At 33.4% G+C, this 288,358-nt stretch overlaps 20 protein-coding genes, 2 long non-coding RNA genes and 2 other non-coding genes across 35 annotated transcripts; 12 read left to right on the plus strand and 12 right to left on the minus strand.

Annotated features, from left to right (window-relative positions):
* Positions 1-17,524: 17,524 nt before the first annotated feature.
* On the minus strand, positions 17,525-25,170 carry LOC123899403 (CST complex subunit CTC1-like). Its single transcript, XM_045950514.1, has 16 exons — positions 23,958-25,170; positions 23,705-23,823; positions 23,367-23,441; positions 23,184-23,268; positions 23,021-23,083; positions 22,858-22,935; positions 22,445-22,642; positions 22,116-22,220; positions 21,680-21,952; positions 20,563-21,039; positions 19,823-20,467; positions 19,640-19,731; positions 19,157-19,358; positions 18,962-19,076; positions 18,212-18,477; positions 17,525-17,906 (listed from the first exon to the last, which is right to left on the minus strand). Exons 1-16 carry the CDS (start codon positions 25,041-25,043, stop codon positions 17,736-17,738), a joined length of 4,050 nt encoding a protein of 1,349 aa, XP_045806470.1. The 5' UTR covers positions 25,044-25,170; the 3' UTR covers positions 17,525-17,735.
* A 3,087-nt stretch (positions 25,171-28,257) lies between these two features.
* Positions 28,258-30,294, minus strand: LOC123895934. The gene has a single exon (XM_045946399.1). The coding sequence runs from the start codon at positions 30,292-30,294 to the stop codon at positions 28,258-28,260; it is 2,037 nt and encodes a 678-aa protein (XP_045802355.1).
* Positions 30,295-43,617: 13,323 nt separating this feature from the next.
* Positions 43,618-48,173, plus strand: LOC123899505 (serine/threonine-protein kinase Aurora-3-like). 2 transcript variants are annotated; one of them, XM_045950653.1, is made up of 7 exons: positions 43,618-43,735; positions 44,464-44,597; positions 45,235-45,477; positions 46,431-46,526; positions 46,684-46,898; positions 47,013-47,085; positions 47,674-48,173. In XM_045950653.1, exons 2-7 carry the CDS (start codon positions 44,493-44,495, stop codon positions 47,767-47,769), a joined length of 828 nt encoding a protein of 275 aa, XP_045806609.1. In that variant the 5' UTR covers positions 43,618-43,735; positions 44,464-44,492; the 3' UTR covers positions 47,770-48,173. The 2 variants fall into 2 exon arrangements, with proteins under 2 accessions (XP_045806609.1, XP_045806610.1); XM_045950654.1 differs by having other exon boundaries at positions 44,436-44,597; positions 47,674-48,135.
* A 25,399-nt stretch (positions 48,174-73,572) lies between these two features.
* On the plus strand, positions 73,573-73,645 carry TRNAR-CCG. The gene has a single exon. It is a non-coding gene; the product is annotated as a tRNA-Arg (tRNA).
* Positions 73,646-76,013: 2,368 nt separating this feature from the next.
* On the plus strand, positions 76,014-87,283 carry LOC123895542. Its single transcript, XM_045945951.1, has 9 exons — positions 76,014-76,268; positions 76,974-80,268; positions 80,364-80,429; positions 84,149-84,301; positions 84,461-84,624; positions 85,287-85,434; positions 85,526-85,648; positions 86,081-86,168; positions 86,858-87,283. Exons 2-9 carry the CDS (start codon positions 77,047-77,049, stop codon positions 87,049-87,051), a joined length of 4,158 nt encoding a protein of 1,385 aa, XP_045801907.1. The 5' UTR covers positions 76,014-76,268; positions 76,974-77,046; the 3' UTR covers positions 87,052-87,283.
* LOC123900216 lies at positions 83,974-84,097 on the plus strand. Its single transcript, XR_006805869.1, has one exon. It is a non-coding gene; the product is annotated as a small nucleolar RNA snoR77 (small nucleolar RNA).
* A 270-nt stretch (positions 87,284-87,553) lies between the features above and the next one.
* Positions 87,554-89,753, minus strand: LOC123898777 (GRAS family protein RAD1-like). The gene has a single exon (XM_045949790.1). The coding sequence runs from the start codon at positions 89,629-89,631 to the stop codon at positions 88,003-88,005; it is 1,629 nt and encodes a 542-aa protein (XP_045805746.1). The 5' UTR covers positions 89,632-89,753; the 3' UTR covers positions 87,554-88,002.
* Positions 89,754-93,695: 3,942 nt separating this feature from the next.
* LOC123898436 (peptidyl-prolyl cis-trans isomerase CYP59-like) lies at positions 93,696-101,304 on the minus strand. 4 transcript variants are annotated; one of them, XM_045949382.1, is made up of 14 exons: positions 101,049-101,304; positions 100,828-100,932; positions 99,476-99,593; positions 99,267-99,317; positions 98,412-98,503; positions 98,203-98,302; positions 96,702-96,824; positions 96,534-96,611; positions 96,367-96,413; positions 96,224-96,279; positions 95,496-95,536; positions 94,969-95,065; positions 94,700-94,829; positions 93,696-94,612 (listed from the first exon to the last, which is right to left on the minus strand). In XM_045949382.1, exons 1-14 carry the CDS (start codon positions 101,144-101,146, stop codon positions 93,940-93,942), a joined length of 1,809 nt encoding a protein of 602 aa, XP_045805338.1. In that variant the 5' UTR covers positions 101,147-101,304; the 3' UTR covers positions 93,696-93,939. The 4 variants fall into 4 exon arrangements, with proteins under 4 accessions (XP_045805338.1, XP_045805337.1, XP_045805340.1 ...); XM_045949381.1 differs by having other exon boundaries at positions 96,367-96,611; positions 101,049-101,228; XM_045949384.1 differs by lacking the exons at positions 100,828-100,932; positions 101,049-101,304 and adding an exon at positions 99,755-100,187.
* Positions 101,305-103,708: 2,404 nt separating this feature from the next.
* LOC123896743 (peroxisomal 2,4-dienoyl-CoA reductase [(3E)-enoyl-CoA-producing]-like) lies at positions 103,709-108,604 on the plus strand. The gene is made up of 4 exons (XM_045947104.1): positions 103,709-104,177; positions 105,204-105,373; positions 105,621-105,843; positions 107,998-108,604. Exons 1-4 carry the CDS (start codon positions 103,820-103,822, stop codon positions 108,150-108,152), a joined length of 906 nt encoding a protein of 301 aa, XP_045803060.1. The 5' UTR covers positions 103,709-103,819; the 3' UTR covers positions 108,153-108,604.
* Positions 108,605-109,120: 516 nt separating this feature from the next.
* LOC123896744 (peroxisomal 2,4-dienoyl-CoA reductase [(3E)-enoyl-CoA-producing]-like) lies at positions 109,121-114,807 on the plus strand. Its single transcript, XM_045947105.1, has 4 exons — positions 109,121-109,784; positions 110,410-110,579; positions 110,961-111,183; positions 114,303-114,807. The coding sequence occupies exons 1-4, from the start codon at positions 109,427-109,429 to the stop codon at positions 114,455-114,457; spliced, it is 906 nt and encodes a 301-aa protein (XP_045803061.1). The 5' UTR covers positions 109,121-109,426; the 3' UTR covers positions 114,458-114,807.
* A 7,024-nt stretch (positions 114,808-121,831) lies between these two features.
* On the minus strand, positions 121,832-137,159 carry LOC123896746 (ATP-dependent zinc metalloprotease FTSH 12, chloroplastic-like). 2 transcript variants are annotated; one of them, XM_045947109.1, is made up of 19 exons: positions 136,638-137,159; positions 135,250-135,434; positions 134,004-134,224; positions 132,703-132,980; positions 131,429-131,506; positions 131,104-131,346; positions 130,482-130,622; positions 130,214-130,381; positions 129,644-129,756; positions 126,555-126,771; positions 126,136-126,207; positions 124,925-125,044; positions 124,728-124,844; positions 124,454-124,630; positions 123,616-123,735; positions 123,441-123,515; positions 123,160-123,267; positions 122,468-122,548; positions 121,832-122,330 (listed from the first exon to the last, which is right to left on the minus strand). In XM_045947109.1, exons 1-19 carry the CDS (start codon positions 137,013-137,015, stop codon positions 122,253-122,255), a joined length of 2,970 nt encoding a protein of 989 aa, XP_045803065.1. In that variant the 5' UTR covers positions 137,016-137,159; the 3' UTR covers positions 121,832-122,252. The 2 variants fall into 2 exon arrangements, with proteins under 2 accessions (XP_045803065.1, XP_045803066.1); XM_045947110.1 differs by having other exon boundaries at positions 132,703-132,977; positions 136,638-137,126.
* Positions 137,160-146,223: 9,064 nt separating this feature from the next.
* On the plus strand, positions 146,224-146,862 carry LOC123895935 (NEP1-interacting protein 1-like). Its single transcript, XM_045946400.1, has one exon. It carries the CDS (start codon positions 146,224-146,226, stop codon positions 146,860-146,862), a length of 639 nt encoding a protein of 212 aa, XP_045802356.1.
* Positions 146,863-148,304: 1,442 nt separating this feature from the next.
* Positions 148,305-179,737, minus strand: LOC123896745 (guanine nucleotide exchange factor SPIKE 1-like). Of its 2 annotated transcripts, XM_045947108.1 has the most exons (31): positions 179,397-179,691; positions 179,157-179,319; positions 178,471-178,592; positions 178,226-178,329; positions 178,061-178,116; positions 177,806-177,903; positions 177,551-177,688; positions 176,108-176,419; positions 175,295-175,582; positions 174,166-174,333; positions 173,867-174,064; positions 173,699-173,742; positions 172,891-172,960; positions 172,335-172,496; positions 171,911-172,018; positions 171,690-171,727; positions 170,817-170,961; positions 169,856-169,982; positions 168,606-168,799; positions 167,191-167,321; positions 166,400-166,475; positions 166,197-166,307; positions 165,632-165,814; positions 165,154-165,297; positions 164,844-165,017; positions 164,137-164,484; positions 163,701-164,033; positions 163,098-163,283; positions 160,102-161,076; positions 159,864-159,922; positions 148,305-148,809 (listed from the first exon to the last, which is right to left on the minus strand). In XM_045947108.1, exons 1-31 carry the CDS (start codon positions 179,454-179,456, stop codon positions 148,614-148,616), a joined length of 5,511 nt encoding a protein of 1,836 aa, XP_045803064.1. In that variant the 5' UTR covers positions 179,457-179,691; the 3' UTR covers positions 148,305-148,613. The 2 variants fall into 2 exon arrangements, with proteins under 2 accessions (XP_045803064.1, XP_045803062.1); XM_045947106.1 differs by lacking the exon at positions 148,305-148,809 and having other exon boundaries at positions 159,359-159,922; positions 179,397-179,737.
* On the minus strand, positions 148,845-150,123 carry LOC123896747 (ATP-dependent zinc metalloprotease FTSH 12, chloroplastic-like). Its single transcript, XM_045947111.1, has 2 exons — positions 149,758-150,123; positions 148,845-149,060 (listed from the first exon to the last, which is right to left on the minus strand). The coding sequence occupies exons 1-2, from the start codon at positions 150,035-150,037 to the stop codon at positions 148,903-148,905; spliced, it is 438 nt and encodes a 145-aa protein (XP_045803067.1). The 5' UTR covers positions 150,038-150,123; the 3' UTR covers positions 148,845-148,902.
* A 4,471-nt stretch (positions 179,738-184,208) lies between the features above and the next one.
* LOC123896749 (probable glutathione S-transferase parC) lies at positions 184,209-185,594 on the plus strand. Its single transcript, XM_045947114.1, has 2 exons — positions 184,209-184,650; positions 185,144-185,594. Exons 1-2 carry the CDS (start codon positions 184,336-184,338, stop codon positions 185,486-185,488), a joined length of 660 nt encoding a protein of 219 aa, XP_045803070.1. The 5' UTR covers positions 184,209-184,335; the 3' UTR covers positions 185,489-185,594.
* A 568-nt stretch (positions 185,595-186,162) lies between these two features.
* Positions 186,163-189,359, minus strand: LOC123896748 (protein DYAD-like). Its single transcript, XM_045947113.1, has 5 exons — positions 188,728-189,359; positions 187,682-188,065; positions 187,460-187,577; positions 187,248-187,331; positions 186,163-186,842 (listed from the first exon to the last, which is right to left on the minus strand). The coding sequence occupies exons 1-5, from the start codon at positions 189,201-189,203 to the stop codon at positions 186,258-186,260; spliced, it is 1,647 nt and encodes a 548-aa protein (XP_045803069.1). The 5' UTR covers positions 189,204-189,359; the 3' UTR covers positions 186,163-186,257.
* Positions 189,360-198,352: 8,993 nt separating this feature from the next.
* Positions 198,353-200,149, plus strand: LOC123896750. Its single transcript, XM_045947115.1, has 2 exons — positions 198,353-198,783; positions 199,377-200,149. The coding sequence occupies exons 1-2, from the start codon at positions 198,461-198,463 to the stop codon at positions 199,861-199,863; spliced, it is 810 nt and encodes a 269-aa protein (XP_045803071.1). The 5' UTR covers positions 198,353-198,460; the 3' UTR covers positions 199,864-200,149.
* Positions 200,150-214,794: 14,645 nt separating this feature from the next.
* Positions 214,795-219,819, minus strand: LOC123895936. Its single transcript, XM_045946401.1, has 2 exons — positions 219,281-219,819; positions 214,795-216,247 (listed from the first exon to the last, which is right to left on the minus strand). The coding sequence occupies exon 2, from the start codon at positions 216,196-216,198 to the stop codon at positions 214,795-214,797; it is 1,404 nt and encodes a 467-aa protein (XP_045802357.1). The 5' UTR covers positions 216,199-216,247; positions 219,281-219,819.
* Positions 219,820-223,166: 3,347 nt separating this feature from the next.
* LOC123896752 lies at positions 223,167-224,405 on the minus strand. The gene is made up of 3 exons (XR_006804559.1): positions 224,365-224,405; positions 224,104-224,176; positions 223,167-223,238 (listed from the first exon to the last, which is right to left on the minus strand). It is a non-coding gene; the product is annotated as an uncharacterized LOC123896752 (long non-coding RNA).
* Positions 224,406-236,710: 12,305 nt separating this feature from the next.
* On the plus strand, positions 236,711-243,436 carry LOC123896753 (proteinaceous RNase P 2-like). 2 transcript variants are annotated; one of them, XM_045947117.1, is made up of 7 exons: positions 236,711-236,854; positions 237,006-237,979; positions 238,595-238,696; positions 238,841-239,016; positions 241,007-241,127; positions 241,613-241,681; positions 242,831-243,436. In XM_045947117.1, exons 2-7 carry the CDS (start codon positions 237,041-237,043, stop codon positions 243,089-243,091), a joined length of 1,668 nt encoding a protein of 555 aa, XP_045803073.1. In that variant the 5' UTR covers positions 236,711-236,854; positions 237,006-237,040; the 3' UTR covers positions 243,092-243,436. The 2 variants fall into 2 exon arrangements, with proteins under 2 accessions (XP_045803073.1, XP_045803072.1); XM_045947116.1 differs by having other exon boundaries at positions 236,755-236,854; positions 236,965-237,979.
* Positions 243,437-245,472: 2,036 nt separating this feature from the next.
* On the minus strand, positions 245,473-254,901 carry LOC123896754 (putative cyclin-B3-1). 4 transcript variants are annotated; one of them, XM_045947121.1, is made up of 25 exons: positions 254,643-254,901; positions 254,424-254,481; positions 254,222-254,285; positions 254,110-254,142; positions 253,364-253,421; positions 253,175-253,223; positions 252,992-253,082; positions 252,647-252,704; positions 251,758-251,815; positions 251,592-251,667; positions 251,429-251,467; positions 251,235-251,333; positions 251,077-251,109; positions 250,927-250,990; positions 250,768-250,816; positions 250,583-250,676; positions 248,786-248,831; positions 248,113-248,406; positions 247,910-248,032; positions 247,259-247,348; positions 246,910-247,071; positions 246,758-246,817; positions 246,214-246,312; positions 245,900-246,078; positions 245,473-245,820 (listed from the first exon to the last, which is right to left on the minus strand). In XM_045947121.1, the coding sequence occupies exons 1-25, from the start codon at positions 254,655-254,657 to the stop codon at positions 245,685-245,687; spliced, it is 2,127 nt and encodes a 708-aa protein (XP_045803077.1). In that variant the 5' UTR covers positions 254,658-254,901; the 3' UTR covers positions 245,473-245,684. The 4 variants fall into 4 exon arrangements, with proteins under 4 accessions (XP_045803077.1, XP_045803075.1, XP_045803076.1 ...); XM_045947119.1 differs by having other exon boundaries at positions 251,235-251,342; XM_045947120.1 differs by having other exon boundaries at positions 251,592-251,673; positions 254,643-254,767.
* A 2,331-nt stretch (positions 254,902-257,232) lies between these two features.
* LOC123896755 (ribosomal RNA large subunit methyltransferase I-like) lies at positions 257,233-263,954 on the plus strand. Of its 2 annotated transcripts, none has more exons than XM_045947122.1 (8): positions 257,233-257,483; positions 258,528-258,753; positions 258,842-258,976; positions 259,329-259,551; positions 260,046-260,232; positions 260,646-260,830; positions 262,072-262,209; positions 263,540-263,954. In XM_045947122.1, the coding sequence occupies exons 1-8, from the start codon at positions 257,402-257,404 to the stop codon at positions 263,666-263,668; spliced, it is 1,305 nt and encodes a 434-aa protein (XP_045803078.1). In that variant the 5' UTR covers positions 257,233-257,401; the 3' UTR covers positions 263,669-263,954. The 2 variants fall into 2 exon arrangements, with proteins under 2 accessions (XP_045803078.1, XP_045803079.1); XM_045947123.1 differs by having other exon boundaries at positions 257,362-257,483; positions 258,514-258,753.
* Positions 263,955-264,795: 841 nt separating this feature from the next.
* On the minus strand, positions 264,796-268,812 carry LOC123896756 (ALA-interacting subunit 3-like). Its single transcript, XM_045947124.1, has 9 exons — positions 268,584-268,812; positions 268,352-268,472; positions 267,794-267,852; positions 267,615-267,689; positions 267,405-267,515; positions 267,208-267,278; positions 266,182-266,479; positions 265,604-265,893; positions 264,796-264,983 (listed from the first exon to the last, which is right to left on the minus strand). Exons 2-9 carry the CDS (start codon positions 268,416-268,418, stop codon positions 264,929-264,931), a joined length of 1,026 nt encoding a protein of 341 aa, XP_045803080.1. The 5' UTR covers positions 268,419-268,472; positions 268,584-268,812; the 3' UTR covers positions 264,796-264,928.
* A 4,935-nt stretch (positions 268,813-273,747) lies between these two features.
* LOC123896757 lies at positions 273,748-274,233 on the plus strand. Its single transcript, XR_006804562.1, has 3 exons — positions 273,748-273,877; positions 273,976-274,064; positions 274,157-274,233. It is a non-coding gene; the product is annotated as an uncharacterized LOC123896757 (long non-coding RNA).
* Positions 274,234-288,358: the final 14,125 nt, after the last annotated feature.

The following is a 288,358-nucleotide window of genomic DNA, read 5'->3' on the forward strand; positions in this document are numbered from 1 at the left end:
TTAGATTTAAGCCTTATTTGAATGGATTTTTATTTTGAGATTAATAATTTGTTTCTTGGGGGGTGGTAAAGGGGGGGGGGGTGATATATCTATTGGTTGATGTGTTCTAGAACTGGTTTGATATCGGTTGATGTGCTCTAGAACTTGGTTAGATTTCAGCCTTATTTGAATGAATTTTCATTTTGAGACTACAACTATTCACATGCATGCTTGAATTTTCGTCAAAGGGAGGAAATATGGCGGGTTCTACAGAGAACCACCTTGATAGGTGGTGTACGGTGAACCAGTATTTAAAAATCACCCTAAACTCTAACGACGATCAACAACACTGCTCAACAATAGAAACTGACGGTCCTCCGTTGTTGTTTTGACAATGACCTGATCAGTGTTGTTTCGACAAAAACAAGGAAAACCCTTTTATAGTAAGAGTTTTGAGACACATTTGTTTTCTCGTGTTTTTGTCCAATCATTGTCACAGTCTAAGACATATCGATAAGGAGGACTGCAAACTTTTACTTTTGAAAGACAGCGTCTATCGCTGTCAGAATTTTGAATAGATTTCAAGCACTAGTGCATAGTGGACCACCTTGGTCCACCGTAGTATTTGCAGAAAATATATATCCCCCTTTGGGGATGAATGGTAGAGTTGCAATGATGTAGTGCATTAAGATTCATTCTAGTTCTAACCAGATTTTGATTTGTTATGATTCAATCACCAGCTATTTTTATTTTTGTTGCCTTTTTTTCCTTTCACTATTCCCAAATAAATCATTTTTATTATTGGAAGTCCTTTTGGTTCTTGTGCATGTGAAAAGGAAAGTGGAGATAAGATTGATAATTAAACCTATGGTAACACACTTGCCTTGTAAATTTTTGGAGTGATCTCTTTGTCCATAGACACATTAGTGGTGTGTAGTTGACTGTTCTTATTTGTTATTGGAATGGAAATTATTGTCTATATTTGAATTTGATCAATTCTAATTGTTAGCATGTACTCTGGTAGCTGTTTGAGTTTTTCTATTGGGAAGCTAAAGTTGATCCTGAGTTTACTCTTATTTGTTTGTTTTAGGGCAACCAAAATAGTGTTGCTAGCATTATTAAATAATAATAATAATAATACCCTAATGTCTTCAGGCGAATTCCAATCTCTTATCTCTTATGTTATAAGCTTGTATACACAAGCAAATCCTAAACCTAATTTATTTTCCCTACACTTTTATCTTGCAATTTTTATTAAAAAATAATACAATTTTGTCTTGACTAGGATTCGAACCCGCGACCCTTTAGTGCAAGGCAATATTTTCAACTACTATAGCAAGTATACCAATTGTGACTAAAATTATGTGAAATAATTGATAAGTACCATCAATTTTCATAGGAAAGATTTCGTACAACAATTAAACACCATAAAATTACATTGCACAGTTTAAACAATTAAAAACCGATAATTAAAAATCTAGCAAATCATAAAATCATACATTTTCTTAGTGTTTTATTTATCGAAAAAATTTACATTTTTTTATCCTAATTCAATATTTTTTACTAATTAACTAAACATATTAACCATTTTCTTAGTGTTTTTTTTTACGGAAAGAAAAAAATCATTGGACTTAAAAGTTACGTTTTTTTTAACTAAACATGCTAAGAAAAATATATTTTTTTTATGTTGAAGAGTATGGTTGATCGTATTACTGCAAATATATATCAAGGTGATATTTATGCAAATAGTAGTTGACTCTAGGTATATATCAACGTGGTGATATTATTAATTACCAAAAAAATCATTGATTCACATTTGTTTCTTTTCTAACAATGTATAACCTTTTCGGATCAAAGAAGATTGTTTTTCGAATGAGTTTTGAGTGTTGGCGATGGAGAAATTGAAGATGACAACGACGATAATTTAGAACTTGACATTCCATCAGATTTATTGATTCCAAATTCATGTGATCTTCTTGTTTATATCGTTGAAAGCACATATCCCCAACTTTTATAAAACATGAACGATATAACGTGTTTCCAAAATAGAGCTATATTAGTTTCTAAAAATTCAATAGTCGACACAATAAATGATTATATGTTAGATTTAATTCTTGGTGAAGAAAAAACATATTTGAGTTATGATACTCTACTCGCACATAATGTAGACGGTCAAACAGTAGATGATGTTCATACTCCCGAATTTTTTACACGATTTCTACTTCGGAACTTCCAAATCACAAGTTGAGACATAAAGTTTGAGTTCTTGTTATGCTATTAAGGAATTTGAATCAAAAATTAGGATTATGCAATGGAACAAAACTTATTATTACAAGATTGAGAAAACGTGCTCTTGAAGAAAAAATTATTTCAAGAAGTAATATTGGTGATCGAATTTTCATACCTAGATTTTCTCTGACACCATCTGACGTAAGAATTTCTTTTAAATTTCAATGGAGACAATTTTTTTTAATGATTTCTTTTGCGATGACTATTAATAAGAGTCAGGGACAATCTTTAAAGCATGTTGGGATATATCTTCCGTCGCCAGTGTTTTCACATGGTCATCTGTATATTGTGATTTCAAGAGTTACTTCTATAGAAGGATTAAAAATATTGATCATCGACGATGACGACGAAGATAAGACTAAGAATTCGAATGTGGTCTATAAAGAAGTCTTCCGTAATATACCGTCCTTTGTATGAATATTTATCCAAAATTATTGTTGAACTATCGTTTAATGTTACTCAAAAATTTTCATATACCTTATATTATTGCAATTATCATATCATAATTTATAACTACATATCTTACAGCTAATTAGACTCGTTCACCGCACGGGTCGATGTTCTAGTTCATAGAAAGTTTTATCGAATGTTAATTCTTTCATCATAGTACAATAATCCAGTATGTCTAATGTAATTATTGACTGATTAGTAATCAATCGATTCATGAGCACAGGTGTGCGTAGCTGGATGTGGGGAGGCAGAGTCGACTCATCACTTATTCATATCTTGCAGCTTCTTTGGTTCTCTTTGGGCATTGGTGTGTACGTGGATTGGTATTTCTTTGACGGACTCCAGTACTGTTCGGGATCACTTCGTTCATTTCACTTCATCTTTAGGTGGATCTCGGACACGTCGGTCTTTTATGCAGCTAGTTTGGCTTGTCAGTGTATGGATTATATGGACGGAAAGAAATCATAGATTGTTCAGAGGCTCAACTAGCACTTCTCTCCAGTTATTGGACAAGATCAAGTTATTTTCTTATAGGTGGTTGAAGTTGAAGAATGTTACTTTGGCTTTAAACTATCATAGTTGGTGGTCTAGTCCTTTGTCATGTTTGGCCCTTGTATGATGGTGATAGTTATTTTTTCTTTTCTTTCCTGTATCCTTGTAACTTTGGTAGTTCATCTAGGCACACCTTGTGCTGAGGTGACTATTTTTCGTTAATATATACCTCATTTTAGCTTCTTCAAAAAAAAATCGATTCATGAAGTTGTAATTCATATAAGTATTAAACATAGAGATAACAACAACGATAAAATTAAAATTGCAATACTAAGATCCTCATAAATTTACATGTTCCAAATTGATCCAAACCTAATCTAAAAGGGAGTTAGTTACTCATAATAAAATTGATCATAGCAATAATTATTGAGCATAGCATAGACATACGCGAAAGGTATTATCTCGTCTAACATTGAGCATTTCAATAACTTTAAAAGAATTGCTCTCTCAACCAATGTTCTTATAACATTTGTTGCGACAAAATGCAATTCCCTTTTGGATATGACGCAGCTCAACCAGCAAAACATCACATCCAACTTTATAGTGAGAAAAATCTACCACCCAATCACCTTTGTGGTTGTGAACAAAGTATACAGAGTCATAAAAAAACTACCATGCATCCATATTTAGTTTAAGAGTACCTTCTAAAGGAGGGGTTTAATGAGCCAAAAAAAGTAAATTGTATTTTCTAACCGTATGTTTCTTGAGCTTTCTTATAAGTAATGCTCATAGCAATAATATATAATAATATTGGGATAGCAGTTAACATGACTCTTCTCTAAAATAAAAACTAGAGTTCAATTCTTCGAAACATCCATTTTAAAAGTCACACTCCGTAAATCTTAGGGTCTGTTTGGTTCAACAGAGGGGAAGGGGAGGCAGGGGCGGACCCAGACACAAATAACTGGTGTGGCTAAAATTTTTAGGCACTACCGGAGAAAAAAATTCATTGAAATTTAGTTAAACAACAAACAATATATATATATATATATATATATATATATATATATATATATATATATATATATATATATATATATATATATATATATCTGTGTGTATATATGTGTGTGTGTGTGTGTATGTGTGTGCGCGTGCGTGCGCGTGCGTGTGTGTGTGGGTGTGATTTACTAATACAACATGTATATCCATAAAAAAAAATAATCTATAATCTATAAAATTTCTATTAAAAAATAAAACCAAACTATATAAAAAAATCACAATTTTTTGTTCGAATAAAAAAAATACTATAACTGTAAAATCATGCATATCATTATTGTTAGAGTCTTCACAAGATCCTACCTTGGACCAAAATATATATAGAATACAAAATTATACTAACTTACACTTTATTTTGATAGGCTAATTCAATTAGTTTATAACTTATTAATTTTTATTCCAATTTAACCCATATTATCTTACTTCAAAAAATTAAATATTAATTATGTCATTTCATATTTATATTCCAGTTTAATCGATTATTTTACCCAATATTACAAACTCAATTAGTTATTCATTTTTTTACCAAACAAAGTTAAAGTTAATTATTATAAAATTAAACTATATAAATTAAAATAATACTTTACGTATAATGCAAGACTTGAAATCATCAATAATAGACTACGAACTAATATTTGCACTAGTACTTAAACTAATATGTACGAGGGACTTACAGTATCAATAATAAACTCTAAACTAATATTTATATTAATACTTGTACGAATATGTATATAAAATGACTTAAAATCATTTATAAAATATATATTTATTTTTTATAGGAAACAAATTGGCTAGGCTGGTGTGGCTATAGCCACACCAAGCCTTGAAGAGGTCCGCCCCTGAGGGGAGGGGAGGAATTTTAATTAAGGGGAGGGGAGGGGGAAATTTTAGGGTCCGTTTGTTATAAATTTTTTTAAAATAGATTCTTATTGTGTTAAATAATTTTGTGTAAAATTTTTTTACAAGGAAACTTTTTATAAAAGCTTCAAATGAAAAGTTTGTTTGAATAGTTATTCTTAAAATGTTATTTTAAGTATTTGATAATTTTATTGAAACTTTATTTGATATAAAAATTCGAAAAATCAGTTAATTTTGAAGCTATTTCAAATAGATTTTCATAAAAATCATTTTTGAAATACAACTTTATGAAAAATATGTTTAGATCTTCAATAATGTGTATTTATGTTATATGATGTCAAAATTAGTGTTTCAGTTTAGAAAAAACGAATATAAAAAAACTTGTAATATTTTGAAAAACGGTTTTAGAAAATCTATTTTCAAAAATACAAAGAAAAAATTTATTTTTTTAAATTTAGAACAAACAGGCCCTTAATTACACGTGTTTGGTTCAAAAGAGAGAAGGGGAGGGGAGGGAAGACATTTTATATGTTTGGTTCACGAGAGGAGGGGAAGGATTTTAAAACTGATTTACTTTTTTATCCTTATAAACATCAAAAGTTTCATGATTTTATAGCTATTCGATACAAATCAAACTATATATTCACAACAATTTCTAAAATTTCATGAAACATCTAATCAAAAGAAAATTTAAATTATCCATAAACACATGAAAAGAATTTATTGATAATTATTAATATAAAATGTGGGATAAAACTTTTACACTTACTAAAAAAAACTCTTATTACTAATAAAATATAACAACTAGTAATAATTATAATATATAATAATATTTAAAAAAATTGTAATTCAAATCAAAACATTGTAATATGATACAACGTAATATAACAAACAAAAGAAATGTTGTAATAAAACACAAACTAAATGAAAATAGAAATAAAAAACGAGTTTATTGATGCAACGTAAAAGAGAAGAAAATTGCCCAGAAAAAACAATAAAATGTGTAGGATGAATTAAGAATAATGATAAAGCATGAATAATAAAGAGAGATAAATTTATCTTTAAAATTTTAATAAGGCTAGTTTTGGATTTCAACATAAAATTAGGAATAAATTTGTCAATGTAATTAAAATTATAATAAGTGATCTCATTCTCACCTTCCCTCCCCTCCCCTCCCCTCCAAATCCCCCAAATTTGGGGGAAGCAAAAAATGAGCTTATGAGGGATTTTGCTCCCCTTTCCTCCAAAAACATTCCCTTATCTTTAATATCTTGGTCTATAAATACCACTTATTGAAAAGTCACATTCCGTAAGTCCTAGGCTTCAGTATCACAAATCCTTAACGCTTATGAGTAGTTTAACAAATCATAGTTGATGGACAAATTTATTACTTAGCATAATCATTTGAAGAAAATGAAAATAAATCATTACTTTAAAGTTTTTTTTTTTTACTAAAAGTTATTAGTCGACATTTTATCTCTTCATAATTCACAGGTTTCAGAATACATGTTTCTTGATAATTGTGGATTTAGCCAAGAGTTCCTTCATTTTGGGTAGGCACGTAGTGGTGGCCATTATTTTGCGACTTTAGTACGATGCAACTATTATGGTTAGGAGTTGTTTGTTTTAGTAGTTTTGGGTTGTAATATAGTAGGCATTTTGAGTGCTCTACTTGTGTAGCCACTAACTATCCTTTTCAGTACATACATGAAAATTTATCATATGACTAATGTACTAGCTGTTGGATGACATTTTATTGTGTGTGGTAGCCCCCTGACTTTCAACAATGTAATGGTGTTGCTAATCAGACTTATTATATGTTTGATTCAATGAATATAAGCTTATGCTAATCAGACTTACCATAAGTGTATTGGAGGGTTAATTCAAGTTTAGAAGTTAGTTAGTTTGTTACTTGTGTTGTAAGTAACTACCTTTGTTAGTTAGTTAGTTATATGATTCATGGTTATAGTAACCATAGTTAGTTATTAGTCATTGTAATTACAACACACCTTGATCAATAATAATTCTCCCTTTACTCTCTCAATTTCCCTCATTCTTTTCATAATCAATTTCCCTAATTCTTTTATTCAAGTTCTAACAACTGGTATCTAGAGCCCCAAGGTTCTTGGCATCAAAGATTCACCAAGATTACAACATAGCAGTGTGTACTAACTCATTAGCTTGAAGATGACAAGCCAACTGGAAACTCTGAGCAACAGTTTTGGAGGAAAACTTCCAATTCTTGATGGTTCCAACTGGGACAGATGGAACAAGCAGATGAAAGTCATCTTTGGCTTTCAAGATGTGGTAGAAACTGGTGTGACTCCACTACCAGCAGATGCAAATGAGAATCAAAGGAATGCACACAGAAATTTGAAGAAGAAAGACTTCAAGGCTATGTTCTTTATCCATCAATGTGTTGATGTGATAAATTTTCAGAAGATTGAGAATGTAGAGTCTGCAAAAGAATGTTGGGATATTCTTGCTAAATGTCATGAAGGGAATGAAAGATTGAAGAAAGTTAGATTGCAGACATGGAAGAGGAAGTTTGAATTACTTCAAATGGAAGATAATGAAACTATCACTGCCTACATCAACAAGATCACTAATATTTCAAATCAGATAAGAAGTTGTGGAGAAACATTGGCTGATGAAGCTATTGTTGAAAAGGTAATACGAACCCTAGCTCCAAAATTTGATTACATTACTGTTGCAATCATGGAATCCAAGGATATAAGTACCATGACATTGGATGAACTGCAATGCTATTTGGAATCACATGATCAAAGACTCAGTGAAAGACAAAAAGATTGCAGATTAAGCACTGTAAGCACAAGCAGTAAAGAAAGGCAATGATAAATGGAAAGGGAAAGATAAGTTTCATAAAGACAGCAATCACCAAGATACTTCAAAGAAGAACAGTGATCAAGGAGAATCATCAACTCAGAACAATGGTTCAAATCAAGAAAAGAAAGGAAAGGTGAATTTGAAAAAGATTCAATGCTATAATTGTCAGCAATATGGTCACTTTGCAAACGATTGCAGAGGGAAGAAAGTTCCAAGGTATGGAGGCAAGAACAAGTCCGAAGAACACATTACTCAGGAAGAAAGTGACCTAGAGATTGATCCAATGTTACTCTTGGCAACCACAACAGATGATGCAAATCATCATAAACATTGGTATCTTGACACAGGATGCAGTAACCATATGACAAGTCACGGAGAATGGCTTATCAATTTCAACAGTTCATCAAAGTCAAAAATAAGGTTTGCAGAAAATAGAACAATCTCAGCTGAAGGAGTAGGTGATGTATTGATCAAAGGCAAGAAAGGAAATCAAGCAATCATCACTTGTGTTCCATATGTACCAGACATGAAAACAAATTTACTAAGTATGGGCCAACTATTAGAGAAGGGATTCATTATGCATATGGAGAATAACATCATGGAAGTATTTGATTCTCAAAAAAACACTATTTTGAGAGCCCCCCCCCCCCCCCCCCTCTCTCTCTCTCTCTCTCTCTCTCTCAAAATAGAACATTTCAAGTCAGCATCACTGCAAATCAATCCCAATGTCTGACTACAGTGAAGATCAATGACCAGGCATGGTTATGGCACTTAAGGTATGGTCATCTCAACTTTAAAAGTTTGAGTTATCTGCAAAACAATGAACTGGTGAATGGATTACCTGCAATTAAGATCCCTAGAGATATAAGTCAACATTGCTTGTTAGGCAAGCAGGCCAGAAAGTCTTTTGTCAAGGATATTGCAATGAGAGATAAGTAGTTACTTGATGTAGTAAATACAGATGTATGTGGTCCATTTGACACATTATATATCTTTAGGAGGAAACAAGTACTTTGTATCATTCATTGATGAATTTAGTAGAATGATGTAGATTCAGTTAATGAAGAGCAAAGATGAAGTGTTTCAGAAATTCAAGTCATTCAAGTAGTTAGTTGAGAAGCAATCAGAAAAGAGGATTAAGATTCTAAGAAGTTACGGTGGTGGTGAATACACATCACATGAATTCAAAACATTTTGCTCAGAAAATGGAATTCAACATGAGATTATAGCTCCATACACTCCTCAACACAATGGAATGGCTGAAAGGAGGAATAGAACTATCATGAACATGACCAGGTGTATGTTAAAAGAAAAGAATCTACCTCATAGTTTTTGGGGTGAAGCTGTATCAACTGCATGCTATGTTCTGAATAGAAGCCCAACCAAGAAGTTGCAGAAAGTACCAGAAGCAATTTGGTCATGGCACACACCTTCAGTGAAGCATTTAAGGGTATTTGGCTGCTTATGCTACAGACACATACCAAATCAAAGGAGGAAGAAGCTTGATGACAAGAGTGAAGCAATGATACTAGTAGGTTATCACATTGCAGGTGCTTACAAATTGTACAACCCTATTACAAAAAAGATCACTGCTAGCAGAGATGTAACATTTGAAGAAGATAAGTGTTGGGATTGGAACAACAATGTGTCTAAGGGTGAAAAATACATTCCATTTGAGTTCCTTGATGAACAAGTAACTGAGGAAGAAACTGTGCCAACACCTCAAGTTCCAAACAATGATCAAGTGACACTAAGAAGGTCAGAAATAACAAGTATTCCAAATAGAACACTGCAAGGTTATGAAAGGGTCAGTGATGATATGGTCACACTAGATGGTGACATATTGCACCTGACACTATTTGTTGATACTAACATATGTTGAAGCTTCAAAACATGAAGAATGGAGACAAGCAATGAAAGAAGAAATTGCTTCAATTGAGAAGAATGAAACATGGAATATAACTCAATTGCCTACTGGTAAGAAACCAATTGCAGTCAAATGGATTTACAAGCTCAAACATTTACCTGATGGAACTATAGAAAAGTATAAAGCACGATTGGTAGCAAAAGGATTCCTTCAGAAGCATGGAATTGATTTCACAGAAATGTTTGCACCAGTGGCATGAATTGAAACTATAAGATTGGTGGTAGCAATAGCTAATCACTTGAGATGGTAGTTTGTTCAACTTGATGTCAAGTCTGCATTTCTCAATGGCAAACTTGAGGAGGAAGTATATGTTGAACAACCTCAAGGCTTCATAGTTAAGGGAATGGAAGATCATGTATTGAAGATGAATAAAGCATTATATGGCCTGAGACAGGCACCTAGAGCTTGGAATATGAGGATAGATGAGTTTCTCAACAAAATTGAATATTCAAAGTGCACAATTGAACATGGAATATATGTCAAAGGCTCAACTCAGAGTAAACTCTGCATAGTGTGTTTATATGTGGATGATTTACTCATAACTGGCAGTGACAAAAGAGAAATTGAAAGATTGACAAGTCAGTTGAGCTCAGACTTTGAAATGACCAATTTGGGAGGTTTGAAGTACTTCCTTGGATTGGAATTCACTAAAACTAAAGATGGAATGTTAATTCACCAGAGAAAATATGTTTCAGACATATTGAAAAGATTCAACATGATGAACTGCAATCCAGCCAACACATCAATGAAAACTGCTTCAAGCTTAAGCAATGATGATGAAGGCAACAATGTTAATAGCACATTGTATAAGCAGATGGTTGGAAGCTTGGGGTATGTCTACAATTCAAGGCCTGATATTTGTCATAGTGTAGGGATAGTCAGTAGGTTTATGCAAACACCTAAACTATCTCATATGCAAGCAGTAAAGAGAATATTAAGGTACTTGCAGGGCACAATGAAGTATGGCATACTGTATCCAAACACAGATAGAAAGAAAGGCAAACTAGTTGGATATAGTGACTCTGATTGGTCAGGTGACAAAGTAGAAAGGAAAAGTACTATGGGATATGTATTCACACTATTTGATTGCCCTATTTCACGGAGCTGTAAAAAGCAAAATGTAGTAACACTGTCAACTTGGGAAGCTGGATACATATATGCCTGCAATGCAGCCTGTCAAGGCATATGGTTGCAATCATTGCTGCAGGAAATGAAAATAGATGTTGAAGATGGAGTAGAGTTGATGGTTGACAACAAATCAGCCATAAACCTGGCCAAGAATCCCATAGCTCATAGGAGAAGCAAGCATATTGAAACTAAGTTTCATTTTTTGAGAGACCAAGTCACTAAAGGGAGGATCAAGCTCAGCTACTGCAATACAGAGAATCAAATAGCTGATGTGCTCACTAAGCCACTGAAGATTGACAAGTTCAAAGACACGAGGAAAATGCTTAATGTGTTTAGCATGGAGAAGTTGAATTAAGGGGGAGTATTGGAGGGTTAATTCAAGTTTAGAAGTTAGTTACATGGGCGAACCTGTCCAAATTTCTCTAAAAATAAAAAATAAAAATTTTATAAATAATTTTAAGTCATTTTGTATATATATTCGTACAAATATTAATGTAAATATTAGTTTAGAGTTTATTATTGATAACTGTAAATTTTTCGTATACATATTAGTTTAAGTATTTGTGCAAATATTAGTTCATAGTCTATTATTGATGATTATATTTCAAGTCTTTCATTATACATGGAGTATTATTTTAAGTTATATAATTTAATTTTATAATAATCAACTTGACTTTATTTGTCAAAAAACAGTGGACAACTAATTGAATTCATAATATTGGATATAATTAGCAATTGAACTGGCATATAAATATGATATGACATAGAAAAAATGTTTAATTAATATTTAATTTTTTCAAGTAAGATAATACGGGTAAAATTGGAATAAAAATTAATAAGTTATAAACTAATTGAATTAAACAAGTGATATGCATGATTTAACATATATTCAATAAATTATAGTCCTTTCTTTTTTTTCCGAATAGAAATTTGGTGGTGTTTTAGATATAGTTTGTTGGTTTCTTTTTTTGAATAAATATTTTCTGGTTTGTTGTTCTTTTTTTTTTATATATACATGTTGTATTAGTGGTAATTTCATATATTGTTTATTGTTTAATTGAATTATCAGAATAAAAAAAAAATTGTAGTGCCTAATTTTTTTTAGCCACACTAGAATGTTATGGCTAGGTCCGCCCCTGGTTAGTTATATGACTCGTGGTTATAGTAACCATAGTTAGTTAGATTGAATGTGTATATAAGCACATTAATCATTGTAATTGCAATACACCTTGATCAATAATAATTCTTCCTTTACTCTCTCAATTTCCCTCATTCTTTTCATAACCAACTAGGGGTAAACCCGTGCGTTGCACGGGTTCGATTAAAATACATAATTAAAATAATTTAATAAATTAAAAATAATAATTGTGATAAGTATAATCACACATTCGATTAAAATACATTGTTAAATACTTTTTACGATATGATTATATTCAATATTATATATGTGTAAAAACAAAAAAAGTTGTTCACAATTAAAATAATTTTTATTGAAATGATGTATCATATTTTATTTTAATTGTGTCATCGTATAAAATCTTAGTTTTCATTATATGAGTTGCAATTTTAGTCACAAATCACTTTGCTTTTTTATTTTTAATGTATCTCTTGTTTATTTATTTTCAATAAGAGTTGGAGGTCATACATACTTATACTTGGTGAAAATATTGCTCATGAGTAATGTTGAACTAAGAAGTATGATGGTTTTGACAGTTTTTATCACGTGATCTCGTGTTCTGAAAATTACCTATCAAATAGCAACGTTACTGCTTACTCCCTTCTATACAATTTAAGATGCCAAATAACTTATCTACTTACCTCCCTCTCGTTCTCTTGAACTTTCTTATCAATTATTCACTTGGTGAAATTTTATCCCGATTTGATTAGTCTCGATTTTTTTTTCTATTGTTTGGTTTTTTTTTTTCTATGAGGTTTTTCTCCGCTCATTTTGCTTTGAATTTTTTTATTTAATAATTTTTATTCGGATTTTCAATTTAATTTAGTAGTGCTTATTAGAATGCAGTACTCTTTTTTTATAGAGGATTTGTTTTTTTCTTTTATTTCATGGGTTTAATTAAAACACACATTTAAAATATTTTTTATCAATAAAAATAATAATTATGATAAGTATAATCATATATAATTAAATGATTGTTAATATTTAAATATACTGACATGGTTATATTTAATATAAATCTATATTAAAAATAAGAAGGTTATTTAAAAAAAAAAGATTTTGTTTATTATTAACCTACATAGTAGATTTGTGTATATTAAGGACAATTAATATAATTTTTAGTGAATATCTGTTAATATTCATAAGTTTGAAGAGGTGCATTATATTTTATTCTAATAGTGTAATAGCATGAGAACTTAATTTTCTTTTTATGCATCGTGGTAGTATAGTCGCAACTTACTTTGCTTTCTTACTTTTTTTTTTCTTACTGTTGCTTTATTACTTTTGTATGATAGATGTAGTCATGCTTGCCTTGTGCTGATATATTGACTTTGTTGAGCTGAGTTTTATTTATTATTAAAATTTATTCTAATTTTTTTTTGATCATTTTTTTTTATTTGTGCAATTTTTCAACTACTTTTTTCCTATACTATTAATAAAAAAATATAAATAATTGATATTTTAATAAAATAAAAATAGTTTGTAACTTACGACTTTTCATTGACCTATTTAATATAAATCTATATTAAAAATAAGAAGGTTATTTAAAAAAAAAGATTTTGTTTAATATTTACCTACATAGTAGATTTGTGTATATTAAGGACAATTAATATAATTTTTAGTGAATATATGTTAATATTCATAAGTTTGAAGATGTGCATTATATTTTATTCTAATAGTGTAATAGTATGAGAACTTAATTTTCTTTTTATGCATCGTGGTAGTATAGTCGCAACTTGCTTTACTTTCTTACTTTTTTTGTTTCTTACCGTTGCTTTTTTATTTTTGTATGTTAGAGGTAGTCATGTTTGCCTTGTGCTGATATATTGACTTTGTTGAGGTGAGTTTTATTTATTATTAAAATTTATTCTAATTTTTTTTTTTTTTTGATCATTTTTTTTCATTTGTGCAATTTTTCAACTACTTCTTTCCTATACTATTAATAAAAAAATGTAAATAATTGATATTTTAATAAAATAAAAATAGTTTGTAACTTACGACTTTTCATTGACCTTTCATCAATTTGAACCTTTTATTATTTTTATAAATAAATAAATAAAACTAATTTTTTTTGGACTAAATTTGTTATTCTATAAATGAAATTAAATAGAAAAAGGAGTGTTAATTAACTAATTTGTGGAATGAGTGATGGATAAATTTGATTATGCTTGCTTTAACATAATCAAAATTCTTGGGGACGACTCTTGAGTTCCGTGTTTTGAATTTTACTTGTAACTAAAATTAAATAGAGATGTTGCTAGCAATGAATAAAAAAAGTAAAGATTAGTCATATATTTAATAAAAATTACAGTAATAATATATAACAATTATGTAAAAAAAAATTGAATGAGACTATACATATAAAACTAAATTAAAAATTATACTTGACTTGCAATAATACATACACCATTTTCCAATCAGCAACATATCATTCTTCATAACACAGGTAACGATTGAAAACATGAAATTGCAATGAATGTTAGTGTTAATGGTGAGGTTGTCCATAAAACCATATGTCTTAATCTATGTGTTCATATATAAAAACAACAAATATGTAAATTTAAAAATACAATAGATAAAAAGTTGGTAAAGTTATGAAATTATGTTATGAAATTATTCAAGGGATTGACAAAACTCACCTAAGTTCTCCTTCAAATCTTCCTCACATTCCGAACATTAGCAATCAATCATGTTTTCCCTTCATGACATTAAAGAATAAATGAATATAAAAGTAACAAAAGAACAAAAGAATATACAATAATTAAGTTTACTATAAAAAACAAATGAACACAGGTATATTGAAAAAATGTCTACATATCTTGCTGAGATTGCTATCAATAGTAGACATAGCGTACAACTTGAAGATGTATATGATCTCATGAGTACCATTGCAAGTGTCAAATGTATAGAACAAATATGAAGAAAAAAAAATGTGATAAATGGTGGTTAATAAAGGTTAGAGTGAAACTGAAAATTAAGCAATATTTATTTTATTACTCTATGTTGGTTACATTTGCAAGAAGCTCTAAGGTTATGGAAGTATAATAGTGGAAAATACTTAATGGTACGGTTATGATAGTGGAAAGTTATAAATAATAATATAAAAACATGTTTTGTGCAATTCATTCTTATGAAAAATTTAATTAAATTAAATATTTATAAGTGGAGTTTTTTTTTTTTTATCAAATAAGTGGAGTTTTATTAGAGGTGCCACATCATCACAATGCTTGCTTATGAGCAACTCAACCTTCCTTTTACTAGTAAAAGATTTCCATAATTCTCTCATTCAAGTTCTAACAAAGGGTTATGATGGATCTTGTCATTTGTAGTCAAAGAATCAAGTAATTAATATGCTGAATTATTCTCTAGCTCTCTTGATATCATTTTTCTCGTTCAAATTATTGTTCCAATCAGGTTAATCAATTAGAAAAATCAATCTTCCTTTGTTTTGTACTTTGTCTGAATTCCAATATCTTTCCTTAGCACAGGGACATCAGAAAAAATCAATTAAAGGCGCTTTGTATCACCCGTTTGGATTACCTATATATTTTTATTTTTTTGAGGTTTTACTGGGCACGGTTCTATGTCCCCAATTTTAATTTCTATTGTAATTTCTTTTTTTATTTCTTTTTATTATATACTCCCTCTGACATTAATTACAAGTAAATATCATTTTTTAGATACATTGAATAACTAATGTATCTAATCTAAAAAGTGGACTAGATACGTAAGTTATTCAATGTATCTTAAAAGTGACATTTGATTATAATTAAGATCAGAAGGAATATTATTTATATAGTAGACGATGAGGTTCTTTGGGGGTGCCCACACTAATACTCCTAAAGATCCTTTGATACCCGATAATATTTTAACTTAGCAAAAAAACAAAAGATTAAAGGTGTCAAAACAAATTTATACGTGCACATTGGCAGAGCCAAAAAACTTATAAACCCTAGGCAAAATTTCAGATTTAAACAAAAATCTCAATTTTGAACAAAAACAAAATTCAATTTTGCCGTAAACTAACCCCTAAAAATCTCAATTTTTCCCTAAACTAACTCCTAAAATACCAATTTTTTTACCACAGCCTGGACAAGTGTCTGGGCTGGTCGGGCGGATCTTGTCCGGGCTAGCCGAGTTGTAGATCCGCCCATGTACGTGCAACGACCTGAGAATATGATTAATATGTAACTCAAATACAACTTCAATACGCACCGTAACGTTTATAGTGGATCCTAAGTCCAATTCTCACGTTGCAATTCTTAATTGGCCATGATACTATGTGAAATGAGATTAAATTCTTAAGTTATTGCATGTATAAATGTGCACACTATTTTTAAACTATCTTTTGAGATAAAATTGAAATTCATGATATAAAAAAATGTGAGACTCTAATATTGCTTCAAGGCTAAAAGAAAAAAATTAAACCATCATTATCCACAACGCTACATGAATAGAATTATTTGATCTAACATTATTTAGATTTTCCGCCCTATTTTTCTAATTCGATGTTTCAAAATTCAAATACTTTTAAAGGTTCTTGAAAATATCATCAATTGAAATTGTTGATTCGAATAATGAAACGTCAAATTTAGAATTATAGGTTTACATTTGAATATTTGATTAATGAAACTAAAAAAAAATTGCAATAGAATTTCTAGTCCAAATTAAGTAATTAACATGGTCACATCATGGCATGTAATTTGTCAAATAACCGATTATCCCAAAAGCTTAAGCTATTAAGATAGGGCACATCAATGGTTTTATATTATTTCTAACACGCCCCCTCACGCAAGAGCTCACTTGGGCTTAAAGCGTGGATAGTGCATAGGCCTACCTACCATATGCTTAAATTCCACTTTTTAATTAGAAAGTGAGAGGAGCGGAGATCGAACCCTAGACCACTTAGTCATAGAGGCTCTGATACCATGTCAAATAACCGATTATCCCAAAAGCTTAAGCTATTAAGATAGGGCACATCAATGGTTTTATATTATTTCTAACATAATTCCACGTCATAACAAACTAAATTTCTGGAAAATTTTCTAACCATGTGAAATAGGGTACAAAATCCAATTTAGCTTAAATAGAGCAACTAAAAAGCACATTAAAGCCAAACAAAAAAATTTCATAGTACCACTTTTTTCATTGCTATTTATGTGGATGTGTATTGTAATTTTGTCAAAGTGAAGTACTTTTAAATTTTGAAGGGATAAAATCAAAGAATTGTTTAGAGACCAAAGTCAAAATTCAATAATGTTATAAGGACAAAATATACTTCACAAAAAAATAACTAATAGCCCATGTATTCCTTGTGATTTGTACATCTTAATTAGAAATGTTAGTTATACTCGCACCCGAATTCATAAAATATTGGAAACAATATAATCAGAATTTCATATACAACACGGTGCCTCATTTATAGGATACTACTTTTGCTAATTTTTCCAGATATAAATTGCTATGGAATTTATTCAAAAGTAATGCATGTAAAATCTGATATAGTACCTCACAATTTGATCATAAGCACTAACTTTTCAGAAGTTCCTGAATCATGTTTCTTGCATCCGCCCGAGCAAGTGAGCAAGTGACTTCTTTAGCCCATATGTTCTGCATGGGTTGCATATTCACCATATGTGTAAGGTATTCATTCTTCAACTGTGTAACTTCCTCTGAATCCATCATACTACCAACTACATTCTGCGCAGATCAGTTTAAAAACCTTATTTAGCCAACCATTTAAGAGGAATCAAATAAGATCACAGTGAGAAGATGCAAAAAAAAAAAATAGTATGATTGATTACAAATAAAAACCTATAGACAAAGGTAACAGGCCGCAAGCAATAAATCATAGAAAGTCATACCAAATCACATTATGTAGATTGAAGTTATATATAAAATTGGCAACATATAATTAGTCTCAACTTTCTACTTCTCTATTTTCTAAAAGATGATAAACTAATATACTATTGCAATTTGCACCTATGTGTATTTGATAAACATACCCATGTTCTTCCAACACATGCATTGAAGATTATGTACTTGATGATGTTTTCGTCAGAACTGTTAAGAGCATCACCGGAAGCAACAGAAACAACAAGATCTTGGTAAGGAAAATCAATAAATGATCCACGGTTTTTTACAGTAACTCTCTTGTACTTCTTCAATATTCTGCCAAGCTGATAAGATGTGGTGGCTTCTTCTTGCAGTCTCAACAAGGTTGCTGCCCTCTCAGCATTAACCCAGCAACAGCATAATGATGACCCATCATCTGCATGAAACATGATGTTAGGATAAAAGATAAGGGGAATTTAGTTAGAGGAATTAGTTGACTAGTTCAAGCCTCGAAGGAATTAGCAAACATAATAAATAGGATATCATTCTTTCAATAAAATTATTCTTGGTAAAGAATGGACATCTATCACCCTACAAGCTGGTTTTGTGGGTTTGAATTAGGCACAACCCAAATTCCACAAGTCAAAAGCTAAAGAGTGATACAGGCTCAACATTAGAACCAAGGAAATAGAGACTCAAACCAAGCTAAAATGTGGACTCAAGGTACGAGTAAAAATTGATTCATATAAGGATGTCTACTCTATTGAACACATGATAATATCAAAATCTCAGAACTTAAACCACATTTGACCTATATTACATGCATATTCAGGATATAAAGTGATCGAGCACCGCTAGTTGTCTTCCTTTTAGTAACATAACATGTTGAAAGAATTTAATTATTAATGCAAAAAACTTACCCAACACAAAACAAGCAAGTGGAATATCCAAAAGAATCCCCTTAGAATTAACTTTTGTTTCTGCATATAAATTTCTGGCCTTCATCTCTAGAACTAAAACGGTAACAGCAACAACCTGTTCACCACAAACAGGCAAAATTAATTTACTATGACATTTGAGAGCATAAATATTCACAGATATGTAGAAAGAAATACCCTGCATCGAAGCACTATTTGCTTTTGACTTGGGCACTGAGGCAATTGGGAAATCAAACAGGAGAAAGAATCCTGACGTGCACTATATACATCTTTTAGAGGCCTTAAAGTGGACGACAATCTGTCACTGCATTGTTTATCAAATACTTCTATCGAATTTATTTCAATAAATGACACAGGCAGCAACATGAAATTTTGAGCCCTGCAGCATCAAAGACCAGAAATCAAATTTGTTGAAAAAATTAAAAAAATTTATGGTACCTTTGGAAAGATGAATGAATCCTTCATATACACAAGGGAAAAGAAAAGGATACAATTTAAATAACAGAATAGATTGGCACGTAAAAGTACTCGCAACATCGTAATCAGTGAGAATTCTCTTTTACAAATAGTTCTCAAATCAACTGCCAATATTATGACTCCTTAACAGTGCAGTGAAAAATGAACAGGAAACCATTTGTGGGTAAGGTGCCCAATACATACCTTGCATCAAGTATTCGATGAAATGTTGCAGTTGAACCAGGTCCAAAACCAGTAGGAAAAGCATCTTTACTTATAGAACCATAGATATTCACCTAATAAGAAATAAATGGCATAATTAAGTTGCAAAAAAAGTATAAAATAAAAATATATAAAGAATATGATGGTATTGCATTTACAACTTACAATATTATTATCCACTGAAACATGAATGCAGAAACTTCCTCTTGTCCCAACAAGGCCTTTCATTTGAAGAACATCAAGGCTTGACTCGCTTGAGCATGAATTGCACAAACTAGAGGTGAGGTCATGAATATCAACTACATTTCCCTTGAGAGAAATTAGTTTTCCCTCGGGAAACAAGCAGTTTGAACTCTGAGGCCCAGAAAAAAAATTAGGCCAAGCCGGTGCAGTCCCAATGTTGAAACAAATGTTTGCGTTCTGTTCTGATGTTGCAAATTTCTGGATTTGACCAACTTCTGATTCCATAATATTATCTTCCAGGAGACCTGTAAGGTTGACAGGTAGATAAAGACAAACATCCGAACAGAAACCCGAAGAATCGTCATTGGTACTCAGCAGTTGCTGTTCAATTTGAACTTTGGGCATAACCCCATCAGTGGCATGAGGTGAAGAACCTTCTACAGATGCATATACTGATTTATTATTGAAATGAACGTCATCACAAATAAGTGCAAGGCTCCAGATATGTTTTCCATAGTCAATAACAAATTTAGCACTACCACTGCTACCAAATCCAGCGTCATTTGAGGTACTGAAGCAATCTTTTGCATTATGTTTTATGACATAATAACCTCCAATTTGCAACAACTGAAAAGTAGAAAGGGAATTAATACCCAGGTTCACATTGCCATCACAAAGGGGGAGAATCTAGGTAAGCAAGTTAAAGAGAGTAAGAAAATTACCTGATACTTTAAAAATCTATCAGATGAGAATTCAAGCAAAATTTTCCTAGGAGTAGTAGGTTTTGAATTAAAACACATATCTTTAATAAGTGATGTAGAGCGCAACAGAGCTGGGCAAACCACATTCTCCTTTTTAAGGTCTCTAAAAGTAACCATACAAGATATATCAAGAGAACTCAAATCATCACAATTTGTGTTCTCCCTAAAAGTATTAGAGCAAGCATTCAGCTGATAGACAGAAGTGTGAAACTCGTCCTTTGATGTATTTACTGATTTCTCAATGAGTTTCTGCCTCTTAATGAAAACTTGCTCTTCATTATTACCAATGAAACAATATTTTGAAAGTTCTATTGTCTTGTCCCCATAAACATTGCATGGATGTGATATTCCAGGCTTCCCGTCAAGCAATAAAATGCAAGGCAAAAGTATAGCTTCAACAAAAGTACTTGACTTGATGGATCGAACATTATTAGATTGCTGCAAGAAGTGACCTAAGGGCATTAGCAGTCAGAAATGCAATTGTTTTACATGTACATACGATAAAAGAAAAGAAGAACATGCTGATACTATATAGCCATAGAACATTTAAAATTGGCATTGCAAAGAAACAAAAGCAAACACATTCTTTCTATACTATTAAATCATTGCAAGGTTGCATCAACATGCTTTTTGAATGGATTTGAAGCAATTAAATGGTGATTCCTACTGGCTATGCTTATTTATCCTCCCTGACAGATTACAGCAGGGTTTTAGATGTACTTAACCAGGTTGCACTACTAACATGATTTAAAAATTCAACAGTCGAGAAAATTTAACCCTGTAAAAGTAGATGTTGAAATTAACATAACTAAGTCAGGTCAAAAAGCACCAAAAATACATATTATAGAGAAACTAAAATTTCCAGGATATCTATTCTGAAAGGGTTAACACTTAACATTATCAATTGCATAATATAAGCTTATACCAACTCTTAACTTATTTTATAAAATTTACATATGCAACTCTTGTCTATTTTAGTTTTACTATGCAACTGTTCAAATGAAAAAACAATTTTAGCTCGTAAAAGTAAAACAATTACCGATTGCAGCTTCTGACTGAAAATAGAGTTCGAACTTACCTTTTCTTGCGGAGGAAATTTGTGAGATACCCTAAGCAAATGGTAGGATCCAGATTCAAGTATCTTAGTTTCATTCTTACTATTGATACAAGGGTAAATGGGAAAATTTCTGCATTTAACATTCTTCCAAAGACAATAAACAGAAACCGATGTGCTAAATTCTCTTCTCACTTGAATACAATTAAAGATCATTTTGCACGATAATGATTCACTACATCCCAACTGATCCACAAGTTTGTCAACACCATCCATAATAATGTCGTAGTTTGTCACCTGGAAATCCAAAATAATAGAAGTTGAAATACAAACTTCTCTAAACATATTATAACTTTTCTAGAAAATTACCAAATTCATATGCGACCTAAAGAATATATGAAAAATTTACCAATAAAGGTTCACAAGATAAAAAAGAAGGTAATGCAAAGAGAAATTTGACCTCAAATATGTCATTGGAATTCCAAGTCAAGGGAAGGTCTGGTATAAGAACATCAATTCCACCAGTCGCATCAACCAGCTGCAGTCTTCTAGTCAATGGATCAATCTGAATATTTAAAGCAAGATCACGGGGACTCTAATATAAGTAGTAGATATGCAAATATTACCAACCGAAGATTTATGTTTAAAAAAATTTGCTGCTCCATTTTTAAAAGATGAAAGAAAATATTTATGTAACACATTACAATGAACAAAACAGAACTAATAAAGCCATTGCAAAATGCAGCTTACTTGCAAATATTGAGATAAGAGATAAACTAAACTAATAACCTTTAGATATCCAAGCAAACCAACGCCTACATCTTCACTTGAAATGATCCTTCTACCTGATCTACCATTATATTTGGCTGGACGTGGTAAAATACTTAAATGATTGCCAATAGACAAAAATTTACAGGGACTTTCTGACTTTAGCGCTCTTTGTAATGTGTTTATGCAGTGATGGATGAAGATAGACATTGGTACTACCTGCAAAAACATCATAGATATAGTAATATAAATATACATGTATAGCCTTCAATGTCTAGTAACAAATAATACCTTCTGCCAGAAGAAGACAATGACTGGGTTACTTTTTCTTTTTGGGGTGAAATAATGAATATGTTCTGCTGTGCTGAGTATTCCAGGCCCAAATGTCAAGGTACCAGAAGAAAATTTAATATAAATAAGTACAAATACTATACCAATTTCAGAAAACCGCAATGCATTTGTCTACCGCAGCCATTAAAGTCATGTCTACACAGCCCCATGAAAGCTCCATGCTGCCAAAAGAAAGCGTTACAACCAAACTAATGTAGCCAATTTGGTTTCAACAAAGTTTTCCCAACTGCTAATTTTATTAACAACCTGAGTTAGAAACACTGAAGGAGGTAACAGTGAACTGGCATGCATCTGAGCTAGCCCTTCTTGCTGGTAAAACCTTGCAATAACAGCTTATCAGAATTGAAACAGAACATAGAGTATCAGCCAAGCTAAGAAATCCTTGAACCCAAATGGTCTTGTAGCTTACATGTTTTGATCCCAAGATATCCTTGTCAGATAAGATATCACTATCAGCAAACTTTTTGCGTAAGCTTGAGACAAGAAGTAATACCCTGTTGAGTGAAAATAATAAAAAGGAATAATAAACATTCCAGCAATCTTCAAAACATCCAACTTGAATACTCTAAAAGGAAATCAAACTATGTAATACCAGAGTCTTGCTGAAAATGGTAATGACTGAATGAACTTTCCTAGCATACTTGTAGACTGCAAAACTACATTACACCTGCAATATTATACTGAATCATGAATTTATCTCCAGACTATTATTAATAAGTAAGAATTATTCAAGAACAACCATTATTAATATTATAAATCGAAAGTTATAAGACAAATCAGGACATGACCATGAATGACTTCAGTTAAATGCAGTCGTTGCATTTTCCACGTGAGACAACCAAATGCAGCCATACATTGAGCATTCATGCAATGCAAACTTGAAAGGAAAAAAAAAAGTAAGCACAACACAACTTTGGTAGAAACACATACACAGTTTCAAGTGGGGAGAAGGATTCCACGATAATGCTAGTTTTGACGCATGCCCCAAGAATAACAACTTTAGTCCACGAAAACTTTGGATCCACAAAATGGACATTTCTCACAGATATCTACATAATACGGCCAAGAATACAACGATAAAGCTCAAAAGTCTAAAACTTCATCAAAGTATAAAACAAAATCGCATAAGAAATTCGTCATTGAACAAGTCAGGTCTATAAAACAGCAAATTTACTTCACTTACAATTGAGCCAACTCTTAAACCATGTATCATAGTATGTAGTTGATCAGTTAAAAGAAGCCACACATCATTATCCAACTCCAAAGCCATCCCTTTCATGTGAACAGCCCTAATTAGACCAGTATAACAACCACACTCGCCCTTCCCCTTAATTTCACTCTTCAAGCTCGGCACCAATTTCTCTAAACGTGGACAAACACGCAAAACCATCTCGTCCAAAGTCAAAAACATCAAACAAGACTCCTCTTTGGTTATACAAACTAACTTCTTCTTCAAACCCAAAACCACAACACGATTACCAATCAACTTTGTCATTACAGGGTGAAATGAAGATGCATTACCACAAAAATACAAAATCTCCATTTTAGTAAAAGAATGACCATTCATATTCTCAATTTGAAAAGAACCATTCTTTAAATTGTTTACTAAATCCCTAGAACCACATAATCTACACTCACAACACAATAATTCTACTAAAAACCCTAACAAATTCACCTTAGAACTCGAATTCAAATCGTAGCAGCTATTCGCAGGTGTTGCGCACGGGACAATTGAAATAGGACCAACTGACTTAACTAATCCATGAACAGCCCTGAAATACTTACCACCATTACTGCAACTAGTTACCGGAAAATTCGGCTTAACAGGAAGTAAATCAGCAAAGTTTGATTCGTCGTTGGGATTTGAAAAACACCATTTAATAATCTCCAATAAGCCGGTTTTGCTTCCAGGATTTCCGGGATGTTTGAACGGGATGAAATTCCAGGCGGTGACGCGGATTTGTTTGCCGACAGCGGCAAGGCGGAAGGAGAGGATATCGCAGCATAATGTGGCGGAACCGTCGGAGAATTTGAAGCAAGAGCAAGGGAAATGGGAGGAGGAGGAGGAGGGAGTTGTGTGGGTGGGGAGGGTTAGGGTACCGACGATGACGGTTGGGCGGTTGAGGGTGGTGAGTATGCGGTGGTCGGTGGAGTGATGAGGTGGTCGGGGAGGGGGTGTGGATAGAAAAGGGAGAGAAGTGGAGGCGGTTAGAGGACGAGGGAAGTGAAGAAGAAGGTTTGATAGCGTTATTGTGTGTGAGTGTTCCATTGGGAAAGGTGGCGGAGCTTTTGCCGCGCCAAGTATTGGTGTGATTGTTTCTCTTTGACGGAAGCGGGAACGAGGGTTTTTTTGATTTGGAAATTGGAAACACAGATTTTGAAAAGGAAATAATCAGAATCCTGCATAATTTTTTTTTTTTAATTTACTAGACGCCTCGTAAAAAATTAAAAGGTACAGTTTTAGTCATTACATTTTGCAAAATCAGCAAATTTATTTCTAATTTATTTTCTGCAATTTTGGTTTTTCATTTTAAAAATTTCGATATTTAGGACATGTTTGTTTCATATTTTTCACGAAAAAAATCTATTTTTTTATTTTTTATTTTTTTTGAAACTAGAAAATATTTATTAAAAATCAAATGAAACACATATCTTTTTGGATATGAGTAGCAATATGAGGGGGTACATTAGTAAACCATTCCTTATTGGGTTCACACAAGGCCCATCTAGCCAAGTTATGAGCCACACTATTCCCAGATCTTCTAATCCAGTTAAGGGAGACGTTTGGATGAGCGCGTAGAATATCACCTCCAATCCTGGCTATGTTTCCCCAATTAACCCTAGGGTACTCTCTTCTTCGAACAGCTTGCACAACTACACTTGAATCCGATTCAACAATCACTGGCCTTCCATCATATCGCTCGATTTGTTGAAGAACCTCGATAATTCCTAAAGCTTCAGCTTCCATGGTCATGCGAGCTCGAACGACGCGAGTTACAGCTCCGAGGCAACTTCCATCTTCCTTCCTCACAACCCACCCTAAACCCCAACGACCATCACCATTACAGTGAGCATCCACGTTGATTTTTAAGGTGTTTGTGGGAGGAGGACTCCAGTTTGTTTCGTTACTACTAGTCGACGTGTTCGTGCGAACTGTGTTGCGGCCAAGCTCTGAATTTGCTTTATACTCCCTCAAGGTAGCGCCAACTTGCTCCACAAAGTACATAACATGTTTGTCTTCTTGTTTAAAAACTAGTAGATTTCTAGCCTTCCAAATATGATAGCATAGAGAACTTATAATTTCAACACACTCTTTTTCTGTATTAGAAATCATTCATTGTAACCAATCAGTAAAATTAGTGTTCCTTTGGCCCCCAAAATTGATGTTTAACTGGGAAGCAAACCAAAACTGTTTTGCCCATTCACACCCTTTAACACACATGATCAATATCCTCAATTTTCAAATTACATCTTGGGCATAGGGGATTGCAAGTAATCCCCCTGCTGTTTAGATTACTGCGAACAGGTAAGGCGTTGTGGAGGATGCGCCAGATGAGATGGGTGTACTTAGGGGGGATTTTTTTGCTGCCAAATATTATCCCAGATGGGGTTATCATCCACGGGATTGCTAGTTGAGGGGTCCTTCTCTTTTATCTTCCATTCTAGCACTGCTTGGTACCCTGATTTTACAGTGTACACACCGTCCGTCGTTTTTGGCCAACTAAACACATCAGGATAGTTAGTGTTCACAATAGGAAGTGAAATCTGGCACGCAGTGAACACAATGCTGCACAAGATGCTATAGCACACGTTGCAGCAAGACAGTCGCAGAACACAGTAAATAAATAAATAAATTGCAGAACAATAAATAAGACAGGAAATTGTTAACCCAGTTCAGTGCAACGTCACCTACTCTGGGGGATACCAATCCAGGAATGAATCCACTATAATAGCTCTAGTTCAAAGCCCTTGACCAACACCCGGTACTTGACTTATCACCTAGACACTACCCGTGCAATCCTACCTAAGAACCTCTTAGATAATGAGACCCCGTCCCAAATTCCCTCTAACAACACGTACTATGTTGCTGTCAATAATAACGATAAGGATGGAGACACTCTCCTAGAAACTAGACAACACTCTTGCTTAAAAGCTTATGAGTGAATCACACAAACTAACTCCGTGCTTAAAAGCTTAGGAGCAGTTGACAATAAACAACACAAACCCAGTCCTAAACTTGCATCAAAACGATACAAGAAAGGCTCACAAAAGACACACACACTAAACCTCAAAAACGCATACTTTAGTAATACAAGGTTTAGAAATCGCGAGTTAAATAGCCTTGAGGCTTCACATATTTATAGTCTTCAATTGTCTTGATGGGCAAGTTAGGTCTTCAAACAAATACAGCTGTGAGAATTGCGGCCCAACCCTAAATTAATTTCAAAAATATAATTTGTTTGTTTCATGTTGTACCAAACAAAAAAAAACGCCAAAAATATAATATAATTATATTTTTGTTTTAAATCACTTTCCTTTGACCGACTTCAATAAAACTTGCTGAGTAAGTCTCGTCTTGCCCAGACGCACGTGCCTGAATATATAATTGAAGCAAATCTTGACTCAGATTTGAAATAAAAATTCTGCACGAAAACAGAGCTTCAGTATGCTGTACTATAATGCTACAGCATCTCAGTCCAGCATCTGGCTGGTTGGCTTTTGCAAAATGTAGCCAATCAAAACACCAACAATCTCCCCCTTTGGCAAATTTTGGCTAAAACAACCTTAGGCCAGTGCATAGAGAGATACAGTCTAAACTTTCCTTCGAGTCAACATAAGCACACAACTAGGAAAGAAAGTAGAACGATGCTAAGCTATTTAAACTTTCCTTCGAGTCAACATGAGCACACAACTAAGAAAGAAAGTAAGAAATTCATCAGATGAAAAGATAGCTAGCACGTAAGCATCAGAGGCATGCAACAGCGGAACATAACACATCTTAGCCTCAAAGTACAGATAGAGAGAAATAAACTCTCACATAGTGGATTCAAGATCGGAGAAATAAACTCCTTAAAATTTAAGCAACGCCACAGAAAATAGGAAAAATAAATTCCTATATAAGCATGCATATTAAAAGTAGTAGAAAAATAAATTCTACCTACTCCCCCTCAATATATGCATAATCTTCACTCCCCCTCAAAACATGCATATAAACCAACAACATGCAACATGCTATACTAGATGCTATAGCATTCTTCATCACATCATGCACATATACATTTTACTCCCCCTTTTTAGCCATAAATTCTGACAAATAAAGTCAGTATCATAGAATAGGAGCAAAACAGAGAACCATAGAATACCAATGCACAGTCATAGGATGTCAGAGCATAAGGAACCACATAGTACATGTTACAAACCATAAGGGCTAAGCCTTCAAAAAATAACATCCAAAATAAGAAAAAGTTACAGAAGGAAACAGATCATATTGAGGGACTTTCATCAGAGGCCATCTCCTCTTCTACAGTGTCACCACCTGCAAGATCATCATCATGAGGAGCGCCATGGGAAGGACCAACTCCATCCTCATTTGCCTGTGACTGCTCAAGCTCCAAGGCTTGGATTACACCATCTACCAGCTCCTTCTTCTCACCTAGCATATCACTAACCTCCCTGAGATTAGCAATCATCTGTCTCTTGGTCATACCTACAGCTGGTGTCTTCAAAGATGCTACGGCAATGTCTGCAGCATGTTTTCCTTCCAATAATCTAAAATCCATGGTTAAAGCTGAGGGTCTAGAGACAGGCACATCAGAGTTAGTGCAGATGTCAGGATGTTGAGACAAGATAATACCACAGATCAGAGTGGGAAAGGCTATTGGCATTTTTACAGCAGTGGAAGAGCCATGGAGAATTGTTGCATTAAAAATATGAGTGCCATAATCAAAAACAGTACCAGTGCCTATGGCATAGATGAACTTGGCCAAACCTGTAGCTACACTGTTGGAGTGTGTAGTGGGGACCCAGTTTGCTGCACCTATTTTGTTCAGCAGAGCATATTTTCTAGTCAATTTTGCAGCAGATAGTTTGCCAGCTCTTGGCCACACTCTCACCTTGTCACCAGTTATAGTCTTACAAATTTCATGCATAGAGATCTCCAGCTCAGGTGCAGGATCATCACTTCTTCCCAGATATTCATTGATGATGGCTGGCGAGTAATCAACACATTTGCCTCTTACATACACCTTTAGGTATTCAGGGCTTAAAGGATCATCACAGTCAGCTGGGATGTTTACTAAGAATTCTCTAGTCAACTTATCATAGCATTTACCCAACACAGATACAGTTTTCATCAGCCCTGCCTCCTCTATAAGATTCACAATGTCTTGACATTTCAAGAAGTCTTCATTAAGGTTTCTTTCAATGGCTATTCTTCTTTTCACCACAAATTTCCACCTGTTAACATTCTCAACACAGTGGAAGGAGACATTGTCAATTGGTACAGATGGAACATTAGGAGCCATTCTCTTTCTCTTGGCAGATTTCAGAGGAGATGCTTCAGGAGATGCTCCAGCATCTTGATCTTCCTCATAATCAGAGTCACTAGAAGAGACAGTTTTTCTCTTCACAATCTTCTTCTTACTTTCAGAGGGTACAGTTACCTTGCTCCACCGTTTCTTAGGTCCAATTTTAGTTTTGGTGGCTTCAGAAGGAGTGGCTATATCCTTTCCTGTATTACTTCTCAGCCTCCTAGATATACCAGCCCTAGGAGTACCCTTGAATTGGAGACTTTCAACATCAATTACATTTGCCTCACTTGTAGCAGGCATACTTGCAGTTTTACCCTTATTCTGAGTAATGACATCAACAGGGATGGTGGTTTCAGTATCTTTCTCATTAACAGGAACCACAGGAGAGTTTGGTGAATCAGGGACTACAGAGGTACTAATATCAACATGTTCTTCAGATGCTGTAGCATCATTTGCAGCATCTAGCCCAGAACCTGCATTCTCATCAACTGTCATCTCAGACACTAGATTGGCCTTAGAGTTAGCGCCAATTTCATCAACAACAACATCAGGGTTTTCCAAGGAGGTTTCCCCCAATTTCTCAGCAGACCTAGGTTTTTCTAATCCTAGGGTTTCAGTTAAATCCAATTCCAAACTTAAATTCTTCTTACTAGAATCAGATGCTTCAACATTAACATCAACATTTGCAGTAGCAGGATTGTCAAGATACAATTCACGCATTGTATGAACCGCTTTAAGAGTAGATTTAGATTTTGATTTCTTACCCATTTTTGAAGCAGATGCGTCACGCGAAGTAACTTGATTTTTCTTTGGCGTTGGCTTCTTCGCTGAAATCTTCTTTCTCTTCGTTGTTTCCTCAGGAAAAATGGTAGTGAGAGGATACGCGACGGTGATTTGTTGAGGGAGACAATCGTATGAGGGTGATATGGTGGTTTGTGGCGGAAGAGTTTTGTCGTTCTTGGAAGGAGATGGAGTTTGAGAGCTTGACATGGTGGTTTGTATTTGTGAGTGAAGGTTTTCAACAATGGAGGTTGAGAGGAGAAGTTGAGTGGTTGTTGAAGAGAGAGAATGGGGAGAGATAGTGTGATAGAGAAAATAAAAGGTTGTAGCGCGTGAAAAGAAGTTATGGAAGTTTTTGATTACTTCCCTTGATTTGCGTGCACCAATGAATGAAGTGAGGAGAAACACTTCAACTGCACGCTTTTTATGCTGTAATTGCTACAAATCTTCAAACAGGCAAATACCAAGTTTGCCTCGCAATTTTTCAAATTGAACTACGTCTAGAGCCTTAGTAAATATATCAGCCAGTTGTTCTTCAGTTGAAATATGCTCAAGAGTTACAATACCTTCTTCAACTAGGTCTCTAATAAAGTGGTGCCTAATATCAATATGCTTCGTCCTGCTGTGTTGGACAGGATTCTTTGAAATATTGATGGCACTAAGATTGTCACAGTACAATGTCATAGCATTTTGTACCACATTGTACTCTAGCAACATTTGTTTCATCCATAATAGCTGGGAGCAGCTGCTACCGGCAGCTATGTACTCTGCTTCAGCTGTAGATAAAGATACACAATTCTGTTTCTTGCTGAACCAAGATATAAGGTTGTTGCCCAAAAAGAAACAAGCTCCTGAGGTGCTTTTTCTATCATCTGCACAACCTGCCCAATCAGCATCACAATATCCTACTAGCATAGAGTTCTCACCATGAGTATACAAGATCCCATAATCACATGTACCATTCACATACTTCAAAATTCTTTTTACTTGAGCAAGATGACTCATCTTTGGCTCAGCTTGGTACCTAGCACATACTCCTACAGCAAAAGTAATATCAGGCCTGCTGGCTGTAAGGTATAATAAGCTTCCTATCATGCTTCTATAAAGACTTTGATCTACATCAACTCCCTTTTCATCTTTGGTAAGCTTTAAATGGGTTGTTGCAGGTGTTCTTTTATGAGCAGCACTTTCCATACCAAACTTTTTCACTATATTTCTTGCATACTTGCTTTGGGAGATAAAAATAGTATCTTCCATCTGCTTTACTTGGAGCCCAAGAAAGTAGTTTAGTTCACCTACAAGACTCATCTCAAACTCAGACTGCATTTGCTGCACGAAATGCTGTACCATCTCACTAGACATTCCTCCAAATACAATGTCATCAACATAGATTTGTGCTATTAGAAATTTGCCTTGATCTTCTTTCACAAATAGAGTCTTGTCATTTCCTCCTTTCCTGTAGCCTTGACTAATAAGGAACTCAGTCAATCTTTCATACCATGCTCGAGGTGCTTGTTTTAATCCATAAAGAGCTTTCTTTAATTTGTAAACATGATTTGGAAAGCTTGGATCAACAAACCCCTTTGGTTGTTCCACATATACTTCTTCATTTAAGTACCCATTGAGGAAGGCACTTTTCACATCCATTTGAAATAACTTGAATTTTAGAATACATGCCACTCCTAGAAGTAATCTAATGGATTCAAGACGAGCAACCGGAGCAAAAGTCTCATCAAAATCTATCCCTTCAATCTGTGAATATCCTTGTGCAACCAGCCTTGCCTTGTTTCTGGTCACAGTTCCACTTTCATCAGACTTGTTCTTGTAGACCCATTTGGTACCAATTACATTTGCATTTTCAGGTCTAGGAACCAAGTCCCAAACTTCATTCCTCTTGAACTGATTTAGCTCTTCTTGCATAGCATTTATCCAGAACTCATCAGTCAGAGCTTCCTTCACATTTTTTGGCTCAAATTTAGACACAAAACAAGCATTAGAAACTATGTCAAGTGTCCTTCTAGTAGCAATTCCTTGATTGGGATTACCAATAATCAGGTCTGTAGGATGATTCTTTTGAGTACGAGTAGAAGGTCCTTTCTTTGGAGTAGCAGGGATTTGGTCAGATGCAGTAACCTCTGTATCATTCTTTGATTCATTAGTAGTTTCACAATCTACATCACCTGTTATAGATGCTGTAGCATCTTCTGCATCATCTTCAGCAGTTTCACTTGAGGTGTCATCTATTACCACATTTATAGACTCCATCATGGTTTTGGTTCTATTATTATATACTCTGTAGGCTCTACTATTTGTTGAGTATCCCAAGAATATGCCCTCATCACTTTTAGGGTCCATTTTGGTTCTTGGTTCTCTATCAGACAAGATGTAGCATTTACTACCAAACACATGGAAGTGCTTAACAGTAGGTTTCCTTTCCTTCCATAATTCGTATAGAGTAGTTGTTGTTCCAGATCTCAGGGTGACACGATTATGAATATAGCAGGCAGTATTCATAGCTTCTGCCCAAAAACCATGTGAAAGCTTCTTTGCATGTAACATTACCCTTGCAGACTCTTGTATAGTTCTATTTTTCCTTTCTACTACACCATTTTGTTGTGGTGTAATGGGAGATGAGAATTCATGTATGATGCCTTCAGAGGCACAGAAGTCAGAGAAACTGGAGTTCTCAAACTCCTTACCATGATCACTTCTGATCCTTAATACCACATTGTTTTTCTCCCTTTGAAGTTGAATACATAGATCTTTGAACACATCAAAGGTTTCTGATTTCTTTCTAATAAAATTTATCCAGGTGTATCTAGAAAAGTCATCAACAACAACATATGCGTACCTTTTTCCTCCCAAGCTTTCAGTTTGCATAGGACCCATCAAGTCCATGTGTAGAAGTTCAAGAACTCTGGTAGTGGTAAGATGCTGCAGCTTTGGATGTGGCATCTTGGTTTGCTTTCCAATCTGACAATCTCCACATATGCTACCTTCTTCAATTTTGAGATTTGGCAGTCCTCTGATGGCTTCTTTGGATATTGCTTTCTTCATGCTTCTTAGATTAAGATGGCCAAGCTTTTGGTGCCATAGTTTTACTTCATCTTCTTTAGTGGTTAAGCATGTTGACATATTTTCTCCTTCTTGGGGAACCCATAGATAGCAGTTGTCTTTTGATCTGACACCTTTCATCAAAATCTCACCTTCGTTATTTGTAACCAGACATTCAGATTTGGTGAAGTTTACTTTCATTCCTTGGTCGCATAGTTGACTAATACTTATCAAATTTGCAGTCAATCCTCTTACTAACAATACATTGTTTAGTTTAGGCAAGCTATTACTTCTGAGCTCCCCTATCCCAACAATTTCTCCTTTTGCACCATCACCAAAGGTAACAAAGCTAGTTGAGTAAGACTTTATTCCGACAAGAAATTTACTTATTCCGGTCATGTGTCTTGAACAGCCACTATCGAAGTACCAGTCTTCCCTTGATGAAGCTCTAAGTGATGTGTGAGCAATCAGAGCAGTAATCTCTTCTTCAGGTTGAGTTGTATCACTTTTCTTCTCATTTTCTTCTTTAGGTTTCCATTCTTGTTGAGTAGGAGCAGTTGTGGAAACAGGTTTGTGCTGAGGACGTCTGTTAGGGTACCCATATAGCTTGTAGCAGTAAGGCCTTATGTGCCCTTTTCTACCACAGTAATGACATCTCCAAGCATGGTGCTTTCTTCTATTTCTTGACATGGGATGCTGCTGATGATGCTGCGGCTTCTGATAAGGCATCCTTTGCTTTTGAGTTTCTTTAGGCTCCATGTACATGAGGTCAGGACTGTACTTTTTGAATTTATTGACATTCTCATAGCTAAGCCCAATATTTCTAGGCTTTCGAACATTTTTCTCTAAGATTTCCTCCAGTTGTCCATCAGCCTTATGAAGTTTGTCAAGATGCTCATCATCTTTATACAACATGTCAGAGAATTTTCTCAGCCGCCAAATGTCAGTATTTAATTTTTCAATGACTCCTTTAGCTTCTTCAAGATCAGAGGATAGATAATTTACCTTCTTTTGAAGTTCCTCCATCTTTGAGATATTCTCAAATTTTTCTGCTTTTAACTCATTGATGGTTACCTTTTGTTTCTCAATAACCCTGCAGATCTCAAGATCAGAGGACAGAAAATTTACCTTCTTTTGAAGTTCCTCTACTTTTGAGATATTCTCAGATTTTTCTGCTTTTAACTCATTGATGGTTACCTTTTGTTTCTCAATAACCCTGCAGATTTCTTCACTTTTAAGACAAAGTTCCTTGTAGGATGCAGCAAGCTCTTCATAGGTTACCTCTCCATCATCAGATTCTGTATCAGATGTAACAATACCTGTTAAGACTGAGATATGTTTAGCAGTTACAGATGCTGTATCATCTTCTGAGTCATCATCCTCAGACCAACTGACAGCTAGTCCTTTCTTTGCTCTCTTCTGATATGTTGGGCACTCAGGTCTGATGTGACCATATCCTTCACATTCGTGACATCGAATGTTTCTGTTTAAGTTTGATTTTTCATCACCTTTTGGTTTTCCTTGACTTTCATTGCTGCGCATAGTGCTTGGAGCATTGTTTTTGAAATTTGATCTGGGTCTCTTATCCATTCGTTTCAGAACTTTGTTGAATTGTTTTCCCAATAACACCATGGCCTCAGAGATACTCTCATTAGATTCTTCTTCATCCTCCAGTTCTTCTTCATTATTTTTAGATGAGAAGGCAATGCTCTTATTTTTCTTTTCACTTCTTCCATTTGCAACACTTTCATAAGTTTGGAGTGATCCAACCAGTTCATCCAGCTTCATCTCAGATATGTTTTTGGCTTCTTCCATAGCTGTGACTTTCATATCAAATTTCTTTGGAAGTGATCTAAGCATTTTTCTTACTAACTTTTCTTCGGAATTTTCTCCCCCAAAGCATCAAATTGATTATCATAGTCTAGAATAGTCATATGAAAATCTTGAATTGTTTCCTCCTCCTTCATACGTAAATTTTCAAACTGAGTAGTAAGAATCTGTAATTTAGACATTTTTACCTGAGGAGTACCTTCATGAACAGTTTCAAGAATCTTCCAAGCTTCCTTTGCTGAGACACATTTTTTGATTAGTTTGAAGATGTGTTTATCTACCCCATTGTATAATGCATATAATGCTTTTGAGTTTCCCAAAGCAAGCTCATCCTCTTCTTTAGACCAGTCCTCCTCAGCTTTTAGTTTAAGTGTTGGCTTTCCATCCTTGTCAATGACCACAGGGGGGTCCCATCCTTTCAGAACAGCCTTCCAAGTTTTGCTATCCATAGATTTTAGGAAAGCAATCATGCGTGATTTCCAATAATCATAGTTGGAGACACCAACTAGAAGCGGTGGTCTGCTTACAAGCCCTCCTTCCTTTTCAATGTTGCCAGACATTTTCCCTGGAGCTCACCCTATAACCAGAAAGGGTGCCTGCTCTGATACCAATTGAAATCTGGCACGCAGTGAACACAATGCTGCACAAGATGCTATAGCACACGTTGCAGCAAGACAGTCGCAGAACACAGTAAATAAATAAATAAATTGCAGAACAATAAATAAGACAGGAAATTGTTAACCCAGTTCAGTGCAACGTCACCTACTCTGGGGGATACCAATCCAGGAATGAATCCACTATAATAGCTCTAGTTCAAAGCCCTTGACCAACACCCGGTACTTGACTTATCACCTAGACACTACCCGTGCAATCCTACCTAAGAACCTCTTAGATAATGAGACCCCGTCCCAAATTCCCTCTAACAACACGTACTATGTTGCTGTCAATAATAACGATAAGGATGGAGACACTCTCCTAGAAACTAGACAACACTCTTGCTTAAAAGCTTATGAGTGAATCACACAAACTAACTCCGTGCTTAAAAGCTTAGGAGCAGTTGACAATAAACAACACAAACCCAGTCCTAAACTTGCATCAAAACGATACAAGAAAGGCTCACAAAAGACACACACACTAAACCTCAAAAACGCATACTTTAGTAATACAAGGTTTAGAAATCGCGAGTTAAATAGCCTTGAGGCTTCACATATTTATAGTCTTCAATTGTCTTGATGGGCAAGTTAGGTCTTCAGACAAATACAGCTGTGAGAATTGCGGCCCAACCCTAAATTAATTTCAAAAATATAATTTGTTTGTTTCATGTTGTACCAAACAAAAAAAAACGCCAAAAATATAATATAATTATATTTTTGTTTTAAATCACTTTCCTTTGACCGACTTCAATAAAACTTGCTGAGTAAGTCTCGTCTTGCCCAGACGCACGTGCCTGAATATATAATTGAAGCAAATCTTGACTCAGATTTGAAATAAAAATTCTGCACGAAAACAGAGCTTCAGTATGCTGTACTATAATGCTACAGCATCTCAGTCCAGCATCTGGCTGGTTGGCTTTTGCAAAATGTAGCCAATCAAAACACCAACAGGAAGGTTAAGGATTTGTTGGGCTTCGAAAGGGTATACAAGTTTGGATATAAGGTTGTTATTCCAAGATTTTGACAGAGGGAGGATTAGATCTTTAACCATCTTCTGAGGGGTTCTAGCATCCTTTATGGACCAAATCTTGTAGCCCTCTTGCTCTAGTAACCAGTTATCCAGCCATATGTTTATGCTCTCCCCATTGCCAAGATGCCATAACCCACCTTTTTTTCAAGATCCAATTAGCGTTCAAGATACTACGCCATGTGTAGCTCATGTTCTGTGTAGGTTTTGCTTGTAAAAACTCACATTTAGGGAAATATTTAGCCTTCAGAATTTTTGATAGAAGCTAGTCCGGCTGAGTAATACACTTCCACCCTTGTTTTGCCAACAGGGCTTCATTGAAGGCCCTAATGCCTCTGAACCCTAACCCACCAGTCCTTTTAGGTTTACATATTTGATCCCATTTGACCCAATGAATTTTTCTCTTGTCTAAAGAGTTGCCCCACCAGAATTTGCAAGTCATACTTTCAATGTGTTTGCATAAATTTTTTGGTAATAGGAAGCAACTCATGATATACGTAGGGGTTGCTTAGGCTACCGCTTTAATGAGGGTGCTCCTGCCAGCAAAAGATAAATGTCTTCGCATTTGAGTGGGCATTCATAGATATTTAGAGAAATGAGAAACCCTCTTCATATGAAGGATAGTATGGATAATAGCTTTCATAGGCTGAGGTGTGTGTTTACTGAACATAAGCTTAGATTTTTCCATATTAACGAGTTGGCCAAATGCTTTTTGGTATTCTGAAATAATATCTTTTATAGTTTGGGCTTCTTTTTTATTAGCCCTGAAAAAAAACAACTGTCATCAGCAAACAATAGGTGACTAACCTCAGGGGCACCATGAGCAATTTTAATGCCATGGAGCTTTTGCTGATGTTGAGCTTTGGAAATCAAATCAGATAAAACATTTGCACAAAGAATGAATAAGTATGCAGATAAGGGGTCTCCTTGTCTGAGACTCCTTTGAGGAGTAAAAGGTTGGGAAGGTGTTCCGTTTATCAAAATGGAGAAAGAAACATTGGATACACAATCCATAATAGTATCAGTGAGATGGTGAGGAAAACTCATAGCTTCCACGGTGGCTTGGAGAAACTTCCACTCAACACTATCATATGCTTTTGTCATGTTTGTCTTGAAATGGTGAAACCCCTTTTGCTAGTACTTTGGTTGAAATGGTGAAAAACCTCATAGGCCACCAAAGTGTTGTCGGGGATAAGTCTGCCAGGAACAAACGCACTCTGATTTAGGCTAATGACTTTCGGAAGATTAGTTTTGAGTCTATTAGCAATAGTTTTTCGTTATAATTTTTAGCGTAACATTGCATAAAGAGATGAGTCTGAAGTCACTAGGATAGGTAGGATTCTTAATTTTGAGTATGAGGCAAATATGAGTGTGATTATAAGGTTTTGAGCTCCCTTTATGATTAAGCACCTGAAGTACAGTCTCAGTTACCTCTTGTCCCACGATGTCCCAATAAGTGTGGTAAAAGAGGGCAGGAAGCCCATCCGGGCAAGGGGGCAGCTAGGCCTTTCATGTCTTTTATGGCACTACCCACTTCTTCCTTTGTAAACTCAGCGTCAAGATAGTGGTACATATCCTCATTAATGCAGTTTTTGACAACCTCCACAGTTTCAGGTATGTGCATGGTATTTTGAGAGTTAAATAAATCCTTGAGGTGGTTGGTAAGGGTTTCAGCAATCTTCTCATACTCAGTATGTATACTACCTTGTCTGTCAGTGATTGCTTCAATTTTATTCTTTTTTCTTCTTTGGGAAGCCTTTTGGTGAAAATAGCTAGTATTCTTATCCCCGTGCTTCAGCCACATGGCTCTAGATCTTTGGTTCCACCACATCTCCTCGCAATGGAGGAGGTCATCAATCTCTTTTTCCTTACTTTTGACAAGATGCATCATGTCACCCTGATTATTTTGATCATTAATAATCTATAAATCCTCTTAGGCCTCTTTGATTTTTTTCAGGATTATGCCAAACTTGTTTTTTCCCCAACTATGCAGGTTAGACAAAGTAAACTCAAGTTTATTTTGAAGATTTAAATTTTGTAGTTGCCAAGCCTCTTTAACAATTTGAATATGTTCTTCATCTTTGAGCCACATCTGTTCATATATTTTGCAATATGAGTTGCTCTGAAGTTGCCTGTCAGTGTTAAAAGTAGAGAAATCTAGTAAAATAGGGCAATAGTCAGATCTGAATCTCAGTAAATGCGAATTTTGATAGTGAGAGAAATTGTAGGTCCAGTCATTTGAGGCACAAAATCTATCCAATCTAGCTTGGATATAATGAGACCCATGTTGTCTATTGTGCCAAGTAAATTTTGCCCCTTTAAACCCAAGGTCAGTTAAATTGCATTTGTCCAAAGAGTCCATAAAAGCATTAGTTATACTATAATCAATAGGATTTCCTCCTAACTTTTCATTAGAGTTAAGAACAATGTTAAAGTCACCAAAAATCAACCAATTATTATTTTCATGAGTGGTACGTAGCCAAATTAGTAATCAAATCACAAGTAAGTAATTTATGAGTATTAATAGGGAATCCGTAAATACCAGTAGTGCGCCAATGCATGTTATGAGAATGGATAATTCAATCAATATAGTTCAAATCATAGTCAATTATATTCAAATCCAAATTACAATTTTTTCAAAGTAAAGCCAAACCACCAGCTCTACATCCACCAGTGGTGGAACAATCAACAATTTTAAAACAGTAATAAAGAGCAAAATTTTGCAAAAAACTAGGACAAGTACTTAGCTGTTTAGTTTCCATCAAGAACACAACATCTGGCTGGTGTTTCACAATGAGCTTTTTTAATGCTCTACCTGTCCTCGGGTTGCCACACCCTTGACAGTTCCAAGATAGGATTCTCATGTTGATTGCCTGGCCTGCCCTACAGGTCCTGCCATTTATATTGTTTTGATGTCCTCCATTCTTGGTCTTTTAACTAGGGGTTGAGTTCAGCCATGGTGGGAGCCTCTATTGGTTCCATGGATTCATAGTTGTTTCTGGTTGTTCTGTGCCAAGTTCCAATGTCATCTCTAGTTTGAGTAGTTGGTGTAGCATTGTTAGTTTTTTTTTTTTGAGGATTTAGAGCCCTCTTCTGATGCTTCTTCTTGTATTTTCATTGCCTCCATTTGGCCAACATGCTAGCAGAAATAGGTGGACTATACTGTCCAAAAGTCCTTGAGAGTGATGGGTTGTTGTGATATTTCCTATCTTTCTCCTCCATAACCCTTCTGCCATACTGATTTGATCTAATCCATGGCCCTAATGGTGCAGCATCCTCCATGTTTAGGGGCACATTCTGACAGAGGTTTTCACCATGTCCTATAAGATTCCGCATTTGAAGCAAATTTGGGGTAACTTTTCATACCTGAAATCAATCCATGTAGTGCCATCTTTGTGGTTGCCAATTAGGATCCCTGTTTGAATAGGCTCATGGACATTTGTTGCAACTTTTATCTTGATTATCATTTTCTTGCCAGGATATTCATAAAACTCTGCAGTTTCTACTTTGCCCAACAAGTTTCCAATGCTTTCCCCCATTTTCTTTGTCTTTGCAGTGAGGGGGTAATTCCCAAAATTGAATCCACACATGTGCATGAGAAAAATCTACTATTTTGGGATTTGTTTGTCTATCCCACCCCTTGAAACAAACATTAAAGAAATTTTGAGTTCAATTTCTCAAATTTTGGATCCAATCCAAAGTTTTTATTTTTTGTTATTATATGATGTTTTTGTTAAAAAAAATAATATATTATTATGCAATATATTTATATTAACTTTTTAGATTAAGAAGATGGATCTGTACTAATTGTAAATTAACAAAAATTAATCTACTGCATAAAGTGACAGTGCCGTTGTAATTTGGGAGTTAAGTGGCAACTTGTGAGAGGTGATGTAAATAGAAAATAATGAAGTCAAAAATTTTAAAGAAAAAACAAGAAGAAAGGTCAAATAAGGGTTCAAATTTTCAAACATTTCATTTTTGGAAAAATTGTGGCAAGGTACTTTAACTTAATCTTTTATTTTTCTTAAGGATTAACTTAATCGTTTATGTTATGCTATTAAATTAAATGTGTAATAATGTTATATCGTTCTAAGACAAGCTAGTTTTGTTCTACCGATGAGAGTGTCGTGATAATTATTTAACTTTTTTTTATAGACATGAGGGCCTAAGCCCGAGATAATTATTTAACTTTTTTTTTTTACTAAGATAAAAGATATTCATCCATTCAAATTGATGGAGTACATCAGATTCAAGTACAAATTCAATACCGCTAAAAATGAAAAAGATAAATCTGCGAACAAATTCACAGCATCCAAGTTAATAGCATAAAATGGCATACTCATGCCTACAAATGGTGTAATAAAACCAAAGTAACCGGAATATCTATTTCTCTGGAAGTTTGTCGTTGACGAACTTAATCACAGTGTGAATCAGTAGTTGACCGAGGTTGATCTGCCAATTCAATCAAACGAACATCGCAACAAGACAGGAAAGAAAAACCGCACAAAGACTGGACGCCGAAATCACAAAAAAAGCACACAAAAGAAAATTTTAGTCTATGTGAAAACCACTTATTTAGATTAAAGCAAATATAAAAATATGCATAGGGATGATTTTGGATCAAAAAAAGACCCAAAATCACCCCTTTTTTATGAAAGAAGATGAAAAAAACTTAGAGAGAATGAATAGCTTGTCTCTCTAAAATTAGGGCCGACAACACTATTTAACTTAGTAAATGAGAAATTGTTGATTCACATAATTGTTCGTGAGACTTGATTGAAGAGTCAATAAATGCGTTGGATTATGATGAATAACATTCAATTTTTTCCATTGATTTAAGTAAATAATACATGAGCCATAATCATGAAACCTCAATATATATACAACAGAAAGTTATAATATATTACAAAATTAAAACATATAATTACGATTGCAACATCAAATTTATAGCAAATGGAAAACATGTGAGTTTATAACATTTAAAAAAGACAATTTTTAAAAAAATGAAAAATGAAGTAGATGAACTCACCTCAAATGAAAATATAGCTTAAAAATAGATTATGAAGATTGATATCGATGAGATGAAGGAAAAGGAAGCTTGCAACAACGAAAAATGGCGGGAAACGAATTTTTTCCCTGAAAAAGTAACTTAGTGTGAGATGTAATTGTTCTGTTTCTCTCTTTTATACTAATTTATCAATTTTACTATTATAATAATCTAACGTAATGGTAGTTATTATTTTTATTTCTTTTAATGTGTTGTGTCACTTTTTAATTGGTCAGGACCAAATATCAATTTATGGTCACGTGATCACTTAAGATTATCTCCCAAATCTCTCCTTGAACTTGAATGGTTTCCACCTTTCTTACTAAAACATTTTAAGACTATATGCAATGGGGTAGTTGAAAAAAATTTCAACTATTTAATATATGCAATGAGTAGTTGAATAGAGAGTTGAAATACAATTGGATAAATTGGGGTTGAATATTTTCAACCGTTGAAGAAGCAAGTGGCTGAGGGAGGGAGTGGGTCCCCTTCCTCCACTTGGCAACATATTATTAGTTGTTGTGATTTCTAGATTTTTATTTCATCCTTATTATTTGGGATCAATTATTTCGTAGTAAATTATTTTTTTTCACCAAAATCATCTTTTTTTTTTGTATTTAAATAGAGACTAAGTTTGTTTCATTTGGACACAAAAAAAATGAATTTTTCCTTCTAATTTTTCTATTTGGCCTTCAATAAACTCTTGTTTGTAGCTCCAAATATCTTTTTAGTGAAATTGATCTCAACAATAACCTTTTTAACACCCAAAATTCTAACAATTACTCTTTCAATTTCAACTACCCAATAGATCAATGATGCCTTATTCATCTCAGACACTCCCTTATTATTCTTCTACTCTAGTGGGAAATGAAAATGTTTCGAATGTTGGACTTGATGAAATTCCTGAATTTTCAACACAAATGACTTTTGGTGGCATGAGCGGTGGTCATGAAGCCACCCCAAATGCAAAGGATTCAAATTCTGCTCGTCGAAAAAACCCCAATTGGACCACTGATCAAAATTTGGTTCTAATTAGCGGGTGGATTAAATATGGAACAAACAGTGTTGTTAGGAGAAAATTGTTTTAATAATGACTATCCCTATATTCCATCTTTAATTATTTAACTCTTAATTATTTTAATTTAATTTCAATCGATAATTGTTATTAATATATAATCACAAAAACAAAAACATAAAAGAAAATAAAAATATGAAATAAAAGTGGTTGAGGGAGCCACAGAAATTGTTGGAGCTTAATCTACTTCATAATGCATTTTTGTTTTTTAGGTTGTTTCTCATGCTATTACCAATATTTATTTTGAAGTTTTGTTGACTCTGAAGCTTTTCATTGTAATTTAAATCCGGATTTTTGGTAAAAAAAAAAAAAAAAACATAAAAGAAAATAAAAATATGAAATAAAAGTGGTGTAGTAAGTAAAAGTTGAATGTGTGCTGAATTATTAGATGAAAATGAGAAAATATGATGTGAAGTGTAAAAAGTGAAAAAAATGGGCGTTGAGAATTTAAACCATTGTACATAGTCTACGAGAGTTCATAAAAATGAAGTTAGTTGGTCCTCATATCATATTTGGAACCTTTCATATGGTCACTTCCCAATCCATGTGACATTTTTTTTGTGAAGCAGAATTTTTTTGTTAAGTAGACTAGTGACGATGTCCTTACTAACTGAGTTAAATTCACGGGGACCAACACATGTGACATTTATTCCACACCTAAAATTATCTTCCATTTTAATTTTTTTATTTCAAACCGGAGGAAAAGTGAAAAACTGTGTATCTAGTTCAAACCGGATGAATTTCGAAAACCCACGGAACGTAAACCGGGATGAGAACCGCCCGGTCCATAAATAAATAAACCGGGTCATGAGAATCTGCCAATTGTTTTTACGTTTTCCCCCGATAAAACGTATATCAAATTCAAATTTGAGTACACTCCGCCACCGCCGTTCACGTCCGGCCAAGCCACTCCACCGTTCAGTTTCTCCGTTTCGCGATTCCGATTTTTTAGGTCATTTCAGGTTTGTCCATTGATCCTTCTCTTCGCTATTCCGTTTCTCTCTTTTCTATCTGCTTCGAACAGATTCGTCAAATGGTTCCATTGATCCTCCATCTTCTACTTTTGTCTTTCATTTGTATCTTTATTTCTGGCTAAGTTGTTTCTTTTGTTTCTCACTTTGATTTTCATTGTTTCTTTTTTATTAATTATTATTGATGAATCTCAGTTCCTGTTGAATTAATTGGATAAGTTGCTCTTGAATAATTTTGTTTTGTTAGTTCAAGTTGGTGTTTGCATGTACTATCAATTTTATTTATTTGTTAGTTGATTTAGTTCAAATTGCTCTCCAATGGAGTTTGTGATCTTTCTGTGGTACTTGTTATTCCCATGAGTATTTTTTTATTTTTTTTTAATATTTAATTACTATTGAGTTTAAAGGATGCACACCGTCAGTGTAACTTAATTTTACACCGACAACCAATAAGAATGATTCAATCTTCCATGTCATATCGAGAAAGTGGGGTGAAGTGGAGTTTATGGTGTAAAATTAGTTTACACTGACGGTACATATTTCTTTTCTCATTACTATTTGTGTTGTGCTTTAATGCTTTTACATTACTTATCATCTGATTCAGCCGTAGTGGTTTAGCCTATTCAACTAATTGAACCATGATCCGGAGGTCTTACTGGCTTGACCACTGATCTGGTTTTTAACAATCCAGTTTTCAAAATATTTTGTCTTCAAATTAGGGTAAAACAACTGAATTTTCCGACGGAAAATGGATCAAAATGTGAAACGGGAATGGTCCATCAATGACTTTGAGATTGGAAAGCCACTTGGGAGAGGGAAATTCGGCAGAGTCTATGTCGCCAGAGAAGTCAAGGTACCAAATTTCCCCCCTTTATGCTGTTTGTCTGTGTTGTTTATTATTTGGTGGGTATTTCATTTTGGATCAAAATCAAATAGTCTATCCACAATTTGACCCTAAAATCTGTTTTTGTGATGAATTGATTTAATTTTGAAAGTTTTTATCACATGTACAAATTATGAATCACCGACACAAACAGCGGAGACAATGCTGACAGACACCGGTAGTCATTTATGAAAATGGAACATAAAATGTAACCAAATGTGTTCATGTCATATTGGTGTCAGATACCAACACGTGTTGGAGACCAAACATGTCTTCAATCTAAAGTGTTAGTGTTAATTAGATTGCTATAAATTGGTCTTGAAGTGAAGATGTTTTGAATTCATGCGGAATGGGATTGTATATTTAGGGAGTGCTTAGTGAATAGCTTAATTGAGCTGTATACAAGAGTTTATCATATAAGAGTCCATAAATAAGCTAGTTCCACACTGGCAAAGAAAATGAGGCTAAATTAAGTATATGTTCTGAATAAGTTGATATATTAAGTTGAAAACAAGTAATAAATATATCATAAGCTGTTTTAAAGAATTTTTTGAATACTTAAGGATCCAATAGATTTTATTACTAATTTTTAACTTCTTTTTTGCAGAGTAAATTTGTGGTCGCATTGAAGGTTATCTTTAAGGAACAACTTGAAAAGTATAGGATTCACCATCAACTAAGGAGGGAAATGGAGATACAGATAAGTCTTAAACATCCAAACATCTTGAGTCTTTATGGTTGGTTTCATGATTCCGAGCGCGTTATCTTGATTCTTGAATATGCTCATAATGGTGAGCTATACAAAGAGCTTAGCAAAAGAGGCCGTTTCTCAGAGAAGCAAGCTGCAACGGTAATCCTTTATTAGTTTGATGAGTGTATGGCTATATTGAAGAATTACCATCATGAGGCTGGTTTTTGAACTTGGTTTTAACTAGAGTTATGACTAGTGACATAAGAATATGAAGTTTGTCTTTCTTGCTTAACTTTTTATGCCATTATAACAAACTATTATCATTGTTTTGACCTGGCATTCTGTTGGAGGATTCCTTAACTGTGTCTGAATCATGGAGTAACATTTTTATTGGTTCAAGGCATTGTGTCAGGTTGTTTGGTTTTGACTTTAAAGAAAAGTTGAGTTGAGAGAGAAGAAGCCATAGTTTGTTTTGAGAGAAAATTAGTTAACCAGCTGAAGAGATTGATTGAGAATCTGAAAATTAGATATTCAATATGAAGCTCCGATACCTAAGAATTTAGAAATGGAAAAGGATATATCCGATACCAATACGTGTCTGATATGCATCCAAAAGGCGTTCGATAATTGTTTTTATTCTTTTTAACAAATTACAATATTTTCCTCGTAACTTCTTAGATATATCTACGATACGTCTTTCTGTCTAATGACATGATTGTCATCTAGATGCAATGCATCTTTGATACACATCTCTCTAACTATAGAGAGAGAGAGAGTTTATAAATGTATCTTGCCCATGTCATATATTGATTTTTAGAAGTTTCTTGTATTCCCATATCTGTGTTGTATAGTATTTGTATCGTACTATGTATCCAAACTTCTTAGAAACCATGATATATCTATGATAGTTTTAGCAGTTATGCTAATTGAAATGACATACAGTGAAATATGTACTGCAGAGAAAGTAGGTGAAAAATTGGATTTGAACAACTAGTGATCATTTATATTCTATCATTCTATTCTATGCTTATAATTGTACACCTTCCTTTTGCCGCAATTTTTTGTATTATATTGACCCTTACTTTTGTTTCTTTCAAATTTGAAAATATTAGTACATTTTCAGCCTCACAGAGGCATTGGCATATTGTCACGAGAAGCATGTTATTCACAGGGATATCAAGCCTGAAAATTTGTTGCTTGACCATGAGGTATCTTTTTATTCTTTTACCTCTTGCCCTTTATTGTGGATATATAATATATAATGAATACTGTTGGCAATTAGTTTTAGTCAGTTGATTATTATATGATTAAATTCAAGTTTTGAGGGAATTTGTAGCAATTAATTTGATAATGGCTTGATTACAGGGTCGTCTTAAGATTGCAGACTTTGGTTGGTCAGTACAATCTAAAAGCAAAAGACAAACCATGTGTGGTACATTGGATTATTTAGCTCCTGAAATGGTAGAAAACAAAGATCATGATTATGCTGTTGATAACTGGACTCTTGGTATCCTTTGTTATGAGTTCCTCTATGGTGTTCCTCCATTTGAGGCTGAGAGTCAAGCTGATACCTTTGAAAGGTATCCAAGGGCATGGAACTTGCATATATATAGTAAATTTACATTTTGTCTCACAGAGAAACATTTGAAGCCTTTTTTGCATATATATGTAATAATGTATTTCAATTTGTGCAGGATAAAAAAGGTTGATTTAAGCTTCCCTCCTAGCCCTCTTGTTTCTTCTGATGCCAAAAATCTGATAAGTCGGGTATGATTATATTATTATAGGGTTAAATATGTTTTTAGTACTGAAAAACAATTTTAAATTTTTTCTGGTCCGTATAAAATTTTTTCTTTGATTTTAGTATCTACAATATTTTTGGTCAGCAATTTTAGTCTTTGCTATTAACTCAACTAATGTACCCTTTGCATTTTTTAAAGGTTTTTTTTTGAAGGAATGTTTAGAACATTTTAAACATATTCCTCATAAAAAATAGACTTTTTTTTTAACAAGGATTAAATTAAATATTTAATTTTTTAAGTGTCAAAAGCTCAAAAAAGCAAAATAACCTAACTTGAACATAAAATTCAAATTTTTAGCTCATATATTTTGCAAAGACTTCTAATATAATACTGAGTGTATAGAATCAATGTGTATATGCAAAATTTGGTAGCATTTCAATAAGGTATCAATTTACTTTGTTTTTTATGGAGACTAATTGTCAATGAAAAAATATTGTGAGGACTAAAATTTGAATTTTTTTATAGAATCTAAAAAAGCTGATTTAATCCTATATCTACATTTTATATCCATGATTAGAATGTTGTTCTTACTGCTATCTGTAAATTCATGCAGCTACTGGTAAAAGATTCCTCAAGAAGGCTGTCACTCCAGAAGATAATGAAGCATCCTTGGATAATCAAGAATGCAAATCGTATGGGTGTATGCTAATAGTATCTTTAGTCACTAATGTATTGCAATATATAATATAATAATAGTACAAATCTTGATTGAAATTTGAACTGCAAGAGATTTGTTGAGCAACTGAGACATTGATTAATTAAAAAGAATTGCCATAAAATTCTCTAAAAAATTTCATTCATTGTTTACTTGGAGATTGAGGATGATGACAAATGCAAGGGACGCCCTCCGCCTCGGTATCCAGCACAAGAACTAATTCATTCAAGGACGCTAGTTCAACTCTATCCAGGGGCGGAGCTGCCTTAGAGCTTGGCAAGGCTGCAGCCCGCCCCAAATTATTACAGTATTTTTCTTAAGTAATATGTATGTGTGTGCTATATATATAACATGGAATAGTTTGTGGCTTGGTGGTTGTATTTTTGATTTGCCTATAAGTCGTTGGTTCCATTTTTCATTCACACATTGCATTTTTCCCCCTTCTAAACATGGAAGTTTAACCTTAATTAATCTTTACTATAAAATGAATTGAACTTTCCACTTAACCAATAATAAATTATTCCCCTTGAATTTACAATATAGATAATTTATAACTATTTGGTTGTTGGTTTCCTATATTTGTGTAAGTTGCTTTATATACGTTGTTTCACTTGTTTTTCTGTTCTTTCTTTTATGTTGTCTTAGTTAATTTTGAATTAGATTTGGTGTTAAAATCCGGTGTCAACTATTTCTTTTTTCTTTTTTGAGAAATCAACGAATCTATTTTTTTTTTTTGGTGAATTCAACTAATCTAATTCTATTATTATTATTATTATTACACTTAGGATGCGTTTGTTATTATAGATTAAAAAAATAGTTATTTTAAAATTCAATAATTTAGGGATTAGTTTTCAAAGATTTTATAGAAAAATAGAATTCACTTTGTGTTTGTTTATTATAATAAAAATTAATTTTTTAATACCATAATTTTTAGCTGGTTTTTTTTGTTGGTAAGGAAGCTAAAAAGAAAGAAAATAAAAACATAACTAAAAATAAAAACTATTTACGAAGAAAGAAGGTTCACATTGCATCATTTCTATGAGGATCACGAATGCCTTATGGAGGAGAAGTATGAGTCAAGAAGTCACGCATTTGATGAGACTCCAAGTTTAGCGAAGAAATTTGCATATTGATTCTTTTCTCTAAGTTTGTGATAGAGAGAAACATTTGTTTGATAGAGCAGTTCCTTTATATCTTGGATCAACACATCATGGAATGAGGTTGACACAGCGTAAAGAATCAGAGTAGATACAAGGTCATAAATAATCATGTCTTTGGCCAGCAATAGTTCCTTCTAGATAGCATACAATTCGGCGAGCAAAATGTGAGATGACCATTGAATGAAGCCTGAGAAGCCTATAAGATAATGGCCAAATGTGTTTCTTTTTTGAATCAAAGCCGAACGGGAGAATCTAGATCGAACGAGAGAATTGAGACAACTTCCATCTACGTTAAGACACATGAATGTTATTATAGTTCCACTTGATATGTCTTTCAACTAAACATTTCATTAAAAGGGGGGGGGGGGGGGAGAAACAATTCCTGAAGGCATAGCTCGGATGTTAAAGGAGAGATGACTTAAGGACCAAATCTCATTATTGAGACACAGTTGAATGTGATTTTTTAATTACAAAATAACCTACACTTTTGAATACTTGTTGTCTCTCCTCTAAAAATAACCTACACTTTTAAGTATTTATTATTTGAGAAGTTACTCTTATTGGCTTTTCATTTTTAGCTATTTTCTGATTAATTTTAGATTCTGATTATTTCAAAAATTTATAATATTTTCAAAAATGATTTTTCTCTTTTTTATGGAATTTTTAAAAATGATATTTTTTTTTCCTTTCAAAATACGTACGGAGTATATATAATCCGTAACAAACAGCCTCATATTCTCATTCCTTTTCCTTTTCCCTTCTTTTTGCGTTTTTTTCATCATCATATATATCATCAAAAACTCATTTATCTATCTCTCTCTCAAAACCCACCACCGTGTTCCACTTCCCGGTGTCCCTCCGGCCACCACGTTGGTCCAAATTGAAAACTAACACCACTTTTGAACTCATCTTTCCATTCTCTACAAAACCCATAAGTTTATTTTTCGTTTTGGAGAAATTTAAATTTTGAGCCTCCACATTTTCCGGCCACCACGAGCCTCCACTTGAGAAACTAATCCGACCAATCTCGTCCACTCTCCACTGCGGCGTGCGTCTGCCGTCTTTGTTCCTCCTCAATGTACAATCCTTCCTTAATCCATTTTCTGTGATGCAAATTGGGTACTTTTCAGTTGCCAATTGAATTGGTTTATTGGCTACTTTGATGCTTGCTACTTAATGAAAATAATAATGAGTATTGTCAAAATAAGTAATACTTTACTAAATTATCCCTAGAAGTCTATAAGTTACTGTATAGTAAGTTGGTATAATTGGTTGGTTTCCTTGAGAATAGTGCATATAGTAATAATAATTAGGGATACAATTAGAAAATATTGCATTGGAAAGTGAGAATGACATTCATTTTAAAACAAAATTTTATTCCTAAAGTGACACTTATTCTGAGACGGAGTTATGTAACTTGTGTTGTATGCTGCGGTTCAAATGTGAACCTTAGAAATGTGAACTGAAACTGCATTGCCCTGAGTTTGAAGGTAACTTGCAGCCACCAACAACTGAAAGTGCAATTCTCTTTCATGAAGAACACTTGAGAGCCTGGCTTTCAATTTTTAGGCCATGGGGTTTCTAAGGTTTATAAGAAGGTATAATTACCCCTTCAAAGATAAAACTCGAAATAGAGCATACTTAATTCAGCATATTCAAAGAAGAGGCTTCTCAAAAGAACAAGTGTTCAAGGGCGATGATGCAGTGCTTCCAGTTCTGATCATTGGTGCAGGGCCTGTGGGTCTTGTTCTCTCTATTCTCCTTACAAAGTTAGGTAGGTTCTGAAGTTTTCTTGTGAGCAGTGTTTGAAAATTATGCAGCAATTATAATGAGATGTGCCATGTTTTCAGTTTGTAATTTTGCAACGACGATAATTTCTACTTCCATTCAATGTTTATATATTTGTTGAAAAAACTTATGTGTGATGGATAATGCATGCCTTTAAAACGAGCTATAGAGTTTCCTTTGTTAATTTATGTTACTAGAATACTAGCTTATCTGGCAATGCTCCTATAACTCACTCTGATAAATAAGGTACATAAGGGTCTATTTACTTAAAGAAAATGTTAATTGATTTCACTTTTAATTGCAAAAATTCCACTCTGTTTTCACTTTGGTTTTTGCTTTCAAATATTTTTATTTTAAAGGATACAGTGAATTACTGCGACATCTGTGGTCATGTAAATTAGGGTCTGTGGTCTGGTTACAATGAGGAAATGTTTTTTCGTTTAATTGTTTTCACTTTTAATTACAAAAATACTACATTATTGTCACTTTGTTTCCTGTTCCCAAACAAAATAATGATATTGTTTTCACACTGTTTTCAATTTACTCATATTTTTTATTTATATTTGTTGTTCTTCATGACATGTAAATATCTCCTTTTGTTTGTTTGCAGGTATTAATTGCACAGTTTTGGAGAGAAACAAGGCATTTTCAAAACATCCACAAGCACACTTCATCAACAATCGATCCATGGAGGTTAATACCACTCTTTGATAAATATTTTTATTTCCTGAAAAAGCACTGATATATTTTAACTCTCTGTGCCATTATAGATATTCCGCAAGATTGATGGCCTTGTTGAAGAGATCCAAAGGTCTCAACCACCAGTAGACTTATGGAGGAAGTTTGTATATTGCACTTCCCTTTCTGGTTCAATTCTTGAATCTGTAGATCACATACAACCTCAAGGTGCTATTCTATAATCCACTTGAGCCAATTTCCTGTGTGATAGCAATAGGAAGATTACTATTTTAGGGTAGTTTTGACAATATTGCATAGCCTTCAAAAATATGCAGTATCAACATTCAGACTACATGATGTTTTTATCATTTTGGTCAACATTAAGCTTCAGAAGATTCATATATCTTGTACTTGTTGCCAGATCTTGAGCATGTTGTCAGCCCAGTCTCTGTAGCACATTTCTCACAGTACAAGTTAACCATGTTACTACTCAAGCAACTTGAAAATCTAGGCTTCCAAACATGCGCACCTGAAAGCTCAGAAGGAAATAAGCAGTTCCGTGACAAGAAAATATTGATGGGTCATGAGTGTGTATCCATTGACACCAGCAATGACTTCATAACCGTAACTGCGTCTTCTGTAAATAATGGGAAGCAAGTAGAAAAGAATATCCGTTGTAATATCCTTATTGGTGCAGATGGAGCAGGAAGTACTGTGAGAAAGCGTGTAGGAATAGATATGAGAGGTGAGAAAGACTTGCAAAAACTTGTCAGCATCCATTTTCTTAGCAAACGCCTTGGACAATTTTTGCTTAAGGAAAATCCCGGCATGCTCTTCTTTATCTTTAATACTGAAGCAATTGGGGTCCTTGTTGCTCATGATCTCAGGCAAGGAGAATTTGTTTTGCAGGTATGATATGCATAAATGTAAAAATGTCACCATTTTGTCTTGCAACTGGTTTTTTGCAAATCAAATGTCTGATGCTTATATTATTGCAGATACCATTTTATCCACCTCAGCAAACAATTGAGGATTTCAGTCCAAAGGTATCATCTACTCATAACAAAAGGTTTATACCGAATTTTTTAACGACATTTGTCATAATATGAGGAATAAAATATCTTGCTAAAGCTAAAACATGGAGTTTTGAAGAGGTCATAGGCCATGCCTGTTGATGTGATTAAGCTTGGTACATTTATAAGTATTAACACACTGAAAGGGGTTTGATTCTTAATAGGCATGTGAGAAGTTAATCAGCAAACTTGTTGGTCGGGAGTTTGGAGATGTGGATGTAATTGATATAAAGCCATGGATTATGCATGCTGAAGTTGCTGAGAGGTTTGTATGTTGTGGCAACCGTATAATACTTGCTGGTGATGCTGCTCATCGATTTCCACCCGCTGGTGGATTTGGTTAGTTGTTTTTATCTTTATGTAGATAATATATGTTTACTGGTGTGAAACAAAAATAGTTTGCACTGTATCACTTTGTACCCTTGCAAAATAGTGTAGAATCCATATTTTTTTTTCTTTTTCCATGGGAACATTATGGTATCATGTTTGGAGTGAGGCAGTCTCAAGGTGGAATGTATGGGATATGGTTGTGTCTTTCTTTCTCCGAACATGGCATTGCCTTTTTCGTAAAGGTACATGTTGGAATATGTTTAGTTTCCTAATTTGTTATTTCTAGAAGATTCTAAACATATCATTATTTCCTTTTATTTCTCCTAAATCAAGGAGATAGCCAGTTGTACTTTTATTATAAATACCAACCTTGAGCTGAGGAATAAAATTATTACAGCATTTACACATATTTTTTAACATGGTATCACGAGACCTAGGTTAGGGTTAGAGTTCCACTGTAAAAAATTTCTGTTCGACCCGTTCTTTTACCCGACCCATTCTCATACCCGTTTAGTCTCTTATGGCCGACTACAACAAGTGGCCTTCCCTCGGCCAGGCCTATACCGGATCCTCGGTCAATAACGATGGCCAACCACCAAGTGCTGGCCGCGGAAACGGAGGAGGTGGCTGCGTAGACGGAGCTGGCCGCGGAGACGGTGGTGGCCGTGGTGGTGGGATACCAGACATCGGAAAGATACCAGACTTTATCGCTAACAGTAGCGGTAATGGCGGAAACAACGGAAACAGGAACAAAACTGTTTATGGTGACAGCGATTTCAACACAGGCTTCAAAGACAAAGAGGGTTCCTCCCTCAAGGTCAATATTCCTAAGATGAACGGGAATAACTATAATCAATGGGCCCAAACTGTTCGCTTGGTATTGGATGGTAAAGGAAAACTTGGATTTTTGACGGGAGCATTCGCTGAACCTGCACAAGGAGACCCACTTCACCAACAATGGAAGTCTGAAAACTCCATGATTATTGCTTGGTTAGTAAGCACTATGGAAACTGGCATAGGCAAGCCTTACATGTTTTTGCCTTCTGCAAAGGATGTGTGAGCCTTACATGTTTTTGCCTTCTGCAAAGGATGTGTGGGAAGCTGTTAAGGAAACATACTCTGATATCTAAAACGCCTCTCAAATCTTTGGTTTAAAGTCACAGTTATGGCATGCTAAGCAAGGTGACTGGAATGTAACTGCTTATTACAATGAGTTGCTGACCTTATGGCAAGAGTTGGATCTTTGTTATGATGACAATTGGAAATGCGCAGAAGATAGTGTTTTATTTCTAAAGAGGCAAGAGAATGATCGTGTGTTCATGTTTCTCGCTGGGTTGAATAAAGATCTTGATGAGGTAAGAGGTCGAGTATTGGGAAATGTTCCATTGCCAACTCTTCGTGAGACTTTTGCAGAAATAAAAAGGGAGGAGGCACGGCAAGGAATTATGATGGGCAAGACACCTCGAAGCTCTGAATCTGAAGGCTCGGCTTTGGCAACTAGAAACCCCTACGAAGGAAAAAAAATTAGACGAAGTTCCTCGGTGTGATTACTGCAACCGCGAATGGCATACGCGTGACGATTGTTGGAAGCTCAAAGGCAAACCTCCTAACTGGACTCCTAATTGGAAGAAGAAGAAAGGTGGTCGTGCATTCCAAGCTAGTAATTCTGATCAAGGACGACAATCTACTTCAACTCAGGGTCCATTCACTACGGAACAACTAGAGAAACTGTTCAAACTCCTCGAGTCTCAAACTCCTTCTTGCTCTGTAGCAACAAAATGTAACTCTGTTTTTCTTCGTGTCAGTCCCAATCATACTTGGATAGTAGATTCAGGTGCCTTTGATCACATGACAGGTGAATCCACTTTGTTCTCTTCATATAGTCCATGTGCAGGTAATCAAAAAATAAAAGTCGCAGATGGCTCCTTTTCAGCCATTGCCGGCAAAGGGTCAGTTGTGTTGTCTCCAATGTTAACTCTTAAAAATGTCCTTCATGTTCCAAACTTGTCCTGTAGTCTAATGTCTGTTAGTAAGTTAGCCCAAGATATAAATTGTCAAACTAATTTTTTCCGATCTCATTGTGTCTTTTAGGATTTGAACTCGGGAAAGATGATTGGCAGCGCTGAGGAGAGTGGAGGACTCTACTACTTTGACATTGGATCTGCATCACAACTACCTTCTAAAACAATAAGTTCCTGCTTTGAGTTTTTTCTGTTTTGAATAATCATGATGACAATATTATGTTATGGCATTTACGATTAGGTCATCCTAGTTTTCCCTATTTAAAACACTTGTTTCCAAAGTTATTTCGTAATAAGGATATTTCTTTGTTTAAATGTGAAGCATGTGAATTTGCGAAACATCATCGTTCCCATTTTACAATACAGCCTTACAAACCATCAAAACCTTTTTCTATTATTCACAGTGATGTTTGGGGCCCTAACCGTACAAGTACACTATCTCTTAAGAAATGGTTTATCACCTTTATCGATGACCATTCAAGGGTATGTTGGGTGTACTTGTTAAAGGGGAAATCTGATGTTTGTCAGGCTGTAAAAGATTTTTGTACAATGGTGCAAAACCAATATCAAACTAATATTCAAGTCTTTAGAAGTGATAATGGCAAAGAATATTTTAACACTAATTTAAGTGATTTTTTTCTTGAAAATGGAATTATACATCAAAGTTCATGTCCTAATACTCCCCAACAAAATGGAGTTACAGAAAGAAAAAATAGACATTTATTGGAGGTAGCTAGAGCTTTACTTTTCTCAACTAAAGTACCAAACTATTTGTGGGGTGAAGCGGTTTTAACTGCTGCCTATTTAATTAACAGAATGCCTTCAAAAGTTCTCAATTTTCAAACTCCAATTGATACTTTCAAAGAATGTTTTCCTAGTACTCGTGTTTCAAATGATTTGACATTAAAAAATTTTGGTTGCACAACATTTGTACATGAACATAAGAATGTTGGAAAACTCGAACCACGTGCTATAAAATGTGTTTTTGTTGGATACTCCCCAACCCAGAAGGGATATAAATGTTTTGATCCAAAAAACAAGAAAATGTATGTCACTATGGACGTTACATTCTTTGAAAACAAATATTTTTTTGATGATACTCATCTTCAGGGGGGGAATTTAAAGGAAGACTCGTTTCAAACCGAGGACATGAGTTTTTTTAATAATTTATCTTTGCCTGAATCAGAAAGTTCTAAGACTTATAGTTTTGCACCAACAGAAAATGGCCATGATTCTTTATCTGAGCCTACTCCTGTTATGAGTAAGGAACTTGGTGAATCTGAGCCTACATTTTCTCATGAAGAAAACCATGAGAATTTTCAAAGTAATAATGATGATCTAATTGAAATGCCACAAAGTAGTGAGTTATCTAAAGAGAATAGGTTTGAAGCAGAAAACAACATTTGGAAAGGAAAGGTTTTTGTGAGAAAGAATCACAAAGAAAGTGATGAGTCCACATCTCAACAGTGTCATGAATCTGAACCGGGGAATGATCAGCCTCCTAAAAACCGAAAAGGTAAGTCTATCTCTGTTTCTGAGAGTCGTATCTTGTATCCCGATATAGATGATCCAGTTGCTGTTAGAAAACCTGTTAGATCTTGCACTAAACATCCCTTGTCTAATTTCATATCATATTCAAAATTGTCTTCATCATTTTCTGCTTTCACCTCAAAATTGTCTAGTGTAGAAATTCCAAAAAATGTACAGGTTGCTCTAGAAGTTTCAAAGTGGAGGGAAGCTGGACTTGAGGAGATGAAAACCCTTGAAAAGAACAAAACTTGGAGTGTTATGACACTACCGGATGGGAAGAAGACGGTTGGATGCAAATGGGTGTTTACTGTGAAGTATAATTCAGATGGGTCAATTGAAAGGTATAAGGCTCGATTGGTAGCTAAGGGGTTTACTCAGACCTATGGTATAGACTACTCAGAGACATTTGCTCCTGTTGCTAAATTGAATACTGTTAGAATTCTCTTATCTGTTGTAGCTAACCTGGATTGGCCCCTACATCAGTTAGATGTTAAGAATGCCTTTCTCAATGGTGATTTTGAAGAAGAAGTATATATGGACATTCCTCCTGGTTTTGAAGACAGGTTTGGATCAAATGTATGCAAACTAAATAAGTCTTTGTACGGATTAAAGCAATCTCCTAGAGCTTGGTTTGAAAAATTCACTCAGTCCATGATGAAACAAGGGTACGTTCAAGGGCAGGCTGACCACACCTTGTTCACAAAGTTCTCCCAAGATGGGAAAGTAGCTGTCCTGATTGTTTATGTCGATGATATTGTTCTTACTGGAAATGATACAGTTGAAATGGGAAGAGTAAAAGAGAAATTAGCAGCAGACTTTGAAATCAAGGACTTGGGATCCATGAGATATTTTCTTGGTATGGAGGTTGCTCGATCAAAAGATGGTATTGTTGTTTCCCAGCAGAAATACATCATAGATTTATTGAAAGAAACGGGAATGAGTGGATGTCGACCGGCAGGTACCCCCATGGATCCTAATGCAAAACTTTGGGAAAAAGGTAATGTTCCTGTTGATACCGGAAGAAACCAGAGATTGGTTGGGAAATTGATTTATCTGTCACACACCAGACCAGACATTGCTTTCTCAGTTAGTGTAGTAAGCCAGTTTATGCATTCTCCTTTTGAGGAACATCTTGAGGCAGTCTATAGGATATTGAGATATTTAAAGGCAACTCCCGGAAAAGGATTATTTTTCAGGAAGACTAATGAAAGAAATGTGTCTATCTTCACCGATGCTGATTGGGCAGGTTCGATTACTGATAGAAGATCAACCTCTAGATATTGTGCCTATGTTTGGGGTAATCTTGTGACATGGAGGAGCAAGAAACAAAGAGTTGTAGCAAGAAGTAGTGCAGAAGCTGAGTTTAGAGCTATGACTCAAGGTATATGTGAAGGATTATGGATCCATAGAGTCTTAGAAGAACTTAAGATGAAAATTGAGCTTCCGTTGAAGTTGTACTCTGACAGTAAAGCTGCTATTAGCATAGCTCATAACCCGGTTCAACATGATAGAACCAAGCATATTGAGATTGATCGACATTTCATAAAAGAGAAGTTAGATGCTGAAATCACATGTTTACCTTTTGTAACTTCAAGTCAACAAACTGCAGATATCTTAACCAAAAGTTTGGCAAGACCCACCTTTGAGCATTTGATAGGCAAGTTGGGCATGACAGATATCTATGCACCAACTTGAGGGGGGGTGTTGGAATATATTTAGTTTCATAATTTGTTATTTCTAGAAGATTCTAAACTTATCATTATTTCCTTTTATTTCTCCTAAATCAAGGAGATAGCCAGTTGTACTTTTTGTTAAGAGTCCCACATCGGTTGAGAGATGGCCTGACTAAGTGTTTATATACCAGAGACAATCCTCACCTTACATGCCGGTTTTGTAAGGATGAGTTAGGCCCAATACTCAATTTTAAGATGGTATCAGAGTCTCTCCACGATCCTTTGGGCCACCTGTTATCAGGTTTCCGCTATCGGGCCACTTACCGTTTATATCCACGCACCAAGCCCAATAGTCCTGGGCGTGAGGGGGTGTGTTAAGAGTCCCACATCGGTTGAGAGATGGCCTGACTAAGTGTTTATATACTAGAGACAATCCTCACCTTACAAGCCGGTTTTGTAAGAATGAGTTAGGCCCAATACTCAATTTTAAGACTTTTATTATAAATACCAGCCTTGAGCTGAGGAATAAAATTATTACAGCATTCACACATATTTTTTAACAGTACATTTGATTAAGGACCTTAAAGGTAAAGGTAGAGTAGCTAAAAGTTTTCATCAGTGGTTGATGATATTTCTTTAAATTTAGAAATGAACAACTGATCCTTCCCATCCTTCTCATCCTTTCCTAACACCTCCAGAGTCCAGCCACACAGAATCCAATAGGGGAAAGGAAATCAAATAATCAATTAACTTAGATGTTTAACATGGCTGGAAAAATCCAGTGTCACAAGTAAATGTTAGTGTTAGATGGAGGTTTTTGTTTATGGTTTGGTGCATCAACTTTGGTTTTCTTGAGAATAATTTGGGTGCTTTATAATATCCGTTTTCAAAATCTCTGGCACTGTAATTTCCTAAATCATTTTTAAAATGACCAAATTGAAAGAGCACTTGTATTAGTGCAGCTTTTTTTACCCCCAAAAGTCAAGAGTAATCCACTCCTTTTTTTCAGTTTTTTGTTTGTACATACAGTTCCAGGTCAGGGACAGTGAGGAAAATATAGGATTTGAACCCACAATTTTTTGTTAATGCAATGCTGTTCATTTAAGTATTTTTTACATAAAAAATTGGTGTAATGTTGCAGGAATGAATACTGGAATTCAGGATGCACACAATCTTGCCTGGAAAGTTGCTTCTGTGATAAAGGGTATTGCCCCAACTTCAATGCTAAATACCTACGACATGGAACGTAGACCAGTAATGCTTTTATCTTCTGTGACATTTTTTTAATGTTTATTTATATTCAAATTAGACAAACCCATCGCCATTTATTTCTGTCAATTGTTGTCAGATCTCTGTATTTAATACAAGGTTAAGTCTGGAAAACTATAGAGCTGCCATGTCTGTTCCTGCTACACTCGGTCTCAATCCAACTGTTGCAAACACAGGTACACAATTATTTCATGTAATGATTTTCTTTTATTTCATAATCAATCAAATAATCTTGCAAATGTTGCGCTGTTCAACTCCTTCCTTGCTAAATAACTGAAACTTAACTGATTTTTGCTCATTTGGTTGCAGTTCATAAAGTTATTATTAATGGGGTTGGTTCCATCTTGCCATCTGGATTGCAGAGGCTAGCTTTGGATGGAATTTTTGCTATAGGCCGTGCACAACTCTCTGAATCTGTTCTAAATGAAAGCAACCCCCTTGGATCCTCAAGGTTGGCTAAGCTAAGACATATATTTGAAGAAGGGAAAAGTCTTCAACTTCAGTTCCCTGCTGAAGATCTTGGTTTTAGGTATCACTGTCTAAATATGACATTTTCTACATTTTGTATGAGCTATTTATCACCATTCTTTGGTTTTAGGCATGGCTGTTACTGTAGTTTTACATTTTGTACAGTAGTAAATTGGGCCAAATCGATAATTATCATCATCTGTAATCATTTGCGATTATGTTTAGCATTTTGATGGATGGATCATAAGATGGATGAGCATTTTGGGGGCACATGTCTAACTAAAAGCTGTTGTACTTAGATACCTACAAGGTGCAATTATGCCAGAGAGTAGTGATGTTGAGAGTTCCCCACAAGTACCCACAGGTCGTCGGAGGGACTATATCCCTTCAGCACAACCAGGATGTAGACTGCCACATATGTTTGTGAGAGTAAACCGATTAAGCAAGGTTTGTAGCACCATTAATTTATAAATTTTAACTAAATGATTAGCTAGCTCGTTTTCATTGGTTTTAATCATCAACTTTCTTCTTTTGTTAATATAGTGTAAGTAATGTTTTGCAGGAGATGGTTTCTACGCATGATCTTGTGTCTGGAGATAAAGTTGAGTTCGTTCTCATCATAGCACCTGTAAAGGAATCTTATCATTTAGCTCGTGAAGCATTCAAGGTGGCTGAGGAACGACAAGTTTGTCTCAAAGTGTGTGTTTTTTGGTCTACTGATTCTGGTGTAGGACTTGATAAAGGAAGTAAAGAAGCATTATCACCCTGGAAGAATTATGCAGACGTTGATGAAGTTTGTTCAACAACTGCAAATTGGTGGGATATGTGTAACATGACAAACAGAGGCGCTATTTTAGTTAGACCCGATGAACATATTGCATGGCGTACAATTTCAGGACTTGCTGGGGATCCTAGGGCGGAAATGCAGAGGGTTTTTTCTTCTATACTTAGAGCACACTAATAAAATAAACATACAAATTTGTATTGATTCTTACAGGAGTACTGGTGTTTTAGGTAGATTATTGTTTTTTTGAGTAAAAAAGAAAAGGTAATTTTTTCGTTTTATTTTTTTTAATGTAACGGCTTCTAATAATGATGAAACAACCAGGTTGTTTCAAGTGTTATATTCTTAAATTTTTTATTTTATTTTGAACAGTTTGCTGTGTGCTACTAGATTCGTTTGTAGTTTTTTGCTAGAAGAACTAAAGGAGAGTCTACATATTACCGTGTCATTCTGAATTTATGTTGGGAACTATTTCATTTTTATGTTCTTATATAGATATAGATAGGGGGATCCACATCCATCTGGTGTCTGTTAGGTCATGTGTGAATGTCAGTCTAAACTCCATTTGCCAAAAGCAAGAACTGATCAATTTGAAACACAACCAATTTCATCAACATTTATTTTCCTTTATAAGTTAAGTCGTGATTATAAGCAGTAGTTTTGAAAATTATTCAAACGGAGAATCATAAATGGTCTTGTGCTCCATATCTTATGTCGGATTATAGGTTGAAGAATGTAACATTCAGAACTGCAAAAAGGAAAAGAAAAATTTGCTAATGAAGATGAAAGAACAGTTTCTAATATCAGACGAGCTACATATATCCAGGGTAACAGACTACAAGCAATTGCATAAATAAATCCTTTCAAACATTAATGAGATCAAAATCACAAACTAATGATTCCATAATATAGATACTTCCACTACATCAAGTACTAGTAGTGTAATCAATACAATTCAATTTTTTATCACCAATGTTGGTATGATTGTATGAAGGTTAACTCAAAAATGTAGGCTGAGTTCAAAAGGAAAATTAGACTTTTCTGGGCGAGCGAGGCTTGATCCAGATACATGGCGTTTCAAATTTCTATGCAACGGCCCCTAGAGATGCCAACAAAGGAATCCTCAAATATTATCATCTATCAGTTATGTCATTAGCATTTGTTTCTCAATTCTCATTGTATAACCTAATTGTTTTATTGACGGGACACAACTTTTTATTACTCGTATACAAACATGTCTATTCCAGTATTTCTGTTAATGCAAAGATTACTTAAAAAATGTAGATTGAATCCTTCATCAAATCACACTACAATAATAAAGGATCAGCTAGATTTTCTTGAAAAGTAAGAAACTTATTAGATAAAAAAATTCTATGTTATTATATCTTTAAAATGAGAGACTTGTTGGATAAAAAATGTTCCATATTTCATTTTAAAAATGCCCATGGAACAGGACAAACAAACCTAAAAATGAGATTCAATATGAAGCAGAGACACTAGACACATCAATACCGATAATAATTTGAGAAAATGGCATAACTCAATGTAATCATATGCATCGGTGTCGGACACCAACGTGTGTTTGACACCGAGACACGCCTAATCTGAGTCTATGCTTCACAGGATTCAACCAAGACAAAACTCTATAATTTTGTTTTAGTGAAAAAACGTTTTTTAAAAACCAAACTGGAGAAGACATTGTTTTAGTGAAAAAATGTTTTGAAGGTTCTGAACGTACGTTATTACAAGTGTGAAGTAATTTTTTGATATAATGGTGTCTGGTTTATTAAACCTGAACCAGAAAGTGAATTGGTTGCTGTTCTGGGAGTGCATAGCATAGCATACTATCACAAAAAAACATCAATGATGACTAGACGAGGACTTTACGGTGTGATTGTTAAATCCGTATTCCCTAACATATACTACAAAAAAATGAGTTTTTTTCCCTTATAATTTAGGACGGAGGAGTAGCTGTGATTTGTGATGATGATCAAAACAAGAGATTCATAAGCATCGTTAAGAGATACTCCCTCCGTCCTAAATTATAAGGGAAAAAAGTCTTTTTTTTTCCCAAATTATAAGGGAGAAAATCATTTTCAAGAATGTTTTTATGTTATTCTCATAAAATTAAATGCAAATTGCATTAAATTTTCTCTCTCTACCCTTTTCTCAATAAACAACAACTAATAAAAATTATTTTTACATTTTCATATGCAACTTATGTTGGAATATTTTATATTTAATTATTATATTCCAATAATTGTTATGTGGGCATTTATATTTAAATTAATTATATTAGCTATTTATCATAATAAGAGCCTTAGTTGATAAGTGATCAGATAAAGTTAAAAGGCTAAATGAATTTCTATTAAGATATTAATTAATGAACTAATTAGTGGATATGGACGAAAATATGAGTGGATGTCAGGATGACCAATTCCGGAATAATGGAACCCTAATTGGCCATCACACTATATATATAGGCTATGGTCCCTAATATACCATACATAAACAAATAATCTCTTCTCCCCATCTAAAGAGAGCTCAAGGCATTAGGGTACCAGTTGAGGAAGAACCACACAAGCCAACGGATACTTGTCGTCCGTCTCTCTCTTTACGTTTCAGGATCGGTTTGTTCTACTTCCATCTGACGGTTAGTATCTAATGGATTCTTCTATCCAGGTATTCCTAATACTAATTCTTCATAAATCAACATGTTGTAGATCCTGTTTTATATGCATGCTACTTCTGTTCTATCTAACTTCCGCACTATTTGTATAAGAGCATGACTTGTATGTAATTAATTGGTAAATTAATTATTAAAACCTATCAATTGGTATCAGAGCGGGTCTTCATGTTTGATTTATTGGAATTTTAATTTTTAATTATCTGGATTTTACTTTTAAAAGGGGTTTTATGTTCTTCCCCAATTATATATGAACCGTCAACCGATACGAACTTTGGAAGATTTAAATCAAATATTCTGTTTGTTTTCGGTGAAAGGAATTTGAATTTTGATTGCTTTATTCAATTACCATCATTAATAGTATTGTATATTGGGCACCGGTTTCGCATGCATGTTTTGTTCAAACGATTTTACTGCCATGTGATTTCTTATTTTGTTCGGCCCTTTCTTTGGTTTGTAATATGAATAAAGTATCAAGAATTTAATGTTTTGGTATGAGTCTAGACGATAAAGTTTTGTTTAAGATGTGATTTGTATATTTGCGGACTATATGTATCTGCAATATCCAGTTTTTTGTCAAATATAAAAGATTTGATCCTTTGGTATAGATATATTTGACTTGCAAAGAGTTTTATAATAGTAATTTTTCATTCATTCAATTTGAGTGTTCGGTGATTTTAATTTCTTGGTAATGATTAAGATCAATTACAGGACTGTTTGGAAAATATAGTCTTTTATGAATTTGGATTAAGTTTTCTAATTTCCAAATCAAATGTTTTAGCTTGACTCAGGTAAAGTTTATTTTATAAAAAAAAAAAAAAAAAAATTAATAAAAATAATAATAATAATAAGGATCTAGATTTGATTTTAGTGATTCATTTTTTTTCTTTTTCAAATCTTTCGGTTTGGCACTCTCAGTGTTTGTTGTATTGTTATAACTCTCCGGTATTTGTTATACATAACAAACAGTCTGTTACTAAAAATAAGGATTTGAATTTGATCAAAATTTTGTGACCTTCAATTTTCAAATCAATTTTTTTTGGTTGACTTATTTATGAAATTTGTTATATTGTTATACTATCTAGCCATTGTTATAGCAAATAAGATTTTAAATTTGAGTTAATTTGGTGATTTGAAAATTAAACTTATTTGAATTTGACCTAAGTTTCAAATATTGATATGCAGTTTATTTTATATTTGAAATTACTATTGACTCACATGAATTCTTGTACACAAAGTTTATTTTGAGAAATAAGGTAAACAAAGAATTATTATATATATATTTGGTTATTTGGTCATTATAAATTTTATGGCAGATTATTTACCTTTATATAGCACTTATCGGTGATTCTCAAAATATTATGATCCAATCTGGTATGTACAAAATTAAAGGTTTCGATTCTTTAAACTTTTTGAAAATAAGATTCTATAATTATTTGTTTAAATATAGTTATGAAGTTTTTTTTGTTTCCTTTTGTTTAAGAAAAAATTACAATTATAGAATTTTATTTATTTATTTAAAGAATCATTGAGTATATATGTGAACTAATTCTAGCATGACAGTATTTTGCTACGTAAAGATGCAATTCTTATTTGATTTAAAATTGAATATTTGGACTTTAGCATGATTATGATGTTTGAGGTTATTGTTATTAAGTTTCTACAATAATTTTTTTTCCATGCTTTTCAAATTTATTTCATGCTAATGTTTGTTTAATAGTGAGATTTTATTCTCACATAAGGGATGTCATTTAATCTTATGATTATCAAGCGACGTCATAAAGAAAAATGACCTACATTTTGTGGGTAGTGCCTTGTAAATTAAAGAACTTTCCCATTTTAATTTATTAAATTGTCTAGTAATGACGATTGAGTTGGTTGAAACAACATGTTGCCGAAGTAACCTCTGTTGCGTAGATTTGATTCAATTGAACTTACAAAAGATGTAGTGTGAAATTATTCATGTGAGTTGTCGTCGGGCCGAAGCAAGGCACAACTTGACCGGATAACTGCATACTTGTGATGGTAAATGTGTGGTGATTATAAAGTTATTTACCATGTGGATAATAGGATGCCCGAAGGTGACTATTGTTTGACAGAACTTATCACCAATGTTTGATCATTGCATTGAGAGTACCGCTTGCAATTAATTCTTACAATCCGAAGATTGGGGATTGATGGTGCGCTTGGTATCTTGTTTGAATATTTTAATTTACAAATAAAGTTTTGCATGTCTCTATAATAATTTATTGACATGTCGAATAAAGTGGTGTTGGTGTAAATCCATACAAGTATTTAATTAGTGGATTGCATTGACACTTATAATGGTAAACATGTGACGATTATAAGGATTTTTTTTTTTTTGTCAATGTTTGATCATTGTCACGAAATACCACTAGCAATTGATGTGATTTTCTAAGGGCTTGACATCAATGGTGCACTAGGTATTTTGGTGAGTAATTTTTGTTCTCTATAAACTAATATTGTTTATGTATCATTCGGTTATCACAAAAGAGTTGTATCAATAAAGTTGAAAGTAAATTCGACATGAAAGTCAATAAACTAAGGGATTGCCTTAATCACAAAGGGAGATTGTTTAGTCTCAATCATTGTCCAAAAGAAAATCTGGAAATTTAGAAAATAAAGTATTTTCTTATATGTTTTAGCATTGAGAAACTTATGTATGATCTTACTTATACGCATCCGGAAATAGTGTATATAATAAGATCATTTGGCAGATACTTGAGCAATTCAAAAATTTGAATTGTTGAAATGAGGCAACCATAAGGATTGTTATAGAGGACAATAATTTGTGCTCACATATCGGAGATTTAACAATTTGGAGATCATATGGATGTTCAACTCCGATCCTTTTAGATGTCTATATATAATGGACAATCTAACTCAAGAAATGACTGTAAGTATTTATGTCACTTGGTTGCATAAAGTAAAAGATTTTGAAAGATAACTCAAGTTATATTGTGACATACATCGGTCGGATAATGTTTCAACATCTATTTTATAAAATTTGTTGACTTATTAGTTGTTGTTGAATGATAGAACATATAGAGATAAAGTTTATGCTAGCTGACTCACTAATCAAAGACGTGACACCTAAGGCCTTTCATATTATTTTTGTCACTAAGGATGTCTTGGATTAGTGGGAGTCTCTCCTTCTTTATGTTCTAACTTTGGTTTTGACACTTTGTTAAAGTTTTCTGCAGAAATAAAGTTTAGGGTTATTATTGTTATAACTGTTTCTGTACCTTTTGTGCAAATATTGAATTTGCAAACTTCAGTTTGATCTCACTAAAGTTTTCAGTTGGACTAGTTGGAAATTGACATGATTTAGAGATCACATTGCATGTAATTTCCATGCCACTCATCCATATCGATCTATGTCATCAAGCACATTGATGTGGTGGTCGTCGGGGTTCCGTCACGTTATACGTCAGTGACAAGAGCCGCGGTGATCCCATTATTAATGTGTAAGGTGGACCGGATTGTAAAGTTGAAATCTAAAAGATAAATAGCATTCAGAAGCGCGCCTAAAGAACCATGATATAATTATCAATATATATTGCCCAAGTGGGAGATTGTTGGAATATTTTATATTTAATTATTATATTCCAATAATTGTTATGTGGGCATTTATATTTAAATTAATTATATTAGCTATTTATCATAATAAGAGCCTTAGTTGATAAGTGATCAGATAAAGTTAAAAGGCTAAATGGATTTCTATTAAGATATTAATTAATGAACTAATTAGTGGATATGGACGAAAATATGAGTGGATGTCAGGATGGCCAATTCCGGAATAATGGGAACCCTAATTGGCCATCACACTATATATAGGCTATGGTCCCCAATATACCATACATAAGCAAATAATCTCTTCTCCCCATCTGAAGAGAGCTCAAGGCATTAGGGTACCGGTTGAGGAAGAACCACACAAGCCAACGGATACTTGTCGTCCGTCTCTCTCTTTACGTTTCAGGATCGGTTTGTTCTACTTCCATCTGACGGTTAGTATCTAATGGATTCTTCTATCCAGGTATTCCTAATACTAATTCTTCATAAATCAACATGTCGTAGATCCTGTTTTATATGCATACTCCTTCTGTTCTATCTAACTTCCGCACTATTTGTATAAGAGCATGACTTGTATGTAATTAATTGGTAAATTAATTATTAAAACCTATCAACTTATTCCAAGGAAAACCCACAAAAACATATTTCAAATTCTCATGTTTTCCTTTTTCTTAATAAGTGTGATTTTATTATTTTCTCTTATAATTCGGGACGGAGGGAGTATTGTTCAAGAAAAAAACAAAGGAAGGGATATTGTCATCGGATTTTTCGGTAACAAATTAATTAAGGAGCAAATCACATAAAGGATATCATGTGAGTTTAGCAAGTGAATGATTTAAGACCTTTGGATTAACTTAAATTGATGGATTACATTTGGTGTCAAAATAAAGTTTCACACCTGGTGTCAACGGATCATAATATATATATATATATATATATATATATATATATATATATATATATATATATATATATATATATATATATATGAGTATACAAGAATCTGTGTATTAAACTCTAGTCTATAATTTGCCTATAATAGAAAAAACTATTAAATACAATTGATATACAATTTCCTATTATAAGTTATATGCTTTGATTTTATGTTGAGCAGAGCACTGCCAGCACATGCTTACACAATTCACACGCCTAGTTGATTTGCTGAAACTTTGGTATTCATTAGCATATTGATATTTTCCTTAATTTGAATAGTATATCCTTAACACCCCCCTCAAGTTGGAGGTGGAATTGAAATCTCAAGAACACCCAACTTGCCGAGTAGTCGTTTATAAGCATCGCCTCTGAGAGGTTTAGTAAAAATGTCAGCTAGTTGGTCAAATGACCTGAGATATGAAGGACTGATAAGACCTGATTTAATTTTCTCACGAACGAAATGACAATCAATTTCAATGTGTTTGGTGCGTTCATGGAAGAAGGATTTTCGGCAATGTGAATAACAGTTTGACTATCACAATAAACTGTGATAGGGTGATGATGACCAATACCGAGATCAGAGAGAAGATATTTTAACCATCGTAACTCAGAAGATAAAGTTGCAAGAGAAAGATATTTTGCTTCAGTAGAAGAACGTGAAATTGTTGGTTGCTTCTTGGTTTTCCATGAAATGGGATTAGAACCCAACATGGTAAAATAGCCAGTAGTGGATCGACGAGTTGTGGGGCAACCAGCCCAATCAGAGTCGGCATATACAACTAATGGAGCTATGCTAAAAGGAATAATCCTTTGCCAACACTCCCTTTAAGATATCGAAAGACCTTTGTGGCTGCATCGAAATGAGAGGTGCATGGAGATTGCATGAATTGACTGAGAGTGTTAACAACATATTGAATATCAGGTCGTGTCACTGTTAGATATAATAGACGACCAATGACACGACGATAGACTGTCAAATCAGGAAGAGGGCTTCCGTCATTGGGCTGTAGACGAAGGTGTTGCTCCATAAGAAAATCGGATGGTCGACAACCAGTCATACCAGAGTCAGATAAAATGTCAAGTGTATATTTTCTTTGACATAGGAATATTCCCTTTTTAGAACGGGATACCTCAATGCCTAAAAAGTAGGAAAGATTACCAAGGTCTTTGATAGAGAAAGACTTAGCAAGGACTCGCTTTATATCTGAGATGGCATCTTTATTATTGTCAGTGATGATGATGTCATCAACGTAAACAAGGACAAATATAGTCGTTTGATCACAATTCTAAGTGAATAGATTATAATCATAAATTGATTGACAAAAACCCTTTTGAATGAGAGTGGTGGAGAATTTTGAGAACCATTGACGCGAAGCTTGTTTAAGACTATAAATTGATTTGTTTAATTTGCAAACATATGGTTTCCCCTTATGAGAGAATTTAGGTGGTAATTTCATATAAACTTCTTTATTGAGATCTCCTTGAAGAAAAGCATTGTTAACATCAAGTTGATGTAATGACCAATTTTTAATAGCAGCGATGGAGAGAAGAAGTCGAATTGTGACTAGTTTGGCGACTGGTGCAAAGGCATCATGATAATCAATGCCTTGAACTTGAGAGTATCCTTTGGCAACTAAACAAGCCTTATATCTCTCAACGGTACCATCAGATTGATATTTGATTTTGTAAACCCACTTACAACCGATTGCAGATTTACCTTCTGGGAGAGGACATAAAACCTAAGTGTTGTTTGATTCAAGGGCCTGAATTTCTTTAGCCATAGCTTCACGCCATTCAGCTGATTGTATGGCTTGAGAATAAGATTTTGGTTCTTTATTCTCAATGATATTGATGAGAAAAGCTCGATGAGAAGTGCTTAGATTTGATAATGATAAATAATTTTCCAAAGGAAAATTAATTTTTGATGTAACATGATTAATGTTACTTACGTAATCCGTGAGACGAATGGAAGGAGTACGAATACGTTGAGGATAACGACGGTCTGAGGGGTTTACTTCTGTAGAAGGATTTTCTTGGAGTGTTTCTACATGAAATGTTGAGAGATCGGATGAGGTATCATCCAGAGAAGTGGGAATAGTCACAATTGCGTCATTTGGATTATCATTGTGACTATTTATAGGAGGGTTATTAGGTTGAGTTGGTAAAGTGGAAGACGAGTCGTCAAATTCAGAATCAAGAATTTGAGTGTTGATGCTTATTGCATTATTAAAAGGAGGAGATTGAAGATATTGATAAGGGAATATAGTTTCATAAAACTGAACATCGCGAGAGACATATATTTAACGAGTTTTCATATCATATATGCGATATCCTTTTTGATTAAAAGGGTAACCAACAAAAATACCAGGTTTGGACCACTCATCAAATTTATGTTGAATATTCATATTTTTAGCAAAACACAGACATCCAAAAACACGAAGTGATGAGTATGAAGGAGGAGAACCAAGTAAAATTTGATGGGGAGATTTATATTTTAGGATAGGAGTAGGAAGTTTGTTTATAAGATATGCTGCAGTAAGGACACATTCACCCCAAAAAGAAAGGGGTAAGTTCGCTTGAAAGCGTAACGCTCTTGCAACATCTAGAAGATGTCGATGTTTTCGCTCCACAACTCCATTTTGTTGAGGAGTTGCAACACAACTACGTTGATGAATGATGCCATGGTCATGAAACCATGTTTGCATTTGTTTGGACAAAAATTCTGAACCGTTGTCAGAACGGATGGCTTGAAGTTGGGGAAGAAATATGTCTCCATTTCATGAGTTGACTTGATTGATTTTAGAATTAAATTGACGATTTATTTGATTAAAAAAATGAACTAACATTGTGAATGTTTCAGATTTATGTTGCATTAGGTACAACCAAGTACATCGCGAATAATCATCGACAATTGTTAGAAAAAAACGTGATCCATTGTTTGATGGAATGGAGAATGGACCCCAAATGTCAACATGAATTAATTCAAAACAATGAGATGAATATGATGTTCTTGAAGAAAAATGTAAACGTGATTGTTTCGCACGCGGACAAACGTCATAAATAAAATCTTTATTCGCATTAATATTTGGAGAATTCTTAACAATGAAATTGAAACGTGACATAGATGGATGACCGAGGCGTGAATGCCATAGGTCAACCTTATTACAATGCTTAGAACTAAAAAAAGAACTTGATGAATGACTAAGGCAATAGTGATCCTTGTCATGTTTATTTGATACTGATTCAGCATTCATATAGAAGAGTCTATTCTGAGCACTAGCCTGACCAATCATCTTCTTCGTTGCACGGTCCTGAAATATGCAACTAGAGGATGAAAATATTACATCACAGTTTATTGATTTTGTTAATTGTGAAATAGACAATAGATTGAATTTGAAAGTCGGAATGTGATAAACATTCGTGAGTGTAAGTGACGGTGAACAATTAATAGTGCCTATGTGTTTCACAGGCGCGTGAGAATCGTCACGCAGTTGAACAAATATATGATTATTAACAGGAGAATATGTAAAAATAAGAAAGAGAGGTGCAAATATGATTAGAAGCATCGGAATCGATGATCCATGAAAAGGGAACACAAGTAAAAGCTGTACCTGCCAAGTTCACTAAGGATCCCACAGTGTCCTCTTTAGCTAAGAGAGATAGGAGTTTTTGATACTGTGCGCTTAACAGTTGATTAGCGGAAGTGGACGATGATGGTTCTGATTTCTTTTGTGGCTTACTTGGAAAACCATGAATCTGATAGCAAGTAGCAATAGTGTGACCATACTTATTGCAGTTCTCACAATAAGGACGCAGACGTTTTCCTTGATTGCGATATGACACTTTAGAGGTCGAAAATTGATCTCTTGTTGTTTTTCTTCCTGGCGAACTATATTATAGATTCGCTGAATGGATGGAAAATGATCCATGAAAAGGATTTGGCTGCGGACAGCCGAGAAACAATCATGAACTCCTTGAAGGAATTCCATTGCTCGGTCTTGATTTTGCTGGTCAATGATGCTTTTAGCATTACCGCAGATACATGGTTTGACAGGAGCAATAGAATTTAGTTCATCCCAAAGGGATTTAAGTTGAGTGAAATAAAGAGAAATAAACATGCCTTCTTGTTTGAGGGCGGAGATTGATTGTTTCAATTGATATATTTTAGGAGCATTTGACTGAGAGAATCGATCTTTTAGATCGGTCCAGATTTGCGCTGCAGTTTCAGCGTAAAAAATACTAGGCGAATCTCGGTTGAAACCGAGTTAAGGATCCAACTTGCAACCATATCGTTGCATCGTTGCCATTTAGAAAGATCTTCTTTCTTTTTTTGGACTTGTAAGTGTCCCATCGACAAAACCGATTTTGTTTTTGGCACGAAGTGCCATTGTCACGGCGCAACTCCATGAACCATAGTTATCACCGGTAAGTAAATGTGTAACAAGGATAGTTGAAGGGTTATCTGAATGGTGAATAACACAGGGATCTGTGTTTGAGTGATCAGTGATGGGTGGATTGGCGGAAGAAGGGACTGGAGTGATTAGGGGTGGGATATCATACATGGTGACAGAGGGAAAAAAAATGTCAATGAAAAAGAAAGGAAGTCAGCAATGGATATTAACCAGGATAAAACAACTCTGATACCATATAAATTAAGCAATATATCAATACATAGAAAAAGGAGGACAGTTGGAAATTGTATCGGAATCGTTTATTTTATTCATGTGATTTGCTCTCTTTCTCTCTCTCTCTCTCTCTCTCTCTCTCTATATATATATATATATATATGAGTATACAAGAATCTGTATATTAAACTCCAGCCTATAATTTGCCTATAATAGAAAAAACTATTAAATACAATTGATATACAATTTCCTAATATAAGTTATATGCTTTGATTTTATGTTGAGCAGATATGTACAACGCTGCCAGCACATGCTTACACAATTCACACGCCTAGTTGATTTGCTGAAACTTTGGCATTCATTAGCATCTTGATATTTTCCTTAATTTGAATAGTATATCCTTAACATTGTTTGTAGCACTACATTCAATATTTTCTTGGCAATGTCCTAAACTACTTTCAACATTTTCAGCAAAAGCATCTGAGAGAGATTCACCTGTTTCAGGATTATGTTCTCCTAAATAATCAGCACTTGTATTCTGCTCCAGCATCATAATACTGTGGACAAAATCCTCAGCATTGGATTGGATTCTAATAAGCCTACCATATCATCAAAACAACTTCCTCTTCTTCTTGAGAGGTATAATGTGGTTCTAGTTCATGTTCTAGGTAGAATGCGAGGCGGTTTCGAAAGTTGAAAGATCAAAATCAGAATCTGAATCATCAATGGTTAGAGAGGAGCTCTGATAGGAACGGAACCTGAGAGATTCATTTGTTTGTTTGTTAGAGATAGAGTGTAGCCTAGCCAGTAGCCAATCTCAACAAAAGTGGCTTGGCTAACCGTCAATTCCTATGAAGCGCTTTCTTTTTGGAAATTTATTTACTTTTCACCCCTTCAGTTAATCCATGCACCTCAATCATTTTTTTTAATCGTTGCACCCCAACAAATTTAATACAGTACTACATTTGTTTCACATTATAAAATTATAAACTGTCCGAAAAATTTCATGAGTAATTTTATTTGGATTTCTAAACTTTTACACTGCATTTTGATATCGTATAAAAATATACATTTCTAACTATTGATGTGATTTGGAGAAAGAGACTAATCTAACTAAAAAATGAACTTATATACACGCATACCGTGCCCGACACAAAAATGATTACAACTAAGCAAATATAAGTTGACCGCGTGGCCTAATGGATAAGGCGCTCGCCTCCGGAGCGGGAGATTGTGGGTTCGAGTCCCGTCGCGGTCGAATAATGATTTTTTTTAATTATCTTTGCAAGCAGTGTCTATTTGCTCCTCTTTTTTACCCAAAAAAAAAACAAAACTTTTACTCTACATTAATTTGTGGAATTAATTAATATTTATAATTATATTTGTTTTTTAAATAAAAAATATCTTTTAATTAAATAATTTATTTAAATTGTAGTAATAAAATTGAGCTTAGCTCTGTCAGTAGAGACGTCGCATTTTAATTGCAGGAGTCGCGGTCGAAACTCAGACAATCATTGTAAAATATGATAAGCGTCAACTGATATAAAATTATTTGACATTGTTAACGCTTAACAATTAATTTTAATTTTATACAAACATATAAAAAAAAATCTATTCATTTTATTTCTAAAATATTCATCAAAGATAAAACTAGGAACATGATCCCAACAAAATAATTGCCGACATGAGACAATTCTTAATTAGCTAACTTGTTTACACAATGAGAATCTATCTAAAATACGAGAAACATGAAAATACATGTGAGAACAAATGTTAAGTCGTATAATTAACCTACTGATTGTGAAGTCTCCAAAGAACAATAAAAATATAGTAAAACATCCACGACCAGTTTAGAATCACACTCTAACCAATAAGCTCAACAAAGAACGTCAATACTTCTTTGCCACTCAACTCTCTTCACGGCAACAATAAGCTCAACAAACAAGGATGCTTGAATATCGATTTAAGAGTTAAAACCACATTTGATCACACCAAAACGATATTTAAAATTCAATCCAATCGAAGCATGACCGAGAGACTCACGACTCCACGAAGAGCTTCGTCTATATTAATCTTGATCCAGCCCAAGGGAGGATTAGACCACAAGACTTCAATACTTTTAAAGCTTGAAAATCTTAAATTGAGTCAGACATCGTACCTTTGGATAACTTACGAGACATGTGCACAAAAATCACAATGGAAGTGCAAATTGACGAAACAAAAAAACAAATTAATACATCTTTTATTTTACATGTATATTATTAATTTATCTTATAATATTATTATAAAAAAATTATTTTATATATGAAAAATTAGTCTAAACACCTTTATTCAAATTTATGAATCGAGTATCTTTTCTTTTATCTTTTGTAAAAATTACGTAGACTAATTTCAAAATTAAATTTGTATTCAGAATTTTTTATTAAACCGAAAGAGATCACTAAATATCATCAAAATACATTGTGTACTCACTTTTTTTTTTTTACACACTCACCACTTTTCTTAATGCATACAAAAAGTATCATTATTATTATGATTATTATTATCTATATATATAATTCCTAGATAGTTCTCCTACTATCCATCTTAACCCTAATCCACATCACCCACTTACATCCAATTAAATCACACAATAATGCCACATCACTTCCTTATATTATATCATTTTCATCTCTATTTTTTTTTTTATATTATATCAATCTCATAATCTATATCTATATATATAATTCCTAGATAGTTCTCCTACTATCCATCTTAACCCTAATCCACATCACCCACTTACATCCAATTAAATCACACAATAATGCCACATCACTTCCTTATATTATATCATTTTCATCTCTATTTTTTTTTATATTATATCAATCTCATAATAAATAATAAAGAATTATGTTTCTCCAATTATCCAAAAATTGATGTCACAAGATGTTACAATTTTCTACATTATTATTGAATTATACCTCTCCAATTATCCAAAAATTGATGTCACAATATGTTACACTTTTCTACATTATTATAACATTTCTTAGTGACAATGAAGATGAACATAGTTGGATTCTCTTTCAACATTTATCCCATTTAAATGTCAACCGTTTTCATAGAAACAACAAAGAGTTTATAATTTAGTCACACAAAAAAATACGAAGAGTGTATACATTATTGACTTAATTACATTATAATTTTAGAGAAGAGTGAAGGTTATGCAAAAAGTTAGGTTATGAGATTGAAATATATAATAACCATTATCATTATCATATTTCATTCAATTTTAGTGTGTCGCCTATGCGTTGCACTATTGCATTGGCTGACGCACCCCACAAAAAAAAATTCATTCAATTTTGATGGTCCGTACTCATTCTCTATACATATAGGTATATATATTGGTTGGAGGAAGTGATAAGTACATCACTTTTATATTATTATTATTATTATTATTATTATTATTATTATTTTCATTTTATAATACTTATTGTTACAATTTATACGAATAATTTTTCAACATTATAATATAAAATACGACATAACACCTGTGCATCGCACGGGTGTGAGACTAGTTATTATTATAATAAGAGTATGAGCAGTAAATAAATAATCACTATAATACAACGCAGGAGAAACAAAAAAAAAAAAACTTGAAATAAAAGCGGCGCAGAAACAAACACACACAGCAATTTGTAGAGAGAGAAACATCCCCAGAGCGAGAAAGTGAAAGTGCCGTCATTTTCCCGGAAAATTGATTGGAAACAGATTCAGACTCACCCAAAGATAGCGTCTTAACACAAATTCTAACCGCGTTCTTTCATTTCATCACTCAAATCGCACTTTCCACTTCTAAATTCTCTTCTTTTTTCCCTCATCTTCAACCATTCTGTTATCATCAGGTACCAAGATTCATTTTCTTCTTCAATTCTAATAATTCTTGCTGTTTTTTTCTTCATTTTCTTTTATAAATGTTGTTATTGTTGAGGGTTTTTGCTTTTATGTGAAAAAGTTTTAATTTTTTACTTTTATTCATCATGTATATTGTTTTGTTTTTGTGGTTGAAGATGATTAGTGTAAAATAAAATAACCCTAAGTTGATCATAATCTTGTGTTAATTTAGGATTATAAGAAAAACACATTATGATAACAATGGGAATTCAGTACTATATTCAATGCATACATTTAATGTGTGCAATTTATTTCAGAATCTATTAAGAAACTTTTCACTTGTGAGCTGGCAATAACATATTAGAGTGGTGTCTGGTCATTCCCAAATGAAATTAGGTTATGATTTATGAGTCTGCAACAAAATTTGTTATTAATTCTTGAAATTCACATGTGTTTATGATTTATGATGTTATACAAATTAGTACTTTTTCATGTTATTTGACATAATATGACGCTTACGGCTACCATTATGTTACTGAAGAATGCATATGCTGAGTTTCTTTATTTACTTCTCCACTTACCATATTTTTGCATATCCATATGTTGCTCGAGCTTATTGCCTTTGTTCCATTATGTTCACATGAAATTACACAGTTAAGTTGTGATTTTTGTAACAAAGTTTTCTGATCTTTCACATTTCTGCATGGTGTCTACAGCATTACTGGAAGTTTAGAACTTGTTTTTTACTCGGTCAGTATTATTCTGTTGTCAAGAGAAAACAAAAATGGCATGATGGAACAATCAAGATTCGACAAACAGCTTCAATGCAATACCATGGAACCTAGAAATGAGGAAATCCAGCCTGGATCTCAGTCAATAATGCAGGACTATCTGGACAGCATGTATGCTAATAAATCAGACATTAAACAAGTACGGAATTATTCAATACAAACTGGTGAGGAATTTTCTCTTGAATTTATGAGAGACAGGGCAAATCTCACGAAGCCTGTATTTTCAAATGTCAGTGATTCCAATTCTACAACTAATGGTATGGAACCGAAAGGTGTTTTAGGCATCAGTCATGCAGGATTTGAGAATGGCTCTGGCGTTTCTATGCTCCCAACGGTTGATAGAGGCTTAACAGAGTTTAACAGACAGAGCACATGGTTACATGGAGACAGAAGCAATTATGGGTCAATTCGATCAACACCAAGAACTCTGTTGAATCAAGACAGTGGTCAATTTGGGCGAGGGTGTGGTTCTTATGGTGGCTCGGATTGCTCATCAAGGATGATGAAGTGTCTTTGTAGCTTTGGTGGTAGAATATTACCAAGGCCAAGTGATGGAAAACTAAGGTATGTGGGTGGTCAGACACGTATTCTTCGTCTGAGAAAAGACATATCTTGGCCGGAGCTTAGGCAGAGAGCATTGTTAATCTACAACCTGGTTCATATACTAAAGTATCAACTTCCTGGGGAAGATCTGGATGCTTTGGTATCTGTATCATCTGATGAGGATTTACAAAATATGATGGAGGAGTATAATCTTATAGAAGATAGAGATCCCCCACAAAAGCTTAGGATTTTTTTGTTTTCAATGAGTGATTTAAAAGATGCTCAGTTTGCTCTCAGCAGCATTGGTGATGATTCTGAGTTCCAGTATGTTGTTGCTGTTAATGGCATGGACTTGGGATCAAGAAACAACTCAACCCCACTTGGTGTCAGCATTTCAGCCAATGGTATACGTGAATTTGACAAAAAAGCTATTGAAAGGGAGACTAGTAATGTTGCTGTAGAATCTATAGGTGTCAGGAATGCGCCCTTGACTAACAAGTCTGACACTCCATTGGCTACCAAGTCTCCACAGCAAGTATTACCGACGTCTATAGGTGTCCGGAATGCTCCATCAACTAACAAATCTGACATTCCATTGGATACCCGGTCTTCACAGCAAGTATTACCGACATCTATAGGTGACAGGAGTGCTCACTTGACTAATAAATCTGACACTGCATTGGATGCCCACTCTTCGCAGCAAGTATTACCGACGTCTATAGGTGTTAGGAGTGCTCCCTTGACCAACAAATCTGACACTCCATTGGATACCCAGTCTTCACAGCAAGTATTACCGGCATCTATAGGTGTCAAGAATGCTCCCTTGACTAACAAACCTGACACTCCAACGAATACCCAGTCTTCACAGCAAGTATTACCGATGTCTATAGGTGTCAGGAATGCTCCCTTGACTAACAAATCTGACACTCCATTGCCTACCCAGTCTTCACAGCAAGTATTACCGACATCTCTAGGTGTCAGGAATGCTCCCTTGACTAACAAATCTGACACTCCATTGGATACCCAGTCGTCACAGCAAGTATTACCGACGTCTCCAGATGCTTATGAAACTGATCAGCTGACTAATGGTGACCAAATGACGCAATCTGCAGAAATGAGTCCTCAATATGCTGTTCACCATGGCCTTCATCCCTCTCATAACCCTGTTGTTGGTGAGGCTTCTATTTCTATGGCTCCACATCTTTTGAACAATCAACCAGCTATTCTGAATGAAGACCATCCACCTAGTGGAGTACAAATTCAAAAATCTGAACTATCTACCTCACAGGTGGAAACTATAAGGGATAATTCAGGAAAACAAGGGAGTGACCATGGTAACATTCTATCCTTGGAAACCCCAGCCCCGTCTCCGTCACAGCCCTTTGATGATTACTTGAAAAATAATGGTCCTGAAGCATCAACTGTAGTTATGCCTGAGGGGCATCTACCTTCGTCTCCTTGCACAAAAAAAGTTCCGCACCATGATTGTGAAGAGGCCTCTTGTACATCTAGCAGTTCAGTTGTTCCTAATTATGTTGATTCCCACTCCAATGGAATTGATTTGAGTTGTCTTCATCCTCCTCCAGTTCCTAAAAGAGTTTACTATTCAGAAAGAGCTCCGAGGGAGCAAGTAGAGGTCCTGAACCGATCCTCAAAGTCAGATGATGCGCACAGCTCGCAGTTTCACGCGTCAGATTTGCTTTCCGATAGCAAGCCAGAGGGTCCAGTAACAGAATCTGGCAAAAACTTGCATGATGGTAATCTGTTAGATCCAGATGAGAAACCAAGTATTTCTGCAAAGCCCTTTCCCGCAGATGACCGTACCGTTGACAATGGGTTTGCCACCCATCAAATGAATAAACTGTTGCTTGATACAAACAGCGAGATAAAGCCAAACCTATCTGAGCACATGGGTCCCAAGTTGAAGCAAGCCTTACTGAGTAACGAAGGAATGAAAGACGTGGAAACTAAAGATAACCATACCAAGCCCTTGTTTGATGAAACCGAAACTAAATGTGGTAAATCAGATCTTCCTGCTCTTCATCATGTTTCCTCTGTTGAGCGCCTTGATGTTATAGCATCTAATCTTCCAGAGATTGATTGGGGTGAGGCCTATGGGAAGGAATCTAATGATAACCACATGGTGCAAGAACAACCTGTTTCTTTAGCTGGGAACGTAACAAACGATGTTTCTCCAGATTTTCCCCCAAATGTTTCCAAGCAAGTACAAGGTGACATTCTAATTGATATCGATGATCGATTCCCCCGTGAATTGCTTTCTGATATGTATTCTAAAGCAATACTCCAAGAAGACCCCCCCAGTCACCCACTACCCGCAGACGGAATAGGCTATAGTGTAAATATGGAAAATCACGAACCTAAAAGTTGGTCATACTTTGGAAAGCTGGCACAAGGGCTTGACAATGTTTCTCTTATTGATCAAGATCATCTTGGTTTTTCGCATCATGCTACACGTCAAACAACTGATAGAGTTCGTCTAGATCATGAGGATTCCCACCTCAATTTTGGTGAAGAAAATCAGGACTTACATAGAAGGATTGGAGCAGAAACCCATGTTCTGAAGTCCAATTATGATCAATCCCAACTTAATGACACCAAAAGTATGCAGTTCGACAAAATGTTGGAGAATGTAGGAGCACAAGAGTCTGGGTACAAGGTAATGACTTTCATTTTAATTTTTTTTGTTTTTTAATTTCAGTATATGTCTATATATGGTTTTCCACTGACAATAGTTCTTATGCTTTAACTTAGGATGGGAAGTTTGCAACCAAAAACTGCAATCTATCTTCAGGAAATTTTGATATCGGTTCAGTCCAGGTAAAGTCTCATTCTTTCCCTTGAACATTCTTATTTGATCTGGTCATCTTCTCTGTAGATTTTTTTTTATCTACTTTGGTAATGCACTAAGTATGCCTTTAATGGGTTTAGGAGTATTGTATTGAGAAATCTTCAATTTATCCACTATTTGAAGGTATCATTTTTTATGTTTTCTGCAAATTGACCTCCCCTCTCCCAAAAATTCAGAAAAAGAAGTGAGACAACACATAGAAACATGACAACATAAACAAAGAGAAGAATAGAGTGACTTACGCAAATAGGAAAACAATAGGCAAATAGTAATTAAATGAGCATAATTTATTGTTGGTTAAGTGGAAGGTTTGATTCATTTTATGGTAAAGACTAATTCAGGGTCAAATCCCATATGTTTAGGGGAAAAAAAAATGTATGAATGAGGAATCGAAACCACGCCCTACAGAAACAAAACAAAAATACAACCACTAAGCCTTACACTATTTATTGCAACGTTTAATATTGAGGAGGGTTATATTGACTCCACATCCTAACCCTTTATTTTGTTTTAATCTAATGGACCAATATTAATCATCATTACTAATCATGTGACCTCATGTTTCTTAACTATTCTCACAATATTTATAGATTCCTTTAATTACTCTATATTTACATTTCCTTTTATTCTATCAAAAGTATTATTTATTTAATTTTTAAAGTCACTAAGTTTGGTCTATTGATGATGTATTTGGGTAGTATGTTATAGGTCTTGGGTTCGATCCACGGTCATCGTAAACCAAAAAAAAAAGTCTTTTTTTTTTCCGAAAAAAATAAATCATTATTTTCTTTTCCATTGATTATCATAAAATCATTCACCATTTCTTCTTATTTATCAACCAAAAAAACCAAAAGAAATTCATGATTGCCATACGTGCTAGTGTAAGATCAAAGTAATTTTTTTTTTTTATGCAAGAGATCAAGATCAAAGTAAATTGAAAGAGGAAAATATCCTATTTATAAAAAAAAAATAAGAAGAAAAAAATGTGGGAAAAAACAGCACCATTTCTTTCTGTTTTTGTTTTTACCAATAATTAATTTTGGATTCTTGTATTAATATTTTAGGAAAAAATGAATATACATAAAGTAATAAATGGAAACCATAAATTGAAATAAATAAAATGGAATCCATAAATATTGTGAGAATAGTTAAGAAACATGAGGTCACATAATTACTAATGATGATTAATATTGGTCCATTAGATTAAAACAAAATAAAGGGTTAGGATGTGGAGTAACTCTTTTGAGTTACTCTTGGAGTCAATATAACCCTCCTCATATATATATATATATATATATATATATATATATATATATATATATATATATATATATATATATATATATATATATACACAAATAAATCAATGCCAACATATGTATAAACACATACCTATTATTTAAGAAAAATAATAATAATTTGGGGCGGGCCGCGGCCCTGCCGATCCCTAAGGCAGCTCCGCCTCTGCTGGTTATCTGACTTTTGTAAACGGAACTGTCTCTCTCTCTCTCTCTCTCTCTCTCTCTCTCTCTCTCTCTATATATATATATATATATATATATATATATATATATATATATATATATATATATAAAACAAAAGTAGGACATGGGCATGGCAATATTTAAATGTTATGTGTGTGTATAAACATTTTTAAGAAGATATTGCATATTTCTATTTATCCTTTGAAGTATCTATTGCACTACTACTAGAATATACATTGTTGCATTATACTATGTTTGCATTGAAAACTGATTAAAATTAAATTTTACCAAAACTTGCTTAAAATATATTTTTATTAAAGAATTGAACAAACATCACGTGTTTCCACTGTCTCTGCAACATATTGTCATCATCCCCGTGTTTTTGATTTTGTGTTCCACACCTTCTTTTGTTGCTGTTGCCAACTTTATTAATCTGCCCACTCTGCCTCCCATGACTTCGCAATATATAAGTCACATATCCAAGTTCCAACAATAGTAAGTTGCTGATATAATTTACATATGTCATCTTTTGCCATGTTCCATGCATTAGAGCTAACAAGCTTACACTTGGTGGGCCTGGTTCTTAGTTATTTCTTTGGTTATTGAGGTCTGATTTAAGATGAATTCTTCAGGAGTGTGTTAATAGTAATAGTTGTTTGGATCTGGATCCGTACAATATATTCAAGATGTAAACATGACACATCCTTTAAAGCATGTATCATTTTTGTAGAGGTTGTTTTTCTTACTCTCCACTAGGTTTCAAGGAGTGTCCTTTATAAATTTGCGTTTTGGTTTTAGACTCTACTCCATAGAATCATGAACCACTGGTTTCTATTCTCTTAATGGATTAGTAGTAGTTGGTTTCTTCTTATCATGGATATGTTTTGAAATTTTCTTCCCAAAACAAGATATAGAAGCACAAAACACGACTCTCTGTTAGGTTTCAAATACTTGATCTTTTGCAATGTGTTGCAGGATCTGTCAAAATTCCTTTGAACATGGGTTTAAATGTACTTGGTAAAATCTGTAATGATGTCAGGCCAGACATGATATTTCATATTTGTAAAAAGTTTAAGCATTGCTCCACGTGTTGTAGGATCAGGGGACTTATGATGTTTTTGCGTAGTTGTCATGCTGTATTTGGACTTGTTTGGATCTCTGTGAGAAGCTGTCATGCTTCTCTGGACTTGTTTGTGTTTACAATATTTTCTGGAGCATGCGATCATTTCTATAGTTTCAGAGATGGTCAACAAATTAGTCTTATTTTAAGTGAGGCCACTACATGGATGCATGATACCACTGTGCGTGATAAAAAAGCAAATTTTCAAGGAATTTGGTTGGATAAAAGTCATGTTTCCCGTTAAAGTTTTTTTTTTTTTTTTTAGATTTGTCCACCTCTTTTAATTGAAAGATTTTCCATTTTGATATAATTTTCTTAGTACAGTCTTTGTTTGTCTCATCTCACATTACCAAATCACCTTAGGCAGGTTTATTTCACCCTCTTTTCAATAAAAATGCTACTTCACCTTAGGCAGGTTTATTTCACCCTCTTTTCAGGAAATGCTACTTAAACTTTTGCCTGACTAGTACGACAATTGTTTTTAATCTTGTATTGACTTGAGTATCCATTGGTGCATTTAACATTCCCATCTTTACTACACTATTTTTTTGTTATTGTTTAGCACACTGGGTTTGTGTTTCTTAGGGTTAACAAGCAGCACAGTTGCTGTCTTAGTTGTAGTTCCAAAAGTAAAACTGTCTCTTAGATCAATTCTGTTTTAAGTTTTCATTTGATTCGTACTTCAGTTATTTTTTCTTTCCCCATTAAATTAAATTAGATAAATTCTGTAAGGGTCTGGAGTTTGGCACTTTTGTTACGAAGTGTATTTTTATAAATCTAGCTGATCTCTTTGATATGGTTGATACATTTTTCTTTATTCTTTTTTTTTGTCAAAAAATGTGTAATGAAATTTTAAGATTGTGAAAAAGTATTTTAAAGATGCAAATTGAAATTATGGAGTGGTGATTCAGGCAGCCTACTTGCTACAATTAAATGCATGAGAGGTGTTTAACTGCTCATAAATCGAATACTTTTGCTCTTCAGACTTGCTGAGATTTTTCTCTGAAGCTGGTCTAGTAAGCTCACATACTTTTTGCCTAAATATCTTTGGTTTGTTATTTTATTGTTTTGGTGCAATTGGTAGGTCATTAAGAATGAAGATCTTGAAGAGTTGAGGGAACTAGGTTCTGGTACATTTGGGACTGTGTATCATGGAAAATGGAGAGGATCAGATGTTGCTATCAAAAGAATAAAGAAGAGCTGCTTCACCGGTCGATCATCTGAGCAAGAGAGACTGGTAACTTGTCGTTCAATGTCTGTTTGATAGAATGTTCTAGTTTCTTTTTCTTTAAAATGAAATAGAGAGTGCTTTTTATTGTTTGTGATTGTTAGGAAATTATAAAATGACAAGCCTATATTTTGAGGCAAGTAAATATATATTTGCATCTTTTCTCAGACTGCAGAGTTTTGGCGAGAAGCTGACATTCTTTCGAAGCTTCATCATCCAAATGTGGTCGCATTTTACGGTGTAGTACAAGATGGACCAGGAGGAACAATGGCTACTGTTACAGAATACATGGTGGATGGTTCTCTTAGGCATGTATTACTTCGCAAGGATAGGTAATGCGTTTAAAATGCTTTTGAATTTCTATTACCATGAAACACTATTTAAGATCGACGCCTACTACTGCATCAAATTTGATGAAAACTAGTTTCTATAATAACTTATTTTTTGGATGGAAGGCACACCTATTTGTTTGGATAGCTTTCATTATTTGATAGATGCTTAAGTGATTAGCATCACTACCGTAAAAACCCTAAAAGTTTAGGCTCCGTTTACTTTGTGAATATGTTTTCTATTTCCAAATTCCTAAATTTTGTGTTAATTTAGACTCTTGAAGTGAACAATTATGGGCATTTTTTGGAAACAATGAAAATGCCAAAAAATTGTTTTCATTATTTAAAAAAATGCATCATCTCTTACTAGTCTTTCTTCCTCTTACCGTCGTCACAATTGTTCATTTTAAAAGTCTCACATCTTATTAGCAAGTTAAAATAAGCACATATTTTAGAAAATGAAAACAGAAAATGTTTTTGCAAAGCAAACGCGGCCTTATTGTGTCGGCAAGAATGTTCAAGTGATGAATATCATGTCCTGTTTTACTATTAGTTTGGCTTAAGAATCTGAACATGCTTTTTTTCAGGTATCTTGATCTTCGTAAAATATCATGTCCTGTTTTACTATTAGTTTGGCTTAAGAATCTGAACATGCTTTTTTTCAGGTATCTTGATCTTCGTAAAAGGCTGATTATTGCAATGGATGCAGCTTTCGGAATGGAATATTTACACTCAAAAAACATTGTGCATTTCGACTTAAAATGCGACAATTTGCTTGTGAACTTGAAAGATCCTTTACGGCCAATATGCAAGGTATCAAATATCAATACTGGTGTAATCTTCTACGAACTTGATATATCACAATTTTTCCGTGTTAAGAAGAAACATAAAATTTCTTTCCCAGGTTGGTGATTTTGGCTTGTCAAAAATTAAACGAAATACCTTAGTTACTGGTGGTGTACGGGGAACTCTACCTTGGATGGCACCAGAGCTGCTTAATGGAAGCAGCAACAAGGTCTCAGAAAAGGTAATATTTTAAGTTATCTCACTCTAATGAAATGATTTTCTCCAGTTTTCCATGACACATATTTGAAATTCAACTAAGGAAATAAGTTGTATTGAAATTTAACTAGGGAAATAAATTGTATCTTCTTGATGTTGAAATTTCCTTCATTTCGTAACTTTTGGAAATATATTTATGTTCATTCACTCAAATTTTGGAAATATAATTATGTTCATTTGACCATTTTTAATCTTACACATTTGAAGTTTCTTATTTTATTCTATTACCGAAAAAAAATCTAATGTTCAATATATTATATTTGGACTTTACCTCAAAAAAATAACTGGCTAGGTAAGTCTTCAAATCTTTTGTTTTCACCCTTATTTGTTTTCCATAGTTTTACCTTCTTGTGAAGTTGCAGCTATTGATTGCTGCATTTGCATTTTCATCTTGTAGGTTGATGTCTTCTCCTTTGGCATACTTTTATGGGAAATTTTAACTGGTGAGGAGCCATATGCCAATATGCACTATGGTGCAATTATAGGTAACATTTTTTTTTTCATGCTTGTCTTTTATTTTTTGTTGAAGAGCTATATAGTCTTTTGCGTCATTTTCAAATGGGTTTCCACTTTATATTGAAGCAACAGCATACTTGATGGTAGAATAAAGTCTTTCTGTGTTAATTTTCCTTTTCATTCTCTTTGCTCTAAAATATTGACGGAGGGAAAATAGAGAAACAAATATAAGAGTCTTCTCTCCGCTCGCATGTTTAATTGGATTGGAAAAGCAGAGAGTAAAGAACATAAACATAAATTTGGGTTTGATACTTGAATGGGATGAGCGCTTATTCCCAAAGGAGTTCTATTATTTTTATCAGAGGATTATCCTATGTAGAGCAGCATTCTTCAATATTTCTCCTATACAATCAACCAGTATTGTCAAATAGCAGTTATAGTGGTGCTACAGTGTAGTGGAATTTTAACCAACTGCTATTGTTCCACGATATGCAATTTAGTACATAGTGTTGTAAAATAGAGGTTATATAGCATAACAAAATTTGAAAGATTTGCTAGGTTCCACGATCTGTGATTGACAATACTGCCATTAAGTCGATAAAAAAATCAATTAGCTACATTTTATTTTGTATTCAAAGGAGCTTATGATAAAATGTTTGTGAGATAGCTGTTGAAGTTAGTATTAGTTGTCATTGATATTTGTCTCCTCTGCATGTAGGTGGGATTGTAAATAACACATTGCGGCCAGCCATTCCAAGCCACTGTGATCTCGAATGGAGAACACTGATGGAGCAATGTTGGGCACCGAATCCTGTAGCCAGGCCTTCCTTCACAGAAATTGCAAGTCGCTTGCGCATAATGTCCGCAGCAGCTAGTCAAACTAAGCCACAGGGAAACAAGCCATCTAAATGAGTCAGAGATAGCATTATTATTGCTATTCATGATTTCAAATTTAATTTATTTAATGGTACTCCAGGGAAGTTGTAGCAGGGTTGGTGCTAACCTTTAGGTTTTGAATTTTTCTTTCTTTCAAATAGATTAGATTAGATATATACATAATAATCTAATACTATGCCAGACAAAGAACTTGTTGTATACCAATGCTTCAATACAAGTGCAAAATCGTCATTTTCGTGGCTGCTTACTCTATCTTATCTACAATTGATATCATTCATTGTGTTCTCTAAAGTGGGCTGTTCACTTCAAAGGAGCTGATTTTTTTTCAATGTGTTCTTCCACCAAATCAAAAATAGTTTTGTTAATCCATATAATATCAGTTTGGGAGGAAAAAAATGAGACTTAAATGCATTTTGGTCTCTTTGTTATCATTGATTCATGATTTCACTTCTCTATTTTTGTTTTCATAATTAGTCTATTTTTAACATTAGATAGATCAAAATTGCATAACTTTTAAACATAAGGCCAAAAAATTGAAAATAATATTAGAGGGATTACAATCGTGAGTTGACAATAATAAAAATGCTAAAATTGTAACTTACAATGCAGATTGGCAAGGTGGGAAAAATGGATGTGCTGTGGTGCTATCTGCTCATATCAAATACCATATGAAATTTGAGACTGAAATACATGGTCAAGAAGTTCAATAAGAAATAACTAACTCGACTTTTTTCAAAAATGATACACTTCAATTGAGTGAAATAGGAAGGTATACTAATATGATTAACTCAATTAAATTGATGTTGAAAGAAACAAATAATGGAAATGAATAAGTGCATGATCATTCTACTCCCTTTTTCTTGGATTTGGATTCTGCATTCTCTGTCGAAGAAAAAGCACACAGTAAACTATCTCAACCGGTAATCTGAAATGAATGGTTTCAGATTACAAAAGAACAAAATCTGTTTATGAGAAACTTGCCACTTGCCAAGCAGAAGCCATCATAATAGGCCTTCCTTTCCAACCAAGTAAAAGACAGCCCTTTTCACATGACAATGTATATCCCTCACAATCATAAACAGAAAGCATCATTCTAGCTTGACTTGTACACTTGAGTGGCATTACATGAAATCCTGCTCTTCCTAATTGTCTTCTCCATTGATCTACTCTTTCATGTCTCTCCATTCTATCGGGACCTTCATAAGCAACAATGTTACAAATTTCTTCTGCAAAATGTGCTCTCTCTATTTTCATCCTAATAGGACTATTTCTTGGCATACATGCTTCAAGAGAATCAAATATTGCTGAGTAATAGTGAAGTGATTCCAAAAACCTCCCTAGAAAGAAAGGTCCGTTATGGTTTGTGTCTTGCTCTATAACTGTCACTGCAATTGGACTTAGCTTCTTGATTGATTGAAGAACTGCCTTTAGATAACCTCTACTTTCTTTCACATAATTGTGCAATTTTAAGATGCTATTAACAAATAACGATTCACCTTCTCTCAAGTTGAGGTTCTCAATTGTAAGAAAAGAAGGCGTTGCCGGCTCTGATATTATGTGAAATTCAAGGACTATTCCTAATGAGATTGCTTCCTCCACAAGAAAATTCATGCTAGTGTGAAGTTTCGCATTGTTTTCTTTGTTCGTACTGAATCCTGTTATCCTTAGCCTTGGAGGCCCCTCGGGCCTCGAAGCGAGGTTCCTTATAAGGGAAGGCCATTGAAGAGTATGCTCCATTCCTAAATCAATTATGTGTATTGAGCTTTTACCTTTTGATCCTTGGCATATAGCTTCATTTGCAGCCATGAAACCAAAAGTAATGTAGGGTGTTGTTTGGTAAAGAAGTTGAAAAGCTTCCAACTTATTTTCCCTAGTGATCAAAGAAACATCATTAGAAGCACTTGTTGTGAGTGCACCATTTGAATATACATTATTATGAGGATAAAGTGATAACCTACACTTCAAGCCTTTGGCAAAACAGTAAGAGACTCTTTGCAATGAATCTCCTGAAGGATTTGCCATAGCCAAAATTTTCCCAAGTAACAAATTTGCCTGGTGGTTGTCTCTACAGCCTATGGCCTCAGCACAAACCAGCAACGTATGCACCAAGTCAAGGCCTTGGTTCATACCGACACTGGCTCGTGCCTGTGGTATAGCACCAAAAGTGCCATTCATTTCAACTTCTTCTTCCTCCATTGTGATTGCGGTATTATCACATATCTCTAATTCTTCATCCTCCATTGTGGTTGGAACATATCCAATGGAGTATGCATCAACATCATCATCTTCTTCATTCACCACAAAGTGATAAAAACTTTGATGATGATTATGATTCTCTTGAGACTCTTGATCTTCGTACTGATCCATGTTGATGAAACTATCAACAAAGTCATCAACTTCTGAAGAAGCTAATAAACAAGGAGTTGTGTTAGTATCAAAAGTACACAATTCAATATGATCAAGTATTGTTTCTTGGTCATGGCAATCTCCTCCTTGATCTTGCTCCATTCTTGCAGGACAAAACCTTCTGATGGGGAAATCATGGTTGTCACTTTCATTCATATAGAAAGAAAGCCACATGTTTAAGTCCTCCATAGCTATATTTGAGGTATTTAAAGCTTGGAAGAAAAAGGATGGGGAGGAATAAAGTGATTTTGTGATATCTTAGACACTTTATTGCACATAACATAATTAAGGTAGTTTCCCTATTTAACTCTCAACAATAACAGAGGTTCAAAATTAGATTCCAAGATACAAAATGAATACTCAGCATTGGTATTATTAAAGAATAATACCTAGATTCCCTTAGCCTGGAGAAAACCTTTCATTATACACATTTTATATTTTTTGTCTTTATCCCACTGGTTTCAAGGGAAAACGGCATCTAATAATATAAAGTTCAACTAAAATCCTATGATGCAGAGGTACTTTATTTGAGGGATATTACCGGTATGGCGGTATCGGATACATACTTGTACCAATACCAGGTACATACTCATACCTTAATTTATGCTATACACGTACATTAGTTTTTTTGAAAATGTTGTATCCCGTACCGATATCCGTATGGGTACCAGTAACGTACCCGCACCTAGGCAACGTTGCTAAAATCTAACCAATAATTATTTTAAACATGATTTGAATTCAGATTCTCCCGTATGGTTCATTTTATGCTAATCACTTCAGTTCAATTAATTGTTTACATATTTACTATTTTATACACACAAAAATTTCCACATAAAATTATGGGTTAAATATATTTTAGTTCCATAAAATATCTATTTTTTTATGAGTTTAGAGGCTAAAACTTTATTTTTTATCTATTTTTAGTCTCTCTACTTTATTTTTTGTTTAAAAGTCTCTCTACTTTTTATAAATAAAAAAATAAAGCCTTTTTGGTCCCACGCAAGTAAGCAACCTATATTAACGGGGAAAATCTGAATTTGAAGTTAAGTTAGAATCACTGTATGTATATTGGCAAGAGACTTAAACCTTATAAGTAAATGATTAGATGTTCGATTTCTGATTCTTATAAATAAAAAAGTTTCGATTGGTTAGGTGTACCTCAGATATTATTCGACGGAAATTAATAAGGGAATAACTCAACTAGTGTCCATAGGAAGTTCAATCATATGTATCAACTTCATAGGCTGAAACTATTTTTTTATTTACTCAAATCATTGTAGGTTACCAAATATGACACCGTTTATGTCCTCAAAACTAATAACCTAACATATACAATGATGTTGTTTGTCAACATAAAAAATTCAACAAAATCTTATATTGGTTATCGACTACCAAACAGCCAACCATTTAATAATGTGTAACAGAGCATGCATGGAATGCAAAGACAAAAGTACAAATATATTGTAACAAAAAAAAAAGTACAAATATATTATCTAGCAATATCGTATATAAGTAATTTTCTATTCAAAAATTACTTTTTTTTTAACCAAACAAACTTAATTCATATCATTAACTAATAAATGTTCAATACATAAGGGAATAATCTCAAATCTATGGAAACTAGCCTAAACATTGGCCGTCCTAGCAAGAGTATGAGCAACCAAATTCGCTTGTCTCCTAACAAACTTAACCTCAAAGTTTACAGAAGATGACATAAGAAGAATAATGTCGTTAACAATTAAACTAAATTCTGAATTGCCTCGTCTTCTCGAATGGATGACGTCAACCAGCAACTTTGAGTCACTTTCAAATTGGACTCGCTTAAATCCACGATGGATAGCCTCTTTCTTTGCATGTAATAGTGTCAATGTTCCGCCTTCCACTATGAAATAAAAAGGCTGCTGCCATTGAGAAGCCAGCCACAAAATGTCCATTAGTATCACGAAAGCAAAGACCCATAGAAGTAACACCGGACTCAACTATAAACGCAGCATCAACATTACACTTTATCCACCGAACCGGAGTACTTATATACTTTAGTAGTCAATTTCTGCGACCTTCGTCTAAGTCGAAACGAGAGAAAGAGATAACATGTGGAAGAGATGAAATTCCTTCCAACAAAGTTCAGAGTTTAGATTATTTGGTTCAATTCCTTCCATCTTTGGATTTTTTAATCTTTCTTTTATTTATCATATTTTTTAATCTGTATAAAATATGACAAATATTATAAGAACAAAAGAAATAATATTATTTATTGATTAGTGAAACGGTAATTAATGACTGAAAAATCAAAGAGATATCTTGATGGAAAAGAGGAGAAGAGACACAATGGGTAGTATGACAGCTATGATTTTGGTCTAGTAAATTAGTAATAATTGATGCTAAATTTAGTAGAGAGAATCACAGTTCGATCTCCCGTAACTGCGATCGGGAATGGACTGAAACTACTTAATGCAACAACTGACTCCCAAACTAGATTAGACAGTTCAGTGAATTAGATACCGGTGATAAAAATAATAAAATATGACAGCCATGATTTTGAAATAATTTAATAATTCAAGTCAATAGATACTGCAAATTGCAAATGTAGAGCACCTAGCCGGCCTCATAGACGCGCTCATGGCCGGTTAATATTGCTTCTTCACATAATAAGCAAACCATCTCTTCTCATTTTAATTGGTCTCTTCTGTTTGTCATCATAAAGCTTATATATATTCTTAATTTGATCGGCCAACAAGCAATGAGACACACAAAGGTGTGGCTTCAAAATATCCTTTTACATTTCAATGTATTTTGACACTTATAATATTAGCTACACTTCCCTTAATTTAATATTTTTTGTGAATATTGTATCTTAATGAAATAGTATTTTTAAATGATTATATCACATTTTTTCCAGACGCGGTGCCTTTTTTCATTATCATCTACCGCTCTTTCTTTCCTCCCGGCTATTCACGCATGAAAATTGTCGTATGTATGCTCGACTTCGATTGCCGGTGCGTGTAGCGGTAGGAGTACATTATGGCAGGATCCACGTAGACTAAGGGCGAACACTCGTCGTTTACGGCATGAACTATCAGGGTATCTAATCTCGTTCGCTCCCCGTGCTTTCACATTCCGGTGTTAGTAGGACCCTGCACGAAAACAATAAGAGATTAGCTCAAGGAGTACTAAAAAAGACGCTAACGGCAATGAGACTCTCCTACAGGTAATAAGAAGATTAAAGAAATGAAGCTCATTTCTTTGAAATCCCACTATAATAATGCCAATAAAAATAGAAAATGAGAGGCCCAAAGTTCAATGTTAGTCTCTTATGTTTTCATCATTTCCATTAGTTAGTCTCTTCCGTCATGTTTTGTTTCTATAAGATTCAGGTCCGATTTTGGGGCAGCACAATCAAGGCCCCAACCCAGGGCCTCCAAAAATTGAGGCCTCAATATATTTTTTTTCAACCCACCATTTAGATTATAGGACAAGTATTTGTTATTGAGAACAAGAATCACCGATTACTTTTGATGTTATTGAAATGAAATTGTTTACAATAAATATAATATATTTTTTTAAAAAAACAATTATGTTTCTATAAAGGGTCCATTTTTATTATTTATCTGGGACCTCTAAATACTCGGAGCCGGCGCTGATAAGATTATTTATGGCATGAGTTTTCATTATTTATAGCTTGTTATATATATATGGTAATGCACATGCACTAGTGCGGGTAGCGGGGTAGGGGATAATGCACCTGAGAACAAAATAGCCGAAAAGGTTAGGAGAAATAATTTAGCCCGGTTAATTATATTAGACTGTGTCCTTTTTTTTTTTTTTGGTACAGACTGTGTCCTTAGTACATGGAGATCTTTCAGAAGATCAACATAAGACGGGGGGATATTTTTACCAAAAAGATATTTTTCAGTGAGATATCTTCCAATGAGAGGGGGGGATTCTGAGCAGAAGAGCAATTACCATTCCCTCATTCCGCATTAATATAACCCCCAGTAGGTTCTGTTTTTGCAAAAAGAAGAGGAAAAGAAGCAAAAAGAACATTCAAAATATAACCCTTCCAAGAAAACTCAATTCCCTCATGAAACCATGCCATACGGGCAGTAGGTTCTGTTTTCATTTATAACAGTTAAATAACAATCTATAATTGTATTTGCACAACTGTTCTTGAAATCTTAACTTTCATGCATTTATAACACCTATTATGCTTTTCTTTTTTTTGACAATAATAAAAATGCATAATAGACCTATTATAGGTAAGTTTTGTTCTTTCGTAAGCACTAAAAAACAAGACGAGATAATATGTTTTCTAACTATGTTCCACACATTAAATTCGGCATAGAACTAAATAAACAACACTTTCTGATTCCACCAACAAGTTTAGTGGAACCAAAGAAAACAAAACATACTATTCAATTTCATTGTATATCAAACTCTACCTTAAACTTGCCTTGACAGAGTTCTGTGCTTATAATTAGGACATGGTCACACCAACGATCATCTTTTGTCACCATGATGTCTTCTATCAGTATCATGTCCACGATCTTCCCTCCTACGTTTGTAGTCCCCATCATTTGGGCTTTGTTTTCTTCGTCTGGAATCAATCTTTAAATCTTCTCTGCAATCCTCATCATTCCTTCTACGTTTGTAATCGTCAACATCTGGGCTTCGTTTTCTTCGTCCAGAATCAATCTTCACATCTTGCCTTCCACCGTCTTCAGTTCTCTTCCTATAATCTCTGTCATTCCTCTTATCCAAATGGCTAGCATCTGTTTTTCTCCTATCATCTCGACTAGTCCGGCTTTCTGTGTAGCTATCACTGCCTATTTTCCTTGAGTCTAGCTCATCTTTCCGTCGGAAGCCATCATCTCTCTGTCTTCCCATTTGCCTTTCTCTGTCTTTCTTGCCAGCAAAAGAATCCGAACCTCTCGCACCTCTTTCCAGCGGTGCTTTATCATCTCCATTTCCTTCAAACCCTCTGCTTCTGTTGGCATACCTATCTCTGTTATTTGAGCCTGCCATCTCCTGATCACTATGACTTCTATGACTATGGTCTTTAATATTTTCTCTCCTGCTTATTTTATCATATCGGTCATCCCTGTCATGTCTTAGGTGTTTTGTTTCACGCCTTGGACTTTCTGTGTTATCTCCATCAAAAACCATTTCATATCTACACCATGAAATTGTAGTCTTCGGTTAGAACAGACATAATTACACAGACACTAAAAGACAGATACACGCACTCAGAAGTACAGACCTTGCATTATGTCCACCACGTTGGGAATTATTGTCCTTCAAGATGTATTTTGTGGATTGTTTTATCGTAGCATCTCCAGTGCAATCCTTGGCAATATGATCTGTGGAACCACATTTGAAGCAACCACCACCTGCAGTAATAAATTATTTTATTAACATGGATGGAGGGTTAGTTTCAAATTTCAATCATTAACCGCCAAACATTGGCTGGCGTTCTGTACAATGCCATAAAATAAACTATAAAACAAATGCTTGCTGCGATAGCATTACCCTTATTATCTTTTCGCATGTACTGTGACCACAGTTTTGCAACACTTTGACTAAAATCCACATGTATCCTTCGATCATCAATCAATGCATTATCCATCTGCAGATCAGGAGGCCATGAAAGAGAAGAGGCTAGAGAAATAAGTTTTTATTCCTCTCAAAGCAATATTTTATGCATATGTAATTGAAATTGTAAGTTTAAACTATGAATTACAAAACAAAAGAACAACTCTGCAATCCAACAAGCCAATCAAAGTTGAAACAGGATAACACAGCAAATAGAACAGGTAAGCAAGCACCGCAAACACTGAAAAAATTATCATTATCTATAGGAGATAAATGCCATATTGTGTAAAATGGATAACACTAATCAAGGAAGATCATGTAAGGTATACATAAGCTAACCAAGAAACTAAAAAGCCTACTAAGGCATCCGATGTGCGTGAAGCTAAAGAGTCATCTATTGTCCATAAGAAAGGAAGACAATAAATACTATTTAGGAAAACAACAAATCAAGATATCCAGCATACCTTAAAATATGCTTGCTCACATGCCTGTTTGTCCTCAAACTCTGTCATGATGCAAAACATAGAAAACCATAAGAACCAAAGCTCATGGACAAAATAAAGCTCTAAGAAAATACGAGTTCGTATGTCTGATGTTCAGAAATAGCTTCCAACTCGTACTTGCATAGTGAATGAATTTTTTTTTAAGAAACATAGTGAATGAATTTGAGCAATAAATCTTGAAGATTTTTTTTGGGTAATAATAATAATTTGAAGGTTCCATATCAACATAGAGATAGAAGGGGCAAAAGATATGATTATCTGACACTGAACATCAAGCAGAGGGATCAACATAACTAAAATCTCAAAAACAAATCTGGAGATCATTTCCCAGACAAGGGTAACAATGAAAAGAAATTCTTCAAGTCAGAAGAAACTACGATGATAAGGAATAACAATGAAAACAGAGAAAAGAAGACCGATCAAAGTAGATAATGATATTTAATGTACGCCCTCCGTTTCAAAATAAATGTGGTTTAAGGTATTACACATATATTAAGAAATGTAATGATTAGAATAATAGTAAAAATAATCTCTTTAAATTGACCACTGCAGCGTAGCAAAGGGATAAAGGGCCAGTTTAAAGAGATTAAAAAATAAGAACCATTTAAACAATTAAGAATTATAGTTCCTGCATGAATTTAAAATTGCATAAATTTAACAGATTATGAACAATGTACATACAAACTGACCTATAAAAGCATAGCATAAACTGTCACCAGTCTTGTGATCACGGATGATTTCAGCCCTACAATCAAATATTTCCGGTGAGATCAGTATGTGCAATAAGATATTGCTAAATATGATGACAATCCAACTCTTCAGTAATACTCACGATGATACAGTTCCAAAGCGTGAAAATATTGTATGCAAGTCCTCATCCTGTAATTTGAAGAGAAAATCATTAATAGTTAAGAAAACACTGAATGCTATCTCAGTAGAAATGAGTGGATATAGAAGGAAACGATAGAGATCCATTAGAGAGCATAAGAGATTACTCACCTCAGTAACCGGATTCAATTTACAGACAAATAGTACATTATCTGGAGGCTTAACCTCAGCATCAGGAATATCCCCAATCTAAGATAAGGAAAAATGGAGTTATACAAAGGTTACATAGTCACATACGAAAGCACGAGGTACTAAGCTTTTTGTGTAACGTATACTTACACTCTCAAGCACAACTGCCCTAGAATGTGCTTCCTTTGATCTAATAACTTCTTCAAGTTCTCCTGGGTTTAATTGTTCATCCATCGGCACCCAATCATCTTCAAGTCGGACTTCATCATCAACCTAGTAAAATTGCATTTAGTTGTGACTTTGATGTTCAAACAAATGTGCTTACTGAAGACAGTAAAATTGAATTATTCACTATAATGTTTGATGTATGATAAATGCATAAAAAGTAAAACCCAATATATTCATCCATATATATATCACAATTCAAATCAATTTGTAATATCAATTCACAATAATCCAATCATCCAATAACAATTTTTTATTTTCTGTAAACATGGCAGAAAAAACTTTGTCAATAAAACAGCGAGTAAATAAATTTATTAAGCTGAATAACTCTCGTATGATCAGGAAAACCCTCTAAGAAACCATGAAAGAAACACCAAGTCACAGGTGGATTTGCTTCCTAGATTGGCACGCATAAAAATGACTTGTTCCCACATTTTTTCAAGCTTAACTAATACATTTTTAAGCTTACTGCTTTAAAATGTGTCTGAAGAAGTAACAGGTGGATTTGCTCATGTGATCAAGTTTATAAAACGAGTCCAATTAATTTTTTCAGTTGGAGTCATTCTCAGTTCTCACAATTAATGCTCTCATAACAGAAAGGATCACCAATAACACATAGGATGCGTTTGTTCCGCAAAAGGATGGTTACTGGACAGAACAGTACTGGACAATTGACTGAGTTACATGACAACTTTTTGTACTTCACCGTGTTTGATGATCAGTGCACAGGACAAGCAATTTTATACTGTACCTTATTTGATATGTTAATTTACTGGACAAAATTATATAAAATTTACAATAATACCCTTTGTGATTTGCAATCTTTGATTATTGTGTGATGAATTGCATCAAACAAGATGGCTTTTTGTGTGATGAATTGTTGATTCTACCGTGAATGAATCAAATAGAATCATGAACGAACGAAGACAAAAGATGAAGGAAAAGGAACAAAAGCATAAAGAGAACAGAGAAGTGCATAAGGATATATGCAATACAAGACACATGGAAATGGAAAGAAGAAAGGCAGATCGAGAATGACAATGAAAAGAAAAGCAATTGAAAAAATTACGTGATAGAGATGAGGGATGCAGTCGCAGAGTAGGGCAGTGAACAATTTTGCGGAGAATAGGTAAGAAGAAGACGATGCGAGAAAAATCTAAGCAAGGATAAAAAAGTATTTTTCAATTGTTGTCCGCCGGACAAAAAGTTGTCCCCAACTTTAGTGAGTTACAAAAAAGCGCTTAGTTGTCCAGTCCATCAGAATTTATTTTGTGTTGTCCTTGCTCCTTTTTCAGATCAAACAGTGGACAATTATTTTTGTCCCATCCTGTCCTTCATTTTTTCGCAAATCAAACGCACCCATAATCTATGCTAAATTTTAACTTGGTTTCAAGCTACGAAATACAGTTCTGCAATCAACCCTTACCTCGTCTTTAGGTTTTCCTTCTGGTGATGCTTCAGGAATGAACTCAGGAAGCTGAGGAGGATCATCATAAGGATCCTCCAGGATGTAAGTGTGCTTGATCCTGTTCAAGTAATTCAAGAAGATGAATACATTACATTCTTCTCAAAGAGACAAAAACTAAAATATCACTTTCAATCCACATTTCTCAGTAATAAAAGAAGAGTATATACCGGATATTTTTAAATGGTCTTCCCTTTCCATCCGCATAAGCCTCATTTATTCTAGTCAAAGTCTCAAATCCTTCAGCTACCTCACCAAAAACCTGCAAAGAGGGCATACCTTAGAAACCAAACAAATATATTGGACATTGTAAAAGTTGATAGAGTAAAGTTATAGATAAGTAGCTTTCGTTGCAATAGCTGCTTCTGCTAGTCTAGCTTCTGTTACTATATATATAAAATATAAATGCATGTTTTTTGTAACCTCCATTGTAGAAGTGCAGTTGCTTAAGTACACCCAGTAAATTGAGTTTCGTGCTCTCTGAAGCTACCTCAAGAGACGCCTCAAAAGAAAACCTCTTACATGGATGGGTGATTCTGTTAGCAGTGAAGATCTAAATTGGATGGGTGATTCTGTTAGCGGTGGAGGTCTACATGGATGAAGTTCATACAGTGTCAAGTGATCCATTGTATTTTCACGAAGCTGTAGAGTGCAAACTAAGAATGACCATGGAAAATCAAATAAAATCCGTTGAAAAGAATTAAACATGGGTTTTCACTAAGCTATCAGATAGGGCCAAAAGAATTGGAAAGAAGCCGGTTTACAAGGTTCATTTAGTTGCCAAAGGGTACTCTAAAAAGTATGGAGTGGGCTCTATTTTGAGTTAATTTTACAAACGGCTTATTTTATTTTAAGTATTATCATTATTAATTATTGAAATAGAACTCAAAGCATATGTATCCCCACTGGTCATGACTCATGATTCATAAAAATTTAAACTTTTTATGCAGTGGAAATGAAATTCAGTGTATTCAATGCGATGAGTGAAACAATCAAAGCAAGGAAAGGATGCCTAGAATACTTACTGTATGCTTTCCGTCAAGGTAATCAAGGTCATCACGCAGAGTTATGTAGAACTGAAAAAAGGAACAAACAAGAAAAACAACAGTAAGTGAAAAATAATTTATCCAATGAATTAATTTCCATGCTTTATACAAGGTTGTCAGTGAAGAACACATGCTGACCAAGTAATAGGAAAGCAATAATCAAGCTGCTAAATAAAACAATGCTATACCTGTGAAGCATTCATATTCTCTCCTGCACTTGCCATGGCAACAGTTCCAGTCTTAGAGTGCTTTAGATCAATATGAATCTCATCATTGAAAAACCGAGCTTGATCACCATAAAGAAACCTGAAAAAATAGAAGCCCGTTGCACAAAATGACAACATCAAGTCAGAAACATTCCAATCAAGATTACTTCTTCTCATGCTCTCACACTCTTATCTGGTGCTCCCTATATATTGTAAAACAATGATACAAGAAAATTATATACGAGTAGATATAACAAATACCAAGTCTCCAGTGCAGAGAGCTGGCTATTTACAAGCGTCATAATCGATTGGTTAAATACGTAAAGAAAAGAAACAAGAATTTGACTGGTGATTGAGATCCCTTCATTGAGAAGCCACATATCAATATATTATGTTTTTATATAGAGTCTAACTCATCTGTACAAGACCAACTTGTAGCGTGAGGCATGCCACGCTTTATAAATTTTAATCAGGCCTTATCTTTAATCTATGTGGGACTTGGACCACAAATCCAAAACTCAAGATTGAAGATACAAACAGTGGATAAATATTATATTATGGGGTTTACCCTTTCACCACAATATAGTAGCGTCTTGTCTCGCCCTCCCATTGACTCTCCTCAAATCCAAAACTATACCATATAATCCCTTTTTCATTTACAGCCCATGTTAGAATAGGTCCTATAATCTGATCCTCACTCACATAAATAAATCCAATTAATAGAAGACTTATTAGTACCAATACTATGTCTTAACACCTAACTCAAACACAAAAAACCGACTTGTAAGGTGAGGATGTGTCACAAAACATTTTAAGGTCATATCTCATCCAAACCCTCAACACTAGTGTGAGTTAGGGCCTGTTTGTTTCAGATTTTTTCAACAAAAAAATCTATTTTTATATCTTACTTGTGTTTGTTTCAGATATTTTCAAAAATCATTTTAGTAAAAAAATCATTTTTTTCATCAATCTATTTTCAATAGCTTTTATCAAAATCCATTTTTTTATCACTCATCATCCTTCACCATCTTAAAAAAAAAGATTTTTATGATTGTAAACAAACGACAAATAACTTTAGATTTTCTTCAAGAAAATCTATTTTCTTGAAAATGATTTTTTTTTTTTTTTTTAAATAATCATTTTTTTAAAATCTCAAACAAACAGGCCCTTAGTAACAATGCAAAATCTAACGTACATTCCAACAGTAACTTAAAATAAAAAAACAGAAAGCTTCACAAGCAGTAAAACTTAAAATATTAATTAATTAATAACATAAAAAAACAGAATTATTATGAGAAAATGCAATAAAAGTAAAAGGAATTAGGGTTTATTACTTGTAGATAGAATCACCAGCAGTGCCAGTTCCAGTTGGATCACCAGTTTGGGCAGTGAAATCCTTTTGAACGGTGTGAAATAAACAACCATTATAGTACTTAATCCTAATAACAAGATCAAATCAACAACACAAAAAAAAAAAAAAAAAGTTAGATAATAATGATGTGAAGAAGAAAGAGTTAGAGATTGAAAACAGAGGAATGGGGAATTGAAAACGAACTTGCAAAGCTTCAAGAAGTTCTTGCATGTTAATGGACACTTTTGGGTTTGTAAATCGATTACAAGGTCCCCTAAACTGGTGACTATTAGCACTGACATCTTCTCTGCTCGGTTCGCGGCTTCCCTGGATCAGGATTCAGTGACTATAAAGTGGAAATGGCGGGTGCATTTGATTCAATACAGTCCGTTTTGATCAATCTAGTGCACCAGATTCTACTACCACGTGTGTGTTTTTTTTTTTTACTAAACTACCACGTGTGTTGTTACTTCTTTGTAATTTAGAAGATGAAGCCAATAACAATGTTTTATTTTATTAGTTAGTTCGGTTGTAATTGGCGCTGAATTTGATAGGGATAATTATGGTTCGATCCCTTATAACTGTGATTAGGAGGGACTGGAATCACTTGATGTCAACCGACCACCAAACTAGATTAGGCGGTCAAATGGATCAAATACTGATGGTGAAAAAAAAAAAGTTAAGGAATACTCGGATCTAGTCGGTGGTGTTGGTGTGCAAGGAAGGAGTGGAAATATTGAGTGTTAGCGTATGCAGAATTGGGAATAAGCTTAGCCCGAGTTAAACTTCGCCAAGTTTATTTTGTTTTTATAACTCGACAAGTTATTCCCAATTTAAAGCATATGCGTATGTGTAGAAATATAAATTTGGTTTTAAATAAACCTTTGATATATTCGGTGGTATTTTGTATCTATAATCATTGTTGATACATACATGCTTATGAAATAATGCACCTTATGGGGTTGGGTTCTCTCCGGTGAGATTTTCACCGGATGAGTTCCAGTGCACACGTCTACCATCCAATCCTTTAGTTCAGGCTAGGGTTAGAGAGCATATCATATCTCTCACCAATGAGCAATGGTTAAATACCATTAGATTAAGAGGGTCTACAGATTTTATTGTGAGATAGTTGTGTAATAGTATTTTTTTTTCCTTTTTGTTTGACTTTAACTTTGTTCTTTTCTTTATTAATTCACTTGAAGTTTAAAATCACTTTATTGTTTACAATTTAAAACATAAATTTCAAAGTTTCCATTAAAAAATCCAGAAAAAATTGTTTTATGAAAAAAACTAATCATAAATCCATTTTTGTTTTTTTAAATGTTAAACAGTGTCCCAGACACTAATTAAGCATATAAATAAGAAAATTTTGTCTTGAAAATTGTGCATTCAATGCATTGAAAGTGTAAAAAATTATCTTATCAACATTATTTTTATGTTTTATTTCCTATGCTTAATTAGTGTCTAAAGTCACTGGTTAGCGTGATTTCTTTTTAATCTCGAATCAACATTTTATCTTTAACCCAAAAAACTCATATCCAATTGATGCATATTCCATTTACTAACTCCATTTTCATCCAAATGAAAGTTCTTGTGCGCTCAAAAGTCTCAAATCTAGAAATAACTGATCTTCCTCCAACTTCATCTCCATCTCCATCTCCATCTCCATCTTCTTTTCCTTCTTCAATCTCCTCTCTACCAACACCACAAACCCAAATACCAACCTTCAAACACAAACTATTATTGCTCCCAAAACAATAACAGTCCCAAAAATCTCAAATTAAGTTTTGTAATAATCTCAAAATCAATTTCTTCCTTCAGATCCATTGCTTCTTTGGTTGGAACAAAATTACCCTTAAATATTCTCAAATTAATTTCTTACTTCAAATCTATTTCTTTTTTAGAGCAAAAGAAATTTTATTTGGATTTGCATGCTTGAGTTTGGTTGACTTGCCATACCTTCATGTTATTGCACTCTCTTGAAGAACACCATGAAGATTATAAAGAACTGGCCATAAAAAAAAAAAGATTATGAAGAACATTTTTTTCTGATATAAGTTTTGTAATTTTAAATAAGGGTCATGCTAACCGGTGCCCCGGGGCACTGGTTAAGGAAACCAAAATTAGAAAGTTTCGAAAAGAAAATAACACTTTTTAAACTTTCGAGAAGTTGACTGCACAAATTCCAATGCCAAATTACTATTTTTGCCTCCTTAACTAGTGCCCCGGGGGCACTGTTTAGCATTTTCCTTTAAATAATGGTGAATATTATTTTAATATATCAGCATATTACAAAAATTTATGCAATTATTCAATTGTTAGATTTTTATAAAAGAGTTTAATTGATATGCACTGATGATGTAAAATAATTTTAAACGATCGTCCAATAAATAACCATCATTTTGCCATGTCATGTCAAGAAAGTGGGGTGAAGTGGGGTGATGTGGCGGAAAATATGGTTGGTATTGGTTGACAGTGTAAAATTATTTTATATTGTCGGTGTATATCAATTAAATCCTTTATAAAATAATAAAATATTACAAAATTTTATGCAATTATTCAAATATAATATATAAGTTATTTAATACATGATAGATACATAAATGTAATAAGAGTTTCGTAAAAATAACTTACAATACAATTATTTTTTATTTCAATCATATATAATATTCATTATTGTATATGACATGCACGAATTAAAAGTCATATTTACAATTGCTTGATTTTAAACTTTTAAGTTTCACAATTGCTCGATTTTAGCCCTCCAAGTTTCAATTGCTCAATTTTAACCCCCAAATTTATTCTCTTTTGCATTTGTTAGCCCCCGTTAAATATTTTGATTAAAAATTGGTTATCTGGCACATTGGTGTCCAACAAAACAAACAAAAAACTCATAATTGGAACGGCAGAGTAAGTCAGATCACAGACCAAACAACGTCAACGCGCGGTGGTTCTGAATTAACCTCCGTCCAAACATGGCTGCTTCAACGGAATCACCATTCAAATCAAACATATTGAAAGGTAAAGTAGCTTTGATTACAGGTGGAGCATCGGGAATTGGATTCGAAATATCAACACAATTCGGTAAACATGGTGCCTCTGTTGCTCTCATGGGTCGTCGTAAACAAGTTCTTCAATCTGCTGTTTCTGTTCTCCAATCACTTTCAATCCCAGCCGTTGCTTTTGAGGGTGATGTTAGGAAACAAGATGATGCTGCCAGAGTTCTTGAATCTACTTTTAAGCATTTTGGAAAGATTGATATCCTTGTTAATGCTGCTGCTGGCAATTTTCTAGCTGCTGCTGAGGATCTCTCCCCAAATGGATTTCGAACTGGTGAAAATTCTATTCTCTTTCTCACTATCCATCACTTTTCATTTTACTTTTTTTTTTATATCAGGGTCTGTTTGGCGAAAAAATAGCGGATGACTAGTTTATAATTTAGAGTATAGGGGATGAACTAACCGATTGAATTTGTAGTGTTTTAGTAAAATCAGCGGTTGAACTAGCTTATAAATAAGAAATGAAGTAAAATTGAAAGAAAAACATGATAAGCTATAAGCCGGTAAAAATAAGGTACTCCCTCTATAGTCCTAATTATAAGAAAATATTCACAGATACATTCAAAATTTTATGTATCTAGACAATAATATAGACCAGATACATCAAACTTGCAATGTATCTAAAAAATGAATATCTTCTTATAATTAGGACGGGAGGGAGTATAAGCTTGTGGGAAAAAGATGTTACCAAACAAGTTTTTTTTATCCTTGTGAAACGGTGCCTTAAACAGTATGAATATCTAATCTTGATTTTCAAGTATTCACATCTACTTGTAATACATGTCAACAAAAAATAAACATGTAGTTGGAACACCTAAAAGCGTAGCTAATAATGTTTAAATGTGTGTGATTATGGAATTGATGGTTAAGGAGTTATCTAATCTTGATATATCCATTAATTACTCATTGAACTATGTTAACAACATGTGCTTGTGGACTGAGTTAACCATTCAAAAATTTGTTGAATTGTTATCCCAAATTGATGTTCAAATAACATTTCTGTTATGTAAATTATTATTGGGAGAAAAACAAATATAGAATTTTCACTGACTCGTTCTACACAATATGTCTGTTAATATGCTTTTAAACATACCAGACAAAATTTTCATATCATTGCTCAAAGAAATCAGAATCCTTATATAATGTGGTTATGATCATTGTGTTTCTAAGTTTCAGATGAGTAGTTACCCCAAGAGTTGCAGTTTTTCTGAATCAAGATACAACCTGAATCATCATTCTAATTATTTTAAAATATAACCAGAGAATTGAATTGCTGATCAATTTTAATTATTGTTTGCAGTTTTGGATATCGATTCTGTTGGCACATTCACTATGTGCCATGAAGCACTTAAATATCTCAAGAAAGGGGGGCCAGGAAGGAGCTCTTCTAGTGGAGGGGCAATAATAAACATTAGTGCTACCTTACATTATACAGCTTCTTGGTATCAAATTCACGTATCTGCAGCAAAGGTTAGGTTTATAACACAGCACTTACATATTAAATTTCTTCTTGTTTACGTTAACGATTTAAAGTATAAATTCAGTTTTACACTAATTTCGATTGAAAATTTATTATTTTGACAGATCACTCCACTTCTGTAAAAGTTTTTTTAAATTCATGGTATAACAGAAAAATGGTGGTTTTTCATTGGATGTCATTAGTGTGCGTCCATTGATAAAACTCTTACATGGAACTTTAAATATCATTTATCAACAGGCAGCTGTTGATGCCACTACAAGAAACTTGGCACTGGAATGGGGAGCAGATTATGATATTAGAGTCAATGGGATTGCACCAGGTCCAATAAGTGGCACACCTGGCATGAGTAAACTTGCTCCTGAAGAAATAAGTAGTAAAGCCAGAGATGAGATGCCTCTATATAAACTCGGGGAGAAGTGGGATATTGCAATGGCTGCTCTCTACTTAGTATCAGATGCAGGTTAGTCATCCAACTATTTTTAAGTTATTGCTTCAATATCGTAACAAGGTTGAGATGCAGGTTAGCAATTTGTGTATATGTGATACTGTAAATGTTTGCTATATGGCACAGTAAGCAGGCATCTAGTTCCATGTTGAACATGTGCACATAGGATACTATAAATGAAAATGTGGAGTGCATGTGTGTGGCTGTTTAACCTTGGTACAAGGCTCTATTTTTTAGGACTTATACCATTTTGATGGTGTATTTTACATTGGTGGCAGTTTAGGGATCTGGTAGTGAAACTAGAAAAAGTATCCATTTTTTATATTTTTGTCATACCTATTTAAACCTTGGCCTCTTTTCCATCCTATCTTTCAATCCTTTCCTCTCTTAGTTTTTCATGATTTTTATGACATGTTCCTTTGAAATTGCTAAAAATCATCAATATTTGATTTGATAAACATTTTATATATTCTTTTGGTATAAACAACACCATGAAATATCGATCATTTTAACAAATCTTCTATATTTCCAGTGTTGTCACACTAGTTGTGGTTCCTTTATGCATATCTTTGACTGCTTGAATGCAAGCGATCTGAACACCTTCCTTTGCTGAAGTATTTCACAAAATCTCTGTAGATACTTTTGTCATGTATTTTTTCCAAATAAATTAAACCATTTATAGCCCGTGTTTATTCATATGATATCTCTCCATAGCAAGTATCATACACGATTTTCTGTGTTGCTGGCTTTTTATTTTAGTCTCAATCACTCTCCTAAACCTCCATAGTATGACACGAGCTTTTAATCTCTCAAGAATATGTTCAGTTGCATTTTTTTCTTCTGTTTATGCGTTAGTTTTGTTCTTAAAGAGACGAGTTAGTGTTAGGATTATTGAATAAAGGGAAATTAGAGTATTTAAAGTAATTAAGAGTTGTCATAGAAGTTAATTAGTTTGTTAAGGTAGTTATAGTATGTGAACAAATAAGAGAACACAAACGGAAGAGAACATCCTTGAATATTGTAATTCTGAATAGACTCTATTGTGAAGGGAAAACCCTTGGAGGAGAGAATATCTCCTATTCTGTTATATTTCTTTAATTAAGTGTTCTTTCTATTCCATTTAATTTGTGGGTTCCTATCAGATGGAGTACATATCTTCCATTCATCCAACATACTTGTAAATCATGTAATCTCATTGGATAACTTTGTCGTTCATTTTATGTCTGTATCTTTTAGTCCCTTTCACAACTCAATAGGTATGATTTGTAGTCCTTCCATCTTACCATTAGCCATTCAAAATGCTTCTTTGATCTCAAATTTTCTTTCATGCTAGGAGTAATTTAGATCACTGTTGCCTTAAGTTTGTTTGTGTTCAAGGAGTACTTGTGACTCTCATCAAATGTTTATTGAAATAATTACTCTTCTATATTTCCTTGATGTCTTACTCTGACAGATACTTTTCCCTTGTCATCTTAATACATCGCATCTGGTTTAAGTCTCTTGGTTTTCTTTTTCTACGTTTAGCAAGCCTGTAATACTGCTATAGACTTTCAAATGCTTTTGCTTTATCTTCACTAGAATAATATTTTCACTTATTAGTATTTGTTGTTCCAAACCTTCTAAATCCTTCCAGAAATTTACCTTGTGTTGCTTTTCTGCTCCTACTTGTGGTCTGTATATGTATGTCCTGATAACATTAAAGGTTTACTATTTCGCTGTAATCTTTAGGGCTATGATTGTAACTCCTAGTTTCTTGAATCCACGACTTTTGTATACATGTTCTATCTGCAATGGTGCCTAGATCATTTCTATATTTTGTCTTTCGCAGGTTTGAAACTTTGAATCTTGTTGTATTCTGGTTTTTTAGTCTTTTAAAAACTTCCATGTGTTCATAAAAATAAAAAAAAATAAATTTGCAATGTGGTTTGTTTATGTTCATTCTCATATCCTTGTTACATCTTTTCCATCAGATTGTTAGTCGTTGTTTAAGCATATATTAAATTAGGTTTTCTCTAATACATTTGTACACACTGAATAGTAACCGTCTAGTTGTTTTTAAAATAAGATTTGTAGACTGTTAAATTTTTTAAATGGATTCATTTTTTAAATTACCTTTCATTTATTATTTATTTGTCTATGAAAACTTAGCATTTGTTTAAATTTGTGAAGGAAAATTCATCAATGGCGACACTATGATAGTTGATGGAGGACTTTGGCTGAGCCGGCCTCGTCATTTACCGAAAGAGGCAGTAAGGCAAGTATCGCGAACAGTAGAAAAAAGATCCAGAAATGAACCAATTGGTGTTCCAAAAAGCAAGCTATGAGCCAGCAGATTCAGTATTAGCCCCTCGATACTGCAGGGGATTACTTCTTTAAACAATACAATGGATGTAAGATATGATCTCAGTTACTGATAAATTGAAATTATCACAAAGTTCAACATTTCCCACATTAGAAATATAAAATATGATGATTTAAAGTCGCGGCTACATCCAACAGAAAATAAAAAGGCCATGGCTAGCATGAATCCCATGATTGTGTCTTGTCCTATGTGTGCTTATTGAAACTGTAAGAAAATTCAGCTGTAATTTTGAACGTGATATGTGGCTAGCTAGTGCCTAAGTTCAAATAAAGAAGTTATACCTTCAAAAGGACAGCATAAACCCAACCATGAAAGTTGGTTCATTAGATTTAGGGTTCTTTTGGATTTTGTTTAATAAAAACATTTTATTAAAATTGTTTTTGTTCTTTGTATGTATTAAGAATCGAGCAAGCATTTTTTTTTTATTGTGATTATAACGCAACTCTTTGGTTTTATTTAAGTGGACTAAAGTCTCATACAATAATATAACATCCAGATTATATTTCCGAACGAGGATTACCTTACCTAATCCCCGACAATTCCAACTTATTATACTCATTCCTTTGATACTCTAGCATTACATCTTTGACATCCAAATGATAAATGTGATTGAAAATTGAAAGATGAACTTATAAAAAAGGAAAAAGAAATTCTCAAGAAATTGGAAGATGAACTTAAAAAAGGAAAAAATATTAGGGATGAATGTAGTACTAACATAAAATATAAAAAGTTAACATTGACAAAAAAAATATTTTATATGCAGAGCTGATGTTCGAACTTCAGGCACTCCGCTTATTCACCTTAAAAGTGAAATTTTAGTCATTAAATTACTTGACAAAAGAAAATTATATTTGGGATAAATTTTTTATTTTTTTGGTCAAGCTCCAATAACTTTTTTTAAATACATGATACACTAAAAAAAGAAGACTTGAGCTTTTTCAAAAAAAAAAAAAAGAAGACTTGAAATTGTTGATGCAGAAGTATCTATTCTCCCGCTTCATGCTTAACCGAACGTGGTTTTGAGACAAAACTACAGTTTTCTAAGGGATTGATTCTTAAAGAGACAAAACTACTACTACGTTCTCCCACTTCTTGCTCATAATATAAAAAAGAGATGTTAAAGACACTTGGAACAAAAGAAACAACAAAAAATCATCGATTGGAACGGCGAAGTAGTAGTAACTCACATCACAGATCAAACAAAGTCAACACAGGCGCCGAATTAGGTTTCCGAAGATGGCTACTTCAACTGAATCACCGTTCAAATCAAACATATTGAAAGGTAAAGTAGTTTTGATTACAGGTGGAGCATCGGGAATTGGATTTGAAATATCAACACAATTCGGTAAACATGGTGCTTCGGTTGCTCTCATGGGTCGTCGTAAACAAGTTCTTCAATCTGCTCTTTCTGTTCTTCAATCACTTTCAATCCCAGCCGTTGCTTTTCAGGGTGATGTTAGGAAACAAGATGATGCTGCCAGAGTTCTTGAATCTACTTTCAAACATTTTGGAAAGATTGATATCCTTGTTAATGCTGCTGCTGGTAATTTTCTAGCTGCAGCTGAAGATCTCTCTCCGAATGGATTTCGAACAGGTGATGATTCTCTTATGTTTCCATTGATAAGTATATTTAAATTGAAAATGTTGTGTTATTTTGACATGAAATGAGACGATAATTTTGATGTTTAACATGGTTCAAATTTATGGTTGATAAAGTTTAGTCCATGTTGTCCCCTTGAGTTTAACTCAGACGATAGGGAGTAGGGACATCTCATTATATATAGTTCGAACTCCGGACACTCCACTTATCTCCCTTAAAAGGGATATTTGAACACTTGAGTATCGTTGTAATTACATATTGTTATATTCATTAACTGTCAACTGAACGCAATTGACCACATATTTGAAATAGGTTATTCATATAAATTGTTGTCGAAATTTGTTGTCAAGATATAACTTCTGAATTGAAAAGACATCTATGTTAATGTGCTTTTACATAACACACAAAATTTTGATGTCATATTGCTAGAAAAAGAAAATAGAGTCCTTCTATATTGTGGCTATAATCACTGTGTTTCTATGTTGTTGAGTTTCTGATGAGTAGTTGTTCCAAGACTTTTAAGTTACAGTTTTTCTGCACAAGATGCAACTTCATTATAATTTTTCTACATTTAAATAAGAGAAATGAATCGGTGATCAGTTTTAATTATTGTTCGCAGTTTTGGATATCGATTCTGTTGGTACATTCACTATGTGCCATGAAGCACTTAAATATCTCAAGAAAGGGGGACCAGGAAGGAGCTCTTCTAGTGGGGGAGCAATAATAAACATTAGTGCTACCTTGCATTATACAGCTACTTGGTACCAAATTCACGTATCTGCAGCAAAGGTTTGCGACACATTACCCAAATGTTAAATTTCATCCTGTTTACTATAAGAATTTAAAGGAGGATATGCAGTGTGTTATAAATCTTAAAGGATATGAATTGTTTTGAACACGATGTTAAATTTTCATTAGATGTAGTGTAAAATTGTTTTACAGTGTTGTTAAATATTGGCCATGGCGGATATTGGTGGCAGATTTTTGGGAAACCGATATAGCCATTTTGTTAAGGATGGCGGTGCTGTACTCGGATATGACGGTACCATAAGTCGGCCAGTATGTTGGATTTTTGGCTCTCCACCATGGTCCGACATCGATAGCATTGGATTTACACTGACAATGTATACTCATTAAACTTTAACTTTCAATTTTTCAATTATTCAACAGGCAGCTGTTGATGCTACTACAAGAAACTTGGCACTGGAGTGGGGAACAGATTATGATATTAGAGTCAATGGGATCGCACCAGGTCCAATAAGGGGCACACCTGGCATGAGTAAACTGGTTCCTGATGAAATAGATAGCACAGCCACAGATGAAATGCCTCTATTTAAACTTGGGGAGAAATGGGATATTGCAATGGCTGCTCTCTACTTAGTATCAGATGCAGGTTAGTAAATAGGTAGTTATCCAAGTATTTTAAACTATTATTTATGTAGTTTAGTAACTGATTGTTAGTAAGCTGTGTAGTTATCCAAGTATGTTCACCATATGGCACAATAGAAGGCATCTAGTTCCATGCATATGCGATACTATTAATGAAAATGTGGGGCAAATCTGTATGGCTGTTAGACCTTGTTACAAGACTCTTTACATTTTAGGGTTTTTACATGTTGAAGTTGTGAGATTTTAGGTAAAAAGGAAGAGAGAATAATAAGAGTTATGCTTATTATTGATAATGACTGAATAGTAGTGTGATACAAAAGACTCAATACTAATCCGTATTTATAGTGAATCGTGGTAGACTCAATTTCTAAATCAATAACAAATCATGACAATAATAAGTCATATAAAATTTGATCTTGAGAGATACTCTAAATTAATATAAAAGACATTATAAGACATTATGAGATATTTTCTTATATTCTTCTAACCATTCCATTCTAGTGGTGCATTTTCTTATTATTAGACTTTTGTATTGGGTTTAACTCATCCTTACAAAATCGGCTTATAAGGTGAGAGGTGTCACTCTTTTATAAACTCTAGTAAATCCTTTATCTGGATACACCCCCACATGCCCAATATTATTGGTCTTGGTGCATGGATATAAATGGTGGGTGATCCGAATTGATAAACTCTGATACCATCTTAGAATTTGGGTAAGGGGTGTATTGGAAAAAACCCTAGTCCTACATAGAAAATATATAAGGCCTGATATGAGTTTATGAAGAGAGGCACCCCTCACATTATAAGTCAGTTTTGTAAGGTCATGTTAGGCCTAACCCATATTCTAAGAACTTCATAATGAAACAGAGAGACAGGTAACATAATCATAACCTGCTCTGATACCATATTAGATTTTTACATTGGGTCTAACTCATCCTTACAAAACCAATTTATAAGGTGAGGGTTGCCACTCTTATATAAACTCTAATAGGACTTATCCCAATACTTATCTTCCATTTATCCGGCTTTCTTGTAAACCTCTTGATCTCATTAAATGACTTTGTTGTTTATTATATGTTTTTATCTTTCAGCCCCTTTCATAACTCAGGACGTATATTTTCTAGTTCAATTGCTTTACCGTTAGTCATTCATAATGCTTGTTTGACCACTAATTTTCTTTAATATTTGGAGTAACATAGATCATCCTCTCTAGTACTACGTTTGTTTGTGTTTGAGGAATACTTGTGACCCTCCATATCAAATATTTATTGAAATAAATAGCAACTCTTCTAACTTTCCTTGATGTCTTATTCTCTGACTGATACTTTTCCCTTCTCATCCTTAAGGCATCTCCTGGTTCAAGTCTCTTTGTTTTCTTTTTCTACTTTTGGTAAGCCTGTAAAAGTGCTTTTTCCCTTCTTTATTACCTTAGGACTACTACTATGGGCTTTCAATTGCTTTTGCTATATCTTCACCTATTGCATTCTCAGGGATTTTTAGCTATCTTATATCATTCCAAATTTCTTCATTTCTACACAAGGATCATGTGTTATTACACTTTCTTTGAGCTTAACTTTTTGTTACACGATGTCTTCTTTTATCACCAAAAATCTTTACCCTTTGGCCCAATATCCCTGGATTCAACTAGTGTTTTTTGGCTACCTTTCAGACCTCTTTAGTCATCTCATTCCAACTTGTCATGAGCACTTTACATCTCTCCAATCCATCTCTATAAAACCTCACTTAAATAGCCTTTGTCTTCCACACTTCAATAGCCACCATGTATTACTCTATGATTTTTAACTTGACTATTCCTATTTACTTTTCTTCTCTTGACTCAAAACATCTGAAACAATTCATCTATATTGAATTGTTAGACTCTCTCCTAGTTACAATTCATGTGATGTTTTCTATTCAATTCCTCTTATAGATATGACCATTTCAATCACCTAGAATAATCTTTTCACTCGGTATTTGTTGGACCAAACCTTCTAAATCTTTCCAAAACTTCACCTTGTGTTGCTTATTTGCTCCTACTTGTGGTCTATATTTTATTGTTCTGCTGTAATCTTTAGGGCTATGATTGTATCTCCTAGTTTTTTTTTACATCCACAACTTTTTCTTCCATGTTCTCTCTGCAATGTTACTGATGCAGACCTCAAACAGGAAACACAGTAAGATGTAAATGCAGACGGAATACAATTCCTATCTACCCATGGAACTAAACTCCTCAGAGAATCAACACCGTCTGCCTAATAGAATACAAAACAAACTTCAGCGTAATGTCTCTCTTCCCTACCTCACCTCTTAAAACAGAAGTCCTAACCAAGACAAATCCCTCATACAGACTCCACTGCCGCATCAGCAGTCTTACTTTCTATTCTTCCTGTCAAATAATTGATTATCCCAAAAGCTTAAGCTGTTAGGATAGAGCCACATCAATGGTTTTATATTATTTCTAACACTTCCTTAGACCCATTTGACGGACCGAATAGCATCACACTCATATCAGTTACCTATATCGTTTCTATATTTTGTATTTCCCGTGTACCAAACTTTGAATCCTAATGGATTCTAGTTTTTTAGTCTTCATATGTTAATAATAATAAAAATCAATTTTGCAAGGGGGTCCATTAAGGTTCCCTCTCATATCCTTTCTACATCCTTGCCATCTTATAATTATGGAGAGGGGCTAAAATGTTATGAAGATTTTCTCACACAAATTGTACAAACTTATATATGTAATTGTTTGCTTTAATTGACCAACATGTGGTTACTTAGCTCCTTCTTATGGAAATAACATGGGTAATGGTTGTAAAGATCCGATCAGATTTCTTCATAGGAATTCATGCATTTACAATTCGTACCATAATTATCAGAGTATTAGTCTTTGTTTAAGCATACATTAAATTAGTACCTTTTCTCTTATTTCATTTTTACTCACCGAAATAGTAACCATGTAGTTGTTTTGCAAATAAGATTTACAGACTGGTAAATTATTGAAATTGATGCATTTAGATTTGTAACGGGAGGCATCTCTGTCAGCAATTATTTTTTTCATTTCATTTCTTTTCGTATTTTTTTTTATGCACAGAAATTTAAATTTTGTTTAAATTTTTGAAGGAAAATTCATTAATGGCGACACTATGATAGTCGATGGAGGACTTTGGCTGAGCCAGCCTCGTCATTTACCGAAAGAGGCAGTGAGGCAATTATCGCGAGCAATAGAAAAAAGATCTAGAGATGAACCAGTTGGTGTTCCAAAAAGCAAGCTATGAGCCAGCAGATTCAGCATTAGCTCCTCCACACTGCAGGGGATTACTTCTTTAAACAATACAATTGATGGAAGTTATGATCTCAATTACCGATAAATTGAAATTATTACAAAGTTCAACGTGTTTTCGTTCTTTTTTTTTTATTCTTGTGAAATATTACCTTCAAAAGGATAGCATAAACCTAACCATGAAACGATCTGTTTTTATAAGAATCTAGCAAACATTTGTTTTATTATTGTGATTTGCAGGTTATCTCTTGCATTCTCTCAATTTACATGTGGACACTAGTAATGTTTATGGAAATGGATTCCCAGCAGTAACTGCATGACTGCATGATTAATTGACTGCATGGAATCCAAGTCTTCGTCGAGTGAGATTTGTTATAAATTTTGGCCACCACAATGTAAACTGGTTATCATTGCAACCATTATCAATGTGACCAACATCAGTCGGTATTGAAGTAACAAACAAAGATTTGATAATGTTAATATTAATATTAATTGGCATTTTGATGCTAATTTAGTGTGTTCTATCACTTCTCTAATTAGGAAGAGGTTAAGGATTCTCAGCATGATGCTGAAGTTTCCATGATGGGGCAATCAGGTCGAAGGAATAGAATCAAATGTCTCCTTGGTTCAAAATTTGGTACAGCTGTGACTCATGGATTGTCAAAATCTTTAAGAGAGGAGGCATCAAATGGCATCCCTAACAAATTTGAAAGTTTTTAGAAACCAATTTGCAATTTTTGTAAAAATTTAAAGGTCAATTTGCAATTTTAAAAAATATTACAGGGATCAATTTTAAACTTTTAAAATATATGTGAGGAAGGAATTAAAAAAAAAAATCCAAGACCAAGCAACCTCAAATTGAATCATCACAACTCCTCACTGAAACTATTTTTCAGTTTTCAACAAGAGAGAATGAAATATGGATCGACAATCAATCAATAACATAAAAAAAAATAAAAAAAATCAATCAATAACAATTTTGTATTCTGGGAAATCATTTAACACAGTTTTTTTTTTCTCTTTACAATGGAACTGATGATTGAATCTAAGACCTCTAACTTACTACCAGAATCTTTTCCCATTTGATCAAATCTAGTGGTTTTTTTCACACGTTTTTTTTACAATGAAACTGATGATCGAACCAAGGACCCTTAGCATACTACCAAAATTCATCACCACTAGATTAAACCCAGACCCAGTGGCTTTTCACACAATTTTTTTTAATATGATACGAAAGATTAAATCTACTTTTAATATATTAAAATTGATTACCACCAAATTTACTTATTTATCATTATTAGTTTTAACCAACGTTATAAGTTTTGTATTCTTCATCGTAATTTCACTAAAAAATATATTAAAAAATATAAAGAAAGAATATTAGATAAATACAATAAAAAGATGATATACTTAAAAATAAGAACAAAACAAATTATAGAATAAAACAAAATAGAACAATCTATACGCATAAAAATAGCAACAAACCATATTAATACAAACAAACATAAACAAGAAAAAAACATCAACAATATTACTATCAAATTTACTACTAACCACTAATTAATAATAATATAATAAAGTTAATTAGTATCAAATTTACTAAATTATCTTAAATATTACTAATAAAATTTCTAATTTTTGATTAAAAACTATACAAGAGACCATTATTTGTCACTTAAATATAAAAAAGATGAATAAATAAATTTACGAGAAAAAGCACAATAATATCACATATATTTTAATAATATTATTAACAATTTCTACCATATTATATAACAAACTTAAATATCGAATAAAAGTCGATGGACCCGTGCGAATCTTTAAAATATAGTTATTTCATTAAAATTAATTTATGCTAATCGTATATACCCATTAAACTCATTCACTCATGTCTAAGAACTAAGAAGTAAGAAATGACAAAAAATGAAATTTCCATATAATAGAATAAAACAAAAAAATGAAATTTCCATCATGATAAAATATCTAAGCAAGTTTGAGCACGGGAACCTCGCGACTAAGGATTCTAGCTTTTATCAATTAACAAATTCACGTATCCATCATCTAACCGTACACGTGTTCTGTACCACTTGCAATCCAACGGCTGATATTCAATATGCATGTTAAACGAGTACATATTAAAGAAGTCGGCATGGGTGAACTATACAAATTTTATATTGTCATTTTGTGAAGCCTCTGTAAATTTGATCTAATCGTGAGGAGTTTAAATAATATGGATAAAATTTTATGTATGAAGTCTTATATTCGATTTTCATTTACTCTATTATAAAAAAAAAATTATATGGTCAATTTGTATATCTGACCCTCGCATCCATATCAAATATTTTTATTATAAAGTGAAAACCTATTTTGATCCTCATGAATTTCTAACAGCACAACTTAGTTCCTGACAAAACTAAAAGCTAAATTAGTCCAAAATATTTTTATATCGGGGACAAATTAGTCTATTTGTTATAACAAATTGGGGACTAATTTATCCCGGTATGAAAATGTTAGGAACTAATTTGGCTATTTTGTCAAGGACTAAATTGTCCCAAATTTGTTAAGGACCATAATCTTCGCTCTTTATTATATTAAGCCCTCAAATTCACACTTCACACATACTCACTCACACCATTCTAGCTTCTTCATCATGGAGCAATATTATTGCTTCTTCCTTTTGCTACTTGTTCTCTTTGGTTCATGATATGCAATTGTGATCCGTTCTAGTGTATCATGCAATTTACAGCTCGATATATTCATTAATTCCAGTTTAATGATTTGGAATATAAATGTTTCTGCATGAGCTATTCCCATTAATTATACATTACTTCTTTTGAATTATTTTAGCTTATGTTCTTGTTTGAAACTTTGAATATATAAGAAAATATCACATGATCAGCTATCTTCACCATCGGCAACATTCTTTCTATATCATTTATATATTTAATCTTTGGTTGAACAAACAACTTAGTTTTTTTGGTAAAAAAAAACATAAGTGTTTTTCATATAAAGGTTAATTATGTATAAGATATTTATAGATCTAGAACATATGAAAATGAGTTGAAAATAGTTGTTTTCATAAGTGCGATCTATAAATATTTTTACAAGTGTTTACGCTAATAGATTTAAGCTCAAATAAATCAATTTAAATAAGTTTTTAATACATATTTGTAGTTACTTATTTGAGTTTTTTTTTTTTTTAAAAAAAAAAACCTATATTAATAATTATATTATTGCATTCTTGTTAGTTTTGATGTGGGCCGGTGAGAATCAAACCCTTATTTTTATTATTACTTCACTCCCTAACTCATTCGCCTTAACCATCAAATCATCTTTATATCTCTCATGGTATAGTTTTTTTTCCACTAATTTTTGTTTTGTATAGTTGGGAAGAGATATATAAATAGAAAACCAGTATGTATATATATGAAACTTAATTTGTATGTCATGTCCCTTAAGCTGGAAATATTTGAGCTGAGTTTTTTGTTTGATACACTAGCACGGATCACTGTTGTAGGTCATGTCAAAAATAATTGCGGTTGTGTTGTCCTTTTCTTAGAAGGTGGAAAAATTCAGTTTAGACCATAAAAATTCAGCTTTACAAAAAAGTACAATCGAATTATGGTTGGACTTGGAGTGTTGGACAATGTCAATGGTGACAATCTTGTACAAAATGCAGTACATATATATATATTGTATATTTTTCCGAGGGTGTCAAAATTAAGTTTAAAAGCAAAAAACTGCATCTAGTAAATGGTCTACCATATTCTTTTTTTTTTTTTGACAGCTACCATATTCATGTAAGCAAGAAATAGTGCCAATTTTTGTTGACAATTAGCTCACTGATCACATGATTCATGAAACATATTATTGTCTAATTTGGTGTATTTTGTCAAGCAAATTTGGTGTATTTTCTACGTGGTTTCTATGTAGATTTTATTTAATTTATTTTATATTTTTAATTTCATCGTTTGAATGTATCGTTGTTTTAGTGTAATATTTTTTTTTCTTCTTGATGCAGTGTTCATTTGATTTTGATTATCAGTTGATCGGCTTCAATCCATTACATGTTCAATCGATAATCTTGGAAGTTGGAGTCAACATTTACGGATCTAAAGTCATAATTAGTATTTTTTTTATTTGATAAATAATTAGGATTATTTTTTTTACTAAATAATTAGTATATTTTAGTCACTCTAATTGTCACATAGGTGTTTTTGTCATTTTATACTATTATTTTTTGATATTATGAGTTTGTGTGCGATTTAGTCATTTCAGTTTTAACAGCGTTGAATTTTGATTATTTACGATATATTCTACCAATTTTAACGCATAAATAGGCATGAATGATTTTTTTTTTTTAAATTTGATGTTATGAGTTTTATTTTCGTCATTTTATACTATTATTAACTTGATGTTATGAGTTTGTTTTTATTTAGTCTACCAATTCTAATTAGAAATTATCATGTATGAATATTTTATAAACGACCAGTATTAGTAATTAGTTCTTGGTTTAACAGTTTCATTTATCAAAGTTTGAACTCAGATCCCGAAATTCAATTAACTTTTTTTCACCAAAGTTTGAACTCAGATCATAAATTCATTTAATCTAAGTTTAAAACATTTGAGATATTGATCCTCCTATAAGCGCGCGCACACACACCAAAGTTGGAAGGTCAATCAGACCGGTCAACAGTCCGATTCTCAATTAAATCAATTGAATTGGCCGATCCGATTTTAATTACCTTAAATTTTATATGATAATTGTAGGTGTGTCCCTCCTACAATTAATTTCATTTTAACTATTCATTATTTTTGGAACATGCGTGACATTTAATGTGTGAAAGTTGAATAAATGTGATTGGAATATGGAAAAATAAACATCCAAGTCTCTGGATCTAGAAATATTGAAGTGTGAATTGAAAAAAGTGGGAAAAGTCACATTTTTTGGAAGAGGAGTGCTAAGGACACACTCACTAACACACTCTCTCAAACACTCCCTTAATAATTGGTCCACGTCATTAATTTTTCAAAACCAAATACTTGGTAACCGATTATACTGGTTTACACATTCACTATTTCTTTTTTATTAAAAAAAAACACAAAAAAGAGAGAAAGTTGTGCAATCTGAAAAAAGAGAAAGTTATGAGTCTAGATCTGAGTTCTTCTAAGAATCGCCAGTTCGCCACATACTACCGGTTAAAAATGGGTCTTTTATCTATTATAAAGTGGAATCAACAAACTAATTATTAGTGTTTATATATTAAAACGTGACTTCTTGGGATGTGCCCCAAAGATACCCCATTTTACCATTTTGTAAACGAAGGACCACACAATATTCTTGAACATCACACACACGCATTTGATCCACACACTATCAAAAAATAATTTTGACAACAATATTTTTGTTTGTGTTTTCAATTAAACGCAAACAAAAATATTGATGTAATAATTTTTAATTAATTAATTAAAGCACGTGTTAATGAGTCATTAAAAACGTGTTACATGTACCAATGAACTTTCCTCTCCTCTTCTAATCCTAGCCGTCACCACTTTTTTCTTTTCTTCTTCTTTGTTTATCAAAGAGGGGTGATTTCAGGTCGAATCTTGACCTAAAATCACCCCTTCAAATTGTTTTTCTTTCTCGTTATATTAAATAAGTGTGATTTTCACACATTTTTTTGTTTTTGTGTATTTTGTTGTCCCGTCTTTGTGTGATATTGTCCCGTCTTTGTGCAGTGTATTTTGTTTTTTCGTCTTTGTGCGGTGTTCATTTGTTTCAGGTTGAAGGATTAGTTCCGATCAAGTGCAAATCCATTCAATGTCGACTTTTGTGTCATCAACGCTGCAGATCTGGAGGCATGAACATTACAGACATTTCAATATAGTCATATTCGTAGGCTTATGTAATTTGTCATTTTATGCTATTAACATGATGTTGTGAGTTTGTTCGCAGATTTTTTTTGTTTTTAGAGAATTTGAATTTGTATTGTATCGATATACTCTTTCAATTTGAATGAATGAATGAATATAGTTTATTTTTAGTAAATAAAAAAAACGTTTTAAATGTGTGTTGACTTAGCAAAATAAATTTGTTTGCGTTTGATTTGATCCAATCCGAATTTCAGTTCCATTTTTTCTGAACGGATATCCTTTGATCGTATCTGTTAACGCGCATGTTTTCATTTCTCCCCACGATACGATAAGTCTGTTACGAATCAGATTCTTCTGCTGGCCCTATCCATGTTCTTTTTCTCTCTGATTCAGTTTCGTAGCGCCTATATAAATAGAGGCCTCCGCTCAAACTTCAACTCACTCCGGAATTATGTATCTCGAATTCTCTTTGTTCTCTCTCTACTCTTTTCATCTCAGAATTTTCTTACATTTGTTTCAGAAATACAGGTGACCTCAATGCCATTATTGATTGGTGTAATTTTTGACCGATTTCTACAATGCAGTAGCAAATCGGTACAATTACTAAGACAACACTATAACCTAGATTTCTTGCATTCCTAATCAGTAGTCTTCCAGCCAGTGGACCACACCAAGATTTCTTGCCATCTAACTAAGAAGGACTTTCTGCCTCACATGAGGACTTCATTGCCTCCCAAGGAGGACTTCCTTGTTTAATTACAATTTGTTGCCACTACTGCACTGGTTGAAAATCTATGAGTTTGTATCAATGTGATATAAAGTCGTGCTCTAGGATTTTCTAACTCTATGAGGTGTATTCAAGACGACAAACTTAGTTGATGTACAAAATGATCTAAGTAACTCTCAACAGAGAGGATTTACTAGCTATGAAGCTCATAGATCATATGTTATGGGATTTTACAATTCCTAAAAGAATTAAGAACGTTGTCTTTTTTATATCAAGAGGTTGAATGATTAAGATAACATTAATTCATTCATTCCTTAACCTCTAATATATTCAGAATGCTGCTTTAGTTATGCAGAGTTGTATACTTCACACCTGAAAAGCTCAAGTCATAAGTACTTTGGTGCGTTTCCATTGCACATAAGACCATGATACTCACTTGTTAAGTAATTATGATATGTCTTTGGTGCATTGAAGTTTTGGGTGTAGAGAATGGAAACACATTTTTCTAAGGAACACGCAATAGACCATTGTGTGACCTTGATGATTTTCACTGTTGGTTTTTCTTCCACAGAGTGAGTGTTGTTCTCATACACTTGGTGTGCTACACACAAGCACAACAATTACAAATGATTCTCTATGTATCACTTGACACCGAGTGAATTCGAAAGCATATTAAACACGGGTTCGGCTATAGTAAAATTCTTTAGCCATTTCTTTTTACCTGGTTTTTCTATTCTGTTAAAACAAATGTATGCAAATGTTCATGTATATCTTGTTAGCTTCAAATTTATTTATTTTTTAAAACATTGTTAGCTTCAAATTGAATACATACAACTGCAAAATTAAAGCTTATATTTTTTTAACTTTAAATAAAATTTATACAGAATTTATACACTACCATAATTTAAAACAGAATTACAACATGGTGACATACATGACAAGGCAAGTATGCACCCCCCAATTAATTTAATTTAGGAAGAAAATGGCCTAGGATATGTGAAAGATCTGTCTCCAACGCTAATCAGCATAGAGATTTTCATTGGCCATTGAAGAGGAAAATGAGCTAGTTGAATAACAGCCCCATCCACTATGTTCTCCCTAATTTTCCGATGAATGTGTAATAAGTGTTGACTTTCTAATGGAGAAGCTAGCATCAAAAGTGAGGTTGTAATGCAAAGATCTAAATGTATTAACCTCTGTGGAGAGGAGCAGGGTATAAGTCAGGTTCCCGATACCGTACACGATCATTATGCAGCAATGGTCCATCCTGCATTGATGAAATTGTAAGTACCCGCGATGTTTGTAATGCAATGCAGTTACACCAAAATATAACAGTGCAGAAGGGTGGATATTCTCACTTTAAATAATGGTCTTAACAAATTTATGCACTAGGGGAGAAGGTACCTCTTCGATGTTTATTTGGAATGGCTTTACAAAGTCCTCAAACATTACCGGAGACATTGTTTTCAATTTTTCTTCAACCTCCTGTAGAAACATAGCTTTTCATCATAAAAGAGAGGAAAGGAAAAAGTGATATAACAAGGCCAAAACCAAAACCATTAAACTCTAACTGAAGGGGAAAAAAATTCCGAAAAATAAGGTAAAGTAGGATTGTTAGGATCCATTGTTTGAGCAAGAAAGAATTCCTTGCGCACAAGGCTACGCCAAAGGAGCACTCTCCTTTCGCACCAGAATATTCACTAGTCACTTAACTTAATTATTCATTTCAAAAACTATTTTTCCCCTCTACCCTTCTGGGCTATTTAAAAACCACCTAACGAACTTATCAACTTACTAACTTCTAATTAACTTCTTTACTCCAATCCTAACAAACTCCCCTTTATTCTAAATTCTAACAAAGAATATGCATACTTCAGACTTTAATAAGCCCAAAAGGGCTCTTGCCTGAGAGGTGCTCAAGAGATAAAACTGTAAGCTCCCATTGAACATCTTATATAACAATTCCTCATACAAAACCCTTTCGGTTGTTTAGTCTTTGACATACGGAAAGCAAAATTAATTTTTAGTCACCTCCTCCTCCAGTTAAAGGAAAGGAAAGGAGAACTGACAGCAGCAGTTAGAGGAGAATAGCTTACCAATCCAGTTATTCGTGACTTCTCCAATAGTTCCCTTGCAACCAAGTCCAGGATGTGCTTATTATCCCTCAAAGCATTCATAGCAAGTTCTTCGGTTTCTTCAATGAACTGTCACCGTGTAGCAAACAACTTTAAATCATTGTATATGTACTTAAGAAAATAACTGAAGTATAGCGATTGCAAAGTGTTCCCTTTATGTGCATGATAACATTTGTCTCAACATCTGTATAACATGAAACTCAGGATGCAAGAAAGACAGAAAGAAAATAAATCAATATTACCCTTGTCAACTCCCGTGTGAAGAGCTCGGATAACTCTACCGACATCTTTGTAGGAATTACTTGAGGATCATCCCACTAATCAAAGAATGTAAAATAAAAAATCAAACATTACTTTCGGTTCACAGACAAAGAGTGGTAACCACAGAACGAAATGTAGTTTAAAATGAGGATTTACTCTATATCTTATTAAATCGCCATCTGAAGAGTCTGGTCGATCAGTTAAGCCAACCCTGTTTGTTAAAGCTATTAACCCCAACCTTCTATTTTGAGGGCTGATTACCATCTCCCTGGCAATCTGAAATCAAATTTAAGACAAACAAGTGACTGATTAAATCCAACTTATAACAAAAAATATATTAACTTGAGAGTTGAGACATATGTAATGGGTTATTTTATAAGAAAAAATATATTAGAGTACAAGTATAACAAAACTGTCTGTTGGTTTTCACTTTGTTTCTTATTTTCAAATATTGCCTAGGAAATAACGAAAAAATCATTTTATCTTCACTGTTTTTTGTACAAATCTTAGAAAACAAAAAAGAAAGTGCAAAATAAGGTGAAATTTTGTATCTAAAAGTGAAATCAGGAAATGAAAAATATAAAACCTTTTCTGAAACCAAACAAGCCTAAAGTTTCAAGGATGTGATGATGTAAACCGATCTCTAAAAATTAGGATTAACAAAAGAATAGAATTTTTATTATTGATATACTAAAATAAAATGGATCATGGAATTCTGCCAATCAATTTTCCTTCACAAATTGTCTCCATTAACTCAAAATATCAAATGTCCAGAATGACCCCCCTAACCTTACACTGCCTATTTATCTATCTAATCAATCACTCTTAGTAACTAACTAACTAACTAATTCTTTCGATTAACCTTAACTAATTTCACGTCCCTTTATTCTTTAACCTAACAGAATATCTTAAAGTCAGCCCATAATAACAATATCTGCAGTATCAATAATTTGCTAGAGGTAACAAAAATATCTTAAAATGATATAGAATTTACCTTTGTTATCTTTTCTAGGTCATCCCTTCCTCCATCAGTAATATCATCACCAAATATAACATGTTCAGCACATCGACCACCATGAGCAACTACCATTTGCATCTTCAAGTAACCAAAATTTGTATAACCTTGGTCTACCATATCTTCTCGAGGGTAGAAAACAGATATTGAAGTTTCCTGCTTAAGTTGAACAGAAGTTCATACAAAGCCATAATAACAGTAACAAAATATCATGATATCGTGTATTGCTGTGAGCAGATATCATATTTTGTACCTTACCACCGGGCAGGAGCTGCGAAAATGCATGCCAGTCAAACCGAGGAAATAAGTGAGCAAGCACAATATGACCGGCTTCATGTACAGCAAGCAGTCTCTTTTTTTCGAAAGACACCTATAGTACCGCAACAAATTAAATACAGAATGTTTCACTATATTAAATCCAATCAAAATAACTATCAAAGATAAACATACTCTTTCTTCAGACTTCTTTTGCTCATCCTCAGTGATAAGGACACCCATACCCTCAAGCAGTTGTTTATCTAGAACATCAACAATATCTTGCTGGAAAATTTTGGAATGCCCGTTTCTCACCTAAAAGCAACAACTTTTTATGATTAAAATAAAGTAAACATAGAAGCAATAATTTAATTCCATGTTTGATCATAGATTACTTATTAATTAACCAGATCAAAATGATGACATGCCATTGCCAAAATGAATGCAAGATTTTGAAAATGTTAAACAATGATTTCTAAATCATACAGATGACATGGCACTAACATAACTACCATGTAATAAAGATTTCCAACTGAGTTTTTTAAATTATTCACAAAATATATTGACCAAGGACATGAATGTTTTTTATTCATGAATATGTTTTATATTTTACTCAATTTTAACATTTAAAAAAATGTGTTCTTACTTCTTAGTCCCTCACTATGGACTAAAGTTTATATGATTTGTATTCATATTATTTTATTAAGACTAAGATTGAATAAAATTTAGGCTTAATTGCATATTTAGTCCCTTATGTTTATTTTAGGTTTCAATTTGGTCCCTTATGTTTAAAAAGTTTCAAGTTGGTCTCTTATGTTATTGATCTCAACATAAGTTGGTCCTTTTCGTTAAATTTTGAGATAATTTTTTCTAACTTTTTGTTATATTTTGAGTTAATTTCTTCTAAAACTTTAACATAGTACTCGCCTAAGTGGTCAACGTACGCAAATTCATTAGACAAGTCGACGATTTAAACAAAAATTTGACGAAAAGGACCAACTTGAAACTTTTTAAACATAAGGGACCAAATTGAAACCTAAAATAAACACAAGGGACCAAATATGCAATTAAGCCATAATTTAAATAGACTACTGGCAGAAACGACATATTTTTGACAGACTAGACATATCTAAGCTTTAAACGAAACAAATAAACAATATATTTTATTCCCTTCTGTATTTTGTAGTAAACTAATAATATTATCGAATTGACCAAGACATAATAATCTTACCTCCTTATATAATTTACAGCCCTAAGTAGCTCAATCTTATTTTCCTTTCCGTTTTCTGATAAAAGTTACATTCGAAGGCACCAAAAGGGAGCCAGTGCATGCAAAGAGGTATACAGAACCGAGGCTCAAAATTTGAAGATTAGTAGCTATAACTGTCTATGCAGTCTAAACCTACCGACATAATTGCTGCTTCATTGACAAGGTTTCTTACATCTGCTCCAGAGAATCCAACAGTACGGAAGACAAGCTGTTCAGGGGCAGAGAAGGAGAAAAGTCAGCAAAAAAACCAGATCGAGTATAGGATTATTGTATAGGCAATATTGTATTGTATCACATCATGTAAATATGAATAATCTCCTATATTTATTTTGTATTTATTTCCTTGAGCCTACAAAAACTGACTCTATTGTGTCGTTGAGACACATGGTTTCACAATATTACGCCTCTGTTTTCTTTTATTCAACAAACTTAACTATTCCTCTAAATGATGATGTGTTTATTTTTAGAAGATTAGAGATCAACTGAAAGTTCAATTGAGAGAAGGGGAGGGGAAGAGAGATAACAGTGAACGAAATATATACATAAGACATATACCTGCGAGAAATTCACATCCTCTGCAAGTTGCTTTCCAGAACTATGCACACCAAAAATTTTGATTCTTTGTTCTGCATCAGGCAAACCAATGTATAGACGACGATTAATTCGTCCAGATCGAACAAATTCAACATCTAATTCATCGGGTCTATTTGTGGCACAGATAAATATGACCGCTTGTCTGAGGGATACACGGTCAACACCAGTTTTTTCCTTCCTAAATTCATGAACAGACAAGTACAAAAGTCATTAGCAAGAAAATATAATCAAGATACAAAAATATTCTCAGCATAGATCTTCATACAAAATGGTCAGATGGAAGTATAAGACATTAAGACGATGTCACATTTACAGGGTGGTATAGTAGTTTCCCGGTGGATGTTTCTTCAACATATATACCTTTAAGAGTGATTTAAAATGGCAACAGCTATGAGAAGTATGTAATACCATCGGGGGAAATCCAAACGAGGCGTAACAACATATACAAGAATTAGATCCTCATGATATTAGAAAATACCATTCTATTTTAAGTGTTCAACAAGGAAAACGATATTAACTTAACTACAAAAGTAAATGCTTAAAACTACAGGGCATTTATCCTACTATCAAAGCAGTCCAATCACACATGAACATTTCCATTTTCCCTACAAACACAATCATAGTTTCATCTTGCAGATTATGCTATTTATGGTGCAAATGCTTATACCAATGCAGATTATGATCATCATTTCCCCTTCTACAAATGCTTATACCAGAAGTGAAGTGCAAAGAGCTTCAATAGTGGATATCTTTAACTATAATCGAATCGACTATAGTAAATGGAGAAAAATTACAAGAGGTGTGCTTCTAGTTCTATGCAAACTTTAAATTATGCTTCTGCTTTTGGGACTCTTGCACCTACGGTATCCTGAGCGATTGTTTGATAACCATATCAGTTTGCCTCGGTACGGATTCATTACTATACCTCCATATTTCAATTTTAAATGCTAATTATTCTTCATCTGATATTTCTTCCCTTCTAAATTTGTTAGGAAAGATAAGGCTTGTTCTTATACCATACAAGTAAGAAGACACTTTCAATTTGTTAAGAAGTCCCACATCGGTTGCGAGATGACCTGAATATATGTTTATAAAGTAGAGGCAATCCTCACCTTACAAGCCTGCTATCAGGTTTCTAATTGGGTCATCCCTTACAAGCCGGTTTTGTAGGACAGAGCTAGATTTAATATGCTTGTCCGATTTTTGGTTGCCCATAGGCACTCGTCTCGTGTTCTTAGGTTCACCGTGTTCTTGACTCCATATCCCGTTGCTGGTTCATTTTCTTATTCGTTTTCTCCTCATTTTTCATCGTTATGCGGTTTCGATCTATATTTGATTTTTTTCACTTTCAGTTGTGCTATTTGTTGGAATTTAAAGGAAAGTTGCCACCGGTCGATTTTCTCATCAATCATTGTATCTCACAAGCGCCGCAAATGGAAGTTAAGTTACTAAGAAGCAAAAAGTAGAGAGCGTAGAGGGAAAGCCTTATGTGGCAACCAGCCTTGCTGAGAAGCAAGAAGTAAAAAAAGTTACAATTAAAAAGAAGCAAAATGTAGAGAGTGTAGATGGAAAGCCTTATGTGGCAACGAGCCTTGCTGAGAAGCAAGAAGTAAAAACTGCTAAGAAGCCCCAATCAAGAAACAAGAACGAAGAAGTTGCTAAGCCAAAGGCCAAAAATGAAGAAGTTGCTAAGCCAGAAGACAAAAGCGAAGAAGTTGCTAAGCCAGAAGAAAAAAACGAGGCGTCTTCTGATTTATGTGGTTTTGTGGAGTGGAAGACGGTTTAACTGATATGGACCTGGGAGATAATCAAAGTGAGGACTAAGAAAGAAAAGCAGTTTTTAAAGTACTTTTGGTTATAGGTTTGAATCATCTGTGCTAATGGGTTATGTTATGCGTAACCCATACTGTTGGCTCGAGAATTGTATTGTCACTATTTAGAATACTTGTCGTCGTCGTTTTTAGAGAAGAGGACTGTTGTGAAATTGTTACAATAAATTTTTAGTGGTTTTATAGTACTTACGACTAGACCATGTCTTTAAACAAAGTTTCGTAGCAAATTAGTTTGAACTCTGGTATCAGAGTCAAAACCAATCGCATAGAAAGGTCTTTTGAATTGCAAGTGGGTATGGTGGGATGTGACTTTTCCTTGGTTTTGCTGCTTTGCAAATGAATTGTGTAGAAAGGATATAATTCAATTTGGAATTTGGGGTATAGTTGTGTTTGTTTGGTGTTGAAGATATGTTTTGAAGGCTGCCAATGATTACGACTAAACGTTGTGCTTTCTCTATAAGCCGGTTTTGTAAGGATGAGTTAGACCCAACTCCCAATTCTAAGACTATTCAAGGAAGCTCCCAATTCTAAGACTATTCAAGGAAGCTTAGCCACAATTCAACAAATGAACTTTGTAAACTGCTGAATTATTTTTAGTATACCGCTTTTATCATATCTTCTTTTAAGTGCTAAAGTATACTTTATGATATTCTTTGTGTTTGCATGATCTTATGCTTACCGTCTGCTGGGTTGTTATCTTAGCTCAATTAAGAAAGTACAGTTTAGTTTAGTTCTATTATGCAGCCTGAGCATAGAATACTTTCTCTAAGTTTTTGTTATTGTTAACTTTTAGTTGCACTTTCTGTCATGGTTAGTTGAAAATGCAGAAGTTTGACAATGTGCGTGATTGAGCGGGCCTCTGAACCTGACTTTTCCAGTGGCAGAAGGGACAGAGAACACACCGGAAAATTGTAACAAGGCAGAAAATGGAAAGGAATCACCGTTGCTGAAAAACTATCATCGGAGAACAGTGAGTTCACTAGGTAGGCAAGGTTTTTATCATTACCTATGCCAAATTATAGATACCATGTTGAATGAGAGAAAAAAGTGGCATATGATGTTCAAACCGTGAGTTTCAGTTTCACAACGGAGTCCATTTTATATAGGCATAAAGCAATAATAATTACAAAATAAATAGTGGAGATTTCGTTCCTACTGACAAAATCTATACAATAATTACAATATTCTAAACAAATTTCAAAACAAAGAATAACTTACTCTCCATCAAGCTGTGAAATAAGAGCCTCAAAAGTTGCCCTTCTACGTGGATCCTTCCGAGTATGTCTTCCAGCAATGGCATCTATTTCATCCACAAATATAAAACAAGGTGCCTGCAGAAAAAAGAAAGAATATTTATAACCTATATTGCTAAAGTTATAAACGAAAACAGCACTCTTTGAATAAAATGAGCAGAGCTAAAAATGTTAAGCTTACATATTAAGCAGAGTAAAATGTTAAGCGTTCATTTTCCTATTGAGGAAATCTGTAATTACAACATGATTTTTAGGATATTTACATTAGCCAACATTACTATACTCTGCTACATACAGCGCTAATAGTGCAAACCATTTCTAAATAATTTATTCATATTTTCAAAATTGCAATCAAAGATTTGCAACATGTTAAACATCTAATTTCCATTTATCTGACAAATGGTAAAAATGGATCTTGCAAATATCAGCATGTGCGTCTTTAACTAAGAGTAAGCAAAATATAGATTGACACAAAACATCATTGCGATTTTAAATAGCATTTGATATTAGAAGTGGCTAATGCTTAGTTGCTTACATTTCTCCTAGCAAGGGAAAACATCTCATTAATCCTAGCTGCTCCACTCTGTTCACTATCTGTGAACTCAGCACCAGAAGCAAAAACAAAAGGCAATCCACTTTGGTTTGCAAGCGTCCTTGCAAAAAGTGTTTTTCCTGTTCCTGGAGGTCCAGAGAGTAGAACACCCTGCAATTTGTTTGTTCATCAAACAGCTTACCTAGTATTGTACGTCACTCAACATAGCATCGAGGACAATGACTGCCTACATTAATATCAAATGTTTTACCCGAACAAACTTCACATCCCTTTCAAAGAACTGCATAGGATTTTTCATATAGATCATCAGCTCATCAAGCAGATCCCAAACATCACCTCCCAACACAACTTCCTTTGCCATGGATTTTGTTTCACCAACATCTCCAACTGGCTGACCAACACAAGAACATAAACTAGTAATGAAACTTGCATACTATAGCAGTATAAAAGGAGTAGGAAAAATTACAAAATTAGAATCAGATACTGGATTTAAATTTGGATTTCATGCATCAGCCTTTAAAGCTTCAGGGGGAAGAATATTAACACGGAAATTGACGTAAATACGTGTCTCTTTCCAGCAAAAAAGAACACTAAATTTAAATATAGATCCACCAAATTAGTTTTCTAACGTTGAACTTGCATATCTTTTTCCTCTCAAAAAAATCTTTTGGACATAAAACCGCCATATAGCAATATTATTTATAAAAGTATTCCAATTTCCAAATGGCCAAGATAAACAAACAAATAACACATTTTGTGAAGAAAAAGAAATCAACTAAATGCTGTAATTTTATTTTTTTTGAAAAAGTAAAATGCTGTAATTTTGATTTGTGATCTATTTCCCTACAGTTTATAAGGAATCAAAATCTTACCAGAATGAAATTTTCTGCATCAACCATATCAAAGAGTTGCTTATACTTCTTGTAAAGAAAACGACTGGAAGTGATGTGCAGAAGAGACAGAGACTGCCTTATAAGCCACAGAATTAGTAATCCAGGTAAAAATGCAAATGCAACCTTCAAAAAATAATGGATCTGTTTCTTCTGAAGAAGCTCTACTTCCACTCCAGAACTTGTAATAATCTCAAATAGATAAGGATCAAGAGGAATATCAACCTACAGATAAGAATCATGTTACAACATATTCCTTACAGATTTGATATTTCTGATCAGCATTATCAATTTTTAAGTAACTTACAACATATTCCAATGGGAAACCTTCTTTCATTATCACATATAATCTCTTTATATCTTCTGTAAAGACAACAGCTTCTACCTGTCAAAAGAATATTGTTGAAAATTTCATGTGCAAAACAATTTAAATAGATATAAGGATCCATATGTTAGTTGGAAAACAGAGAGACTGTACCTCAACTTTCAAATTTATAGTCAAAGTCATTATAATTACTAATTTGACTTTTAATAGGAGTACAGTGTCAATTAGTTGCATATTGTTGAACTGAGTAACAGAATTCAGACATCACCCATGGTTACTTCAAGTTTAGCTGATCTAAACTGACTAGACATCTATGAATAGATCCATCATTGTGTAATTCTTTTAATGTGAATTAGTTCAGTTTCAGAAAACATTCTCAGTGAATTTTCTTGCACTTTCCATCACTTACATATATTTTCTGGACATTGATAAGTATTTGCACCTTCTTGGCCCATATGTCCACAACAAGATGCAGCTGTGACCATGGTGATTTTTTGTAGGGTTGGACAGTGTCAAAGTGGTCAGCTTCAGGATGAAAGGTGACAATTCAATCAAAATTGAAATCACTAATCTAGGCCCATTTCCATCCTTTCAATCCTTCGGTTATTTTGGGTGGTTTGATTCGGGTGTAAACCTAGGACCTTTTTTAATTATCAAAGACTTCTCTTCATTCACTGCCTCCCCACATTGGTGCATCTCATTATGATACTCGTTAACTACAGTTATTATGTAGTCAATAGCTGTTAATAAGATTAGTGATTCATTGATTGTACCAAAAAAAAAAGATTAGTGATTGATTAGCTCTTGTGCCTAGTATTAATATGATGGGATCCGTGTACACAATATACACCATTTTCTAAAACCTTTTGTGTTCAAAGACATCATATCTACGCATGTTGTGGTGATACAGTGTTTCTTGCATGAAGAAAATAATGATTAGTCAAATATGAATTAATCCTTTCCTGACTCATCAGTTTACCTAAGTGTTATCGAGTTGTATTATGGAATTCAATCCGTGTTTGCCAAATACTCAAACTTGAAAGAATGAATACCTAAAAGTCTAAGATTTAGTTCAATTTCCTAAAAATTTGTATATGTCATATACTCGTATGCATCACCACCATTAGACTTGAACTAACTCGTATTAAATATAAGCTCTTTGGAAATTAACAAGACCAGATTATACAAAATAGCTTATACATGCTTGTAGGGAAAAGAGAACATAAAGTGCAATAGAATTATATACATAAACCCACCTCGGAACTATCAAGTTTGTTAAGAAAGTAATTGTAAGGAAGTTTAGGACGATAGCGCCACCATCTCTTAGCTATCCACAGACCTCTTGTTCCCTGAGTGGCTGTTGCTTTTTCTGCCACATCCTTGCGAAGACTGTTTTCAACCTCTTTCATGTCAAACTCAACTGCATATTTGGCATTTGAGGAATTTAATTGATCAACGAGACGCTCTTTTCCAAGGATTTCCCTCCATTTATGAAGTCTCTCACGCCATGTGCCCTCAGTTTGAACTTCGCCTGCTTTGGTAGATGAAAATGTACTTCATTAAGAATAAGAATTGAAAGGATCAAAACTTGGCAATATGTTTCTTATTGGACAGATATAAAATAAAATCCAACTCCCGATAGAATTGCTTGATTTATATTATTATGAACATAACCAGCCTTGTGCTATGTAAGTAACCTAGGTAGTGAGAAATTTAAACGGGACACACAAGTCTCACATTTTTTAGTATTAAATTAAAACATAATGCCTTCAAGTCTTCAACGGTATACCAACCCAAAAGACATGGCCTTTGTTATTTTCCAAATTCCAACATCCAAACCCTATCTCACATGGCGGAGTCAGCTTGGATCAAATGATCACATTACGCACTATAAAAAATAAAATTCTCTATCAACTACAGAAGAAGATTCAAAATATTCTCGTGACCTAAGACACAAGAATTCATTTAAAGGGTATAACCCAAGAGGATTAAAAGATATAAAGCGAAGAAAAAATGTACCGAGACACAAGAATTATCCAGGCCTTTGTACAGGGATGTTCTATATTTTAGTGACATGATAAAGAAAACCGAACTAGTGCAAATTGAAATGGCAGAGTGGGAGGATTGCATTATAAAGTAACACTTTTGAGACAATTATAATCATAATCATGATATACATCTAAAACTTCACATGAAATAGGGCTTAATAACCTTTTCTACAATTATTCCAATTTTAAGAATCTGCGGTAAGTCAGTGATGGTGTTGTCTTGCAATAAATTGTTAAAACTACAAATATAACATATTAGTTTTTGAGACGTGAAGCCAAACCATGATTTTCTCCATTAAGAAACTTCTCTTATTTTTCATTCTTTAGATTTTTATAAAATAAATTATAATTAGTAATTAAGCTATGCAATATTACTTCTCAAGTCTTAACAAACTCAAATAATAATAATAATAATAATAATAATAATAATAATAATAATAATAATAATAATAATGATAATGATAATGATAATGATAATGATAATGATAATGATAATGATTAAAGTGAACCTGAAATGGCCAGATCTTTGGTTTTCTTCTCTTCACTGTTTAACCGTTCATCGTCCTCTATAAATTGTTTAACATGTTCCTCAGAAGTATCCTGATCATCCTCCCATGCATCCTCTCCAACATAATTGGTATCATGAACAAGTGTTCCATCAGGTCTTTCAATAAACCTTTTCATTTTCAGGCCTTTTGGCATTGTCTTCCTCCACAAACCCTTCTTAAATCTACAATTAAAAGACAAAAATCTTGGTAAATGGATACAATGCATTAAATGATTCGGTACATTAAAGTGTTTTTAGTCTTCCGATAGGTCAGCAAGAGTTGAACATTGGAAAGAAGATTTTAGGGGTTTTAAGGACAATGTCAGAATTATATGCAAGGAAAAATATACAGAGAATGATTTAAAAGTAGATAGAACCATTAAAGTTGTAGTGCTTATTTTTTTTCTTCATGGAGTAGTTGTGGTCATAGCTTCAAATTACAGTTGAGATTGCATATTGGATTTTTGGTCAGTGAAATTGTAACCACTGCAGTCAGTAATTGCAATGCGAGTTACAGTCAAAACAGCTTTGAAATTTTTTCAAGCTTCTGGCCATGAAATTTTGTTTTTGAAATAAAAGCTACAACATCATTTCAATAAGCTTACGCACTCACTGCAAATACGTAGTAGATGGTTTTTGAGGATAGGGATCACCCCGCAATCACGAGGTGATGCCTCAACTACTATTCTTTTACAGGAAAATGTTGTTATATAAGTAAATTGGTGGTTATGTTAGTTTTCAGTGTTTGAACTCTAGACAACCTGGTTATGACTCCTCAACTACTATTAAGGCTGCATCAAGTAAAGTAACACAGTCCTCAATTTGAAACCATGTGTTATACATCATCATTCAACGAATGTTGAGGCCAAAAGATAATGGAACATGCAGCAACATGTGTGTCTTGGACTGTTGGTCAAATCAACAAGCCAGCATGTAGTTCAATGAGAAGGGCTACCAACATTCTTTTTGGAGCACTGTCTCTACTACTATCTTATTTTAGTAATTAGAAGTCTACTAAGTAGGATTTAGGAAAATAGTGAACAAATATTATACATTTAGAAGAAAATAAAAGTTTGATATATGAACAATTTAATTTCCAAGAGAATTATGACTAACAGTTTGATATGTCAAAAAGTGTATATATATAATATAAGAAACAAGTGTGAAACGTATAAAAAGCATATCTGAATAAATGACGATTGACATACCTTCTGATGTTTGTTGGGGATGGCTCAGGAATCAACGCTTCCATGTAGGCTTCAGTCAACTCTTTCCTCTGGCGGTTTATGAAAGTTGCTTGAATTGCTACATAAAATCCTCTACAAGCAAATGCTACAACAAATATATACAGAACTAAAGCACCGATTCGCCTAGGATCCCAGTTCTTGAGATTCTGGTACAAGAACAAGCAATATTGTTTTAGTTCACATTAAAAATTTCATAGCAATAACAAAAATAACTGGAGCCAAAAATAAAGCTGGTTCAACAGTTTATATAACATCTCTAATTCTCTATGTATCAAAAAATTAGTAATACACAAATGGTTTTAGGATAGAAAATACATAAATGCCAACATAGCTACTAAACCAATTCCACTCATTAAACCGATGCAATGCTATCCTATTATATCCAATGAGGTATGTAAAGGAAATGAGAAATACTATATGATACATATGGTTGAGCAGAATTCGTCTCTCTCTTTAACCAAGACACTGGGCTCAGGTGATTAATGAGCTCCCCCTAAGACGAATCATTTGGGAGAACCCGAGTTAGATTCCTAGTGGAAACAATTCTTGGTCAGGCTTTACTTACCTCTCAGCCGAACTCTAGATTACCGGAGTCCCTTTCCCCTAGGAACTAGTTCTATACACCCAAAAAAAATAAAAAACAGAATTCGTTTCTCTTTCATGCAACCCGTTTTCCTTATGTTTCGTGTTTTCCAAAGGAAAATAGATAGAGTGCCCTTGAAATGCAGGCAATGTCACAAAATTTTGGCTTCTTTTGATCAATCACTCTCTTATGTAGCACTTGCCTATATATGGCTATCATTTTCTAAATTCCCTCATAACTTGAAAAATGTAACCTTATTCTGAATAGTTTCTTTAATTTTAACCAAGACATTGGGCTCAAGTGATTAATGAGCTACCCCTAAGATGAATCGTTCCGAGTTTGATTCCTGGTGGAAACAATTCTTGGCAAGGCTTTACTTACCTCGCGGCCGAACTCTGGATTACCGGAGCCCCTTCCCCTGGGAACTAGTTCTATACACCAAAATAAAAATCGTCTCTCTTTCATGCAACCCATTTTCCTTATGTTTCGTGTTTTTCCAAAGAAAATTAGATAGAGTGCCCTTGAGATGCAGGCAATGTCACAAAAGTTTGGCTTCTTTTTGATCAATCACTCTCTTATGTAGCACTTGCCTATCTATGGGTTATCATATTCTAAATTCCGTCATAATTTGAAAAATGTAACCTTATTTCCTATGAATAAACTAACACTAAATCCAACAACCAAACCCAAAACAATTTGTTTGTCGTGTCACTATGAATGAAATTAAACAACAAAATCTCGTTACAAAGCAATTGATTTGAGTTACCTTCCAATGTTCAAACCGATTCCATTCAACAAACTCGGACAGTGAAAGAGTTTGAAACTCACTCCCAACATTCTTCTTCACACCATCCACAAACTCACCTGCCTTCACAACACCATCTCCCAAATCAACACCTATTTCTTTCTTCACCATATCTCCGAATTTCACCAAAAACCGCTTCGAAGCGCGTTCCAGTGACTGTGACCAAGAAGACCCATCAGCGCCATTTGGGTCTGCTGTAGATGAAGCTCGAAGTTTGAGCTTTCTGCGGTTACTGAAGGATGGGGTTAACGTGAAAAAGTTAGGATTTTGAAGAGTTGGAGTTAGTGATGATGAGGAGAGAAGAAATGGGTTTGGAGTGTGGGAAATAATGAGATCCATTGATGGATTTTGAAGTTCTACATGGAACAGCTTGTTAGTTTCATTTTGGAATTTTGAGGTTTAAGTTTAAGTTGATGATGACGAAGGGGTTTATCCTTCTCTGTTCCATTTCTTTTGTTTTTTTTGTTTTTTTTTTTTGAGAATGTAAAACATTAAATGTTAAACAGTTTTTTTTTTAAGAAGATAAATGTGATAAATATTAAATGTTATGTATCATTAAATGATATATTTCTACTTTTAAATGGCTTAACATGTGTCATTGGTGAACATGTTAACATAACCATTTTTTTATACTTTTTTTCTTATAAATAATAATAATGGTATTTAGTAAATAAAATAAATACGTAACAAAAAAAAGTAAATAAAATAAATAATATTGTTATGAAAAGTAAATAAAATAAATAATATTGTTATGAACTATTCCTAGAGAATAACAAGAATAAAGAATTCCTTAAAAAAAAATAAGAATAAAGAAGAAGAGATAAAAGAGAGAAAGAGAAGAGGGAATAGACTTTTGTATTGTTCTATTCAAGATGTGCATTACATTGTAACAAAGGGATCCTATTTATATGACATATTTAGGGGACAAGAAAACATACACAATAATGGACATTCATTACATATTATTATTCATAACACTCCCCCTTGAATGTCCATTAAGGATATGTCTCGTTAAAACCTTACTAGAGAAAAAACCATTAGAAAAAAAATCCTAGTGAAGGAAAAAGAGTACATATCATTCTTTATATGTGAACTGCCTCGTTAAAAACCTTACCAGAAAAACCCAGTGGGACAAAACCACGGTGAAGGGAAAAAGAGTGCATAACATATATATTTATGTCTCCCCTCATAAAAACAGTTATATATGAGATGAATAAACCAAATAATTTTCGGTGCTAGTTCTTCAAAAGGTTTGCTTGAAGTTGATTTTGTAGAAAGATTTGACATATTTTCTTTATTATACTCTTCTCCAAGTTAGCAGTGCTTCTTATGTTATCTTCATATTGAATTGTTGCGGGAATCATCCTTTTGTAATAAAAACAACAAGTTTCTTGTATGCGTTGAATTACAGGCCTCATGCCTCGACAAAAGTGCATTCTAAACTTGCTTGATGTAGTGCTAAAATTTTCATATGATTGGATGATATTGTTGTTTCTTTAAGGTAAATAATATATTTGACTTTGTTCCACTATTTGTGTTGGCCGAAAAGACTAAAATAAAATACTACATGTATAACGAGTAAAATATATTAGTGCCCTCAATTGAATTAAGATATGATACTTCCAGACCAATTCAAATTGTTCATCATTTTCTTGAGGCTTGACACATCAAATGACATTGCATCCATTTTAGTACACAACAAATTAGATTTGTCAATGTCAAATATCATTTTATTGAGGCACAAAATTTTATTCAAATTATAAATTTGCAATTCCAAATAAATTTTGCGCATACAGATATTTCTTTAATCTACAAATTTCAGAAGCTCTTCAGGAGTTCTGTTAATATTTACAACAAATGATATTTCTCAACAAATATATTAGTATTTGATATATGGTACTTCAGGACCAATTAGTAATTCACTATTAAGGAACTTACAACGATTTCATATAGAATCATGTTTTCTATAAGGTTCATGATTCACGAAGCATTCTTCAGTTACTTATTTTGTAAGAAAAATGACAATATCTCATAAGCTCTTCAGGAGTCTTAATCATATTTTTTATCATCAATATAAGCCTCAAATATAACAAATTCATTTTCAAATATTTTCTTAAAAATGAACAAATTGTTGTTTTCATATTTCTTATTTGGAAATATTCAACAGGAATATTATACAACATGCATATAAATTGCTCGAGTATATAAAGAGACTTATTTATGTTTATTAAGTCATCTCTTCAATATAATATGATTTATATGTCTCGCGCAAGTGAGTCATTCAAATATAATATCAAAACTAAATCCTTCAGGAATTCTCATATAATCATCATTATCAAGTGAGTCATTCAAACACATTGTAATACATATGTGCAACTAAACTTAATCAATTAATGGTAGACGTTTATCATTATTTTCTTTTCGCGCGAAAACTAATTTGTACTAATTATTTTCATCTTCAGGTGTATGGACTACTGGTCCAACAACATTTTGCTTTGCAAAGCTAATTTTAATACTGTATCAATCACGTCTACCTATTTACTCAATAATTTCATTGTCTATAATCTTTAATAGACTTTGATACATGATACTCATTGTCGTTTATCACATATAGCGCTTTACTATGTGCAAAAATATTGTCAACGTTGACTTCATCTCGGTTTCATCGTATTCCATTCATGACATAGTTTGTCGAGATCTCTATATTTTCGTAAATTATAGGTACCTGATAAGTTCTTCCGGAACTGAAAAATTAATTATGTCAAATACTATTTTCATATCCTCACTCGGGTCATCTTTGTTTTTAGCTCATTTTCTTATTTGAGGATTTTTATCTTTGGAACCGATTTGCTTACCATGCTTCACGCGTGGTTAAGAATCATTTTCAATATTAGATTGTCCAACAGGGACATTCATTTTTATTGGAGCATTAGCAGCTGCTGATTGATTTTATAAACTTTGCAAATGAGTTATTTTTTTGAACTTCTCCTTCATATTATTTCTAAGAGGATCAACATAATAATAACAATAATTTATTTCAAACATTTCATTTGAACTTCTAGTTCACATTTTCAGTTGCTTATTATCTCCCCCTAATATTGGGAAAACTAATTCACCAATTGATAATCAGCCTACAGGGCTGTAAAAAAAACTCCAATTATTGGCTCAATTTGAAGATTCATATAAAAATTATTTTCCCAATATTCTTTTACTACCCATTTAAATGCATTATATTGGAGCAACTGAGACGTACCCAACACATCCAAAAATGTTTATATGGGAAATTAGGTTTATAAATCAAAATTCAAATAAATTAGGGGAGGGCTTATGTATATAATAATTTGTTGGCATGATGCTATTCAATATCTCAACATACATGTTTGAGTGTTTCCAACTATAACTTAGAAGTTATGATCTCGTAAGTATCGGTCGTGTAATTAACTTTAGACGTCTAAAGAATGGATCTTCAAGTCCATTATTTTTTGTTTGTATGAACATATTATACAAGATGTTCAGTATAAATTTCAATTAACATATGATACTTATCAAATACTTTCTATAATAATATATATAAAATGAGCTCTTAAAAATAATCTCACAAACTTCTGGTTGTGAGTTTATAACAAACATACATGCGACCATTTGGTTGATACACCAATTAAAATTTTAGGAATCTAATCGGTCCACATGATCGGTGTATTGATTTACAAATATCACCTTATATATATTCTAAAAAATAAAATATGCTCATTTACTTAATTTATTAACTTCCTTCGAGAACTAGTAACACATAAAAATTATTAGATTGAAGAAACTTCAGGCCCTTCAATTCATATAAAATTATTTTATATTTCACATCAGCCATAGATTCGGGATGACTCATCCGATCTTGCCAATCACAAACTTAATTAATATGATTTAAATTGTAAACTTCTGGTTTACTTAAACATATATGTGCTTGAGTTGCACTAATATTATAAGTATGCCCCAAACTAGAGACAGAAATTGATAACGTGACTCGTAATGTAGAGATACAAGATCTTCTTCATTACTTGTTTCAATATGATATTTATTTATATGAATATCCTCCAAGCATATATACTAAATTTCTTTAAGACTTTAAAATATACAATACATTAGCAAAGTGTAACTTTGTTTCTCGATATAACAATGTATTGGCTCTTTTGGAGCTTCAATAATTTTTGTACTATAAAACATAGGATTTAATTCCTTCGATTTTATTTTTTTTATGAATAGTAATATAGATACATACTTTCATGCTAACAAAATATGTTTCTGCAAAAAAAATTCTTTTCAATATAGAACAAAATAAAAAAATAGTAATAATATATTTGTATGAGAATTAAAAGAGTAAAAATAAAGTATGACAAAATAATGTTTATGTGGATTTTAGCAGAATTAGAAATTAGAAGATAGTAACAATTAAAATATTTTTAAAATTAAAATCAATAAATATTGATTTAAATAAGTAACCGAATAATTACAACCAGTTTATATTTGCAAAGAATAATCTTTATTATGAGAGGGGGAAAAACGTATGAACTATGTATTCAATCATGAGCTAAATATATCAATAATATTCATCCAATGTATGTGCAACAATGGATATACAAAATATTCTTGAAATTATCTTTTCAAAGTTGCTACTTCACGAACATATTCGAGAGACATAAACAATTCTTCTATTATTTTCTTTTAATTTTGGTCCATCTTATACCAAGATCAAATAGATCATATAGATTGTAATTTGCCGTAAGAATTTAGTTCTTCAGGAACTCAATAACAAATCTCTTTTTAGAATGATCGGAGAAATTCACAATTTTACAATCTTTCATTGAGCGATACTACAAGAATGCTTTAATATTGGATTTTAAGTTTTTCAAGAATTATATAAATAAATTTTTCATTAACAATAGTTAAGGAAATCCATATATATATATATATATATATATCAAGAAAAATCATTATTTGAGCAATCCTTCCGGGATGCTTGAATGTTGAATTCTTCTAGAATTCATAAGACTATATATAATTATACATGTAAAAATAAAACAAAGAATAAAGAATTAAAGATATATTATCAAACAAAAAATGGAATATATGTAAACAAATGGAATTAATTCTCTTAAAAGTGATGAAAACATTTTCATACATGATCCAAGAGGTTACAAAATAGTAAATGTATTTTAATTCAAATAAAGAGTATTAAGAATAAAAATAAGAACGTAAAATGGTATTGTTCTTTAGGGACTAACAAATTATACCACATGTTCTTCTTATTTCATTTTCATAAAATTCTATATATAATTCTATGTATAAGCAAGGAGATAAAATACACTTGTAGAAATTTAAAACTATCACAATACATATAAGTTAATATTCCATGATTTTTTAAGTTCTCCAGGAACTATATAATATCGTTATATTGTAAGAATCATTCTTTAAGCAATCCTTCAGGGATGCATATATAGAAAATAATTTGATTATTTCTTTTTAAGTTCTTCAAGATATAATATCGTTATAATGTAAAAATAATTCTTTATGCAATCCAATCCTTCAGGGATGCATATATAACATTGAATTCTTCATGAGTTTTTCAAGAACTCTATAATAGATCTTATCAAATATTTTCTACATCCTTCAGGGATGTGTCACGATTGAATTCATCAAGATTTCATGGAGAATAAAATTTGATTTTTTAAGTTCTTCAAGAATATATATAATAGATCTAATTGCACGATCCTTCAAAGATGTATCCGTAATGAATGTTTCAGGAATTCGTGGGGAATACAAATTGATTTTTAAATTGTTCAAGAACTGTATAACAGATCAAATCAGTTATTTATCCAATCCTTCAGGGATTGATGTTCATTTTACTTATATCTATGAATCTTCAGGATTCATATTTTAAAATATATTTTACGGTACTTTTAGAAGCGTATGCTTATGAATCTTCAGGATTCATATTTTAAAATTTCATCATACTATGAATCTTCAGGATTCATATTTCAAAAATTTCACCACGATACTTCTGGATCGTAGGTTTGTGAATCAATAAAAAAAACGAGAAGAACAAAATGATCTGAAAAAATAGAATAAAAAAAATTCATACATAAAATAAAATTGTCACTTCGCATTGTTGTTATACCTTTCTTGAAAGAGGAAAGACTATCATGCTAATAACGTGTTATGAACTATTCCTAGAGAATAACAAGAATAAAGAAGAAGAGATGAAGGAGAGAAAGAGAAGAGAGAATAGACTCTTGTATTGTTCTATTCAAGATGTGCATTACATTGTAACAAAGGGATCCTATTTATAGGACACATTTAGGGGACAAGAAAACCGACACAATAATGAACATTCATTACATATTATTATTCATAACAAAATATGTTATTTTTGTCAAATAGTCACTGACCTTCGATATGTTTTTTTTTTCTATAAAATTGTGGCTTATTTTAAACTTTTGTACTCTTTAACAAAAAAGTTGAGCCAATCATTTTTTTAAAAGGAGTTAAGTTAAGGGTTAAATGAGTTGGATGTTCAAGGTTAAAAACTAACATAAGAGCATCTCTAATAAGGGTATATAAGAGAGTTTCATAGACTAATGATATGGTACCTTAACTTTTTTATCATTGGAGTTCCATGACGTGACACAGAGGATATCAAAGTTGATAATACTGGTACCTTAAATAAGGTACCGTATAATCAATTTAATGTTATTATTATTTTTATTTTTGGTATATAAATCCAATTTAATAACTTCCATATATGTCAAAATATTACCGTTTGTCATTAATGTATGATACTCAAAAAGTGGTATTACCATTTACCATTGAAGTAAAATATGTATGAGTTGCATAAATATTACATGGCATTGTAGGGACCACTCGTTAGTAATGTATGATACTCAAAGTGGTATTACCATTAGAGATGCTCTAACATTGTAATATACTAACAACTAACATTTTGTCATTAAAAAAAAATCAATTTTTTAAAGAAGTTCTTATTAAAAAAACAGAAATGCTTATCGTTACGAATCACAATCTAAAGAAATGCAAGAATATATCCTGATTACTAAATTTATTCCAAACCTTCATGTGATTTTTGCCACGTCATAGATTAATGTGGTTGTTCTTTTTTCTTTTTTTTCTCTATGTGTAATTCTTGTTTTTCTTATATATAGCCATCGTACCAATTAACAACGCTCTTAAAAAAAAACAGCTTATTATATGTGTGTAAAATGAGTCAGGATCCGTTGACATCAGGTGTCAAACTTTATTTTGACACCAAATTAAATCCGTTCATTATTTTTAATTCAATGATTGTGATCAATTCACTTAAAATATCATGCGATTATGTTTTTAGTGAATTAATTCTTAATTACTTATTCTTTCTCAACCAAATCCCTAATTCACTTACTTATAAAAAACAAAAACAAAAACCTAATTCACTTTGTTTGATTTTCGGCAAATATTATTAGTAATACTTCAGAGCTTAAGTTTAATTCATCGCTAATTTATCTACGATCACAGTATACAACTAAGAATTTATCATGTACTAGCTAGTGGTAATGGTATTGAATCTTGGGAATTGGTGAAAACTTTAGACGTGGCTGTTGCTCATGTTCTCTATGCGGCGGTAAATTTGATGACAAGGGTAAACCAAGAAACAGGAAACCACAAGCTTGCATCAAGAATGAAGAAAAATAGAAAGATGGAAGAAATTCCATGTGTAAGATATGAACGAAATTAAGAAAAGGATTCAGAGAAGACGATGTACCAAATATTTATCGAAAATCAAACAAAGTGAATTAGGTTTTTGTTTTTGTTTTTGATGAGTACAGTGAATTAGGGATTTGGTCGAGAAAAAATTGGTAATTAAGAATTAATTTATAAAGACACAATCATATGATATTTTAAGTGAATTGATCACAATCATTGGTTACTTACGGTAATTTGATTTTTTTTTTTTATATAAGCAATTCGTTTCTTTTTTTAGTGAAACACTAATTGGTTGATATATGTTACTATTCATTTTCTTTTTCTTTTATGTTTAAAATATGCTCTAATTATATCTATGTATTATCTTAAACCTACATAAGGTTATATTTGATTAAAATATAGGATTAAATATGTTTTTAATCTCTATATTTTATTCTATGGTTAAAAATAGTCTTTACTTTTTTATGGTAAAAAAATTTCATACATTTTTTTCTGTTATAAAAATTAGTCCTGACAGCTAGTTTGATTAACAGAATGTTGACAGGGCAATTGTGGACCCCATTATTTTAATGAGGTGACCAATCATGCAGTGCTACTTGTTATTATTTCATATTTATTTTAAAATAATAATAATAATGTTTTGTTTGAAAGAAAAATAATAATAATGTTAATAATTAACATAAGAAATAAAATTTCGTCAAAAAAAAACATAAGAAATAATAAGAAAAACAAAACGAGAAAAAGTATGACTTCTGGATTTCTGCTGTAGGCTTTTGGATCTTGTTGTGTTGTTTTTAGCCTTTTGCTTTGGTGTTGTAGAGCTTCTGTTTTAGGGGTGTGTGTGTGGAGTGTTTTTACTCCTTCTTGTTTTGTTCGGTTCATACCCTCCTTGATATTTCTCATACCCTGATTTGTGGTTTTAATAAAATTTGCTGTTATTAAAAAAAAACAACACAGTCAGAATATATTTTTCCAGATCTGTTGATTTTTCATCCTAAATGTGGTGATGAAAAAAAATGTAGGGACTAAAAATATATTTAATCCTAAAAAATATTAAAATTTTGTCAATTAGAGACAAAAAAACAAAATAGGAAATTTTATTTTTTGAATGAAAATATGTGATTCTATTTTTTTGGGTACATATATGTGATTCTTTTTATAGGATGAAAGTAAAAATTCTCTTAATTTTAGAGAAAAAAAATATTTAACCTTAAAAAATAGTTTAAAAAAGTACACTATATAATTTCTTTTCTTAAAAAATTAAAATAATGAGCTAGTTAAATGACAGCTAGTTAAATAAAAAAAAATATTACACTATTTATTTATTTTGAATAAAAAATTACACTATTTATTTATTTTGAATAAAAAATTACAGTATTTATAATTTCCAATATATATAAACTTTATTTATTTTATTAAAAACAAAACCGACTTTGCAAATTGCAATAATTAACAGCTGGTATTTTTTTAAATAAATAACAGCTGGTCTTTTATTGACAAGATTACTTTTTTGTTAGATTTGATTTTGACTAAACGGTTAGTTTTTCCTTAGATTGACAGCTATTGCCTTTAATAAATTATTGCGTGATATTCAAGTTTACCACAACGGTCATAAAAAACGTATCTATAAATATAGCACACAAAGATTAGATTAGATTACAACTACATCAACCAACAACTATTCAATTCATCTAATCGATTCAATTCATCGCTCACTCTTCTTTACTCTTCCACAGTTCCAAATATCTTTCTCCACTCTCTCTACTCCTCCTGTCCTACCTACGTTTCTGTGAACATCAGCATGAATCCTGTTTTTGTTCGCCGGGGTTTCAATGCTGCTGCTGGTTTCATCGTACCCGGTTCCATGCTGGACAATACTTTTGTCCTTGATTCCTTTGTCGCCGCCGCCAATAATACTGATGGTCGTCGTCGTCCTCGGAACAACAACAACAACATGGGGTTGTTCTCTTCACCGGTAGCAATTGATTCCTCTGTCGCCGCACCCAATAATACGGGTGGTCATCGTCCCCGGAACAACAACAACAACATGAGGCCTGTAGCAACAACAAGGGACGTAGGTCCACCAAATCTTCATACTGGAAGAGACAGAATCAGAATGGTAGATGATACTATTCTTCTCGTTGATAATAATTCTTATTCTATCGCTAACAACAACACCATGGGGGGTCACAACAATGCTCTGCTTGATGATGTACCATTCTATCATTCTCCTCAACTTGATTTCATCAATCTTGATGAAATTGCAACAACAGATTTTTCAAAAACAGATGATCCATGCTCCATATGTCTTTGTGAATTGTCTACTGATTCAACGGCAGTTCAGATTCCCCGTTGCTCTCATATATTCCACAGCGACTGTATTCAAAAGTGGATCGGTGTGAGGAGAACATGCCCCCTTTGTAGAATCAACCTCCTTTAGTTGTTAGTTGGAAGAAATGTGCTACTCATTTAGTTTATATGAACACATGTAATGTTTAATGAATAAAAATATATATATATACAATTTCTCATATATACCTTTTGATTCATATTTTAATTTTTCTTGTATTGTTTTAATTTTTGCTTTCTTGGTAGTCCAGACAAAGTTTTCTTGATGATTATTAACCAAACACAGAATTCAGAACTTTATATATAGGTCATATTCATCATGTATTATAGATATTTGATAACTCAAGACTGGAAGAGTGTGATGTAACAGTTGCTATACATACATGTCAGTCTTGCTCAGGTATATATAGGCCTAAGAACCATTAAAAAAACAAGAAATTTATTTAACGATATCGTGGTTCTTTCTGAATGAAAGGCTTCATCGTGCCTTAATGTTCATATTTTTGCTTTGATCTAACATGAATTATAAGTTTTATCTTAGTACTCGACTATCTTCATCTATTCAGCATCGGAAGCTTGTTTCTCTTATCAGCTGCTGCTGCCAATAAAACAATCTACAATTTTGTATATATGAATAAGTTCATATCAATTCTTTTGACAATGAAATATAGCTTTGATTAGATAACTTGAAAATCATTACAGATAATGTGGTAAATTTGATCAGGAACATTTCCCACCCAAGACTATGTGCTATACCATTCCTATTGATATAGGACACAAATAAATTTTCAAGAATTAGCCTTCAATCCTAATTTTGAAACATTTAATATTTATTAGTTATAACTATAACTATAACTATGTGCTATACCATTCCTATTGATATAGGACACAAATAAATTTTCAAGAATTAGTTATAACTATAACTATAATCCTAATTTGCAAGTTTTTAACTCCACCCCTAGGAACCTTAACAGCAAAAATCAACATTTGCTTGTATTGCTTCCTGCACAATTGTAATGCTTTAGTTAACATATTGTTCTAATTTACCCTTCTAATTAGATTTATGTTCTGGCAACAGTCTCATAAACTCGGGTCCAGTTCTCTTGAAGTCAGGGCCAAGGGTTGTTCGCTTCCCACATGGAGTCAGGACATTAGTGGCCGTTTCATAATCAAAATCGATTTTTTAATTATAAAATTTAAATCTATATATGTTTTTCTGAACTATCCAATCTTGATTGAATGACCACCATGTCACGATTGTTGAATGTGTGATCTCCTAACTGTAGGGAATCTGAATTCCATAAACTCCAATCCCGGCATCCACGTACATGATCAGATCAAATGCACCACCCTTGCCGCCTCCACTGTTGTTGGCCTCTTAAGTGTTCCTACAAATTGCTAGTCCAACAAAACAAAACAAAACATTGTCGAGCATTCAAATACCATCGAGATGGAGGTCTTCGTGTGAAAAATCCGTTGCTATTCAATATGTCACAAGTTGTATTCAATCTGTTGCTATTCAAATACCATCGATGCACTTGAATTCACAATAGTTGTATTCCAAAAAGGCAAAACAATCTGAAATAATTAAGATATTACACAGAATTGACATAATTCCCCTCACCGCTAACAAAAGGGAAAATGGGGGAAAATAGAAGACACAATACACAAACAGGATGATTCATGTTTTCCTGGAATCAGCAGGTCAGCATAATTCTATCTAAATATGTGAATCATGATACAAATGCAATTGCACATCATTGCAAACAAAGAAAGAAAATAATAACAGTATATATATGAACACATTAAAGAAATATTACAAAGCAAATATTTGTGGCAGTGTCATAGCTCTGAGAGAATGGCAGGAATGTAATGTGATAACTCTGCGGTTAGAGACTGAAATCCATTTACAAGTTGTGTATGGAAATCCTGATCTTCCTCACCTATCAATCTGAAATGTACCCGGATTGCACGTTTGCAAACAGCCATGAACTCGAGAAGGGCAGCTATAAGTTGCTGTAGTTCCTGAGACCGTAATCTTGTAATTCCCTCATAACATGAAAAATGTAACCTTATTTCCTATGAATAAACTAACACTCAATCCAACAACCAAACCCAAACAATTTGTTTGTCATGTCACTAATGAAATTAAACAACAAAATCTCATTAAAAAGCAATTGATTTGAGTTACCTTCAAATGTTCGAACCGATTCCATTCAACAAACTCGGACAGCGAAAGAGTTTGAAACTCACTTCCAACATTCTTCTTCACACCATCCACAAACTCACCTGCCTTCACAAAATTGTAGCACTTGCCTATATATGGCTATCATTTTCTAAATTCCCTCATAACTTGAAAAATGTAACCTTATTCTGAATAGTTTCTTTAATTTTAACCAAGACATTGGGCTCAAGTAATTAATGAGCTCCCCCTAAGATGAATCGTTCGGGAGAACCCGAGTTCAATTCATGGTGGAAACAATTCTTGGCAAGGCTTTACTTACCTCGCGGCCGAACTCTGGATTACCGGAGCCCCTTCCCCTGGGAACTAGTTCTATACACCAAAATAAAAATCGTCTCTCTTTCATGCAACCCATTTTCCTTATGTTTCGTGTTTTTCCAAAGAAAATTAGATAGAGTGCCCTTGAGATGCAGGCAATGTCACAAAAGTTTGGCTTCTTTTTGATCAATCACTCTCTTATGTAGCACTTGCCTATCTATGGTTATCATATTCTAAATTCCGTCATAATTTGAAAAATGTAACCTTATTTCCTATGAATAAACTAACACTAAATCCAACAACCAAACCCAAAACAATTTGTTTGTCGTGTCACTATGAATGAAATTAAACAACAAAATCTCGTTACAAAGCAATTGATTTGAGTTACCTTCCAATGTTCAAACCGATTCCATTCAACAAACTCGGACAGTGAAAGAGTTTGAAACTCACTCCCAACATTCTTCTTCACACCATCCACAAACTCACCTGCCTTCACAACACCATCTCCCAAATCAACACCTATTTCTTTCTTCACCATATCTCCGAATTTCACCAAAAACCGCTTCGAAGCGCGTTCAAGTGACTGTGACCAAGAAGACCCATCAGCGCCATTTGGGTCTGCTGTAGATGAAGCTCGAAGTTTGAGCTTTCTGCGGTTACTGAAGGATGGGGTTAACGTGAAAAAGTTAGGATTTTGAAGAGTTGGAGTTAGTGATGATGAGGAAAGAAGAAATGGGTTTGGAGTGTGGGAAATAATGAGATCCATTGATGGATTTTGAAGTTCTACATGGAACAGCTTGTTGGTTTCATTTTGGAATTTTGAGGTTTAAGTTAAGTTGATGATGACGAAGGGGTTTATCCATCCCTGTTCCATTTCTTTTTTTTTTATACTTTTTTTCTATTACTAATATATTAAAATCGATTACCAATAAAGTTTTTAAATTATCCTTATTGTTTTTAACTATGTTGCATGTTTTATATCCTCATTATAATTTCACTAAAAAAATATAGAAAAATATAAGTTAAATACAAAAAAAAATATAGAAAAAAATGATATACTTAAAAATATGAACAAAACAAATTATAGATAGAAACAAAAGAGAATAATTTATACGCATAAAAATAGGAAAAAACAATAAAAACATTATAGAAAGTTTAGTCAATAAGAAAATTATAAAAAAAATATAGAAAAATTAAGAAGCCGCATAAAAATAAGAATATAGAAATAATTAATAAAAATAAATACTTTATAAGAAAAAAAAAACATAAACAATATTTTTTATCAAAAAAATAAAAGAAACATAAATAATATGACTATCAAATTTACTACTAACCACTAATAATAATAAAGTTAAATAGTATCAAACTTACTATTCCTAAATATTCTTAATAAAATTTATAATTTTTATTAAAAATATACACGGGACCATTATTTATCACGAAAACATAAAAAAATTGAATAAATAAATTTACAAGAAAAAACACAATAATTCCACTTATATTTTAACAATATTATATAATAAATTTTTAAATATTTAATTCTAAATAAATTTTCTACCTTAACATAATGACAAACTTAGATATCAAATAAAAATCAATGGACCCGTGCGAATGCACGGGTCTTTGAACTAGTTCTTATATATAATAATAATAGTATATTAGTAAATAAAATAAATATGCAGTCCAAAAAAAGTAAATAAAATAAATAATATGTTATTTTTGTCAAATAGTCTAGTGCCCTTCGATATGTTTTTTGTCCCTACAAAATTGTGACTTATTTTAAACTTCTCAACACTTTAACAAAAAAGTTGAGCCAAACAATTTTTTAAAGGAGTTAAACTAAGGGTTAAATGAGTTGAAGGTTCAAGATTCAAGTCCTGGCTGACAAGGAGAAAAACTAACGTAAGATTGTAATATACTAACATCTAACATTTTATCATTAAAAAAAATCAATTTTTTTAAAAAGTTCTTATTAAAAAAAAATAGCTTATTATATGTGTGTAAAATAGGCAAATTCTATTATGGGTCACTTCTTAAAGTGGTTCATGATGGATCAGTCATGAATAACATTATTTGATATGTTATTGAGATCCACTAATAAAGTTCTTTAACTCTCAAGTTACTCTATGCAAATTTTTCTAACAAAAACCGACTTACAGGTGGTGATGCCTTCGATTCCCACATAAGACAAATGAAAGTCTAACATAACTAGATAAATACATCCTGTGTAATTTACATATGGTATTGTTTTTTAATATAGTTGAAATGATAAGTCATTGGAAACTCACACACACAAAGTGAAAAGACCGGTTTTTGAACCCCGATCATAGCGTCCGACCTAGCAATTTTGATATTTCTACCAATTGAACTAGGATTTATAGACACGTTGGATTTAGAAAACAATGAGATATTTCATTCATTATATAAAAAAGAAAACAAAAAAACAATGAGATATTTTGTAGAATTTTTTCTTTTTTTCCTTCGGGAATCAACATTTAATAGATAGCTATGACAATTAATTGCCAGCGTAATTTGTGTTGGAATAATTATTATCTCATGAGCATCACGCAATATACCAACCCAAGGGTCATAAAAACGTAACCCTTCTATCTATAAATAAATGTTCTCATCACCGACCACTCTACTTGTTCTATTCTTCTTCTTATGAATTTCAATATTCATCTCTTCATTGTCAATTTTTTAGTAAAAAAGAAGGATAATCCTGTTTTTGTTCATCGGGGTTTCTATGCTGTTGCTGGTTTCATCGCACCCGGTTCCTTGATTCCTTTGTCGCCGCCCATAATATGGGTCGTCGTCATGCGCCAACAGTGAATTTTTGTCTCTTATTATAAATCAATTATATCAATTATCCTAAAAGTGAATTTTTGCTTATAGCAGCCAACAGTGAATAATGTCTATTTTATGCACATGCGCGAAAATAATAAAGGAAAAACAAAAATATACAAAAGAATAGAAGAAAACATGTGAGAGTCGAAACATATAAGTTATTAGATTTTCATAAAATAATAGAATATTACAAAATTGTATGCAACTATTCAAATATAATATATATAAGTTATAAGTTATTTACTAAAGGCGTAAATGCACTTTTAATCCCCCTATTTTTAAAAAAATGAAGTTTTGGCCCCCTATTTTAAAAATCAACTTTTTAGTCCCCAGTTTTATTTTATTTTTGAGTTTTGATCCTCATTCCATTTTAAGGCTAATTTTGTTGATGTGGCATTGCCACTAATGCATATCAGCGTCCACGTAGACAAATTTAATATCCATGTCATTATTTGTTTTTAATTCAATAAAACTTATTTTATAAAATAATTTAATTATTAAAATTATAGTATTTTTTAAAAAGAAACCAATCAAAAAATAATTCAAAAACATCAAAATCACACCAAACAATCCATAGCTCCCGTTATCATCATCCACTTATCCAGTTATCCTTAATCTTCTTACCAACCCAGAAAACAAAATAATCACATTTCATCATCATATCATCATTGTAAAATCATTAAAATAAAAAATCTCAAAATTCACAACCTTTAATTTATTAAACCTAAGAAAAAACAAACAATCACAACATGAACATGATCCTCTTTGATTCAAATCAAATAATTGCATATTGAAAGCAAGTTTTGTGTTTCAAGAACCTCCAACTTTCATCATCATCCAACTTTATATAAAACCAATCTAGAATTAAATTTCAAACTTAAAACAATTTATGGGTTTTCATTCAAATTCATCCAAAGTCATAGATAGTTTAAAGAGTATGAGTAATTTCTTTTGAAACACAAAATCATCTCTAATTTCTTTTCGTTTTTAAAAATCCAAAAATTGTTGAGTTTGAACGGAAACCATAGGATTGGTGAAATCCATAAGGAAGGATTCTCTCCGATTGTGAATAAAATTCTAGTAGTTGAAGGTTTGATAATTAGGGTTTCAAATTTCATATTTTATAAGATTTAACAATTATTATTTTAGTCGAATATATAATTCTAATAATTAAAATATTTTATAAATAAAGTTTTATTGAATTTAAAAATATATAATAATGACATGGATATTAAATTTGTCCACATGAATGTTGCCACATCATTAGTTACAAGACCACATCAACAAAATTAACCCCAAAATAGGATGGGGGATCAAAACTAAAAAAAATGAAAATAGGGGGACTAAAAACTGATTTTTAAAATTGAGGGACCAAAACTTCTTTTTTTTTTTTGAAAATAGGGGGACCGAAAGTGCATTTAAAGCCTTTAATAAAAGATACATAAATAAATGTAGTAAGGGTTTCGTAAAAAATAAGATAACTTACAATACAATCACTTTATATTTCAATCATATATAATATTCATTCTTGCATGACATGCATGAGTTAAAGAGTCGTATTTAATGCATGAAAAAAATAACGAGAGTGATATTATTTTTTACAAGATATATTGTGGGAATATAGTTGTTAGTGTTATTTGTTGGGAAAATCATGATTTTTCAATATGTAATTTTCAACCAACACCGACAATATTTGTTATTGAAATACATGACTATAATCATATTTAATTTATGAGAAAGAGAGAAAATCAATTTAGTGTAAATTATCTAATATTTAAAATTATTAATTATTAATTTTTTATTTTCTTTAATTAATATTCATACTAAATTTCTAAATTAAAAATAAAACTATTGATTTCATATTAAGTTATATATATATATATATATATGAGTCAGGATCCGTTGACACCAACTAGTTTGACACCAAATGTTACACCTCTCAATAACGTTTTAACCGATATAAATTTTATAAAATCCACCGTTGGATTGAAAGTTTACATCATATAGATCATTTGTGTAAAATTTCAGACAAATCCAAAATCATTTGATATGCTATTGAGACACATAAAGATTAACGGCATTTAAAAAAAATACAAAAACCGTTAATTTTGATGTATCTCAATAACATATCAAATGATTTTGGATTTATTTGAAATTTTACACAAATGATCTATATGATGTAAACTTTCAATCCAACGGTGAATTTTATAAAATTTATATCGGTTAAAACGTTATTGAGAGGTGTAACATTTGGTGTCAAACTAGTTGGTGTCAACGAATCCTGACTCTATATATATATATATATATATATATATATATATATATATATATATATATATATATATATATGAGTCAGGATCCGTTGACACCAACTAGTTTGACACCAAATGTTACACCTCTCAATAACGTTTTAACCGATATAAATTTTATAAAATCCACCGTTGGATTGAAAGTTTACATCATATAGATCATTTGTGTAAAATTTCAGACAAATCCAAAATCATTTGATATGTTATTGAGATACATCAAAATTAACGGTTTTTGTATTTTTTTAAATGCCGTTAATCTTTATGTGTCTCAATAGCATATCAAATGATTTTGGATTTGTCTGAAATTTTACACAAATGATCTATATGATGTAAACTTTCAATCCAACGGTGGATTTTATAAAATTTATATCGGTTAAAACGTTATTGAGAGGTGTAACATTTGGTGTCAAACTAGTTGGTGTCAACGGATCCTGACTCTATATATATATATATATATATGAGTCAGATTTGTTGACACCAGGTGTCAAAGTTTTGTTTGACACCAAATCTGATCCATTCAATTTATTAAATCCAATGACTAGTACTTATTCATCTAAGATTTAATTTGTAGGGAAAACAAATCATAATATATATCTAATTGATGCAATCATCTTCCTCCTTTATTTTCGGACAATATATCTCTCTTCGTTCATACAGTACATGAAATCATAATCAGCAACATATAAAATAAGAAGATGAATCCATTTTCTTCTTCCATATTTTTATAAATCATGAAAAGTTAATTAGGCCATTGGTTTTTGGTTAGAATATTATTATAAATCATAAGCTCTAACTTTGCATCCTAGTTTAAAGAAATTCACCGTGACCTCAATTTTGAGAATTAAAAAGCTTTACAAATTAAACCGATGAATGAATATATTTTAATTTTATGTGATGTTTTGTGAGAGGTGCCTTGGAATGATGATGAATCATGTTCAATTTCAACGAGACTTTGTGACACAATAAGAAAGAGAAGGTATCACCGGATGTTCCTAAAAAGGTTTTAATCAAATAAATTGTGAACCGTTGGATCTAATAATTTGAATGGATCAAATTTGGTGTCAAACAAAACTTTGACATCTGGTGTCAACGGATCCTGACTCAGTGTAAATTATCTAAGAGAGAAAATCAATTTAGTGTATATTATCTAATATATTTAAAATTATTAATTATTAATTTTTTATTTTCTTTAATTAATATTCATACTAAATTTCTAAATTAAAAATAAAATTATTGATTTCATAAGATTTTAATATCATGTAAACTCTACGAGTTTACGAGCCGAGTTTATGTTTTGATTCCACATAAACTAATTAAGTTAATGTAGAAGCTTGATTCTTATAACCTTGGTTACTTACGGTAATTCGTTTCTCTTTTCGTGAAACACTAATTGGTTGATCTATGTTACTATTCATTTTCTTTTTATGTTTAAAACTAGTTTAAAGACCCGTGCGAATGCACGGGTCCATTAATTTTTATTTGATCTAAGTTTGTCATTATATTAAGGTATAAAATTTATTATATAATATTGTTAAAATATAAGTGAAATTATTGTGTTTTTTCTTATAAACTATTTAGTCAAGGTTTTATGTTTCAGTGATAAATAATGGTCATGTGTATATTTTTAATAAAAAATTATAAATTTTATTAGAAATATTTATGGCAATTTAGTAAGTTTGATATTATTTAACTTTATTATTATTAGTGGTTAGTAGTAAATTTGATAGTAATATTGTTTATGTTTCTTTTCTTCTTTTTTTTATGAAAAATATTGTTTATTTTATTTTTATAAAGTAATGTTTTTTTATTAATTATTTCTATATTCTTAGTTTTATGCAGTTTCTTCTTCTCTTTTCTATATTCTTTCTATAATTGTTTTATTGACTAAACTTTATATGATGTTTTTATTGTTTTTTCCCCTATTTTTATGCGTATATATTGTTCTATTTTGTTTCTATATGTAATTTGTTTTGTTCCTATTTTTAAGCATATCATTTTTTTTTGTAGTTATCTTATATTTTTTCTATATATTTGTTGTTTTTTTTTTTTGTATTTTGTTGTATTTATCTTATATTCTTTCTATATTTTTTTTAGTGAAATTATAACAAAGGATATAAAACTTGCAACGTAGTTAAAAGCAATAAGGATAATTTAGAAACTTTGTTGGTAATCGATTTTAATTTACGAGTAATAGATATGCTCTAATTATATCTATTATCTATATATTATCTTAAACCTATATAAGGTTATATTAGGTTAAAAAATATCAAAAACATGTAAAAATTTTGTCAATTAGAGACAAAAAACAAAATAGGAAATTTTATTTTTTGAATGAAACTATGTGATTCTTTTTATAGGATGAAAGTAAAAATTCTCTTAATTTTAGAGACACAAAAATATTTAACCTTAAAAAATAGTTAAAAAAAAGTACACTATAATTTATTTTCTTAAAAAAATAAAATAATGAGCTAGTTAAATGACAGCTAGTTAAATAAAAAAAAATTACACTATTTATTTATTTTGAATAAAAAATTACAGTATTTATAATTTCCAATATATATAAACTTTATTTATTTTATTAAAAACAAAACCGACTTTGCAAATTGCAATAATTAACAGCTGGTCTTTTATTGACAAGATTAATTTTTTGTTAGATTTGATTTTGACTAAACGGTTAGTTTTTCCTTAGATTGACAGCTATTGCCTTTAATAAATTATTGCGTGATATTCAAGTTTACCACAACGGTCATAAAAAACGTATCTATAAATATAGCACACAAAGATTAGATTAGATTACAACTACATCAACCAACAACTATTCAATTCATCGCTCACTCTTTACTATTCCACAGTTCCAATTATCTTTCTCCACTCTCTCTACTCCTCCTGTCCTACCTACGTTTCTGTGAACATCAACATGAATCCTGTTTTTGTTCGCCGGAGTTTCAATGCTGCTGCTGGTTTCATCGTACCCGGTTCCATGCTGGACAATACTTTTGTCCTTGATTCCTTTGTCGCCGCCGCCAATAATACCGGTGGTCATCGTCGTCCTCGGAACAACAACAACAACAACAACAACATGGGGATGTTCTCTTCACCGGTAGCAATTGATTCCTTTGTCGCGGCACCCAATAATACGGGTGGTCATCGTCCCCGGAACAACAACAACAACAACATGAGGCCTGTAGCAACAACAAGGGACGTAGGTCCACCAAATCTTCATAATGGAAGAGACAGAATCAGAATGGTAGATGATACTATTCTTCTCTTTGATAATAATTCTTATTCTATCGCTAACAACACCACCATGGGGGGTCACAACAATGCTCTGCTTGATGATGTACCATTCTATCATTCTCCTCAACTTGATTTCATCAATCTTGATGAAATTGCAACAACAGATTTTTCAAAAACAGATGATCCATGCTCCATATGTCTTTGTGAATTGTCTACTGATTCAACGGCAGTTCAGATTCGCCGTTGCTCTCATATATTCCACAGCGACTGTATTCAAAAGTGGATCGGTGTGAGGAGAACATGCCCCCTTTGTAGAATCAACCTCCTTTAGTTGTTAGTTGGAAGAAATGTGCTACTCATTTAGTTTATATGAACACATGTAATGTTTAATGAATAAAAATATATATATATACAATTTCTCATATATACCTTTTGATTCATATTTTAATTTTTCTTGTATTGTTTTAATTTTTGCTTTCTTGGTAGTCCAGACAAAGTTTTCTTGATGATTATTAACCAAACACAGAATTCAGAACTTTATATATAGGTCATATTCATCATGTATTATAGATATTTGATAACTCAAGACTGGAAGAGTGTGATGTAACAGTTGCTATACATACATGTCAGTCTTGCTCAGGTATATATAGGCCTAAGAACCATTAAAAAAACAAGAAATTTATTTAACGATATCGTGGTTCTTTCTGAATGAAAGGCTTCATCGTGCCTTAATGTTCATATTTTTGCTTTGATCTAACATGAATTATAAGTTTTATCTTAGTACTCGACTATCTTCATCTATTCAGCATCGGAAGCTTGTTTCTCTTATCAGCTGCTGCTGCCAATAAAACAATCTACAATTTTGTATATATGAATAAGTTCATATCAATTCTTTTGACAATGAAATATAGCTTTGATTAGATAACTTGAAAATCATTACAGATAATGTGGTAAATTTGATCAGGAACATTTCCCACCCAAGACTATGTGCTATACCATTCCTATTGATATAGGACACAAATAAATTTTCAAGAATTAGCCTTCGATCCTAATTTTGAAACATTTAATATTTATTAGTTATAACTATAATCCTAATTTGCAAGCTTTTAACTCCACCCCTAGGAACCTTAACAGCAAAAATCAACATTTCCTTGTATTGCTTCCTGCACAATTGTCATGCTTTAGTTAACATATTGTTCTAATTTACCCTTCTAATTAGATTTATGTTGTGGCAACAGTCTCATAAACTCGGGTTCAGTTCTCTTGCAGTCAGGGCCAAGGGTTGTTCCCTTCCCACACGGAGTCGGGACATTAGTGGCCGTTTCATAATCAAAATCGATTTTTTTAATTATAAAATTTAAATCTTTATATGTTTTTCTGAACTATCCAATCTTGATTGAACGACCACCATGTCACGATTGTTGAATGTGTGATCTCCTAACTGTAGGGAATCTGAATTCCATAAACTCCAATCCCGGCATCCACGTACATGATCAGATCAAATGCACCACCCTTGCCGCCTGCACAGTTGTTGGCCTCTTAAGTGTTCCTACAAATTGCTAGTCCAACAAAACAAAACAAAACATTGTCGAGCATTCAAATACCATCGAGATGGAGGTCTTCGTGTGAAAAATCCGTTGCTATTCAATATGTCACAAGTTGTATTCAATCTGTTGCTATTCAAATACCATCGATGCACTTGAATTCACAATAGTTGTATTCCAAAAAGGCAAAACAATCTGAAATAATTAAGATATTACACAGAATTGACATAATTCCCCTCACCGCTAACAAAAGGGAAAATGGGGGAAAATAGAAGACACAATACACAAACAGGATGATTCATGTTTTCCTGGAATCAGCAGGTCAGCATAATTCTATCTAAATATGTGAATCATGATACAAATGCAATTGCACATCATTGCAAACAAAGAAAGAAAACAATAACAGTATATATATGAACACATTGAAGAAATATTACAAAGCAAATATTTGTGGCAGTGTCATAGCTCTGAGAGAATGGCAGGAATGTAATGTGATAACTCTGCAGTTAGAGACTGAAATCCATTTACAAGTTGTGTATGGAAATCCTGATCTTCCTCACCTATCAATCTGAAATGTACCCGGATTGCGCGTTTGCAAACAGCCATGAACTCGAGAAGGGCAGCTATAAGTTGCTGTAGTTCCTGAGACCGTAATCTTGTAGCAGGCTCACCAGACAAGAAGGCTGTGCAAACACTCAAAACTCCACTATTTACCTGCACAAAAACCATTGTTATGTAAGAAACGAGACAGGAAGTAAAGTGCATACTGTTAATAATGGAGGCCAAAAATAAGGCTGAGAAATACAGACTGAAATTTTTGCAACAAAATCAAAATGATTGCAAAGAAGGGAAAATGCGTATGATAGCGTAATAAGAATCAATACTCAACATACTTGTACTGCAACGCTGCCTTGGAGAATTCTTTGTAGACTCTGGAGTCTTGGAAGTTGATCCCCTTCAGAACTTCGAGGCTCTTCAAGCTCATTTCGTAATGCAGCTGTTCGTGTTTCAATCATTCCAATGGCATTTTCTACAGGTGAAAATTCAAGGGACTCGGATTTGATTACCAATAGCCTATTTACTAAAGCAGGAAATGAACCCTCGGTCTGAAGAACAGTGCGTCTTTTCCATTGATCTTCCAATCCACCTTGATTCTTGCCATTTTTTGTAAATGGGGTATCAAACAAAAATCGGTCAAACACACGGGCACGAACACTTCCAGTGGAAAGAGAGAAAATTCTCTCTCTTCTACTTCCCAAATCCTCATCTTCCATGACAGCATCAACAGCAGTGATCTGAAGGTAGCAGACACCAGGCTGTAACTCTTCAGCCTTCACTTGTCTAGAATCTGGAATAATATGCAAAGTGTGATTACCATCCATTCTGGACTCATAAATATGACTAAGTTTTTCCATTATGTCCCCTAGACGTACATCACGGGGTTCACGATATATATACTCCTTTTTGTCAAGTTTTCCAAATTTATCACCATAAAACCCAACCCTGTAGTATGTTGCGTCAGTGAAAGGAATCGGACTAGATTCCTGTTCAAGTATTGATTCATAGATATTAGTAAGTAAGGTGTGACATTTAGCCAGCTGTCCATAAACCCGCCTGCTCTTGTATACTGGGATTACAAGTTCCAGAATGCTTGCACAAAAATGAAATAGCTCAGCTTGTGAAAAAAGCTTATTAGCAAGCTGCAGGTATTTCACAGCAGAGTCAACTGTTAGTTTTGAAGCACCATATCCCTCTACCTCTGCAGCAGATGCTTCACATGTGATCTCACTGCTAACCATAGGACAAATCTTACGTAAAGCTGCAACATGGTCTTTGTTCCATACACCATCACTTCTGGCAACAAGGGCCTGCATCAAATTGAATAATAGCGTAAGCACAAATTAGTTGCAAGATAAATCAGAGGATATTTCAGCTCTCTTCTAGGCCCCCTCCTTCCAGAGTGAGGCAGCCTGAAATTATCATATGGGAATGTCACCAAAAAAGGATGGCTGCCTATCCGTATAAAAACAACAAATATTGACCAATTGTTCAGTGTCAAAATCCCTACAATTTAGTTATATTAATATTCAAAATTGACTATACTTTTGGTTTCTAACACTTCATTTAACAAACAAAGTATTATATATATATATATATATATATATATATATATATATATATATATATATATATATATATATATATATATATATATATATATATATATATATATATATATATATATATATATATATATATATATATATATATATATATATATATATATATATATATATATATATATATATATATATATATATATATATATATATCCCTATTCGTTGATGGGAATCGCGGCAAGCAGTTAGAAGGAGGAGTTATAACATAATGAGATAGGTGAAATTTGATGAGTGGAAAGAGATAGAAAATCATATTGAGTTGTTATCGGAGGGAGAGAGCAAGAGATTCTCAAATTTCTTGGAAGGAATTTATTTGCATCTATTCTATCATCGTCTCTAATTTAAACTTTCACTGTGTGACAATTCTGTATTAATAATATAAACTGTTGCTCTAGACAAATTCTACAGAGGATTGTTCTATCATTTCTGTTTTCTTTTCTTTAATTCATTCACTATAGGTATCAGTTTCTATGAGATAGTTAGGAAAGAATTGAGGAATATTGGGAGGAACAAAAATAGGCACTAAATTGAAATTGTAGGGAAGCAATAGGGACTTAAATTTTTAGTTTAACCTTTAATTTTTCCTCCCTCGGCTCTTATCAGTAAACTTAAGTGTTCTTATACTTTATGTACTTTGTTCAGGTTGAAAAGTTTACTACAAAAGCAGACATATTAGATCTATTTAAAGGGATAAAAACAATTTATTCTCATTTAACAGCTAAAGCTTGAATGAAACATAGATTTTAGCAGACAATAGTCAGATACCAAAAGGAAAAACAAAAGAGAAAAAACGAATATTCATATTTTAGACATTGATAATTAGAGCCGACTAGTTGGTAATTGTATAATTCAGTCATTGAAGTAGAATGCAGGAATAAGATAAGTTGTCTATTTGATTTTTGTAAAATGTTCTTACTAATACCAAGCAACCATGGCTTCTGATATTTAAAATATAGGTAGAATTGATCAAGTAGAGATATATAATAAAATGATAGAAATATTGCATTCCATCTATATATCAAGTTAGCATGGATTCAAAGATACTAATAATTAATTCATTTGTATTCGTAGTTTATATTGTAACCATAAAGCCTGTGTATATTTTGATGCATAATTGGTCTGGCCACAGTTCACCCTATCAATAAAAGAATATCCTAGATGCAACCATGCTTTAAAAATTATGAATGTGATGGAACTCAGAAATTCAGAAGCAATGGATATTGAAATTTTATTGTATAATATGTGAGTACAATGGATGTAATAACTGAAAAAGGAAAGGAATAGCCAGAGTTCTATGAACTCCTAGACTAGAGTAAGATTGCTCCTACACCAGAGAGAAAATAACTGACCCTTAACAACTTTCTGCATACCTCACCTCTCTACCTTTTTCTTTTATAACCAAAGACTCCCTAAAACTTAGGGAGAGAGCTAACTAACTCATACTCCCTAGTAACTAACTTTTATTCTAACAGCTTCTATAACCTTTTAGAACCTGTATTGTATGAATTGGACCCAATGATTGGGTCATTACATGCATGGAAACTCGGTGTTCTATCAGAATGCATACTGAGTAAATGAAAACCTCAATATTATAGATCACACTAACATTACAATTTATCTGAGCAATGAATATGCCCGTCACAATAAAGTATCTATCAGAGAAAAATAATGTGTTGCACTTTCTACGCATAAATAAACCATGCCTTTACCTGCATTACAACACCAGCAACAGCAACAGCACATTGAGCAGCTTCAGCCCATGACTGCATTTCCTGATGTGCATCACACAGATGAAGTAACCACATTATGTGAAGATCAGGGACTGGGGCAAATGCCATTGCCAGTTTATAGAAGCTTTCAGCAGCAGCATATCTATCCACAGTCATTACAGGGGCCTGAAACAAGATTACAGTTAACAATCACTTGAAGCCCAATTAAACAGGTCAATCATCAGGAACCAAGTCATAAACAGATAAACATCCAAATGGTTAAGGATAGGCATTAAAAAAGAAAGGAAGGCAAAGGGACAAGCAACTTTAGAATCTAGATTATACTTATGGTAACAGATACTACATATGTATTACTATCAATTAACTAAATCAGGATTCCTTATATTTTATGTAATCATTTACAAAGTTATAAAAAGTTGTGAGCTAAAAAGGAAGTAAGCCGGTTTGAACAATACGGTGCTGTTTGGCATTACGGGAAGCAACTTCCCATCTACAAATGGTTTAAAAAATAAATAAATAAATTTCATTGAAATATTTGAAAAAATATTTATTTCATTTGATACATGTATAGCCAAAACTTACCAGTAGTGCATGTTCCAAGCTACCATCAAGGGCCAAAAGCAGACTTTCAGAAAGATATTTCACCTCTGACCAAGACCATCTATGCTCTGCCTTTTTCTCTGGTATGGCTATAAGAGCACTATCAAGTAATCCACACTCCTCCAACAGCAAAGAACTTTTACTTTCATCCTTCATTTCCTCTAAAGATTTTCTAAGTCTCCGTGCTTCACCACTCTCTTCTAGGCTTCCATCAGATCTCATTTGAGTCACTTGCACATCAGACATTAGCTCTGATAAAGTGATGATCAACATGACTCTTAACCTTGCCGTCTGTGTAAGGTAATGAAATGAACACTGCACAGATTGAATAAACCAAAACAAAGGTTTAGATTAATATGACATGACACAAATCCAATATCAAAAGTTTTAATAAAAATTTAAATAGATAATGACATACCCTCACAAGTATTTGAAGCCCAACAACTGCCCTTTTCCTGATGTTGTCATTTCTGAAAACTGCAAGCCGAAGTAGATGGAAAGTGACTTGCTTTAGAAAACGGTCATTTTCTCTTGCCATTAGTGTTGCCCCATGTAAATCAAACACACTATTAAATACAGGGAAAAATGCTTTCCAAAAAGACAATGGCTGATTTCTAGATAGAAAGCTCATGAATACAGCTGTGATGCAATCAAGTTTTCCATAATCTGTAGCAATGCTACGTGATGCTGCCATCGTTGAAAATTTTTCAGTCACTTCCAAGACCTGAAGACTGACAGAAGCACTCAAATTCTCTTCCCATAGTTCCTACCAAAAATAGAAGTTGACACAAATGTCAGTTACCAAATGTAAATAACAAAACACAAAAATAAACAAATGAGTGGATATTCCAAATGAATAGTGAATATATCTATGTTCAAGATTCCATTACAGCAGTTGAAGATTAATTCAGGGAATTGTGCATAAAGCATGAAATTTTTAATCGACAAATTAGGGTAAGAATTGAATCCAGCAGAAGGGAGTTTACAACAGGAATTAATACAAAAGAATTGGAAAAAAAAGCACATTATGCTCCTGACGAATCCATCTTAGAATAACTATAAACAAATATTTTTTTTTTGGTAAACTAAACAAATAATATTTAGTTAAACAAAATAAAAAAATACCAATTTTTGCCTCAAAAGTGGGTGCAAAGATTCTCGAAGTGCTTGAGCAGAAGCTCCAATCCTAGAAGACTGTGCTTGGGCAAGAGCTTCTCTCAAGGAATATGGCTGGCTAGGAGAGCTTAACTGGGAATTTACTCTCTGCCATAGATACCCATTATCAGGTGTTCCCTGAGGCTGCCACACAAAAATTAAAGCCATAAGATGCAAAAAATGGATTTACCTACATTGAGCATTCTAGCCTAGTACGAGGAAGAAAATCAAACGGTGACAAAATAATATACTAGCAATAGCTAAGCAAAAATTGGCTCACCCTGACTTCCTGCCTTGAGGCCTCAGATAAATAGTTGTTGATTGCAGGTGAAAGTCTCTCAGAGTATTTGGGGGAAGCAGGTGTCTCCCCTACGGGGTTGCGAGAACTAGAGCCAAGTAACATGCCATCAGCAGGCTTTTTGTGCTGTAAAAACGCTAGTGTTAACAGAACATTATGACATTTGACATAAAGAAGATTACAAGCGAAAAAAATTTAGCTGTCCAAATGACAATAAATGTTCAGCAACTATCTTGTGGGTGCTAGCATCATGGTGACTCTCCAGCTTTCTAAAACCAAAGAGACAGTTTGAATTCCTTTGGGGGAATGTATGGCCTAGTGCCTCCCTACTACCCTAATAAATAATAATATTCTCTCCCCTATTCTATAAAAAGAATGTTCAGCAAATTCCAAATTTATAGCAGAAAAGCCAATCAATCACACAATCCAGATTTATGATAAGTTACAGTACGAAAAGTACCTCAAATAGAAGTAAGCATTCCTCCATGAGCTTGAAAAACAATCTAGTCCGGGCAATGCTTTGCTGCCATGCCTTGACCAGTGATGCATCATCAAGGTTTCGAACTATTTCCAGAATTACGATGGAAACTTCCCGCTTCTCAACAGAATTCAGGTTGTAGAAAACAGGCATCTCATCTAATATCTGAAAAGACAAACGAAATTCATTAAAGAAATTGGAGGTCAAGAAATAATAAGTTTGGAAAATGATAACAAGGTTTAATATATAAAACTTAATTCTATTACATCTTTTAAAATGTAATAGAATTATACTAAAATCTAACCAATACACATGAAATTATTTATCTACTAAATAAAAATTTGAATATATTCAAATTTAATAGGAAACTAATTTCTTTTTGAGCGTTTGTGTAAAATCCTGACAGATTCTGATACATTAGCTTTAAATAAAGTTGTCAAATTACCCAAAAATATTCAATAAAATCAAGACCATTTAAATTCAATTAACACATAAAAAGATTCAATTAACACAACAAGACCATTTAAATTAAAACGATTTTATGCACCTGTCCAATAACCGGCAAATATAGCTGAGCGATATACAACTTATCTTCAGGCTTTTGGTATCTCACATCAAATCCGTGCTTGCACAAGAGCACTACCAGGATTCTTGCTGCCTACAGATGGTTACACAAAAAGGACAATATCTATTAAAAAATGTTAATAGAATCAGAAGAAAATCAAGATACTCTATTCCAACTAAACTCACCTTTGCCCGTAGAGACAGATCTTCATGATCCCAAGTAACAAAGAGTTCTTGTATCAATACAGACGAAAGGTAGTTCCTGTAACAAGTGTATCAACAGTCAAATATGCAGGTCATTGATTTATACATGAAATTTCAGAATTTTTTCTTTCTCACATTGACCATTTAATAAGATATCATAAGTCATATATGAGGTAATAGTATCCCATAAGTTCCAGTACGTTTACTTAAAAGTTTAGATGCCCTTAGGTTCAACAAAGTATGGCATGGATTCATGTCAATGAAATAAAACAAAATCTAAACAGACAGATGAACCAATAGTTATTTAATGTCATACAAAGAAAACAAATAACATAAAGATAGGTCAGAGGCCAATTAAGATAGTTATCACAAGCTAACAACATTGACAGGAGTATAGAACGTGTAACATAATAAATAAAAACTGAGATAAAATCTCACTGCATAAATTATGATACTTCCTAACTACTACCTTCGTCCCTAAATATAAGACTCTCTTAGATATTTTCTTTGTCCCTTTTTATAAGATCCTCTTTGAATTTTCAACAGCATTAATTATTTCTTTACAATCATACCCCTAGTTAATTTACATCTTTTTCTGCAATCTGTAATAAATACACTAATGTAAAATCCATACTAATTGTCAACAAATTTAATCACATTCAACTTTCTCATTTCCAGGGGGTCCTATATTTAGGGACAGGGGTAGTAAATATTTGTGCCCAGGATGGCAAAATGGTACATAACTAATCAAATAAACACTATCGATAAAGTACCTATCTGAAGGGTCTCTCCCAGGCATTTCAACAAAAAGATCATGGTCACAGATTATTTGTAGAAAGGTAAGTTTGCACTCATGAAGAACTGGTTGACATACACCAGAGAACTTATCGAGATATAATGATACCTGCAGAGACGATAAACTTGACATGAAGTCATAGAATAATAGCATGGAAATTGGAAACAATGTCAAAATCAAGATTTAGCCTAGGAATGACAATGAGAGGGGGTGAAAGATTGTGAGTTGTAAGTTGTAACATAACATGGATTGTAAGATCCACCCTAAGATGTCAAATTATACCTACACTACACATGCATGTTCATAAAATAACAACATAGAATAGGAAACTAACCTCTAAATCACATTAAAGTAAACTAATGCTAAATTAAAAATTCATAACCATAAGATCAAATACAATTCAAAATCAGTCACAATCTCATGAAGTTCAAAACACTAGTTCAGCACTTTAATAAGCGGGATAAGAGTTAAGACCAACTCACATCAATTTTTTAATTCCTCACTGTTTGCTCTCCACAGCCAAATGAGAAAAAGTGGTATGTTTCTCTCACTTTTGCTCCTTTCAACTTCTCTTCTATCATTGACTATTGAGACAAACATTGGGAAACTCATTTTCCACATGTACCCAAACAAACTAAGGTGAGAATCTACATTATAAATTCAAAAAGGGTGGGGTGGTATGCAACTTTTTCTTAAATGCATTTATTGCTAATCATATCCTGTGTTCAGTCATTCATTGTATCATTCATATTTCTGTGATAGAGACATGGGTATTATGGGGTGCCCAAGTCCCACGATGAGTCATATGGGATGCTCGTCGAAACATTTCAGTTTCTTCGTTCTTCTCTCTTGATAGGTAGCTTTCAAGGGAGGGTTCCCTGAGTGCTTGGATACTTATCAACTGGTATCAAATCCTAATTGCTGGTTACTTGGAGAGGGCTACCCAAGTCCCACGTCAATTAGAATGAGATGTTCAGTGGAGTAATTAAGTGGCTTAGTTCTCCCCCCTTGATAGCTAGCTTTTAGCGAGGGTTCCCCAAGTGCTTGGATACTCATCATTCAGCAACACTGTATTTATTTTCTTTTTGGCTATTACAATCAAATATTTAATCCCATACCATTATTTAGCTCCTAATTATCCCTTAAGCTTGGGTAGTACATTTCTATCATAAATAATACCCAGAGCACCCTCCATTTCATCCACCTTGCAGCCTTGCTGGAATCTTATGGTTTACATGTCTCTATTTGCCCTTCAACAAAAAGAGTCCTCCGTAGCATAAAGTATCCCCCATTTATAATTAATACGCAAAAACACTACGAGTTTAAGAAAATAAACATCCAAATATATTGAAACCCCAGAAAAAGAAAAAAGCTTCATACAAAACAACATACCAACTCAAAAACTTGTCGTGGCTCAATAATTGATAGAAGATCATAACAAAAGAAGGCCAAACTACTATTCAAGCGCTTTGCCAAGCTTAAACCCTTCTTGCAGCGCTCATGCACCTCAGTGAGAAGGCAATCATACAACTGCATTATGCATCTGAATACACCATCCTTCAACTGCATCGGTGGGATATCTTCACCTTTAGAGGAAAAAGCAGAGAAAGATTGAGATCAAAATCAACTTCAGAATCTAAGCTATTTCAAATAGTACGAATTTGATGTCATTGTTTGAACTTTGAACACTACATTTTGAAAGAAGACAAAAAACCTCTCCACAGAATCAAATACATAAAAACAGCAACAGAGACAACTAAACTAAAAGCATGTTTGAGTAAATAGTTTAATTAAGTGCTTACTCAATCAGCTTTTCTAAAATTTTAAGAATTGATTTAAGTGCTATCCAAGAACTTACAAAAACAAGCTAAAAACAATTTATGGATGACTTCATAAGTTATTTTTTGAAGTGTTTTTTAATACTGATAAAAGTACTTATCGGATATGTATAAATTAGCCCTAATAAGCTATTCAAAATGTCCCCAAAGGCTCCTTGTCTGTTGCAAAGTCCGCTTTTAGGTAGAAAGCAATAATAACAAGTGTGGTGAGTCAATTAGTAGACTCCTGGAGTTCAAAAAATTGGCAAATTTCGAGGTGGCAAAACAAGATGTGGGCATTCAGTGAAAAGAGAAACATTGTAAAATATATAGTAACATTTATCTCAAAATCTATATCTGCACAAAATACCATATATGCATTAAGAAGAGCTGTTCAGATGAATAGATGTAGAAGAACAAAAACAACTGTAGTGAAACTACTCAGCCAGACTTAAATATAAATGAACCATCTAAAGACTTGGCTTTTGAAATAACACAATGACAGTATTCATCCGTGATAGTCAATCTAATCAGTGGAAGGTAGATACAAAATTTTAAATACCTATGTGTGCTTACAGTAGATACACATTGTTGCCCATTAACCAACTAAAATTAAATTGTGGAAAATAATTACAAATTATGCATTAATAGCTTAAGTTCTTACAATTTAAAATTAATATTCTCGATAATAGATAGGATAACAATAAATAAAAAAATAATTGATTGAGAAAAGGATTAAAATTTCATAAGCCATAGAATGTTTGTTTTTCACATGAATAAGCCATAGAATGTTTGGGTGATCAGATTAAAAGCTTTCAAAGGTACCTATTGGAAGGCTATGATAGAAGAGGCGAGTTTTCTCCAATGCCATTGATTTAACAATTAACTCCAGAAAAAACCATGCCATTGCTAAAACATCATCATACACTGGTCCAACACGATACCCTTTAGCCTGTAACATCAACTCATTCTATTAACTAACTGGATGGTTGGAAAGAAGCAAACAATTGAAAATTCATGCTAATGACTTGGTTTTTCTTGCAATTATTACACAACAGCATGAAATCCATTCAACATAAGAAAATAAATAAGCAAGACAAAATAAGGTAGCACGTCTCGAATAGAGCAGTAATGAGAAAGTGTATGAATAATGCAAAGTCAAATTGCCTAAACAGAATATTATGGATGATTATAAAGAAACTAAAATATATTATCTTTATTTACGCCACTTCATTCATTGTGAAAGTGATTCTTGAACCCTTAGTTATTAACAGAAAATTCAACTTACTGGGAAGAAATTTCTAAATTCTATGTAATGAATCTTCTAATAATTCAAATCTAAGTCTTCAGTGAAATCTATTTAAACTGGTTTTCCACTAAAATAGTAAATAAATGGTTAGAGAAGGAAGACCTTTGGTTTAATGAGAAGGATAAGCACGAACGGAAATTGAGATCGGAAGAAGTGAAGGATAAGAGATATTCATGTATGATTATGCTAGGCGTAAAAAAATGTATGATTGTGCTACTTGTAAATAAGTAGTTTCACATAATAGTTTGTGCTTAACATTTGAAACATGATCTGGAAATGTGAGACTATTATCAAACATCCCATCCTTGAACTTCCCAGTTACCCTTAAAACATCAAATCAGCATATGCATGCACATGAGAAGTAGCCAATTTCTAATGCATAGTGAAAACTCAGACAGATGAATGATGATTAGGGATACAACATTACTACAAACAAGGGGTATAGCATTAGACAAATGATAATGAACATCTCACTACCTTACTCCGTGCCAGACTTCCCCAGACAGTGGACAATCCAGGGTATACTGGTGGTTGACGACCCCCAAAATCATCGAAAGCACAGTCAACATAGTTGACTAGAAAATGATTTCTTTCAGCGTCATCAACTGACTCCTGCTGCACCCTACAAATTAAATGTGGTTATCATAACAATAACACAGGGTAGTTACAAATTCAAATAACAAATTTTCCATATGTGTCAAAGAAATACGCCAACCACTCAAGGGTCTAACAGCTATGCATTCCCAATGACACTTAGTTGAGCAACACCAACACCCTTCCCTACACCAAAAACACACACAGGGGAAAGAGAATGGACTGAAAAAATACAATAAAATATTTGATTTGAGATCATATATGTGTCAAGCTGGTTTTGACAACATAGACTCCCAAGCCAAGGCTGCTTATGTCCACCAACTCACAAGTTTACAGTACATGATCCAACCACATTATATCCTAATCCCACATGTTTTTCTCTTCTTATTTAAGAATACACACTTCCCAAGGGCCACAAATTCCCCTTTGGCGTGTCTCTCAGTGAGATTTTACCAATAAACAGTTGTAAAGAGGCAAAGTTTAAAAGGCACTCTGTTTATATTCTTAATACCTCTATGCAGAGGAGTATCCCAATTAAGGATCTCGGACATATGAAATGCTAACATAGATGTAAACAGTGTCTTTAAACATAGCCACGAAAAGAAGAAATTACTATACCATATAGCATAAGAGAATCAAAGAACAGTGATTCCAAAACAAACAAGCTTTACAAATAGAAAAATAATGTTTTCCTTATCCTTATCAAACACAATTTTAACATAATAAACTTGAATAAAATATAGATAAAAGGCATACCTGGTCACAATATTAACCATAGCCCGGAAAGCCGCAACCTAAAAGCAGTTGTGGAAAGGTGAACTTAATGTGAAAGAAGCAAACCCACACATCCAAAGAATTTGGGGGGGGGGAAGTATTGAACCAACAAAATATAATTTGCAGAGAAAATATAACAGTATATGCAGCAGCAAGACTCTTTTTAAAACATGTGACAAAAAAGAACCAATTGATGAGCAAACCTGGAGTGTTTCTCCACCATTGCCGATAAGATGAAGCAGCATGTTAAGAATTGGGTGAAGAAACTGAAGTAAAGCAGTAGAATCAACATTCTTCAAACTATTAATAGCCTGCATTCCAGAATAAGTGAATCTTAAGTTAGTACTCCTACTAATGATATCATATGATCAGCGTACAATATCAACAAAGTTTAGCTTCAAATGGTTACAAACATACAAGGTAAAACCCAAAAGACAACAATAGGTAATGATTGCACAATCAGAATCCAGTCTATCAACAAACCTTCTACTAATAACCAAAACTAAAATTTGACAATGAGTTGAAAATAAAATACAACAATACCTACAAAATTCCATAAGATACGACTAAGATAACTAATAGGGCCCAAAATCATACTAAAAAAAAAAAGCTGGACAGTAAAGATACCTCTAGCAGTTCAGAACCCCAAGGTGGACTTGTTCGGAGAGTGTGTCGATCGTATTCGAGAAAAAAATCTCTAATACGTTCATTGATAGGGTATAAAGAAGAACATAACCGTAAACGTAGTCTGAAGACATTTTTTCCATCTTCCAAATAATCCAATCTCTCCTATCAAAAAGCAAGAAAACAAAATATAAAATAACTCAAGTTCAAATGCGTTATGAAAAAACAATCCAAAAAAACATAAATTCAAGTGAAGTAAAATAAAATAAAACACCTTTTAAAAGGCATTCGCTGTCGATGGATTTTTTTTTAATAAAAGGCTAATCGCATGCAAAGGCATTCACTCTCCTTAGATGTTTCAGATCCTTCGACATACAAGGGAGGGTTTTAGATCACATGATGAACTCATTTTATAAAACTCAATACAACAGTTTTTATTTAATCCTCGCTTTCCACCCAACTTACCCATAGGTTCACACTTCCCAAAGAAAAAGGATAAAGGTAGCCAATGAAAATCAATTAAGATATACTGGTGTGCACAAATATTATAAACACGCACCCGTCCTGCATCCTGGAGATAATGTGGGACCAACTCTCTCAAAATCGGGAGATTTATTTCCGACCGCAACCTGTATAACAACAAGAACAAAAGTTTCAACAAATTAAGCAGAGTGAATGATTGGTAACAGTTATTTTGGGTGACAATCACTTCTACTTCAGAAGCTCTTCAAGGACACTGCTAATAAAGTTTTGACCTTAAAATATGTAACCCAAACATGCATCAAGTCATCAAGACATAAAAGTTCTTTGGTATTAAAAGGAGAATAGGGAACACCAAAAATACAAATGAAGAATCACATAAAGAACAAAACATCAATTATCGCCTAGAGTGAAATAAAACCCACAACAGAGGCATTATTATGATTAAAGATATAATTAAGGATTTAGAATGAAACATGGGGACTGATTTACTTTATTTTTTGTAATTAAATTCTAAAGATTTAATTGGTTTGTGAATTTTAAAATATAGCATTCACTGAATTGCACTCAAATTTCTGCTAATTAGTCAACCTATGATCCACCCATTGAATGTGTCGTGGACAAACACTAAAGGCTAAACAACTTCAAACAACTGTGTCTGTATTTTTCCTATCTGCTTTTCAGTTTTCCAGTTTGGAAATTCAACAGCAGAAAAATTGACCACTTGTCATCACCGTTATGGTTTTGGGTTTATAATTGAGATTTCTATCAGGTGCAGTCTATTTTTATTTGGCTGACACAGAGCATTAAAGCACCATATGTCATTAATAAAATAAACATTTATTATGTCTAATCAAAGATAAAGATATCAAATCGAGGGAACATACTGAGCATGTGACGATAAAGGAAGTGCTGCATATCCAATTACCACCTGGGAAAAATTAACAAGGATAATCAATTCAAATGAATAAAAAACAAGCTCCAGACACCCAGCCAGAAAAAAAAAAGCTGGAATAAAATCCAAGAAATTAAGTAGAACAGATAAACAAACTTACTGGCTTTGGTGCTTCCGATTTCGTTTGCAGATCAACATGAAATAAAGTAAATAGAAGATGGTGTGTTGGTGTCCACATGGCAGGAAGGGAAAGTTTAATTTCATCATGGTAGCAAGCAACCCTAGCCCCAACAGCAACTTGGGTGTGACCCCATTTCTGAAATGATGTCCCTAGAGTTGGATCTCTAGGATAAATTGCCTGGACAGATTAGCCACACCAAAAGAAACAAATAAGATAAAATTAAAAAAGTATAGCACAAGCCAAGGGTGTCATAAGAACAAAAGAATGATGGTCAATACCTCCAATGGCTGTCTACGAATATCACCATCGTCCTCTCTGAGTTCAACCCGTATAAACAAATTCCTTTTCCTACCCAAACTTACAGTCAACGGATACACATACAGGCAGTGAAAAAGTTGCAAAAACGGCTCGTTTCTTGTAGTTGTGCGGAAGTCAAAAGCTTGGAACTATATGTTAATCAATGTAGAGCATATTAGCACTGACATGGTATATAGACATAAAATTAAATTATGCTTACAACATCAAGAAATATCGTCATCACTGCAGCAAAGTTAAACATTATAGGCCTTTAATATCTTAACAAAACACAAAATAGACCAGCAAGATTAAAATATCCATTGAGTGATCACTGATCACTATTCAGCAAGAGAAATCACAATTAAGAATCCCTAAAAGTTGAAAAGTAGACTATCTTACTATCCTTGAAGAGGTGTGATAAGTTCCTTTTTTACCTCCCATAATTCAGAAATAAATCTCTAGGATTGGATATGTCCAGTTTTACATATTATTGCATTGCATGTACCCCACAACCTTATCTATGCATTTCAGTGTAGCATAGGAAAAGTTAATTCTTTTATACCACATAGTAACTCCATTCTCAAGAGGAATTACAATTAAGAATCCCTAAGAGTTGAAAATTAGGCCATCCTTGAAAATGTGAGATTCTAGATAAGCTCCCCTTTTTACCATGGAATAGAAACAAACCAATTTAAAAACAGACATCTAAAATTAGATATGTTCAATTTCACACAATTCTACTATGTGCACCCCACAACCTTATATATGCATTTCTGCGTATAATTGGAAAGGTTCTACTTATAACAGCCAGTAATTCCATTTTCTTAAGGTACTTCGTAATGATAAATTTAACACCTAGATACACCGTAGAGCTATTCTCTTTATAATAAACTAAAATCTCCGTATTTTCTCTCCAGATACATAAAGAACCTATCTAAAAACTCAGGTATACAAATGCAATTTTAGTATAAAAAAATTTTTGCAAAAAATCCCTTTCAAAACCTGTTTCAATAAATCCCTCTATTCATTAACTTCTACTTTAAGAAACCAAACCCAACATAATATATATATATATAGGCTGTCAACTCAGTCAAAAGATATAATACTTACATCATCAGCATTAAAATCTGAGGTTCCATGTTGATTTGCTCCATTGCCCAGAACTTCCTTCGCATCACTGACGTTCCACCTGGAGATACTACCCTGAGGATCATCACAACCATTACTAGGATACTTTCCAGACATGGAATCAGCAAGGCGATCCCCGGGATCAACAGAATCATTGGTTGCACTACCGCATTCTGACATATTATCCAAATCAGCTTGAGAAATCTGGTGCTTTTCAATTTCCAGTCTTAAAACTCCTTTGACAGGTTTATGTACTTTACGCTTGGGATCCTTGACATTTTGTTCACAACCAAAGAGTATCAAGTCAAAACACTTATGTTGAAATCTTAGCAGACACGAAATTTTGTATTCTTAAGAGAGAAATGCAGTTATTAAGAACTTGGTCTTAATAAGAGTATGACAAATGGACAATAGCGTCTATCAAGGAATTTCAGAAGATTTATTGGTTAATTTTTTTCAAACTAGAAAATTAAGAACAGCTTAAAATAATTTGAACTTCATACTGAATAAAATAAAATAAAAAAATTGTCAAAGAATAATACAATCACAATTTAGCATTTAGCTGTGAACAGAAAAAATGAAAGCAATATGACAATAAAAATTCAATAAACATATATTAAATGCATACAATACTAAATGATTGAAATATAAGTTGTCTAATATAAACAGTATAGGTCATTAAAAATGCTTTGAAGTATTATAAATAGCAGCAAATTTTAGTCTGAATTTTTATGCCTACTATTTAGTATTTAAGAACATAACAGAGTCTCCGTCAGAGGAACCTGATGAGCATACCTGAAGTGATTCCTCGGTATAGCTTTCTTTGACTTTATTTAAGTTTGAAACCTCAACCACAACAGAATTTCCATTTGAATAATTCAGCTTTCCATCTAAAGAGACTTTGGTACTAGTCTCAAAAACACCTTCATGCGAACTTGAACCAGATACACTAGGAGCAAGCGGGCTGCTTGGAGAACCAGGCCCTACTGAAGCTGCACCAATACTGCCATCAAATAATGACACAATGGCCCATGCGAAGGACTCTTTGTACGGCATGATTTGGGACCACACCTGCAATTTTTGCTTCTCTCTCTCAGTCAAATGTGCCTGTCAAAATGAAGAGAATGTCATGTAAACACATCATTTCATGTACAAAAACCAATCACTCTTCAAATTATATATTAAAAATAGTCAAGCATCCACAGTCAGCAAACCACCATTCAGATAAGATCTATATTTCTACAACAAAATTCTACTGGAAAATGCATATCTAGTCTCTACACCCTGCTTCTCGTTTATGAACTAACAATTTTAAAAAATGTAGTACGGATAAAAGAGTACAGATCAGTTTTCAGAGGAAAAAAAGACAAACTAACATCTCGTGAACAGTATTTTACAAGGTTATCTTTTATTTTTTTCAATTTTTTATCATGGAAAAAGTAGAAAAATATTCCAAACTAAAACAATAGTGTCTTGGCCATTTTTAGTGGTATCCAAGCCTATGGAATTAAAACTTCCTGAAAAGTAGAAGGAAGATAAAAGAAAAATGATCTATTATTATTCGGAGCCCAAAGCCCAGTTGAACTGTAAAGGAAAAAGGGGAAGGTTGTAAAATAATAGTTAGTTGTGTTAGTTATATGGTACCGTAGTTTTTAGTTGGTTACTATTCTATTTTTGCTTAATTTTGAATTCTGTTAGTCCTGTTTCATGTAATTAGGACTAACTCTTCCCAATGGATGGTAGGATGTTTATTTTGTGATGTTTGAACTAGAGAATGCTCCAATGTAGGGAAGAACAGCTCCTTTGTGTATCCAATTTCTTTGAATCATTAAAATCTACAGGCAAATAATTCTGTTTCCCTAGCTGTTGGTGATCAACTACTTCCTTAACAATTGATCCATAAAAAATAGGCTTAAATCCTTAACAATTGAACTAGAGAATGCTATTTGAGATTTGATTTGAGAGTTCACATCCATCTTTGCAATTATGATAGAATCTTCTCATTTATGTCCTAGTGAAATTTAAAAAAAATAAATAAATAAATAAATAAATAAATAAAGTCAATAAAAAATTATACTCCTACACACATGGAAGAGTCATCCTACACCCAAAACCAAAAGGTGCTCCTACATACTTCAGTGGCATAAAAAAGGAACAGCGGCCCATAGTTCTTGGCTATTGGCTAAAGCATAAAGAAAACAGCATCCACAACAATGGAAGGAAAAACATAATACATACAGTATCTTTACGTGAATAAACAGATGGAGTAACTCCGCCTTCTTCGGTAGCATGCTTCTCCAACTGGATTAACAAACAAACTGAAGCAGATGGCGCGTCTAAGTAAAAAATTGCGCGAGGATCACAGGTAATTTTGGCCTGGAATTTGTATAAAAGGGAACAATAATTGTCAGTATGAAACCTTTGATTTGATGTATTCAAAATGAATAAATCATATCCAAGAAAATTTGTTAAAATTGGTCGTGTATAGCTTACATCCTGTATTTCAGTTGGTAAGATGTGAAAGTAAAAGTCTTCCGATAATTTCTCTCTTCTCTCCCTATTGTATAAGCAAATGGTACCGTAAAAGGGCTCTACAAAACATGAATTCAAAAACAGAGCACTGAATCAGACACATTAACCTGCTCTCAGCATAAAATCTAAAAATTAAATGGCATTGGCAGCCGCAGCTCAACAAGAGGAAGCGATCCATCTAAACAGTCCCATCAATAACTAGAGCATAACACTCACCGGACAATCCTGCCTGAAATTGTAAAGACTGAACCTTTACAGAAATCTTCATTCCACTAAGATGCCCAACAGAAAAGGGATGAAAAAAAAAATCAGTTGGACAAAAACAAACAGGAAAGACAGATCAAAGAACACTCGACTAGAAACATCTCAGGAATTCCATACTGTGATATAGGAGTTTCCGGTATCCTTTGCCCAAATATCAATGACCTCTCATTTTCCCAATCAAATGCCGGCTCATAAGCAGGAAGGGGGGATTGACCAAAATGCTGCACGTTAAGCATAAACAAAAGAAGAAATAACCAAAAACAAAATCAGTAATGCATTGTTGTTGTTTCCATGTATATATATATAAAAGAAAAAATCCACAAAAACCAAGTTTGACATGAACAAAACTAAACCCCATTAACCTTTGAAACAACCAAATGTTCACCATCTGCAGTTTCCATAAACTGCCTTCCTGAAGTACTAGGGATGTCATCCTCACTAATGTCTTCACCCTTCGTTCGTCTTGCACCAGCAAGCCGCATTTCTGCAAACACCATTCAAGTTTTTCACCCAAAACTAAAGATTAAAAAGTTAAAATATAAAATTGCTACAATCATTATTGTCTCCGTTACTTTTGCTGCAATTATTTGTCGTTTTCCTATAAGACCCATAACTATTATTATCTCATTCAACTTATTTCTGTCTCTGCAATACATTAGTTTGGGATAATTTTGACAAAACAATAGCTAATATTACATTGAAAACCACTAATAAAAAATGACAAAAATTTTTGTTATTACAGAATTGCTATTAGTGTCACTCCATTAACTACGCACATTCACAGCATGCACCCTCCAAATCTAAGAAACATACTCCCTTTTGTCCCTTTTATAAGAAAGGATTCACATTTTAGATTTATTGAATAACTGGTGTATATGGTCTATATTAAGTAACCGATGTATTTGGTCGATAATATAGACTAAATACATCAGTATGGACCTAAAAAATGAATCTTATAAAAGGCATTCAAACCTTATATCCTATTTTCTAAAATTAGAAGCTGAATGTAGAACCTTATATAATGAATTAAAAATCGAAATTAAAATACCAGTCTCAATGTCAGTATCAGGTCCCTCATATATCTGATTATGAAACGACGGCGTTCCAATACTTTCATAGTGACCGTATTTGTTCTCATCCTTAACCCAATCCGTAGTGTAGCAATGAACAAGCTCATTGAGGTGTGGCCACTGCTCAAGATTCTCATCAAACTGCAACACATTACAGAAAATTGCATCAAATTCAATCAAACGCACCATTTGTAGCACTCAGAGATAGAATTATATACCTTATTACGCCATTTGGTGGTGGCCGGAGTAGAATCTCGACGGTGACGGAGATGAAGCATCGCGGATCTAGGGTTTTAATGAGGGAACTGAATCAAAGACTAGGAAGCTAGAAGACAAAACGACGTAGTTTTAGTGTTAAACGTGCGTTAGGTAAAACATTGCTGGATCTGGAAGGAGAAGAAGAAGCATTGCGGGGATTGAAAGAGAGAGAAAGAGTAGTTGGTAGCTGAATGCAACAAGAGAAAGAGAAGAGAGTGAAGAAAACAAGTCAAAAAAAGTCTAAATAGAAAGAAAACGCCAAAGTGGGTTCATATCATATATCATATAGTAATAGTATACTCCTATATGTAAAACAGATAGATAGAAGGGAAAGTGGTGTCGGACTAGAGGTGGGAATAGGCTAGGCCGAGCTAGGCTTTGCCAAGCCTGAGCCTGGCCTGTCAAAAAATCGAAGGTCTGAGCCTGGCCTGTGGCCTATCATAGGCTTAAATTCTAGGCCTGAGCCTGGCCTTTTGAAAGTCTGATGTGGCCTGTTAGCCTGTTTAAAAACCTATTTCATATGAACATATTTAAATAAATAATTATATTTATTTTGAAATATACTTATGAACTAATAAAATAATGTTCCATTTGATATTTTAGAGAATTTGACTATATATGTCATCATATTTCAATTCTAGTTTATAATAATACATTTATATATGTTAAAAACTAATGTAGATTAATAAACTTAAATTACTTAAAAAGTTAATAGATTTATAATTTAATCAAAGTATAAATTTTAATATATAAATAATAATCGTAATAAAAATATTATTCATGTTAACTTAAATAGGCCGGCCTAGTAGGCCTCAAAGGCTTTTTTAATGGCCTGCGGCCTGGCCTTTTTAGCTAAATAGGCTTATAAAAAAGCATTGGCCTGCTCTATTTAAAGAAATAGGCTGGCCTGGCCTGAGCCTATGTAGGCTAGGCCTTAAGGCCATGTAGGCCGGCCTGGCCTGTTCCCACCTCTATGTCGGACCCAATGTCCCTTTCTATTATTTTTCTCCCAACTTGTTCATACAGTAGTACGTATTTTTTAAGTGCTTTTAAGCAATTAATTATTAATTGATTAATAAAAAAGAAAAGATTTTTTTTAGTAACACCACTTAAAATCCAAGTTACACCCTAAAATGACCAAATTACCCTTACAATGAAATAAAATTTCCAAATGAACTCAAAACCTATAAAACACGGAAATCTCTATGATTAGGCATGTCGCAGTGCCCTACACGTGTCGGTGTCCGACACTCGTACGACACGTGTCGAATAGCTCAGATCGATGTCCACAAAAACTCAATTTTTCTTTACTTTGACACTCATTCGATCGGTGTCTGACAGCTATAAAACACTCGTACAATACGTGTCAGACAAGTGTCAAAAAAAATTATTTTTTCTTTGTTTATACTCTAATTAGGCACGTATCAAACATATATACAAGTGTTAAACATGTGTCGAAACAACAATATTGATCAATGAGAGATTGAAGACATTACATGTTAAGTACAATATTTTTAGTTTTTTCGATAGTAGATGGATAAGTAAAGGTAAAATATTATCATATGTTGTTTTAGAACTTTTTTTAAGAAATAACTTGCTCAACTTAGATTTACATGTATATATTTTGACTCTCAGTTTATATCTTTTATAAATATGTAGCGGTGTCAGTGTCCTATATTTTTCACATTAACGGTGTTTGTATCGGTGCCGTATCGCGATGTCCGTGTTAGAGTTGTGCTTCTTAGCTCAAAACTGTTAACGTCCTTCGTCTCAGACCTACTTTCAAATTTCATTATATCTTTCGTCTTCCAAGTGTTAACATATCTCTCCTTCGATTCTAAATAACATTTCTTGTCATATTTTAAAATTAAGTTGTACGGTGATTAATTCTTGATGTATTGGGCAGTTTGATATGCAGTGTCAAGGTTACTTTGGAATTTGATGGAGTACCATGCTAGTGTTTTCATTGTTTACATGATTGTCCGAGAGTCGAAGACATTAAACTACTACTTGTGATTATCCCAAGTTTCATAAGTCAATATTATTAGGTTGAATGTCCTAGTTGAAATTCGAACATCTATTTCTCCATTTATGTTCGTGAGTTTCTAATTATTATTGTTATTTTGTCTATCTATAAAAATAAATAATTAAAAAAAAAACTCCTATTTTTATTTTAGTTTTCCTGGTGAAAAAGTAGTAATAATAATAGAAAAAATAAGAGGGACTCAACCAGAATAATAAAAAGAAGGGAAAATAGGACAGTGTTGAAATGAGAAGTACATTAAAGTATTAAACATGTAAGTTTGGTTATGCTAAATAATTAAAAAAAAAAAACTCCTATTTCTATTTTAGTTTTCCTGGTGAAAAAATAGTAATAATAATAGAAAAAATAAGAGGGACTCAACCAGAATAATAAAAAGAAGGGAAAATAAGACAGTGTTGAAATGGGAAGTACATTAAAGTATTAAACATGTAAGTTTGGTTATGCTAAAAGAAAAATTGTTTTTTAGTTGACAAAAATAAATTGATTTTAGTAAATTGATTCTTACTAGAATTGAATTAAAGTTAAAGTGATTTATGTTTTGATACATACATGTAAAAGTGAGTTGAACGATAATGTGAAGCTATTATTTTTAAATTCAAGTAAAATCAATTTTGGATGCAAAACCATTTCCATTTATATAATTTGTTTAACACACGAGTATTGTAAAATCAAACAAGTGTTGTAAGTTTGATTGACAAACCACTAGTCTATGTTTGATATTACGGTAGATATGTCAGAATTACGATGATCTACTATTATTTTTTATAAGCTACACTTTGTAGCTTCTACAAAATCACAATGGGTCATCACAATTTTTGGATACTCATCACGATAACAAGCATACATTTAGTTGTCTTGTCCATCTCTCCCATATGTGGTTTGATTAGACAAAGATTAGTTACACCACCATTATAAGTCTTGGAATTAACCAAGAATTTGAGGTATAGTATTTGCTCTAAGCAGATCAAAACCAAATGACTCTGACGGTGAGGCTCGAGGCTGTTATAGTGGCTAGGCCTTTGGAATGATAGTTCACGGCGGGGAAGGTACATGCAAAACATGTTATTAGCACTCTAACGCTCAAGTTAGTATGTGATCAGTGAGGAGTGAAGTGAAAAGTGATAGAATTTTGTATATTGGCGCTAAAGCCTTGTACTTATATAGAGGGAGACGGTTATAACCGTCATTGACAGCTGACAAAAACTTAAAACTTTAAGGTTAAAAATTGTTATTTGGTGCTGTCAAACTTCTTCCATAATGCTATATGAAGAAGATTTAGTGGCAACAACTTCACGAATTTGGAGCACATCTATCCCTTCAAAAATCTTTGGGAAGTAACACATTGATGGTGTTAAATTTGACCATAGGTGCATAAGTTTCACGACAATCGTAGAGCTGTATATGCCTATTAGTTGGCAGAAAAATACATTCTAATGGAGACTTGTAGTAAAAAGTTTACATGGAGATTACACAAGGGGTGGACTATGAAAACAAGTTTAAAGGGTCGTAAAAACTCATAATTTTCCATATGACCCCAAGCAATATCTAAGGGCTTGTTTGGAAAGTTTGCCATTGTAGTCAACTATACAAACAATGCTAAGTTGATTACACTATTCCCCCGGTACAATGAATACATGTACAAACAATGACATATAATGGGTGATGTCATACTCCTTGCATAAATGGAAAACTAAAAGGTTATTTCTTACATCTAAAGAAAAAGTGTTAACATTTCTCACAATCAAACTCTTATGCGTAGCTTTCGTGTTTCGATTATGTTTTTTAAGTTTGATCAGTTATTTATTTCATTACTTATCATTCACACCACTAATTGATAGTCTAGTGGTTTCTTCTAGCAGATTGAGATCAAGCGATCTTCTTTCTTTGTGATCTAGAGCAATGGTTCACCTTCAATTTGAATCATCAGGCTGCCCAAGATAAGACTGCTCATGGAGCGGCATATGGGCAACGTGTTATTAGTTGTGTTTTTTTTTTTGGTATACAATAACAAATTCAAACCATTTTTGTATAAAGGGACATTTTGAAAAACATTTTTCAAAATTTTTTAATGTCTAAAATATTTTGAAAAAAATATGTTTGGACAAGTGGTTTTTTACCGCAACAAACAATTTTTTTTTGGGTCATAGTCACATTTTAAGGTATTTAAAATTGATATCTAATAAAAAACAATTAATATTTACAAAATTATAATATATAAATTTTTAAAAAAATGCTATATTTGCATTTTTAATATATGGCACATATTAATGTATTAGTGATAGTATAAATTATAATAAAAAATGTATGCTAAAAGTGACCGATGAAAAATTTGGATAGTATGCTATAGATTCTATTTTCGGCTCATTGAAAAAAAAAATGTATGCTAAAGTTTTCGAATGATTGAGTATGTGTTTGGTTCTGCGGTGGATATAATTGATTTTGATAGAATTGAGTTTGACAGAATTGATTTTGATAAAATTAAGTTTGATAGAATTGATTTATATTTGGATATATTCATACAAAAGTGAGTTGAACAAAGAATTTGAGTGTAAAAATCAATTTTAGAATGAGAAGCTACAATTTCTAGCTTCAAGCAGAATCCATTCTGGAGGCAGAATCAATTCTACTTTTGAGGAACCAAACAAGTCATAATTCATTCTACATATCCAGAATCAATTATGGCAACTCCAGAATTGAAACCAAAAATACACCGAAACTATTCCATAATTCCATAAAGACTATTATACTTTATCTCATTTTCAACAAATTTTCCATCCACAAGAAAAGAAAAACACATTATCTAGAAAGTCTTTTTCGTTCCAATTCACTGAGCTCTGTGATTGTTTTTGACATTAATGGCAGAAGAATTGATATTGTTGGATGAATGGCTTAGTATGTTTGGTATGAGAGCAAGGATAGCATTGGCTGAAAAAGGTATAAAGTATGAGTACAAGGAAGAAGATCTTGAGAACAAGAGCCAAATGCTTTTGGAAATGAACCCAATTCACAAGAAGATTCCAGTTCTTATCCATAAGGGAAAACCTATTTGTGAGTCCATCATTATTGTTGAGTATATTGATGAGGTTTGGAATGATAGAGTTCCATTTCTGCCCTTAGATCCTTATCAGAGAGCTCAAGCTAAGTTTTGGGCTGATTTTGTCAACAAGAAGGTAAGTGTTTTTAGGATACCTAACATATAATTTCTTGTATTGTTTGTACTTTAGAATGAATCAATTTTTATTGATGAACTAAACAACATGATGAGTATACCTTGTTTTTCTATTGTTTTCTCTATTCAATGGATGAATAATTATTTTTTTAATTTAATTAGACATAATGAATATATGCTATCAGTATTTCATGCATTCGAGACATCGGTAACTGTTTGATCAAGATTGGACGGTCCTAAAAAAAAATGTAGATTTTAATTTTGTTTTATAATTCAAAAGAAACGAGCTTAAATCTAGATAGTTAGATGAATGACCACCGATGTCTCAAATGTGCAGGGAATCCCCGACTTCAAGGATCCAAATCAAGAAACTAGTATACCACAATCATATATTGATATATTCTCCATATCCTTATTATTAAAGACTAAATTGCATCATTGTGCAAACATAATACATTAATATTAACTCATTTTCATGTGTTAAAAAAATGCAGGTTGGTGATGTTGGGGGAAGAATATGGGCTGGAAAGAGAGATGAGATTGAAGTGGCAAAGAAGGAGTTGATTGAAGCCTTAAAGGAATTGGAGAATGTCCTTGGAGACAAGCCTTATTTTGGTGGTGACACATTTGGGTTTGTTGACATTGCTTTGATCCCTTTCTATAGCTGGTTTTATACTTATGAACAATTAGGAAACTTCAAAGTAGAGGCAGAGTGTGATAAGTTGATTGCTTGGGCAAAGAGATGCAAGGAGAGGGAAAGTGTTTCCAAATCTGTTGCTGATGAGAAAGAGGCATATGAGTATGTTGTTAACTATAGGAAGAGGTTTCAGTTGGATTGATCATAAGACAGTTTGGAATCTTTGAGAAATTGAACTTGTTGTTGGTCTTGTTTTCTTGAATTGGGTTCAAAATATGTAACTAAACTAAGCAATTTGGTTTTTCCTATTAGTGTTTGGTCTTGTCATCTTGATTTCCATAAGTAAACTGTCAAATATGGTTATGCAAATTTTGCAGGTTTTGACATGTTTTGTGCAAAATTTACATTTGAAAAGGGGAGATTTCCTACCTTTGTTTTAAAGCAGTAAATATGATATTTTAAAGGAAAATGCTAACAAGTGCCCCTGAGGCACTCTTTAAGCATTCCATTTATCGAAATTATTTATTTAAAGAGTTAAACATTCAAATTCTCAATGCATTAACTTCACACATTTTGATAAAAATTTCATGAAAACTTACTATTTAAGATGCTTAAAGAGTTCCCCGGGGGCACTCGATAGCAAGATTCCTGGTTCAGCAGTAGCAAACTTTGAACACACAAAATGAAGACACAATCCTAACTCAAGCACTTTCAAGTTGCAAAGTTTTCCACACAGTCAAACTTTTAGCATTTGGCTTGTTTAATATTAAAGTTCTCTTTGCAATTTCAATTGCACATAATTGTAATATCTAACTTCAATCATAAAATGCCAAACAAGCAAAAACAGTCACCCACACAGCCTATAAGTTGGCTCAATCTACTATTACCAAAATTGGTGGGGTTTCTTTCAAATATATATATATATTAACTATATAAGTATATATTTATGTGTCAGGACTTTCCCAGCAGCATTACTCTCGGCCCAGAGGACTCTCATTAAGGTTAATGGATGAACTGCTCTTGGTGATGGTGGTAGTGATTTTGGACCTTGAAGTTTCTAGTGGAGGAGAAAGATGAGGGGAAAAGGGTCCAGTGACATATGTCAAAGTAGCAGTGCTCACAGTGCGCCTCGCAGCGAGTGGCTTAATAATAGGAGAAGAAGGATTAAGTAAGGACAAGTTCTGAGTATGAGATTTTGTGACAAGCTTGAAAGCTGAGGTTGGTGTTGGGACCATAGTGTGTTCATCAAGGTTGGTCAATAGATTTGGAGATACACTCATATTTGGCCACATAAAGGTCCCTTTTGGTTTGCAAATTTTGAAACCACTTTTCAATCTTTCTATTTTTGCTGCCCTGAGCTCTGATTTGCTGCTTAGTACCATTTGTTTGTCTGCTGATTTTGTTTCTTTGTCATTAGTACCTTTCACATCCTCACTTGTCTCTTCTCCAATGTTTTGTGCCAATGTTGCTGGTCCAAGCAATAATGCTGGTGGTGTTGATGATTCTGACATTATTGGTTCTTCTATCACTGCTGGTTTCAGCATTCCCAGTTGATCCTGCATTAATTGACTTTCATTAGTGACAAGAAAATACCATTCCCAGTTTTTAATCTCGGTCGTTAATTATTGATTGGACGGCTCAAGTTGATAAAGATATAAAATCATATAAAATGATCTCATCCGTACAAGTTAGCTCCGACCGTCCAAAATCTAAACTGTGTGAAAATTGTGGCATTTTTTTACAGCAGCAAATCTGCCCGCATTTTTCTATACTTCGGTTAACACTCTATACTATATACGACACACACTGGCTTGATCACACGCATATATAAAATCCATTTAGGTACACTATACCAAAATATATAGATTTTTGAGGGGAAAATACAAAGCAATCATTACTTTGCAATGAAAATTTCAATCTGTGAGCAGTCAATTAAATACAGACTACAGAGTTTATGTTACCTCTATGACACTCATAGCCAGAGAAATTTCCTTTAGTTGTTCTTCAATTTTAGCCTTTCTATGAACCAAGTCCACATAAATATCCTGTAGTATGAAAGACAAGAGTTATCAAAAGTGGCTGGTATCTATATGACATGTGAGCTCCTAATCCCAACTTTACTATTCATGTAAGTAGTTAAGCAGTAAAATGTGCCTACAATGCTTCCCCTCACCTGCTTAGAAACCTGGGAACCATAGTCCTCACAATTCAAACTTGACAAACAAGAAGTTGGAGTAGCCACAATGGCCAATGCTTCCTCTTCTTTTTTTGATGCAAGTTCCTGCATCTCTCTTTTTGCAGATCAAGAAAAGTAACCAATGACTCAGAATCAATAGAATAATAACCGATGATATCAGTCATCTAATCATTAAAAAATGGATGAAATTAGCCATACCTTTTCAACTTAATTATCTCATTCCTTATCATTCTGAGTTCATTACTATTAACATGATCTGGTGAAATGCCATCTCCAGGCTTCCATCCAGGGGGAGGAGTCCAGTAAGTGTCTTGGACACCCAATTCCTTTCTAATGTCAACAAGATCAGCACTCTCTAACCAATATTCCATTGAACCTTCTGCATTATGTCGCCGACGGAATCTTTCAACCCCTCCTGGTGCCACTTTTCCAGCCATGTGCTTCAGCAAATGATCAAGTAAACCTGTGTCACCAATATACTTTCGTGCTTCTTTTCTCAAGTCTGACCTCATTATTGGGTTTCCATACACAGCTTCTCTTTCCTTCAAAACTTTCAACACACTCTCCTCTGCCGACTTATACCTTCAAATGTACAAGGTAAAAACATTTATAACTAACACCTATTAAACCATACAAGATTATGAGTTTTCACGCTATACATTAGATTGATATAAGAATGATAAACCAACACAGCAAAATTGCAAACCGAAAACAAATTAGGGTGAAGTGCAGAGACAAAAGCATCAGCTTCATGGTTTTAAATTGCGGTCGTCAATACGGTAACGGTTGCGGTTGTTGCAGCGTGAAATTATATTGAAATTTCACAAACTATATAGAATGACACCGCTATACCACTACACTATATACCCACCGTTGCAGAGTCTAAGTTTATTTCATAAGCACGGACTCAAAAATGCTTAAAATACACTGTTGATATATTGTTAAAAGTAAGATTTTTCATTAGATCTGATGCATATTAGTATTTGAGTTTCATAAATTTAATATTTTGATGACAAAATTAGAACGAATATGGCATAAATTTAAATTACATTGCAATTGCGGCGTGACGTTAAAGCTACCGCATCAGCAATACTGCGGCCACAATTTAAAACCTTGATCAGCTCTTAAACAAATTAATTAATACAGGAGTGCAGCATTAAATAAACCAAATTCACCCATCCTACTGATAATTTCTGCAGCAAACTAAAAACAAGATATTTATTTGAACAAAAATAACCATTTACCTCTTAGCACACCATCTATCAATTAATATCTTCCCCTTCTTTTTCCCATAAAGCACAAGTTGCTGCTTCTTGGTGTCATCTACTTCATTCTTAGACTTTTTAGCAACACTGCTACTACTCACACCTTGTTGATTACATCGACGAGTCATCCTCGGCTCCGAATCCGATACCCTAAAAGGAGCCACCTTTACACCCTTCATTTCATCTTCAACGTTGTTTTTCCTCTTCCTACTATCCCCTCGTTCAAAAATGACACCTTTTTCCTTACGATTTTCACGTAAAAATTGAAGCTTTTTGTCCTCATGACGACCAAGGAACCGAACATGGCGGCGTTGGCCCCATTGCATCATACCAGTGAACTTGAGCTGAAACCAACATGAACCATGCTTGGAAACCAATGAGTTTCTTCTTTTTTGTGCAAATTCGTCTGCTTTGATGCTTCTGCAAAGAGTTTTGATGGCAAATTCGATTCCCATTATGTACTTTTCTCGTCAAGTGCAGTGATTTTGTTACCAAAGGTTTTGTTGTTGAAGTGAGTGCAAAGAGAGTGGATGATACCTCAGATATACTTGTTGCTCAACTTTGTCACATACCTGAAAGATTTCAACATTCAGTATATGAAACCCAGCAAAGATTATATTTTTAGAGGTATGTTAAGTGTTTGAAAATACATTTGCATATAACAGAGAGAGAGAGAGAGAGAGAGAGAGAGAGAGAGAGAGAGAGAGAGAGAGAGAGAGAGAGAGAGAGAGAGAGAGATACCATTACAATGCTCACACATTTTAATTGAACAGAGCAATTGGGTGGAAGTGTTGGAATGGTTATAAAATCGACCCACTTTAAAGTCCTCAAGAGTCCTGGAAATATTTATTCACAGTTTGTGGCAAAAAAGTGACACCTTGGTTAGAAATGTGGAAACAATAAAGGTAAGGAAATAATAGATAAATACTCCTATACTATAAATAATATAACAAGATTAACAAAAACAAACTGATTGTATTAGTAGACAATTATTACCGTATAATGAGTTGAAGGTCATCATTAGTTAATGAAAAAAAGTTAGAGATGAAAATTAGAGGCTAACAAAGGTTATAAAATGCAAATTTAAAGGGATATTACTTAGAGGGATACTTGGTTAGGTACGACCACAAATAATACATGTTAGGCACACACATACGTAAATTCAAAAAAGTAGAAAGTAAAATGATTAATTAATAGTAAGTGATGTGACTAACATGTGTGTGAGTGTGCCCAAATATATTTTATTTGGAGTTATATCTATTAATTAATCATATTTGGGAGTAGAAAGTCCTTGACGACGTACGTGAGTGTGCCCAAATATATTTTATTTGGAGTTGTATCTATGCAAGAGTCTCTATTACCTAACGTACAAGTTGAATGGTGAAAAGAGAAGAATGACTTTTTTTTTTTTTTGCTTTTACTGTCCTTGACGTGGACGTGGTTCTCTACCTGATTCAATATAAGGGTCACAACTAAATCCTAACAAATTAAAAATACCGGAATTAATTGGTAAATTCACCTAATTACGGAGTAGTTTTTAAGATTTCTTCATTTTTTTACTATTATTATTATTATTATTATTATTATTATCATTTCTTCTATATTAATATTTTAAAATATTTTGAGGTATATAATTTATTCAATGTCGTCCAGAAATTCTAGTTCAACTGGTAAAAATACCGAAATTGCTAGTGATGAACGTCATGATCGGGGTTCAATCACCGATCACCCCCAATTTATGTGTGTGAGTTTTCAATAATTTTGTCATTTCTTGTGTCAACAATTTTTTTTTATTCAATGTCACATTTTTACCTTTGTTTCCAAAACCATATAATAGAGAAAATAAAAAGATTATAAAATGGAATTTTACTTACAAGGTAAAATTGAATTTTACTGAAAGAATATTCATCCCCTATTAAAATAACGTATCTAAAAATTTACTGTGCATTCACCCGATGCCCAAATATGACAAAAATATAAATAAGTTGCCAATTTTTCAAGATGAGATGAAATAAAGTAATAAAATATATGAAGAGTTGAGTAAAAGAAAACAAAATATTAAGAGTCAGTTCAGCAAAAAATATTTTTCCCATTATATAACTTTTTTGTCGAAATTAAAAAGTATATAAACATTTTCAGAACATAAATATAATATATAATTAGTGCATTGGAGTAAAAATTATTTACGGTTCTTAAATCTATTGTGGTAGTGGTGACGGACGCGATATGAGGACATGCTAGAGGGCCGTTGCGAGATCAACATCAGGGGTGGGAGGAACTAAATAGGGAGCTCAAAGAAAAGAGTTGTTCTTGCCTGAGAACGTTGTATGGCTCGCACGAGGGTCCCTAATGCGGGCCGACACTACCCGATAAAATCAAAGCAGACCGTGGGGGACTGAACCGAGCTATAGACAAAGAAGGACTTTGATAGATAGATTAAGGCACAAAGACATAAAGAGGGCTACTTCACTATGAATGGTAACATGTGAATTGAAACTAATGCGATGGATGTCAATTACCAAAAACGACTCGACCGCTAACTCAGTCCCGCGGGACATTTCTAACACAAGGCCGAAGATGGCTGCGAAGAATGTTTGACTCTCGAACCATCACACGGATTCCAACCAAACAACCCATTATATAATAAGGGCGAAATGGTGAGGCAAAAAACAATTTTATATGCAGAAGTGAAAAATCTATCGATAGAAGCATTCATTCTAGCCTTTTTTTTTTAGAGAGGAACGATTCCCTCGTCTAAGAACCGTCATTCCTGCACTATTCCTCCCCACTAAAAAGAGCTATTGATAATCAATCTCGATAACCTAAAAAAATGCAGAAGTCGGCGTACCCACCAGCTATCATATCTTCCCTTTTTTTAGCTTTAGCCAACCCCATTTTTTTCACCTTGAATTTGTCCCAAAAATTTGATAAGATAAATAGAAAGAAGAGAGGAAGATAGGCGGACGACTTGACTATAGTATAGGTTGGATGTTTCCGTGAGCAGTAAGCAGCGGATCCCTCTATTGATTGAATTTATGAAAGCTGGTGGCCGCAAGTGAATTCTTTCAAGGCAAGGGGCGGCATGATTCGACATTGTTGTTTACTCTGATCCGGTCGAAGTGGTTTTCGTTTACCAGCGCGTAGGCGATCTAAGTTCCTATGACCGGGTCTTTCTGTCCCATATGAACTTCTTTTCTTAATGTATTAAAGAGGGTCTCTCTAACCGGTGAAAAGTGGTAGGTGTCCACTAACGACCATTTTTGGCTCGGCTCCAATAACACAATTTCAGAAGGAGTAGGTAGTTGGGCAATGAATTCCTTCGAACTTGGAGAACGCGTGACACTTAGTCGGGGTTTGGTGAACCAACATGTCACTCATATCTTTGAAACCACCAAAATTAATAATAATAATAATAATAATGAAGAACACAATTTTGGTTCTAATTAGTAATTAACATGGCTTTAATCTCACATTTTCAATCATATATCACAACATATGCATGATAAATTCTGTCTCCTCTCCTATTAATATTGGATTTCAATCATTCCAAAAAATGCAGAACTATCATTCTTCATTATTTCAACCATACTAGTATTATTTTAAATTTTACTATCATAGTAATAAATAAATAAATATTTGCATCGTGTGGACCAACTGTGTGTACTGTACATGCAGTTTATTTGTATTTTTGGTCTTTTATTATTTTATTTTATTTGTTTTGAATTTTGGTCTTTTATTATCTTCAACTTCAACGACCAGCAGCGGAAAGCGTGCGTGCAATGCACATTCGTGAGGGACCCAGCGCGTTGTAAAAACACGCACTTTTTCAACAGAATGAAGCGCGTGTGTGCAGTGCAGTGCAGTGTAACCAAAAACACACCATATTTCACCAACAATAAATACCAAATCACAAATCATGCTTAAAATTATCATCACAGAAATTGTTACGAAAATTGTTGTTAAAATTGTGTTTTAAGTTTTTAGATATGAAAAACATCTTAAATCAGATGTAAATTTATTTTCTGGTAAACTCGAGATAAAATGAGTTTACATTGAGTTAACTCGGTCAAATTCGCTGGAATCGTGTAAACTCGTCATACGAGTTTACTTGTGATTGCGAGTTTACCTTTAAAAACCCATTTTCATTTTTTGGTCCAATTTTTTTTTGTCTAACTGTAGAAATAAACTACTTTTCTCAGCTCCACCTTCAATGAATTTGATCTTTGATTCTAATATTGAAATTTTTTTATCATATGGATTTTTTTTTGATGATTTTGGAGATGAATACATCAACGAAGATATGATGTGTAGCCTTCTAGTAGAATTGAACTTTTGAAAAGAGTAAATCTCGTTTTTTTTGTATACTTTAACTTTTTAATGATTTTAGAAACTTACAAACCTTCTTATCTAGATTGTTATTTGAACGTTTATATGATTTGTTGGGATAATACAAGTTTATGAACATAATACTATTTATATGATGATTTGGTATATTTTGCCTTTATAATTAAGTTTATATTTTGAAATATTGACGTTTTTATAGTATTATACTAGTATATATGTCATGTACATAATAATTTTAATATTATTTTAATTTTTGGTAAACTCGTACGATTTTACGAGTCAAGTTTACGTATCGAGTTTACCTAAGCAAAATAAGTTGAGGTAAAAACTCGATCCTGACAACCACTTACGGAAAAAACTTCAACACAGAAAAATAAAACAAATAATTTAATTAATTTTTTTTTTTGACTAAACAAATAATTTAATTAATGTTTCTCAAATTAACCTAATTTTCATACAAGGAAAAATAACATTCATTGAAACCAAGTAAAGTAAGTGAAATTAATGATAAATATATTTGACAAAGAGAATTTGAAATCAATGCAAAAATGAGAATTTGAAATCAACGTGAAACTGAGTAGTATTACTTTTTTTTTTTGGTACAATGAGTAGTATTACTTTTACTTTCACAGTAATGTCATTTTCTTTTTTTGATTGCGTGTTGTCTACAATGTCATTGATCGATAAGCATTCATTGAATCCAAACTAGAACTTTGACCCATGCGGTGCATGAGTCTAATTAGGTATAATATGTAACAATAAAAAATAAAATACAAAAATTCTAAGAGCATTTTCAATAAGAGTAGTATAGGGAATTTCATGGACTAATTATTCTATATTTGTTTATGTGCTTATTTTATATTTTATATATTTTTTAAATAATTTTTGAACCCCATCATTTTGCTTACTTATTAAAAAAAATGCTGATAACTAAATGTTAAAAAATTGATGATAATTAAAGGTTAAAAAAAAAATTAAAGACGTAATCAAGAACATAAACTTAAGTAGACATCCATAAATAAATAAAAATTGTGATTAATTCCGCCGTTCAAATTTATTGAAAAACAGGGTTAACATATTAGGATTCCTAAATTCTTTCATAATTGAAGCACATGTTTTAGCGGTTGAAAGGTTTTATTGTAAGTAAGAGATGCAGGTTCGATGACAAATCTGTATATTTTTAATATAAAGCTGCAATAAAAAGAAAGAGAAAATGAGGGGAAAAATTTGGTTTAGGGTTAGCTTATGTTAGCAAGCTTATAATATAAGAGATTATCGGTTTTTAATTGTTTAAATTGTGCAATGAAAATTGATGGTGCTTAATTGTCGTATAAAATCTTTCCTATGAAAGTTGATGGAGCTTAACACTTTGTGGACATAATTTAAATCACAATTGGTCTGCTAGTGCATATTATATCAATTGATCATCGGTTAATATTAAATCTGCAATATTAAAAACAAAATAATGAATGTGATTAGTGACATGACTATGGTTGTGTTTGGTTGTATTGCAAAAAAAATTGATTTAGTAGAATTGAGTTTGATAATAACTTTCCAAATTACACGTGATAATAACTTTCCAAATCTCACATGATAATTATTCTCTAAATTTATGATCCGATAGAAAAAAAATCATTGATGGTGCTTATCAATTATTGCACATAATTTTAATCACAATTGGTATTCTTGCCATAATGGTTGGAAATATTGGCTTGCATTGAAGGGTTGCAGGTTCGAATCCTAGTCAACACAAAATTGTATTATTTTTTAATGAAAATTGCAAGATAAAATGGAGGGAAAACAGGGAAAACAAATTAAGGTTTAGAGTTTGCTTGTGTATACAAGCTTATAATATAAAAGATATCCAAATATGGTAACAAACCTAGTTAGTACTGGATCAGATTTATATAGACAAATACAGAACCAAAAATACAATGCCAAATTTGTGTAAGACTGAAAAAACAAATAAGCATTATGTGTAAGACTGAAAAAACTCAATCGATTGAATATTTCAAACTGGGTTAATGGTTAAATATATTTTTAGTTCATGAATTTTTTTTTTCAGACTTTGTCATGGAATTTTTTCCGTCAATGTTTTTAGTCCATACTTTTGATTCAACTAGTGCATACCATTTGAAATTTTAAATTTTTTTTCTGCGGTCATGTTTAATACATTATATGAATCTCTATTACAAAAGTTTAAATTTTTTTAACAAAAGATGAATTAAATATGAATTTTTTAGTTTTTTGCACATAAAAATTCATAAATAATTCATCTTATGTTAAAAAATTCTAAAATTTAATTGGAGATGTTTTTATAATATTATAAACATGAATACAAAAAATTATTCAAAAATGTGAAAGTATACACGAGTTGAATGAAAAGTAGAGACTAAAAACATTGACGGAAAAAACTTCAGGGACTAAAAAGTGTGGAAAAAATCTTCAGGGACTAAAATGAAAATTCTGGAAAACTATAGTGACCAAAAATATAACTTTCAAATATTAACGGAAAATGAAGTTAAAAACAAGAACCACATCTATATTTTTCTTTGTGAAATCAAATTATATCGAACTAAGCTATATAAGAGGACTCATTTGTTGCCAAGATAATTTACAGTGCAAATTGCAAAACAGTTTTGAAGCACCTACGAGAAAGCTTGTCTTGAGATACAAAATAACATGGATTGATCGGAACCAACAACAAATTCCTCTAAGATTTTATATACTTGATTCAACTGATCATGTTAAACTAAATGGTTCCCAATTTATTCATGATTGTCAGGTATACGAGGAATTATTTATAATTTTTTTTATGGTTTTTTTTTCTTCACATTTTTGTTTAATTTATTTATAATTTTTAACTATATATATTTTTTATAAATATAAATGCTAATGTAATTGTAAAGGTAAAAATGAAAAACAAAAACATATTCATACATCAAACAAGTTGTAAAGCAGTTCTCAAAACACTTAATTTGTCCATGTAGTGTTTTTGAAGAAATTTTTGTTTTTGAAGAAATGTCCATGTAGTGTTAGGGCGGTGGTAATAGTTTTACTTTGTGAGCTCAAGGGATGAAGTTCAAATCCATTTAGAAATAGTTGTCAAATGACCAGTAACACTACTTTAATTTCTTCTTCAACATTATTTTTAATTTTAAGAATTTTTAGTAATCAATTAATTTTTCTTCACCAATATTCTTTAAACATAATTTATATGTACATTTTTGTTGAACTCGATCGTTACATGTAGAGTTTACAGTTCCACCAAGTAATGGTAGAGACAACTCTCCTCCTCATATTGAGAAAGCAAACACTCCAATGGAAAGAGGCGATTGCATAAAAAAAATAATGAAAAGAGGTGGTTATCTCATCTACGGCACCGCTCATATGCATACAAGTTCCATTAATGCAACATTATATGGACAGATAAGTTAATTTTATATAAATAATTCTATCATTTTATTTTCTATACATATCATCTTTATGATTTTCGATGACACACATGTTTCATTAAACTATGTGTGCTTGTCATGATCCTTATGCAAAACAATTTAGTTTTTCTATATTATTATGGTAATAAGTCATATAAACCATCCTTCATTACCTCTAAACATGATAATATTTTGATTAATATAGGATGGAAAGATTTTGTATATTTCAAAACCAAAATATGGAAAAGGAAAGAAACCAGGAAACGAGAAAGGCTATATTGTCGGGATGTCAGGAAGTTATAAAAAATTAGGTTCAACCAAGATTAAAGATGGTAAAATTGTGACTATAGAAACAAGATACAAAAGTGGCTTTTACACCGGAGCTATGAGACATATGTACATCTATTTGGCAGACCGATTACCAGAAAATACAAATAGACCTACTCTGGCATAGAAATTCTATATTTTATATGTCATCATGTGATTATTACAATATTTATATAAACAAGTTATCAATCAAGATGAAAAATCATTAATTTCAATTTTACAATAGTATAAACCATAGTTTAATAAGGATGCAACTTATGACACTTTGTCATTCATTAATATTACAAAAGAACATTATTCGTTTAAATTTGTTATATTAAAAATACAAATTTAATATCATATAATTTAAAGAAGAAACCTTTCATTATTTGACTAACGGAGGTAAAATAAATTGTGATTTTAATTTGTATCTATTTTATTTAAGACCTCACAATTGAAGTTCTAACACATAATAATTGTAGACTGTTAATCTTCTAAAAATAACTACTACCTAAAAACATAATGAATTTTGTAATAAAATATAGAACATAGAATAGAAAGAAAAAAAATCCTTTAATATGTTTATAGCCTTAACCATGTGTGAGGTCTAAGCAAAAATTCACTCCAAATATGAAGGTGTAACAGCTCGGGCCCCTCTCTTAGGAAATCCCGACACTGTCACCTCACGATCTTCTCTACTCCACTCTCCATCAGAGTTTTTTCCTTTTATGGAAATCGAACCACGTACCATGGGGTTCAAGTATGTATTCACTTCAATTCATTCCAATTACCAATCGAACCTTTTTTGTAGCAGCCCGAGCCTCTATCTTAGGCGATTTCGACACTGCCATCTCATGATCTTCTCTACTCCCATATCTAGTAGATTTTTTGCCTTTTGTGGGAATCGAACCACGTACCCTGAGTTCAAGTATGTGTTCAATATATTCCCACTACCAATTGAGCTAATGCGTGTTCAAAATCAATTCATGTTAGTAATTAGTTGCTAGATTAATATTTTTCTTTTCTCTCTTGTTGAGTTTAAACTTAGAACCTCCAATTGTTTTAACTTTTAGCTCAAACTAGTTGAACTTGACACCCCACCCTTTAAAATTTTAATCTTACACTCCATTTAATTACTTTTTTATTTATTATAATTAACAAATTTATTTGTTAAAACTAATTTTATGTATCTTTTTGTTTAAGTAATTTAGTAATTAAAATTTCACCTTTTATAATGAATAAATGAGAGTACCATAAATTTCAATTTCTGCATGTTATATATAATATTGCTGTCAACTAAAGTTACTTTAAATTAAATACCATGTGTATTACCATCAATAATAAGACATTATACAAAAAATTATCAAAAATAAAAACATGTGTGAAAATATAATTTTGTTAAAAAAATGTCTGACTAAATGAATAAAACATGTCTCCTACGTGTCCACGTGAGAAGAAGTAAAATTACAAAAAAAGCCAATATATAATTTTATTAATTTGATTTCATGGCTTCATTGAATACCACTCAAAATGCTAAAACAACAGCCTCAAATTTTTGTACAACACATTCTGTCTTTCTCTTTCTCCAATATCTTTGAAAAACCATTGCATTTCAGCATTCAAATTCAATGGCTTTTCCTCTATGCAATCTCAATCTCAATCTTTCTCTTTTATCTCAATCCAAATCAAGATTCAATGACAAACCCTTTCACCATACACTTTCATCTTCAAAACCCATTTCTCAATGCTCTTTATTCCTCACTTCATCTTCTTCTTCTTCACTTCAAAGTTCAAAAGTTGCTCAGGTGAATACACCATCATTAGCTACTCAAGATAAACAAAATCAGCATCAGAAAGATGAATTCTATCTAAATCTTGGTCTGGCTGTTAGGACCCTTCGTGAGGATATGCCCTTGATCTTCATCAAAGACCTTAATTATGATATTTATAGGTAATTTTCTCATCTGGGTATGTAAATTTTATTCATTTGGATTTGAATTTATGGTTTTTAATTGGAATTATGTTATTTCTGAGTTAGGAAATAGGGTTTATCAAAGACCTTAATTATAACATTTACTTATGTGTGATTTTCTCATCTGTTTGTTTAAAGTATCTTCCTTTGTTTGTGAATTTATGATTTTTAATTGGAATTATGTTATTTCTGAGTGGAAAAAAATTGATTTTTTTTTTTGTGCAAAAATGAAAATTTGGGTTTATCAAAGACCTCAATTATACCAATAGTTAGTTGGTCCAGTGGTGATTGGCGCTGGACTTGGACCACAGTTTGATCCCCGCAACTGCGATCGGGAGGGGATGAAACCACTTGATTCCAGAAATATGACCCTCGAACCTGATTAAGCGGTCCGGTGGGCCGGTGGTGAAAACAAAAAAATAATTGGTTTTTTAATGTGGAATTAAGGTTTTTCTCATCTGGGTGTTTAAATTCTCTTCCTTTGAATGTGAATTTATGGTTTTTAATGTGGAATTAAGGTTTTTCTTATTGAAAAAAAATTGGATTTTTAATGTTGGGTTTGGTATTTTCAGGGATGATGTAACATTCCTGGACCCTTTGAACACATTTACCGGTATTGAAAAGTACAAATTGATCTTCTGGGCATTGAGGTTTCATGGTAGAATTTTGTTTCGCGAGATTGGTTTGGACGTATACAGAATATGGCAGCCTTCAGAGAATGTGATATTGATCAGGTGGAACTTGAGGGGTGTTCCTAGAGTTCCATGGGAGGCTAAAGGTGAATTTCAGGGTACTTCGCGGTATAAATTGGATAGAAATGGGAAAATTTATGAACACAAAGTTGATAATTTGGCATTCAATTTCCCTCAAAAGATGATGAAACCGGTTTCGGTTTTGGATTTGGTTACTGCTTGCCCTGCAAGTCCAAATCCAACATTTTTATGGGGTCCTTTGGATTCAAACTCTTGTTCGTGGATAGAGTTTTATCAGGCTGTTAAGGGCACATTGGATCAAGAAAGACAGTTATTACCACAAGATGGTTTGGCTACATGTTCATAGTGGCCGATCACTTAGCGAATTGTTTCGTTTTCTTTTACAATGTATAGTATACATTTTAATAGGTTAGATATAATGAACTCGGTTAGTAGCATGAAATGTTTCTCTCAATAGACAAGAGTGTATATAGATAGGATGAAGAAGAGTTCAAGTTGCACATTCTATATGCTATACAGATAGAGATGGAGAAACTTCATATGTTTGGTATGTTTATGTTTATACATATATGAGGTAGATTTATATGCTATACTCAAAATTTTATAGTTTAGAATTAACTTTGATTCTCTTACAGATGAATTGAATCTTGTCTTTTGTTCCCTATATACTTGTTGAACTATATCAGATCGGCACATTTTAAACAGATCAATTTTTATGCGGTGTTTTCATACGTCTTTTCTGTTGTAACTTTCACTCGAGTTATTCTGTCTTAAATGTATGTATATATAATTTTAAATGTATTGGCAATAAGTGGGTTGTCTGGGGCTGAACCCTGACCCCTGCATATATAATGTGATTTTCCTACCAACTGAACTTAAGCTTACGGGAACTACCAGGTTTCAATTATATATGAAAACCATCTTGTAATATTGGGTTCGTCGACTATTATGTGTTCTTTATGTCTAAAATCAGCATGTATCAATTTTTTCTTGTACTAGTGTTGGTCAGATACAAAGATCTTATTGAAACATTTTCCTTTTAATTGGTGATGTTGAATGAATTACTTTTCCATATATGTCCTATTGAGACAAACAACAGTGATTAAATTAGCACTAATTTGTACGAGCATTGCTTGTTTTAGACGTGTCCCGTGGTTGACACGTATCATACACCGACACCCAAATGACACATTTTATACAACTCATTTGGTCGTGTTGTGTCTAGGTCTGTGTTCACGCTTCGTTGATTGCATAAGCTATGACGTATCCTCATTTCCGCAACATCTCTTATAGTTTGGACTATTTTTATGTTACTTGTCATATTATCATCAGAAATTTTGTTACCTTTCATCTCAAATGTATCTCTTGTTAGATTTACTTCATAAAAAGGATTGTTATTGTTGTAAGTTTTCATGTTTCTTGTCCCTTACTACACCTTTTTCCTTGGTTTCATTGTAGTTTCTTCAAGTACTGCTTTGAAAATTCAAAGGGGTGATAAAATTCCATGTATAGGAGTTCTCATTTTCTTTTCCACTTCCTTTTGGAGGTTACATGGAATTTATACAGATCGATCTTTTTGAGTTGAATGATATTGGTAGACTACTTTATGGTGAAGGAGAAAATACCACTTGATTGGGAAACAAGTTTGTCATTTTCACATCTAAATTACTTTTTTAATGATTTTTCATTGCTTTTGAGTGTCAGTAAAAATCTTCTTTTTTTATGCAATTACAAATCTTCTAATTGCTAATTTTTTTTGTTGATCTCCTTAAAATAAAATTGGTGATCATGACTTGGCATATGAATTTTACTTTGTTGTCGTCGTCATCATCTATAGAGCATGGACTCTTGACATGACGCGAGCACGAAGGACACTGCTAATATAAAAAAGTATTAAAACAAAATATGATATCATTTGATCTTTTATTTATATATTTATTATCGAAAAAGTTAAAAATATTATAAATCAAAATATAAAGTTTTTAATTTCTTGTTAATCAACATTGTTTTTTCGACACATCTTTAATTCATGTGGATATGTCTTATACGTGTCTAAGCAGAGTAGAAACAAACGAGAATTTTTTTTTTTGGGACACTTATCTGACGTGTGTATAGTGTCTTACAGGTGTCAGACACCGGTTCAAAAGAGTGCCAGAGTTAAAGAAAAAATTATTTTGTTTGGCACCTATATATGAGATATTTGACACGTGTTGACAAGTGTCATACGAGTGTTGATGTTCATGCTTATTATTATATATAAGGGATACCAAATTTTGGTGCGATTGCTTAGAGTCTCTAGACTTATTTTATGGTGGTAAAAGACTATTTATTACGATGAAACATGCATACGAAACACAAGAATGAATACGTGGCGGTTCTACAAAGAGAGTTGAAAAGGTTTTGTTTGGCTTTGGCAGAAATCATCTCATGGTTTGGGTGGCTGATATAGTGCTCGTGTGTTTAATTTTTGCCGCAACTTTTTGTAATTTTAAGCATTATCCTAATGAAAAAATAGTGAAAAATCAACGCAAATCAAGTTTGGTCGTAGTTAAAGGGTCAAGAAACCGTCATTCAAAAGTTGAACACCCAAAATGTCACATTTCTAGGAGCCAACACGACCCGTGATGTCACACCATGGGCGTGGCAGGCTTACAACGGGTGTGGCCGGCTGATAAACAACATTCAAAATTCGGCAATTTTATGTCTCTTCAGTTCACTCTTAACCATCCATTATCTCTAATAATGCTCTAGTGGTCATTGAGATGCATGAAATTAAGGCCGTTTATGCTATAAATAGGACCTCATTCTCACTAAAAAAATCATCTCTCACTCTTGTAATATATTCCAAAGTTGATATATTTTCTTAGTTTTATTTCTTGTTTTGTTTAATTTTCAATTTTGTTTTTATTTTGTTTTCTCCTCATCTTGGCGTTATGGAAATTCATCCAAGAGCATACTTTCCAAAATTCATTCCTTTATACTTTTGTTGGTGGAGTTTCCAAAGATCTTCTTATTCAACCCTATTGCACTCAGTGGCGACTCCAGGAATGTGAGAGAGTTTGAGCAAATTTTTGGAGGGAATTTTATCAACCCAAATTTCGAAAATAGAAATATTTAAACCCTGTTTTTCAATATTTAATTTTGGAAGAAATTTTTAAACAAAAAACAACAAGCAAGAGTATAACCATATTTCCAATATAATTAAAGCTCAACTAAATAAGATGCTACACAAACTAGAAAAAACCAGCAAAGCATAACTAGAAAAAATCAGTAAAACATAGTCAAATAAGAGGGATGAAATATCTACAATATAATAAAAGAAGATACGTATGAAATTCCAAATTTGTCCCTTTTTCATTTTTTGACACATAATCAATTCAGGGTTATTTTGAGTCTTTATCAAAAAAAGTTAGTAAAAAAATGCTAAAAAATTTCTCATTCAGCAAGATTTGAACCCTTAACCTTTTAGTTACACTTCTTATTGCATTTACCACTAAGCCATGTGAATTAATTTGTTATATTTTTGGAATCTACAATATAATAAAAGAAGATACGTATGAAATTCCAAATTTGTCCCTTTTTCATTTTTTGACACATAATCAATTCAGGGTTATTTTGAGTCTTTATCAAAAAAAGTTAGTAAAAAAATGCTAAAAAATTTCTCAATCAGCAGGATTTGAACCCTTAACCTTTTAGTTACACTTCTTATTGCATTTACCACTAAGCCATGTGAATTAATTTGTTATATTTTTGGAATCTACAATATAATAAAAGAAGATACGTATGAAATTCCAAATTTGTCCCTTTTTCATTTTTTGACACATAATCAATTCAGGGTTATTTTGAGTCTTTATCAAAAAAAGTTAGTAAAAAAATGCTAAAAAATTTCTCAATCAGCAGGATTTGAACCCTTAACCTTTTAGTTACACTTCTTATTGCATTTACCAATAAGCCATGTGAATTAATTTGTTATATTTTTGGAATCTACAATATAATAAAAGAAGATACGTATGAAATTCCAAATTTGTCCCTTTTTCATTTTTTGACACATAATCAATTCAGGGTTATTTTGAGTCTTTATCAAAAAAAGTTAGTAAAAAAATGCTAAAAAATTTCTCAATCAGCAGGATTTGAACCCTTAACCTTTTAGTTACACTTCTTATTGCATTTACCACTAAGCCATATGAATGCATTTACCACTAACCTTTTGGAATCAATTTTGTTTGTATGTAACCCAAATTCAAATTAACTCACTTTTTAAAAATTCAATTTTTTTATTAAATAAAAATTAATTATTAACTGGGCATCGATATATCCTATACATCATTTTCAAGGATATTTTGTGTCCTATTTGAAAGTTAATAACTAATTTCAATATTTTAATATTTTTCTTTAGGTGGTTACTTCCATTTTAATATTTTAATATTTTATGTCATATATTTATACTCATATATTAATACGGTAGCCTAATTTTTATGTTATTTATGCATGACCTATGTGTTTTACTCAAATTAATAAGTTTGTCGGTTCTTTTATAATATCTGCGGTACCTATATTTATACTCATATATGAAGAAAAAAAACATTTATGGGACTATATTCATACTCATATATATATATATATATATATATATATATATATATATATATATATATATATATATATATATATATATATATATATATATATATATATATATATATATATATATATATATATATATATATATATATATATATATATATATATATATATATATATATATATATATATATATATATATTTAATATAGGGACCTAAGAAAACAAGATACATGTGAAAATCTCATGTTACCCCTACTTAATAATTTGACACATCATCACTTTCATGGGTATTTTGTGTCATATTTGAAAGTTAGTAAATAATTTCAATATTTTAAAATTTTTCTTGAGGTGATTAATTCCATTTTAATATTTTACTCCTTCCGTTTTTTATAAGTGTTTAATTAGAATGATAACACTAAATTAAGAAAGTGGATTTTTGCACATTATTTCCTATTATGCCCTCATCTTAATTCACCTAAAAATTCTATTTTTTGCACTCTTTCAAATAAATTTATTTTTATACAAAAATAAATTGGTAACAAATTTTGTTTAAATATGAATATAACAAGGAAGAAACAAACTTTCCTATCGTAAAAAAAAAGGAACAATATTTCATTTTAAGAAAAACTTTATTTTTTCAAATATATATATAAAAAATTATTGAAAAAGATAATAAAATAATAATAATAATAATTGACAAAGGGTATAATTGACAAATCGTATCCTTAAAACACAAACTGAGCAGTTAATTAGAAACGCTAAATTTGATGAAACTGGACACTTATAAAAGAACGGGGGGAGTAATATTTTGTGTAATCAATACATTGGCCATTTTTTTTTGGAATAGATTGACCATCAATACCATCAGCAAAATCTATATTTATACTTATATATTAATATGAAAATCTACTATTTTTGCGACTTATATATTGAAAAAGAACGGGGTGCCTATGTTTTTACTCTTATTACTGAAGTTTTCAATTTTTTTAGACCTATATTTATAATTATATATTAATACGAGATCCTAATCTTTTGTGTGATTTCTAGGGACCTGTGTGTTTTTTTTTTGGGTACATGGAGACCTATGTGTTTTACTCATATTAATAAGCTTGTCCGTTCTTTTATAACATATGCGGGACCTATATATATTTAAACTCATATATTAATATGGAAACTTTTTTGTTTGTGTGATTTTTACAGGACTTATACTTTTAATTATATATTAATTAAGTTGTTTCTAACAAAAATAAAATAAAAATTAAGTTGTCTATTTTTTTTTTTTACAATTTTACTGGTTATACTCATATTTAATACGATGACCTAATTATTTTAATGATTGTTGCGAGACCTATATTTTCACTAACATATTAATACGATTGCCTATTTTTTAATAATTTTTACGGGACTATATTTATACTCATATATTAATACATGGACATAAGTTTTTTTGTGATTTTTCAACACCTATGTTTTTACTAATATATTAATAAGTTAGCCTATTTTTTTTTCATAATTTCTACATTATCTATATTTATATTCCTATATTAATACGGAGACCTAAGATTTTTTTGTGATAGTTTTACCATTGTTCTTTTTCTATTTTTTTTTACCAAATATTATATCCTTTCTATTTTTTTATCTTTTAATCTACTTTCCAATAAATTTCATCTTACCAAGTCAGGAGCGGCAACGCCGCGACTCCCGTGCGGACGCACGGGTGTCCTGCTAGTAACATACCAATAGCAACTACATAAAACTAGTAGGCAATGTAATTGTGTTCAATGTAATTATAGCACACAAACCTTGTACCAGGAAAATAAAATAAACACAGAACAATTGGCCCAAAGTCAAAAATAAAAACAACCGGCCCACATGGTAGTAATAAGTCCAAAATGGGTTAGTTAGAAAAACCCTAAATAAAATACTACTCCCTCCGGTCCTTATTATAAGGAACACTTTGGGAAAAAAATTTGGTCATTTTTATAAGAAACTTTGACCAATTTTCAAATGTTCTAAATGTTCAATTTCACTTATGCCCTTATTTATTATGAAAGAGAATTTAAAAATAAGTAAGTTAGTTGAATAAAAAGTAATTAAATAAGGGTAAACATGGAATAAATTTAAATTTATAAGAGTATTAAATGAAAATAACTATGTTAAATGTGTTTCCTTGGTCTGTGTGATTTTTTCAAAGTGTTCCTTATAAAAAGGACCGGAGGGAGTACTTCATATCATCATCTTCCTGTTGCCGCCGCTCTCACTTCTTTTTCCATTACGTTTTCTTTCTAGCAGCTTTCTGCACATTAGTTGCTCATTTCTTTTGTCTGCATCTTCTCCATTTCTCTTCTCTTGTGTTTTGTTTTCTTTGGTGGGTGCAAAATTTAAATTTCAGAGGGTTCAAGGTTCAAAATATACCAAAATATATGAACAAATTTATAAGTTCAGGGGGTTCAATTGAACCCCTCACTCCAACGTAGCTACGCCCCTGAGAGCAGCGAGACTGAGAGAGATTGAGAAAGTGAAAGTACGATACTCTTCTTTCTTTTACTTTTTTTATGTTTTTTTTATTACAAAAAAAAATTAAATTGGGTCAGCCCAAACATGTGCCAGGCATGCCCGACGGCATAATCGCCCCTGATTGCACTCAACTATGGTACATCTTAAACGTGGACCGAAGTACCGAAAGATGAAGGATCGATGTCGGAACTATAGGATTGGATAAGCACTTGAAGAATGGAAATAGCCTAAAGGTGCTTGAAGTAATATAAGATAATGGTGGTTAATGAGTTCTACTAGAGTATTCCATGAAAATAGGATATTACTTTAGCTTAGAACATGCTTTTGTGGATTGTTTCGTTAATTAACTCGAGAAAGGACATTGTTGGAACAAAATTGATTTAAAATAGTTTGCCCCTAAATCTATTAAGGTTTTGATGATAACAAAGTATTAATAAACAATTGGAAGGACTAAAAATTTAATTTAAGTGTGCAGATATTAGCTTCAGATAAGCTCTGAGTGAAGCTCAGAAGATATGTATTCAGAAGTTTACAAGCGCTCAGAAGATGTTGAACTTCAGAGGTTACAACCTTCAGATGATGAATTTGTCAGAACTTCTTAAGTGTCTAAAGCTTCATCAACCTCTGAAGATCTTCTTGAAGTCTGTGAAGATTCTCTTTTGCAAGTCAACTCTTCTACCAATGAAGAAAATGACCTTTCAAGCTTGATCAGAACAGCTACTCTCATTTTGTCTGTCCACTCTTGAGAACGTGGGACATCAGACTTGTTAGCTGAATAAGGAAAGTCTTCTCTGCACATGGTCAAAGTGTCTGAAACTCTTACTCAGTTTTAGAAACAACCAAACTGCATCAAGACAAGCTGCTTGAAGACAAAAGGTTATCTACTTCAACGGTCATCTTTATGCAACGACTCTTTTTCTGGTTATATATATACTAGAAGGATCAGTTGTGTAATATATCATTATCAAGGATTAAACACGCGCTCGAACAAACTCTGAATTTTGTATACAAGCTCTGAACCTCTGAACTAGTGTTTTTGCACTCTTAGTCCAAATACTTTGTATTCATTGTATTTGCTCTTTTAGGTTCTCTTAAGAGCAGTTGTATACTTTCAACTACTTTATTATCTCTGGTATTTGAGAAAACTTAAGCTTGTGTGCTTAAGTGAGAAAACTTAAGCTTGTGTGCTTAAGTGAGAAGTCTTAAGCTTGTGTGCTTGAGCATTGTTGTGAAGTCTCTTGCTTGTGTGCTTGAGCATTTGTAATCTTGTGTGATTATAGTGAAATCTCTTGGAAGTGCAAGGGGACTGAACTACTCTCGTTTGTGAGAGGAACCAGTATAAATTGCTTGTGTGCTTTCTCTCTCTCTTATCTTGTTATTATATTGTGTTACTTATTGTCGCGGCGCGAAAAATATCCTCGAGTGTGAACACTCGAAAAGAAACAGAGTCGCCACCGAATTTTATTTATCCCAAAGAAGGGAAAGGAAAATATCGAGAAAACCTTGAGGGGTGAGAAAGAGGGTTCGGGAGTTGGTTATGCGAGGGGAAGGTATTAGCACCCCTCACATCCGTTGTACTCAACGGGAACCTTTTAGAGGGAAATATTTGTTTGCTTTAATGTGTTTTTTAACATTCGCTTGATTACTTGTTTCTTGCTTCATCGATAGAAAAAGTTTGTTTTTATTATTATTTATTTGATTATATATGCGGGGAAAAAGGTTTTGTTTTTTATTATTGTGCCCGACAAGATGTTGAATCCTGCTCCTACGTATTCCCAGGTGCAATGGGAAAATCAGGGTTTCGTAGTTCAGGGTAAAAAATGTTTGTGGGTTGGTTGTTTTTAGACGCATGACGTCTAAGTCGCATTCTCGTATTTAAACGCTGCTTGTATGCTCGCACTTTGGAGGCTTAAGCGTGGTTTGTGTTACGGAGAAAGGACGAAAACATCACCCGTTTTATGAAAAGAGTTTTACTTTTACTGCACGCGAGGGCAGAGAAAAGTTTTGAGTGTGTTGAGTTAATTTTAGGAGTTTTAATGAAAACGTCCAAGAATGAGGATAATCCGAGTCACGAGCCATACGTCAGGGCCTCGAATTATCCGGGGAAGAAAGCCATACGTCAGACTAACCCCTTTTCACTCTAATTATGCTTAAGTTCTTTTATTTGATTTAAGAAAATCAAAAGGAAAGATGAAGCGGATGATGAAGTGTTTTAATGTTTTTTAGCGTTGGGGAATGAGAATGATTCAAGTCACGAGCCATACGTCAGGGTCTCGAATCATTCGGGGAGAGAAAGCCATACGTCAGACTAACCCTTTTTCATTCCAATTATGATTTGATTTGATAAGTTTAAGCAAGATAAACAAAAAACAAGCCAAGCAGACATAATATAACAATCAATATATGCATGGACTGAAGCTTTTGTCAACCGGTCAATTTTGCTTAATCGTGATTGTTTAGGAAAAAGATAAGAATGAGAATAATTCGAGTCACGAGCCATACGTCAGGGTCTCGAATTATTCGGGGAAGAAAGCCATACGTCAGACTAACCCTTTTTCATTCCGTTTATTTTAATTATGGGTTTTTTCAAGTAAAGAAGTGTTTTTGAGAAACAACCTTGAGATAAAAGTATTAAATCAAGTAAATAATCCAAGCATGAACTTATTCAAATAAGCTTGAAAATTTTTGATTAATTAATCATTTAACTAATAATCACTTATTTAAGTATTTAACCATTTAAGCACTTAGTAACTTAAGCACTTTTAATCAAACAACCTAAATGGTTACTCACTTAATCATGTGTTTAATTAATTGACTAATTAATCAACAACTCAAATAATCATTTCCAAATGATAAGCACTTATCTAAATAAGCATTTATGTGAATAAGCTCTTATTTGAATAAGCACTTATATAAATAGGCACTTAAAAATGGACAAAAACGCCACTGGGGTGCAAAACTGGGTTCTGGGGGTGAGGCAACAGCACTGCAACACCAAGCCCAGGCCCAATTCGTCCAAAAAAATGAACAGAAAAAAAAACAATCTAGCGCAGCGTCAGAACTAAAGTGTACGGTAGGCTATCACGGATCTGGGCCTTCTGATTCAATCAAGTGGCTTGGATTTAATGAAATCCTAGAACAGATCTCGGCCTTACACTAGATCTGACGGACGCGTTTTAAACTTGGGAGGGAGCCAATGACGCGTCGCCACGTCATCGTCTTCAACCTCCCATCATCTTCTTCACGTGAAGAACAACAACAACAGCGGCCATTAAAGCTTCGAATGAAGCTCGGCCCTGCACAACATCAACAAAACTTTGCCGAAAATTAAAATTTTATATACCGTTTTGCTCGGTTTTTCGCACTGGTCATGAATCTATGCTTAGATTTCACAGTGGAGGCTTATATTTTGAAAAAACGGAACAACAACTTGAGAACTCAAAAAACCAAAATATGATTTAAGCAAGCTTAAGCAAAATTAACGAATGTAAAAGCTTCAGTGGGTGTTCATGAGTAAAAAACGTTTAGAAACCTACTTGTTTTGAGCTTTGTATCAGTGGGTTTGTTAACCCCTTTTTCTTGGCAATTTTGGAGTTTTGGGTAGGCTTTTCTGGACGGTTTTATTTCGTTTTTTCTTGTGTGTTTCGCTACTGGTATGTGTTAGAAGGGATTAGTGAAAGAAAATTGAATTTTGAGGGTGGTTTGAATGGATTTCGAAAAATGGAAGAAAATGATGAAAAGAGGAGTTTTTTTTTTTGGTTTTTCCTTCTCCGTTCTTGCCTTTTTCTAAAAATCGTCCCCTTACTTTGTGATTTCTGCTCTCAATTTATAGAGAGTGTTGCTGAGTTCTCATGTCCATTGGATAAAATTCAGTTTGGATTGTTGATTGTTTTGGCACAAAATGTGGTTTTGGCAGGGATCAAAAGGGAATGGAGTGGCTACACTTTTGCTTTGAGTGTATTCATGGGGAAGACTGAACTTATTTTGGGAAAAGATCATGAAAAGAAGAAGCTGAAAATAAGGGATGAAGGAGGCGCAGCAGCAGGCAACAACACGCAACAACAGTGTTGTTGATGTTTTTTTTCTCTTTTTTTTTTTAATTTTTTATTATAATAATAATAATAATAGAAAATAAGTAAAAAAAACAAATGATAGGATGAAAAATAATTTAAAAGGTAGGACAAAATTAGGGTATGACAGCTGCCCCTATTTAATTATCTTGGACCCATGAATATGTATGACCTTTGTCTTTATATTCTTGAGGTGCAAGGTAATTAAATACAAATGCCCTAATTTTGCTCTTACGGAGAAAAAGAAGTTTAATGATGATAGAAAATGAGATCCACTTCCCTGGAAAAACCGGATACTCAAGGTAGAGATGATTCTGATTTTATTCAGCCGCCCACACTGAAGGTCAATCCCTTGATCCATGATTCGATCTTATTCAGCCGCCCACACTGAAGGTCGATCCTTGGTTTGATCTTATTCAGCCGCCCACACTGAAGATCAATCTTCGAAAGCGATTTTATCCAGCCGCCCACACTGAAGGTCAATCATTGGTTTGATCTTATTCAGCCGCCCACACTGAAGGTCAATCTATTTGCTTGATTTTATTCGGTCGCCCTCACTGAAAGTCAATCTTCTGCTTTGATTTTATCCAGCCGCCCACACTGAAGGTCAATCCTTGGTTTGATCTTATTCAGCCGCCCACACTGAAGGTCCATCTTCTTTTGATCTTATTCAGCCGCCCACACTGAAGGTCGATCTCTTTGATTTTGTTCGCCACTTCGCTTTGAAAGTTTTGAAACCCAACACTTGTTCGCCACTTCGCTTTGAAAGTTTTGCAACTTGAATACTCCGCTTTGAGAGCTTTTGAAATACTGGATACTCCGCTTCGAGAGCTTTGCAAATGGATACTCCGCTTTGAGAGTTTTGCAATTGGAGAATCTGCTTTAAGAGCTTCGCAAGTAAGGTGATCTTGAGATCCCACCGGGAATAAGATAATCTTGTTCAGCCACTTTTGCTGAAGGTTGATCCTTACTGATGAGGTGATGCTCTTCTAGGAGGTTCTGCTGGGGATGTCCTTTTAAGATATCTTGTCTGAGGATTCTTCAAAAGACTTGTTGGGGAGAAAGCTGGACATCTTTCAATTCAGACTTGCTGGGGAAAAGGTGACTTCACCTTGCTCGAGATTGAAGGCTGAAGGTTATACTCTATGGGGAGAAACCTTTTGAATCTGCTTTTATGCATGCATGCTTTGGATGATGCAATGATTGTTTATGTATGTCTTAATGCTTAAAGATGCAAAGCTAATGCAAATGAATTTGTTAATTCATGATATGCATGATATGTCTTTGTTTGTTGGGCATATTGTTGATACATGAGATGCATGAATGCATGAAGTGGAATGCATGACTAGCACATGTGATGATCATTGGGACGAGTAGAAATTGGATTTTTTACGAACGGGTGCTAATGACAATTGGGCTTAAATGTGACCAATGGTGCTTAGGCTGCAAAGTGGGTGCTAATGACAATTGGGCTTAAACTTTGCCAATGGTGATTAGGCTGCAGAGTAGGTGCTAATGACAATTGGGCTTAAACATGTGCCAATGGTGATTAGGCTGTGAATTGGGTGCTAATGACAATTGGGCTTAAACGTTGCCAACGGTGATTAGGCTGCAAAGTGGGTGCTAATGACAATTGGGCTTAAACATGTGCCAATGGTGATTAGGCTGTGGGTGGTGCCAAGCGAGGTTGGGCTTTTAAGGGTACCAATAATGATTGGATTTTGAGTTGGTGCCAATAACGATTGGACTTTCAGGGTGCCAATAATGATTGGACTTTTGAGTGGATACCAATGACAATTGGATTTTTGATTGGGTGCCAATAACGATTGGACTTAGCTGGGTACCAATAACAATTGGATTTTGGGTGTGCCAATGACGATTGGACTTTTGAGTGGGTGCCAATAACAATTGGGCTTTGGGTGTGCTAATGACGATTGAAATTTTGAGTGGGTGCCAATAACAATTGGGCTTTGGGTGTGCCAATGACGATTGGACTTTTGCTGGGTACCAATAACAATTGGATTTTGGGTGGGTGCCAATAACGATTGGACTTTTGCTGGGTACCAATAACAATTGGATTTTGGGTGTGCCAATGACGATTGGACTTTTGAGTGGGTGCCAATAACGATTGGGCTTTGCTTGAGGATATTTGATTTGCTGTCTAGTCTCGAGGTTATTGAGTTTGTGGTATGGGGCATACCTGATGAATGAAATGACATGATTAATGCGTGATGTCGATTTGCTAGAATGAAATGGCATGATTAATGCATAAAGATGATTAATGCGATGATTTGCATGTTACTATGAATGCCCCTGTAGTGGGTGAGGATTGGTTTAGAACCAATAAATGCTTTTTGTTACAAGGCTTTTTGTGGAAAGGTGGCTTGATGTTGTGTCAACATAATTCCCGACGCCTATTCCGGACTCAACAGTTGTAAATGTATGCTATTGACTGCCTTGAAGGTATGAGGAGGAACTGCCCTTGTGTAACATGTCTTGCCCCAGTCTGTTGGGTCTTTGAAGTATTTTGCCCCTTGATTGATTGACGCTTTGAAGGTGCAACTCATATTGACCCATTCTTGAAATGTTTGGACGGACCAATGAGATCTTCAGGTGCCCCTAGTCACAAGGGTTCGCTCTTGATTAGCGGGATCCCAAGGTGATTTGCCCCTAATAAGGAACATCCTGAGTGAGTTCGATAAGTCTTGAACACTTGGGTTTTGATGCAGCTTGCCATGATATGGTCTTGAGCATTTTTCAGTAGTAAATGACTTTTCTAGGGAATGTCCCTCTTGGTTAATTGAAGTTCAGAGATAGTTGCCCCAGATTGGACCGAACTTCTTGCTGATCACTTGGTGACTGCTCATAGCTGAAACTTCCTTTTTGTTAAGTGCTGATTTGCAGATAAACCTGTTTATTCAAAATAGTAATTCTAATGCAATGTGCATGCTAGTTTTGAAATTAATATTGAGATGAAATTGATGTATAGTGGATGAATGTTGTGAAAGAGGGTGTGAGAGCATGATATCAACACTGATGATTAACAAAAGATCTTGGGAGTCAGGTTAACGCAACCTTGCTACTGTATGCATTCAAAATAAACCTTGCTTCAATTAGGTCTTTTGAGGGTTGTAACGTGGCCTGGTTCACGGTTTATGAATAACAGGATATAAGGCTCAAATTTTATTTTAAACCCAACCCATTCTCCATGATGTTCTTCAGTCCTACATTCAGTTAATTCAAACTATGCTCTCAAGTTCCAAGAGATTTTGGAAACGCGATGGTGAGGATACAATGGCTCAGAGGTCAATGATGTCTTTGACGTGGCAACCACTTACTTTTTGTTTGTAATCCCTAATTTTTGCCTGGACTATTTTTGAGTTTTTAGTCCACCGGGATACCCTAACTTTTGCCTGAGTCATTTTGAGTTTTGACTTAGCGGGCTTTCTCTTCTTCTTTTTGTTGGAGAATTGTGACTGCCTTGATAAAGGTCGATGAAAACAAATTCTCTTTTTGACTCTTTTTTATTTCCTTGAGATTGTGTGATGTGTTCAAGGAAGGAAATGTGATTGATCCTCGAATGAGATGTTCTTCTCTTGAAACTCGAACGCATGGTCGAATTAACTGAACACTACCCTGCCCCAGGTTAAAAATGCGGGTTCTTTCGTATAGAAAAGAAACACCAACTTCTAGGCTCAACAGGGGTGACTACGGATTATCTTCCTTATTTCTCCGGTGTTTGAGGATTGAAACAATGCCTTACATCATCAGCAAAGTTTTATCCGAAAGCATACTGTAGCAATTTTGGTTATTTCGTTTTCATCATTCTCTCTCCAATCTTTGTTCAAACAGATTCGATAACGAAAGAAATGAAATGAGTGAAATATATATTTTTGCTTTTGTGGAGAAGAAGAGAAAAGTGAATGGACATGAAAAGATTAATTCAAAACATACATTATTATTCCATTATGATTACTATTGCGAATAAACAAGTTTAAACACAAATCAAACTCTTGCAAATAGGAAAATTACAAAAATGAAAACGGTCTAATGATAATCAATCCTTGAGCTTGATTCCTTTTTGACCGGTTGACAACCTTTAAACTTTTAGACGGCCTCTGGCAGCGGACTATCTTTCACATTTGGCTTGCCGTCCTTGAAAGTCAAGACCTTCCCGTCGATGAGCTCTTGTACTAGATGTTTGAATGCTATGCAGTTATCAATGGAATGACCTTCAGCACCCATATGAAACTCACATTTAGCTTTATCATCATACCAAGCCGGAAACGGTGGTGTCATGGGTTTTAGAGCCCTGGGAATTACCATTCCATTGTGCACTAGATATGGAATAAGTTGACCATATGACATAGGAATCAAATCAAAGACCCTTCTTTTGGGAGTGACAGCATTGGTTTCCTCATCCTTCTTTTTGGTGAAACTGTTTGCAGGCTCTTTTGAGGTACATTGACTGCCCACAGTGGCTTGAATCTTACCACTCTTGATTCCATTTTCAATCCTTTCTCCTATCTTCACCAGATCTGAAAAGCTAGACGAAACACTGCCGACCATTCTTTCAAAATATGCCCCTTGCAGAGTGTTAGTGAATATGTCCACTAGTTCAACTTCTAAGAGTGGAGGACGTACTTGCGCAGCCAACTCTCTCCAACGTTGAGCATAAACCCTGAATGACTCACCCTCTTTTTGGGACATGTTTTGTAACTGAGTACGATCCGGAGCCATGTCAATGTTGTATTGGTACTGTTTAATGAAAGCATTCGCCAAATCTCGCCATGACAGGATTCGGTTCCCTTCCAGCTGCATGTACCAGTTGAGTGATGCCCCGGTGAGGCTATCTTGGAAGCAATGCATCATGAGCTTGTCGTCACTAGCAAAGGAGGCCATCTTCCGACTATACATAATCAGATGATTCTTTGGACAGCTGAGGCCTTTATACCTTTCGAAGTCAGGGACCTTAAATTTTGGCGGAAGCACCAAGTCTGGCACTAGGCACATATTAGCAAGGTCTAGGGGATCACCTCCTCCTTCCATCATACTTAGACGGTCTTCAATAGCCTTGAATTTCTGATGAGCTTCCTCTAGCCGAGGAACTTTAGAAATAACCTTTGGAACATCGCCCAATAAATTAGGACCCTGATAGGCATTTCTGGGATCATCCAGATTCTCTTGTTGTGAGACAAAAACTGGTTTGATTTGAGGGACCCTAGTAGGATGAGTATTTGAACCTTCAACCCGATTCTGTGGAGTCTGAGCATTCTGAGGAACCTGTTGAGTAGGTATATACTCTCGGGGAGTATATCCAGCGGGTAAACCAAGGAATGGCCATACAGATCCCCCTTGTGATGTCAAAGTAGCAGGTTCTGTAGCTTCCAAAACAGCTGGCTGTGCTGGTTGACTCATATTGGCCAAAAGTTCCAAAGCTTTGTCCAATTTTCCAGTTAACTGAGCAACTTCGCCCTTCAAGGCATCATGCTGATCCTGCCAATTCTCCATGACTTGTTTGGTGACGTTTCTTTGTCCAATACCGGCGCCGGGAATATGACTGGTTATAGGAACAAAAGGAATGATTATGCAATTCATGAATGAGAATGCATGCGAAATTTTGGTTTAAGGGGAAACATAGACACATAGTTATCATAAATGTTTTAGGATATAAGAAAAATTCAAACTTTTACTTCTCATGATTTAAAAACCTTTTGCTTATGTAACTAGTGTCTATTTAGTTCTTTAAAAACCAAAATGCACATGCATGATTATTTTTATGGATGCATGAATGCAAGTAGTATGTCACGTAACAGATTAGGTGACAAATTTGAAGGCCAACGTCTTAGATTTACCTGCAACCCATCCCATTCTCACATGTTCGTTCTAGGTTTAACACGGGTTCTAGAATCCTAGATAAATCTTAGGGGATCATGTTCGTGTTGCAACGACTCATAACAAACATCCCCTAAGAATGAATCTCATCTACAAAGGTTCCTAGTAACACGTTTTGGGTTCTAGGTTATTAAAAGGTTCCTAGAGTCACGGACCCCACAAGAAAACATCGGTCCTACGAGCCATACGTCAGGAGAACCGACATCGTCAAGGGAATCTACTCTAGGTGGGGTATCATGCCAACCTTACGAGCCATACGTCAGGAAGGTCAACAATGATCCACCGTTATGTCCTAAGTTTTCCTCAAGTCCGGGTGTAGGACTTTTCACTCAGTAACCGGTAACCGGCCCAAGTGGGCAAAAGGAAAAAGAAAGGAGATGAAGCAGAAGGAGCAGATACAACAAATAATATCAAAGCAAGTATGCAATAAAATATTAAAAGCAGTAAAACAAAAAGCAAATATGTAAATAACATACACATTAAGGCAAACAAACGAAAAACCCTCTAAATTAGGCTTAACTCTCAAAAGGTTAGATTTTCCCCAGCAGAGTCGCCAGCTGTCGCGGCGCGAAAAATATCCTCGAGTGTGAACACTCGAAAAGAAACAGAGTCGCCACCGAATTTTATTTATCCCAAAGAAGGGAAAGGAAAATATCGAGAAAACCTTGAGGGGTGAGAAAGAGGGTTCGGGAGTTGGTTATGCGAGGGGAAGGTATTAGCACCCCTCACATCCGTTGTACTCAACGGGAACCTTTTAGAGGGAAATATTTGTTTGCTTTAATGTGTTTTTTAACATTCGCTTGATTACTTGTTTCTTGCTTCATCGATAGAAAAAGTTTGTTTTTATTATTATTTATTTGATTATATATGCGGGGAAAAAGGTTTTGTTTTTTATTATTGTGCCCGACAAGATGTTGAATCCTGCTCCTACGTATTCCCAGGTGCAATGGGAAAATCAGGGTTTCGTAGTTCAGGGTAAAAAATGTTTGTGGGTTGGTTGTTTTTAGACGCATGACGTCTAAGTCGCATTCTCGTATTTAAACGCTGCTTGTATGCTCGCACTTTGGAGGCTTAAGCGTGGTTTGTGTTACGGAGAAAGGACGAAAACATCACCCGTTTTATGAAAAGAGTTTTACTTTTACTGCACGCGAGGGCAGAGAAAAGTTTTGAGTGTGTTGAGTTAATTTTAGGAGTTTTAATGAAAACGTCCAAGAATGAGGATAATCCGAGTCACGAGCCATACGTCAGGGCCTCGAATTATCCGGGGAAGAAAGCCATACGTCAGACTAACCCCTTTTCACTCTAATTATGCTTAAGTTCTTTTATTTGATTTAAGAAAATCAAAAGGAAAGATGAAGCGGATGATGAAGTGTTTTAATGTTTTTTAGCGTTGGGGAATGAGAATGATTCAAGTCACGAGCCATACGTCAGGGTCTCGAATCATTCGGGGAGAGAAAGCCATACGTCAGACTAACCCTTTTTCATTCCAATTATGATTTGATTTGATAAGTTTAAGCAAGATAAACAAAAAACAAGCCAAGCAGACATAATATAACAATCAATATATGCATGGACTGAAGCTTTTGTCAACCGGTCAATTTTGCTTAATCGTGATTGTTTAGGAAAAAGATAAGAATGAGAATAATTCGAGTCACGAGCCATACGTCAGGGTCTCGAATTATTCGGGGAAGAAAGCCATACGTCAGACTAACCCTTTTTCATTCCGTTTATTTTAATTATGGGTTTTTTCAAGTAAAGAAGTGTTTTTGAGAAACAACCTTGAGATAAAAGTATTAAATCAAGTAAATAATCCAAGCATGAACTTATTCAAATAAGCTTGAAAATTTTTGATTAATTAATCATTTAACTAATAATCACTTATTTAAGTATTTAACCATTTAAGCACTTAGTAACTTAAGCACTTTTAATCAAACAACCTAAATGGTTACTCACTTAATCATGTGTTTAATTAATTGACTAATTAATCAACAACTCAAATAATCATTTCCAAATGATAAGCACTTATCTAAATAAGCATTTATGTGAATAAGCTCTTATTTGAATAAGCACTTATATAAATAGGCACTTAAAAATGGACAAAAACGCCACTGGGGTGCAAAACTGGGTTCTGGGGGTGAGGCAACAGCACTGCAACACCAAGCCCAGGCCCAATTCGTCCAAAAAAATGAACAGAAAAAAAAACAATCTAGCGCAGCGTCAGAACTAAAGTGTACGGTAGGCTATCACGGATCTGGGCCTTCTGATTCAATCAAGTGGCTTGGATTTAATGAAATCCTAGAACAGATCTCGGCCTTACACTAGATCTGACGGACGCGTTTTAAACTTGGGAGGGAGCCAATGACGCGTCGCCACGTCATCGTCTTCAACCTCCCATCATCTTCTTCACGTGAAGAACAACAACAACAGCGGCCATTAAAGCTTCGAATGAAGCTCGGCCCTGCACAACATCAACAAAACTTTGCCGAAAATTAAAATTTTATATACCGTTTTGCTCGGTTTTTCGCACTGGTCATGAATCTATGCTTAGATTTCACAGTGGAGGCTTATATTTTGAAAAAACGGAACAACAACTTGAGAACTCAAAAAACCAAAATATGATTTAAGCAAGCTTAAGCAAAATTAACGAATGTAAAAGCTTCAGTGGGTGTTCATGAGTAAAAAACGTTTAGAAACCTACTTGTTTTGAGCTTTGTATCAGTGGGTTTGTTAACCCCTTTTTCTTGGCAATTTTGGAGTTTTGGGTAGGCTTTTCTGGACGGTTTTATTTCGTTTTTTCTTGTGTGTTTCGCTACTGGTATGTGTTAGAAGGGATTAGTGAAAGAAAATTGAATTTTGAGGGTGGTTTGAATGGATTTCGAAAAATGGAAGAAAATGATGAAAAGAGGAGTTTTTTTTTTTGGTTTTTCCTTCTCCGTTCTTGCCTTTTTCTAAAAATCGTCCCCTTACTTTGTGATTTCTGCTCTCAATTTATAGAGAGTGTTGCTGAGTTCTCATGTCCATTGGATAAAATTCAGTTTGGATTGTTGATTGTTTTGGCACAAAATGTGGTTTTGGCAGGGATCAAAAGGGAATGGAGTGGCTACACTTTTGCTTTGAGTGTATTCATGGGGAAGACTGAACTTATTTTGGGAAAAGATCATGAAAAGAAGAAGCTGAAAATAAGGGATGAAGGAGGCGCAGCAGCAGGCAACAACACGCAACAACAGTGTTGTTGATGTTTTTTTTCTCTTTTTTTTTTTTAATTTTTTATTATAATAATAATAATAATAGAAAATAAGTAAAAAAAACAAATGATAGGATGAAAAATAATTTAAAAGGTAGGACAAAATTAGGGTATGACACTTATCCGCTGTTAACTTAGTTAAGTTAAGAACTTGAGAAAAGTTTTAACTTGGCTAAAACACAATTCAACCCCCCCTTCTTGTGTTTTCACACCTTCGGACATTTGCTACATTTGCTTACCTCACCTTTTGAATTCTTTTTAAATTTATTCTCCATAGAAAAAGAAAAAGGTTGGAAATATGTTCTTGGGTGAAATATCATGATTTTAAGGTATGTCTTTTATTATATGAAGAACTATGACAAAAAATAATCCATTAGAAAAGTACACAATTTCATGGCCTAATTATGAAAGTATGATGGAATGTTAAGAAATACTCCCTCCGTCCCAAAATATAAGCAAAAACTAGTCGACAAAAGTTGATGTATTTGGTTTAAAATTTAGTCCAAATACATTAACTTTTGTCGACTCATTTTTGCTTATATTTTAAGACGGAGGGAGTGAGTCTTATTAGCCGTAAGAATAGATTGAATGCTAGGTTTGAAGAGCTTGCTATAAAATACATTCAAAAAGCCGGTAGTGAGAATTGAAGCTTAAAAAAAAAATTAGCAAGTAGCAACATCCATTTCTAGCTAAACAATTTGGAGACAATGAATTCGACGAAATTGATTCGGAATAAAAACTAGCAACAACACGAGCAACGACAACCAATTCAGGAAATTACTTTTGACCAATTGAATTTCTTGGAGGCCGGTTGATGGAGGTAAATCTTTAAAGGAACCAAGTTATTTCTCAGAAAAACCATAAATAGTAGGAAAAGAGAAAGACGGCTAGGGTTTCAATAGAATACCAATAGTTTTTCATTACAAAAAAGGTTACTAGAGAATATATATAATAAAACCTAATGGACTCTAAACTAACAGGCCCAATAACATAGACTATTATTTTATTATCTAACACCTACTCTCAAACTCACGGTGCATCAACAAGAAACATTGTGAGTTTGTCAAACAAAATTCGAAAAACATATTAAATACTATAAACTTCAAACACTACCATTCAAGCTAAAGCTTACTAAGCTTTAAGCTTGTTACAAATTAAACGAACAGATCCAAACCAAACAGAAGAATCAACCAATAGAGGGAGAAGTGCAATCAATCGGAAGAAGCCATGGAGAAATGCAATGCAATTAGAAGAAGCCAGGAAGAAGTGCAATCAATCAGAAGAAGCCAGAGAGAAGTGCAACGCAATCAGAAGAAGAAGTCAGGGAGAAGTACAATGCAATCAGAAGATGCCAGGGAGAAGTACAATGCAATTAGAAGAAGCCAGAGAGAAGTGCAATCAGAAGAAGCCAAGAGAAGTGCAATCAATCAGAAGAATTCAGTAGGAAGAAGTGCAATCCAATTAGAAATCAGAAACCAAAAGAGAGAAAGACAATCAAAGAAGAGAAACCAACATACCAACAAAGAGAGGATCAACCAAAGAGAATAATAATCAACCAATCCTAATCACATGAGAAGCCGCCAATTACATTCACACCGTGCATAAAAAGAAATACTTCCAGAATAAACCAAGAAATTGAATATGCCAAAAACGATTCTGACCAACCACTAAACGCAATGGCACAGTAGCACAATTCTCACAAATCAATCTCATGAGATTGAAATTGATCTTCAAAACACCAAATTCAATGGCAAACATATAACTTACTAGAGCCAAACTTCAAAACCTAAATCAAACACGTTCCCAAACTTTTGGGAACTCGGTAGCGGAAACAACGAGTAATTTAAGGCGGATCGAAACACGCTCTTAATACCATGTTAGAATCAAAATACACAAATAGTAGGAAAATAGAAAAACGGCTAGAGTTTTAATAAAATACCAATAGCTTTTCATTACAAAAAGGTTGCTAGAGAATGTATAATAAAACCTAATGGACTCTAACATTAGTAAGTAACATGAGAAAACATGGATTAATTCCTCGACCTCCAAATTTGATCAACCATCAATCCGAACACACCTGACAAATCTCTATCCTCATTAGAATGACCGGCTCTAATGTTACTAATTAACCATTCCTAAATATTTGAATTCTATGCGTCAAAAAAAAAATTGAATTCCAAAATTCCCCTAGCAAGTTATTTTTAGAAATAGTCTTCCACACCTTTTCAGTCTCTCAAAATATGTAGGTGAAATTCCTCCTCAGTTGATATATGACAATCAGGTTATATAGTCACACTCACATTTGGGGTACATATGTTGGAAACAAGAATAAAAGGTGCAAATCTGGCTCAATTCACTAAACTATTTTGATAGGACAGCAAAACCTAAAATTCTGCAACCAATCTATGCCCACTTATCATTCACATGCAATAATCATAAACTTAAATATAAACACCTAATTAGGGTTCCTAAAATTCACTAATCCAATCTTCAACTCTAATTTCTTTGCGGATTTTGTCTTGCTCTAAAATACTACAGTACATCCATTTCAAATTACTCGTCGTTTTAGAAAAAAATGTTTCAAATTACTTGTCGTAAAAAATTTAATATATATTTGAAAAACTAAAGTGTTTTTTAAATATTTTTTTTGGTACATAACATTTTTTTTGGTATATAATATATTAAATTTATTGGAAAGAGAAAGTGTGTGAAAAAAAAAAAGTGTGTGAATTTTTTTTTATTCTTGAATTAAAATAATAAGAGTATAATAGGAAGATAAGGTGCAAAAATATACTTTCTTGATTTTTTTTTTTTTTTTCTTTCTAAGATGACAAGTAATTTGAAACGGGGGGTATATATCCTTGCCTTGCCTAATGACTTATTTGCCTTTCACCAGACCATAGTATAATTACTTCCTGATACTAATCCTAATTCTAACTATTACTAATTTGACCTTCACTAAATCTAGCTAAGAGTTTACTAATTTGACCTGCACTAAATCTAGCTAAGAGTTATACACTTTCCAAATATATTACAAAAATAAAAAACAAAAAAATTTATATCTAAACCAAACTGTAAAGAAAAATAAAAGGAAATAAGATAAATTCTAATGTCAAATATCCAAGAAATTTAACCAAATTTAAACAAAATACCAAGTACAAAATACAAAAATAAGCAAATATTTTATGAAATTTTTCAATTCAAGTTGCATTAAAAATGCAAGCTAAGGATGTTGAACTCATATGCATCATCAAGAAGAGGGTGATGGAACCTTCACACCATAGTTTAGATGGACTCTGAAACGATCATCTATTGTGCCTTCATTTTTTTCATTTGTAGTCAGCCAAAACTCAACCAATTCATCTGCTGTTGTTGTTGGGAGCACAGGTATCCCCATACATGTAATTTCAATCTACAATAAATGTAATTTGCGAGTGAACATTGAGAAACATTGATCTAATCAAGAGTCCGTTTGGATTAACTTTTTTTTGAGCTTATGCAAAACAACTTATGCAAATAAATAATTTTTTATGTATTATTATAAGTTTATCAAAGGTAGTTTATGATAAAATAGCTTATAAAAATACAATTTTTATTAGTGAAAACTTATAAATTAACATAAAACCTCATTTATTTAAATATGTTATTTTGCATAAGCTCAAAAATATGCTAATAAAAACGAGCCCTAAATGTATTTGAAATTATCATAACCAATAAGAAGCAATTGTTTTAATCCGCAACAACACCAAAAGTCATGAAGAGACATGATTATATCGTCTTTTTTGTAAACAAAAAATAAATAGGAAATATATATATTATGAAAAGCATATATAAAGGATTTTGTTATAAGAGTCTCACATTCAACGAGAAATTGTCTAAAAATATATTGAAATTGTCTAAAAATATATTGATAAGTGAAGATTGAAGAGAATCCCTACTTTAAAAATCAATTTTATAAAATTGAGTTAAATTTAACTTACATTCTGAAAATTTCAACCTAAACAAACAAAATTTCAATAAGAGGTGCTAAAATACTATGTATACCTCATATCATTGATCAAATGATTACTAATACAAAGAGGAATTGACTAAAAAATGCAACGACTAGTCCTATAACGCCCTAACTAAAGTATAAGTGATCATATTTGTTTGTCGCTTAACAACTAATATTAATTTTCCTATTAAAAAACCATAAATCTAGGAGACCAGTACGCTAGATATATTTTCCCAATATAACATAAATGCATTTCTGATATAAAATTAACAATATAATTTACCTCGTCTTTGTTCACAAAACCAAGTTTCTTTCTCAAAAACTTGTAAATGTAGGAGATTGGCACGCTAAGATTCCTGCAGAAAAAATGTTTATACAAACAAGAGAAATAAAAAATATATCATATTTTAGTCAAACTTTATCTAAATTTTAAGAAATTGTGTGAGCAGTGTGTGTAAAAATAGGATGCATTTAGCAACCGGAGTTGAGTTGAGGACATGAGAATCTATAGTGTAGAACTTGAGATGGGATGAATTATGAATACCAGTTTTAGAGTTATATTATCCGCACATTCGTATAATCAATTCACATAGCCTATGGCATGTTATATATATATATATATATAGTCACAGATTTTTATCATAAACATAAAATAATTAATCTTTAACTACTCTTTTATATTATAATAATGAATAAATCATATAACCTTTGCACCAAAGACTGAGTTTTTCATTCGATAATTTTTGATATATGTAATCCATTCACTATAAGAAATTAACAATTTATTGGGGGTCAAAAGCCTTCTATAAGTGGCAAAAACCGCCACTTTCTTTCCATTTACTAGTGACCAGATGGTGGCCTCAAAACACCAAGAAATGAGGTGTTGGTAAGCGTTGTGGCGGCCAGAATCGCCAGAAAATTACATGACAAAAGTTATTTGTATCTTGGTATATGACTATTCAGTTCTAAAATTGGGAAATTGATGTTATTACTGTTATATTATTATAATTATTATAGGGAAATTGAAGTCGTTGTTGTTTTTTGGAAATAGAATATTCAAAGTCTTATACGCGCATGCACGCGAACACATAACAAAATATACTTTTTAATCTAAAATAACTATTATATTGGAGTACTAGATTTGTACATGTCTTGATAAATACTATGACATTGGCAATAAGATAAATATAATATTGGCAATAACAATAAACTAACAATAAACTATCATTCTACCACATGAAAACAATTATAAACAATAAATGTATGGAAAACTCAACATTGCTCTAGGAGTGAAGAAACAAGGAAAAATAGGTATGTCATATAATTGGGCTACTTAAAATTAAAGTTTTGTTTTTTTTATGTATGACTCATAGTTTACTGATAAATGAACTGATTGAGGAAGCGGGGGCGAGAAACAATGAAATGTTTTTTTTATATAAATGATTGCATAGAAATACCATAAACATAGACCTATTTAAAGTGTCCTTAATGAAGAAAAATATTCTTGAATAAATTAAAAATAGTGTGCGGTAAATGTAAAGGAATTTACCTCATTTGTGCATAACATGTAGTGATTTGTGGCAATGATGGACTTCCTTCCCTAAAAATATTAGTCTAATATTAGTTTATACACATAAACATCTAAAAATAAGATCTATGCTACTATTATAACATTCATTCACAAGATTTACAAAACTATATATTATAAATATCTTACTTATTTAGCGCCCTCAATTTGAATGTCCAAACCTTATAGTTTGGTGGTAAACTGTCATAATCAAAAAAGAAAGCTTGAGGTAAAATACTTGCAGCTCCAAATATGGTTTCCTCTTTAGGGTAAAGTCTCGATGACACTTCTTCTTCTTGTTCTTCTTCTTTTTCTTCTTGTTCTTCTTCTTCAAGTTGAGTAATATCTCTCTTGTTTTTCTTATTTTCCAGCTTAGAAGTCAAAGTGCTTGATCCTGCTTCCATATTAGGCTTATGTCCACTAGCCTGCATTAGGACAACAGGGAGGTATTTGCGGGCCTCCTCCTCTTTTCCAACAGGAAATAGGAGGTTTCTCATGTCTTGCAAATTGAAGTCTGGCCTATAAGTAATAAAAACAACCAATAAATGCAAAAATAATAAACAAATAAATAAATTGTGTATGAATATCTAACCCCATACATGACACAATACCAACACATTGACACTCATAATATAGTTTGAGAAAATAAAATTAATTGAATTTAATATGGTGTGGTGATACATTCATATATGTCTTAGTATACATTAGACAGACACACTTTCAATATAAAGTGTGAGTACTACATCGATCACAACGCTATAATAAATTGAGAAAAAAGATAGCAGTAATTGAATTCAATAACATGCGTTGATGTTGTGTTGGTGTCTACGTCTTCAATCTAAAATATATGTTAGTCATATATATGTTCCTAATTGAAGTTACATGTATCCAAATGAAATAACAACTATCATTTATTATATTTAAATTACAAGTTCAACAATGTCAATACCACAAATCTTTGATCCAATTTCAGAATTATATACATGTTCATAATTGAAGTTCCATGTATAATTATATACTAGATTTTTTATGATGAAGATCATTTGCTTATATTTTGATTCCATATAATATAAATCACATGCATTCAGCTGAATCTTTGAAACAATTGTTTGGCTTGTAAAATTAATTAATAAATCTCTTCCTGGTACAATATTGCAAGTTAGAGTAACATTATTCATTGATATTGGATAATATAAAAATGAAATAATAGAGTACACTACAACAGAAGAGTTTGAGAAGGACTAACCTCAGATTTATAAAAGGATTCACCCCTAAATAAATTCTGCATACAGGACAACATTCTAATTCCTCTTCTCTTATTTTGGTATAAATGCACTCCTTGCAAACTAAACCAAGTCCAAAGAAGAAGTAACAAACATTTAGAAATTTACAATCAATTTTTTTTTCCTATTGTATAAGTATTCACAATAAATACATATCCAACATCGTCAACCTAAAAAATTAGCTAAGTTTATACTGAATTTCTAAGCTATTATTGTGTTGCTAAATCTTATGAGAGGATCACAATCCACAAAACGAAAAAATATCATATTTAAAATTAAATAACGAATGTAGAACTTAATTTTTATTTTTTTACCAAAGGCCCTTTTTATTTTTAGAGAAAAACTAAAATACTTTTCTGAAATTGGAATTATGTCTTTTTTTTTTATAATAATCAAAATGTAATTGAATAAAACAGAATGGTAATTCAACCCAAGCACATATTTAATCTGCATCAACATACATAATGCACTACTAGAAATTTCATATTTAGAGATCGATTTAATGACCGGAAATTTGCCAAATCAGTCACTAAATTTATCGGCGACCAATTTTGTGTAGTGGCGAAAATTTGATTGCTAAATTGATTTCTAAAAGCGAATTTTTTAATAGTGGTGATACATGTCATGTTAGATTATTATAGAACACTAATAATAAAAAATTGAGCAATAGACTTTCCCAAATTTGAAAACAACTGCAGCAAATCATTTCCCTTTTATTAAATAAAAAACCAATATGATATCAAATTATATATTTTAATTTTCCATATCATTTGTCAAACCTCTTACTTTTGCATATTTATGATTATTTTTTTCTATTTGTTACCTACTTAAAAGAAGGGGCTAAATAATATTTACCCTAAGTAATAATGTTAGTGAATTTCGATTTAAAACCTATAATATTTTTTTTATTACCCCCTATTGTGTAGTGTAATTTGGTATTTTTCAAAAAACAAAATTACGTTTTATATAAAAAAAATGTTTTTATTTTTATAGAAATTTCGTCGTTAAAAAAATATTTTTATTATGACAAATAAACACAAAACTTTTACTTTCAAAATAAAATATTGAATATCAAAATCATTTTTTACGTGGTGGGATATGGTTTCCCACCGAAAGATAAGTCTTTGACTTTGAGGGAAAAATTAGATTTTTCCTTGTTATCATTTTATGTAGTTTTGTTTCACTTTTTTCTTTCGGGTAAGGTTTTTCTTTGGGGTAAGGTCTGGTCTCCCGTTGTACATGTTTTTTTCATTTATTTATTTATATTATGAGCTATGGGCAGAGGATGAGAGCGATTAGGGATACCAACTTAGTTGAGAAGTCTATACAAGAAACCTGCAAATCTCAACAGATTTGGACACCAATAGATATTAAAAAAGAATCATGCAAATCTTAACAAAATTGAAAAACGGTCAGAGAATCAAGTATCATAGAAAAATCACTCATACACAGCATCAATCACACATCGACAACGCCAAATACAAACGTCACCACTACAACACCTCATCACCTCCAACCACCACCACCACCCCCAACACCCACCAAATTGCCACACCCACCGTGACCACCACCACCACACCACCACCACTAGGGGTGTACATGGGTCGGGCAAATCCGGTTGACCCGGTCAAACCCACCCAATCCAACCCAAAAAAGTGGGTTGGGTCGGGCAAGTGGGTGGGTATGGATTTCAAAAATGAAAAACCCATAAAAAAAGTTGGGTTACGGGTAAAACCGGACCCAACCCAAAAAACCCACTTACCCACTAGTGCTATGTTTTTTGAAATATTTTTTATGAAAATACTAAAGATTTTTCCATTTGATCATTAAATATTTTTTATATTGAAAATAAGTTATACTATTTTTTAAGAAAATAGAAAGATTGAATAATTTTTATAAACATATATATTATAATTCATCATTTAGTCATTTGATAATAAAAAAAGCAAAAAAAATTATTTGGGTAGCAAACTATCTAACCCGTAAATTAGTGGGTTTACACGAAAAATATGTGATTATTTTTTATAGTGAAAAAAGTTACACTATTTTTCAAGAAAATAATATGGTTCAGTTATTTTTAAGAAAAAATATGATGATTCGACATTTAAATATTTAATATAAAAAAATAGAAAAATAATTTGGGTAACCCACTACCCAACCCAATCCAACCCGGAAATTAGTGGATTTACCCAACCCGGCCCAATGTTATAACGGGTGATTATTTTCCTCGACCCAATCCGGAGTATCCTATGTGGTTCGGGTTTTGGTTTTGGTCAAACCTAACTCAATCCGGCCCACGTACACCCCTAACCACCACCACATCACCTCACCACCTCCACCGTGTCAAAACCACCACCGGAGCCAAAACAAGCCGGCAGCTCCGCCATCTCCAACCTCGCCAACAACCTTGCAGCCAAAATTCCACCAAAAAGCCAAGATCTCCGCCGGAGCACGAAGCAAACCGGTGGAGATCTCTCACTGTGTTGCTGCCAAAAAACATAAAACTTCCAGATCTGTCGCTAACCACCACACAAAGAGGTCGTGTCGTCGGCGAAACTGGACAAAAAGGTGGTTTGGATGGCCAAGCACCATCATCACACCACCATCTTTAGTTTCTACATCTATGCAAAATGGGTTTTAGATAATAGGGATGTGGGTGGTGACTTTAGGTTTAGATCTAGAGAGAAGGCAGAGAAAAGTGTTTCGAAGGAGAGAGAAGGCGTTATCGTTTGTATTAACCCTAGTTGCTTAATGTTATGATGCTCTTGATTCAGAAAAAAAAAAAAAACATTTTTTATTATCCTAATAAATAAATTGACCCTATCGTTACCAATAGAAATTCTTTATGAAATATTAACAAAGATATATACTTGTAACCAAAATTTCAAAACCATAGAAAAGATTGAAGCATTCTATAGAATAGAAATTCTTACAAGTATGGAAGCAATTGATGATTTTGGTAGCTTCAGTTAGTAGATTGTTGCAAAGATTGCAAGACATGATTTTTGCAATCTTTTGGCCCCTAGCATGAAATTTTCCTTTTCTCTCCATCTTTTGATCAGTTGCTTGCAAAGTTAGTCCACAATCTGATACTATATCACCTGCATCATGCATCAATGAACATTTATAAGAACATTACACACTTAAATTAAAAATTCAACAATTAATTAATAAACCATTCAATATTTTTTTTTATAGAACACTCAATATGATTTATTAAAAAAAAAAAAAAGCATACACATATTGATCAGTAGATTTGATCATACATGCAATCATAAGCTATCTTGATCGTTGATTTTGAGGTTAAACAGTTTAAATTATACAACCAATAAATAAAATTTATACATTTTCAATATAACTTAAGATAAGATGATTGAGATCTACAACAACAGTGTGAATTCATATATAAATAATTGTGAGTGTGGAAGTCATTTGTAAGAATTAAAAAGCAAAATAAGAAGAATATATGAGCCTACACACCTACTAGTTACTCCCTTTCTAGCAATTGCTTATCTCTTGATCTTATTCTTAACCATTTACTTATATACTACTTCCTCATGTCCTAAGAAAAACTTACTTTTTAGATTCATTGAGAATCTGATGTATCTAGTCCATATTATAGGCTAAATACATTAGATTCTCAATGAATCTAAAAATTAAAGTCCCTTTTATATTAAGGACCGAAAAGAGTAATAATGAAGAGTGTGTTTTACTATGTGTTCGGGTGAACCATATGAGACCCACCTAAGCAATGTGTTTATATATGTTTTATTTAAATTTTATTTTTATTGTTAGAAAAGTAAATAATAAATTATATATGTTTTATTTAAAAAATAAAACAAATGTATTATAAATTTTAGTGTATTTTCATAATTTAATTTTAAATTTATGCAGATATAGTTTAGAAGTATTCTCCAATAGTTTTTTTTACAGAAATTCCATAGTTATCCTCTATCCATATGAATGTGTCATATTTAGAATACACTATTCTTTTCATATTTAAATTGTTTTTTAAAAAAGCAATATAACATTAATTAAATATTAAATAAATTTAAAATTACACATTAAATATTGTTGACTCAATTTAATTAATGAAAAACTTTAATTTATGAATTGAATCATTAAGCATTTAAAAAAATTGGTGAATAAATTAATTGAGTAATTTAAATATATAATTTACAGATAAGTTATACAGTAAAAGTGATAATATATTAAGTTTGCCACATTATTATGTACTCTATTCTATAAGCAATTTTTCACTTTTTAGATTTATTGAAAAACTAATGTATATGGTCTATAATTAAGGCCAAATACATTAATTATTCAATGAATCTAAAAGGTGAAAATTTATTTATAATTGAGGCCGGAGGGAGTATGTGACTAAATCTCTACTTCAATTCATATTATTATTTTGATTAATAAATGCGAGAAATATGTTATTATATATTTACTTGTGATAATATGATCGAAAATTATTTTTCTATCATTTTGAAATAGATGGTAGTATGTTGGAACAAAGAGCATATATAATAATATAGTGTGAATCAGAAATAAAATTTAGAGTCCCACCATCGAGTATAGAACATATTAGTATGTATAACATACTAGTTTTTAAAGTCACTATGTTTGGTCTAGTGATGAGGGATTTGAGTAGTATGCATGAGGTTCTAGGTTCGATCCTCATTGCCAATATTGTAAATCAAAAAATATAATAGTGTTTAATTTGAAAAAAAATAAATAAATTAAGTTTCATATCGATAAGATTGCATACTTTATTTATTTAATTATTTATTTAACTTCCAAAAACACTATTATGATCCTGTTTGGATTAGCTTATTTTTGAGCTTACTCAAATAAATAAATAATTTTTTATGTATTATTATAAACTAGTTTATGATAAAATAGCTTATATAAAAATACAATTTTTATTATTGGAAACTTATAAAATAGCATAAAACATAATTTATATTGCATAAACTGAAAAATAAGTTAATCCAAACGGACCCTATATAAATATAAATAGTGCTTAATTAGAACAATAAGGTTTGTTCCCATTGTGTTTAAACACCACATAAAACCTTTTGCGGTCAGCAGTTAGTTTGTTCCCATTGTGTTTAAAGTTTAAACATTGCGGAAACAATGTTACTTTGAGAGGTCCTGCTAGTTTTTAAGGAATTAAGTGCTTGTTAGTGTCAGGTTGGACTACAAAGAATCAAAACTGTCAATTTCTTACCGTAGGAGCTGTCACGACCGTCAGACTCATTGTCACGGTCGTGACAGTGTTCAGGACCGGTCATGTGGATGTGCAAGATGAGCCACCGCGCAGGGCTCAAACATTTAGGGGCCTCTAATTGTTTATATCGGTTTATTAAAAAATTTATATATGTACAAAAAATTAATGACTTTGTTACTACTAAAAATATTTTATTACTCGAAAAAAAGAAAATTTAATAGAGACACTCTTAATTTTATAAGTAACTTGCAATTGATTGTAAAAAAAGAAGCATCATCACAAGATTTTTTTTTTTCCCGAAGGAAATGTAAAGTTGATAATGATATTAGATTGAAGATGTATTTTAATGTTATTGATTAAAACATGTCGTTTTTAGATGTTATTTACTATGATGATTATTTTTTATGTTATTTACAATTTAAATAGATAATGACTTCTTTTTTTAAATTTTTGTTATTAAAGATCCATTTTTAATTTACAAACAGGGCCTCCAAATACTCGGGACCGGCCCTGACAGTGTTTCTATACACTATTATCTTCTCATTTTTTAGATCTGTCATGTCTGTGTGAGGGCTTGTTACGGTATGACATATCTTCTTCACCTTGATATTTGATTTTCCACTTCTTAAATCAAAATGTAACGGCTAGGAATGCCATAATGCACGATATTATCATCCTTAGCTTCATTTTCCATTATCCGTTCATAAAGGAAGTGTCCCTATATAAAGCACATATGATGTCATGATTAAATATCCATCAATTAGGGCCTAGAAAATGCTCATTTCCACTTGTTCATGTGTTTGGACCTACAAAATGCAAAACAAAGCAAATGCAGCAAAATAGTTCCAAGAACCTGAACAATAAGCAAAATTTATTAAGTAAAATAACTAATAAAACCATGCATATTTTAGAGGTACCAGGTAACAACTAGATTTAGATGATCTAAATTTTGCAAGCCTTCATACGAAGAATAACACTAAAGTGTGATTGCTCATGAAAGCGCAGAAGTTCGAGAGGCAGAGGGACGCCTAGGATAGATAGTGTTTCGCGAGGTAAAACGATTCAACTTTTAGATACCACAGCTTGTGAGGATTTGAGCCAAATATTTTCACGGTATTACTTTTTCTTTCTATATCTTATGAGAATATCCGTGTATTTGTTTATTTTCTAGAACTTGTATTTATTCTATGTTAGCTGATATGTTTAGACTTTTACTCGCATTGAGCCAAATGTTGGAATAATATTTTATATTATTTAATTATTATATTCCAATAATTATTATGTGGCCATATGTATATTTATATTAATTATATTAGCCATTTATCAAATTAAATGCATAAATTGATTAAGTGATCAAATAAAGTTAAAAGACTATTGGATTTCTATTTAGAATTAATTAATTGGATATGAGCTCAAATGAGTGGATGTTAGGATGACCCATTTCGGGATAATGGGAACCCTAATGGGTCATCACCTATATAAGGCTATGGTCCCCAATAAACCGTATGTAAGTAAACACTCTCTTCTCCCCATCTGAAGAGACTCAATGCATTATGGTACAACTTAAGGAAGAACCATAAGCCGCCAAACCTTTGTTTCAGGATTACTGCCGAAAAGACTTATCTCCATGGATCCAGGTATTCCCAACGATCAACTTGTCGATCCTATGATTTTATACATGCTTTTGTGACTATTTTGTTTCCGCACTATGTCATAATGTGTTGAGCATGTATATGTGTTTAATCTTTAGTGATTTAATTCCAACACCAATATATTTGGTACTTTGAGCCTTTTCAAGCCACCATGTTGTTATTATTATCCTTTGCTTAACCCCTTTGAGGCGTAAAAATTATCGCTTTTCTTTCGATGACAAATCACATTATAAATCTATAGATCTGAAAAATAAATTTGTTTACCCTCTTTAGAGTTAGGTAAAAACTTTAATTCTCTTGTCTTGACAATATTATAAGTTTGAGGTTGCTCATTAAATCTACAACATTCTACGTTTGCGATAGGAATACAAGAGAAATTATTAGCATCACATAAAGAGACAAGATTTTCTTTGATTTAAACTTTAAATTCACATGGATACATATTATTAATTTTAAGTCATGTAATAAAACGACAGTGAATTATTACTCTCTCCGTTCCAAAATGTAAGTCACTTTGAGAAAAAAAATTTACCAAATTATAAGTCACTTTACATTACCAATGAAACATTTAATGCTATTTTTTCTATTATACCCTTAATTATTTATTACTCTCTATTCTTTCAAGTATTCAATTTATCTTTCATATACCACTAATGAAGGACAATTTTGTAAACTAACTCATAATTTTTCTTTTTCATACAACATTAATTACATTTCTTAATTTGTGTAATTTCTCTTTTTCATACAACAATGGTTCCTTTTTTTTTAAATTCTTTTCTCTACGGAACTGCCCTTGACAACAATGGTTCAAAAGAAAAAATCACCATCGACCAAACAAAGCATCGTCCCTCCATTGACCCACTATCATCGCACTACCGTCGACCAAACTATCATCGTCCCTCCATTGACCCACCACCACTCCATTTAAGAAAGTGTCACTGCTCAATGCTCAAGCAGGCAACCATCGAGAAAACCCATGAGCAAAAAAATAATCATCAATAAAAAAAATTGTGGCTTTTCAATTTAATGGGTGTATAAAATTTGCAATAAAACCCAAAGAGGAATGACAAATTTGCAACTACGGCGTATACAAATGGCATTTCTACGAATTTGAAGAGGAGATATCAGAATGACACGATACGACGGTCGAAGGAGTGAGGTTCGACCGCAACCACAATCAACGATGAACCAGAGATTTAAGATTTCTTCTTTTTATCTTTTTCAAGAAGTGTCCGACCTTACTTATTTAAGACTTAAAAGCTACTTTAAGAATAAAGTTGAAAATAAAAACATTAAACTTAAAGTTGAAGTTGTTTGGTAATTTTTTTTTTAACTTGATTATCACTTTTAAGTTAAATCTGTTTGGTAAAATATTTTTATAAAAGTTTAGATATTTTAATACAAATTTATCATAAACAACATGTTTATGAAATTCATGTTTTTTTTAATTAAAAAAATTATATTCTTTAGAGACGTGTTTTTTTTTTACGGAAGACGTGATTTTCTTATAATGCAAATACAACATAATTATGGAAGACGTGAATTCTAAGAGTTTATGAAATAGTCCATAATTAAAGATGAGTAATGCCTGTTGAGCCTCTAAACAGTCGATGATTTATGTTCGTCTACACAACCCAAACACAAGTGAGCCAAATGAGCTGCAAAAAAGAACGGCGCACTCAAGATCCACCTAAAGATGATGTAAATTGGGTAAAGTGGTCACTAAAAGTAGTGGAATCCACCGTCGGAATGCCAATCCACGCATTATCTAAAGCCGAAAGACATCTGGCAGAGCTACACAAGATGAATAAATGTTGGGCCGACTCGACCACATCACATCCAAAAACGCAATGATGAGCTGTAGGAGATAAGATGCCTCTAGTGACCAGGTTTACTTTTGTGGGTCACGCAATAAACGCCACACGAGGATAGAAACCTCCAAGAGGACCTAAGAATGCCAAATGAGAGTATCTGCACCGTCCACAGTAGCCGAATCATGAGAAGTCAAGAGATGGTAAGCTCCCCGTAGAGTGTAGCATGTATCAGGGTCTGACTGCCACTACCACCTATATGAAGACTGAGCCTGCAAGGAAAGGTTAAAAAGCAAAGACTGACATTCCCTCAGCTTCTCCTCCTCCCACGCCCTTAATTGCCTCCGCCACTCCCAAGCCTCCCCCTCCGCCCCCACCCTAGCAATAACATCTCAGCCACCGTACGCAGTTTAGTCTCCGCCAAATCAAACAGGCGTCCAAACCGCTCACACAAAGGAATCCCCTCCACCCAGGGATCGGTCCAGAAAAAAGTATCTGGCCCGTCCCCCACCCTTTTCAAAATATTCTCCCCAAACCAACTACCCCCTGACTCACCACCCTCCCTAATACGCGCTATCTCCCTCCACCATCGCAGAGTCTACCACCCACCATCCCGTAACGTGCTGCCAAACACTCTAAACCACAACCCCTCTCTGTCCACCAACATCCTCCAACACCGATTACATAAAAGAGCTAAATTAAACTCCCTCAACTGCTTGACCCCCAACCCTCCATACTCCTTACGTAAGCCAAATTAACTTTATTATATTATTATTAATGGTTAACAGTAAACTTTGTAGTAATATTGTTTATGTTTCGTTTATAAAAAAAATATGTTTCTTTTTTTTTTTGATAAAAATATTGTTTATGTTTTTTTATAGAGTATTGTTTTTTATTTTATTTTTGTATTCCTATTTTTATGCGGATTCTTCTTATTTTTTCTATATTCTTTCTATAATTTTTTTTATTGATTAAACTTTATATAATTTTTTCTATTGTTTTTTTTTCTATTTTTATGTATAGATAATCTCTTTTGTTTTTATTTTTAATCATATCATCTTTCTATATTTTTTTTTAGTGAAATTAAAATGAAGAATATAAAACTTGCAACGTGGTTAAAAGCAATAAGGATAAATTAGTAATTTTGGTGATAATCAATTTTAATATATTAGTAATTAGTAATATATTTTTAAGTTTTTTTTTATTTTTTTTTTACAAATTTAACATTTTTAAGTTAAAAAAGGTAAATAAAGGTAGAACACGTGGCATCACTTAGTACACACGATTGATCAGACAGATGCAAGTAACCCAATGTCACCGTGACTTTCCCGCTTTAGGTCAGGTAATCCGGATCCTTGAAGGGGGTATATTTGAAGTTTGAACTGAAGACAGTTTCAAGTTTCAACTCATCCTCGCTCGCCTCTCGGTCTGTCGTTCGTCACGCCGCCAGCTGCTAACTTAACTTCGTCTTATTTCTAATTTTTAAAGGTTTGTCTTATTTCTAATGTTTATTGCAATTTTGTTTTTCTATTTTTTGTCTTATTTGTTTTGTTTGGATAATTTGACCTCCGCATGTTGTAATGGTTTCACATCAATAGCTGATTTTGGTGTTGAAATCTCTTTGTGTACCAACAAATAGGGATGGTAAAATTGGGGTTTGTTGCAAATTGAACAATGGAAGCAAAACAGCGCTTAAACCCCACAACGACAATGACAACAAACAAGAAGAAGAAAACCAACCAAACCCCAGAGAACAAGTTCCAATTCGAGCTAAATTCATGTTCCAAATCAAAGAACTTCCGCGGCGCGATTTCTCTGTACGATGATGCCGTTTCAAATAAAACTCGTCTCAACCAACACCACCTCAATGCACTTCTCTACCTCTGTTCCAACGCAGTCACAAACCCTTCCCTCAAACACCTCGCCTTAGATTATGGCTTTCGCATATTCAACCACATGTCATCCCTAAATATCACTCCTAACGAAGCCACTGTTGCCACTGTCGCTAGACTTGCCGCTGCTAACGGTGATGGTGACCGTGCATTTGAATTGGTAAAAGACATTGGTAAGTACAATGTTTCCCCTAGGTTAAGGACATATGATCCCGCATTGTTCTGCTTTTGTGAATTTCTTGATGCTGATAAAGCCTATGAGGTTGAGGAGCATATGAATAGTGTTGGGGTTAGTTTGGAGGAACCAGAAATTGCGGCACTTTTAAAGGTTAGTGTGAAGAAGGGTAGAGCTGATAGGGTTTATAGGTATCTTCACAAGCTAAGAAGCGGTGTGAGGTGTGTAGGGGAATCGACGGCAACAATTATTGAGGAGTGGTTTCAGAGCAGCGAGGCGCGTGTGGTTGGTGAGGAGAATTTGGATGCAAGGATGGTCAGAGAGGGGGTTTTGAGGAATGGAGGAGGGTGGCATGGTTTGGGGTGGGTTGGAAAAGGGGATTGGGTTGTATCTAAAACAAGTGTTGATGGTGATGGGATTTGTTGTGGATGTGGTGAGCAATTGGTTTGTGTGGATATTGATGATGAAGAGATGGAGAAATTTGCTTTGTCTATTGCTGCATTGGCCGTGGAGCGGGAGGTCAAGGCAAATTTTAGTGAATTTCAGGTTAGTGACTGACTAACTGCAAAATAATTTCAAACTGTACTTATGAATATGATTGGTGTTGAGGTTGAGGTCATTATCTTTAAAAACTAATTTTATGCGGACTCCATAATGTATTGGCATGCATTCCCATTTTCCGAACATACCTTGATGACATTTTTTTCATATCAAATAACATTGTCGTTGTTCTAGTGAAAGTAATGTTATCAACACTGTTTCTATCATGATTGTTCATCTTGCAAAAAGTCAATTTAGTGCTCTCATAAATACATTAACTTTCAAAGTGTGTCGACTTCTTTAAAAGCTAATTTTACGTGGACTCCATAATGTATTGGCATGCATTCCAATTTTCTGAACATACATTGATGACATTTTTTCATATCAAATAACATTGTCTTTGTTCTAGTGAAAGTAATGTTATCAACACTTTTTATCATGATTGTTCATCTTGCAAAATGTCAATTTAGTGTTCTCATAAATACTTTAACTTTCAAAGTGTGTCGACTTTTTTACCGAATGGATTAATAGAGAGAACATTGTTAACATTTTTTTAAAAGTTGTAATTGTAACTTGGTTTTGATGATTTTCCTCATGTGTCCTCTTTTTGGCAACTACAAGGGCTGGCTTGAGAAACATGACTGTTATGAAGCCATAGTGGATGGTGCAAATATTGGGCTCTACCAGCAAAATTTTGCTGATGGCGGATTTAGTATTAATCAGGTATGCCTATGTTACATGGCCATTTATCCTTTTTATTTACTGTCAATTGTCAAATGTTATGCAAGCTCTTAATCTTGGTTGATAAGTAAACTTTACAGTTTATGCTACTAATTGTGTCTTTATTTTGATTATATAATAATGTAGCTTGATGATGTTGTGAAAGAATTGTACAATCGAAGTGGGAAAAAATGGCCGCTAGTTATCTTACACAACAAGCGTGTGAGAGGGCTGATGGAAAATCCTTCCAGCAGAATATTGGTAGAGGAGTGGATGAAAAATGGTGTACTATATACAACTCCAAATGGATCGAATGATGACTGGTAAATTGCAAAATCTATTTTAAAGTTTTGCTGATGTCTTCATCTTAGGACAACATTATTGTTTCTTGAAATGTTTCAATGTTTCTTTACTATAGCTACAAATATAATACCTTTAATATAGTACGTCATTTTGGATTAAGGGATAGCACTACTTAAAAACACTTCTAGGTTTCTGTTTGTTAACTATATAAATTTTTTTATACACTTCTAGGTGTTCTTCGTCGTAGTCATATTGATGTAAATAATGTTTGGGTTGCCATTAAAATAAGTACGGTGATCCCAACACTAGTTACGTGAAATTCAAATAAGAACAAGACTAACAATACCACATGGGAAATTAGTTTTGGAGTGAAAAAGAATTGTTTTTTCTAGTCATGCACAAGGTTAGCTTTAAAAATAGTCCATTGTAACCACCATATAGCTGTAAACATAAGGTAGCAATTCAAATTTCACAAGATTTCCTTAAAACAAATAGACATGTCACATACCCTATAAAAATGTGACAATGTAACAATATGGGAAACTGGAAACAATATAAGAAAGCTAAGAAAGAGACTAACAAGGCAATGGGCAACGGAGAACTAAAGCTTTTTTTCGACCATGGATGGAGAAAAATCTATTTATAAGCTTCCTAGAGGTAGAGAAAGAAAGACTGGAGACTTGGACCAAGTGAAATGTATTAAGGAAGCTGACACAGCTTCACATTTTTATGTTGTTGAAAATACGCATGGATCTTATCTCAAATGATCCAGGAACTCATGCATCCAATTACGTCTGTGAGCATGTCAAAGCAAAATTGTTGATTGCAGCCATGTGAGATGGATGTGATCTTGTTCACGTGCTTCGTTGGCCGGAGTAACATGATTAATTGCTGCGTTATCAACAGTATCGAATTTGACAGGAATTGAAGGCGGATTGATGATAAAATGAAGTTTATGCTCTTTAATGACATGGTTGACCTGTTGGCACTGTAGGAGATAATTTTCAGAGTCTAATTTCTCGGAGATTGCAAAGAAGGAATATTTGTTGGATGGAGAAGAAGACCCAATTTAAAAAAGCGGCGGCGGAGGCACCGTTTGCGACAGTGGAGTTTGGCAAGAGGCCTCACAAACGAAAGGACATTCTGTGATACCATTTTAGAATTCTATGAATCTCATTGATTCTGTGTGTGTGGAGAGAGAGAGAGAGAGGGGGGGGGGGGGGAGAGAGAGAGAGAGAGAGATAGAGTGAGATAGTGAGAGAGAGAGTGAGAGAGAGAGAGAATCTAACTGAACTGTAACTAACTTTCTAATTCTGTTTTTCTTGCTACAAGTGATAGAGACTATGCTGCCTTATATAGGTCAGCAGGATTGATTAAACTAGGTGGTTAAACACTTATTCATATCTAACTATGCTAAGAACACAACAGTTAACTAACTGAGCTGGTTAAGAAACTCAGCAACTAATTACAAGTGGTAGCTAATTGGGTGGTTTCAACTAACTAAAGGTTAGTTGAAACTATCTTTTAATAAGGAACGAGATATTAAAGGTAGATGGAAGAATTATTTCCACAAATCATTTAATGAAGGATATAGAATTTTGTAGGGCTCTAATGGGATAGACAATAATCAAAATTATACCTTTTCTTTTAGAATTCAAGAGCATGATGTTAAAGAAGAACTGAGGTAGGATAATGGCAAAACAGGTGGGCTAGAAAACATACTTGTTGAGGTATTGAGAGAGTGTAGGAGATAGCAGCATTAGTTGGCTTGGTTTTATTTCAGAGTGTGCTAATTTTTTGGTCAAAATAATTTGTATATATAGTTGAATTTACCGCTAAATAATACACCATCACTTCGATGCAATTTCATTTTGTGGTATTCCTTTTTACATTGGTCAGTTTTGTTTTGAATCTTTCAATCACTATTATGTGAAACCTTTTTTTACATTATTTGATTTTATCACCTTCTATTTTGGGTTGGATTTTATCACCTTATTTTTTGGGGTTCAGGTATTGGCTCTATGCTGCCATAAAACTCAGGTGCTTGCTTGTGACAAATGATGAAATGCGAGATCACATATTTGAACTCATAGGAAGCAACTTTTTTAATCAGTGGAAAGAAAGACATCAAGTAAGATATTTCTTATTTCTAAGATTGTTATTCTAGCATCATCAAGGAATTTTACCTGCTCACCTCAGAAAAAATTTCCTTGATAATTTAAGTTTTCAGATTTTTGTTCACACCCCCCTATGTGCTTTATTACAACTGTGCACTTTATATTATCTACCTTCTTTCAAAATTGGTTACACTAGTATCAGATCAAAGAGTTTTTGTTCTTATTTTTTGGCTGTGTGCCGATGTCGTTATATTTGTTGGTTTTTTGGGGAAAGGGTTTATTGGGAGAAAAAAGTTTGATCTGTTTTAGGTTTTAGAAATACCATAAACAATTTGTATTATTGTTACGACATTCTCTGTTTTTTGAGGTAGTGATAGTTGTTTCCCATCTGTAGAGCCTTCAAAGTTGATATGTATCCTACAAAATCTGATTTGTAGGCAATTGAAGATTTTTATGTTGTGCCCATATTTTTGTCACAAGTTTGTTTCTTTATCTACAGGTACACTACACTTTTGTTAAGGGGAACTTGAAACTTCAGATGCCACCATCATATTCATTGGTTATCCAGGTAATATTTTGCATGTGCCGTGATATTTGTTTAATGCTGTCTTTCTACTGTTCTTTCTCGGATTGTACCAGAGTGATCTCCGCACTACATGACAGACAAATATTTTTGTTCCTTTGGTATCTGAGGGTTGATTTGTGTTATCACATAGGTTTTGTAAGTAGCTTTAGTTATTTATTTCTGGCATCAGGGTGAATTGTATTTAGTATGATGGTTGTATGTGTTTCCTAACAACTAACCCCAAGCCAGAGAGAAGTGATTCTTAGTTAGACTGAAATATCGGTATATTGTGAAAATAGCAATGCTTATGGGTATATCTTTAGTTTGCATTTTAGTTTGTTCATTTATAATGATTTTTTTCGCTGTTTAGTATTCGTTGGGTTGTAAAAAGGGGCAACAGTGCAATATCCTTGGAGATTTTGCTGCACATGATAATCATGATTGTTTTACTCCAATGACCAATGTGTTTGGACATGTCATGCCTTTCCAAATCCATATGAATCTCAAGATGCCTAAGTGCATGTTTTTCCCTGTTTTTAACAAAGAGAAGTCTAGCAGTACACTCTTCCCAACACATTCCCTCCTATTGATTAAAATATAAATGGATCACAATATTTTGAAAATGGGTCCCACTATATTATGTCAGCCCCATATTAATTTGGAGGTTCCATATGAATTTCAACAAACTCGGTATCCGGCCTAAGGACCGACTAATCCGAGAGGATCAATCCCACCGACTAAGCCAGAGTTTTTGCCCTGTATGGACTAGCCCACTAAAATTGGAACTAGGGGGGATCGAACCTGAGACCTTGAGAGGGAATCAAAATGAGTGTGTTAGAAAAAGTACATTAAAAATTAGTCCAAAAAAAAAAAACGTATTTTAAAAAGAGTGCATTGCTAGTATTTCTATTTTAACATAATTCCTATGAAGAAATAACTCAAATCTGATATCTTAAGATTGGTAATTACTAGCAAACAAGGGGTCATGAGCATTATCATTACTCTAAGATGCCATACCAAACATGAAAAACCTAAATACTCTTGCTTCTGAGGTGTTTGTATACTATGATTCACAATTATAAAATTCGGATTTTTTTTTAAAAGCTATTTCTGAATTTATTCCTTGTAAAATCTGAAAATATTGTGTTTCAGGAATCAGAAAAAGGATCATGGCACGTGCCATTGGCACTGGGCACTAGCAACGAGTCTTCTAGACCTTGGCTCTGCATTACACGGAAAAGTGCGGATAATAATGTTGCTACTGTTTCTAACGGTGTGGCTACTTCTGGAAATGGTGATCTGGACCAGCCACAGAAATTAGCAGACAATGTTCGTAGCTTAGATTCCCAAGTCATTGATAATAACAGTACTTCCATCACTGGTAAAAGAAAAGAGAGGTCTGAACCTTCATGATAAATCTTTTTATTGGCTTGATATTTCACCTTTAACGGTTATCGGGGACTGGTGGCTATAAAGATGATGGTTAAGCTGCTACCTGTACTGTTTATTGAGCTTTTTACAGTTTCCATAGTTTTAAACCAATTGAGACAAAGTCTTATTTATCATTTGGCACAATTTTTTATAGGATCTTACGACGATATTTAATTCATGTTGTACACCCTGTCTTATATGGAAAAAGGTATTGGTAGGTTTTTAAAAACCGAGGCCTATTTCAGTTGTTGTGTACTTGGAATAATGTTGATAGTTTTGTTCACTTCTATTGACTGAAATACTATATCTATTGCATTATTTTACCAATAATCATTACAAGGCAATGAGGAATAGAATGAAAATCTTTACAGCAAGAACATGATGTGGTTATCCTTGTAAGAGTGTGAACAACTTCATTGATTTATCTTTTTTACGAATACAACTATGTGATGTGATTATCCTTGATACAGTTGTCCAAACTCGAATTCATCAACTCGTGCATAAATAACATTATCCTTCACCATTTTTTAATCTAGTTCAAAAGCAATGTGATCATGTTGTAGAGAAGAAATCCCTATTCCAAAAATAAATATTAACATTACTCTTTTTACAACATTTTAATTTGAAATGGTTTTAAAAAAGCGGAATACTACAGCAGTATTTCATGAGAAAAGTGGCCTAGATGGGAGAGAGATTAGAAGGAGATCAAAGATGGGGAGAGAGAGAGAGAGAGAGAGAGAGAGAGAGAAGATGTGAGGATTTTGTTCCGTCTCTCGCTCAGTTTTTTGTACATTCTCAGTCACTTTACAAATTAAACACCAATTTTTTGTCCTCTCTAGTACAATGTTCTTTTATAAACCAAATGCACCCTAAATAAAAATTTAGTCCTGTTGCAACGTTAGAGAAAGTTTGCACGGTGGCGTGGCGAAAAGTGTGTAAGCCCTATGATGCCAGAGGGATGGACATTCGATCTCTTTCACACACATGAATGAATCCCTTCTTCAATTGTGTTGGAAATTCATGTCGAGTCAAGAGTAATGGGCTTGTATGTGTAGAGCTCGGTTTTTGAAGGATAATATGAAGGTTAGTTCCTTTTTGCGTTCGTCTATTTGGCACAGTTTGAAACCACATTTTGGAACGGTTTAGCATATTTATTATTGGCGGGACAATTGGCTAGGCTTTCCATTCGTGGAAGCATTACAAACTCCTCCGCTAGCATCTCGCCTTCTTGATACTAAAGTCTCTTCGCTAATTTGTAATGGTAGTTGGCATATCATTAGCTATATCGAAGAAAGATAAAAAAAAAATCCTAATTTAGTGGATAGAATTACAAAGGTTGTTCCCCCTGAACAGCCTCTTATTGATAAATTGGTTTGGAAGACGTCCAAAGATGGGTAACTTGATGGCGAAACAAAGTGATTCCACCATCGATGTTGACGAATCAAAATGTTTGTGGTTTGGCATAACATTCATAACAAAATGCCAACATTTAGTCGGCATGCCTATTCTGCCCTTGATATCTTGATGAGTTCATTCAAAAAAGAAAGACAAAAATTATCACTTAATAGATAAATTTATTCTACTTATTTTGACATTTTCGTTCTTTATATATAGTAAATACACAGAAAGTTTTTTTACATAAAAAATTGTCAAGACAAGATTAATAAAAAGATATTTTATTTTTTCTTTATATGTGACCCTGTTGTTAGATAAAATATTAGTTAGAAATGATGAATTAAAAAAAAATATATAAATAACTATAACTCTTGTGACATTTATTTTAAGAAATACAAGACAATTATTCGCTTCACAAGTTTCTTTTCTCTTTGCCAACAAATAAATAGAAAATGTTTTCACAAAGTAAACGGAGCAAATACTTTTTATTTTGCAAGGAAGTTTTGATGTGGAAACAAACAATGAAACTCTTGGATTTCATCATAAATGGACTATTATGGAAATATCTTAAGCACGGGTTATATCTTTAAGTAAAAAGGTTTTGGAGTTTCAAAATTAAGTTGTTAGTTTGGAAATATCTAATACAAATGTTCTTATTTTCATACGAGTAGTTTGGTTCACCTCTTGTTCTCTTTTTCTTTTTCTTTTTTAATCTGGTTTAATACAAATGATACTAATTATAGTTAAACAAAATGATAGTAAAGATAATCATTTTGAACCTTATGATAATAGTTCAGTTCAAAATAATCTAATTTTATTATCTCTTTTTTAAGCTAAAGAAGAATCTCATCCATAATTGTCTTGTGATTGATTTTTAAGTTAAAAACATATGTATTTTTCATAAGCTCAGTATATCACTAATATCCTATCAAACAACATGCTTTTGATAAAACCAAACTCTTTTTAGCTGTAACTAAGGTTGTAAGAATCCAACCTGATAAAAGGATCTTTCTGGATACACAATTATATGCCATCACAAATGTTGTTAGACAGACTCAAGGGTTAATAATCCCAGAATTTCTGGCTAAAGAACAAAAAAATGAAGAGGATACTACATTCAAAGATTTGAGAAGAATGTCGCATTATACTACAAAGGTACGACTCTCCAGCACAAGTCAAATCAATGGGGAAGTCTATCCAACGGCTTCACTGCAGCGACCCCACTGAGTTCCTTTCTGAAATATTTTTCATAAGCGACCTTTAACTTTCCCTTCCCAGCAGCTTTATGGAATTTCAATATCATATCCGCACAATCCCTATAGTTATTGCAGACAGTTAGCATAAAATAAAGCCACAAAATTTTGAAACTGAAATTGACAATCTTAGAACAAGTGCCTGATCTGTGAAACTTCGTAGCGCGCATGCTTCTGAAGTAGTGGTGTCCATGTTGGGGTTACTTTCAAGGTACAACGTGCAACATAGAGAGCTGATGCACATAGTAATGAAGGCTTGAACGCTAAAGCTTCATATTCAACTAAGCATAGGTCAATGAGAAAGAATGACATGTGTTCAAGCTGCAAAATAAATTAGAAACAAAAAAATGTGTCATGCATAAATATTTAATTAGAATGACCAATTTCTCATCCAAAATAACTACTAGTCATAAATCAATTAGTATGTCTACATATTGTGCATGCTGAATTACATACCTTCATATCTGATTGTGCAGCCTTGAGAAACCTAACCATAAAAACGTAAGGAGTGGGAGCATTAAGACGGAACTTCAATTTTCTAAGAATAAGCTTTTCCTGAACAGAAAAATCCATCCGAGTCGTTGGTTAGAAAATTAACATTAATAGTAAGAACCATGTTGAACCTTATACATGTGCAAATAAAAACCGAAAATTGAACAAAACCAGCAAGATTTTTGAATTTATCAACTGGATCATTTGAAGATTAAAGAAATAGAAAATGATGTATTATTCAACAGTATTTCCTCTGAACAAGATGGACCAGAGGTGGAAAAGAATCCAACTAGTCTTCAGTATTGAAAAGACTCTGCTCCTTATATTTCTCCAGTTGTATTGTAGATCCATTTCTTTACTTCGCACTTTTCTTATTTTCATTATTTTGGTTAATTAATTTAACAATGCATGAAAAAATGTATCGAGATCATTCTCAGTTTAAACATGACAGGTAAGAGCTAGTAGTGTCCTATGAAATGCTTATTATATGAATATAATAATTGCCTACCATTCCAAGCATCTGATCTCTAGTATACGACTCGGCTGAGATGCTAATCAAATCTTTTACCTATAACAAATGAGACAAAATAAAAATTACAATCATCACAATGAATCACACCCCCTCTTTCTTCAAAATAAATGTTTGAAATGACTTCTCACCCTTGGGTGCCAAAAGTCCTCATACTTTGAAGCCAGCAAAAGTGCTGTAAGACCAACTAACTGCATATCACTTGTTTTTATGTTCACTTGGGAAAGATATTGATCCAACAGTGTCACTGTCAGATATAGGGTCTCAGGCATCAAATCATATTTGAAGTGTACCTGTAAAAGCCAAGAAATAAGCAAAGAAAACGACTAATGTTGGATCTACAAAAGAAAATTATCAGCAAGACAAATGGATAAAGGGACTTATTAACATCCAAAAGAGGGAAAAGATGGAACAATATATAAAGAAAGGACAAGGATAAAAGATAAGACATCTTAAAGATGACGGAAATTAGTTATGTACCTCAATTAGCCAGTTGACTAATACTCCCCGCATGTGAGGAGTAATCTCTGTCTGAATTGACATGTAATTTGATAGAGCTTGACTATGTGCCTGCGATTGCAAGTAATTTTTAGAAACTGAAATAAGAGAACGATAACGGAATATAAATTTAAATGTGCAAAGTTAAAATCTATTTGTAGCATTATGCTTATGATTCATTCATGTTCAGAATTTTGAACCTCCAATATACGATTCTTGGATAAAATTGTGGACGTTGATTATATTGACTGTACGGTATGATACCTATGATTGGTATGTATTGTACGTATTAATTACGATAATTCCAGCAAAGATTGGATGACATCCACTAAAAATACAACAAAGCTAAAAAGGTCAAGTTATTTGAATTATATTCAACAGAAGCAACTTGACGAGATGCATACATGTCTCAAGGTTCAGATGTTTTCTATAAAAAGTTATTTACTGATTCTATAATCAGGGGAGCAATAAAATCCAACAGTAAAATTATAGGAAAATAAGAACAAATGGACAAGCATGTTCAAGAAAGAAGAAAATTGATCAAAAACCAATAACAAAATGGATGTTTCTATGGTAAACAATTTCAAATTTCAATCTGTGGGTAAATGATATCAGAAGCTTAATCAGCATTACCTCGGTATCCCAATAGTACTGATATATATCATCAATGTATTCAGAAACTTCTAGATGATTACATTCATCATCTATATTTGGTAGGTTATCCTGCGCCCTAACTTCACCATTTTCCTTGAGAATCTGCAAATTTAGGCTTATTCTCATTTCAAAATTTTTAGGGGACCTTAAAAAAAAGTGGTATAATAAATTGAGCATGGTACCTTAGATTTTTCCATTAATGAAGTTGTATAAGATTTCCGACGGCTGGATCTTTTTCTTGGAATCAACTCTGATAAATCTGTTTTCAGACTGCTCTCCCCTTCAGATGGAAGATGGGTTTGATTTGCGTCATCGGAAACAACCACGGAACTATTCTCGGGAAGAGATGAAGAAACTTTTGCCTCATCCTTAGATGCTATTGCGGTGGTTGGTTTTGATATGTTCTCGCCTGATATGGATTTAGATTTTAGAGTCCTCTGAGATGTAGAAGCCTTGAGTGTGGTCTTAACAATAGGCTGCATACAAAAAGGCAAAAAATCAGGTTCCAACTTCACTCACTGCATTAGAAAAGTACTCTTAAAGTTTAGAAACATAAGTATAAATGTGGTGGAAATTATTGACTAATGGAGTAGAAGGAAGCTTAAAATCACACAATGAACCAAGAAAAATAGAGCACAACATCTTCAACAAGTATGTTGAAGAAACATTAGCAGCAATGCTTTCTTACAGCATAAGAAATAAATTCCAAATGTAAAACAAAATAAGCATAGATATGAAAACAGCTTTAAAAATAAAAAACCAAATGGAATGAAATTCCATAGAACAATTGCAACACCAACCAACCAAATAAAACAATTAGAGCAGACAAGAAACTTTAAAGTACAGCGAACATACCTTGGCGGACTTCCTTGAGGATGCTTGGTAAGCATTACTTGTAACCCTACACCCCCAGATGAAATGACCAATTAATAACGACAAATCACATCCTCTAAACTAGCAATTATCAATTTTGATAAATCCAAGAGAAGTAGTAGCAGCTATCTTGTATAGCGATGAGAAATAGTAGTTACTGAAGAACACAAAAGCAGGTCCAGCTATAAACAGAGATATCTAGCAGCTCCAAATTCCATAAAAATATAAAAATAAAACATCACATGGGTTTTCTCATTCAAAACTCCAAATTAATGTGCCTACACCCAAGCCAGAGTATTTATGTATTCTGTAGTATATTGCTTTCTACCAGTGTATTGTGTTACGTTACGTGTGCATTAGTCTTTCTCTGTGTAATATTGTGTATCATATCTTGTTCTAGCTCTCACTTTGAGTTAGTCTAAGTTAGTGCATTTTGTTACATTGTTAGAGAAGAATCTAACTCGAGTACACTAAAAGCAATTCTACAAAGAGTACAGCAATATCTGATTAACGAATAGGAATGTCATTTTTTACTAGTTCTCTCTCTGTCTCTCTATTTGCTTTGAACTGTACTAATGACTGTATCTCTTCAAATTCATGATCTGCTTTGTCCTCTAGTGGCAACCGTTTTGGAAAATCCATCCAGATACTAGTCAAGGAACCAAGGTGTCTCGTATTCTTCTCACAGGTTGTCTCTGTCAAAGTCATAGGAATTTCTTGCATTGGAAAAACAATTTGAGGATGTAACCAACATCAATAACCTATATGGATTCATTGGGAATCCTCAAATACCTTAGCGGTTGGCTTATCAATCAGATCATAAATCTGGTGTTGTGATTGTAGCATACCAACAACTGGGAGCAGTAAGATCAAATATTCATCTTTTGGATAGTCTCTTCACTCTTAGTCACTTATCACGCAAGTAATAGGATGTACGCATTTTTTTTCAACGGTGGGATGCTATTTATCACTGCTTCTACTCAAACATTAAGGCCAAAGTTCGTCAACTCAGGGAGGAGCTGCAGAATTCCACAAAAGGAGGAAGAACAATCTCAATATGCCTTATTTGAATTAAATCCATTATTGATTCCCAAACCTCTATCATATATCTATCGTTTTGCAGGACCATATTGATGCAATCGTTCACTTACACATGAGGACTATGATCCCTTTATTACTATAGTAAATGGTTGATTTGATCCTTTGCCTATAACAAATGTTGAATCTCTTCTCATAGCTTGAGGTTTGTGTCAAAAAGCATCATCACCCTCTCAAACTGATACCCATTATGAACACGAAGTTAAGAGTCATCTCCTTATCCACGACCACCAAATCCAACAATGAACTTTGGCCTCTCAATTTGGCTATGGCACTCGACCATTTGGTCTTTGACATGGAGGCAAATCTAACGGCAGTGGTCGCGGAGTAATTTAACATTATGAAAAGCACCGTAAGAATAATGGAGAAAAGGTGTATGAAACAAAAGCAGGTACCCAAAGAATGTGGGTATCTATTTCAATAAGGTAACAAGCCCAAAATTCATAGGACCCAAGGTCACTATACCATGATAACTCTTTTGTCTAGATGGAACTACATTAAAGTTCAAACCCTTGGGTAGAGTTGTAGGTCAATAGTACCAATTATTATAGGCTAACTTGCTAGACTCCTCCAGGTTTGCAACTTGAAGACCAATCAAACAGAAAATATACTAAAAGTACGCAATTATCAGAGGCATAGACTAATAATATGATTAGTTATTAATTACTAATTATCACTTACATTTGAATAAAGCCATCACTAACTCGAGTCTTCAATAGATGGCTCCTTGTATTAATTAGTTGGGAACTAACTCTTCTGTCTGTTGTCAGCTTACCTGAAATAAACAGTCAATTAAGTTTGATCAAAATAGAATAAGTCAGCTCGTTGACATTTTCAGAGCTTTTATTTGTGTCATGACTGCTTACTTGGAAGACCAGTTTGGCCATTAGCTCTTTCAGAACTTCCAGCATTTTCCTAGAAGGAAGTAAAATAAGAAGAGAAACAAGAAAAGGAAAAATTAAATGACATTATATTGCCATTATTCATCACCATGAAAGATAAATTGTAAATAAAATTATGCTAACCTTTGTGTTATTACTCTCAACCCTGTTTACCCTCCTTGGAACTGGCAGCGACTTCCTTGAAATGCTTTGAAGAGACAAATAAACGTTCTGGTTTTAGTCGCGTGTTGTTCATAAAATTTAAATAAAACAACAAAATGAAATTCACAAAACCTTGTTGTTGGCAACATAGGCTTCTTTGCAAACCTAAAAGGAAAAAAATGTGTCAGGATAATTTCTAGAATAACATGCTTGTAATCATAAATAACAAACATAAATAACTGAATATTCAATTAAATGTGAGATAAACAAAAGACGGGGACCTCAAGTACCTATCCTTTGTAGCAACTGATTGACGTCCATTTGAACTATTCTTCTGATCACCTAAAGAAACCCTTAAACCTGTGCCTAAAGGAACTGGCAGAGACTTCCTTGAAATGCTTGGAAGAGACAAATCAATGTTCTGGTTTTAGTCGCATGTTGTTCATAAAACTTACACAAATCAATAAAATGAAATTCACAAAACCTTGTAGTTGTTGTAGGTAACATAGGCTTCCTTGCAAACCTAAAAGATAAAAAAGTACCGGGATAAATTTTAGAATAACATGCTTGGAATCATAAATAACAAACATATATAACTTAATATCCAATTAATAGTGAGATAAACAAAGTGATGGGATCTTAAGTACCTATCCTTTGTGGCAACTGACTGACCTCCATTTGAATTTGAACTATTCTTCTGATCACCTAAAGAAACCCTTAAACCTGTGCCTACCAATTATTAGATGAAAGGAAGAAAAAAAATCTAAAACTGTTCAATCACACAATAAAAAGGTCTATGGGGAAATTAGTCACCTCTATTGGGAGCATCTAATTGAACTCCACCACGACTAGTATTTCGTTGCTCTCTTACCTGATTTGAGCAAGAAAATAATCAGTGCTGCATGCATGCTACCTTTCTACTATCACCGTCCCAACAAGAAAACATGCAAAGTTCAATAGTTAAGGTTGCTGAATGTAGAAACGGTTAATGGTTAAAAAGGGTGAAAATGGAGTAGGTATGAAGTTAGTGGGGCCAGCTGATTCTGCTGTGCTATCATATGGCTTCGGTGCAACTACTTCAAGCTGCCTAAAAGTAAAACAACTGAATCTACCAGCAACTACCTCCAGAAGTTTATATTATATACATGACTCAAGGCAGTGCAATTTCCTAAGTCATTGCAAAGTATGTTTATTTACTAAAAAAAGTCCAATCAGCCACAGTAAGGATAGCAACTAAAAAAATCCTAGCCAGCAACACTTACATCCTTTTTAGATTGTAGTTAAATCTGGAGATCAATCTCATAGCTACTGCCGCATTAAATTAAAAATGCTATGCCCGATAACACTAGTAGGTCTTTCTAAATAAAAGAGGAGCTGGGGACAAGGGCAATTGAGAAAAGAAAAAAAAAACATAGATAAATGATTTACCGCAATAACAAATAGAATAGATCACAAAATTATCTGCCCAAAAAACAAGATGAATGGTTTCCTAGGACGTTTTCACATTTATGTTTTTATTAATATTTTTATAAGTGATTTTGTAGATTATATAGCCACGATTCCATCATTGGGGCATCAAGTGCATTAATTAATTAGTACAAGTAAAAAGGAGTATTCCTTTAGCTGAATAACTGATTGAGTAAACAAAAAAAAAAACAAAAAAACAGGTCGAGCAGAAAACTAGAAGTGTGACTTTTCATACCGTGCTGGATTTCCTCAGAGAGATGCCCACTGTTTTAGTAGTTGAACCTCCTGAAACCCTGGTAAGGCACATAAGACATAAAATAACAGACATTCAGTTAAGGAAGAATGCATTCGAAGAAACCTTAATGAAGTCAGTTAGGTTGCTATTAAATAATCCAGTGAACTATCAGACACCAAGATAAAGGCCCCATGAAAGAATGTCAACAATCTAGTATGAGAAAAAAAAAATCAATAACTATATAAATGATGGCAAGTTGCATTCCAACAGTCACAAGCAAAGATTTTACAAAAACAGACCTCCCCTCCTAACTCTCTATCAACCTACAATAAAGAAGATTCTTACTTTATTTTGGAGATATTACGCTTAGCAGCTGTCGTAAAGTTTCCTTGAGCATTGGTAACATCAGCCAATGCCTTTCTCGCGTTCATATTTGCTACCAAAAGCAAAAATATGTGAAAATGATAAATCTGGTTTGCAACATATTTGTCCATGTTTTAATGAAAAATAAGTCCAGTTAAAACTTACCAGAAGTGCCATAAGTTCCTTTACTTTTCTCCATGCTTTTGAAGTCACCCTTCATCATTAAGTTGCAAATTAATTATACATGCGGTAAGCAATACCATGCTGAAGGATGTAACATATATAGAGACTTTCCAAGTATTTCCTGGTATTGTGAGTACTTAAAAAGTGTTCGAAGTGTAGAATGTAATGTACCTTTGAATTATTGACACCATTTGAAATAACCCCTTTGTTAGCTTCTATAGCACTCTTTCTACATAAGTTACAAAATGGGAAGAGAGAACAAATAGATCAATATGTATCTATGGTACTCAATAAACTAGACCTAAAGAAAATATATGACATTCTGCTGTTTTGTGTGTTATCATGGTTTCTAAAAATCAATTCTGCGCATCAAAATGAAATACTCAATACAATACATACACACATAAAACTAGGAAGTTCTGGTACTATAGCACTCTTTCTATACGAAAAATATATCAATATGTTGCACTATGGTACTTAAGAAATTACAAATAAATGAATTATATGTCATTCTATTCTGTTGTATGTTATCATGGTTTCTTAAATCAATTCTGCACTTCAAAATATAAATGAATTATACTCTACACAGATATATAACACAAGGAAGCAGCTCTGGACCCTAAATGATATAATGATGAGACAACCCAGTTGTTCAATTAAAACCACAAAAGAATCTAAGCAAATGATAATAATTAAAAAAAATTAACAACAACAACGATAATAAAAACAATTAAAATTCTCAAAGCCAAAGAGACGAAATTCCCTTCCACTAAAGCAGAACAGCGAAAGGGCATCATTGTTCATCTAATATCCCAAAAAACAAACAACTGAAGTGAAGTAGTGGACCAAAACAATGCACAGCTTTTTTTCACCAATAAATGCAATCAATAAGATATCAGAAAAAGGTATCGTCATACCTTGAAGCTGCACCGACTTCTCTTGCAGATGTCCTAAAGAAAGAATTAGAATTAGTTCTCAAAACATTTCATACTCAATTACATATAAAGGAAAAGAAATAAAAACACCTACATGGTCCCATCATCAACTTTAATCCGGTCATTTTCCGAAAAAACCTTGAAATTCTTACCACCCACTGTTCCATATAAATTAAAACAACATCAAAATCAAGCAATATATAAAATTAATTAAATTAAAATAATCAGTACAGTCTAGTCGATAACATTTCAAATTCACAAAAAAAATATAAAAAAAAAATTAATTAAAAACATACCAGTTGGACGCGATTGGCCACCTACTGCAGCTCGTGTTGATTCCGCTCTTGATTTTCCCTGAAACATGCAAGAACGAAACAAGAAAGTCAGAAAAAAGAAAACGAAAACCCTAAGCACTGTTCCTGAGAGGTTGATAATGAGAGGATTTGTGCGAAATTTGAAAATGAAAGGAGATTAGGTTAGGGTTTATGAGATGATTGAAAGGGATGAAAAATGACCTTGAGAGTAACCATTGAGGTTTTGGAAGAGAAACGCGATGCACTTTGCAGAGAAGAAGAAAATAAAGAAAGAATTATTATACCGTTGGAATGAATCTCCCAAAATTCAACGTGAAGAAGACCGCGTTGTGTTGTGCCTTTACATTTTGAATTCTTGTCATTTTACATTAATATCCCTCGTCTAGTCTCTGGAGGAATTTTGTTTTTTGTTTTTCAATAATAAACCAGAACTATGCGACGTTGGTAGAATCTCAAAAGTAGAGACTCATCAGTCTCCACCAACTCTAAATAACTCAAATCCTCAATAATTTGATTTTTTTAAACCACAGATATCTTGATTATTTTGGTTGTATCATTATTGATGATGCTAAATGTTTCATCGACTTTAACATTAAGATACCTATTAATATCTGTTATCAAAACAGAATGTTTAGCAGTATTTTTAATCATCTTACGCGAGTTACCTGTAATTCTGGAAGCATGCCTCAAAAGGTCGGACAAGGAACAATATTTGTTGTAACAAAACGGACAACGATCTGTCGAATTGGAGATTTTAAACTTGTAGTAATCATCATTCAACTTGTTGTAATATCTACGCTCTTAATACTCCAAATCATATTCACGGGTATGTTTTGATTTTCCATACGTAACAATAGTATGGTTGTTATTATGAACCCTAATAACCGGAATTGGTTCTCCTCCACTATTCATATCGTTTCCGTTGTGGTTGTTGTTGTTTTTGTTGTTAGCGATGTCATCCACCTTAGTCCTCAACGCCGCTATTTGTACACTCAAAGAAGTTAAGGTCGTGGTTAAAGCCGCGGTACACTTAAGGTCTGCCCTGGTTATTGGTTGATCTCCCATGGTTGTTCACTTTAGGAGAAGAACAGGAGAAACCTGCTTTGATACCAACTGACGCAATATGGAAGCAGAGAGGAATAACAATCGCTAATCCTTTAACAAGAACACAGGTTTGCAAGCGACAAACCTGTTTGATAAGACTCTGGAATCCACCAGATTTCCTATATTTTTATTGAATGGAAAATGTTACCTTCAAAGCTACAATATTTCAGCTTAAATAGCAAAGAAAAATAAAAATAACAAATTTACCTAAAAGATAGTAAAAATAAAAATAACAAACCAAGATAAATAAAAAAAAATTTAAGCCGACCCTAATTTTTTAGAGAGACAAGCTTCTCCTTCTCTCTAATTTTATTCTCCTCCTTTCATAAAAAAAGGGTGATTTTGAGTCTTTTTCGACCCAAAAACACCCTTTTGCATCTTTTTCTATTTGCTTTAATCTAAATAAGTGGTTTTCACATAGATTAATATTTTCTTTTGTGTGTTTTTTTGTGATTTCGGCGTCCCATACTTGTGCGGTGTTTGTATTTCCGTCTTATTGCGGTGTTCATTTGATTGAATTAACAAATCAACCTCGGTCAACTACTTATTCACACGGTGATTAAGTTCGTCAACGATGCAGATCCGGAGGCATAGATATTTCGGTACTTTAATTTTATCATATTATTTGTAGGCATGAATATGCCGTTTTATGCTATTAACTTGCATGATGTGAGTTTGTTCGCAGATTCATTGAATTTGTACTTGAATCTCTGATGTACTATACCAATTTGAATGAATTAATATTTTTTATTTTAATAAAAAAAAATCTTACTAAAATATAAAAATAACTAATGTAGCTAAATTATAAAAAGGGTTTTATTAATATGTGTCCTAAGGGCACATGTTAAGATATACCAAAATAGAAATTCAACATTTAATGATACAAGAAATTTAATGCTTCAAAAATCAAAATGCACAAATTAACATTTAATAATTTCTATTTTTACTTCCTTAACATGTGCGTTAAGGGCAAAAATTAAGATTCTCCTTATAAAAATAACAAATATAGCTAAGAAATAGTAGGTGCACTAATTTTTGTTCACGACAACTAAATAACCAACGACAACAAACAACATGTAAAGCCAAAAAAGGAGGGGTGGTTTTTGGGTCAATTTTTGACCCAAAATCACCCCTCTAAGTTGTTTTTTTATTTTCTTTCCATTTAAATAAGTGATTTCACATAAATTAAGTTTTTTAGTTTTGTTTTTCTTGTTTTGTGATTTCGTCGTCTGAGTGCGGCGCTTTGTTGGTGGTCGTCATTGTTACGGCGTTTGTTTGTCCGTCTTGTTGCGGTGTTCGTTTGGTTCATTTTGAAAGGTAGATTTCAATCAATTGCAGATTCGATCAATGATTTGGGCATCATCGTTGCAGATCCGGAAGCATGGACATTCTGGTGACTTTTATCATATTATATTATTTGTAGGCATATTGCAATTGCCGTTGTATGCTATTAACATGGATGCTGTGAGATTGTTTGCAGTTTCATCCTTTTTGTTTTTAGCTATGTTGAATTTGTATTTGCATGTGATGTACTGTATCAATTATTGGAATGAATGAATATCCTTATTTTGAGTCAAAAAAAAAAAAAGTTTGAATCAAAACTATATGTTGGGTCAAATTTTGGTTTTTTACAAATATACGGTAAAAGATTAATAAAGAAATGTAACAATGAATTGATGCGGTAAAAGATACGGGACGCAACCGATAATCTATTAAAAAAAATAAAGAAATATTAATGGTGGTGTAATAAGGGAACCGGAATCCCTAGAAACCCAGAGAAGAGAGTTTCGGACAGAGTTGAGTGTTTTGCATCTATCAACACACACAATAAGACAGCAGCAAAGGGTGAAGTGAAGATGAAGCAGTTACTGACAAAGTCCCTATCGGTTTGTTCTTTGCCAACCACTCTTCAACAACTTGCTTCCCATCAACCCAAAGGTATCATCACTTTCTCTTTCATTTTTCCCACTTCAAATATTGTTGGATTCTTATTCAGTTTCGGAATGCAAGGATGACATGGCTATGCAATGGTTATATTATAACTAGCTCTAATTTACTACTAAATCCTAATGTTTAAAGTAAAAAAAATGTTGGGTCACAAGGGGGCAGCCAGAGGAATCATCCACGTTCGGTTTAAGAACAACTTCACAAGTTAGACACTACACTTTAACCCAAAACCTTAAGGTGTTAGTTAGGTTTATGGTTCATCTCACTTATAAAGTGTTCAACCTCGACTTTTCTAAGCAACGTGGGACTTAACTCACACTTGCCACAACAAAAATTTAGTGTTTGGTGTGTAGAATATAATACTCTGATAGTAACACTCACAATATTAAGTTCAAATGTATAACAATCTTCTTGGACTTCAATAAACTTGAGCTCTTATACATAAGAGCTTATGTATAAACAATTGCTATAACAAAAGATAAAATAAACTCATCTTATTTTCATACAAGCTTGGTTTTCATAAGCTATTATGTAGTGTAGAGCTTATGAAATTAAGCCGAAAACAGCCTAAAGACATGTCATAACTCATAAGTTGTTTACGTAAGCTCTTTCAAACAATGCGTCAAAAAAAAAAAGCTCTTTCAAACAGTATCACAAGTGTTTATGTTGATAGATAAGCTCAAATGTGTCAATCTAAACATGCTCTAATTCAATTAGGTTTTTATTTTTTATATACTTTAGAGCTTATGAAAAATGATAAGTTGAAAACAACTTATAGACATTTCATAAGCTGTTTTCATAAGCTCTTCCAAATTCACAAGTGTTTATATCAATAGATAAGCTCAAATAAGTCAATCAAAACGTGCCCTAACTTAATTAGATTATTTTCCATGACTCAACAATTTAGTGTCTTTTTCATCTATAGTGTTTCAATTATAGATGAATATAGTATGATAGATTACGTCAATAATAGATGGGAAAGTTTTTTTCTTTTAAGCTTACTGAATTATTTTATGAATAGTTTGGGTTTGGTAGGTGTTGCAAAGGTTGTACTAAAGAAAGGGAAGACACAACTCTTTAAAGATGGCAACCCAATGGTATACAGTGGAGCCGTTGATAGAATTATTGGTAGGCCGCCTCCTAAGACTGGCGATATTGTTTTGGTATCAGATGGGACTGAGAAACCAATAGGGTGGGGCTTGTACAACTCGGTTTCTATGTTCTGTGTTCGGCTCATGCAGCTTGAAGACGAAGCAACCAGGTTTTTGTATATGATTATTCGTTCATCGCTTTTTGTTTCAGCGTAGCCTGTTAACGTGGTATTTGATTTTAAATTTTTTATGACACAGTGATTCAGCATGTGTATTAAACATGGAGAAACTGCTTGAAACAAGAATTGACTCTGCTGTTGAATTGCGTAGAAGGTTGGGTCTTCCTTCTGTCCATACGAATGTGTATCGTCTAATCAATAGTGAGGGTGATAGGTGAGAAATCAATGGTTGAACTTTTCCTCCTCATGTTTCCTTTTGTCAACTTTGAATGTTCCTATACATCACTGAACAGTTAGTTCTTTTGAGTAGATCCATGGTTTTTTTTCTTTTCCATTTTCTAAAACCATACACTCGCACTGTTTTTTCTCTATTGCCATACAAGAGGGATGAATTGAGGAATGTAGATGCTATACCGCCTTTTTTGTTTGAACATATTTCCTTTTAGAGATTTATATGTTAAGTAGGTCGGACACAAATAACCACTCTTTTATAGTTTTTAAATGATAATGCTTCCAAGAAGTTCATTTGGACGATTTTGAATTGGGTTTTTCTGGTTTCACGACAGATTATCAGGATTGATAGTTGATGTATTTGGAGATGTAGCTGTAGTAGCATCATCTGCTGCTTGGGTTGAGAAGTACAAATCAGAGATAGAGGCATGTATCCGGAAAATCAATTATATCAATCATATAAATTGGAGACCGTCTATTGATATTTTAAAGGAAGATGGAGTTAATGTGTCTGATTCAAAAGAATTGCTTTCATCTACTTGTCCTGAAAGAACAAAGGTATACTGTGATCCGTCCAAATGTTGTTCTTCAAAATTTTGGACAGTTTCTTTTTTCTATTTACTTCTCCTAGGTAATTATGACATTGCACTGGATAGTCAATCAATGCCGCTAAACAATGGTCTTATTATTTTCTTCATGTATTTCTATTTTGTTATTGCATTGATGTATAGTACAAGGTAAATAGAAGTAATATGTCATGACTCACGAAGTTAAAATATAGCTGAACCAAACAACTTTTCTACTCAAAGTTTTAATTTGAAAAAATTAGAGGTAAATATTATTTATTTTATGTCTTTTCAGAAAACACACTCAGGAGTCCTATTTTGTTATCCTTACATAATGCAAATTATATTTTGCACCTTAGCACATGTTTCCATAACTAAAGATCCGAGAAGATGAAATGTTGTGTTTTTTTTTTTGGACTAATGGTAACTGAGATGTGAAATTTACGAAGTTTGAGATTTCACATGTTTGTTGTCCTCATCTGTCAGATTATGGAAAATGGAATTGTGTACACGATTTCACTGAAAGGACAGAAGACAGGATTCTACGCAGATCAGCGCGAGAATCGTCAGTTCATATCGGGAATTTCAGATGGCCGAAAGGTTCTTGATCTTTGTTGCTATAGTGGTGGTTTTTCTCTAAATGCAGTGCGTGGAGGTGCTCTAAATGTCACTGGTACATTCTATGTCGCTATTTCTTTCTTCATTACCATTGTCTATGATTGACAATATACTATTTTAAATAATTTGGTTGTTTAGAAAGAAAGGAAGCATACACATACTGAGAGTTAAAAACTAGTTCAAGAAAGGTGGGCCCAACCCAACACGTCATAATAACCTAATAACTATTCTTTGCTACTTCAGATTGGATTGCTTTAAACTCGATGAATTTCTTTTCCCTGGCTTGAAATAGTCCAAAAGTAGTTTTGAGATTCATAAAGGGCAATAGAAGATTTTCTACATTATAACTCGGTCTTTTTTGCTGGAATATGTAGAGGGATAGTTTAATTGATCTGTATTGTATTATTGTTGCGAGTAATAACCAGTAGACTGATTTAATAAGTTTGGTTATGTTGACGATTTTGTTAGGTGTTGACTCATCGCTGCCAGCTCTGGAGCTTGCTAAAGAAAATGTTGTACTTAACAACATTGATCCTGGAAGAATATCCTTTTTGAAAGAAGATGCAACTGAATTCATGAAGGGTGCTCTTATGAGAAATGAATCTTGGGATATTGTCATCATTGATCCTCCTAAACTGGCTCCTTCAAAAAAGGTATTGATCATGACTGCAATAGTTATGTTTTGACATACTTTGAGACTCTGGCTTCCTAAAGAAAAGAGTAATTGGGTTTCTTTTGTTTGTGATATAGCTTATTTGCTTTTCATTTTTATCTTGTGATTCATATCCGATAATGCTAATTGTCAACATTACAAAATTGGTCATTGTAATGGTATTATTATGTGAATTTTGTTGACTGTGTATGTTTGTAAGTATGAATTTCTCCATGTCTCTCTGCATGGTGCAACAGGTTTTCTTCTATCATGTAAAAGCTGTGGTCTACTTGAAAAGCGTCTACTTCTTGAAAAGCTTCACATAAATTGACCTACACCATAATTTTTGGCCAAAAATATGTAAATATAATAAAAATTTCCATTTTCAAGTGATTAAATATATTCTCTGCTTTTGTCAAAAAAAATAAAATAAATTCTCTGATACAAACTGGGTACTTCATTACATTTTTATTATAAAGAATAGGTAAAATCCCTTAGTTACAAAGGTCTGCAGCCTCCCTGTCCTAAGGACCTAAGTAGTGTTGTCAAATATAGGCCATCGGAGCCACAATCCTATCCATTAGTTTTGCACTGCCTTTAGTGGTTGGTTGGTTCCAATTCCAACAACTGCACATCCATTGAAGTGTTGCTATCTTTGCCCATTGATGTTACAACAGTAGCAATAGGCTCACTTGTTTTAATCTACTATTACCACCAACCAAACTGTAGCAGTTATTAGGCGAGAAAGTGACCACTTGTCACACATTGACACAGTTAGTTTGGAAACACTAATCAACTAGAGCTGATGGGACACATACATATTTTTACTGCATTGGAAATAGGATTGGGGAACAGAGAAGATCAAGGCTTATTATTAATTTTTATTTTATGAGCCCCAAGTTTGGTCATTTGTAGAGAAGACTTATAGCCCGTTAGTTTATTAGATAGAGAATCGTTAGTTTAAAGGGAGACTGAGGAAAACTAATACATGACAGGGCTTTATTGCTTAGATTTATTGCTGACTCATATAATAGGAATGGTCTTTCATTGTTGTTGATTCTGCATGTGATATTTAATACCTCAAACTATGTAATAATGTAACCAGTGCTTTACTTGAAATTTATTTTGTGATCTGGTGTTGTCACCTAGGTTTTGCAATACATTGTTGCTTCTGCTCATTTTCAACTTTCAGCTTTTTGTCTTGGAAACTGTAATGTTAATGTAAATTGTATTATTTTACAGGTTCTACATGGTGCGTCTGGTATGTACAGAAATTTGAATTCATTGGCCATGCAACTTACAAAAAGAGGTGGTCTTCTGATGACCTGTTCCTGTTCTGGAGCTGTGACCCAGAGTGGAATTTTCCCGCGTATCCTACAGGTATTGTAGGTCCTATTTGAAATTTATTGCCTGTGCATTATTCTATTATTGTTATAAATAATTTCTGACTGGTCATAAATTTAACTAACGTGCATCTTTGTCCCCACTTTAGCAAATATAATGATAGTATGATACCGCTGTGCTATTAATCTATTTGGCCAATCATTGGCTTGGGAACTTATAAATTAAAGTAATAGTCACCGCGCACATAATACCATAAGGTTTATTAGTGAAGAAAAATGATTGAAAGACATAATTGATTAGGTAATTAATAGGATGCTTGTGGAGCAAACAAGTGGCTGGATTTCCATCACACATACAGACTATTATTATGTTTTGTTTGAGAGTTAGGAGAAAAAGGGTGAGGGGGAATGCGGAAGGAAAGGGAAAGAGAAGAAACAAAACATATTTTTGCTTGAATATTTTATGTGAGATCAAGTCTACGGTGCACAAGTTTTTCACCATGCACAAACTTGTTTTGACCATTGGATCAATAAGTATTACCATTGGATCAATAAGTATTACCATTGGATCAAATGAGATGTGACATATTGATCCAATGGCGAGACATTAATCAAATGATAAGGACAAGCTTGTGCATGATGAAATACTTGTCTCACTTGTGCATATTAGACAGTCTATACGCGAAGGGAAATGAAATGGAGTTATCCATTATAAATTGCAAATCTAAGATATAGTTATCCGTTTAAAGAAATAGATAGTATGAGTTGAAAGACTAGTACTATTTGATTAGAATGATAAATAAGTTAAAAAATGGGATAGATACGATTAGACCTGCCGTGACTAGACTTGTTTGTCAGTGCAGATTTTGACTTTAGATTGCCTCAATGCTTTAAAATCATCATTGTTGAGTATCTGACACAAATGAGTGAAAATCTAGTAGCTCATATAACCCCAAAAGAGTCAAGATCGACCAGTGAGATGATGGGGGATAAGGATAAGCTTCATTGTCGAGAGGGAAACAGCCCAGATCACGTTTGCATTTGCGCTAGAGGGAAGAAAAGTGATATACCAGATTGTGGATAGCTAATGTTTTTTATCACAAAGTAAATTTAGTATAAAAAGATAATACGAGAAAGTTTCTACTCCTTTTATTTTCACTCATTATGAGTATCCACTACATCAGTCTAGTGTGACAATGGAAGTTTTTTATACTATTTATCTGTTTGCAATAATAAAGTCTTGAAGCCTTAAGTAGTATGCTTAAATCAATAGACATTTTGTTAACAAGTTTAACGGATAAACATTTTACGAATATTTTTTTTTCTAATACAAGTTAATGATTTATTACATTTTCTGGTTTTATTAGAGTGCAGCATCTATGGCAAAGAGAAAAATCACTGTTCTAAGAGATGCTGGAGCTGCCTGTGATCATCCTATTGATCCATCGTACCCAGAAGGCGCATACCTAACCAACATTCTATTGAGAGTTTCATGAGTGTTGTTTGTACTGTTAGGTTCATTCATTTAATTTCTTCAATGTAATTCTATATTTTGATGCAATGTTGCGGAATTTCTTTTTCAGTCACTTAGAAGAAAATCTGCTTACTCAAATCAGTTGAAAGAAGAAATAGGATTAGGTTTTATTTATTTAATTATTGATTGTCAAACTGAATTAATTCATTCTTGAAGCCAAAGTCATGATCCCTTGCCAACTGCCAAATGATGAAACACATCTGACATGAAGTTGGGATGTATTGTAATATTAATGAATCTTTCACAAATACTTTCTTAAACATGTCTTTGGATTATTGTTAAGTTATACCCCTTCAAATCATTTTTATAAGAAACAAAAGGCAAAATCATCAAGATCAAAGAAGAGTAGTTGAATGTAACCAAAGAATGTTAGTTGTATAAAAGAAATACCAAAAATAAAGTGCTACAATTTATCTGTTTTTCAGATAAGCCAGACACATTTCTAAGGAACATTTGAAGTGCTTGTTTAGAGTTGTGTTTGGATAAGCTGCATGAATTAAACAGTTTCTTATACTAATTAAAATTTGTTGCTACATTTCATTTTTTAGAATATCACATTTAGTTTCTTCATAACTTACATTGGTAACATAACTTCACTTGCATTAGAACATCTCATTTTAAGTGAACTATTGTTTATTAATTAACTTACATTAAACATAACTTACATTAGTGATATATTTCTAAACAATATCTACCTCATTTGAATGAACACTTAAACTCCTAGAATAGCTTATTAAATAAGCATTGAATGGATCTATTTAAGCAAAGGCACCTTATTATATTGCACTCACTCTATGCTTTAACAAGTTCAATTGATTGAACCTACACTATCTATGGCTTGAATATTTATGTAGTTCGATTATGATGTCTTAATTCAAACGATTTAAAATATAATCAACAATCTCACAAGTTTAATGTTCGGAGGCAGTAAAAGAACATTCAACCTCTTGTATACATTTCTACTATTTTCACTCGCTAAAAAGTATACACAAGAATGTGATTCTCGATCGCAAAATACAAAACACTCGATTCTTACGCAGAAGACGGAAAAGTAAAAAAGAATTATTTTTGGGCAATAAATACTCCTAATGTCTGAAAAGTTATTTGTATGAATATGTATTAATAACATTGATTTACAAAATAACACAGCCACTGTAGTATGTAGAATAATAAAAATACACAAGGCAATCCTGGAAGATAATGCACAACTAGCTTCCTCTGCTCACTGCCCTGCTGCATTCCTATTCCATGACAAGTATGATGGATCGCCAAGTTGCCTATAACATAAGAATCAAACAGATTAGGAGCTAATAATATTCAAAATTGGCATTGTGCATGTTTGTTGAAATATGAGTCTGTCAACTACTAAACTTCAATTTCAACTGATATATAAGGGACTGCTTCGGACAAAAAGTATATTATAGGGATTAAAACATCAACACCGTTCAATAAAAGAGCTTAAAGACGTCAACATTGACGCATTTCAATAACAGTCAAATGATTTAAGATTTACTTCAAAATTTACAGAGATGGTGATTTAATGATTTCATCACAAACTTTCAATCAAAAGGTTAGCTTTGTAAAACGAAAAGTATATTTAAACTCTTTTCTCAATCTACCATATGTCAGAGACGAAAACTCTCATCAGAAATTTTTCATAAATACACACTGAATTTGAAATGCACTCAACATATTACTAACTCGAGCAAAATCTGTAGTTTATAATCAAATTGACTAAAGGTGAGCTAATGAATACTGTGTTGGTGAGTAAGAAGTAAAATAAGCAACTATGTGCAAAGAGTGAATGCATTAACACCATTTCTGATCAAATCAATATACCAGAAAACCATGTACAAAGGAATTTGCATGGTACAACGAAGTAGATGATTTTTCTTACCTTGGCTTGACAAAATATACAATAGCAAAAGCCATTGCCAAAAAGAAGCTCAATCCTCCAACACTGAGATAAGCAATGCCAAGGAAGTCATTCTTTCCACCAAGCCAACTAGTAGTTGACAATACAAGTTTCTTCTTGCCACTAAAACTGTATGTGTTGTAGTTATTCTGCAATACCACATTTATCACATCACCTTTCTCCAAATCCACCTCAATCTTTCCATAAAGCTTCCTAAAAGTTGGCAAAGCCGCAGTTCGCATCCAAACGATAAGATCCTCTTGCTGACTCAACTGTTTCATAAAAATTCAAAAAGTGAGTAACTTATCTCATTGATGCAAGCAAATTGAGAATGTCAATACAATCACAAGATGAACAGTGGAATACACCGGAAATCATGAAATCAGGAACAAAAATATTTGCTTTTACAAAAGATTGATCTATGATTTCCAGTGCAAGTCAAGGGATTTAGAGGAAAGGAAAACCATAAAATTATTTTAACCGGAAAGATTCTAATAGCTACATGCTAATCCAAATTCGGCATAATTCTATAAATATACAGGTTCATGAAGAAGATTTACCGGTATTGTTTCATTGAGACTAGCACCACCTTTAATAGTACCATTCTGGAAATTTTTAGGGAAAACATCACTTCCGAATTTGTGATCCCTATCACTCTTCCATGAGATTCCTTTCTTGTTCACTGTCACATTATTGTTGTTGCGCGAGAAGCTGTATGTATCATTGAACATGCTCCAAGCTATAAGACCACAAGGTACGATTGGCACTCCATCTACATTGCTTTCAGGGTCACAACCACTTGTTGAGTTTCCTTTTCCAGCATCCCTCAATTGCTCATCATTTCGGCTTTTCACATACCTATATATTTTTTTTTAAAATGAACATATTTATGAGAATATAAACAATTACACAATATATTCTATGATTAAGATTACACCATTATACAACCAATCGTTGAGAGTGGAAATTGTGGAATGAAACAAATAATCCAAGACAGCAGAGAACATAAACTTAAAACTCATATGAGTATCTCTTTAAACTTAAAACTCATGCAAATAGTTCATAGTTATCTCAGTTATAGAACAGAATCACAACTAAAACTCTAAAATTTTATAATTATTTGTTAAAATATTTCTCGCATTTAGATGGTAGTTTGCAAATGAACTTCATTTCAGTTGACAAACTAGCTATTTTTCTGCATTCATTTATTACTACAAACTGTCCAACTTTTTTCCTCAAACTTAAATGATATGAAATAATCCTGTTTTTCACGTTAGAAAACCATAATGGGAACACATGAAAGCGGAGCCAAAATAAATGTATTGCAAATAGGTGATGGTTTTGTTGAAAAGTTCATGGCATACACATATCTACAGCCTAGATACATTTCTAGGCCCTACCACAAATCACAATGACAAGATGAAAGTCACTGGGCAAAGACATCCAAACAATCGGGGGAAGTAAGCAACAAAACCCAAAGAACGTATGATCATTGTCACTTCAAACCACTTTCCTCTGTGCTTGGTAAATGTGAAATTCAAACAGATAATGAATGCAAGATTCATGAGAAATAAAAGGGAACATACCGACGATGATTCTGGTAAAAGTTGTCAAGCTGATAGTAAACATAGATAGGAGACTTCATTCGCTTCTCAACCTATTCATAAGATCAACGTTTAAAACAAAAGAACATCAAAATTTGAAATCCACAATTCATCAATTATAAGAACAGAGTTAATGCAGAAATAACAGATGAAGAGAAATTCAAGTCAAAGAACCGTACATGCAGCTCCCTTTTGCAAGTTTTATCGGCACCACTCTGAATGTATGCTATTTTGTCTGTCCAATTTGACGGCACACACGCTGCCTCATATCTATCAACAATTTCAACAACCTGATACATAGATAGTAATAACAAATTCAAAGTCAGCACAAAGAATTATACACATGTAATTTAGAGCTGTAAACAAAAACCAAAAAACAGTATGCGTACATCTCGTGAAGCAATAAGCGAAGCAACTCCAATAGGGATAAATATGGCGGTGACAATCAAGAATGCTGAAATAACCTGCAAGGAAAGTAATATACCATGTAAATAGACTTCTAAATGCATATAGGTTAAATAGATAATCACAATTCACAAACACTATACACAAAAAAAAACATATTTACCGCTTGTGGTGTTAGAATAGGCTTGCATGCTGGAAGTTCTTGTTGCGTAAACTTCGAGTCTGAAAGACATGAACATTTTTTCAAAGAAACTCTAGTCAGCAACTTTGTTTGTAAGTAGAAACACATAGAACACAAATACAAAATTGTTGTCAAATCCAAACATATTGTCTAACTCATAAATCATTTATCTAACTTCACAACACATTCCTTAAAGAGATACTCATATGAGTTTTAAGTTTATGTTCTCTGCTGTCTTGGATTATTTGTTTCATTCCTCATAAATCATTTATCTAACTAGCTCAACCAATAATAATCAACATATCAAATAGTAAGTTTCAAAAACCATGAGGTAATATTTACTTGAAGAGAGTCTTATATTCATGAAATAGAACTTCATAAAAGATAACAACAAACCAAACCCTTTCACTAAACATAAAAAAGGAACAAGATTTAAATAACAAACAGAACCAAATTAGAAAAACCAAAACATGGGCATGAATAAATTGAGCTCAAAACCCTAAAAAACAAGTCTTGATATGATAAAACAAAATTTCTTACACTTGGGTCGTTTAGTTTGTCTTCTATTAACAGTAGGATCATTGGATCCAGCGCTATTTGTTGCCATAACAGAATCAAACAGTTCCCTTCTTGAAAAAATAGTTGACCTTTTTGCAAAGAACTTGAAAGACGAAAGAGAAAAAATGATAATTAAAGAATGAATAAAGATTTTGAGAAGAAGAGAATGTTATAATTAAAGAGAAATGAGAGAGAGATAGAGAAGAAGGGTTACCGGTTAAGCAGGTTGAAAAGAGAATTGACTTTGTATAAAGAAAGGAAGAAGGAAGGAGGTTTCGTGTGACAGGGGCGGCCGGTGACTCTTTCTCTCTCTTTGAGTTTCTCTCTCTATGTTTTGTGTTTATTTAGGTTGAAAGAAGAACAGAAGAGAGGAAGAAAGAGAGAGAAAGGGACAACAACAACATGAGGGAGAGACCAAAGAGACCAGTCAAATAAATACAAATTACACGCTTTGAATTCAATTCTGGCTTGGCTTATATATGAATTTTTGTTATTTTTCTTTTTCTTCTTTTCTTTCTAATTTTGGTTTTTAATTTTTGCCTTTTTCAAATGTTCTAGACAATGGACCTATAGCTGAAAGTTCAATGTCACGTTATTCCATACTCCCTCCGTCCCAAAATATAAGGAAAAGTGGGTCAAATAAACTTTATGTATTTGGTTAAAGATTTGGACCAAATACATCCACTTTTGTTGACCAACTTTTGCTTATATTTTGGGACGAAGGGAGTATATCATATAGTAGTAAATAAATTTACGGTGAAATAATTCAGTTGATAGGAACATCGCATTTTATACAACAAAACTCATACTCAAGGGGACTCGTCCAAATTCACTCTGATTTGACAGAAATTTCAAATTAACCGAGTTTGAGTTTGGATTTTCACTGGTTTCAAAACACACGGGTGGACGATAATGATAATATTGATACTTGTCCTATTTCTATCGGATAATGGGGATATTTATATCTCTTAGATTAAACAAGCTACTTTCCTTTTATTTTTTCCTTGTTTACAAAAATTATATTGTTTTAAAAAATAGTCTTGGGTTTTTATTTTTTTAATAAAAAAATACCAAAATACAACCCATGTTTATGTGGGGTGGGGGGGAAATGAGGATACTAAACCCCATTGGTTATGAGTTTGAAGTTCTACTCTTTATCCCACCAACTATGAGGATACCTGAATTTTATGAGTTTGAATTTGAGGAGGGCAAACCACGTCCACGCCTCACTTCATTGACATGCCTAATGAAGATTATTTCTAATGTGCAACTCTCATATAAGTTAGCATGCACAACTTTTGTTAGTCGTTGGATTAAAAAAGTTCACTTGATCTTTAGTAGAACTTTATATAGGATATTTCAACATTTTTCTCCCAATTACTCATCTTCGTCATAACCAATTCCAACACACTCTTCGCGATTCACCTCTATGTCGTCTTTGAAACCACAACAAAGTCACATCTATCAACCCATTTTTTCGACCTTTATGTCGTTAGTGATGTATGTTCTTCGTTTCACGAAGATAAGATCAAAATGGGTCTTAAAAAGGCACAATTCCACTTGTTCATGCATTTGGATCTACAAAAGATAAAACAAAGCAAATGTAGTAAGAAAATATTAATAACTTGACTTATAAGCAAACTTTATTTATACTAAAAAGTCAAATTTTTTATCGTTTCAAAACTCATTTGATAGCTAAAAATGACACACCAATTTTTATTACAGAAATGTTATACAAACGCAAATCGCTAACAAATATACAACACAGTAGAAAACTGTTCATTTATACTTTGCCTTTATACCCTACCTCACGCGTGACTTCTTTTTCCCTTTTTATATTTTAATTTTTTTTTTCTCTCTTTCACACCACCAAAACACACACAACTTCTCCCTCTTTGGCGAAAATCTCACCGGTTCTCACCCTATGCAAATTGCCTTCTCCATCTCAGCTCGAAGCTTCTCCCTCTCTACGCAAAACCCCGACACAATCGTCCCCTCTCTTCGACGATATCAGTCTACTACGTTGAACTTGTTCATTCGATTCAAAGTTAGTTCATTGTTCCTTCTGATTATGCTCTTCTCCTTATTCTTCAAAAATTCTGATTTTAATTTCCCTTTTCCTTATGGTTATTTGATATGCATGATTTAGGGTATAAATTGGGGCTTTTGTGATTTCTGTTGATTTTTGTTTGTTTCACCTCCAAACTATTTCTCTTGCGATTTTGAAAAATCAAAAGTCAATTTCAGGTTTGTTTCTCATTTTTTTAGGGTTTAGATTTATTTATTTTTTCCTTTCCCGCAACTTTAAATTGTTCCATTTCATGTGGTCAAGTCAAAAAACATAATTTGAGAGATGGGAGAATAATCTTCGACATTGTTGATTAGGAGTATAGAAAAAAAATAAATTTAGTTTCAACAACCCTAATTTGGTTAATGGTGTGGGCGTGTTGTACTGTTTTTCTACTTTGTTTGGTTTGTGGTGTCTGTGCTGTGTTTCTGTCTGCTGGGCGTTCTTCCTTGGTTTTCTGCTATATGTTTTGGGCGCCTGGCCTTGTGGATCTTTTTATTATTTTTTGCTGTTTTGGGGTGCTTTGCTTTTCAATTATGTTGGGAGTTTAGGGTGTTTTGGAGGCTTTTTTTTAGCTCCCTGTTTTCTGTTCTGTTTTCTTGTACTGTGACTTACTCACTTGGCACCTCTTATGCCTTGTTTTAGTTTATTAATAAATTTGCTGATTCAAAAAAAAAAAAAAGGGAAGAAACGAGTAATTTGAAAAGGTTTAACAAGATTAGTTTGAAAAGATTAATTTGGTTAAAGTTGAATTAAATACCAGAGAACCATAAAATCTAAATAAATTGCTTATAGACACTGATATCCTATGAATTTTTAGGTGAATTTCTAACTACTATGTTAATTTAAAATATTTGTTTTTGTTTCCATTTTTGTTTCGTTAACCATTTGTTATTGTTACATTATGCATATCAATATTTAATTTCAGATGAGGATAAAGAATACAATGAACCATCTAAATAAGTTGATCGATTATAATCCTAACTTGAACGAACCGCAAAAGAACTGACTTCGTCAAACTCCTTTTAAATGGGTTGTTGATATGACAGACCACATAAAGGTTAGTGGACCTTTGTTAGAAGAGTTGTTGAGTAGATGAGACTCTATTAGTCATGGATTTAGAGTAGGTTGCAAGATATAGTTGCATTTACACCGGCAGATATATGTATTGCATTAGGATTACAAATTGTAGGAACAACTGTACTTGTACCTCTTAACGATAACAATGATTGTCATGTTAAATCATTATTTAATGGAGAGGATGTTACAATTGATAGTATACAACAAAAACTTAATGTCCTTAACACAGAACAAGACATTGAAGATTTTTGTAGAGTATATATACTTTTTGCCTTCTTTGCATTATATTTTCCTAAGAAAAGCATGAATGTCACCAGTGTACCATTTAAGTTGTCGGACGACCTAAATTTGCTTGAAACGTATAACTGGGGTCAAGTGGTGTATGAAGATTTAGTCGAAAGCATAAACACTACTGCTAACAAATATGCTCAAAGTGGAAGAGACTCGGGTAAAGAAATGATTCTTTCAGGTTGTTCTGCCATTTTACAGGTACACATAATTGAGCTTGTTGGTTTAATTGTATAAATTTATAAATTATTTATGTTGATTTGGTGTGTGATATTTTATTTTGATATAGATATGGGTTGTTGAGAAACTGCAATTATGTAACACTAGCGGGCCAGGCAGGCGCGTTCCGCGCCTGCCTGTGTCTAACATGTACCCAAAAAAAAAGATACGCCTTATGTTATGGTGAGTTTGTTAATAAAAGATTTTTGTTGCTACTAAAAAAAAGCAAGGGTAAGGTTGGTATTATGAAAATTCTACCCCAAAACTCATGTATTCTTTTTATATATTATAGTATAGAATAAATATAGATGAAAAAACCATAAAAAAAAAAAGAGGAAGTTAAGGGCAATTATGGAATAATTAAAAAACCATAAAGGAAGTTAAGGGCAAAATGGACCCAAAAAAATCCAGCCCAAACTCCCTTATCCCCTTTATATATTGTTATAGATATCAACAAAGTGTTTTCCACGTATTAATAAGTGGACAACACTTCCATTTCATGATAACGAAATGCAAAATATATTTGCAAATGCAAAGGTTAGCACTCACATTGTATATTAATGCATGTGTATGCTTTTATAATTTTTTTTTCACTTTGTTTTCGACTAATCAAGTTCGTTTAATGTGATTAGTTGGTTGAAGATTTGGTTCCAACCGAAGAAGACCAACAATTCGATGTTGTTGTTGAAGCCATTCGACAGTCCGAAGTTATGCATACGAATGATATTTACACCAGCTTTGATGCAACTGCTGTTTTAAGAAAACAACAAATATTGTTTGACCACAATAAAGCATTTAGGGAAAGGATTTCTATGATTGCGGAGGAAATGAAATTGCTAAAAGAAGCAGATAAAGACGGTAAGGAAGAAAGTTGGTTAGGAAATGAGGGCGGGGAGGAAGAGAGCGAGCTTGTAGGAAAACAAGAGGATAATGGCGGGGAGAAAGTGATCGAGTCTGTAAAAAAAGTAGAGGATAAGAAAAGATGCCAAGAACTTATCAAACATTTATATGAAACTTGCACAACTCAATCCAGAGCGAATGTGTAAGCGTGTAATTAGTTTAATTTTTTTAACTACTTCATATATGTTATCATTTTATTTTTGTTCATCACAATTTTATTTGGCCTTAATTATCTTTTTTATTTAGAGTGTTTGTTCGAGTACATGAAGCAGTAATGCATGGTCATATTTTAGAATGCAAAAACCAAGGGGGTGGCTCTCCAGTCTAGTTAGTTATTATCGACACCTAGTTCTATGTGATTCCCATTACTTAAATACTATTTGTTTCTTAGCAATTGTTTTGTTTAATGCTTCAACTAATGTCTGCGGCCACCCAAATAATGATGGGGGATCTTTTGAAAAATAGAGATCACATGAAGCGTTTCATAATTATGCATGCATTTTCTGTGAGTAAGCTATGAATACATGTACATTTAATAATTGTTGTGGTAAATTTTGCAAAATATATAATTCACAAAAATTGTTATTGTAGGATGATGTGATTGCAAATTTACCTAAGTTGCATCACAATCTTTCACACCCATGCATGACTCGTCACTCGTTTACTAATCTTGTATTGAACCATTTAAGGATAAGTACGTGATGATCCAATCGAAATCATGAGCCTTTGCCACTTGGTAAGTGTACACTCTCACTTTGTCTTTGCGGCATTTAATTTTTCTATGCAACTAATTAGTTAATATTTTGGTTTTCGTATTTTAGATCTTTGCCCCGACCATCCAAGACCAACATTGGTTTTGTTATGTACTTGATAAGATCAAAAAGAAGTTGTTCGTGCTAAACTCTTTGTATAGTGAAAGAAATGAAGAGGAAAAACAGTTGGATCTTTTTATGGTAAATAATTTTATTCACAAATTAATGATGATTGTTTTGATTGATAGCAAATGTTTGACAAGTAATTGTTGATCACCTTTTATTATGTGGATCTATAGAAGAGGAACTTCGAGAACTTGCTGCATTTCATGGATGAATGCCAAACATTAGAGCTCGTTTACGAGGACTTGCCACAACAAAAAAATATGTAAAGAAATGTTGGAAACTTTACTTCATTTATGATTTATAATTTTTTAGCAAGGGATTATATTCACGATTCATATTGTACATATTTTGTAGCCATGACTGTGGAATATATGTTTTAAAGTATTTGGAGATGTGGGATGGTGACAGGAAATGGGGTGACAGAACCATGCTGATTTTACATTGGTAAAATTTGAACGATTTGTCAACTTAACTAGTATTTTATTGAAATAGTAATATATATATATATATATATATATATATATATATATATATATATATATATATATATATATATATATATATATATATATATATATATATATTTATCTGTAATTGATGTATGTGTAGGACGAAATTCTATATTTTCGTCGACAATTTGTTTGTGAAATGAGTGTTGCATCCTCAAAATCTCGAGTTGAAACATGTACGAGTAGAAACAAGTCTTCCGAATGACTTCTCAATAGATTCGCTTCAGTCTTGATTGGGTAACCCATCTATCATCATCTTTTTTTTTTTTTTTGCATTGTGTGTTGTCATTTTTTTTGCATTGTGAATTTGATGGTCCTCCATATCCATGGTGTATTGATGTATGTGTCCTTTTAAGTTTTTTGTTTTGTTGTCGGTGGTGACTTAACCAAAAGTGTGCCTCCTAAATTATTTGCATTACAGATATAGGGAGAGTTTCACTCTCACAATGCAGGGAAGCGTAATCTTGTGCAAGATCCCCAAATGGTAATTTAGGCGCAGTTGAAGTGACCATGAATCAAGTAACAAATCAAGATTCCTGAAGGTTGAGATAATGTCTGCTATGAGTTAAGACTGTGAGCGGACAAATGCTGATGCTCATATTTCTGTGAGAGTGTCCTAAAAGTTTATGCTTTTATTTTGGCTGTTAAGCAAACAAATCTTTGGGTTTCCTTCTTCATACCTGACTTAATTTTTTAGTGATCAAATAGTTGAAGGTGTGAAAACACAAGAAGGGGGGGTTGAATTGTGTTTTAGTCAAGTTTAAAACTTTTTCAAGTTCTTAACTTAACTACAACAGCAGCGGATAAATAACACAATAAAACAAGTTAAGAGAGAGAGAGAGATCACACAAGCAATTTATACTGGTTCCTCTCACAAAACGAGAGTAGTCCAGTCCCCTTGCACTTCCAAGGGATTTCACTATAATCACACAAGATTACAACTGCTCAAGCACACAAGCAAGAGACTTCTCAACAATGCTCAAGCACACAAGCTTAAGACTTCACACTTAAGCACACAAGCTTAAGTTATCTCAAGTACTAGATATAGTAAAGTAATGGAAAGTATACAATAGCTCTTAGACCGAACCTAGAAGAACAAATACTAAATATTTGAACTAAAAGTGCAACAACACAGTTCAGAGGTTCATAGCTTTGTATGAGGAATTCAGAGTTTGTTCGTGCGTATATCAATCCTTGATCAATAATTCTATAGTATACAACTGATTCCTTTAGTATATATACGACTAGAAAAGAGTCGTTGCAAAGATGACCGTTGAAGTAGATAACCTTTTGTCTTCAAGCAGCCTGTCTTGATGCAGTTTGGTTGTATCCGAAACTAAGTAAGAGTTTCAGGTACTTTGACTACTGCAGAGAAGACTTTCCTTATTCAGCTAACACAACTGATGACCCACGTTCTCAAAAGAGAACAGACAGAAAGAGATTAGCTGTTCTGATCAGGCTTGAAAGGTCCTTTTCTTCATTGGTAGAAGAGTTGACTTGCAAAAGAGAATCTTTACAAACTTCAAGAAGATCACCAGAGTTTGATGAAGCTAAGACCTTAAGAGGTTCTGAAGACTCCATCGTCTGAAGAGTACAACTTCTGAGTCTCACGATCTTCTGAGCGCTTACGAACATCTGAAGTCCTTATCTTCTGATCATTAATCAGAGCTTAATTGAATCTAAGTCCTGCACACTTAAATTAAATTTTTAGTCCTTCCAATTGTTTATTAATACTTTGTTATCATCAAAACCTTAATAGATTTAGGGGCAAACATTTTTAAATCAATTTTGTTCCAACAATCTCCCCCTTTTTGATGATGACAAACATAAGTATTAATTGACAATTGTTGTTAAATTAACTTATCATGTTTCTCTTAGGTTTGTGAGGTTTGCAAGCTCCCCCTAAGATTGATACTCCTTAAAGCCAAAGCTTTAAGTTTTATCCATGATATTTTAATTTAGTATAAGATTAAGATAATTTGGAATAAAACAAATTTCATATCTTTCTTTAGAGTGAGAGGTTTGCAAGCTCTCCCCCTAAGTCTCATAAGGCTAAGTTAAAATTGCACTCTTAACTTATCCTTACTTATGAAATTTATTTCAGTTTCAACTAACTTAGTCTCCACATTGAAATACGTAAAACAACTTAAAAGTAACAACTTTTTACTTAACGGATAAAAACGAGAGCGTGGTTTCAGCTTTGAAACTTATCACTTATCAATTAATGCGTAACTACTCCCCCTTTTGTCATTATCAAAAAGTAAAAAAAAATTTATATAACCAAGACAGTGAAAGAAGAAGAGTGGTTGTTACAAAGGTGAATTTATTTCAAAAACAAAAAACAACGCGCTCAAAGGTTTATAAAAAGGTGAACGAGTTAACATGCATTCTTCACATAAAAACAAGAATAAACGAGTACATCAAGAAAGATCAAGAAGAATGAGAAGGTTTAGTCCACGTATCGCAGAGTTTCGGAGAAAGAAAGAAGAAGAAAAACGCGAAAAAGATGAGAAGAATAAAGAAGACGACAAGAAACCACAAGATGCTGAGATAATATTAATCATCTCATCAGATTCTGAAGCTGAAGAGAATGAAGATGATGCTGACTATGTTGAGTTCTTGGCTGGCTATGTTCCAGAAGAAGAACAAGAAGAAGAAGAAGAAGAGCAGAACCCAGATCCCATAGAAATTTCATCAGAGGATGCTGAGGAGAAATCTGAGATTTCTTCTGAGTATTATCCATCTGATTAGGATTAGGTTGTCTTTTTCTTTTTCTTTTTACCAATGTACTCAACATTGTTAGATCATTAATAAAAAATTTCGTTTAAAAGCATCTTGTGTTCTTATGTTCTTATTTATCAAAGAAAATTAGCACACACAAAAATATAACAAACCACATAACTAAGTGAAAATCCAAAATAAGAAATTGTTCAGACAATATAAAAATTAAAGTAAAAAGCATATAATTAGCAGGTTCAGACGATAAAATCATAAAAAGAAACATAAAGTGCAAAGATTCCTAACGTTTCTTGAGAAAGGCTAAGAGCTGGTCAAATTTGTCATTCAGAGACCCAACGTTGGAAACAAGACCATCCACTTTAGATTCCAGGTTGAGGTGAGCTGTCCTTTGCCTTTCCAAACCTTCTTGTTGTTCCCTCAGAGCTTCTTGAAAAATCTGCAGCTGATCTACAACCACAGGAGCTTGATCTTCAACCAAAGGTGCCTTGCCTTTATCAGAGGATGGTTCACCTTCCTCTGGATAATCAATCATCAGTATATCAGCATCAGGAGCATCCTCTTGGTTCATCTCAGGAATCTCTTCAGCAAGTCTTGCAGCAGCTTCAGCTAGACGTTCATTTTCAATCCTTTGATCCTCAAGACTTTTGAACAACTTAGAATCCACCCAGCATTCCTTAAACACAGACATATGCCTTGCAGTAGCAGCAATAGCAGCAAGCTTAGCACGCTCATGCTCTTCATGATTAAACTCAGTCAGGCGTTTCAAGCTGGCTCTGGCTAAACTGTCCTTCAGCAGATGTACCAAGTCCAAATCTCGTTTCCCAAGCGCAGTCTTGATCTCATCACCCATTGCATCCAGAGCATTGCAGATTCTAGCTTTGATTAGTGACACCTCCAGATCCACATCAGAGGGACACACCAAAAACTTGTCCTGAATGTGTGATAACCTAAGTAAATCTTCATAAAGCTGATTGGAGAGGTTACCAAAAGGGTCAGAGGATGAGGGTGAGATATTGGGAATGGTAGAGAGTTTTGGTTCATTAACAGGGTTGTCAATAATAACAACTTCTGCTTCTGAAGGGTTAGGGGCACAAGTATGAATGCGTGGATTAGGATTGGGTTCAGGAGTTGATTCAGAGGAAGAGATATCAGATGTTGATTCAGGATAAATGTGTTCAGGGGATGGTTCAGGAGATTTATGTTCAGGGGTTGGTTCAGGAGCAATTTGTTCAGGGATTGGTTCAGGAGATTTGTGTGGAGAGAGTTGTTTGGTGGGAGAGGTTTGTTCAGCAGTTGGAATATCTGGTTGAGGTTCAGATGATGGAATGTCAGGTGATTGTTGTTGTGGTTGAGGTTGAGGTTGAGGTGATTTTGGTTTAGGAGGTGAGCTAGATTTGTGGGTTTCATGAGTAAGAGGTTGATTATTGAGGGGGTCAGGGCTGAGGTGTTTTTCTAGTTCAGAAAGTGGGTTATCAGAAGGTGAAATGTCAGGAAGAATAGTTCTAAGTGGTTTGGTAAACCCTATTCCAATTTCAGCTTCATTAAAGATGTACTGAGAAGATTTACCTTTAGGATCAGGGACATGTTTCTGATGCATCCTGGTACTCAGAGTTTCTTCATCAGACTCAGTTTCTGAATCAGACTGAGATTCAGAGGAGTCACTATCTTCACTTTCTTCTTCATCATCAACAATAATAGGCTTCTTTGATGAAGTTGCAGCACCTTTTCCAGTCAAAGCTTCATGTTTCCTCTTTGTTCTTTGCTCAGCAGCAGCTTCTTCTACCTTAACCTTCTTCTGAGCCAGAAGATCTGGTTTATCTTGTTCAGCTTTCCTCTTAGGTTTCCTCTTAGGATTATACATGTTTACAGGAGCTGGAGGGACCATACTCCTATCAATAGTATACCCTTCTTTCCTAAGAACTTCCAGATAATCTTGGATGATGTGCTCAGCATCCATCTCAGAGATTACTGGGTAACCATCCACATACAAACGATCTTCAAGGCTAGCTGTAAATTCTTGTGTAGGTTGAACCAACTTTGATGAGATGATGCGCATTTTGGTTAGAAAACTTCCATTTAGAATCTCAGGAGTGAACTTCTTTTCCACAAGTTCTGGATGGAATTTCTTCAGGTTCTGAACAACATGACCTTGATGAAGAAGGTCTGAGAGTAATCTTGGATAAGCTATGGCTGCTTTCCTCTGAGATTTGCTTGAGAAGATTGCTTCACATATCCTCTCAAAGAAATATTCTCCTAGATTCACTTTCATACCTTTCAGAAGGAAAAAGATCAGGTGACGATGATGAAGGTGTGAAAACACAAGAAGGGGGGGGGGGGGGGTTGAATTGTGTTTTAGCCAAGTTAAAACTTTTTCAAGTTCTTAACTCAACTACGTTAGCAGTGGATAAATAACACAAATAAAAGCAAGATAGAGAGAGAGAAATCACACAAGCAATTTATACTGGTTCCTCTCACAAAACGAGAGTAGTCCAGTCCCCTTGCACTTCCAAGGGATTTCACTATAATCACACAAGATTACACCTGCTCAAGCACACAAGCAAGAGACTTCTCAACAATGCTCAAGCACACAAGCAAGAGACTTCACACTTAAGCACACAAGCTTAAGTTTCCTCAAGTAAAAGTAAAGTGTATAAAAATATACAAGTGCTTTTAGATGAACCTAAAGATAGCAAATACAAATAATACAGAGTATTTGACTAAAGTGCAAAAACACTTGATGAAAGGTTCAGAGCTTGTATACACAGAGTTCAGAGTTTGTTCAGCGTACGTTCAATCCTTAATAATTGTATATAGTTGTAGCTGAATCTTCTAGTATATATACCACTAGAAAAGAGTCGTTGCAAAAAGAACCGTTGGAGTTGATAATCTTTTGTCTTCAAGCAGTCTGTCTTGATGCAGTTTGATTGTATCCAAAACTAAGAAAGAGTTTCAGTTACTTTGACTACTGCAGAGTGGACTTTCCTTATTCAGCTAACAAAACTGAAAACCCACGTTCTCAAAAGAGAACAGACAAACTGAGAGTAGCTGAACTGATCAGGCTTGAAGGGTCCTTTTCTTCATTGGTAGAAGAGTTGACTGGTGAAGGGAATCTTCACAGCTTTCAAAGAGATCTTCAGAGGTTGATGAAGCTTGTAGACAGACAGGAAGTTCTGAAGTCTTCATCCTCTGAACGTTGTAACTTCTGAAGTCCAACATCTTCTGAGTGCTTGTGAACTTCTGAATTCACATCCTCTGAACTTTACTCAGAGCTTATCTGATGTTTGTATCTGCGCACTTAAAATAAATTTTTAGTCCTTCCAATTGTTTATTAATACTTTGTTATCATCAAAACCTTTATAGATTTAGGGGCAACCATTTTTAAATCAATTTTGTTCCAACAATCTCCCCCTTTTTGATGATGACAAACATCAGTATTAATTGACAATTGTTGTTAAATTAACTTATCATGTTTCTCTTAGGTTTATGAGGTTTGCAAGCTCCCCCTAAGATTGATACTCCATAAAGTCTGAACTTTATGTTTTATCCATGATATTTTAATTTAGTATAAGATTAAGATGGTTAGAAATAAAACAAGTTTCATATCTTTCTTCAGAGTGAGAGGTTTGCAAGCTCTCCCCCTAAGTCTCATAAGGCTAAGTTAAAATTGCACTCTTAACTTATCCTTACTTATGAAATTTATTTTAGTTTCAACTAACTTAATCTCCTCATTGAAATACGTAAAACAACTTAAAAGTAACAACTTTTAACATAACGGATAAAAGCGAGATAAAAGAGTGGTTTCAGTTTTGAACTTATCGCTTATCAATTAATGCGTAACTACTCCCCCTTTTGTCATTATCAAAAAGTAAAAAAAAATTTATAAAACCAAGACAGTCAAAGAAAGAAGAGAGGTTGTTACAAAGGTGAATTAATTTTCAAAAACGAAAACCAACGCGCTCAAAGGTTTATAAAAGGTGAGCGAGTTAACATGCCTTCTTCACGTAAAAACAAGAGTAAACAAGTGAAAGAAGAGAGATTAGGAATAATGAAAAGATTTAGTTTACGCATCGCAGAGTTTAAGAGAAAGAAGAACGAGGAGAAACGCGAAGACGATGAGAAGGATAAAGAAGACAACAAGATACCACAAGATGCTGAGATAATAATCATCTCATCAGATTCTGAAGCTGAAGAGAATGAAGATGATGCTGACTATGTTGAGTTCTTGGCTAGCTATGTTCCAGAAGAGGAACAAGAAGAAGAAGAACAAGAACAAAACCCAGATCCCATAGAAATTTCATCAGAGGATGCTGAGGAGAAATCAGAGATTTCTTCTGAGTTTTATCCCTCTGATTAGGATTAGGTTGTCGTTTTCTTTTTCTTTTCACCAATGTACTCAACATGGTTAGATCATGAATAAAAATTTCGTTTAAAAGCATCGTGTGTTTTTGTGTTCCTATTTATCAAAGAAAATTAGCATAAGCAAAACAAACAAAATATAAAACAAACCACATAAATAATAGAACAAACATAGCTTAAAAGGAAATTGTTCAGAGGATAAACAGAGAATAAAAAAAAATATAAAACATGTGCAGAGAATCCTAGGGTTTCTTAAGAAAGGCTAAGAGTTGGTCGAATTTATCATTCAAGGATCCCACATTGGAAACTAAACCATCCACCTTGGTTTCCAATGTCTCATGAGCAGCTCTTTGACGTTCTAAACCTTCTTGCTGTTCCCTCAGGGCTTCTTGAAAAATCTGCAACTGATTAGCCATCACAGGAGCTTGATCGTCAATCACAGGTGTTTGTTCTTCAACCACAGGTGCCTTGCCTTTATCAGAGGGTTCACCTTCCTCTGGATAGTCAATCATCAGGACATCATCCTGGTTCAGAGAAGCAAGCACATCATCTGTAGCATCCTCTTGGTTTATCTCAGGAAGTTCTTCAGCAAGCCTTGCAGCAGCTTCAGCTAAACGTTCATTCTCAATCCGTTGATCCTCAAGACGGTGCAGAAGAGTAGAGTCAACCCAGCAATCATTGAATGCAGACAGACGCCTTACAACAGCAGCTATAGCGACAAGCTTAGCACGCTCATGCTCTTCATGATTGAACGGCGTTAACCTTTTCAACTCAGCCCTAGCCAAACTGTTCCTCATGAAGCTTATACCATCCAGATCCCTCTTACTAACAACGGCCTTAATCTTTGCAGCAGCAACATCCAAAGCATTGCAAATCCTTGCCTTAATGCTTGAAACTTCTAGGTCCACATCAGAAGGACAAACTAAGAACCTGTCCTTTATTGTAGATAATCTAAGCAAATCTTCATGAAATTGAGTGGATAGATTACTAAAAGGATTGGATGATGAGGGTGAAGGATTGGGAATGGTAGAGAGAGTAGGTGTTTCAGTAGCAGGGTTGTCAATAACCACAACTTCTGCATCTGAGGGCTTGGGAGTACAAGTGTGAATACGCTCAGGAGAAGCATGTTCAGCACTTGGGTTAGGATGGGGTTCAGGGGTTGGTTCAGATGATGAGATGTCAGAAGTTGATTCAGGGTAAATATGTTCAGGAGATGGTTCAGGAGTTTTATGTTCAGCTGTTGGTTCAGGAGCAAGTTGTTCAGGGGTTGGTTCAGGAGAGGGTTGTTTGATGGGAGATGTTGGTTCAGCATTTGGAATATCTGGTTGAGGTTCAGATGGTGATGTGATAGGTGTTTCCTTTTGTGGTTGAGGTTGATGTGATTTAGGTTTAGGTGGAGATGAAGGTTTTTGGGTGAAGGTTTGGTTATTCAGAGGATCTGGACTAAGATGTTTCTCTAGTTCAGATAGGGGGTTATCAGAGGTTGGAGTTTCAGAGGCTGGTAAAATAGTTCTGAGAGGTTTGGTGTAACCTAATCCAATCTCATTTTCATTAAAGACATACTTAGTAGACTTACCTTTATCTTTTGAAATAGGAGCAGGTCTTTTACGAAGTCTTTCAGCAATTGTCTCTTCATCAGACTCAGTCTCATCTTCAGACTCAGATTCTTCAGATGAACTGTCTTCCTCAACAACAATAGGCTTTTTGGAAGCTCCCTCAGCAGCCTTGTTTGCAGTTTCTTCATGCTTCCTCTTAGTCCTTTGCTCAGCCATAGATTGTTCAACTTTGACTTTCTTCTGAGCCAAAAGATCTGGCTTGGGTAGGTCCTCTTGAGTTCCAGCCTTTCTCTTTTGCTTCCTAGAAGGATTATACAGATTTGCAGGAGCAGGAGGAACCATACTCCTGTCAACAACAAAACCTTCTTGTCTGAGCACTTCCAAGTAGTCCTGAATCACATGCTCAGCATCAGCTTCAGATATAACTGGGTAGCCTTCTACATACAGACGATCCTCAAGCCTAACAGAGAACTCTTGTGGGGGAGCAACAGGCTTAGATGCAATCAAACGCATCTTGGACAGAAAACTAGCGTTCAGAATCTCTGGATAAAACTTCTTCTGAACCAATTCAGGGTGGAATTTCTTCAAGTTCTGAACAACATGACCTTGATGTAGAAGGTCTGATAACAACCTAGGATAAACTATAGTAGTTTTCCTCTGAGATTTACTTGCAAGAATGGCTTCACAAATACGTTCAAAAAAGTAATCTCCAAGATTAACCTTCTTTCCAGTGAGAAGGAAATACAGCAGATGACGATGAGTCCATGAGATTGTATCAGTCCCACCAACCCTTGGACTGATAGCTGCTAAGATGATCTTGAAAAGAACTCTACATTCATCAGTCAAACCCTTTACTTTCCCTTTTAAGGAGAAGTCTGTGCATATGAGATGCAGAAGATCATCTCTGTATCTTGTATCCTTTTCAAACGCATCTAACTCTATCCCAGAGTTAGGTAGACCAAGAAGAGCATTGAAATGGATAGGCGAGAATGCCATGTTCATCCCACAGATATTTGACCTAATCTGTATACCAGTGAATTCCAACAGACCCATTTCCTTCCTAGTTTTTCCTTTCAAACTAGGATCCCTTTCTATTGCAGCAAGCTCTTCCTTCTTAGCTTCATGCTTGTCAAACACTTTTGCTTTCATCCAGAATTTCTTCAACAAATCTGGATAAATGGGACCATTGAGCATGTCGAAATACTTATCCCATCCCTGAGTGATAAAGTACTTCTTAACTTCAAACCCATTAACTTGTAGACCATCGAAATCAACCATCTTCTCTGAAAGAAAAGTAAGTTCAGATTCTGGAAACTCCATCTCGTTCCCAACGATCTGAAGATTTTTGAAAATAAACGGAGGAATCCTTTTTGACGAAGAAGACGAAGCACCAGCCATTGTTGGAGATTAGGGTAAGGTTTGGAAAACTAACGAGAGTGAAGGAAAGTTTGTTGGAGGTTTAGAGAGAATATGAAAGTGTAGGTTGTGAAAGTGAATAGTGTGCAAGTGTATTGTGTAAGTTTATTTAAATGTGAAATTCTGGTACACAGTAGACAAGTGTTGTCCACGATGTGCCGACACTTGTCGCAACACTTGTCTTAGCAGTAAGAACAATAAAACAGAGCATTAAAAACATATACTGAAAAGCATAAACGACACACATAATTGTTAACCCAGTTCAGCCTAACAGCCTAATCTGGGGGATACCAATCCAGGAGGAAATTCACTATCAGCAGTATTAATTCGGAGCTAAACTCCCCCGTTTACAACTCCTCACTTAATCCCTACCCAATGCAACTTCTACCTAGGAACTCCTAGATATGAGACCCCGTCTCACTCCCCTCAACCTTACAACCAGTAAGGATTTCAATAACAATAGAATGGAGACACACTCCTTGACAAAGATGAAGACACACTTCAATAACATCACCACCTAGCCAACGACTAAGTTCACAATTTGGAGTTGCTTAAAAGCTTCCTCCAATTACAATACTCAACTCATTACCTATAGGTTTCTGAGTGAGGACACGGTGACCATCTCACAACTCGAGTGGTTCACTTTACACCAACTCTCCTAGAGAGTGGCTTAAAGACACGAAACCCTTAAAAGACTACATCTTTGATATTCTATTTTAGCTTCAAGTTTCGGTTCATAATAAGGGTTAGCAACACCCTTTATATAGCACAGCCTCGTGGGCTTTTCACCATGCTTCAGCTCCAAGAAATCTTCTAGATGCAAAATATATATTTTTACCAAATCTTTATTTGCATCAAATATTCCTCCCATAAATATATTTGTTGTAAATATATTTTAAAATTAAATCTTCTAATCTTCTTGAAGCACAAAGATTTATTTGAAATAAATCTTTTATATTTTCTGCAGCAATCTTCACAAGATATATTTTTGAAAATAATAGTTCTATTTTTGAAACACAAGAATATATTTTCCAAAAATATAATTCCTTTAGAAAATATAACTAGGGTTTCGGCTGCCTCCTGAAACACATTAAACACGTGCGCCTTCCTCTGTAAGAAACCTTGAAACAATTCTTCAATCAAATCTTCAAAAGATTGAGTAGAAATTAAAACCGCTAGCTGGCGCGAACAGATGCAGAGTCAGGTGTTGTTCCAAAGTGTCCCAACATTTGTCACAACACTTGGGGTCAGCACATTTGTCTCAACACTTGGCTAAGATATGTTTTTGCAAAATGTAGCCAATCATACAAAAACCCAACAATCTCCCCCTTTGGCAAATTTTGGCTAAAACAATATTAGACCAGTATATAGAGAGATACAGTATTACCTTTCCTTCGAGTCAACATGATCACACAACTAGGAAAGAAAGTAACACATAGTAAGACTACTTCCAAGAGAGGTAAGTAGCATCAGAGGCATGCAATAGCAGGAATAAACACATATAGCCTCACAGAGCAGATAGAGAGAAATAAACTCTCATAGTGGATTCACAGATAGGAGAAATAAACTCCTATAATCAGAGTACATCCATTCAACAAAAGATCACCAGGGAAAAATAAATTCCCATAGAACTAGGAAAAATAAATTCCCAGCCACCAGAGAATAAAGCCAAGATGTCTCAGCATATGGCAACACACTTGTCACTTATTCATACTACCACTCCCCCTGAATTTATGCATGACAGAGCACAAGCATACAATGTAATCAACCATAGGAACTACAACATCCTTGTAATATCAGAAGCATTCAATCAGAGTGATTAACGCTTAATAGTTGTTGTAGACACACATGTGTGCATTCATAAATAAGCATGTACAAGTTACCCATATTTCTATGAATGTAACTAACTAAGTCACCCATATTGCTATAAATGTGACCTAAATCATCCATATTTCTATGACTGTGATCCTAAGCATAAAAGTCATCCATATTTCTATGATTATGACTAAGCACGATGAATCATCCATATTTCTATGACTATGATTATGATCATGCCCTATGCTACAAATTTAAATGCTTTTTGGAATTCTTGCAACACATCACACAGAGCTGAAGGTAACATTTACTCCACTCAGACATAGGCCTAGAAGATTAACACATCGCAGAAAGAACCGCAACAACATACACACCAGATGTCAGCACATCTGTCCACACAACATACACACCAGATGTCAGCACATCTGTCCACACAACATACACACCAGATGTCAGCACATCTGTCCACACATCACGCAGATAGATCTTACATATCACAGGTCACTACTCCCCCTTTTTAGCCACAAATTCTGACAAATAAAGTCAGTGTGCATTAAACAACAGAACAGAGGCATAGAGGTACCATAGCAGTATCAGAAGTGCAAGTTACATAACAGAGAGAAATAAACTCTCACAAAAGAACCACATAGGGAGAAATAAACTCCCACATACTGAGAAAAATAAATTCTCACACATCAGATCAGGATGTCTAGACATCAGACATGACATCACACATCAGGAACATAACACTCCCACAACCATTAAACACACTATCAGAGCATAAGCTAGCAGAACACATTATCAAGCTAGCTACACACTACTACTCCTCCTGAATAGCATTTCTCCCCCTCAACACATGCATATATATATATATATATATATATATATATATATATATATATATATATATATATATATATATATATATATATATATATATATATATATATATATATATATATATATATATATATATATATATATATATATATATATATATATTACTCATACTCCCCCTCAATACGAGCATAGAAGCATAAGAACATCAATACGAGCATAGAAGCATAAGAACAGCAACTTCACCAAATGTAAGAACATCGGTCCACACACACACTACTCCTCCTTTTTAGTCATAATTTTGACAAACATCATACATATCAGAAAACAGAGTAGCAAAAACAGAAATATCCAGAGTGCAGATATTCCAGACCATAGGCACATACAGGTGCTAGAAATCCATGGCCTAGCCCACAAATGATACGGAGAACAAAAGTAGTGGGAAGAGAACATGCGCACTTTCACCCACAATACCATGACCAAACTCCAACAGTATAGCATGAAGATCATAAGTAACAAGGCATAAACCTATACTATCTTCATCACATCAACCACATAGTGCACAGAGCTACTACAACCAAACATAACACCATGGGATATAAATCAGAAATAGAGGAACCATATCATATCCACCACATCAAACTCCATAGTCAACACTCATAAAACAGACTTTTTCCCCTTGTTTCCACAACATGACAAGAGCATGAGAGAACATTGTTCAAAAATCCAGCTTCTCGTAGCATTATCTCCTTTAAAACACAAATTTCTATTTCTAGACATTTTCTTCAAAATGAATGAAACATTCTCTAAGAGGACAGAAGAGATGTCAACTTTCTTCCTGTCAAGTGACATGATACCCAGAACAACATCCTCAATATTTGGCTCATAGTCAACCACATTCTGGCATTTTGGTGACAGATGTTGTACACAATGTTGGAACACTTGAGATAACACGATGTTGAGACAGATGTTACAACATCTCGTACCAGAACAGACAAGTTATTCAACACAGATGAGTATTATTCAGTGTCAATCTCAAGAGACATATACCAAAAGCATCTTCAACAATAGATATATTGTCATCACATAAGAACATCAAACTAGAGGTTTCAGAAACAGGTCTGAAACAATCACTTACCATAGTAGTAATCACCTTTGATCATCACATATCTGAGCATTATCGCATCTGATCATAACACATTTGAACACATATAATACTTCTCAGCAGAATGCACATCCAAACAATCGTACCATGCTAGTTCTCTTTTAGTCACACTTTGAGCAACAACTTTGGTCAAGTGGAAGATCATCAAGATTAGTTTCTTCTA

Source organism: Trifolium pratense, linkage group LG7 (genome assembly GCF_020283565.1).
Source record: "Trifolium pratense cultivar HEN17-A07 linkage group LG7, ARS_RC_1.1, whole genome shotgun sequence".
NCBI classification, from domain to species: domain Eukaryota; kingdom Viridiplantae; phylum Streptophyta; class Magnoliopsida; order Fabales; family Fabaceae; genus Trifolium; species Trifolium pratense.

What these genes read in the sequence shown, in the direction of transcription:
- LOC123899403 (XM_045950514.1), bottom strand. Translation starts at nt 25,043, where the DNA reads ATGGAACACTCACACACAATAACGCTATCAAACCTTCTTCTTCACTTC. An exon ending in ATAGATTTTTAAAGTATCAG is followed by an intron (nt 20,468 to 20,562) that starts GTAATTTTCTTA and finishes TCTACTTTTCAG; the next exon opens with TTGTTGCAAATTGGAGGTTA. An exon ending in TTTCAGTGGATAATAATATT is followed by an intron (nt 19,732 to 19,822) that starts GTAAGTTGTAAA and finishes ATTTCTTATTAG; the next exon opens with GTGAATATCTATGGTTCTAT.
- LOC123895934 (XM_045946399.1), bottom strand. Translation starts at nt 30,294, where the DNA reads ATGTCAAGCTCTCAAACTCCATCTCCTTCCAAGAACGACAAAACTCTT.
- LOC123899505 (XM_045950653.1), top strand. Translation starts at nt 44,493, where the DNA reads ATGGATCAAAATGTGAAACGGGAATGGTCCATCAATGACTTTGAGATT. An exon ending in ATGTCGCCAGAGAAGTCAAG is followed by an intron (nt 44,598 to 45,234) that starts GTACCAAATTTC and finishes TCTTTTTTGCAG; the next exon opens with AGTAAATTTGTGGTCGCATT. An exon ending in ATTTGTTGCTTGACCATGAG is followed by an intron (nt 46,527 to 46,683) that starts GTATCTTTTTAT and finishes GCTTGATTACAG; the next exon opens with GGTCGTCTTAAGATTGCAGA.
- LOC123895542 (XM_045945951.1), top strand. Translation starts at nt 77,047, where the DNA reads ATGATGGAACAATCAAGATTCGACAAACAGCTTCAATGCAATACCATG. An exon ending in CACAAGAGTCTGGGTACAAG is followed by an intron (nt 80,269 to 80,363) that starts GTAATGACTTTC and finishes GCTTTAACTTAG; the next exon opens with GATGGGAAGTTTGCAACCAA. An exon ending in GCACTATGGTGCAATTATAG is followed by an intron (nt 86,169 to 86,857) that starts GTAACATTTTTT and finishes CTCTGCATGTAG; the next exon opens with GTGGGATTGTAAATAACACA.
- LOC123898777 (XM_045949790.1), bottom strand. Translation starts at nt 89,631, where the DNA reads ATGGAGGACTTAAACATGTGGCTTTCTTTCTATATGAATGAAAGTGAC.
- LOC123898436 (XM_045949381.1), bottom strand. Translation starts at nt 101,146, where the DNA reads ATGTCAGTGCTAATAGTCACCAGTTTAGGGGACCTTGTAATCGATTTA. An exon ending in AACTTCTTGAAGCTTTGCAA is followed by an intron (nt 100,933 to 101,048) that starts GTTCGTTTTCAA and finishes TCTTGTTATTAG; the next exon opens with GATTAAGTACTATAATGGTT. An exon ending in GCTGGTGATTCTATCTACAA is followed by an intron (nt 99,594 to 100,827) that starts GTAATAAACCCT and finishes CTATTTTTTCAG; the next exon opens with GTTTCTTTATGGTGATCAAG.
- LOC123896743 (XM_045947104.1), top strand. Translation starts at nt 103,820, where the DNA reads ATGGCTGCTTCAACGGAATCACCATTCAAATCAAACATATTGAAAGGT. An exon ending in CCCAAATGGATTTCGAACTG is followed by an intron (nt 104,178 to 105,203) that starts GTGAAAATTCTA and finishes TATTGTTTGCAG; the next exon opens with TTTTGGATATCGATTCTGTT. An exon ending in CTACTTAGTATCAGATGCAG is followed by an intron (nt 105,844 to 107,997) that starts GTTAGTCATCCA and finishes AAATTTGTGAAG; the next exon opens with GAAAATTCATCAATGGCGAC.
- LOC123896744 (XM_045947105.1), top strand. Translation starts at nt 109,427, where the DNA reads ATGGCTACTTCAACTGAATCACCGTTCAAATCAAACATATTGAAAGGT. An exon ending in TCCGAATGGATTTCGAACAG is followed by an intron (nt 109,785 to 110,409) that starts GTGATGATTCTC and finishes TATTGTTCGCAG; the next exon opens with TTTTGGATATCGATTCTGTT. An exon ending in CTACTTAGTATCAGATGCAG is followed by an intron (nt 111,184 to 114,302) that starts GTTAGTAAATAG and finishes AAATTTTTGAAG; the next exon opens with GAAAATTCATTAATGGCGAC.
- LOC123896746 (XM_045947109.1), bottom strand. Translation starts at nt 137,015, where the DNA reads ATGGATCTCATTATTTCCCACACTCCAAACCCATTTCTTCTCTCCTCA. An exon ending in ATCGGTTTGAACATTGGAAG is followed by an intron (nt 135,435 to 136,637) that starts GTAACTCAAATC and finishes TTCTTGTACCAG; the next exon opens with AATCTCAAGAACTGGGATCC. An exon ending in AGCTCCTGCCCGGTGGTAAG is followed by an intron (nt 124,631 to 124,727) that starts GTACAAAATATG and finishes CAACTTAAGCAG; the next exon opens with GAAACTTCAATATCTGTTTT.
- LOC123895935 (XM_045946400.1), top strand. Translation starts at nt 146,224, where the DNA reads ATGAATCCTGTTTTTGTTCGCCGGGGTTTCAATGCTGCTGCTGGTTTC.
- LOC123896747 (XM_045947111.1), bottom strand. Translation starts at nt 150,037, where the DNA reads ATGGATCTCATTATTTCCCACACTCCAAACCCATTTCTTCTTTCCTCA. An exon ending in AGATGGTGTTGTGAAGGCAG is followed by an intron (nt 149,061 to 149,757) that starts GTGAGTTTGTGG and finishes TTGTGAAGGCAG; the next exon opens with GTGAGTTTGTGGATGGTGTG.
- LOC123896745 (XM_045947108.1), bottom strand. Translation starts at nt 179,456, where the DNA reads ATGCTTCATCTCCGTCACCGTCGAGATTCTACTCCGGCCACCACCAAA. An exon ending in AATCGGAAGCACCAAAGCCA is followed by an intron (nt 173,743 to 173,866) that starts GTAAGTTTGTTT and finishes AATTTTTCCCAG; the next exon opens with GTGGTAATTGGATATGCAGC. An exon ending in CCTCAAGGCAGGAAGTCAGG is followed by an intron (nt 165,018 to 165,153) that starts GTGAGCCAATTT and finishes TTTGTGTGGCAG; the next exon opens with CCTCAGGGAACACCTGATAA.
- LOC123896749 (XM_045947114.1), top strand. Translation starts at nt 184,336, where the DNA reads ATGGCAGAAGAATTGATATTGTTGGATGAATGGCTTAGTATGTTTGGT. An exon ending in CTGATTTTGTCAACAAGAAG is followed by an intron (nt 184,651 to 185,143) that starts GTAAGTGTTTTT and finishes AAAAAAATGCAG; the next exon opens with GTTGGTGATGTTGGGGGAAG.
- LOC123896748 (XM_045947113.1), bottom strand. Translation starts at nt 189,203, where the DNA reads ATGGGAATCGAATTTGCCATCAAAACTCTTTGCAGAAGCATCAAAGCA. An exon ending in GTTCCCAGGTTTCTAAGCAG is followed by an intron (nt 187,332 to 187,459) that starts GTGAGGGGAAGC and finishes TTCATACTACAG; the next exon opens with GATATTTATGTGGACTTGGT. An exon ending in TGGCTATGAGTGTCATAGAG is followed by an intron (nt 186,843 to 187,247) that starts GTAACATAAACT and finishes CAATTAATGCAG; the next exon opens with GATCAACTGGGAATGCTGAA.
- LOC123896750 (XM_045947115.1), top strand. Translation starts at nt 198,461, where the DNA reads ATGGCTTTTCCTCTATGCAATCTCAATCTCAATCTTTCTCTTTTATCT. An exon ending in CTTAATTATGATATTTATAG is followed by an intron (nt 198,784 to 199,376) that starts GTAATTTTCTCA and finishes TGGTATTTTCAG; the next exon opens with GGATGATGTAACATTCCTGG.
- LOC123895936 (XM_045946401.1), bottom strand. Translation starts at nt 216,198, where the DNA reads ATGGAGAATTGGCAGGATCAGCATGATGCCTTGAAGGGCGAAGTTGCT.
- LOC123896753 (XM_045947117.1), top strand. Translation starts at nt 237,041, where the DNA reads ATGGAAGCAAAACAGCGCTTAAACCCCACAACGACAATGACAACAAAC. An exon ending in AATGGATCGAATGATGACTG is followed by an intron (nt 239,017 to 241,006) that starts GTAAATTGCAAA and finishes TTTGGGGTTCAG; the next exon opens with GTATTGGCTCTATGCTGCCA. An exon ending in AGTGGAAAGAAAGACATCAA is followed by an intron (nt 241,128 to 241,612) that starts GTAAGATATTTC and finishes CTTTATCTACAG; the next exon opens with GTACACTACACTTTTGTTAA.
- LOC123896754 (XM_045947118.1), bottom strand. An exon ending in AGTACTATTGGGATACCGAG is followed by an intron (nt 247,349 to 247,909) that starts GTAATGCTGATT and finishes TTGCAATCGCAG; the next exon opens with GCACATAGTCAAGCTCTATC. An exon ending in CTGCACAATCAGATATGAAG is followed by an intron (nt 246,079 to 246,213) that starts GTATGTAATTCA and finishes TTTATTTTGCAG; the next exon opens with CTTGAACACATGTCATTCTT.
- LOC123896755 (XM_045947122.1), top strand. Translation starts at nt 257,402, where the DNA reads ATGAAGCAGTTACTGACAAAGTCCCTATCGGTTTGTTCTTTGCCAACC. An exon ending in TGCTTCCCATCAACCCAAAG is followed by an intron (nt 257,484 to 258,527) that starts GTATCATCACTT and finishes TGGGTTTGGTAG; the next exon opens with GTGTTGCAAAGGTTGTACTA. An exon ending in CTTGTCCTGAAAGAACAAAG is followed by an intron (nt 259,552 to 260,045) that starts GTATACTGTGAT and finishes CTCATCTGTCAG; the next exon opens with ATTATGGAAAATGGAATTGT.
- LOC123896756 (XM_045947124.1), bottom strand. Translation starts at nt 268,418, where the DNA reads ATGGCAACAAATAGCGCTGGATCCAATGATCCTACTGTTAATAGAAGA. An exon ending in CGCTTATTGCTTCACGAGAT is followed by an intron (nt 267,516 to 267,614) that starts GTACGCATACTG and finishes TCTATGTATCAG; the next exon opens with GTTGTTGAAATTGTTGATAG. An exon ending in GTATATTTTGTCAAGCCAAG is followed by an intron (nt 264,984 to 265,603) that starts GTAAGAAAAATC and finishes CTTATGTTATAG; the next exon opens with GCAACTTGGCGATCCATCAT.